Raw genomic sequence first — 288,358 nt, 5'->3', positions numbered from 1 at the left:
GGGCAGCCAGCAGTGGTGGCTGGAGCCACTGGTATGCACACACTTGGCTGTGAGGGCCAATTGTAAGTGCCTGTGTGGTGGAAGGGGCCAGTTTCAAACACACACAGGGTAGTGGGACCAGGGTAAGCAGAAAGGGCTGGGGCCAGCTGTGGATGCACTGGCAGCTGTGGGGGCCCTGGATGTTGGTAAGCACTCCTGTGGCTGCTGGTTTTTGCCATGGGTGCACAGCAGTGGAGGCCAGTGTTGGGAGTTGGGCCGGGGGTGTATAGGTGAACAGATGATGGGGCTAACTGTAGGTGACTCCAGTGTTACAGACCAGTAACTTCTGACAGGTCTGGAGGTAGGCTCACACCAGCTGCCTGGACCCTCGCTGTTTGCATGCACTCCTGTGGCTGCAAGGTCTCCCCATGAGTGTGCATACAGAAGTGGAGACTAGTGATGAGGGTCAGGTTGGTGACATGTAGGTGAACACTTTGGGGGACTAGTTGCAGGTAAGCCCAGTGGTGCATGCCAGTGACAGGAGATAGGCCTAATACAGGCCCACAAGCATCTGTGGTAACCTTAGTTATCAGTGTATGCTTCCTTGGCTGAAATATCTTGCCATGGGTGTACACATGGCAGTAGAGGTCAGTGATGGGCATCAGGCCGAGGGTGTGCAAGTGCATAGCTGGAGGGGCTAGCCTTGAGAGCACGCATGGTGGTGGGGTCAGCTGTGGGGATCTAGGCTGGTGTCTTGCACTTACTGAGCTGTATAGAAGTGGGCTGGCTGGAGGTGTGGGTCCTGGGCTTCATTGGGGGTCGTGGGGGAGGGAGTGGGGAAGGACTCAGGTGGCTGGTGTCAACAAACTCAAATACCTGTGGGACAAAAACAGATGAAATCTGTAGGGCATCTGCAGCAGCTGTGCTGGCCTTTGGTTTCCTCAGTGATGAAATCTGCTGGAATTGTCTGCAGAGCAAGTGACTGGGAACTGTGGTGGCTCTGAGTAATGGCTGATACTGATAGTGCCTGCTTTTCTTCCTTATTTTTAGCCATCTTTTATATGTCTCAGCTTTGCTAGTCTCTGGGTGGGGTGAAATCAAGGTGGGTCGTTTGTGTGGTGCCCCCAAAAACTAGGGAAGTGGCCACTTACCCTGCTCTCCCTTTTCCAGTGAAGGGATCACTTTCTGGCTTGGAAGTTCCCTCTTGGTGCTGAGCAATGCTGGGTTGGGGGATACAAAATGAAGCTACTCTTCCTTCGCTTTTTGCAGAGTTATTCTCAAATTTTTTGTTCCACTGTATTGCTGAAGTTTCTTAAGTGGACTCCAGAACTCCCTGAGCTGTTTTTCTTCTTGGATAGCTGTCTAATTGTTGATCTTTTGTGTGTGGAGGAACAGAGGCTGGGATCTCCTACTCTGTTATCTTTGTGACATCACTTTTTAAATGAAATTTTATCTGGCTCTTTCTTTCTGAACTTTTGGAATTATGATTATTCAGATTTTATGGTGAATATTTCTCAAACTTGTATATTTTTGTCTTGTTCTTAGAACTTTGTTGAATAAAAGGAGACGACTGCTGAAACAAAAAGCAGAATGAGTTCTTCAATTTGAAGCATGGGAAAAATTCTCCATAATGATGAAGAAAACACAGCTCATAACACTATGTAAATATGCTTCAGTTTTGAAACTTATTTCCCAAGAGAAATAATACCTTAGGAGTGGAAAAGTATCACAGTAAACAGGCTTTATGTAATAAATACACTGATTTTTAAAACATATAACTATCACCTACATTGATGCCATCTGAGGGTGATCATTTACTGATATAACTACTTTAAACCACAAGAGATTCAGGACCAGGTTTCCACTATATGTTTTTATGAGACATACTGACAGGAACTCAATGATAGCTATAATTATAAAATATAAATGTGTTGCGATTGGAATAGCTTATTTCATAAGTGTTATTCCCTCAAGGTTAGTCTCTATTCAAACTTAAAGATAATTAGATTCTACAGAAGATTTTAGAAATATAAGGTTACTAATGCTGACCTAAAGTAATGAAACACTATTCTTTCAGTTAATGAAATTGCAAAGGACTCCTTCTTTTAGTCACCTCATGTTTCTTTGTCCTTGCAACAGATAGAAAATGAATTCTACTTGGTTTTAATATACAGCATTTCCGTCAGTCTATAATTTTTAGAGTGTTTCAACATAAATGCGGTTTCAAACATTGATGCCAGTAGCTAGTTGTTATGGTCCAAAATTAGCTATTGACCTTATATGTCAAAGCCCCCTGCAGGTTTTATCTAATTTCTAATGAGTCTATGGTGGTTTTGATAGCATTATTTGTTGCATCTGTGGTATAAAATAACACAAAGGATTCTTTGGACTGAGATAAGGGAGAAAATATAAAGGTGCTTTCTATAAAGAAAGCAGTATTCTTACCAGGAAAAATATTTTTATTTAGGCTTAGGTTAATCTTTTAGTTGCTATAATTAAAATTGCAATCAGTATTTGTTATTTTTAATTCTACTAACAATTTTAGAAGGTAAATAATTAATAACATGAAGTCAAAGGTAAACTCCATAATAGTTACAATATCACACAATGTGTAGTCCATATTTTCACATACTTGATACTAGCTATTTTTTATGGAATACCAAATCTTTCAAACAAAAGCAAATGTAGTTTTCTGGGATAATTAAAAAATATGATGGTATATTGTTAACAGTAATTGAATTGTTTCCTCATTGTCCATTACTTGCACAGTTTTCTTGACCCTATGAGAAGGAAAATCAGAACTTAATTATTACAGCAGAGTGAGCTATTCATCTTGGAAAAGCTTTGTGAGATCCACTATGAAATGCAATTAATCACAAATTGATGTTTGTGTGCTTTGATGAACTAAATTTATTGAGCCTTGACATTTTTCCCTTCATAAATGGAAAACTAGAAGTATACACTCCTGGGGAATGAAGGCTGGACCCCAGAAATTTAATAGAATTTTGAATCAAGGTTGCCATGGAGCTTTATTAAGCACTCAGAGTCTGTGCTTCTGTGTCCTAATGGAAAGAAGTTGGCCTTCTCTCTTTAACAATCTGAACAGAACTTTGCTTGGCAGAGTCAAAGGCTTGTTTCAGTCATTCTGGCCTTTAAAAATTAAAACATGCTTTTCTCGAGCTGTGCTACTTCAGTGTGACTGTCCTTTACTTTTTTCCTTTTTGTGCCATATAAAAGGGATCATGCTGGGGAACATCCTGCTAAAGAAGCCAGCCACCAACCAGAACTGATCTAGGGCAATCGATAAATCCAGAATAACAATAAGATTAAGCACATCAACTGTCCCCTTTTTATTTTTCTTGAAACATGTTTATCTTCACCAATCAAAAACATTCTAAGGACCTTATGATCTGTTTGAGCAGGTATTTAATATTTTTATTCTTCACCTGTAAAATTCTAACATTGAGCATATGTTTTCAAACTACACATATACACACAGATTCTAATACCCCAATGAGAATATTTTGCCCTGTAGCATAGGGAAAACAAGGTCAAGAGCATATGTGATTATAATACAAATGGTATAAGGTAACTGCAAGAGTGTATAAACCAAGCTCTATAGTGGTTCAAAGGACAGATCCTACCTGGTTCAAAATAGGTAAGGCTTCATGAGTAGGGCTTTGCAGGATGGATGGGGTTTCAGCAACCAGAAGAGTAAACAGCATGAGTCAAGTTACTGAGGCAGAGATTTGCAAGGTGTTTTTGGCGTAAAGTGAGCAAGTCAATTTGACTTGAAAGAAGAGTGCCTATGGAGGGGGAGGGATGGAGTGAAATGTATAAAAGTACTTTGGCTCATGTGGGAGATGTAAATGTTCAGCTCAGGCGTTTATGGTAATTCAGAAGGTGGTGTAGAGCAGTTAAGGGTTTTGAGCAGGAGAGTTTGAGAGAAGCTGGAGGTCAATGATTCCCAATCCTGGCTGCACTTTAGAATCTCCTGGAGGAATTTTTAAGAAATTACTTATTCCAGGACCCTACCCTCCGAGATTTGATTTAACTGAGCTAGGATTAGACTTGGGTGTTTGTTATATTTTAAAGCTCCACAGGTGATTATAATATGCAGCCTATATTAATATTCACAGATATAAGGGTTAAAGAATTCTCAACCCGGCTATGCAGAATTTGAACCTAGTTCTTCTTAATTTCCTTGACTGTCTCTTCTTCGATGGCACTCGTCTGGCAAAATCTAAATTAATCAGATTAAAATCTAATTCTTAATTAATACTCAAAGAGGTTTTAAAAGTCAGCTGCATAACTACAACCTTAGAGATTCTGATTCATTTCTTCCGGGATGGGATCTAGTCATCTGGCTATGTAGCTCCACTGGTAACAATATGCCATCGTCGTTGAGATCCACTGGTCTAAGAGGAATAAAGTGTAGAGCCTGGATAATACTAAAGCTTATTTGAATTTTGAAATAAAGTTTAAATAAAGCAATATGTTTCATTCACAGAAATTTCAGTTTTAACAGTTTCCTCATCTGGTATTTAATTACTCTAGTACTTTGTGTTTCAACCTTTTAAAATAGAAATAGTAATAATATCTACCTCACAGTACTTTTTTGAATGCTAAGTGGGACTGGTTAAGCATGGAAAGAATTAAGAACAGTCCTGGTATATAGTAAGTTTCCAATTAACATTCATTACTATTATTACATTGGAGGTAATAATTTCTACTTTGGAGAGTTATTGTGAAGATTTTGTTAATGAATAAAAAGTGTCTAATAGTGCCTGGTATATATTACATGTTGAATAGATATTGGTTTTATCAAGGGACTATTACTATTTGTTTGTGTTATTAGTAACATAATTCATAGTCTTTTATCTTCAGTATTTTTAGTCTGAGGATACATTTTCATTTAGCTCTGAGACGCATGCCTACTATCTATCTAAGACCACTGAGTGGTGTCATTGCCATTTAACAACAGTGTAATCAATTGCATCTTATTCCTTAATGCTATATATAGTCACTTCCTTTTTGAATTCATGTGTAATGCCTTTTCTAGATTAAACACAATAATAGAACTAAAACAATGATTCTAAATGAAATGTTCATCTTCCCAGGTCACAGCAAATAAACTTTATAGTTTTAGTTTCAAAAACTAAAGAATAATACATTTAAAAATTAAGACTAAAATGGGAAGTTGGTATTTTTCTATTAGAGTGATTATTCTGTCAATACCATCAAAACAATCTTTCAAAACTTGGAGAAAAGACAAAAAAGTGGGCAACACAACCATTCAATATCATATAGAGTCAAAGGAAAACAAGATTTTCTAGGGGAATATACTTAGTTCACTAGCTGTTTACTATTGATTAAAATTTGAAGACTTAGTAAAGTTACATGTCAACATAGATTTTTGTTCCATGGAGATACAAATAATTTCTATTTGATGGAAAAGATGACATTTTATGGCTTGTTGGACATTAACCAATTTTTATTTAACCCAGAAATCTTATCCTAGTATTACTTATAAATTTCTAACTTCTCAAATATTTTTTGAGATGTTATTAACCTCATACTGGTTCTCTAATTAATCAATGGATTTAAGAAAAAATTTGATATATGTTCATTGTATATTTGTAGGAGAGTCATTTTTAAAAAATTTTTTTGAAATTTGTCCTTCAAAAATACTTATTTCTTATCCCTATTTTTCTGTTGAACAAATCTGTCAGGTCCCTCCAGTTTCAATTGAAATCATTTCTCCTTTTTCTCCCATTAGTGGAGTCTGAAAAGATCATCTTCTTTTTTATTAAAGGCTTATTCAAATACTCCACAGCCTTCTCTTCACATAGTTGAATGAATCTGGGGTCTTTCCTCTTTCCCCCTTGGTTTTATTTCTGGCTTTTCACATTCATATTGCTCTGTAGGGATATGACCTAGAACTGGTGGTATAGCTTTGCTAAGGGATCAAACTGTTAGGCATAATGGTAGATTACTACAGTTTTGTTACTGGCTGTTTTCTTGCTTTGTTTTTAAAATCAAATAACAGGTTATCACCATATTCTTAGTTTAGTCTCCTGCCTCTTTGTGTTTTTATTTGTCTGAAATTGTGAATAGTTTGCCTTTTTGCATCTTGCAATTAGACCATTTTTGCATAACTATTCATAATGAAGAAAAAAATCTATTGTAAATGTTATCTTAAAACCTTCCAAAGCACACATTGCACTATCTCAAATTGTAATGTTTTAGTCACCATGCAAGTATGTTTTTTTCATGAGGAAGATTAACTCCTGGTATTTTTATGGCAGTTTTGTGTATCAATCCAATTTTTAAACACCATTTAGATGGATTTTGGATTTTTCAACTCCTTTTCTGGTTACAAATAAGAATATGAGCTTTTAAAAAATATTTATGGATCCTTAGATTTTTTTCATGAAAAATATAACAATCTGATATTAATTGATGTTAATTACTATCTAATGAACCTTCATCTCCATTGTCCCATGACTTCTGGAAAATGTATTTGATTACATTAATATGCACACCTTTTTTTAAGGCATTTTTAAGTTTTTATTTTGTGTAGAGAGCTATTTGCTTCATTAGCTCAATTTTGTGATTATACCTCACATGTTACATTGCATTGTGATTTTTAAGTAATGTATTTCTTCTTTTTCTGCTTTGTTTTTCTCAATTCATTTAACAGACATTGTCTTTAAATTGAAAAGGAAGAGAAGAGGAAATATTTATATACCAAGAATTGTGCTAAGCTGATTTAAAAATATGACATCATTTAATGTTCAACATAACATTTTGAAGTCAGTACTGATATTCCCATTTTGAAGATCAGGGAAGTGAGGCTCAGAGAAGGTCACATAATATAGTAAATAGGGGAATAGTTTTGCTGACTCAAAAGATATGATTTTTGCCATCAAATAGGTTATGGGTTAGAGGTGGGGAAAGTAATATTTTAGAAAATTAACTTTGGCAGTGTTACCACAAAATTGAAGGAAGAAGCAACTAGAGACAAAGGAGTCGTTTAATAAACTGATAGCAATGAGGTAATGAGAATAGACAAGAGGATATAGATTTAAGAAACATTAAAGACTTCAACATGACTAGATGAACTAGGGAATGAGGGATCAAAGATTGCCCTTTCGGAGCTAACTGAAATGTTGCTAACTGAATCATGTGAAAACAATCAAAAGTCTTGCTATTCAAAGTGTCATATAGACCTACTGTATTAACATTGCCTGGGAGCTTGTTAAAAATGCATATTTCAAGACTCCATCCCTGAACCATGGTGGTGATTTGAAATGCATCCACAGATTTTTTGATACTCTCTGCTTCTCCTACCCTTAAATATGGGCTGATTTGGTGACTTGTTTCTAAGAAATAGACCAAAGGCAGAAGTGTTGGTGTGTGACTTTAGAAACTAGGTCATAAAAGGCTCCAGAATCTTCTTTTTGCTCTCCCTTGAGTTGCTTTCTTGAAGGGATGCTATCTGATATGTCATAAGGACGTTCAAACAACCAATGAAAACGCCCATTTGGCAAAATACTGAAAATTTCTGCCAACAATCATGTGAGTGAACAAACCATCTTGCAAGCATATTCTGCAGTCCAGTAACTCTTTAGATGACCGTAGACCCAGTCAATAAGTTGACTGCAACCTCATGAGGGACATAAACACCAAGACAAACTATTCTTTATTTCCTGACCTACAGAAATCATGTAAGATAGTAAATGCTTAATGTTTTAAGCTGCTAAATTTTGAGGCAATTTGTTATGCAGCAGTAGATAATTAATATCCACACTGAATTAGAATTTCCGGGGATGGTACCCTCCAGATGATTTAATGAGTTCTCCAAGTGATTCTGATACATGCCGAAGTTTGGAAATCACTTATTGACAAGAGACAGGATAGTAACCAGATTGAATATATTAACATTATCTAAAGAAAGACCGTGTCAAGCAACAGGGAAGGTTGGTCACAGAGGTAAAGGATAGCAGTGACCAAATACTCCCAGGGAGGAGAGAGCCTTTGTTTTAAGACATTGAGTATTTCTACTTCCAATGGTACAGTTATCCCTAATGTGATGCAGGAATCTATTTAGCAAATGGTGCTGGGGCATTTAGCATCCATATACAAAAATACACAAAAATAGAAAATCTCACACTATAAATGTAAATCCATTTCATATAGACTAACCCCCAAATGTGAATGCAATAGTATCTATATCCATCTATCTGTCTATCTATCATCTATCATAGGCTATCTCTATGTCATTATGATAGGGTAAGATTTAATAAACAAATCATAAAAAATATAAACCATAACCAAATAGATTCATGGATGCAACTGTTAAAAATTAAGAAATTCTGAAAATAAAATTACCATAAACAAAAGGAAAACCAAACCACACAGTAGGAGAAGCCATTTGCAAACCATATAACAACAAAAATAGTGAACAAGGAAAAGATTTTATAATGTCTTGCAAATTGGTTAGAAAAGACAAAACAATCCAGTAGAAAAAAATCGACAAAGTCAAGAAAGAAGAAATTAATGTTCCCAAAGATCAGTAAACATATAGCAGTTGTGGAAATTAAAAATTTTAAAGTATGTACTATTTAACAAATTTAAAGTCTGGTAATATCAAGTGTTGTCAAAGATGTGGGGAAATAGGAACTATTACTTATTGCTAATGGGATTATAAATCAGAGAATTTGACAATGCCTTGTACAAATTAAGATACTCATAAATTTTATCCAAAAGTGACATTTGAGGGTTATAAACCCTTGGAAATGTACACAAAAGTACATTTATAAAGTCATACATACTGTGCTGTTTGTATTAGTGGAAAAGTAGAAATTGCTCAACTCTCCATCAATAAGAGAATGGGTAAACAATAACTTATTCTTACAGTAGAATATCATTCAACCATCAAAATGAATAAATTATATCTATATGTATCAATGAAGATAACATAATTTTGAGTGAAAAACAAATAGCTGAGATTTGTTGATTGCCTACTATTTCCAGATACTTTTCTATGGACTTTACACGTATTATCTCATTTATTCCTTAAAACCCTTTAAGATAGACACTATTACTAAGCTTATAAATAAGACACTATTATTTACACATAAGATAATGGTCACATAAATTTAAGTAAATTACCCAAATTTATGTAAATAGTAAGTGTTGAATAAGATATCTAATATTTTCCTTGGATATATATAATGTGCAAAAGGATACATATAATACAAATAATTTACATAATCTTTAAACTCAGAAAAGTATCATCTGTTATTTATAGTATATACAACAAATATCCAAAAATATGCCTGAGAATGGCTCATACCAACTTTAAGATCATGGTTTTACTACAGAGGAAGGAAGTGGGAAAGGAGTATGGGTGTGAGAGGCTTTGAATGTGTCTCACTTTTTTTTAATGACAAAAGTAAACAAAAATGACAAAATCTGTTTACATATGGGATGTAAATCCTATATCTGTTAAAAATGGGATGTTTGTTATATTTTTTTTTCTCTATTTTTCTGTATGTTTTGAATTTGAGGGAGAAGAGTGGGGCATGTGTTAGTGATCCAGCTTTTTGGAACGCTTTCTCAGACAAAAGTGACTTGTTACATACAAGGAAGTTCCTGTAACACTATTAGCAGATTCCTCAGCAGAAACTTTACAGGTCAAAAGGGAGTGGGATGATACAGTGAAAGTACAGAAAGAAAGAAACTGCCAACCAAGAATACCATATCTGGCAAATGTTCCTTCAAATATAAAGTATTTAAAGAAATAAAGAATTTACCAGTCAGACAAAAGCTGAGAGAGTTCATCACCACTAGACCTGCTTTACAAGAAGTACTAAAGTTAATCCTGCAAATGGAAAGAAAAGATGCTGGACAGCAAAACAGAAGCACATGAAAACATAAAGCTTGCTGGTAAAGGCAAATATATATAAAAATACAGAACACTTTAGTAACGTAATGGTGGTACATAAAGCAATTTCAATTCTAGTATTGAATTTAAAAGACAAAAGTATAAAAATAACTATAACTATAAAACTATGTAAATGGACATATAAAATGTAAAGATGTAATTCGTGACATAAATAACATGAAGTGGGGGTGAGGAGATGTACAAGAGTAGAGTTTTTCTATATGATTAAAGTTTAGTTATCAGCTCAAAATATACTGTTATAACTATAAGATGTTTTATGTAAGCCCCATGATAGCCAAAAAGAAAACACATGGAGAAGATAGAAAAAGAAAATGAGAAGGGGATCAAAGCAGGTCAATACAAAAAAAATCAATGAAACACAAAGCAAGGTGACCAAAGAGGAAAACAGGAACAAAATAACTACAAAGTATACAGAAAAAGTAAAAAAAAACAGCAATAATAATCTTTTCCTATCAGTAATTACTTTAAAGGTAAATAAATTAAACTACCCAGTCAAGCAAATAGAATGTCTGAATGGATTAATCTGTATGCTAAATACAAGATGCAACAATATAACTGTCTACGAGAGATTTATACCTTAGGTGTAAAGACAGACATAGGCTGAAAGAGAAAGGATGGAAAAATATAGTTCATGGTAATGGTAACCAAGAGAGCGGGAGTGGACATACTTTTATCAAAGACTTTAAGACAAAAATTGTCACAAGAGATGAATGATATTATACAATGATAAAAGGGACAATTCACCAATAGGACATAAAAATATGAAGATATAATATGCACCCAACATCAGAGCACCCAAATATGAGAAGCAAATATTAACAAATTCAAAGGGAAAAATTGTTAAAAAATTATAATAGGAGAATTTAATACCACGCATCAATAATGGATAGAACAACCAGACAGAAAATCAATAGGAAACAGAGGATCTGAACATCACTATAAACCAGCTAGAACTAATAGATGTATACAGAATACTTCACCCAATAGTGGTTGAATATGCATTCTTCTAAAGCGTACATGGAACATTCTCTGGGATAGATCACATCTTAGGACACAAAATGAGTCTTAATCATTTTAAGAATATTGAAATCATACCAAATATCTTTTCTGACTACAATGGAATAAAACTAGAAATCAAGATCAGTAGGAAAACTGGAAAATTAGCAATATGTGGAAATTAACACATTCTTGAACAACCAATGACCCAAAGAAGAAATCAAAAGGAAAATTAGAAAATATCTTGAGCCAAATGAAGATGAAAACATGACATACTGAAACTTAGGAGATGCAGCAAAAGTACTACTAAGAGGGAAGCTTGAAGTTGCAAATGCTTACAGTAAAAAAGAAGGATCTCAAATTAACAAATTAATTGCACCCTAAGGAACTAGAACAAGAACAACTAAACCCAAAAATAGCAGAGGAGAGCAATAATAAAGATTAAAGCAGAAATAATAGAAATAGATAATAGAAAAAGAATAGGAAAAATAAATGAATGTAAAAATTGTGTTTTTTTTTTGAGAAAATGAACATTGGCAAACTCTTAGCTAGACCAGTTCTGACAAAAAGAGACAAGACTCAAATAAGTAAATGAAAATGAAAGAGGAGAAATTACAACTGTTGCCACAAAAGTGAAAAGGAGTATAACAGATTACTATCAACAATTGTACACCAACAAATTGAATAACCTAGAGGATATGGATAAATTCCTAGAAACATACTACCTACCAAGACTGAATAATGAATAAATAAAAAATCTGAACAGATTTATAACTAGTAAGGAGATTGAATAAGTAATTAAAGAACTCCCAACAAAGAAAAACCTGGGATCAGATGGCTTCATTGTAGAATCTTACCAAACAATTAAAGAAGAATTAATGCCAATCTTTCTCAAATTCTTTTAAAATATTGAAGAGGAGGGAATTCTTGCAAACCAAGGCCAGTATTACCCTATCAAAGCCAGACAAAGATACCACAAGAAAAAAAATCACAGAGCAATAATCCTGATGAATACTGATGAAAAAATCCTCAACAAAATACTAGCAAGCTGAATTCATCAGCATACTAAAGAATTATACCCCACTACAAAGGAGGATTTTTCCTTGGGATTCAAGGATGGTTCAACATATGAAAAGTAAACACTATGATAACAGAACAAAGGATTTAAAAAATCACCATTATCTCACTTAATGCACAAAAATAATTGACAAAATTCAGCACATTTTCATGAAAACATAAATAAAAGTCATATTTGAAAAGTCCACAGCTAAAATCATACTCAACAATAAAAACCTGAAAATGTTTCCTTCAAGATCAGTAACAAGGCAAGAATGCCCGCTCTCACAGTTTCTATTTACCATAGTACTGGAAGTCTTAGCCAGAGCATTAGGCAAGAAAAAAAGAGCATCCAAATGGAAAGGAAGGGCAAAATTATCCCTGTTTTCAGATTATTTGATCCTATGTATAGAAAAGCCTAAAGATTTCACCAACAGTTAGAACTAATAAATGAATTCAGGGAAGTCGCAGTATACAAAATCAACACTCAAAAATAAGCTGCATTTCCATGCACCAGCAATAAACAATCTAAAATAAAATTAAGAAAACAACCTCCTTTACAATAGCATCAGAAAGAATAAAATACTCAGAAATAAACTTAAAGAAGGAAGTGAAAGACTTATACACTGAAAATGACAAAACATTCCTGAAAGAAATCAAAGAAGACACATATAAATGGAAAGACATTCCGCTTTCACAGATAGGAAAACTTAATATTATTATAATGTCCATACTACACAATAAAATCTACAGATTCAATGCCATTCCTATCAAAATCTCAGTGGCATGTTTTGCAGAAGTAGAGAAAACCATCCTAAAATTTATGCAGAATCTTAAAGGACCCAGACTAGCCAAAATAATCTTGAGAGAGAAGGACAAAACTGAAGACCTCATGCTTCCTCATTTCAAAACATATTACAAAGCTACAGTAAACCAAACAATATGGTACTGGCATAAAAATAGTCATGTAGATGAATGGAACAGAATAGAGAGCCCAGAAATAAACCCTTGCATATATGATCAAATGGTTTTCAAACAGGTTGCAAGATCACTCAGTGGGATTTTTAACAAATGGTGTTCTCTCTACAACAACAGTAGTGTCAGAAAAACTAGATATCCACATGCAAAAGAATGAAATTCGACCTTCGTCTTACACCATATACAAAAAATTAACTCAAAATGAGCTCAAGACCTAAACATAAGTCCTGAAACTATAAAAGTTTAGAAGAAAATATAAGGGGAAAGCTTCATGACATTGAAATGGGAAGTGATTTTTTGGCTGTGAAACCAAAAGCACAGGCAACAAAAGCAAAAAATAGGGAACTACACCAAACTTAGAAACTTTTGTGCATCAAAGTACACAGTCAGCAGAGTGAAAATGCAACCCATGGAATGGGAGAAAACATTTGCAAACCATATACAGGAAATGGGTTCATATCCAGAATATATAAAGAACTCCTACAATTCAATAACAACAACAAAAACATAACCTAATTGAAAAATGAGCAAAGGACAAAGGACTTGAATAAATGTTCCTTCAAAGAACATATACAAATGGCCAACAAGCATACAAAAAGATGCTCAACACCACTAATCTTAAGGAAAACGCAAATCAAAAGCACAATGAGGGGGCCGGTCCAGTGGCACAGTTTTCACATTCTGCTTCTCAGCAGCCCGGGGTTTGCCGGTTTGGATCCAGGGTGCGGACATGGCACCTCTTGGCAAAGCCATGCTATGGTAGGCGTCCTGCATATAAAGTAGAGGAAGAAGATGGGCATGGATTTTAGCTCAGGACCAGTCTTCCTCGGAAAAAAGAGGAGGATTGGCAGTAGTTAGCTCAGGGCTAATCTTCCTTAAAAAAAAAAAAAAAAAAAACCACCACAATGAGATATCATTCCACACCTATTAAAATGTCACTATAAAAAAAAAAAAAAAAACAGGGCCAGTCTCGGTGGCCTAGTGGTTAACTTTGGCATGCTCCACTTTGGCGGCCTGGGTTTAGTTCCTGGGCACAGACCTACATCACTCATATGTCAGTGGCCATGCTGTGGTGGTGACTCACATACAAAATAGAGGAAGATTGGCAACAGATGTTAGAGCAGGGTGAATCCTCCTCAGCAAAAACAGACAAATGAAAAACCCAGAAAATAACAAGTGCTGGCAAGGAGGTGGAGAAATTGGAAACCTTGTAGACTGATGGTGTGATTATAAAATGATACTGCCCTTATGGAAAACAGTATGGAAGTTCCTCAAAAAATTGAAAATAGAACTACTATACGATCCAGCAATCCCACTTCTGGGTATATATTCAAAACAATTGAAAACAGGATCTCAAAGAGTTATTTGCACACTCAAATTCATTACAGCATGACAAGTTAAAATGTCCACCAGTGGATGAATAGATAAGGAAATGTGGTATATGCATATAACAGAATATCATTCAGACTTAAGAAAGAAGGAAATACTGTCATATGCTACAACATGGATAAACCTTGAAGACGTTATGCTAAGCGAAATGAGCCAATCACAAAAAGACAAATACTGCATGATTCCAATTATATAAGGTGTCTAAAGTAATGAAACTCATAGAAACAGAAATTAGAATAGTGGCTACCAAGGACTAGGTGGAGGAGACAACAGGGAACTGCTTTCAATAGGTATAGAGTTTCTGTCATACAAGTTGAAAGAGTTCTAGAGATCTTCTTGTACAACAATGTGCATATAGTTAACAATACTGCACTATATACTGAAAATTTGTTAAGAGAGTAAATTTATATCGTGTTTTTTTATCACAATAAAAAAGACACATATATAAAAGATTTAAAAAAAAAGAAAGAAGCTATCAAGCCAGAAAAAGATATAGAGAAATATTAAACTCATTGGTAAGTGAAAGAAACCAGTCTGAAAAGGCTATATACTGTATGATTCCAACTAAATGACATTCTGGAAGGGATAAAACTGTAGAGATAGTATAGAGATTATTGGTTGCCAAGGAGTCCAGGGTGGATGTAATGGTTAATTTTATGTATCATCTCGGCTAGGCCGTGATACTCAGGTATTTAATCAAACATTATTTTTAGATATTTCTGTGAAAGTGTGTTTTAGATTCGATTAACATTTAAAGCAGCAGATTTTGAGTAAAGCAGACTACTATCCATAAAGTGAGTGGGCCTCATACAATCATTTGAAGTCTTAAACCCATACCTCAGAATATGACTGCATTTGGAGATAGGGCCTTTAAACAGATAACTAATTGAAATGAGATAATTAGGGTGGGAACTAATCCAATACTAATGGTGTCTTTATAATAATAGGAGATTAGGGCATAGACTCATAAACCTTGTGAGGACACAGTCAAAAAGGAGCCATTTGCAAGCCAAGGAGAGATGCCTCTGAAGAAACCAAGCCTGCTGACACCTTGATCTTGGAATTCTAGCCTCCAGAGCCATGAGAAAATAAATTTCTGTTGTTTAAACCACCGAGTCTATGGTATTTTGTTATAGCAGCCCTAGCAAAGCAACACAGGGGATTAAGGAGAGAGGGATAAATAAATGGAGCACAGGGGCTTTTCAGAGCAGTGAAACTATTTTGTACAATACTGTAATGGTAGATAGCTGACATTATGCATTTGTCAAAACCCATAGAACTATATAACACAAAGAGTGAACCCTAATGTAAACTATAGACTTTACTTAACAATAAAGTACCAAATTTGGCTTATCATTGAAACAACAAATAACACTACCTATAAGAATATTGGTATAAGAATATACCTATTAGAATTCACCTATAAGAATAGCCAAAATCCAAAACGCGGACAACAGCAAATGCTAGAGAGCATGTGGAGCAACAGGAACTCTCATTCATTGTTGGTGGGAATGCAAAATAGCACAGCCACTTAGGAAGACAGGTTAGCATTTTCTTACAAAACTAAACAAACTCATCATATGATCCAGCAATTACGCTGCTTGGCATTTACCTAAATAAATTGAAAACCTATGTTCATACAAAACCTGCATACATATGTTTATAGTAGCTTTATTCATAAATGCCCAAACTTGGAAGCAACCACGATTTCCTCAGTAGGTGGATGGATAAATAAATTGTGGTACATCCAGACAATGGATTATTTTTCAGCGCTAAAAAAAGGAATGAGTTATCCAGCTATGAAAAGATGTGGAGGAAAGTTAAATGAATATTATTAAGAGAAAGAAGCCACCTGAAAGGGGTACATACTGTATGATTCCAACTGCATAATGTCCTGGAAAAAGCAAAACTATAGAGAGAGTTAAAAGATCAGTGGCTTCCAGGAGTTGCAGGGAGGAAGGGATGAATAGGCAGAACACAGAGGATTTTTAGGGCAGTGTAACCATTCTGTATGCTACTATAATGGTGGATACATGTCATTTTACATTTGTCAAAACTCATTGAATGTAGAACACCAAGAGTGAAATGTAATGTATGTAATTTGAGTGATATTGACATGTCAATGTAGATAACAAATGCACTACTCTGCTGTGGGATGTTGATAGCGGGAAAGGCTGTGTATGTGTTGGGGCAGGGGGTATATGGGAACTCCCTTTCTGTTCACTTTTGATGTGAACCAAAAACTCCTCTAAAAAGTAAAATCTATTAAAATTTTTTCTCATCAATTTTAACAAATGTACCACAGTAATGCAAGATATTAATAATAGGGTAAAATCTGTAGGGAGCAGGGTATATGGGAACTCTGTAATTTCTTCTCAAAATTTCTATAAACCTAAAGCTGTTCTAAAAATTAAAGTCTATTAAATATTTATGTGTGTGTAAATATATGTAAGTGTTATATGGTGATGGAAAATTAACCATCCATTTGGGGCCTTTACAGCATAAACCTAAATCAATAGACTCAGGCCCTGTGAGGCATTGTGGCCCATATATATAAACAGCCTCTATCATTATGGGGGCTGGAAAATAGAATTTTTCTTCATACATATTAAATGACTCATTTGGAAATTATTTCCTAGTGTGGACACAACATGATAAGCTAAACTTATTTTTCTCAGGGTGCATGTGAAGCATATCAATGTCAAATATGAAAAGGTATGTGTGTGTGATGGAGTGAAAATAATAGTGGCAAAAAAAAAAAAACTGTTTTGCACTTCTCCAATGCCAGTGTTATAAATTAAAGCAACTAAAGGATTTCCTGTCTTTTTCAGTATAGTTTCTCCATGTTTTCATCTTGTATTGGTTGCTGGTTGTACATCAGTGTTTCTCACTCCTGTGAGCTTCTGGAAAAATTCCTAATTGAGCCATAAAGAACACCATATTTCTTTGATTCTAAGATGTGTGCTTTTTCATATTTCAATGTTTTTGGAATAAGGATGCATGATATATGTGTGCATTTAATATAGTGTTCTATTTCTGACATTAAAGTTAAGTCAACAATAAACCTTAAAACTGAAAGTTTCTTAAAGTAGAGCAAATATAGTCATCATTAACAAAGCATTCTCTGCTTTTCTTAGATACTGTTGTTATTCTTCTGCTTCAAACTGTTTTTTTACAAGATTCATCAAACAGTTTGTTTATTAGGTGAGTGTCACTTCCTCTTTTAGCATCTATTCCCTAACATTTGTTTTCCATTATGAAAAATAAAAATAAAAGTTTTAATGCATTTTTCTTTAATATCAGAGTATACTTTATGTTAGGGAAAAACAAAACACAAATGAAGCATAGGATTGAGTCTAAGGAATTGAAAACCTGTGTCGCTTTCTCATTTTTGTTAAGAACCAAATGTTATTAAACTTTTAATAAAAGTAGAAAACATGACACTTTTGAGTTTTTGTATTAGCACATCCTCTAGAAGTGCTGCATAGTACGTTATTAAAATTAGTAATTTTGCCAGCTGCTTAGTCATGTTAGTTCTGTACATTTTGGATGATTGCAGATGATTGCCTAATACCTTCAGAATGAAAACAAAGTAAGCCACTGGCAAAGTCTGATAGGTATCTGAACTCACATTTTGATCAGTAGTAAAACACATGTCTGTTAGTTGTTTATTCAAGATGACCCAATTTTAAAGATAAGTAGTATCACTAGAAATCCAAGTACATATTACATAAACCACAGCAGGAATTATGTAAGTCACTGATAACAATTAGATTGAACTATATGAAATGCCATTTTTGTAGGTCAAAAGCAGTCGGACATTGGCAAATTCATATGTTTAACCTAGTAAAATAATTTTAGTTAACTAGTCATATTTTATTGTTGTCAAAGCATTTTGCTTTGAAGCAAGAGTAAATCTCTCTTGTTTTATCTGCGAATGGACAGGGTTGATAAATAATGTATGATTAACCAAGTAATGGTAATTTGTTCCACTAGTGAAATCTTTCTTATCATAGAATTTTCGATATGTGAAGTGAGGAAACAGACAATGTTAATTTCAAGATTTTCATGAGTTACATGAAAGATAATCCCATTGTTTGAGTTTTCCATTTTTAGTTTTTGCTATGGTACCACCTTTTGCCTTATTTCAAATAGAATAGTTAATTAGAAATATGACATGGTTATTAAAATATCTTAAATTGGCTATGATAATGACACAATTACACCTTTCAACACACAACAAAAATGTTGATGTTAAATCAATAGCAGCATGGGTCGTCTTCTATTTGAATGTTATGGGAATCAATTATAACCTTACATGATGTTCCTAATTATTTTTCGATATCCTCTATTTAATGCTTACTGTTTTCTTCTACCGGCATAAGCTAAGAACTTCAGTCATCCTCAAATCCTCTTTCTCTTCTCACCTCTCTACATCTGATTGTTCATCAAGTCCCATGAATTCTACTTCAAAAGTAACCCTCAAATCAAGGTTTATCTCTTCATTCCAACTTTTATTATTTTTTTATTTCACAATCCTACTAGATCCAGAACCCTAGAATCTGAAAGATATCACTCCCTTACTTGAAAACTTGTATGGTTCTCCTTATTTATAGAATCAAATCTGAATTAGTATATCATAAAGAAATGTTAAAATAGGCTTCAGCATTCTTTTCCAGTCTCATGTCCTGACACTTCACAGCCCATCACTACCACATATAGCACTTAGGACCCGAGTCACATCAAACAGCCTTTACCTGAACACATCCACACTTTCATTATTGTGCACTTGCATGTGCTGTTTCTGGTTGAATGAATCAAAGCATATAAGTGACAGAAAAAACAAATGTTAATTTGCACTCTAAAAATTATATCCTTTATGCCAAAACAAACTTTGAAATTCTTCATAGATACTTTGAAATGTATTCAAATGTTTAACGGACTTAAGATCTTCATTGCGTTGATTCATCGTACTCTATGTGTCACGCACTAGCCAGTAGACTTGTCATTTCCTGTGGTCTAGGCAATTGTGTGCTTAAATATTTTGAATTGGGATTTTTATCTGCCAAGTGACCTCCCACATCCCATAGTAAAATGTGGGATATTATGTTTTTCTTTTTCTACCTCTTAGAGTTATTGGAAGAATCAAGTGAGAACATAGGTGAACAAGCAGTACAATATGTATTCTGCTATATAAGTATAAGGTGCTGTACAATAAATTATTGGCAATATCAGTTGTTAGAAGAAAGTGTTCAGGGGAATATATTATACTTCAAAAAATAAATCACTGAACCTAACTTAGTGCATATTATCAGCCAGCCACTATTTTGGGATCATTGGACTTAAAAGAGATTTTAAAACAAAACAAAACAAAACAAGAAGACCTCAAAAAATTCACAGTGGAGTCAGCAAAAGCAAAAATAATTTTAACTCAGCTTGATAAATGTTTTATAGAGGTATAAGTAAAACACTACATGAAGAGAAGTAGAAGCCAATTATTCTGCTGAGGAAGAAAAACAGGGAAATTGGCGTTCAAGGACTCCATACTCTCTCTTAGTATCACCATAGCTGCAAAATGACTTGGGAGAAGGTTAGTTTGACATAGCAACTTCCATGATCTCTTCCAGATATTATATATTCTGATGCTTTTGCAGTGAAGAAATCTTTGCTACAGCTAAACAAAGAACATTGGGTAACAGTGCCCATATGTTAGCCCAGGCAAGGTGACTAAAAAGTTAAGTGAGTTCAGACGCTATTGTAAGCTGAGAGTATATTTGGTGAACATTCCTAAACTAGTTGTTGCAGGATTGTATGCTGTTTTCAGCTATACATAAATACTTACATATATGTGTTTACTAATATGTGTGTGTATCCAAAAAGTCACTTTGTTCAAAAGTAAAAATAAACCTCCTTAAATGGAGACAGAGTTACTACTAAACCTATGCTGACATTGCCAAATGCTCAAGTGTGAGAAGGCTCAGCAAAAGATACTGTTATGATCAGGTACCAGAGCCAGAATGCTTAGAGAAGCACAGCTGAAGGAAAAAGACCACAGATCTTTGATCTAAACTGTTGTGATTTGAATCGAAGCCTTTCCACATAGTAGTTGTTTGATCTTGGGTATATTCCTTATACCTCAGTTTTCTCATCTGTAGAATGAGAGCAATAATAACACCTACCTCATTAAGTTTTGAAGGTTAAATGAATTAACAATATGTAAAACCTAAAAGCAGCACCTGCAACAGAATAACACTTGAGTGTTTGCTACTGTAATTGTTGTTGCCATTACAGCCTACAAGATTTCCAAGGACCTGTGAAAATGCTTGAAACCTAACATATGTTGGAGACCCCCATCAGATTTATTAAATTAAAAGTAAGAAATATTTAAATAATGTTTAAAATATAAAACTATGTGAAATTCATTAAATTTTAGTTAATAACTCTAAAAATTATATTAGTACAACACCAAGAGTGAACCCTAATACAAACTATGACCTTTGAATGATAGTGAGGTGTCAATTTGGTTCATGTAACAAAATTATCACTCTGATGAAGGATGTTGATGGTGGGGAAAGATGTGCCTATGTATGGGGAGAAGGTATATGAGGACTCTGTACTTTCTGCTAAATTTTGCTGTGAACCTAAAACTGCTCTAAAAAAAAGTTCTATATGTAAAAAAAGTACTATACTTGAAAATAATTTCTAGGTTATATTTTCTCATTTCACAAGACTTTACAAATATGTACCAATTATAGCCGATTGTAAATTAAATTAGTTTTCTATATCAAAATTCCAAAGCTAATAATAAAATTGTCCCAAATTTTTTACCGATAAAAATAATATTTAATGCAACATGTGAATGTTTGATATTCTGAGAGATGGAATCTCTAACACAAAGTGAGTCTAGAGACTATTAAAGTCTTCAAATGGCTGCATTGAGGCTTCTTAATATAATTATCCTGTAAGGAAACTACAGTGAGATAGCTAAGCTCTGTTTCGTGGAATGAAACAGAGCTAAATTGTTGCTATGCCGTCAGCTTCCTTTCCCAGTGCAGCATTAATGTCCGCGCTGCCAAATGTGAAACTCTATCAACTTAGCTGTTTTCAATACGATGCTGAAGAGCTATTTTGATTGCATCTCTTCTTTGGCACCTACATTAAAATACTGATTCCCCACCTCTGATGGAATGAGTTCCCTCCAAGGCCAAAAAATCTGTATAATTATCTTTCAAGGTGAAGGTTACATGAGTACCTGGTAGGACCTAAGCAAAAGTATGTGTTAGTGTGAGTTGATAAAACATTTTACTTACACGACATAGAACTTGCTTTTGGTCACTTAAATGGAAATGCCAGTTAAAGTAGGGCATCACAAAACTAAATCTGCCTTAAACATTTTATTCCAACTTCAAACATAAATGTAACTTCATTTCTCAATATTATAATATGGGATCAAAGCCTCTTTCTTTGGTATGATCCACTGAATAGAGTGCTATGTCACCTTTGCTCTACAAACTATATATATAATATATCAGGTCTAATTTCCAGTTTCAGTTTTTTTAAGAGAGAACAAGAACAATGAAACTTCCAAAGAAGTTTTAGTGCAAAATCTTTTACAATAGCCACATCTGTACCTAATTTGATATTTTAAGCTACTTAACTTTGCTATTTGAAAGGTTTCAGGTTAATTTCATAAGACAACATTTTTGAAATAATATTTAATTAAAATTATATAATTACAATAATGAATAGATTTGGCATAAAAGGATTTGAGAACAAATATAATTGGCTCTTAGTAAGCATATAACTCAGAAGTAGAAGCAGAAATATGCAGGAATAATAGTGGCAAGTATTTTATCAGTACATTTTATAGAGGGTAAAGAGAGCATTGGTTAATTTGGCAAGTTAGATAAATAGATTTCAGTTTGGAGAGCTTCCATCTCAATTCATTGTAAAATAAATTGGCCTCTGATCTTACAAATGGCAATGCTATTTTTAAAGTTACTATTGAATATTTTATTTTGGACATTGATACTGCAATGGAACATTAGAGAATTATTTGTAGCCCTTTCCAAGGGCCAATCTTAGACTTTTTATTTTATTACATCCTTCATGAGATGACTAATTTTTTGTGTCAACTAGGCCAGGGCACTCAGTTTTGGTCAAACATGTTTAGATGTTGCAGGGAAGCTTTTTTAGATGACATTAACATGTAAATCAGTAGACGTTGAATAGAGCAGATTACCCTCCAGAAGGCTGGTGATCCTTGTCAAATCAATCAGTTGAAGGCCTTAAGAGAAAAGACTGAAGTCTCACGAGGGAAAAGGAATTCTACCTCCATACTGCTTTTGAATTGGAGCTGCAGCATTAACTTTTGCCTGGGTCTCCAGCCTGCAGGCCTATCCTGCAGATTTTGGTGTAAGCCAAATTTATTTATATGTATACACGCACATCATATTGGTTCTCTTTCTCAAGAGAACCTTAATATACTTCCCATAACCAAATCCCTATGTGAGCAACTTTTAGAAACATTAAATAAATATAAATAGTTTCCAAGCATTGAGAGGTCAATTAATATCAAGAGTTCAGTTAATATAAAGATGACATTTGGAAAACCTAAACAATATAAATAATATTGTTTTATTATTTTATTCAACTATTTTTGGGTGTATTGAATAAGTTGTATGTTTGTGTCTATTACCATCTATAAACGCAATGATGTAATGGTTATGTATTCAAAAACATATTTAAAATGCCTTTTTTTTCAAGCTATATAGTCTGGCATAAAATGGGTTGATAGGGGCCAGCCTGGTGCCACAGGGGTTAACTTCGCATGTTCTGCTTTGGCGGCCTGGGGTTTGCCAGTTTGGATCCTGGGTGCGGACATGGCACCGCTTGGCAAGCCATGCTTGACGGACATCCTACATATAACGTAGAGGAAGATGGGCACGGATGTTAGCTCAGGGCCAGTCTTCCTCAGCAAAAAGAGGAGGATTGGCAGCAGATGTTAGCTCAGGGCTAATCTTCCTCAAAAAAAAAATGGGTTGAAAATTTAACTTTAAAATGCATACCCCCAGTGTGCCCTACCAAATAGTACATTTTTGATGAAGTAAAACAAATTAAATAGCCTTTCACTGAAATAATCAACTGATTAAGTGAACCAGATTTAATATTCCTGGACTTGATTCTAATAAAAACATTTAACATTTGATAAAATGGCCATTTTGAACTGATGAGAGGGAATAAGCAGTTAAGGAAATGATGTAAAAAATATCTATTTTCAAAATAAATAATTTTAATTCCAACTTCTTATTTTGAAGAGCAAAGTAAGTTCTAGGTGTGCTAAGGAGCAAAATGTATAAAATTAAGCTGTAAAAAAAATAGAAGTAACTGCAGGTAAGTATTTAACAAGTAATCTATGGTAAAGAACTTCCTAAGTTAAAAAGCATTGCAAAATAATCACAAAGAAAATATCCATATGTTGGATGAGTGAGAAATGTTAAAATTTAAGGCTTTGCTATATTATTCTGAAATATGAACTTGTTAAAATTGTTTTTAAAATAAATAACTTGATACTGGTAAAATGTAAATTGGCTAAAGGCATTCCTTGTTGAAAAACAATATGGCAAGATGTGTGAAGAGACTTCAAAATTACCTAGACTTGGACCAAGTAATTTTACTTCCAGAAACTTATCCTAAGAAAATATTACAGGCAGATACAAAGAGTTATGGTCATATCATTTCCAATGAGTAACATTTAAAACAACTTATAGAGCCAGCCCTGGTGGCCTAGTGGTTAAAGTTCAACGTGCTGTACTTCAGTGGCCTGGGTTCATTTCCTGGTCTTGGAACCACATCACTCATCTATCAGTGGCCGTGCTGTGGCAGCAGCTCACATAGAAGAACTAGAAGGACTTACAACTAAAATATACAACTACGTACTGGGCCTTTGGGGGAAAAAAAGAGAGGAAGATGGGCAACAGATGCTAGCTCAGAAGAAATATTTCCTCACAAAAAGAAAAAAAGATTGCCTATCTTTAAAAAAAAAGAACCCAAACAAAAACAACTTATATATCCAACATTAGGAAAGTTATTAAATAATCATGGTACAGCTATATTACAAAATAGCAGGCAATCATTTAAAAAATTATGTTTTGAAGACTATTTCATGTCATATAAATATTAAATATTATGCCAAATCAGAAGAGGAAAAGAGGAAACAACTGGATAAACGCAATTTTGTAAATTATACAAATAAGTGTAGTAAAAAAACCCAAATGTCTAGCCCTGTAAAATTTTAAGGAAAGTTGTCTGTGGGTGATTAGATAACAGGTAATTTCCCCATCTTTGTACTTTTGTTCATATTTTAAGTTTCCTGCAATGAGTACATATGGCTTATAAAATCAGAAATACAAAGCTGTAAAAATCTCCAAAGATGTATATAATTGCAGCAAAAGATTAGCTCTGATTTTGCTTTGGTTTTGGGGCTACTGACAGAATGAGATTTGAGTTGGAGGGATGATGAACAAAAGTTAATCTTTGATAATTTATCAAATGTCTTCTACCTTTCTTTGCATCTTTTAAGGTCCTTCATAATGCCACCTCAATTCCATCTGGCTAGAAAACTAAATAGTTTTCTAACTAGAAATATTAATCCATTTAAGAAGACACATTGTTACTCTGATAAAAATGTAGTGCTAGTACCGTGGGCAAGAAGATTTATAGAAAATGGACTCTTTGAAGAAATGTGCGTACAAAAATAATATGTAAAAACTGCTTACAAACACATTTAAAATATCAATTTGTCAATACACCATGCAAATATGTATATGTGCACATACATGTACATATGTGTACATGGGTACAGTATTTTTAAACCAGGCTTCATATCACAATCATCAATAGGCTTTTTGAAAACCACTTATGCCAAAGTCTCCAGCATTCCTGATAGTTGCTTATAAAGCTAATAAAAGCATGGACTCATATAAGTAAAACTCCTTTTATGATTTTTCCAAGATATATTTAATAACCCATTTTACTCCAGTCTTTAAAATCAGGAAGAAAAAAAAGTCATCGGGGCTTGGCACACATAATTTTAGAAAATATTGATCTCTATTTGATCTGCCTGGGGGAAACAATCAGCTATATAAGCTCATTGTGAGGACTATTTGGGGAAAAAAAGTTACCATAAACAGAAAGAAAATTTAATGGCCCTACGCTATGTCTAGGCATTGTGCCAAAATTTCTACATATACAATCTTGTTTAAGCTTCATTTCAAATCTGTAAGATACTCATTGTTGTGCACAATTTACACATAAAACAATTGAGGATCAGAAAATTTAATTAATTTGTTGAAATTCAGGTGGTAATTGGCAGAACTTGAGAGAATGAGGTCAACACTGTGTTGCTTCCTGAGTGTATTCTTGAAGGCCGGGGCAGCGCTCAGGAATGGCTTCAGGAGGCCTTGGCCTGCAATCACCTCAACCAGTTTTCCAGACAAACAAGCAAGTCAAAGCAGTGTATTTATTATGCAAATATGGCTCCAGAGTTGGGGCTGGCCCCGTGGCCGAGTGGTTAAGTTCGCGCGCTCCGCTGCAGGCAGCCCAGTGTTTCGTTGGTTCGAATCCTGAGCGCGGACATGGCACTACTCATCAGACCACGCTGAGGCGGCATCCCACATGCCGCAACTAGAAGGACCCACAACGAAGAATATACAACTATGTACCAGGGGGCTTTGTGGAAAAAAAAGGGGGAAAAAAAATATGGCTCCAGAGCAAATGCTTTCGCCTTCACTTTCTAAACAAATTATCACCCTTCCTAGAAAGAAGTTCTGGAACCACCATTTCCTGCATGAGAAGTGATTTTAATACCACGTCATTTTTGTATACTTTACCCTTAAAAGCAGCTCTATATAATTTATTTGATAATTTAATCAGTATTTGCTCAACATCTATATCACACTTTCAAATATTGTTTTCCTGGAATAAAATCTGTTGTTTGTTTATTGTAGTCAGTGGAGAACAAAACTGGCAATTCTTATGACCTGCTTTCTAGTGCTTGTTTCCTGGCTACCTGGCCCATAGAAATCAGGCATGGTCAAGACTGTGCTATGGCAGAAAAGACTGAGCAAGCCCTCTCTCCACAGGGCATGAAGAATTCTCCTACCTGGATCTATTAAGACCAGATCTGAACTCAAAATTACTGTAAGAAACCGAAGGCTAGTGGCTTAGGCTTTGTCACTGTAGGGACCAGCAATCCCCCTCCCCTACTTACTGGGCTAGTTAAACATGGGTGCTGAGGCACATTGCTTCTACACTTCAAGTTGAAAGATGAGGCTGACTTATTTGTTAGTTTCCTATAAATGTGATCTACTTCTGAATATAAACTGGTTTCCCCCAAGTGATATAAAAATATAAATCAGAAAATGCTACCCAACAAGAGACATTCAGATAGTATTTTTTATATATTTTTCATTGAAAATGCATGAGAAGTGTTTATTCTCTATATTGAATCTCAATTAGCCTAATAACGTTCTACACTGCTTATTGAATTAGCACTATATTAACTTACCTAATAAAATTCTATGCACACAGTGGGTATTTGATACATATTTAACTGATAAACATTTGAAAAATACCAAATAAAATCCTTGAGACACTGAGTGAAATATTAATATGCTTAATCACCTTCATCTGCAACTTACTACAATTATAATATGCAAATATGACCTTGTACTGTTCTTGAATATTAATATGCTATTACACAGAGTGAAAATACTACTTCCCTCTCTGGAGTCTTTTTCCTCTCTATGGACCTCTCTTTTCATTTAAGATTTTAAAAAGTTTAATTTTCTAAAAGCAAATATTTCCTCAGAAGCCTTTATCTCCCTGATCACATATAGCATTATGTGCCTCTTAAACATTCTCTGGCCGGTGGACAAGTCTCTCAGTGCATATGCAAGAATCAAAGAGATGTCAATACTAAGACATGGATTTCTCTTTAAATACAATGGACCTTTCATATATTCCTTCACGGAGATGTTACACCACTACAAATAGACTAGTGATACATATCTCACTGGCACAGATATTGACATGTATAATTAGCTTTCTGTTTATTTTAGTCTTCAATAAGGCTGCAATACACAAGTGGAAAACAGATCTAAAGATATAGGCGATGTTTATTGGAAGGACACAAATTGGATATTTAAAACATCTTTGTTTCTTTTTTGTACACATGTTCTTTGAAAAGACCTGTGTTCAATGTTTTTCTTAAATATAATAAATCACAATAATAGTTTCCATTTATCTTTTATTTATTCTGGGCCAATGACTTAAATAGTCTTATCATCTCATGTTCACATTAAACCTACAAAGCAGCTATTATTGTTATTCTGAGAAACCAAGACCCAGAGGCCAAGTTTTTGCCCAGTGTTACACAGCTTGTGGGTAGCATAGACAAGATTCAAACCCATGAATATCTAACTGTAAAGTCCATACTTTTGCATTATTTCATACTGCCTCACTTGTGTGTATAGTGTGGGTTAATAACTTAAGTGTAATGAATAATTGTGATATAAAGAATTAAATCTTCTGGAAAGGCAATGAAGATGGCTCTTCTAGTTATTTAATATAGGATCTTGATAATATTTAGAGCAGTTGTTCAAAAGTATTTATATTGTCAGAATAAGAATTATTTTAAAGTGTTCTTATAAGAATCACTATTACAAAACAAGATTTACTAGCACACCATCAGTAATTTTGTATATTTATATTTCTCCTAATTTCTCTTTCTTCTGGAACAGTTGCAATTATAATTGATGTGTCTGAGCAATAAAATGTAGTTGAAACTATATGACTATACCTTTTTACATGCTTAAAATGTATGCTAAATGATAAATATAACAGCATAAAATCTGAAAATAAAAGATCATTCTTGACAAAACTGAACTGTCTGTATACTGTTGTAAGTAAGGTTATTTGATAGTATATAATTGGTTAGATGTAAGATATGAATGGATGAGAAACCAGATGTAGGACACATGAAATTCTAAGATAAGATACTGAGATTTTCAGTTCTCTGTCTCGGTCACTTGACAGGATATGTATATAGATATTGTTATTTTTAAATGTGTTTTTATTAGTAATGTCTCAATGATGAATCATAAACATCCTATTGTGAAATAAGACATATAAGCTTTTTTAAGCAATTCTAATCCATTAAAACTCACATTTATGACATCTCTAAGGGAGATTTTCTTCAAATGGAATGTTTTATCCCAGTATTTTATTAAACATTTCATTCTATCTGTGCATCTAAAAATGATTCTACTGACAAAATTTCATGTTTTACATGCTGCCTTTCAGTCTCATGTGTACTACAGAGAATCAGGTACACCTCTACATGTGATGCAAGTATAGACTAATAATACGAGGTAAAAAATCCAAGACAAAAATCCATTTTTTATTTTAGTTCTACAAAAGACTCTCAATCAGCTAAAATAAATACCATCATAGTTGGGCTATTTTCTTGTCCAGTGGTTGCCAAATGGCAATGTTTCAAGCCAAGTTGACTACATGTGATTCACCTCTTTGATCATGTTTTAAAAGCATCTATTCCTTGATTTTAGCCCTTGGAATTGTTTTTTAGTGGGTCAGGAGTAGGATCTTCCTGCATTTTATAGGGCAGGTAACTGAGGTGCTACGTAGTAAGGCGACATGGCCAAGATCACAGTATAATCACTGACGATTTTCAGATTTAATCCCAAGTGCTCTGGCTTCTTTTTCAATTTTTATTACAAAGGTCCCAAATCAGTCAGTTACAAAATGTATTACTTCAATAAATATTTATTGTGTGTTTAATATCAATTAGGAATGTTCTTGGTTAAAACAAAACCAAACAATAGAAAACTCCACTGCAGTGGTTTAAAAAGAAAGGGAGAGGTGAGCAATACACTGGTACAATTGGTGACATCATCAGGAATCTAGGCTTTATATCTCTTTCTGTTTTGCCCATTCTTGGTATGTGGCCTTTCTCTTCATGATCCCATGATGGCTGGTGTACCTTTGCATTCCAAGAATGAAGAAGTAATGTGGAAAGTAGGAAGTATGCTGAAAGGGACTCTGAGGAAAGAAACATTTTAACTGGGAAGATTTCCGCACTCACTGAATTAAAATGGAATTCTGTTTTTTAGTAAAGAAAGAACTGTACCTACTATACATCTACTATCTGTTGAGTAATCTCATTTCTTGTGGAATTAGGCTGATCTGTGACTTACAAGAATTTGTTGAAATGAAATGTTCCCAAGCTATAGGAAATATTTTTTAACTTTTTATGATGAAAAAGGTCAAACACATAAAAATGTAGAAAGATGAGTACAATCAAGTCCCACATACCCATCATCCAGCCCCAACGCATAGAATTTTGCTTCATTGACTCCTATTCTTTATCATATTGAAACAAATTCCATACTTCATAACATTTCATCCCTACAGATTTTAATACACATCTCTAAAAGACAATCTCCTTTCTTTTTACATCACAAGGATCCAAACAAAAGTCTATATATTGCAATTAGTTGAATGTCCCTTATGTTTCTTTTAATCTGTAGGTGTCTTCATCTTTTAAAATTTTCCTTGCAATTAAATTGTTAAAGAAAACAAGTTGTTTGATCTATAGAGTCTCATTGTCTGGAATTTTATTTGTGCATTCCCATGTGTTTTTTTATTGTGCTAAAATGTACATACATAATATTTATCATTTTAACCATTTATAAGACTTCAATTCAGTGACATTGAACACATTTGCAATGTTTTGTAACCACCAGTAATATCTATACTCAAAATTTTTTCATCATCTTCCATGTAGACTCTGTAACCATTTAACTGTTGGTCCCCCCCTTGACCATCTCTGGAGACTTCTACTTTCCATCTCTATGAATTTCCCTATACTAGGTACTTCATATAAGTGGAATAATATAATATTTGTCCTTCTATATCTGGCTTATTTCACTCAGCATAATATTTTCAACGTCCATACAAGTGGCATATATTCAAATTTCATTTCTCTTTATGGCTGAATAATATTCCACTGTATGTATATACCACATTTTGTTTATCCATTCATTTGTTGGTGAACACTTGGATTGTTTCTACCTTTGGGTTATTGTGGATAATACTGCTATGAACATTGGTGTACAAATATCTGTTTGAGAAACTGTTTTCAATTCTTTTGTATATGTACCTAAGAGTGGAATTGTTGGGTTGTATGGATATATTTATATTTAACTTTTTGAGAAACTGTCAAACTGTTTTCCCCAATGATTGCAGCATTTTACATTCCTATCAGCAATGAAAAAAGTTCTAAATTCTCCACATCCTTGCCAACACTTGCTTTTTTCTATTTTTAAGGTTTTTAAATTATTACAGCCATTCTAGTAGGTGTGAAGTGGTATCTCATTGTGGTTTTGATTTGCATTTTCCTAATAACTAATGATGTCAAGCATCCTTTCATGTATATATTCTTTGGAGAAATGTCTATTCAATTTCTTTGTCCTGTTTTGAATTGGGTTGTTTGTTTTCTTGTTGTTGAGTTATACGAGTTCTTTATATTTTCGGGATATTAATCTCTTATCAGAAATATGATTTACAAACATTTTCTCCCATTCTGTAGGTTGTCCTTTTGATTTCTAGATAGTATATTTTGAGTACAAATTAAGCACTCAAAAATTTTATTGTTGTCCATGCTTTTGGTGTTATATTCACGAAATTATTTCCAAATACAATATTATGAAGATTTTCATGAATGTTTTCTTTTGAATTTTATAGTTTTTGCTCTTAGGTTTAGGTCTTCCATCCATTTTTAGTTAATTTTTGTATATAGTATAAGGTGAGGTTGTAACTTCTTTTTTTTACATATAGAAATACAGTTTCCCAGCATTATTTGTTGAAAAGACTATTCTTTCCCCATTGAATGGTCTTGGCACTCTTGTTGAAATTCAATTGACCATATATGTCAAAGCTTATTTCTGCATTGTCTATTCTATTCCACTGGTCTATAATCTGTCCTCACGACCGTACCATACTGTCTTAGCTACTGTAGCTTTGTTTCAGAGATTTAAAGTCAGTACGTATGAATTCTTCCACTTTATTCTTCCTTCACAAGATTGTTGGCTTTTTAGGCCCCTTGAAATACCATATGAGTTTGAAGATTGGCTTTTTCATTTTTGCAAAAAGGCTGTTGAAATTTTTATAGAATTGTGTTGAATCTTTGCTTTGGGTAATATTGACATCTTAACCATATTATGTCTTCCTATCCATGAACTTGGCTTGTCTTTCCATTTATTGAAGTCTTCAATTTCTGTTAGCAATGTTTTGTAGTTTTCAGTGTACAAGTTTTTTGTCTCCTTGATTAAGATACTTTTTAGTATTTAATTATTTTAGATGCTGTTATAGAATTAGTTTTTTAAAATTTCCTTTTCTCATTGCTTATTCCTGGTGTTTAGGATCACAATTGAATGTCGTGTGCTGATCTTGTACCTTGCAACTTTGCTGAATTTGGCTATTAGCTTTCATATGCATTCTTTCGGATTTTCTATATATAGGATAATTCATCTGTGAAAAAGATGCTTTTACCTCTTCCTTTCTGTTTTGAATGGTTTTTATTTCTTTTTTTAAATTGAGTATAGTTGACATATAATGTTATGTTAGTTTCAGGCGTACAACATAGTGATTCAACATTTATATACATTACGAAATGATCACCATGGTAAGCCTAGTAAGCATCTGTAACCATACAAAGTTAATAAAATATTATTAACTATTTTCCATATGCTGCATATTACATCCCTGTGCCTTATTTATTTTATAACTGGAAGTTTGTACCTCTTAATCTCCTTCAGCTATTTTGCCCAACCTCCACCCCCATCCTCTCAGGTAACCACCAGTTTGTTCTCTGTGTCTATGAGTCTGTTCCTGCTTTGTTTTATTTGTTCATTTGTTTTGTTTTTTAGATTCCACATATGAGTGAATTCATATGGTGTTTATCTTTATCTGTCTGACTTATTTCACTTCGCATAATTCCCTCTAGGTGCATCCACGTTGGCACAAATGGCAAGATTTCATTCTTTTTTATGGGTGAGTAATATTCAATTGCATATATAAAGATACACCACATCTTCTTTATTTATTCATCTATTGGCAGACACTGAGTTGCTTCCATATATTGGCTATTGTAAATAATTCCATAATGAACATAGGGATGCACATATCTTTCCAAATTAGTGTTTTTGTTTTCTTCAGGTAAATACCCAGAATAGAATAGCTGGATTGTATGGTAGTTCTATTTTTAATTTTTTGGGAAACCTCTATACTATGTCCATAGTGGCTGCACCAATTTACATTCCCACCAACAGTGCCGAGGGTTCTCTTTTCTTCATATCCTCAACAACGCTTGTTATTGCTTGTCTTTTTGATGGTAGCCATTCTTAAATTCATAAGGGGATGTCTCTTTGTGCTTTTGATTTACACTTCCCTGATGATTAGTGATGTCAAGCATCTTTTCATGTGTCAGTTGATCATTTGTATGTTTTCTTTAGAAAAATATCTATTCAGATCCTCTGCTCATTTTTTAACTGGATTGTTTCTTTTTTGATATTGAGTTGTATGAGTTATTTATATATTTTGGATATTAACCCATTTTTGGATGTACCATTTGCAAATATATCTTCTCATTCAGAAGGTTGCCTTTTCATTTTGTTGATGCTTTTCTTTGCTGTACAAATGCTTTTGAGTTTTATGTAGTCCCTTTTGTTTATTTTTGCTTTTGTTGCCCTTTCCTGAGGAGAAAGAGCCAAAAAAAAAACTGCTAAGGTTAATGTCAAAGAGTTTACTGTGTATGTTTTCTTCTAGAAGTTTTATGGTGTCAGGTCTTACATTTTAAGTCTTTAATACAATTTCAGTTTATGTTTGTATATGGTTTAAGATCCAGCTTCATTCTTTTGCATGTAGCTATCCAGTTTTCCAAACATCATTTATTGAAGAGACTGTCTTTTCCCTAACGTTTATTCTTGGCCCTTTTGTCATAAATTAATTGACCATACATGTGTGGGTTTATTTCCAGGCTCTCTACTCTGTTCCACTGATCTTTGTATCTGTTTTTATGCCAGAACCATACTGTTTTGATTATTATAGCTTTGTAGTATAGTTTAGAATCAGGGAGCATGATATCTCCAACTTTTTCTTTTTTTCTAGAGATTGCTTTGGCTATCCTGGGTCACTCGTGGTTCCGTACAAATTTTAGGATTATTTGTTCTAGCTCTGTGAATTTTGGTATGAATTGCTTTGAATCTGATTTGCTTTGGGTAGTATGGACCTTTTTGTAATATTAATTCTTCCAATCCATTAGGACAGTATATCTTTCCATTTATTTGTGTTGTCTTCAATTCCTTTCATCAGTGTTTTATAGTTTTCAGAGTACAGGTCTTTCACCTCCTTGGTTAAATTTATTCCTATGTATTTTATTCTTTTTGACACCACTGTAAGTGAGATTGTTTTCTTAATTTCTCTTTCTGATAGATCATTATCATTGTATAGAAAAGTAATGGATTTCTGTATATTAATTTGCATGTTGCAACTTTACTGAATTCATTTGTTAGTTCTAATTGTTTTTTGGTGGAGTCCTTAGGGTTTTCTATATATAGTATCATGTCATCTGCAAACAACGACAGCTTTACTTCTTTCTTTCCAATTTGGGTGCCTTTTAGTTCTTCATCTTGTCTAACTGCTGTGGCTAGGACTTCCAATATGTTGAATAAAAGTGGCAAGAATGGACATCTTTGTCTTGTTCCCGATCTTAGAGGTAATGCTTTCAGCTTTTCACTGTTGAGTATGATGTTAGCTGTGGATTTGTCATATATGGCCTTTATTATGTTGAGGTATGTTCCCTCTATACTCACTTTGTTGAGAGTTTTATCATAAATGGATGTTGAATTTCTTTAAATTCTTTTTCTGCATCTATTGAGATGATCATATGATTTTATCTTTTATTTTGTTAATGTGGTGTATCATGTTGATTGATTTGTGGATGTTGAATCATCCTTGTATCTTTGGAATATGTTCCACTTGATCATGATGTATGATTTTTTTAGTGTATTGTTGAATTTGGTTTGCAAAGCAAGGAAATTAAGATTTACCAGACTCATTCTTAAATGATTCCTGCCCCAGACCTGGAATAAGTCATTTCACTGCAGAGCCCAGGTTCTCCTTAATGGGAAATGCTATTTAGAGATCACAATATGGTGCTAGAGATGCACATGGCTACTGGCTTTGTCATTGTTTTTAGACATTTTTAGTGAACAGAATTGGAAAATGCAGTATTATCCTAAAAGAATAAATATATTTTGTAGTCATAGTAATTATCCTTATTCAAGTCTTAATATGTTATCATGGCATTTTAGCACATGGACACAATTATGTTTGAAGATACAATAAAGACATTTTCAGATGTACAAAGCCTTGAAACATTACTTCCAATGCATATTTTCTCAAGAAGCTACTGGAGGAATTACTCCACTAAAATGACTTCATAAACTAATACAAATGAAAACATTAGAACAAGAGCTCCAATGTAAAAAAGAGACAAAGGAAACTTTCAGGATGACAGTTATGCAGAAGGCAAGCAATACAAATTGAAGTGCATTAGAAAGCTATAGTAGAGACATCTTCATGTAGATAAAATTAATTCCTGATATCTCTGATTGCAAGGAGATTAGGATTGATTACAGATTAGCGTATAGAAAATTAAAGTAATCAGCAAAAGAAAAACAACAGTAAGAAAATTAATAACTACTGGGAAAATAAAAATTGCTCAGGATAGGAAAGGTAGTCACAGATTTTATGAATCAACTGTGAACAGCCTTTATAAAGTCATAGTAATATGAACACTGAACAATGAGCTAATCAAAATTGCAATATAATTCTTCTGGAAGAGTGGGGTTATGGGAAGAGTGTGCTTGTGTGGTGGAAGCAAGGGAAGACAAAAGAGCAAAACCCTCATTTTCCATAGTGAGAGGTCTATAGAAAATGCCTAAAATGGAAAAAAAATCTCTAAGCAGAATTACAAACATGTCATTGAGATATATCTTATTACGTAAAATAAGCATTTAAGACAGGTGAAAGATGTTGACTTTGAAGAGGTGGACATAGAATTGGGATGGTCAGGGGACTGCTCCTTTCTGTAACAGCTTTGACTGTTAACACCAATGTGTTACCACACAAGCTAAAAACATCATGAAATTTGATTCTGACAATTCCTCTGGACACAGCATATTGTAGATAGAGAGGCATAAAAAAGAAATTGTTCTTATTTCCTCAAGCTTTACATTAAATCTTTCCCACAGATGTATTTTACACACAAGCAAATCTATCTAATTATATATATGTGTGTGTGTGTGTGTCAATAAAAATACGAAAGATATTTTATGCTTTTCTTCACCATAAAAGAACAAAAGCAAAACAAAACAAATACAACAAAACAGCAGTTCTGAAATTTGTTATTCCAAATTCTTTTATGATCAATTTGTGTCAATTGTGAAGTGAGTCAAAACTTTAAATGATTAATGATTGATCAAAACATGAATTACTGTAATCTCTGACTATGGTTAAAATGGCAGATCTTTCAAGTTTGCAGGAACCCCTGAATCTAGTATTACTTTAGCAGAGAGCTCACAGGTAGATTGACCTTATTTACCATTATGATATGGCCTCAGGCAAGTCACAGTTTGAATAGGTTGAAAGCGGAGATTTAAAGTTTAAAGAAATCAGGAAAGCAGAGAGAAACACTTGATGATAGAATTAATTTATTTAATCCTCACAATAGCCTTGGTACATAGGCAATGCAATTATTGTCATTGTGACTTCTCAAATTAACAACCAGATTCTGAGAATTGAAATTACTTTCATAGATTACATAGTTAGGAAACAGCAGACTTAAGATGAAAATACAAACTTCTGAATCTTCGTACTTAAATTCTGTTTCTTTTTCCTTTTCCATAAAAATAATACATTCTTGGGGGCTGGCCGGGTGGTGTGGTGGTTAAGTTTGCACATTCTGCTTCAGCTGCCTGGGGTTCGCCAGTTGGGATCCTGGGTGTGGACCTATGCACTGCTTGTCAAACCATGCTGTGGTAGGGGGTCCCACATATAAAGTAGAGGAAGATGGGAATGGATGTTAGCTCAGGGCCAGTCTTCCTCAGCAAAAAAGAGGAGGATTGGCAGCGGATGTTAGCTCAGAGCTAATCTTCCTAAAAAAAAAATGCATTCTTATTGTGGAAGATTTAGACATTTGATAAAAGAATAGATAAGAAAATAGAGGTCAACTTTAATTCTATCATGCAGATATAGCCACTGTTAACATTAACTTAATTTGTTTATTGTACTCCACTCTTTTTTCTATGAACATATATGTGTATTTTCTGGGCTCTTTATTATATTTCATTGGTCTATATATCTGTCTTTATGCCAGTACCACACTGTTTTGATAACTGTAGTTTCATAATAAGTTTAAAAATCAGGCAATGTGAGAATACTGTCATTTTTTTAAATTGCGCTGGCTTCCAATTTTTATACTATAAACATTTATAATAAGAAATATTTACCCATATCCATCATTAAATGTCTATCCTGCCAAGATACTCTTTGAGACGTAATCATGTTTTATAAACTAAAGACACATAGGTCAGGCAGAGGTAATGATTCTAGTTATTAAATAAATTAGTCTGTTTGCTCATTAATTGGGCTAAAAACAAATTCATACTTGGTTTCAATCCCAAACATCTGGATTGATTGAGTTTGAGCAGTTCTGTTCACTGTCCCAACTCCCCTACTCGTTGAAAAGTACAAGGTCCTTGATGATGATGATGATGCTTAAATTAATTTAATTAACTTTGCTCTTCTTTTCCAAGATTGTGTAGCTTATTCGGGGTCCCTTGAGAGTCCATATGAATTTTAGGATGAATTTTTCTATTTCTACAAAAGAACTTCATTCTGATTTTGATAGAGATTACATTGAATCTATAGATCACTTTGGCTAGTATTGACTGACCTCTTAACAATTTTGTCATCCAACCCATGCACATGGGTTATCCTTCCATTTATTTATGTCTTCTTTCAGCACCATTTTTTAGTTTTCAGTACGCAAGTTTTTCAACTTCCTTGTTACATTTATTTCTGAGTATTTTATTCTTTTTGATATTTTATTATAAATAGGATTTTCTTAATTTCCTTTTTCAATTGTTCATTGTTGCTGTCTAGAAATAATATTGATTTTTGGGTGTTGATTTTGGTATCCTGCAACTTTGCTGAGTTTATTAGTTCTAAGAGGTTTTTTTGTGAATTCTGTACAGTTTTCTATACATAAGATCATTTCATCATTGAAGAGATAGAATTTTCTTTCTTCATATCCAATTTGGATGCTTTTTATTACTTTGTCTAGCCTAATTACTCTAGCTAGGGCTTCTAGTACTATGTTGAATGGAAGTTGTGAAAATGGATAATCTTTTATTGTTCCTGATCTTAAAGGAAAAATTTTCATTCTTTCACCATTGAGTATACTGTTCTCTGTGGGTTTTTCATGTACGGCCTTTATTATGTTGATATAATTTCTTTCCACTCCTAGTTTGTTGAGTCTTTTTATTATGAAAGGCTGTTGAATTTTGTCAAATATCTTTTCTGCAAAAGTGGAGATGACGATGTGCTTTTTTTCCTTCATAATTAGACTTGGGTTATGAGTATTTGGGAGGAAAATCAGAGACATACAATGCCATTTCTCATCACATTATATCAAGAGTATATGCTGTCAACATGACTTATCACTGTCAGTGTTTACCTGGATTACCCGGCAGAGGTAGTGGTTATCAAGTACCTCCACTGTAAGGTTACTCTTTATTCCCATTTCCATACTGTGCTCTTAGGAAGGAATTAGCTACGCACAGCTGAAGCTTAGGGAGTGGGGAGTTATGCTTCCCTCCTTGAGGGTGGTGTATCTGCATAAATTATTTATAATTATTCTGTACAAGATATTTATCTCTTCTACCCCATTTATTTGTTTATTCTATCATTTATTTATATCAGTATGAACTCATGAAATTTATTTTATATTTTGGATTATAATACAATACGTTTAAGATTGATTTTGCTACTCAACTTTTTCCAGCTTTGGATATTGAGAGCACCTTCAGTTTGCTTCTCTGTCCCTTTGACATGATTGTTTTTTTTCTCTATTTTGTTTTGTTTTTAGTCTTTCTTCACTTTTTGGCTGTACTAGATGCTCAAGGCTCATTTCGCATATTTCTTGCCCCAGTCCTATTGTCCATCATTTCTCTAAGGAGCCTGGTGTTAAAACAAAGATCTGGGTTCTGAGCATGCTTGCTGCTGCTGGAATGTCATTGCATCTAGGCTATAACTGTAGACAGAGCTAGTATATACATGTATGTATACTAATGTGTAGGTATATTATATAGATATACATTTATATCCATATTAAGCTTAACATGAATTCATGTTAAGTATGAGTTCATACTTATGCTTCTAATTTTCATCTATCCAACACTGCTTGGTTCACTCTAGCCTTCTCCCTTTGTTTATCCTTACTGCCCACTCCAAAAGTGAGAAATCTGGCGCTCACAATCTGCCATTCATTTACTTGTTTATTCAATCCTAGTATACAGGCATAGTTGTCTCAGAATTGTTAACCTGCACCCCTGTGGAAAGCAACTTTACCGACTACAATGCACTGCTTAAGGACAGTTTCTTTTGTCTTTTGTCTTACTGTTTCCATACATTTCCATATATTGTGATGCTGCCACACTTAGTTCAGCATTTCCTCCCCTTCAGTGAGATTATGAGTATTTTTGTTTTTAAATTGATAATTTTGCGTTACAATGTGGGCACATTTTCATGTCAATAAATAGTCTTCAAAAACCACTTTTTTTAATGTGTTTCGTTTGGATTCTGCTTTGAGTTTTTTGTTTTCATGAATTGATGTTACAGCAGGATCTTTTTTTGGGGGGGGGGGGAGAAGATTGGCCCTGAGCAAACAACTATTGCCAATATTCTTCTTTTTTTTTTTCTCCCCAAAGCCCCAGTACATAGTTGTATATCATAGTTGTAGGTCATTGTATTTCTTCTAAGTGGAATGCTGCCACAGCATGGCTTGATGAGCAGTGTGTGTGTCCGTGCCCAGGATCTGAACTGGCGAACTCTGGGCTGCTGAAGCAGAGCATGGGAACTTAACCGCTCTGCCATGGGGCTGGCCCCAAAAAGTCAGTTTTTAAGAGTTGCATGATATTTCTTCTTGTGGGTAAACTATAATTAAAGGACCTGTTGCTTATCACTGAATATTTAGATTGTTTAAAATGTTTTCTTACAATAAATAACATTGCGATGCATACTGTTAGTCACACATGTTTGAACATAGCTCTTACTATTTTCTTAGGAAAAATATCTAGAAATAGAATTACTGGAATAGTCAGAAAGACTTTATAAAGTCCCTCATCTATTTTGCCAAATTATTTTTCAGAAAACTTGTACCAATTTACACTCCTACTAACAAAATAAAATACCTGTTTCAGCACACCCTTCTAAAGTTAAGAATCATATATTTGAATGTCATTTTCATAGTTGAAATGCTATTCTGTTAGTGTAACTTATATTTCTTTAATTATCAGTCATTTTTAAATGTTAATTTTTTCTTCTCTGTGTTTTTATTTGCCTGTTTTTTTCTGCTTTTTAAATATTTTATCTGTAGTTTTTTAAATGTACCATTTAAAATTTTAAACATATAACTACTGATATGTCATATTTGAGGTAAATATTGTTGCCATGCTGTTTTTTATAGTTGAGTAGTATTCCATTGTATATATTACACATCTTATTTATTATTCATCCATTGATGGGCACTTAGGTTGTCTCAAAGTCTTGGCTATTGTGAATAACGCTGCAGTGAACCGAGGAGTGCATCTATCTTTACACATTCGTGTTCTTTGGATAAATACCCAGAAGTGGAATTGCTGGATCATATGGTAGTTCTATTCTTAATTTTTCAAGTAATCTCCATACTATTTTCCTTAGTGGTTGCACCAGTTTACATTCCCACCAGCAGTGTATGAGATTTCTCTTTTTTCCACATCTTAACACTTTTATTTCTTGTCTTATTAATTATAGTCATTCTAACATGCGTGAAATGATATCTCATTGTAGTTTTGATATGTATTTCCCTAAGAATTAGTGATGTTGAATATTTTTTCATGTGCCGGCTGTCCATCTGTATATCTTCTTTGGAAACATGTCTGTTCAGATATTTTGCCCATTTTTTAATTGGGTTGTTTGTTACTTTGCTGTTGAGATGTATGAGTTCTTTATATATTTTGGATATTAGCCCCTTATCAGATATATTGATTTGCAAATATCTTCTTCCAATCGTTAGGTTGTCTTTTTGTTTTGTTGATGGTTTCCTTTGCTGTGCAGAATATTTTTAGTTTGATATAGTATCATTTGTTTATTTTTTCTTTTGTTTCCCTTGCTTGGTGAGACATAGTATTTGAAAAGATGCTGCTAAGACAGATGTCGAAGAGTGTACTGCCCATGTTTTCTTCTAGAAGTTTTATTGTTTCAGATCTTACATTCAAATCTTTAATCCAGTTTGAGTTAAGTTTTACGTATGGTGTAAGATAATGGTCTACTTTCATTCTTTTGCATGTGACTGCCCAGTTTTTGGTGCTTATTATATAGAGCATTAAGAAAATTTCACCAAAACTTGGAAAAAAGACAAAAGAGAGTATAGCATGTCTTTCAATATCATACTGCAGCATTATTTAACAGGATTACCCAAAGATTTTTGAATTCTATGGGAACATACCTTTGTGTCTGATTTTGCCACTTTCTATTTTATTAGATTTAAGAGAATGTGAAATTGTAGATTTCCGTACTGTAAACCTAAATGTTACAGCTTTATTGTCCTTTTGGACATTACTCAGTTTTGTATCTTACCTAAATTCTTATTCTTAGAATCATTTTTTTAATGCTCATAAATACCCTGCTCCTCAAATGTTCATGGAATCAACTTAACATCTTACTAGTTTCTTCATTAATGAATTTACATATCTTTGGCATGTATCTATTCCATATCTGTATGAGTCGTGGTTTTACCTTTTTTGAGCATTATATTTTGACAATAGGAATTTACATTTTATATTCTCAAAGATTGTTTTTTCTTTGTCATTTCTTCAACTGCTCTTGGTGGTTTGATGTCTTTTTTCAAATTGAAGTAATCTATAGATACTTCAGTTTAGTTGTTATAGTTGCTTTTGTGAGGTTTCTTTCCTTCCTTTCTTCCTTCCTTCTTTTATTCCTTCCTCCCTCACTTCTTCCCTTCCCATCTCCCTTCTTCCTTCTCTCTCTCTCTTCCTTGTTTTCTTTCTACACCTAGCTCTTTAAATTTAACCTGAATTTATTTTGATATGTAGTGATTGATGTGGATCACGGCTGCCCCAGGTAGAGAAGCCCAAGATGACTTGACCTACATGCCAATCTATATGACCCAATGGATTTTTATGGTGTGGATTAGGGCTGCCCCAGAGAGAGAAGCCCAGGGCATCCTCGCCTACATGCCGATCTATATGACCAGATTCATATTTAAAGTTATACGACCACACAATAACCAGACTCCATCTGCACTGAAACCATTTAATGACTTTTTACATCTTCTTTTCTTTTTCCAGTAAAAATAAGTCACAGTCACGTACCCATGCCTTATAAATTTAGCCCTAACCCTCAACACATTGCAGCAGCAGCAGCTCTGACTGCCCATGGGTCCTGTCCCCATGCTATTCCACACTATTCTCTAAATAAAAGAGCACTACTGCCAGACCTTGAGAGTCCAAGAAATCTTTCTTTCAACTCTTCGGCTCACCAACCCCACATCATTGATCATCTGAGACTTTCTCCAGAGTGTTAGGCAAAGCATTATAGTCGGATTTCATACTTCTAAACGTTTCATTCAAACTGTTACATTGATACTATTTCTGTGAATTTAGACATTGAAGCTTTAAAAGCAATTAATAAATCTTCTCTGCATGTAATTCCTTACGTGGAATATGTTTTCAGAGAGAAAAATAACTTAATTCTGTACGCCTATGTGTGTTCACTTGTTTACTCTGTCAGCGAAGCCAGAATTATGAGTTTAATTCTTGTATGGTCCAGTTAGTTTGGCTCAGTACCATGGCCACAGACCATACTAGTTTCAAATTCTTCACAAACACGCACTGTTAGTCACAAGGGATACTGTGTGAAGATTGTGACTAAAATAGCACAGATCCATCAGAATTACTGGAAAAAGAACTGCTACTGACTGCTCTACTGAGGGTAGGTTAGAAATAGCTTTCATATGCAAAAAAAATAACAGATTGTTTCAATCTTAAGAATACATAAATTGTCTCAACCAAAATGCCAATTGTACATTAAAACATGGTTAGATAAAATGAGAGCCTCTTAAGCTTGTGAGTGTTAACTTTTGGGTTTCAGAGTCAACCTGAGATTGACACAATTGGGAGGAAGTGAGTCAGAGTTGCATTGATGCTAGCATTGTTGGCTAACTCTCCAGGCTCTTTAACTATGGTTTCCTACTCAAATCTGTGGCCTTACTATGTATCAGAGATAAAGGTGGGAAGCTGGTAAAGTCTGAGAAGCCAACATGTTTCTGTAAGGAGAAAAAAATATAAGGAGCTCCTTTTTAACAGACTCCAACAAGAAATTGACAATTCTCCTGTTTCTGCACATTATGCTACCGTTAATTTTTTCCCTTGCCTTGCTGTTTATTTATTTGTTCAAACTTTAGATGTTTATCATATCTTAAATTGCAAATATTTCAATATAACATATAGAAATATGTTTACAGTCAAAGTTTTCCCTAAATAAGAAAAAATATATTAGTTGTGCTCAGTGGAGTGTGTGTATATATTTTTAATAAAGATATGAAGTTAGGAACTAAGTAAGGCTTGACTGTGTAAAAGAAATTTTAACAGCATGAGTTTGACCTGAAAGATGTTGTAGCACACTAAGTTGTATCAGATTTTGCATGATTTTAATACCTAAAATTAGGAATATAATTAACACTGTATTTACTACAGCTGAACAGAAGAATGCCAAGATGGGGTGTAAATGGGCCAAGCTAAAATTAAATCTAAAATGAATCAAAGATTCCATACTTCAACAGTTAAAAAATGTGAAACACTCTATTTACCACTCTCCACTGCCACCAACATGTTGGAAAACAAACTAGGAAGAATGGGTTTATATCAATAAGAATTGTCTCTCTGGTAGAAATATATGTGGCATTCAAAGAAAACCATCTAGAACTGTTATAGATGGGTATTTAAAATTATCCCCACTTTTAAATCAAATTGAATTCAGTATTAAATTAATATTTCTAAACAGATAATACTTAATTAGCATAATAATATGAAAACCAAAATTTATCTAAAAAGTTGGTATTAATGAAAATCGTAATTTTGAGCATTTATCACTTTCCTGAGGTTTGTAGCCAACCCTAAACAACTATAAGTTGCACTGACAAGAATAAAACATACCTCACATGTAAGAAAGAATTTAATATGAGAAACTTACTAAACGTTTGCTTCTATTTTTTTCAAATTTGAGTTTCCATCCTACTTGTGGAGATTTTTATAAATCTTAAAATTGGTTGTCAGTAGATCAAATTCTCACCCTCACCTCTTTTTAAAGACAAGTTTGTGGAGACCAAAAACATTTTGGGAGAATTTCACCTAGTTGAGTAGTTTCTCAGTAAATTGAGACCATTAGGTCCTCAATTTTAAAGTTTCTGTACAAACAGATTTTCTGAAAAGGATGTCTTCAGTTTCAATTATCTCGATTGGCTAGATGTGTGTCAAATGCATTTTATCCAGGGGCTGAAGACCTGAGGCTGTCAGTCACTGATCTCTCTACTCTCCCAGTTGACTACTTAGAGCACAGTTAATTTATTTATCTTTTGGAAACTATGACCCTTATCATAGTCTGCTGAGTAAATGAAATTGCTGTTAATAGATGTTTTTAAATGCATTTTATTTTCATTAGGGGTAAATTAACAAGTATTTATTGAGTACAGTACTCCTTATATATTGGGCAGTGGAATGAAATACAAAGGTGTGTGAGATATGGACTTAGCATTCTCCCTATCCTTTTTTCCCTCTCAAAGCAAAATTAATAAGAAAATAAGCAAAACTGTTGTCTCTACCCCTTCAAATATCATTTACTCCTGAATCCACTGAGGTCTGAATTCTGCTCCTGTTGTTCCACTGAATCTATTCTCCTCAAGTGAAGTTGTAATCTCATGTTGCTTTATATTCATATATCTTACTTGGACTATATGTGCAACAACCTGGATTAATTTCTAGGGAACTTTGCTAAGTGAAAAAAGAAAATCCCAAAGGTTTAAATTCTAAGCGAGTCAATTTGCATAATATTTTCTTTTTTTTGAGGAAGATTAGCCCTGAGCTAACTACTGCCAATCCTCCTCTTTTTACTGAGGAAGACTGGCCCTGAGCTAACATCCATGCCCATCTTCCTCTACTTTATACGTGGGACGCCTACCACAGCATGGCTTTTGCCAAGATGTGCCATGTCCGCACCTGGACTCCGAACCGGCGAACCCCAGGCCGCCGAGAAGTGGAACATACGAATTTAACCACTGTGCCACTGGGCCGGCCCCCCTGCATAATATTTTTAACTGACAGAGTTGTACAATAGAAAATATGTTACTATTTGTCAGGGCCAAGGACCAGGGGAGGGAGATGAATATGGCTGTAAAAGAACAATAGAAGACTGTTACTATTTGCAGATGATGTGATATTATATACAGAAAACCCTAAATACTCCACCAAAAAACTGTTAGAACTAATAAATCCATTCAGTAAAGTTGCAGAATAAAAAATCAATACACAGAAATCTGTTGCATTTTTATACACTAATAACTAACTATCAGAAAGAGAAATTAAGAAATCAATTGGATTTACAATTGCACCCAAAAGAAGAAAATACACAGGAATAAATTTAACCAAGGAGGTGAAAGATCTATACACTGAAAACCATAACACGTTGATGAAAGAAATTGAAGAAGACACAAATAAATGGAAAGATAGTTGGTCCTCATGGACTGGGAGAATTAATGTTTTTAAAATAGTCATACTACCAAAAACAATCCACAAATTCAAAGCAATTCCTATCAAAATTCCAATGGCATTTTCACAGAAATAGAACAAACAATCCTAAAATTTGTATGGAACTACAAAATACCCTGAATAACCAAAGCAATCTTGAGAAAGAAGAGCAAAGCTGGAGGCATCATGCTCCTTGATTTCAAACTATATTACAAAGCTATGGTAATCAAAACAGAATAGTACTGGCATAAAGACAGACACATAGATCAATGGAACAAACAGACAGCCCAGAAATAAGCCCACACTTATATGGTCAGTTAATTTATGATAAAGGAGCCAAGAATATACAATGAGGAAAGGACAGTCTCTTCGTTTCTTCAATAAATGATACTGGGAAAACTGCAAGAGACAGTCACGTGCAAGAGAATAAAACTGGATCACTATCTTATACCATACACAAAAATTAACTCAAAATTAATTAAAGACTTGAATGCTAAGACCTGAAACCATAAAACTACTAGAAGAAAACGTAGGGTGTAAGCTCCTTGAAATTGATCTTAGTGATAATTTTTTAGATTTGACACCAAAACAAAGGCAACAAAACCACAAATAAACAAGTAGGACTACATCAAACTAAAAAGCTTCTGCACAGTAAGGAAAACCACCTAAAAAATGACAAGGCAATCTACTGAATGGAAGAAAATATTTGCAAATCATACGCCTGATTAAGGGGGTAATATTCAAAATATATAAAGAACTCATAGAACTCCATTGCAAAAAACAATCCAATTAAAAAATGGAGAGAGGATCTGAGTAGACATTTTTCCAAAAAAGACATACAGATGGCCAACAAGTACAAGAAAAGATACTCCGCAGAAATGCAAATCAAAACCACAATGAAATATCACCTCACACCTGTTTGAATGTCTATTATCAGAAAGATAAGAAATAAGTTTTGCCAAGGATGTGGAAAAAAAGGAAACCTTTGCTCTTTTAATGGGAATGTAAATTGGTGCAGTCACTATGGGAATCAGTATGGAGGTTCCTCAAAAAATCAAAAATAGGTTATGATCCAGCAATTCCACTTCTGGGTATTTATCCAAAGAAAATGACTACACTATCTCGAAAAGATATAGGCACTCCCATGTTCATTGCAACGTTATTTACAATAGCCAAGATATGGAAATAACCTGAGTGGAATACTATTCAGCCATAGAAAAGAATAACATCTTGCCATTTGTGATAACATGGATGGACCTTGAGGGCATTATGCTAAGGGAAATAAGTCAGACAGAGAAGGGCAAATACCACGTGGTCTCACTTATATGTGAAGTCAACAGAAATAAAACAAACTCATAGTTACAGAGAGCAGATTGGTGGTTGCCAGAGGTGGGGGATGAGGGGTGGGCAAAATGGGTGAAGGGAGTTAAAAGGTACAAACTTCCAGTTATAAAATAAATGTCACGTTGATGTAATGTACAGCATAGTGACTATAGTTCATAATACTGTATTGCATATTTGAAAGATGCTAAGGGAGTGCATCTTAAATGTTTCATCACAAGAAAAAATAATTAACTATGTATAGTAATGGATGTTCACAATGTACACAAATATTGAATGATTATATTGTACACTTGAAACTAATATACGTTATATGTCAATTACACCTCAATTAAAAATAAAAATTTTTTAAAAGGGCAATGGAGGGATCTTTGTGATAGAACACCTTGTATCTTGCTTGTACCAGTGTCAGTATCCAGTTGTGATATTGTCCTATAATTTGGCAAAATGTTAATTTGGTGGAAACTGGGAAAAAGTTATGTGGGATATCTTTTCATGTGAATCTGCAATTATCTCAAATAAAAGAAGTTTAATAACAAAGTACATGCAAGGAGAGCACTATAATCTTTCATTTGAATGACTATCATATTACTATTCCACACATTTCACCTGAGGACATATGTGATAAACCAACTGAAGAAATGCTAAAATTTCACAAGCTCTTTGACATGTATTAGCCTATTTATAAACAGAAGAAATCATCACATTTTGAAAGAGGCTGATGAAAACCATTACTATGTGGATCTACTCTATAACACAGAAAGTCAAAATTTATGTTTTAATTGGCTAAAGTTTACTCTAAAGCAGGACTACTAATTATACTGCATGCATATTTTCACCTTTGGAAATGAATACATCTTATTAACCCAATATCTTCTCTTGTTCTGATCCTATGTTCACAAACTGCCCTTTCTTTATTTTTTTTAGATTTTTAAAAAACTTTTCCTTTTTCTCCCCAAAGCCCCCCAGCACATAGTTGTATATTTTTAGTTGTGGGTCTCTCCAGTTGTGGCATGTCGGATGCCGCCTCCGCATGGCCTGACGAGCAGCGCCATGTCCGTGCCCAGGATCCGAACCTGCGAAACCCTGGGCTGCCAAAGCCAAGTGTGAGAACCTAACCACCGGCCACGGGGCCTGACCCCCTCCTCTTTCTTTATAATTTGACTTCCTGCATATGTCTTTCCTCCATGAGAAAAATGTGCTCTTCATGAATTCATAAGAATGCATGGCAATTATGCTTTTCATTTAATCTTAATGTATTGGCATCCTGATTTAATTTATCAATATGACTGAACTTGGTTGATTCCCCTCTTAGAGTTTGGTTGAGCTTGATTAATTGCATTCTTATAGATGAAATCCCTTATCAATGGAATGGCAAAATCAGAATTCTGAGTTAAATGTTTGACTTTTCAACTGTGGTGAAACAACTTAGTGGGCAATATCCAGTCACCAGCCTATATCACTGAACACTGTTTGTTCAAATTTCTACTCAGATTATAGAAGAATTTATATAAATTATTCTAAACTATAAACTCTTTGAGAAGAGATGAAATGTCATATCTTTCCATCACTGTATACCCACCTGTAGTGTAATTTCTGATACATAATAGGCACTCAATACATGTTGTTGAATAAAGGAATGAATGAATTAATATAATTATTCATCCATTTTCCACATTTGTTTTAGATGTAAAATTATACAAGTCATTTAAGAGCTTGTCATAAAATTTGAATTCCCAATAATTTATTATAGAGGTACATAGCTCCATTTTTAAAAAATCTCTGAACTGAGTTATACCCCCAAACAAAACTCACTGTCATCATTTCAGCATATGCATTTACTATATACATTTACTACATTACTACATATATCTTGAAATTTTAAAGCAGTTATCTACTTTCCTGTTTAATAATTCATCATGTCCAGTGTTGAATATTACTATTTCAGCTGTCACTGATTTGTTTGGTTCAATGAAAGAATGGTGAGAAATTCTATCATTAGATAACATTACACCATACACTGGAAAATCTCATGATACTGTTTTGTTTCCACTGTCAACAATTCTCTGTACTCCCATTGTTCTTTCGTTACCATCTTTGTTATTTCAGGGAACAGGCAATCAAAGGCTAATTCCCAATGTATGTCCTATGGCAGTAAATCTTCATCTAAAACATCATTCATAAGTTTGAAATTTAGTTTTTCCCTTGGCTCTTTAAATATGCTGTCCAATTTTGAATGTTTCCAATGACCTTACACCTTGGAATTGTACTCAGGATGACATCAGAAACTGCTGATTATTTCATTTTTTTAAATTGCCTTATTTCCTTTACTAACCCCAGGTTAAAAGGAAATCACAAATGTAGCGCCAGAAAGTATCTAGGTTTTATGTGAACTCTATAAGACTAAAAGTCTAGTTTTGACTCTTACAGAATTTGTCAGCCAAAAATTAGTTTGAAAAAGCAGTTATGTGAAAATTCCTTGGCCAACCATGCAGAAAATACAATTATATTTGGAACCTTACTCTAATGCTACCCTTCAGATTCATGGTTGGTGGTTGTGTTGTGATAGGGTTTTTCTAATATTTTATATAAAATTTCATGCTGTTAGATTTTAATAATCATATATTTGTACACATTATATTAAAGTCAATAATATTCAGCATAATTCAAATTTTCAAGGAAAATAAAAAGTCTAATAAAGTTAAAACAAGATTCTCCCTGAATTTCTCCCTATGTATGCTAATCTTTGTAGGAATCAATGTAAATAAGATTCTCAGTGCTAAAAATGTTTGGTTTTGAATACATAACACCTCTCCCTTCCCCTCTTTCTCCATTCTGTATTAAAACATTGTGTATGACATTTTGGGGAGCAATAAATTTGAAACATTTTATATTTCAGCTCTAAACACCACCTTCAGAACCTGGGGCAAGAAGGAAAGTGGACACTGGAGGTATGAGAATTAAGGTTGTGTATACGTCCCAGTTTCTCACATCTTCTGGCATACACTGTTGTCTTCTGCTATGACTTACTGTTTCTGGTTTTCACATAAATTAGAAGTACATGAAGAAAAGAGGTAACCACAGGAACATAGTACGTTACTAGACTTTATAAAACCCTATGTGTGTTCATAACTGTTAGAGTCAATATTAGATGTTTGGCAAGCGGACTGGCATCGTGTTTCAATGTCAACAGGCGTTACAGTTGGATAACTTTTTCTCATGTTTACCCTAAACTTCTCACAAGTAAGCATTTTTCTTCCTAGTCTGTCATCAGAGGAAAGAGATAATAATTCATCTGTTCTGCTACTTTTAAAATAATTAAAGGCTAAATTATATTACCTTTCAGCCCTTTTTTGGGTCAATTGACTTATCTTTTTATAATCTTTCTTCTTGAAAATTTTTTCCTAATTTTGGACTTGCTGTTGCTGTTTTCTTGATATATTTCAAGTCTTAGAGTTTTAATAGCATGGATATATCTGAACATTTTAGTGTTGGTCTTATTAAGAAAAAAATGCATTTCTCTTTTAAAAACTCATTTAAGCATGAAATCTATTTAAAGTTTTCTAAAGATTTAGAAATAGAAATATAAATGTTATTTTTAAGAAGAGACATTGAATTGTCATTTCTATACTTTCCTATATATCTCTTAATATTTATAACCATTGTAAATTTTACTATCTATTTTTTCTTTCAATGAAAATTATCTGATTGGCTGAATTCACTCGCTTCATTGAAATAACACTTTAAATTCAGAGACTGTTTCAAGTACTTAGCCAGGTGGAATCACTGTAAAGTTTTCAGTTTTAGAAAAATATTAATTTTCGCTCAATGTTTTCAATTTTATGCATATTACAGTTAAAGCTTATCAAATTTTAATCTGAATATACTGTGACTATATATTTCTGAGATGGAAAGTAAAACTAACTTTATATCATATATGAACTAGGTCAAACTATTTCATCAGAAATCCATGCTCTTACATACTAGCATTTGGAATTTAGAAAGAATGTTTTATTTCCAATGTGCTTGTGTAAACACTTGTTTGGTCATGCAAGTAAATAGCAAAAAACCAATACCAGCTAGTTGCTACAAGTTTGGTCATCTCTAATTACATTTTTTAATGATAAAACACTGGTAAGAAAGTGATTACACACTATGTCATATTGTATACTACTTTGGTAAATTAGTGGCACATCTATACTTAACGTTTGCAAAGTATATTTTGAGGATATACTTCTGATCTAAGTTACTGTGGTCACTTTTCTCAGTGTCAGGCAGAAATGTACATGAGTGACATTTCACTTTTAAGAGATGACATTATAGGGAAAATGCTTCTTTTTCACTTTATTTATTGTATTGAGGTCATACAGGCTTATAATATTGTGTAAATTTCAGGCGTACCTTATTATATATCAATTTTGTATAGACTGCATCGTGTTCATCACCAATAGTCTAGTTTTTATCTGCCACCATACATATGTACCTCTTTACCCCTTTTGCCCTCCCAGCATCCTCTTCCCCTCTGGTAACCACTAATCTGTTCTCCTTATCTATGTGTTTGTTTATTTTCCACATAAGAGTGAAATCGTATGGTATTTGTCTTTCCCTGTCTGACATTTCATTTAGCATAATACTCTCAAGGCCCACGAATGTTCTCGCAAGTGGCATAATTTCTTCTTTTCTATGACTGAGTAGTATTCCATTGTTGATATATACCACATCTTTTGTATCCATTCATCTGCTGATAGGCACTTGGGTTGCTTCCATGTCTTGGCTATTGTGAATAATGCTGCAAAGAACACAGGGGTGTGTAAATCTTTTTGAATTACTAATTTCATGTTCTTTGGATAAATACCCAGTAATGGAATAGCTGGTATTTCTATTTATATTTTTTTGAGAAATCTCCATACTGCTTTCCATAGTGGATGCACCAGTTTGCATTTCCACCAGCAGTGTGTGATGGCTCCCTTTTCTCCACATCCTCTCCAACACTTGTCATTTCTTATATTGTTAATTATAGCCATTCTGATTGGCATGAGGTGGTAGCTCAGTGTAGTATTGATTTGCATTTCCTAATAATTAGCGATATTGAGCATCTTTTCATTTGCCTGTTTGCCACCTGCACATCTTCTTTCGAAAAATGTCTGTTCATATCTTCTGCCTATTTTTTGATAGGGCTGCTCATTTTGTGTTGTTGAGTTGTATGAGTTCTTTATATATTTTTGAAATTAACTCCTTGTCGGATATATGATTTGCAAATATTTTCTCCCAGTTAGTGGGTTGTCTTTTCATTTTGGAAAAAATTTAACCAAGGAAGTAAAAGACCTATGCACTGAAAATTATAAGACATTATTGAAAGAAATCAAGGAATTCATAAAGAAATGGAAAGACATTCCATGCTCATGGACTGGAAGAATAAACATAGTTAAAGTATCTGTATTACCTAAAGCAATCTACAGATTCAATGCAATCCCAATCAAAATCCCAATGACATTCTTCATGGAAATAGAACAAAGAATCCCAAAATTCATATGGAACAACAAAAGACCCCAAATAGCCAGAGGAATCCTGAGAAAAAGGACAAAGTTGGAGGTATCACACTCTCTGCCTTCAAAATATACCACAAAGCTATAGTAATCAAAACAGCATGGTATTGGCACAAAAACAGACACACAGATGAATGGGACAGAATCAAGAGCCTAGAAATAAAACCGCATATCTATGAACAGCTAATCTTAGACAAAGGAGCCAAGAACATACAATGGAGAAAGGAAAGTCTCTTCAATAAATGCTTCTGGAAAAACGGGACAGCCACATGCAAAAGAATGAAAGTAGTCCATTATGTCATACCATACACAAAAATTACTCAAAATGGATTAAGGACTTGAATGTAGGACCTGAAACCATAAAACTCCTAGAAGAAATATGCAGGATGCTCTTTGACATTGGTCTTAGCAGTATCTTTTCAAATATCTTGTCTACTCAGGCAAGGGAAATAAAAAATAAGCAAATGAGACTATATCAGACTAAAAATCTTCTGCATGGCAAAGGAAACCATCAACAAAACAGAAAACACTTTTTATGAGCTCACCTTTCAGAGGGGTAGATGAAAAATCTAGGTGCATCTTAAAGCCTTAAGATTATCCATAATCACATTCATCATATCCTGGTTTTCACAGCATTATTTCTGTGGTGATTTTAGGCCATAGGGAAAAGAGCGACTCTAGAATAGTGACTGAAATCACAGGAGGAGTGTTACAAGAGACAGTAGTCCTTGGATTTCTTATGCTCTTGCTGGGTTGCCAAGAATGACAAGTACTTTTTACCCAGGCCATTTCTCAGGATTACAATGAACAACCTTGAAGGATAAGGCAATATATCCTCCCCAAACTCCAGATGAAAGTATATTCATAGACAGCTTGACACGAAAGCAAGCTCAACGTGCTTCTCAACTGTGATGCAAAATTCCGGTGTGTATCCTTTTAGACTACACTGCATTGCCCCTAGGAAACTTGGGGGCAAGAGAAATCCATGCAAAAATGCCAATGCTCATGCTGCTTGCTGTGCCATGAGTAGTAAATTCTGCTCTCTGTTCCAGGAGTTGTATGTGTTCTGTTAGCATCCATGAAACAGTTATAGGCTAACTGAGCAGCTTATAAATAAGGTAAAATCAAATTCCAGGCCTGACAGAGAGTATATCAGACTCATTTGTTAGGTCTTTACAAAACTACATGTTACTTTCTTATACCCTACTGCTACCACCGCCACCGTATTCACTATTTCTGTTGGGTGTGGGTTACATCTCTTAGATGTGCTGAGCTTCAAAAAACGTTGAGCTCTACTGAGCTGTCAAGCAGGCATTTGTCCTCTTAGTATTTCTTTCATTGGTAAACTACTCTCCTCCTTTCCCTTACTTTAATCATAAGGCCCAGATTTTTCATATGTGCATGTATTAGACCTGAATGGCCTTTGGCATTTCAAAAAAGGAAACGAAAATTCCTTAGCTTAAAAGCCACGATCAAAACTAACAATTACACTAACGAAAGAAGTTCAAAAGAAGGAGGAGAAAAGTCTTCTGATGGTGATTAGAAAAGGGATTCATAGAAGAGGTGAAGACTTTATTCAGATCTTGAAAGATGTATAAAATTTTAATGAATACAAAGAAGAATAAGTAAATATTTTGGGTGAAGAAAGTGGCTTGACCAAAGTTATGGTAATGAAAACAAGTGGGACATGTTCGGGATGGCAAGTAGATTCATTTCATTAGAGCATTCTTTCATGGGAAAACTGAGGGAAAATGTAGGAAATATTGATTGGGGCAAGATGTAGAAGGGCAAATGATATCTTCCATGCTTACTCCTATCAATAGATAGGGACGCTGGCTGGAGAGGCTATATTTAGTCCTGAGTCGTAAAGAGTGCTGCAATCAATTAGAAGTTTGTGGTGAGTTCTGGATTGTGAGAGAGGGGGCACTAATAACATATATTTGCAAACACTGGAATAGATTATGGAACAATAACTACTTTTGTTGTCCCTTCTTTGAGTACTAACTGTCTTATTACTTTTCATAATAATTGTCCAATGTAGGCATTAGGATACCCATTTCTTTCTTTCTCTCTCTTTTTTTCTTTCTTTCTCTTTCTTTCTTTCTTTCTTTCTTTCTTTCTTATTGAGGTAACATTGATTTATAATGTTATATCTCACTCACAAGTAGAAGATAAAAACAACGACAAACTCATAGAGACAGAGATTGGATTGGTCATTACCAGAGGGAAAAGGGGGAGGCAGGAGGGCAAAAGAGATGATTAGGCACACGTGTGTGGTGATGGATTGTAATTAGTCCTTGGTATGGTGAACATGATTTAATGTATGCGGAAATCAAAATATATAATGATGTACACCTGAAATTTATATAATGTTCAAAAAATTGTGCTTGGCAGAAAAACATAATGTTATATAAATTTCAGGTGTACATCATTATATTTGGATTTTTGTGTAGAATACATCATGTTCACCACCTAAAGACTAATTACCATCCTTTGCCCTACACATATGCCCTATCACCCCCTTTCATCCTCCCCCCGCCCCCCTTCCCTTCTGGTAACCACCAATCCAATCTCTGTGTCTACGTGTTTGTTTGTTTGTTGTTGCTGTTTTTATCTTCTACTTATAAGTGACATCATATAGCATTTGACTTTCTCCATATGACTTACTTCACTTAGCATCATACCCTCGTTTCATCCATGTTGCCACAAATGGCAAGATTTCATCTTTTTTTATAGCTGATTAGTATTCCATTGTATATATATATACCACATCTTCTTTATCCATTCATCCATCAATGGGCACTTAGACTGTTTCCAGGTCTTGGCTATTGTGAATAATGCTGTAATGAACACAGGAGTGCAAATATGTTTACACATTCGTGTTTTCATGTTCTTTGGATAAATACCCAGAAGTGGAATAGCTGGATCATAGGTAGTTCTATTCTTAATTTTTTGAGGAATCTCCATGCTGTTTTCTATAGTGGCTGCAACAGTTTACATTCTCACCAGCAATGTATGAGAGTTCTCTTTTCTCCACATCCTCTCCAAAATTTGCTATTTCTTGTCTTGTTAATTATAGCCATTCTGATGGGCATGAAAGGATATCTCATTGTAGTTTTATTTGCATTTCCCTAATAATTAGTGATGTTGAATATCTTTTCATGTGCCTGTGGGCCATCTGTATATCTTCTTTGGAAAAATGTCTGTTCAGATCCTTTACCCATTTTTTAATGGGTTGCTTGTTTCTTTGTTGTTGAGTTGTATAAGTTCTTATATTTTGGATATTAGCAACTTTTCAGATTTATGATTTGAAAATATCTTCTCCCAATTGCTAGATTGTCTTTTGTTGATGATTTCCTTTGTTGTACAGAAGTCTCTTAGTTTGATGTAATCTCATTTGTTTATTTTGTTTGTTTATTTCCCTTGCCTGGTTAGACATGGTATTCAAAAAGATGCTGCTAAGTTGTCAAAGAGCATACTGCCTGTGTTTTCTTCTATAAGTTCTCTGGTTTCAGGTCTTAGATTCAAGTCTTTAATCCTTTTTGAGTAATTTTTGTGTATGGTGTAAGATAATAATCTACTTCCATTCTTTTGCATGTGGCTATGCAGTTTTCCCAACACCATTTATGGAAGAGACTTTCCTTTCTCCTTTGGATGTTCTTGGCTCCCTTTTCAAAATAAGCTGTCCATAGATGTGTGGGTTTATTTCTGAGCTCTCAGTTCTGTTCCATTGATCTGTGTGTCTGTTTTTGTGCCAGTGCCATGTTGTTTGATGGCTATAGCTCTGTAGCATATTTTGAAATCAGGGAGTGTGATACCTCCAGCTTTGTTCTTTTTTCCCAAGATTGCTTTTGGCTATTCAGGGTCTTTTGTTGTTCCACATAAATTTAGGATTCTTTGTTCTATTTCCATGAAGAATGTCTTTGGGATTCTGATTGGGATTGCTTTGAAACTGTAGATTGCTTTAGGTAATATAGACATTTTAACTATATTAATTCTTCCAATCCAAGAGCATGGAATATCTTTCCATTTCTTTGTATTTTCTTTAATTTCTTTCAACAAAGTTTTATAGTTTTCAGTGTACAGGCCTTTTACCACTTTGGTTAAATTTATTCCTTGGTATTTCATTCTTTTTGTTGCTATTGTAAATGAGATTGTATTCTTAATTTCTCTCTCTGCTGTTTTGTTGTCAGTGTATAGAAACACAAGTGATTTTCGTATGTTGATTTTGTATCATGCAATTTACTGTGATCATTTGTTATTTCTAATAGTGTTTTGCTGGATTCTTTAGGGTTTTCTATATTTAAAATCATGTCATCTGCAAATAGTGACAGTTTTACTTCTTCCTTTTCAATTTGGATCCCTTTTATTTCTTTTTCTTGCCTGATTGCTCTGGCTAGTACTTCCAATACTATGTTGAATATTAGTGGCAAAAGGGGGCATCCTTGTCTGGTTCCTGTTCTTAAAGGGGTAACCTTCAGTTTTTCATCATTGAGTATGACATTAGCTGTGATTTTGTCATATATGGCCTTTATCGTGTTGAGGTACTTTCCCTCTATACCCATTTTATTCAGAGTTTTTATCATAAATGGATTCCATACTTTATTGAATGCTCTTTCTGCATCTATTGAGATGATAATGTGACCTTTATTGTTCATTTTGTTGATGTGGTATATCATGTTGATTTACTTGTGGATATTGAACCATAGGATACCCATTTTGTAGCAGAGAAAATTGAGGCTTACTGAGACTGAATTACTTCTGCCAAATCACAGCTTTTAAGTAGAGGATCTTAGATTTGAATATAGATTTGGTCTGATTCTTTCATGCCTGAACATTATTCTGAGGGTTATGAAGAGCCACTGAAGACTTTTGAGCAAGGCACTAATGCATATAATATGGTATTTAAGTATTATTAAGCTGGTGACAGTATGTTTGGCCAAGTGGAGAGGCCCAGAGGCTGAGTCTAGGGTTATAATTAGGAGATTACTGCAGTATATTAAATGTGACACAATAACAATGTTTTACCTAGTGTGGTAGCAGAAAGTGAAATTGAATGTGCACTGTGATTAAACTGTGTAAAATGTGTGTACACAGGAATAAGGACTGTAATAGAACACAGAAAACACCTAAAATGTGGATATGAGAGGACTTTGTAGGAGATTTTCTTACCCTTCTCTTTAAAAAGTTATTTAAATTTGATATAATGTTTTATAGTATATTGTTAACAGCCTAGGCCTTGAGGGTTTAGTTGAGTGAGTCAAGAGTGGTATGTGGATGCCAAATAAGCTAGTACCATCTTAGTCTCTGTTGACAGATATAAATTATTGACATTAAAGAATGATTGATGAAGCCAGAAACTTTAATCTTAGAGAGATATGGACTTTGAAGGGGTAATGGGAGTCATGAGAATTGAATTCAAATATTTGATAGTTTTATGTAGATAACCAAATATGTTAAATTTTCTTTCATTTCAGAAGAAAACACTGAGACCAAAGAGAATAGCTACCATAAGCAGATGTAAGTTCATTATAAGGAAGCATTTTATAAAGTATAATTGTTGTATACCAAATACAAAAAGTGCCTAAAAATGGGTCATAGACATACATGTAAGTGCTAAAATTATAAAACTCAGAAGAAAACATAGGACTAAATCTTCATGACTTTGGAACAGACAATATTTTTTTAGATATGACACCAAAAATAGAAGCAACAAAAGGAAAAAATAGATAAATTGGACTTTATCAAAATTGAAAACTTCTGTGCTGTAAACAATACTATCCAGAGTGTTAAAAGACAATATACAGAATAGGAGAAAAATATTTGAAAATATATCTTATAAGAGACTTGTATCAGAATATATGAAGAACTCTTACAACTGAACAATAAAAAGATTAATAACTTCATTTAAAATGAGAAAAAGATTTGTATAGACATTTCTCCAAGAATATATATAAATGGCCAATAAGCACATGAAAACAAGCTCAACGTCATTATCCATCAGAGAAATGCAAGTCAAAACCACAGTGAGATACTACTTCACATTTACTAGGATGTCTAAAATAAAAGACAGACAATGGAAGTGGTTACAGGGATGTTGAGAAATTGTAACCTTCATACAGTACTGTTTGGAATTATAAGTGGTGTACCTACTTTGGAAAACAGTCTGGATGTTCTTCAAACAGTTAAACAGAGAGCTATCAGATGACCCAGCAATTCCATTACTGGGTATATGCCGAAGGGATTTGAAAACATATGCCCTCACAAAACTTGTACATGAATGTTCATAAGAGTATTATTCATAATAGTCAAAAAGTGGAAACAACCCAAATATCCATCAACTAATAGATAAATAAAATGTGGTACAATCATATAATAGAATATTAGTGGGCAGTAAAAAGAAATGAAGTATTGTTACATGGTACAACATGTATGAACCTTGAAAACATGCTAAATAAAAGAAGACAGACATGGAAAGCTCAAATATTGCATGATTCCATTAATGTGAAATGTCCTTAACAGGGAAATTCATAGAGACAGAAAGTAGATTAGTGATTGCCTCATATTGGGGAGAAGACGGAAGAGAGGAGTGACTGCTAATGGGTTTCTCTTTTGAGGTGATGAAAATGGTCCAAGATTAGATAATAGTGATGGTTGCACAGCTCTGAAAATATACTAAACATCACTGAATTGTATAATTTTAAAAGAGATAATTCTATGGAGTATGAATTATCTCAATGAAGCTGTTACTAAAAAAAAAATTGTATGACAGGTCACGGGCAGCCTTCCCCAATCAATGCTGAAGGTTTGCAAGTGGATGCTGCATGACTAGGTATACTGTGGAAGGGATTATTTCTACACTTGGATGGAAGTTGTACTATATGTCCTTTAATTAATAATAAACTATTAATAGTTTTAAGAAAAAGGATCTTACAATTCTAAGAAGAAAAAAACAACGGCCCAAAAACAATGGCTGTGGTGAGTGTTAATTTTCAGTAAATGACTATGAAAATATTATATTTAAAATCAATCCAATTTTGGATAACTTTTCTACAGCAATACACCAGTCTAAAACAGCAGTCCATAGATGGCATAAAAATTAACAGGAGGAGGGGCTGGCCCCGTGGCCGAGTGGTTAAGTCTGTGCGCTCCGCTGCAGGCGGCCCAGTGTTTCGTTGGTTCGAATCCTGGGCACGGACATGGCACTGCTCATCAAACCACGCTGAGGCAGCGTCCCACATGCTACAACTAGAAGGACCCACAACAAAGAATATACAACTATGTACTGGGGGGCTTTGGGGAGAACAAGGAAAAAATAAAAAATCTTTAAAAAAAAAAAAAAAAAATTAACAGGAGGAGGGCTTACTAAAATAGATACTTGGAACTCCCAGTTTGAGCCTCTGATTTCAGCAGGCGTGGGTTAAAGTCCAGTAATATGTATTTTCAAAAGTTCCCTAAGTAATTCTGATGCATAACTGGGTCTGAGGAACATTATTTTAAAAGACTGAGTGTTTTTTGAAGTTTTCTTATAATTGTACACCTTCAGAATCGGTGAATTATGCATTACCATTTAGTATTCCTTGGTAATGAGCCTGTAATAAATCCTAAATAACTTTTATGCTTTAAATCCTTAACTCTGGGCAAACATGATGCAATACTTTCAACTAATGACAAAGGTCCCAAATCACTGCTAAGTCACAATATTCAAGTAGCCTGAGTGATTCCATTTTGAAAGAAAATTATGTGCTTCAGTTTTCTGAATCCTTTAAAGCATTTTAGTAAGAAAGAACAGACTTGTGGGATTGGGAAAATTCCGGAATTGAGGACCGAACTTTCAGATTATATTTCCTCTATGCATGCGTAGATTTTTACTTGTTTTAAATAAATTTGTATTCTTCATCTCAAAATTCGTATTATCCTTAATTTTAAAATAGTAAGTACTCTTAGATAAAGCAAGCTAATGCCACTCTTCAGAAACTTATAATAGTAACAACTTTGGCAGGCATACAAAATATATCAGACAATCATAAGTTCTGACTGAAAATCTTGATCTTGATTTACATTACATACAAAGTAAGAGTTCAAGTGTATCTTATAGAGGAAGCAAGTGAAGGGGCTGCTGAAGAGTCTACAAAAAATATGCTTTGAGGATCTATAAAATTTTGAACATAATATTTATGAACAAGTACATATAGTATTATGCTATGGTTAATTATTTGTCTTTCTTCCCCATACGGTCACAGATTTTTTGAGGGCAAGGACTATCTTCTACATGATTTTGGTAGTTATTACCATAAAGTTAAGCTTTATAGCATAGGGAGTTTTCAATTTTCTTATAATAGGAGATGCTTGAATTTTAATGGTCATAAATAATATCTCTTGCATAACATTGAGAGTCAACCTAGCTCTCCAGAAAAAATATTTCTTTTCTCATCATCAAAAGCATAGACAAAATGGAATCCAGAATTTTAAAGTATTGTGATTTTCTTCCAACACAATGATGACTTTTTATGACATGATTTCCTAAGTTCCTCATCTTCAGTGACTGTCAGCTCTACTTCACTTTGCCCACCCACCACCAGGCCATACTTTCTACTCTCATTACTTAGACACACTCTTCTCCAAGATCCCAGGTTCTGAAATTTCTTCATTGCACCCCAAACACATATCTACATTACCCCACTCCCACTGAGATTTATTTGGCTCACATTTTGTTGAAATATTTAGCCCCCTCATGATTTTCCCAATTGAATTTCTATCATCTGACTTCACATGACCATGGCCAATTATTTCTGTAATTCTCTTGTTAGCATCCTCCTGATCTTTTCTTGTCCATGAAATGCCATTTCTCAACCTAGGTGAACTCCCACTCTGCTTTCTCGGCTCCCACTTCTGAACAATGAAGCATTGCTACAGAAATACGTGAAGATATGCTAATTGGATGCACTACAATTTCAAGTTATCTAACCTCAGCTGAACCATCCCCGTTGCTTGGCAATCCTTTTATTTAGCAGTGTTGACCCTCTATTACATTTCACAAAGCAGATGTTCAAACATTTTCCAGTCTCTAAGCACCCAAAATCACTGTCACTTTTTACTTTCAGCAGATGGTTCTCTTTACTGATAAGGTCAAGCCACTCTGCAATCTTCATTTTTCCCTATCTTAAGATTTCCATTTTTTACCCATATTTTCAGGTAATAAAGCAAAATGTATAATGCTTCCCTGATAAAACTCCTACTTGCACCCTTTATCCTATTCTTTATCTTCTATTTCCTCTGAGACTTTTCTCCAACAGCATTTCTTTCCTTTATATCTTAAACCTAACTCTACTCATTTCTTGCTCTCAATCTGTGGACATGCTCCATCTCACCTATCCCAAGAATATCTTGCCTGGATATATTCAAATTTCTTAATTGGTGATTCGATGGTGCCTATTTTCACTGCCAATTCACACCTTAATTCCTTAAAGTTTGTTTTATCCCTGTTCTACAAATAAAGTCACCAGTAATCACCTAATCATTAAATTCTGTGGCATTTTCTCCATCCATTTTTCCTTCGAGGAAGCCTATGCTGCATATGATTCCATCGAAAGTTTTCTCCTCATTTGGTATAAGCTATCATAGAATCTATGTTTTATCCTTGTATCCTCTTAAAGTAAACATTTTCCAAGATTCCTTCTTAGTCCTCCTAAAAACGTGTATGTTGAAGGACAGCTGTGAGAGTCAGAAATAATATATGATATACTGAGGTGCCTAACAGTATTCTCCTCATAATAGACACTAAATCAACTGTAGTTATTTTTAATAATTTTTACACATTTTGAAGAAAAGGGACATGGTCTAATTATATACAAATATGAGCATTGTTCTTTTGGCAAGAGAAACCTGTGTTAGTTTCAGGATGAACTGGCTATTTGAATATAGTTAGATGTGGAGAGCATAACCACTTAAAAAGAGTAACAACCACTCTCTACTTTCTAATTCAGATGTTCTTTGCTTTTGATTCAGTGAATAACATAGCACTATTCTTTACCACAAAGATAATTTATTAATTTAAGATTAATAGACAGCAATTACAAGCCTGACTTCCTTTCTAATCTAAAGATACAGGAAAATTGTTTCCTTTTTAAGAAGTAGCAGTGAAGCTGACTGTTTTTTACCACAACAATTTGTATTTTCTAGAGTTTACTTTTTTCCAGACCTATCAAATTTCTTTTATTGCTCAATTAAACATAGCCACATTTTACGGTGTATTTTCTACACTTTATACTAATTACCCATAAATACTTGATAAACTTTTGTCTGGGTAGAAACCAGCTCTAAAGATTAGAATAGAGGGGCTTTCTTATAAACACTGTGCATGAATGTTTGATAACTTTTTGTGCTGCATGGCTGTCACATAAATAGTTTTATGATTTGTTTATAGCATTTGTTACTCACCGCATGCTAGGTGAATAATTAATTTAGCATAAATGGGAGAGTGAACCTGTCCCTTGAGAATGTACTGTTGGACTGTTGGAGATGAGAAAAATCCACAATGAATCTGTTTTTAATACTTGAAAGATGTGCTTCGGCTGCTAATTTTAAAGTATGGTGTGCAATATAATAGCTTCATTCATTTTCTTTAAATAATGTTACTGCTCTCAATTTCAACTAAAGTACTCTTTTTATTTCACTGGTAGCTGGTTAAATGTATCTTTTAGTTTTCCTAATATAGTTTTTCCCTTTATAGTTTTCCTAATATAGAGTTAAATTGAGTGTGCCCAACAAAGTAAAAAAACAAACAAACCTTGATTTTATTTGATAGTTATATTCTCATTGCAAATGCTAAAAATGTCAGCAACTAAGCAAACGTGATAAAACCTCTTTTCCCATGAAATACACAAGTCGTAATATTAATTCAAACTATATTTACCATTCTGTGCTTTAAAGATATATAAATAAGATTTTATTATGTATCTGATTGAAATTGCATTAAGCTGTTTTTAAAACTAGTTTTTTAATTCAAAGATACCCCAGAATATAGCCACTTCAATAATATTGATTTATTTTGTTTTTAAGCTGCCTCAAGAGTTTTGGAAATTAAAATTACATATGTGATAATAATGAAAGATCAAGGAAATAGACATTTTTTTCTTCTTACCTTAAAAATGGTCAGCCTACAACAAGATATTTGACAATTGTGTTCTATTGTATAGACAGATGGTTTGTAGTGAGATATGAAGTTTTACTTTGATTTTTGTTAGCAGTAAACATATTTTTTTCTTATTTTCTGGTGACAGAATATTTCCTAGAACTCCCTAATTCACTTCCTTTTTTCTGCACCCTAACTGCTGCTGACAAATGTTTGCATTCTAACTTTCAAAAAAAAAAAAAAAAAAGAAGCACCCTGCTCTCAGCACGGAAACTCCTGAAAAATGTTTTCCGTTTTACTGCCACAGAACCAACATTAAACAATTCTGACGCCAGTCATCATTTCCTGAGCTCTGTGCTTTCTACTTTTTTTCAAACAAGTTGCAGTATCATCAAAGATCTTCTATTGTCTTTACTTTTCAAAAGACATGTTAGCTCCTAGAGCTTTAAAGTATTTTTTAATCAGGAAAACTTATAAAACTTTATATAATTATTTGAGAAATGTAAAATTATTTTAATATTTTCTTGTTTACTTTTGGCAGCTTATAGGACTGTGATCTGAGAAATTTTATTTTTCTTACTAAAAGTGACGTGGTCATTTTCGTCTATAAAATTAACAAAACTGTAGGGCATCTTCCAATTCTAAACCCTAAAAGTTTTCCTTTGTTTTGTGAAAAATAAAACTTATAAATATATTAAAAACTTTTTACCCTTTTCTTTATGCTTATCAATTTTACATAAGTGCACAATATGTATAATGTTATTATTTTATTTGATCTTATAGATAATAAACAATTTTTATTTCCATAATCTTCAGAAAGTAATTTCTAACAGTTACATAGTATATCATCATATTGATATAGAATAGAAGATACTACAATTTTTATGTATGGTGTGTGTTTTTATTTATTTTTATTTTCTCAAAATTAAATTCTATGAACTGCATGTGTGCTTCCTGGAATTTGGATAATGTGAATAATTTAAGAGCCATTTTGTATTTCCTCTTTGGTTTCTGAAAATATAACTGAATGAATTCATTTACTTGATAAGTAGGAGAACGATGTTGAGAGAAAATGGAATGTGAAAAACATGGCACCCCCTAATAACATTTTATATACAGTGCAGCATACTTTTCATTTGAAAATTTCAAAAATGCTTCCCCAACAATGAGCTGAACTTCCTTTCACTAAATAAAGTGCTTTGTTCTTCCATAACCTGTGAGGGCCCTTTACGTGGCACAAGGCTACCTGAAATAGAGATCTGCCAATGCTCGAGGTTTGTTGGTTAAACTTTGTAAACATGAAGACTGTGATTATATGGCAAATTGCGATGTCATTAATTTAGAGTCCAATGCTTAATTTTTAATCTTCAAGAAGCTGTATCATAATTTGAAGGGAGGAAAATGAACTTTTCCTTGTGTATATCTTTTAAATTTTAAAACAGTTCTCTAGTTTCCTGTTTAATAATTCATCATGTCCAGTGTTGAATATTTAGAAAGAGGGATACAAATACCGTGGTGGTAATAGAGTTCCTATTTGTCCATCTTAACCATCAATTGTATTACTTTCCTTGGTTAATACTGCTTCCAGTGTTTCCCTTTCCATGGTACCCATGTGTTTATTAAGCATTGCTGTCATAGAAATACCAAATATCTTGGGGTAAGTCTAGCATAAAAATTACATTTTGGGTAGCGAATTCCATTCTCACTAAAGCTATTAGAAAGACTGACCTAGAATTACACTCTTAGCCCTAGAGTTTAGCTTATCTGTGTTTAGTAGTCAAGTATTCATTTTGATATATTTATCTCATATGCAGCAATATAATGCATGAATGTTAGTTTTAAGTAAAGATTATATTCAGGTTGTTTCATTGATTATAAATTTAAAATATCTAAGGTACTTAATATTTTTAAGGATATGGATCATATACAAATTAAGTATTTCCTTACTCTTAGAAAAAATGAATATCTAAAAAACATTCCCAATAAAAATTTGGAATATTTCTTACATATGTATAATGATAAAATATGATTATTGAACTCTGTTTCAAATTTGGATGTATGACAATTTAAAAACACATTATTATTAACTAGTTATTCTGTCTAGTATCTTCTGATAAACCTTATTAACCACCCCCCGACACACACACACACGACCATGTAATCTGGGATAGAAAATCAGGAGTAAAAGTTCTAGATAAAGCTATACACTTAATGAAAAATTAAGAGGTAATTAGATCAATTAAGTATTAAAGTTGGTGATTAATTTAAAAATCTATCTATATCTGATTGTTTTATTCTGTCACTTTCCCCGTAATTTTAATCTTACAACCTGCTCAAAACCCTACAAAATTGACTTTCATCTTGTTGAATAACAGTTATTCTTCCTTGAAAATCTATTTATTCCTGTTTCTTTGGCCTTTGCAGTTTTGTTAGGCAGGCTGTCACCTCTTAATCTGACCTAGGAATGTTGATATCCAAAATCATTCAGCCAAAACATATGCAGGAATAACTAGGACGTGATAGTTTTCAATGCAAATATTCAGATCCTAGAAACTTTCTCCCTGTAGTTATTAGTAGACAATATCTCTTTGTTATTATCTAAGTACTAAAGGCTTACAGAGCATGGATTTCCTCTGTTAATGTTCTCAACCATGAGTAGTTACTTACTAACTGTGTAATATTGGCCAAGTTACTTAAGTTCTCTGTTTGTTAGTTTTCCTCATGTATAAAGTGGGAAAATATATCATAAAGGAATTTGCGGTGAAAATAAAATGAGTCAATAGATGTAAAACATTTAGAACATTCCCTGACATATACTAACTGTTCAGCAAATGCTAGATGTTATTATTCTCCTTAGTAGTAGTATTATATTGTTGTTGTTGCCATCATAATTTTTAAAGAGATGTTTACTTAGTGATACAAATAAATAATCAATAGAAATGTCTTGGAGCAAAGACTTTCTGCCAATCATCTTGGAAGTAGATGCATAGTCTTAATAGTGAGGTTTTGGCTGTGAAACCACCATGTACTCAGCTGAGAGACGTTCCAATTATTTTTAGCTGTGGAACTAGACATGTAAACAAGAAAACATAAAAACAGAGATACTTCAGTTGAGGCAGATTGGAAGCATACTCAGCTGGCGTCATTCCCACACCTGAGGCTCTGTGGGGACTGCTTGGAACCCTCAAGACCCCTCTATCTAGAGGAACATATTGATGTAGTGATCCAAATCATAGGGCAACTAAAAATGGGGAAAATAGTGAGGTGATCAAGCAATGAGCATTATTCTCCAATTAAAGCTTCAAAGCACTACTTCCTAATAATTGACTCCACAAAAACTGATGCAAATCCAATTAGGAGATGATTCATTTATTCATTCATTTAATTGACATAACATTGGTTTATAGCATTATATAAATTTCAGGTGTACATTATCATATTTCAACTTCTGTGTAGACTACATCATGTTCACCACCAAAAGTCTACTTGCCATCTGTCACTATACAAATGTGCCCCTTTACCCCTTTCACCCTCCCCCCAGTCCACTTCTCTGGTAACCACCAAACTGTTTTCTGTATCTATGTGCTCGTTTGTTTATCTTCCACATGAGTCATTCTCCATCCTCAAGGTTCATCAATGTTGTCACAAATGGCAAGATTTCATCCTTTTTATGGCTAAGTAGTACTCTATTGTATATATATATATATATATATATATATATATATATATATATACACCATATCTTCTTTATCCATTCATCCATCACTGGGTACTTTTATGGTCTCCAAGTCTTGGCTATATTGTATTGTGAATAATGTGAATAATGCTGCAATGAACATAGGGGTGCAAACATCTTTTAGAATTAATGTTTTTGTCTTCTTTGGATAAACACCCAGCAGTGAAGCAGCTGGATAATATGCTAGTTCTACTTTTAATTTTTAGAGGAATCTCCATGCTGTTTTCTATGGTGGTTGTACCAATTCACATTCCTACCAGCAGTGTGAAGGTTTCCCTTTTCTCCATATTCTCTCCAACACTTGTTATTTCTTGTCTTTTAAATCATAGCCATTCTGACGGGAATGAAGTAATCTCTCATTGTGGTTTTGATTTGCATTTCCCTATTAGTGATTTTGAACATCTTTTCATGTGGCTGCTGGCCATCTGTATATCTTCTTTGAAAAATGTCCCTTCAGAACTTCTGCCCATTTTTTAATTGGGTTGTTTATATTTTTGTTGTTGTGAGTTCTTCATATATTTTGGATATTAACCCTTTATCAGATAACGTGATTTGTAAACATCTTTTCCCAATTAGCAGATTTTCTTTTTGTTTTGTTGATGGTTTCCTTTGCTGTGCAGAAGGTTTTTAATTTGATGTAGCCCCTTTTTGAAATTTTTTCTTTTGTTTCCCTTGCCTGAAGAGACATATTCAAAAGTATACTGCTAAGACCAAAGTCAAAGAGTATACTGCTTAGGTTTACTTGTAGGAGTTTTGGGGTTTCAGGTCTTAAATTTAAGTCTTTAGTCTATTTTGAGTTAATTTTTGTGTATAGTGTAAGATAATGATCTACTTTCATTCTTTTGCATGTGGCTGTCTAGTTTTCCCAACACCATTTATGGAAGAGACTTTCCCTTCTCCCTTGTATATTCTTAGCTCCTTTGTTGAAAGTTAGCTGTCCATAAATGTGTGGGTGTATTTCTGGGCCCTCAATTCTGTTCCATTGATCTGTGTGTCTGTTTCTGTCCCAGTACCATGCTGTTTTGATTACTATAGCTTTGTTCCATATTTTGAAGTCAAGGATGATGCTTCCAGCTTTGTTCTTTTTTCTCTGGATTGCTTCGGCTGTTTGGTGTCTCTTGTTGCTCCATTTAAATGTTGTGATTCTTTGTTCTACTTTCGTGAAAAATGTCATTGAGGTTCTCATTGTGATTGCATTGAATCTGTAGATTGCTTTGAGTAATATGGACATTTTAATTATGTTAATTATTTTGATCTATGAGCATGAATATCTTTCCAAGTAGCTGTGTCTTCTTTGATTTCCTTCCACAATGTCTATAGTTTTCAGTGTATAGGTATTTCACCTCCCTGGTTAAATTCATTCCTAGGTATTTTATTCTTTTTGCTGTGATTGTAAATGGGATTATATTCTTGATTTCTTTTTCTGCTAGTTCATTGTTAGTGTATAGTAATGCAACTGATTTTTGTATGTTGATCTTTTATGCTGCAACTTTACTGTATTCATTAATTATTTCTAATAGTTTTTTGGAGGATTCTTTTGGTTTTTTCTATATTTAAAATAATGTCATCTGTAAATAGTGACAGTTTTACTTCTTCCTTTCCAATTTAGATCCCTTTTATTTCTGTTTCTTGCCTAATTACTCTGGCTAGAACTTCTAATACTATGTTGAATAAGTTTGGTGAGAGTGGGCATCCTTGTCTTGTTTCTGTTCTCAAAGGAATAGCTTTCAGTTCTTCACTGTTGAGTATGATGCTGGCTGTGGGTTTGTCATATATGAGGTACTTTCCTTCTATACCAATTTTATTGAGAGTTTTTATCACAAATGCATGTTGGATCTTGTCAAATGTTTTCTCTGCATGTATTGAGATGATCATGTGATTTTTATTCTTCATTTTGTTAACGTGATGTAACAAATTGATTGATTTGTGGATGTTGAACCATCTCTGCATCCCTGGAATAAATCCCACTGGATCATGGTGTATGATTATTTTAATATATTGTATTTAATTTGCTAACTTTTGTTGAGGATTTTTGCATCTATGTTCATCAGCGATATTGGATTGTAATTTTCCTTTTTTGTGTTGTTCTTGTCTTGTTTTTGTATCATGGTAATGTTAGCCTCGTAAAATGAGTTGGGAAGCATCTCATCCTCTTCAATTTTTGGAAGTGTTTGAAAAGGATAGATATTAAATCTTCTTTGAATCTGTGGTGGAATTCACCAGAGAAGCCATATGGTCCTGAATTTTTGTTCTTCGGGAGGCTTTTGGTGGCTGTTCCCTCTCTTTCCTAGTTATTGGTCAATTCTGATTCTCTTTTTCTTCTTGATTTACTTTTGGGCTGTTGTACAGTACTAAGAATTTATCCACTTCTTCTAAGTTATCCAATTAGTTGGCATATAGCTTTTCGTAGTATTATCCTATAACCCTTTACATTTCTGTGGTATATGCTATAATTTATTTTCTTTTCTTTCTGATTTTACTTATTTGAGCCTTTTGTCTTTTTTCTTAGTGAGACTAACTAAAAGTTTGTCAATTTTGTTTATCTTTTCAAAGAACCAGATTTTAGTTTCAATAATCTTTTCTATTTTGTTTTTAATCTCTTATTTCCAATTTAATTTTTATTATTTCCTTCCTTCTACTCACCTTGGCCTTCATTTGTCCTTCTTTTCTAGTTCCTTTACATGTAATGTTAGATTATTTGAGATTTTTCTTGTTTCTTCTGGTAGGCCTGTATTGCTATAAACTTCCCTCTTAGTACTACCTTTTCTGCATCCTGTAGATTTTGGTATGTAGTATTTTCATTTTCATTTGTCTCCAGGTATCTTCTTTTATTTCTCCTTTGATTTCTTCATTGATCCAATAGTTGTTAAGTAGCATGTTGTTTAGTCTCCACATATTTGTAACTTTGCAGCTTTCTTTTATAGTTGATTTCTAGTTTTATACTATTGTGGTCAGAAAATATGCTTAATATGAATTCAATCTTTTTAAATTTTTTGAAATTTGTTTTGTTTCCCAACATATAGTCTGTCATTGAGAATATTCCATGTGCACTCGAGAAGAATGTGTATTTTGCTCCTTTTGGATGGAGTGTTCCATATAGATCTATTAAGTCCATCTGGTTTAGTATTTAGTTTAAGGCAAATGCTTCTTTGTTGATTCTCTGGGTCATCTATCCATTGATCTTAGTCAAGTATTAAAGTCCTCTACTATTAATGTATTGCTGTCAATTTCTCCCTTTAAGTCTGTTGATAGTTGCCTTTTAATACTTTGGTGCTCCTATGTTAGATGCACATATATTAATAAATGCTATGTCTTCTTGGTGGATGGTCTCCTTTATCTTTATATAATGTCCACCTTTGTGTCTTGTTATCTTTTTTGGCTTGAAGTCTGTTTTTCCTGATATAAGTAAGGCTGTACTTGCTTTCTTTTGGTTGCCATTTGCTTGTAGGATCATCTTCTAGCCCTTCATTCTGATCTTATATTTGACTTTAGAGCTGAGATATGTCTCCTGGAGCCAGCATATTCTTGGGTCTTATTTTTTAATCCATCCAGCTAGTCTATGTCTTTTGATTGGTGAATTCAACCCATTTACATTTAAAGTTATTATTAATATATGAGTACTTAATCCTGCCATTCTATCTTTTGTTTTCTGGTTGTTCTATATTTCCATTGTTTCTTTTTCCCTGTGTTTCTGTCTGCCATTTCAGTTTGGTGGTTTTCTGTGATGTGTTTCTCAGTTTCTTCTTTTTTTACATTTTGTCACTCTGAGTTTTCGTCTTGTGGTTACCATGAGGTTTGTATAAAAGATCTCATAGATGAGATAGTCCTTCTTCTGCTGATAGCATCTTATCTTCATTTACCTATGTAGGTTTCATCCTTTTCCTCTTCCCGTTCTATGTTTTTGTTGTCACAAATTATACCTTTTTACATTGTGAGTTTGGTAACAAATTTGGTAACAAATTGAAGTGGTTATAGTTATTTTTAATGCTGTCTTTCCCTTTAACCTTATCTTATAATTAAGTGATTACTAACCTATTTTGATATAGAGATGCAATTTTCTGATTCTGTCTTTTTATCACCTTGCTCAAAGCTTTGCATACTTTTGCCTTTTTGTTTCAGGTAGGAGAGCTCTTTTCAACATTTCTTGCAAGGTTGGTATAGTGGTAATACCCTCCCTCAGCTTTTGTTTGTCTAGGAAAACCTTTATTTCTCTGTCATATCTGAAGGTTAACTTTGCTAGATAAAGTATTCTTCGCTGAATGTTTTTATCTTTCAATATTTTAAATGTATCAATCCACTTTCTCCTGGCCTGTCGAGTTTCTGCTAAGAAATCCACTGAAAGCCAGATGGAGATTCCTTTGTAAGTTATTATTGTCTTCTCTCTAGCTGCCCTTAATATTCTTTCTTTGTCATTGACTTCTGACATTCTTAATATAATGTATCTTGGAGAAGGTCTTTTTGCATTGAGATAATTAGGTGTCCTATTAATTTCATGTACTTGTATATCCAGTTCTTTCCCAAGGTTTGGGAAGATCTTGGCTATTATTTCTTTAAATAAACTCTCTGCTCTTTTCTCCCTCTCTTCTCCTTCTGGGATACTCATTTTCCTTATGTTGCTTTTCCTAATTGAGTTGAATATTTCTCTTATAATTTCTTCATTTTTAAAAAATCTTAGTTCTCTCTCCTCTTTCACCTGAGTCATTACTAGATTTATATATTCGAGTTCACTAGTTCTCTCTTCCATACGGTCTGCTCTACTTCCAATGCTTTCTGCTTTATTCTTCATCTTATTTATTATGTTCTTTAGCTCTAGAATTTCTGTTTTATTCTTTTTTACAATTTCAATCTCTGGCAAAATACTCCTTCTGTTTATTAATGTTATTCCTGCGCCCATTGAACTGTCTTTCTAAGTGTTCTTGTAGCTCATTGAGTTTCTTCATGACAGTTATTTTAGATTCTCTACCCATTAGATCACAATCTTCCATGTCTTCAAGTTTGGTTTCTGGAAAATTGTCATGTTCTGTTTGTGACACCGTTTTACCATAGGTTTTCATAGTGCTTGATGAGTTGTTCCATTGCTGGTGCATTTGTATTAGCAAACACCTTTCTCATTTAGGTTAGGCTTTGTTAACTTTGATTCTGAGGTCCTTCTGGTTGTATTTGAGAGCCCACACTCCACTGCCTCTGCCAGAGGTGTCATCAGTGCCCTGATAATGCTGCTTGTGCCTCCAAGGGTGCTGGCGCCTTGCTGCTTATGGTGTCACTGCAGTCATGGGTGTCATCACCCAGGACACTGGGCTTTTGAGCACCTCTGCTGCTTTGGAGGTCACTTGGGTTATGGGTTCCCCTACTGTGGTTGGGGGAGAGGAGAGTAGGTGGGGTCATGGGCACCTCCACCACGTCTTGGTTTGTTGGGTCTGCAGGTGCCCCTTCCATGGGTCAGGGGACTGGAGTTATGGGCACCACTGCAGCTGAGTTGACTGGGGTCATGGGCTTTGCTGTTGCTGTTAGTGGGCACTTTATGGCCTCAGGTACTGCTGTCATGTGTGCCATCTGTGCTGCTGCTCCTGGGTTTTCTGTGGGTACTGACACCACTACTGCCAGAAGCCCTGGGTTTGAAGGAGTCACCACCTCTGCCAGGTGGGCCAGAGTCACAGGCACCACTGTCATTGCCACAGAGGGAAGTATACCTGGGTCACTGGAGCCACCATAGTTCCTGGAACCTCAGGTAATGGCCCCCCCACCACTGCTTGGAGCTCCAGGGTCTTAGATACAACCCCACTGCTGGGAAGGCTGGTGCTGGAGGCATTATTGCCAGGGAAGGAGGAGGGGGCTGGGTCATCAGCACTTCCATGGTTCCTGGAGCCTCTGGTCTTGGGCACCACAGCAATTCTTGACCCTCAGGCTGCAAATGTCACTGTCACTGCTTTGGAATTGAAAGAGGCTGAGTCATGAGTGCTGCCATGATTTCTGGAGCCTCAGGTCATGAGCACCACTACCACTGTTGGAGGCCCTGGGGTCTTGGATGCAGCCCTAACTGCTGGGAGGACCAGGGTTGGAGGCACCACTGCCAGAGGAATGGGAGGGGGCTGAGTCACAGGCACTGCTCTGTTTCCTGGAGCCTTCAGGTGTGGGAGCTATGGCAGTTCCTAGAACCTCTAGGAGTGTGGGCTGCTTTGGTTCCTGGGTCCTCCATTTGTAGGCATTACCACAATTCCTGGAGCCCCTGGTTTCAGACATGGCTGCAGTTCCTGGAACCTCCATTTTCATGAGTTGCTGTGCTGCTCTCCTGGTTCTACCACCTCCACGAGGTCCAGTCCACCTTTCTTTAGATGTATAGAAGTATGGATCTCTCAGGTGTTCTGGTGTGTGGTGCAGAGAATCCTTTGTTGCTCTATGGATGTTCTACTGCTTGTAACTTAGAGGGGAGAGACAAAGGGAACAACTCACTCTGCCGTGATGCTGACGTCTAGGAGATCATTTTTATTGGTGGTGAGGTCCAAGTACACTTTCATGGAGATAAGGGACAGATGACCTTAGATTATGTGAAATACAACCTTGGTAGTAAACTATGTACCCAATATGTTAAACTTCCCTAAATCGAGAAAGGTGGATGAATCTATGTATTCAATGAAAAAATAGCAAGACCTATAGAAACTGAAAATGTAACACATCTCCTAAGATACAGAAATTGCACTTCTAGGTATCTAACCTAGAGAAACACACAAGTACAAGGAAATATGTATACATACATATGTTACCAAAGTCATCAGGTGTAGGTATGCAAGCTGTGCTTTCTCCAACTCCACAAGGTTTCATTCACCTATACTATGTGAATATTGCTCCTTGGAGTTCAACTGTCATGGCCTTAATTATTGCAGCATTTGGGTAAATAAATCATGGCAAATGCACATCAGTCTACTGTATGTCTTTTGGAAAGAATGAATTTGGTGTTTATCCATCAATATAAATAAGTTTTAAAAGTAACATATTGAATAAAGGACATTGTGGTAATATAGGTACAGCATGATATCAATTATATAAATTAGAAAACATAAGAGAGTGTGTTTTATATCATGCATACACATATGTGAACATAAACCTATTTTTAAAACAGATTTGAAGAAGACCAAACTACTTTAGTCAGAATTCTTACTCAAAGAATAAAAAAATACTCTAACTAACCTAAAGCTAAAAGGTTATTATTGAAGGGTTATTGCAATGTTCAAAAACTACTTAGGCAAATAGAAAATTAGGCTTGAAAAACAGACAGTAACCATCAAGGGAAGACAGGCAGTAAAAATTGGAGCAAGGACGTGTTACAAGAATAGGTTGAATATTATGATAGCACTGACAGTACAATCACAAAGTGCTTTATTACTTACATAATTTAGCAACTGGTTCTGGTTTTTAAATCATTCCTTAAATTTCACAATCCTGGGAAGGATCATCTTACTGATTGAGCCTAGTTCAAGATTCTGTACTCTGACCACTCAGGCTAATAGAAAGTACGGAAAGGGACTATCTGGCACTTCAAATCTGTGGTCAGAAATAGCTGCCAGCCTTCCACAAAGGTTTAAGAAATGAAGGATATTTCATAAACAAAATGAGTAATCAAGTACGTGGTGACAAAACAAAAACAAACCAAACACCCATTAAATGTTCAAAACACTTATCAAACATCTTATAGTGCCTGCCTCTAAGATAGCAGCTCAGGAATGAGCATAAATATCAAGGGAGACTTAAGCTTTATCTGAAGTGTCATAACTTTAGGAAGAAAATGTATTCTTTTGTTATAGGTGAGAATTTTTTAATGTAAAAACAAAGAAAAGACTGGAAGCATAAACGTCAAATGTTAGAAGCAGTTAATTCTGGGTAGGGGGAATAAGTTGATTGTTATATTCCTTTCAACAAATAACTTGAGATATAACTCACATACCATAAAATTCATCCATCTAAAGTGTATAATTCGTTGGTTTTTAATATACTTACAGAGTTGGGCAACCATCACTACTACCAAATACCAGAACATTTTCATCACAAAAAGAAACACCACACCAGTTAACAGTCACTGGTCACTGCCCCTCCCTCCAGCCTCTAGCAACCACTAATTTATGGATTTACCTATTTATGAACATTTCATATAAATGAAACTATTTAAGTATGGCCTTTGTATCTGGCTCCTTCCATTTAGCATACTGTTTTCAAGTTTCATCCATGTTATAGCATGAATAAGTACTCCGTTACTTTTTTATGGCTGAATAGTATTCCTCTGTTTGTATTTAACACATTTTGTTTATTGATTCATCCACTGATGGACATTTTAGTTGTTTTCACCTTATAGCTAATATGAATAACACTGCCGTGATCATTAGTGTGCAAATTATTTTATGAGCATATGTTTTCATTTCTCTTGGGTACATACGTAAAAGTGTAATTGCTAGATCACATGGTAACTATGTGAAACAGTTTTTCAAAGAAGCTGCACCCTTTTGCAATCTCACCAGCAATGCAGGAGAGCTCCAATTTCTCCACATCCCTCACCAATACTCTTTATTGTTTGTCTTCTTCTATTACAGCCCTCCTAACATGTATGAAGAGGTATCTCATTGTGGATTTGATTTGCATTTCTCTGATGGATAATGTTGAACATTTTTTTCATGTGCTTATTGGCTTTTATATATATTCTTTGCATAAATGTCTAATCAAATCCTTTGTCCATTTTTTTTTTGGTGAGGAAGATTGGCCCTGAGCTAACATGTGTGCCAGTCCTCCTCTATTTTGTATGTGGGATGCCACCACAGCATGGTTTGATGAGTGGTGTGTAGGTCTGCATCTGGGATCTGAACCTGCAAACCCTAGGCCCCTGAAGCACAGCACGCAAACTTAACCACTATGCCACCAGCCTGGCCCGTTCCTTGTCCATTTTTTAATTCAATTATTTGTCTGTTTACTGTTGCATTGTGAGATATTTTTTAATTTATGCAGTAGGCCCTTATCAGATATATAATTTAGAAATATTTCCTTGGATTCTTAGGGTTGTAGGGCTGTCTTTTCACTCTTTGATAGTATGCTTTGAATGCACGAATGTTTTCAGTTTTCATGAAGTACCAATTATCTATTTTTTTGTTGCTTGTATTTCTGATGTCATATCTAAGAAACAATTGACAACTCTAACATATGATGGTTTACTCCTATGTTTTCTTCTAAGAGTTATAGTTTTGGGTCTTACATTTAGGTCTTTGATGTATTTTGAGATAATTTTTATATGGTGTGAGTTAAGGGTCCAATATGATTCTTTTGCATGTATATATCCAATTATCTCAGCACCATTTGTTGAAAAGATTGTTCTTTCTCCATTAAATTGTCTTGACACCCTTGTCAAAAGTTAATTGACCATTAATGTATTTGTTTCTGACCTCTAAATTCTATTCCATGGATTTATAAGTCTATTCTATGCCATTATTACAATATCTTGATTACTGTAGCTTTGTAGTAAGCTTTGAAATTGGGAGATATGAGCCCTCCAACTTTCTTCTCTTTCAACATTGTTTTTGCTACTTTGGGCCTCTTGTATTTACATATGAACTTTACGATTCACTTGCAAATTACTGCAAAAACCATTCCAGCTCCTGGAAGTCCTAAGTATACACTGATCTCTGGTATCTCTATCTTCTTCCTTTGTCATTCCAGTCATAGGAGTGGTGGCTTCCTGCAATTGTTATCCACTTGTTCACCTCATCTTCTCTTAATTTCAATTCTCCAACATCTTTTTAATAATTTGCTGATACTATATCCCATTTTATGAACTACTGGATTTTAGTTCTGTCTTCCTGAGTATACTCTGACTGATACACCAGTGATCCAAAATCTAACCTTTACTGGTGCAGTGGCTAAAATACTAGTTTTTATTTTCCTCATTAGCAGTCTGAGAGGATGAGATTGAATCTAAACAAAGTGAAAATAAGTGAATAGTACTTTAGGTTCATTTTTATAGCTTATCTAACCAAATTATAATAAGGTAGAATAATAATATATTATTTGTAAACCTTTAGATTCATCCAAAGCACTACAAGTATAGAAATTTTTAAATGTATTTTTTGCTACATTATTCTCATTAATAGTGTTATTAACACTTTACTTTTGCAGATAAAAAGTATAAGATAAAATATACAGTAGCATTTTTCTTCAATTTTTGTTAGGATGAGCCTGTCTTTTATTTTGAATGTACATCTTTTGAACTTTGCTCAGTTTTTGAGTAGGGTGTTGCAGTTCAAAAATTTTAAATCTCTAATAAAATCATGCCATATCTTAGTAGCAAGCACAGATACAACAAGGACCACTTGGATAAAATTACATATATTTTTCAGTGATGCCAGTGACATTGTATCTCATTACAAATGAGTCATTTTTATTCTAAATATTAGTCTTTGATATATTCATTATTTTTTATATAACAGAAAATGAACAGAGGCTTACTGTATATTCTGCTTAGTGAAGGGGCTTTTATAGACTTACACATAAGAGATTCAAATGAAAGATACAGAATCCTTACCAAAAAATATCACTGTTTTCAATATTAGGAAAATAAAATAAGGAAGGTAAGTATAGTTAGAAATGCTAGAATGAGTTCATCAATTGTTTGTCATACGAAATAGCATCACCTTCATCACATCGCCACTTTAGCATGTCTGCCTTGAGTACCTAAAGGCAGGTATGTTAGGTGTTCCCATCTTTTCAAATGTTTGTTAATTTTTGTCTGACTGTTAATAGTAGATATAAATTGTATCTGTATTTAATTTTGTGAAAAGTTTCATTATCCACACTTGACATTTTATTTTCTCTAACAACGTTGTGTGGATCATTTGGTATTGCTGCTGAGAGTAGCAATTCTTAGCCAGTTGAGTAGTATCCCTTGGTTCACACATATGAAATTTGTTTGTTAATTGCCAAAGTCTACTTAGGGAATTTTATTGGTTGAGAATTTGTTTTCCTGATAGTTTTTCTTTATTCATAGATATGCTAAGGTAAGTAAACAGTTCTAATCTCATCCTTATATTCCATTCTTGTTTTGTTCAGTGTATATGGTAGCCTACCCCTACTACTATTTCATCTCACATGCTATGTATCTGTTTAAAATGGGAAAAAATGACATTTAAATATTTAGAATAAAGGATAAAACATCTATGTTGAATGGATACTTAACATTTGTAAGACATTAGGGAAGATATACTAATGAATATACCATAGCCCTTACCCTCGAAAAATTTAGAATCTAATAGGGGAGAGGGATGCACGTTAACTATATGATGTAAGGCCAACTATTTATTACAAAAGCCATAAGTCAGGTATAGACAAATAAATCGGTTATTATTTCTAATTGGTAGAATCCGGGAAAGCTTCAAAAAGTTGAGTAAAATTTTTAAAAGTGGAAAGAAAGGTAAAAACCATTCCAGGCTGCAGTAGTAAAACAGACAAAGTCAGGAAGATTAAAGATATTAATGACTGGTTTAGTAATAAGTCATCCACTATGTCTGCAAGGTAGTGGGGTATGGCCGTGGTGAATGACAAGTAAAGCTAGAATAATGTCAAAAGAAGATTATAAAACTGCGCTTCTCTTATGAAAGTCCGTTGTTTGGGCCAAGAACTAATAAAAATGCAAATTATGCATTCAATTCTTATGGGTAAATGCCTTTCAGTTTTATATGTGACTAAAGGTTCTTACCAGTAATTGACCAAGTGAATTATTAACAGTTATTAAAATTCAGTAAATTACTAAGGTTAACTGAGGACTCTAATTGAATTTTGTACAAAATTTGTCTCTTACTCAGTGTGTGGCAACAATATATGACTTCTTCCATGCATGCAACCATGGACAGTTGGAATTGTTAATTTTTAGGAAATATGTTTTATTATCAGCACACCGTCCATACTATTTTCATTGTTTTCAGGTGCTGATCTTTTGTAGTACAGTTTGTAAAAAATTATAAAATTCTTCAGTTTATAAAAAAATCTTAGTAAAGTTCTTACATTTATAGAAATATTGTTAGGTTTTATTTTTTATGATCATTTTGTTATTGCATAATAGTTTCATTGTTATTATTGTGATAGATGTTTTATCATCTACAGTTCTGTTACCACTGAGTTCTTTTTCCACTGAAAAGTAGGAGCGGGTGAGGTATGTAGTCTTCAGAATTTTGTTATTCTACTGAAGTAGACCCATATTTAAAAAAAATTGATCAACTAATATTTGACAAGGGAGCCAAGAAGACACAATGGGGAAAGGATAGTCTCTTCAACAAATAGTGTTGGAAAAATTGGATAACCACCTGCACAAAAGTGAAATTGAACCCCTATATTACACTACTCACAGAAATTTACTCAAAATGGATTAAAGACAAAGATACAACCTGATACCATAAAACTCTGAGAAGAAAATATAGGGAAGAAATTCCTTGACATTCGACTGAATAATGATTTTTTGGTATGACAACAAAAGCACAGCAAAAAAAGCAAAAATCAACAAGTGGGACTACACCAAACTGAAAAGCTTCTTCACAGCAGTCACAAAGAAACAATAAAAAAAATTAAAGAAATAACAGCAATTAAACAATAAACAAAATGAAAAGGAAAACTATGAAATGGGAGAAAATATTTGCAAACCATGTGTCTGATAAGAGGTTAATATCCAAAATATATAAAAGACTAGTAAAACAATAACTAAAATAAAAAAAAACGATAATTAAAAATTGGACAGAAGAAATAAACAATTATTCCAAAGAAGATGTCAAAATGGCCAACAGGTACATGAAAAGATGGTCACCATCACTAATCATCAAGGAGATGAAAATCAAAACTACAATGAGATGTGACCTCACACCTGTTAGAGAGGCTTTCATCAAGAATATAGGAGATAAGTGTTAGCAAGGATGTGGAGATAAGGGAAACCTTGTATACTGTTGGTGGGAGTGTAAATTTGGTGCAGCCACTATGGAAACAGTATGGAGGTTCCTCCAAAAATTAAAAATGTAACTACCATATGATCCAGCAAATCCAACTCCTGGGTATTTATCTAAAGGAAATAAAAACAGTATCTTGAAGAGATATCTGCACTTCCATGTTCACTGCAACATTATTCACAATAGCCAAGATATAGAAGTAAACTAAGTGTCAATCAACGGATGTATCGATAAAGAAGTTGTGAGATATATATTATTCAGCCATGAGAAAGAAGGAAATCCTGCTGTTTGCAGCAACACGCATGAAACTTGAGGGCATTATGCTGAGTGAGATAAGTCAGACAGAGAAGACAAATACTGTATGATATCGCTTATATGTGGAATCTGAAAAAGCTGATCTCATAAAAACAGAGAGTAGAATGGTGGTTACCAGAGACGGGGAGTAAGGGCATTGGTGGAATTGGGAATATGTTGTTTAAGGGAATAAACTTGGGACTAGTAGATAAATAACTCCTGGAGATCTAATGCACAGCAGAGTGATTATAGTTAACAATACTGTATTATAAACTTTAAAGTTGCTAAGAGACTAGATTCTAATTGTTTCCACCACAAAAAAGAAATGATAATTATGTGACATGATAGAGATGTTAGTTAAAGGTACAGTAGTAATCATCTTGCAATATACAAGTGTATCAAATCAACATGTTGTATACCTTAAACTTACACAATGTTATATATCAATTATTTTTCAAAAGAATTTTTTTTGCGATTCACTGTGCTACAGAATTTGAGTGCCATATCAAATGTTTAGACTATATACCAGAAGCTGTGGGAAATCGTGAAATTCTTTTAAGATAGAAAATGGCTACTATGACAATTTTAAAAGTTTGAAGCCCTTTGAAAGGGGAAAGGATAGATTGAAAGCAGGTAGATCTATTTAGAGATGTGGGAAAGATGATGACTACCTGTACCACAATTGTTACAATAGGGACATTAAATGAGGGTAGATCCCAGAATTAGTGAAAAGAAGTTTGACTTGGCCCAAGTTGAGTTTGAGATACCTGTGGAATAGCTGTGATTCATCTTGTAGATAACTGTCCTGTAGACACCTTAGACACGAAATTCAGGGATATAGAGGCAGATTTGTGAGTCATCAGCATAGAGTCAGCAATTGATGAGATTTCCCAGGGTGAGTTACAAAGTGGGAAGGAACTATGATCAAAGATGAAAATTTAACTATTTATATTTGTGGGAGAGACAGAGTAAGTTTATAAATGACACAAAAAAAGGGCCGACCTGGTGGTGCAGTGGTTAAGTGTGTATGTTCCGCTTTGGCGGCCCAGGGTTCACTGCTTTGGATCCCGGGTGCGGACATGGCACTGCTTGGCACTCCATGCTGTGGTAGGTGTCCCAGATATAAAGTAGAGGAAGATGGGCACGGATGTTAACTCAGGGCCAGTCTTTCTCAGCAACAAAAAAAAAAAAGAGGAGGATTGGCAGCAGATGTTAGCTTAGGGCTAATCTTCCTCAAAAAGTAAATAAATAAATGACACAAAAAAGATTTAGAGAAATAGGATGAGAATCAGAATAGTATGTTGTCACATTAACCAAGTGAAGTGAAAAAGATTACCTAAAGAAACATTAATGAGAACAATACATAGTTGTAAGTGTTGATACTGCATAGTGTTTCTCTCTAGTTTTTGAGCCATAACTTCTATTCAACTTGACCCATAATCCAAGATTTTCTCATCCTCTGTCTAACTCAAGATCGTATCTTTAATTGCACCCTAGTGATAGTAGAACAATGTGGCACACTGCATTATTCACGAATAGTCTACACCCATCATATTTGAACTTAAGTGTGACCATGTGAATTGCTTTGGGCAATAAAGTTTGAGTTGACATAATGTTTTTTTATTTCTAAGAGTTTTCAGAGCAATGCAGTAGTTTGCTAGGCTCTCTTTTATCTCTGCTATAATGACCAAAAATGTTCTGTAGAGCCTGCTCCATAAGTCTGCGTCTTGGAATGAAGATGACATGAAGCAGAGCAGCAGCTGACCTGCGGTGGACATGACATGAAAGAAAAAGAAATCTTTTCTTTTGTAAGCCATTGATGTTAGAGGGTTGTTTGTTACTAAAGCAAAACCTATCTGATCATGAATGATTTAAGTAACTTGTTTTTCAGTCTGTCTCATGAGTGTTGAGAGTTTCAGCTCTACACTCATTTTTTCTTTGGGTCAAATAGGAATTGGATAAGAAGAAAAACTATTTTCTTTCACGTTCACAGTATCCTGAAGATTTGATCAAGTCATTGCAAAACTGGAAATGATTTCTACTTTTGTAGATGCTTCCATTATAAGGTATAATGAGCAAGGAAAGAGCTCAGTGGATTTCATGGTTATGGACTTTGAAACTCGAAGATATCGATGAAGGTTCTCCTTCACCTCCTGACTACCACTTACCAGGTTACTCTAAAAACCTGATCCCATCAGTTCTGTAGCCCTGCTAATACTATTGCCCATCTTTTCTCTTCTCTGACCAAGGACATTTCAGTGCTGAACTTAGAAACCTCTGATGCCTAGTGTTCTCGTTTCAATAGGAATGAAGAAACAGCCCTATGCTTGGAAAAAAGGATTGAATGTGTAGTCAGATAATCCTATATTTAATTCTACTTCTATCACTTAGTAGTTTTGTTATTTTAAATAAGATAATTAAATTATTTGAGATAAAGTGTCGCTAATATGTACTTTTCAGAGTTGTTATGGGGATTTTAATGCTTATGAATATACTTAGCATCTATGGATGCTCAATAACTATTAGTCATCTTTGTTTATTTAACAAACACATATCATTCTTACTATGTGCCAAGAATTGTTTTAAGCACTGTACAAACTCCATTAAATGTCATAATAACCTTATGAAATAAGGAAGATTGTTATTCTCATTTTACATGTGGCAAAAGTAAGATATAGAGAGAAAGATTAAGTATCTTGACCAAGGTCACAGAGCTGGTAAGTGACAGAGCCAGGATTAAAGCACGGACAGAGTCTGCCTCAGTTCTAGCTCATAATCACAATCCAATGTTTTTTTCCCTAAAATTTGTGAAGGGAACATAACTATACTATTTAACAACTGTTCACAAAATGTTTATAGCTGAGGGATCACAAAATTTGAAAATGGATTACCACCTCTGGTCCACAGTGAGGAAGAGTCATGGTTTTTAAATTTTTTAGCTCATTTTTGTTTGTATTAAGGTTTTGGGGGGTGGAGGATGAAGAGGAAGAGATGACAGCATACCTTAGGTCCGAATACCATGTATTATGTCACTGATTTGTTTCATAATTTTGAATGAAAGCTATCATGCTGGGAGTCAAACATATGTTTGGCAAAGATGTGAATCAGAAAAAACTTCTTATATCTCCTATAATTACTTTCATGGTCCTGGTCTACCTTGAGAGGTCATATAATGTAGATGAAAAACGGATTTCTATCAAGACCTGGGTTTAAATCTCAACCTTACCCTTTACTATCTGAATAAACTTAGGGAAGTTGTTGTGACTCAGTTTCCTCATCTATAACGTAGAGATAGTAATAGTACCTACCTCAAAGTGTCCTTGTGAAAATTAAAATAGATAATACATATAAATGAGTTTAGAATGTGCCTAGCAATCATTTTCTTTTCATTAATATTGGGTGTCTAATAACTTAAATTTCCCTCATCCTCCAATCTGTGACTCTCTTTCTCTCTTCATATGCTCTATCTGCCACTTCACAGAAAAAGATTAAAACCCTCCTTCTATCTGCTGTTGCTGTTCCTAGAATCTGCAACTACATTCTTCTTTTCTATATGGTTATGTTATGGGAGGCATCACTCCTCCCCTGAAAGGCCCTTGTGCTTTGAATCTTATTCCGTATCACTTTTTCAGGATGAATTATTCATTAGTTTACCTATATACCCAACCAGTCCCTTTCAAGTGGATCTCTCTTACTGACATTCAAAATATGCTCAAGTCTCATTTAAAAATAAATTTCTCCTTTGATCCACATCTGTGTCCAGTTCTCACCCTAATTCTCTCCTTCTTTTCCCTTCATAGCCAAACTTCTTGGAAGTGTTATCTGTACTGTCTAATTCCATTTCTTCACCTCCGATTCCTAACTCACTACGGTTTGGATTCTGTCCTGATTAATCCACCTAAATGGCTCTCATTAACTATTCTTACCCTGCCAGCATACATTTGAGAACAAGGAGCCATGTTTTAGGGAAAAAAAGCAAACAATCTAAATGACCACAAATAGGGGAAAGGATATATATATCCTAATATATTTCCTAATATATATTAACGTAGATAGATCTCAGAAAGATCATATTGAATGAAAATAAACTTCAGGATAATACATAAAGTAGTATACCATTTATATAAATTGACAAGTTAAAACAATATTAAATATTGTTTATGGAAACATATACATGCAAATGTAAAAACTGGGATGGAAAGATACACAATGAACTCATGATAGCGTTTGGCTCTAGAGAGGTAGAGATGAGAATGGACTTGTGGGTTATAAAGGTGCTTTAATTTTTTTCTTAATTTTATTGAGAAGACGATGTGTACACACATCATGGATACATATCGGGAGGCAGTACAGATTAACAGTTGCGAGCCTAGACTCTGGAAACAAACTTCCTAATTTCCATCTCAAGCACCTACTTCTTCCTTCACATGTGACCTTGAACAAGTTATTAAATTCTCTGTGCTTCACTTTCCTCAGTTGTTAAGTGGTCATAATTAGGGTGTCAACCTCAGGGATTTGTTGTAAAGATTACATTAGTTTCTGTATGGAAAGCACTCAGAATTGTGCCTACACAAAAATAAGTAGTTTACAAATATTTGCTATCATTATTATCTAATGTTATATCACTTGTGAACTTTTTGATAAAGTATACTTATAGGGAAAAAGATTGGAAGGAAATAAAACAAATGTTAACAGTTTCAAGTTCTGGGTAGTGGCATATGAGTGCTTGTTATATCGTGCTTTGTGGTTTACATGTATTTCTTAAATCTCCTACGGCCCCTTGCAAAAAAAAAAAAAAAGGTGGAGGAAGCAAGGAACCACTGAACTAGACTTTAAGCTCCTTAAAGGCTGTGACATTATCTCATTTCATTCTTGAATCTTCACATCTAATACAATGCTGACAGCACATTGCAAACAATATTTGTTGAGTTAATGAATTTAAACTAAATGACATATGTGGCTATTTCCAATCCCAAGAGTCTATCGATAGTATTCAGTGGATATGTATCCATCTCTTCATTAGACATTGTGAGAAACAAGCACCCTTAGTTTTCCTCCTTTTCTGGAGGAGATGCAGCTTATATGGACAGACCCTCTTTAGCCTATAATCTTTAGAGAATATCATAGATTTTGAATATCATCAGAAAGCATTAATAATAATTTTTATAAAAATCCAAGCTCATAGGAATTTACTAGGCAACTGTATGTCTACATGCCTAATGGACTCACTTTTTTTTAGAGAAGGATTTAATTTTTTAATTAAACACTTTTATATTTATTTTTATTTTATTGAGGTCATAATAGTTTATAACATTGCGAAATTTCAGTTGTACATTATTAGTTGTCAGTCACTATATATGTGCCCCTTTACCCTTTATGCCCACCCTCCAACCCCCTTCCCCTCTGTAACCACTAATCTGTTGTCTTTGTCCATGTGTTTCTTTACCTTTCACATATGAGTGAAATCAAATGGTGTTTGTCTTTCTCTGTCTGGCTTATTGCAGTTAACATAATACCCTCAAGGTCCATCCATGTTGTCACAAGTGGGACAATTTTGTCTTTTTTCATGGCTGAGTAGTATTCCATATATATATATACATACACACATACTACATCAGTAAGCACTTGGGTTGCTTCCACATCTTGGCTATTGTGAATAATGCTGCAATGAACATAGGGATGCATAAGTCTCTTTGAATCGTTGATTTCAAGTTCTTTGGATAAATACCAAGTAGTGGATAGCTGGGTCCTATGGTATTTCTACTTTTTATTTTTTGAGAAATCTCCATACTGTTTTCTATAGTGGCTGCCCCAGTTTGCATTCCAACCAGCAGTGTATTAAGATTCCCTTTTCTCCACATCCTCTCCAACATTGGTTTTTTTTTTTTTTTTGTCTTGGCAATTATAGCCATTCTAATAGGTGTAAGGTGATATCTCATTGTAGTTTTCATTTGCATTTCCCTAATAATTAGTGATGTTGAACATCTTTTCATGTGCCTGTAGGACATCTGTATATCTTTTTTGAAAAAAATGTCTGTTCATATCATCTGCCCATTTTTTGATCGGGTAGTTTTTCTGTTGTTGAGTTGTATGAATTCTTTATATATTTTGGAGACTAACTCCTTTTTAGATATATGATTTGCATAAATTTTCTCCCAGTTGATGTGTTGTCTTTTTGTTTTGTTCCTGATTTCCTTTGCCTTGCAAAAGCTTTAAGTCCTATTTGTTTATTTTTTCTTTTGTTTCCCTTGCCCGAGTAGACATGGTATTCTAAAAGATCCTTCTAAGACTGATGTCAAAGGGTGTACTGCCTATATTTTCTTCTAGGAGTTTTATGGTTTCACCGTTGATGGACCCAACTTTTAGAAATTTATTTTATTTTACCAAAGTTGTGCATATATAATGTTCATAGATCATGGAGCCAAAAGAGTTTTACAGAGCTTTTTTTATGTATCTACATAAATATATATTCTGTCGTGAAACTGCCCGTCTCCCCACTTTCTAAGCTCCACAGAAGCAAATGTTATCAACTATTTTAACTGATCATTTAAAAAATCCCACAACTCTAAACAACATGACTATATAGCTAGTTGATTTTCTTGATTTTTCCAATAGTAGACATCACCTGTTGATGTCCTCACATCAAAAATTCCACAAATCCCATCACCTGCACTCAAGCACTTCCTGTCTTCCTCTGCTGCAATTGACTCATAAATTTTGGTTAATTTGCTATTCGATGTTTACAGTCTTATGATTAATTCTGTTTATAAATGAGCCGTTTAATAAACAATGATTACTTTTACTTTCTTGCACTTTTCCACCTGAAGTTCTTGAAAGGATAATTATCTGGTGGGCTATTCTTGTTTGTCACTTAACTTTGTTTTCTATCATAATTTTATCCTCAAACTGAAAACTACTTACATTTCCTCTCAACATGTGTGACCACATTCAGATTTAATCTATTTCTTCTTGAAGAGGCATCATCTGTAGCCATCTGAACTGCTCCAGTCTGGATAGTTTGATAGCTATTTCTACTGCACAACTCTTTCTTGGAATCTTCTTTCACCACCATCCTGAGACCTCCTTTTGCCTTTCTTTTCTGTTAGATCTCTTGTTTTCTGTATCCATGTTTGTTTTATTTTTTCTTTCTGGATATATTGCCCTGTTTTGGTATAGCATATCCTCAAAGAGAAAATGGGTACATGAGAGGAAACATTATTTAGGAACTTGGATGTTTCAAAATGTCTCTATTCCACTCTTTTGCTTAGTTGATAATTTAGCTATACACAGAATTCTAGGTGGGAAATAATTTTTCCTGATAATTTTGAAGGCTTTACTCCATTATCATCTATTTTAAAGTGTTACTGTTGAGAATCAAATATTCTGTCTCTTAACATTTTGTAAGCAATTGAGTTTTTCTTTCTTTGTTTTCTAAAAGTGCTGAAGATCTCCTTGCTCCCAGTGTTCTGAAATTTTATGGTTATGGTACTTTGTGTGAAACCATCATCATTACTTGTGTTGGTTACTCAGTAAGATTTTCAAACTTGAAATTTAATTTTTCTTTAAGTTTTGGGAAGTTTTCCTTCAATTGTTTCTTTGATAATTTTCAATCCTTCATTTTCCTCATTCTCCCTTCCTGGAATTCCTTTTTCTCAGATGTTGACCCTTATAGAGTAACTTCTAGCTTTCCCATGTTTCCTTGTGTATGTGGTACCTCATTGGCGTTTTGCTCAAGTTTCTAGGAAATTTATTCAACTTTATCTCAACTGTATTTCATCAAGTGTGAGCTTCCTTATAAGGCCATTTGCCTGGGGAATTACCTGCCATCAGTATCTTTAAGTCTTTTCTTCTGGGCTGATTAGATTCCTAAGAAAACTTCTTCCAGTCTTCTGCTTAAAGAACATAGACACAGCTGTCAGTATTCTGAAGGTGAGTATATAAGCTTTCACTTTTCTGTTTTCAGTACACTACACCTGCCTGCAGCTCTGCCTTGTGTATCATCCTAGTCCAAAGACACTTTGTTTTACCCTCTCCAAAATATAAACCTCCAGTTCCCTGCTGGAGTGAATGAGGGCATTTTCTTGTACAGAGAAAGAGAAGGGATCTGATCTGATTCTTAAGTAAATCAAACAAATTCTTCCTAATTTTGCCCCCCTTTATCCTTACTTTCAGAAGAATTTGGTAGTGACAATTGTGAATACTTTTAAGGACCACAATAGTAAAGCAAACTTCATGAAAGCAGGGAGTTTTCTCTATGTTTTTTAACAGCTGTATCTCCAGAACCTAGAACATAGATGCCTTAAGCATAATAACCACTCAATATATATTTCCTGAGTTAAAAGAATATTGCTCCAAGACTGGGTGAATTGTTGTGGCTATGATCAAAGCTGAAAATATTAATTAATTATCATATATGTTGTCTAAACTAAAGGTATGAGAAGAGTTATAATTTGGTCTTATGATTTTACCCCCGTAATTTGGTTATCATATAAAACATTTTACTGTTGAAAATACAACTCTGTAACAGGTTAACTGCTGAATTTTATTCATTCATATATATATATAACCTCTATTGAAAGAATCACTAAGAAGCTATTCTTTAAAAATTAAACAACTAATAAAATAATGTGACCCGTGGCCCAAAATGTGGAAAGCTTAATTTAAAACTTCTATTTTTATGTGAAAAGATTTTTTCAACTAAGGAAAAGAAGCTATTAAAATTTGAATGAGGATATTGAGAAGAACAAAGGTTTAAATATGTCACTTATTATAAAACGCTCCCATTTGTTTAATTTGGGATTGCTTATAAGAAGAAAAAAGGCATAAATTGTATAAAATGAAAGGTAAAAATAAGAAGAAGTGGTCAACATTGGACATAACATATGTTATAACTAAACAGAAGAGTTAAGAGATTCAAAATTTTATATCCAAGTACCAGTAATCTTACTGATGAGCAGCTGGTAATCCCAAGGGTTAATTCCATTTATATTTTGAAAAATTAGGCATCAAAAGCCATATACTATATTAAGTACATTAAGATTTTTAATAAAACTGTAATTTTTGTCATTAATATAATACTGTCAGTTGAATGAGAGGACATAGATTCCTTCTTTTTCTTTCAATGTTGCTGCAGTGTTAATTTTTAACTCAAGATTTCCCTCTGCTGGAACACTGGATTATTGAAATGTAAGCTAATTCTTTGCACAAGCATTTTCAAATTTCTAAAATGAATTATCTAAAATGCTTCTACTGGTTTCTAATAAACTATCCATGCCATGTTACTGTTGAATTGTGCTAAGGAAAAACAACAAAAATATACATATCTAATATACAGAATTTCTTCTAAGATGTATAAGCTACAGCAATCCTTTTCTTAAGTGAAAACCCAAGCTGCATCCCTGCTCCCCTCACACGTAACAGATAACTTCTCTTTTATATATAACATGATTGACGTGAGCTCCCTCACCTACTAATTTTCTTTACACAAATTCCTGCTTCTTTGTTCATTTTTGCCTACCCTGTTCTATTCTTATTCATATATCTTTCATCTCAAAGCAATTTCACTTATCAAATTATTTTTTCTCCTCTCCTTCTGGACCTTTCCACATTAAATGATGCTTTGTTTCTATTGAATGAATTTTTTATGGTGCTAAAGTACACATAACATAAACTTTACCAATTTAACCATTTTTAAGTGTAAAATTCAGTGGTATTAGGGATACTTACATTGTTGTGCAACTACCACTAATATCCTTCTCTAGATCTTTTTCATCTTTCAAAATTGAAACTCTGTACTCACTAAACAATGGCTTCCCATTTGCCCTCCCTCCGGCTCCTTGTAACCATTATTCTAGTTTCTGTCTCTACAGTTTTGACTGCTTTAGGTACCTCATATAAGTGGAATCATGCAATATTTGTCCTTTTGTGTCTGGCTTATTTCACTTAGGATGAAGACTTCAAGATTCATTCATGTTGTTGCATGGATTAGAACTTCATTCCATTTTAAGATTGAATAATATTTCATCATATGCATATGTCACATTTTGATTATCAGTTCATGCATTGATGGGCATTTGTGTTCTTCCCACTTTTTGGCTGTTGTGAATAGCCCTGTTATGAATATTGGTGTACAGATATCTGTTCAAGTTCCTGCTTTCAATTACTTTGAGTATATACCTGAAGTGGAATCTGTAGATAATATGGTACTTCTATGTTTAATTTTTTGAGAAGCCACCATACTGTTTTCCATAGTGGCTGCACCATTTTATATTCCTACCAGCAATGTCCCAGGTTTTCAATTTCTACACATCCATGCCAACACTTGTGTTTGTTTCTTTTTTTTTCAATAATAGCCATACTAAAGGTATGAAGTGATACCTTGTCATAGTGATTTCATTTCCTAATTATTACTCACATTGAACAAATTTTCATGTGCTTATTGAGCATTTGCATATCTTTGGAGAAATGTCTAGCCAAGTCCTTTGCTCATTTTTCAATTGAGTTGTATGGGGATTTTCTTGTTGCCGTTGAGTTGTAGATCTTTATATATTCTGTAAATGAATCCTTTATCAGATATATGATTTGAAAATATTTTCTCCGAGTCTGTGAGTTGCTTTTTCACTGTTGTGATAATGTACTTTGGTGCAAAATAGTTTTAAATTTTGGTGAAATCCAATTTGTCTATTTTGACTTTGACGCCTGTGCTTTTAGCCTCATATCTAAGAAATCCTTGCCAAATCCAGTGCCATGAAGACTTTCTTCTTCTTTTCTTATATGTTTTGTAGTTTTATACATTTTATAGTTTTAGCTCATATGCTTAGGTCTTTAATTCATTTTGAGTTAATTTTTGTACAAGGAGTTAGGTAAGGATACAACTTCATTGTTTTGGGTGTGAATATCCAGTTTTCCCAGCAACATTTTCTGAAAAGACAGCTCTTTCCCCATTAAATGATCTTGGAACTCTTGTCAAAAATCATTTGAGGGGTAGGGGCCGGCCCCGTGGCCGAGTGGTTAAGTTCGCACGCTCCGCTGCAGGCGGCCCAGGGTTTCGTCAGTTCGAATCCTGGGCATGGACATGGCACCACTCATCCAGCCGCACTGAGACGGCATCCCACATGCCACAACTAGAAGGACCCACAACTAAGAATATACAACTATATACTGGGGGGCTTTGGGGAGAAAAAGGAAAAAAATAAAATCTTAAAAAAAAAAATCATTTGAGGGGCAAGCTCCATGGCTTAGTGTTTAAGTCAGGCATGGTCTGCTTTGGCAGCCCGGGTTCAGTTCCTGGGTGTGGACCTACACCACTTGTTGGCAGCCATGCTGTGGCAATGACCCACATACGAAATAAAGGAAGATTGTCACAGATGTTAGCTCAGGGTGAATCTTCCTCAGGAAAAAAAATCATTTGATTTTGCGTGTATGCAAGGGTTTATTTTGGGCTGTCTATTCTATTCCATTGGTCTATATATCTGTCTTTATGACAGTACCACTATATTTTGATTACTGTAGCTATGTAGTAAGCTTTAATGTAAGAAGCGTGATCCTCCAATTTTGCTCTTTTTCAAGATTGTCTTGACTACTTGGTGTCTTGAGATTACAAGCGAATTTTAGGATAAGTTCTTCTATATCTACAAAATCAATGAGATTTGATAGGGATTGTGTTGAATCTCTAGATCACTTTGGGTAGTATTGTCATCTTATCAATATTAGATCTTCCAATCCATGAACATGGATGTCTTTCTGTATACTTATTTCTTGTTTAATTTCTTTCAGCAATGTTTGTGGTTTTCAGTGTACAAGTCTTTCACCTACTTGGTTCTGTTTATTTCTAAGTATTTTATTCTTTTTGATGCTATTGTAAATGGGATTGTTTTCTTAATTTCCTTTTCAGATTGTTCATTGTTAGTGTATAGAAACATAGTTGATTTTTGTATGTTGATTTTGTGTCCTGCCACTTTGCTGAATTTATTAGTTCTAACAGTGACATTGTGGAGTCTTTAGAGTTTTCTACATTTAAAATTATGTCATCTGACTAGATATAATTTTCCATCTTCCTTTCAAATTAGGGTGTCGTTTATTTCTTTTTCTTGCCTAATTTCTCTGGCTAGGATTCCAGTACTATGTTGAGTAGAAGTGGAGTGAATGGGCATCTCATATTGTGCCTGATCTTAAAGGAAAAGCTTTCAGTTTTTGACCTTTGACTATGATATTAGCTGTGGGCTTTTCATATATGGCTTTTATTATGTTGAGATAATTTCCTTTTATTCCTATTTTGTTGAGTGTCTTTATCATGAAAGGGTGTTGAATTTTGTAAAATGCTTTTCCTGCATCAATTGAGATGATCTCGTGGCTTTTGCCCTTTGTTCTGTTAACATGGTGTATTACGTTCATTGATTTTTATATATTGTACAATCCACACATTTCAGGAATAAATCCCATGTGATCATGGTGTGTAACCCCTTTAATTTGGTTTGCTAGTATTCTATTGAGGATTTTTGCATCAATATTCATCAAGGATGTTGGTCTGTAGTTTTCTTCTACTATTTTTATCTGGATTTGGTATCAAGGTAATGCCGACCTCATTAAATGATTTTGGAATTGTTCTTTCCACTTCAGATTTTTGAGAGAATTTGAGAAGGCTTGGTATAAATTCTTCTTTAAATGTTTGTTGGAATTCTCCAGTGAAGCCATTTGGTCCTGAGCTTTTCTTTGTTGTCAGGTTTTTGACCACTGATTCAATCTCCTCACAAATTATAGGTCTGTTCAGACATTTTATTTCTTCAAGATTTAATCTTAGCAGATGTCCGAATTGGTTCAGCCTGCTATAACAGAATACCATAGACTGGATGGCTTATAAACAACAGAAGTTTATTTCTCACACTTTTGAAGGCTGAAAGTCCAAGATCAGGGTGCTAGTATGGTCAAGTTCTGCTAAAGACCCTTTTCTGGGTTTCAGACTGTCTTCTCATTATGCCCTCACATAGCAGAAAGAGAGTTCTCTGAGCTCTCTTTCATAAAGGCACTAATTCCATTCATGAGGGTGGAGCCTCAAGGTATTATTCATCCTGAGGTAAATTCCTCTCCAGCTGTGTACCTGTGAAAACAAATAAGTTATGTGCCTCCAAAATGCAGTGATGGGACAGGCATGGGACAAAAACTTCCATTCCAAAAGGGAAATACAGAAAAGAAGAAAGGAGTGACAGATACCAAGTAAATCTAAAACTTAACAGGGCAAATTTCAGTAGAACTTTGGACACAAGAATAATCTTCTTTGGCTTGATGCTCTACCTTCCTGACCCTCTGGGGTGCCAAAGTTACCCTCACCTCTCAGTGAGACAGCCCTACAATGGCTCTCTGCCTGGGCCTTGCCCCTACCACAGTTTTCTGCTGGGGCCCTGCAGCTTTCCTGGGTTGGGATCATGGGCCTGCAGCTCTGCCAGGTGGCCTCACCCTCACAGGTTCCCTGAGCATAGCCCTCACCGCACCTCACTAGGGGGCATCCTGGCCTGTCTGAACAAGAGAGACAGCCCATACCATTTGAAACTCCTCTGTTCCCAGGGCCCTTGTACCCTGGGCCTGTGGTGGGAGTGACAGCCCTGATGATCTTTGAATTACCTTATGGGGTCAGTCCTCCACTCTCCTGAAGAATAGTGCCTGGCTTCTGTTGAGATGGCTGATCCATACTAATCTCCCTATCAAATTGTTGCTTGGCTACAACATTTTTGTGATATGGATAGGCTGAGAATAGTGCAAATCTTTTTTGAGTTCTACTTCCTTTTTGCTTAACATTTCCTTCTTTAAGTCATTTCTCTCTTCTAACATTTTATTATAAGCAATCAAGAGGAACCAAGCTGCCCTTCAATATGTTGCTGAGCAATCTCTTCAGTTAAATATTCAATTTCATCACTCTCAAGTTCTACCTTTCATGAAACACTACAACACAAACACAACTCAGCCAAGTTCTTTGTCACTTTATAACAAGGATAGCCTTTTCTCCACTGACCAAGGGAGAAGGCACAAGTTGAGCATTTTCTCTTGGTTTCTCATGAGATGTACTCATTTGGTGGAAGGGCTATCCTGAGTAAAATGCAACAGCTTTCTTACCCATTTCCATGTGACTGTTCTTGGCTTTGCACTTGCCTGGAGTACTGTGACTTCTTAAGTGGTTTCTGCATTGTATATTGCTGTTAAGTTGGTGTCTCTGTCAGGGAACAAGTTCTGTGGTTTCTTATTCTGCCATCTTGCTGACCATAAATTTTAAGGTATATTTATCAAAACATGGTGTGGGAAGATAAAATTACAAAAATAAAATGTGGTTTCTCTTTCTAGAAAATTTCTGTTGCTACATGGACCATCAACCACTGATTCAGTGGCATTTATTGCCTCAAAATAATGGAGAATGTAGCTAAAACTAAGTTTGTTGATCTTATAGGGGAGGAAGACATTTCCTCTACCCTCTTTGGGTTCGTCTGGCTGGAGAACGAATTAAACTCACGCGAGACAGAATAGCAGGAGAAAATTAAACAAAGCTTTATAACATGTATACATGGGAGAGGTCAGGCAAGTTGAGCAACTGGCCAAAATGGCTGAAGCCCCCACCTTAAATATCATATCCAGCTGAAGACAAAGGAGGATGTTGGGGGTGGGGGGATTCAGTTACAGGAGGTTACCAGACAAGTACAATGAACAAATGCAGATTTAAGTCCTTGCCTTCCCCATTGATTAAGAGTTTCTAGAGATAAGGTCATCTCCCCTTCTTCCTGGTAAAGAGGGAGATATCTTTACAGATGGAGATTTCCTTTACAATGTAAATGTCTCTTACAAAGGGTAAGTAAATTCTACTTTTCAGTTGCTTTCCTGTCTGCAAAGTAATCAGCACCAAATAATCATGCCAAAGAGACAAATGTTGGGGTGGCCAATTCCAGGCCCCCACAATCTTCTGAATGAATTCTTTTAAAACCTGAAGCAAAACCACTTATTTTAATAGCAGAAGCCTAAATTTTAAATGGTAATTGGTATTTTTTTAGCCATAATGTTGACTATGAACATCAACAGCCAAAGAGTCTGGAGGAAGAGAGCCATAGTCCTACAAAGGAAAAAGATATGTAATTAGGTAAGAGCAGTTTCCTGCCCCAGACAGATAAAAATGACCCAGGTTGAGAGAGTAGGGATAATTGTAAGAGAGAAGTTTGAGGGTGCCTAAGAGGGTATAGGGCTTTGTATTCCACCACGTCCCAGCTCAAATCCTTGAGGACTGTGTGATAGAAATGACAGAGAACTTAGGGGACCCATGACCAAAAGAGACTTGGAGATTTGTTCCTTGCTTCCACAGTGTAGTAAATGGAGATGGTAAACATTTTAGACACACTCAGTGTCTATTGCTAGAGCAATAGAGTAGCAATGGCTGAGTAACCTAGGCAGTTGGCCCAGAGCTGTTGGTCCAGATATCTCAGCATAATATAGTGAAAACATAGAAGTCATTTTGCTACCAAGAGTGTTGTAAAAGTGGATAAAGGTGAGCTGATAAAATTTTAAAATCAAGACTCAAGGGAGTTTCAGAGTGACATTCATGAATCTGATAACAGCAGGCCATGGACTGATCAAGTCATTTTGGCAGATAAAGCAAAGATCAAGTCAAACAAGTAACATGTCAGTGAAAAATAAAAGGTTATGAAGGATCAGATCACTCCACCTTAGAAATAGACATTTCCCCCTGGTCCAGTCTTAAGTTATACTACCCTTGGGGAGACGAAGGAGCAGCAGAATGGTATAGAATTGAGAATTTAACTAAAGAGATCAACAAAAAAACTGAGAAACAATTGCATAACCTTTAGTGGGGAGATTAAGTTTACACTGCTAAGAAGTAACAACGACTTGAAGATGGTGATTATTTTAATCATATACACATTTTTATACATTTTTGGACATCTGTGTTTATGACAATCAAATTTAATTATACAGTAATTAGCATCAAAAGATTGTTTCCAAATAAGTATATAATAGTAAATGAATGGCTAAATTAATTACTGCACATCTGGAAAATGGGATAATATATAGCCATTAAAATCATATTTTAAAAACAGATATTTTCAACAAATGATGCTGGAACAATTGGAAAAACACGAACAAAAGTATCTCAAAATGGGCCATTTGCCTAAATGTACTGAGGAGAAGTGAGCCTCACAGAAAAGGGGCTCAGAAGTATGTGTGAGAGTTCCCCACAATTCTTTGGCAGAGAACTGGACTGCACATTGACAGGGTAGATTTCATAAGTCCTTAGCAGATGATGGCTGCTATAAGTTGAAAGTGAAATAAATAAACTAGAGGTCACATAGTTCTGAGAGACATTAGAGTTTCAGGCCAGACTGTGTTTAGCAGCCTCATTAAGACATTTGTACTTAGCTGACATATCGAGAAGGCTAAGCATTAAACAAAAAGATCCACCTCTAGATCAGGAGTCATCTAACTTTTTCTGTAAAAGGGCAAGTTATTAATTTGTTAGGGGTGCTATACAAAAAACCCCACAGACTAGGTGGTTTAAACCACAGAAATTTATTTTCTCACAGTTCTGGAGGCTGGAAATCCAAGATCAAGGTTTCAGCAGGTTTAGTTTTTCCTGAGACCTCTCTCCTTGGTTTTCAGATAACCACCCTCTCATTGTGTCCTCAAATGGTCTTTCCTTCATTGGCATGCATCACTGATGTCTCTCTGTGTGTCCATATTTCCTCTCCTTATAAGGATACCAGTCAAATTGGCCTAGGGCACACTCTAATAGCCTTATTTTAACTTAATCACCTCTTTAAAGGACTTGTCTCCAAATACTGTCACATACCGAGGCATTGGGGGTTAGGACTTCAACATATGAAATTTGGAGGGACACAATTCAGCCCATAACAGCCAGAAATTAAATATTTTAGGTTTGTAGGCCATAAAGTCTCTGTTGCAACTCATAAACTCTGTCATTGAAGCATGAAAGCAGCTTTAGACAATACATAAGTGAATGGATATGACTGTGTTCCAATCCCTAGAGAAAGTGGTAAAAAAAATAAATTATGAAAAAAGAAATATCTCAAAAGTCATCAGAGGAGATAAATTGCAGTTCTAAAAATATTCAGTTAATCTAAAAGAAGACAGGAAAAGGTCAACCCAGATACAAGAGATGAATTGGAAAATAAGAAAATATAGCAACATTATAGAATTAAACCCAACCATATCAATAATTTTATTAAATATAACCAGATAAAACACTCCAAATAAAATGCATGGGTTATCAAACTGGATAAAAATGCAAGACCCATTTTATGCTAACCTCAAAAGACACACTTCAAATATAAAGATAGAGACAGATCATGAAAAAAAAGTAAAGCAACTACACAAATGTTAAGCATAAGAAAACTGGTGTGACTATATTAATATCAGACAAAGTGAGTACCACAAAGCTAAAGAAGGATATTTTACAATGATAAAAGGGTAAATTCAATGAGAAGACATAACAATATTAAATGCACATGAATCTAATATCAGACTTTCAAAAGACATGGAACAAAAACTGAAAACTCAAGGGAAAATACAAAAATCAATAATTATATTTGGGGATATTAATGCTTCACCTGGGGAGTAGCAAATAGATAAAAAGTCACTAATGATCCAGAAGATCTAAACAACACAGTCAACCAATTTGACCCAAATGACATTTTCAAAATTCTATACCCCAAAATGGCAGAATACATATTCTTTTCAAGTACACATGAAACATTCATCAAAATAAGCCGTGAGCTTGGCTGGCCTGATTGCATAGTGGTTAAGTTCGTGTGCTCTGCTTTGGAAGCCCAAGGTTCACAGGTTCAGATCCAAGGCACAAACCTAGCACCGCTTGTCAAGCCACAGTGTGGCAGCATCCCACATAAAGTAGAGGAAGATTGGCAAAGATGTTATCTCAGTGACAATCTTCCTTCAGCAAAAAAAAAAAGGGAGATTGGGAACAAATGGTAGCTCAGGGCCAATCTTCCTCACACAAAAAAATAGAAATAAAAAATTAAGCTGTGTGCTGATCATAAAAAATATCTCAATACATTTTAAAAGGCTGAAATCTTGCAGATTATGTTTTTGCTTGTTTTTTGCTGAGGAATACTCATCCTGAGCTAACATCTGTGCCAATCTTCCTCTATTTTTTAGTATGTGGGCCACCAGCACAGCATGGCCACTAACAGAGTGGTGTAGATCGGCGCTTGGGAACCAAATCCAGGCCGCTAAAGTGGAGAACGTTGAACTTAACCACTAGGCCACTGGGGCTGGCTCCAGATTATGATTTTTCACCACGAGAAAATTAAATTAGACATCAGTAAAATAAAATATCTAAAATTTGCCCCAAAATTTAGAATAATCCATGGGTCAAAGGAAACATCACAAGGGAAATTAGAAAATACTTGATGTTTGTAATAATGAAAATGTGATGCATCAAAATGTATAGAATAGGGACCGGCCCAGTGGTGCAGTTAAGTTCACACATTTCGCTTCTCGGCAGACCAGGGTTCGCGGGTTTGGATCCCGGGTGCAGACATGGCACCGCTTGGCACGCCATGCTGTGGTAGGCGTCCCACATATAAAGTACAGCAAGATGGGCATGGATGTTAGCTCAGGGTCAGGCTTCCTCAGCAAAAAAGAGGACGATTGGCAGTAGTTAGCTCAGGGCTAATCTTCCTCAAAAAAAAAAAAAAGTATAGAATACAGCTAAAAGCATTGCTAGCAGGAAATTTCTTTTTTTGTTGTTTTTTTTTGTTTATTTTGTGGGTTTTTTAGGAAGATTATCCTGAGCTAATATCTGCTGCCAATCTTCTTCTCTTTTGTTTTTGCTGAGGAAGACTGGCCCTCCGCTAACATCTGTGCCCATCTTCCTCTACTTTTTTACATGTGGGATGCCTGCCACAGCATGGCTTGACAAGCGGTGTGTAGGTCTGCACCTGGACATGTGAACTTAACTGCTTTGCCACCAGGCAGCCCCAGGAAATTTCTTATATTAGATGTTCGTATTATAAAAGAAGATTTAAAATCAACAACCTTGATTTCCACCAAAAGAAGCTAGAAAAAGAAGAATAAATTAAACCCAAAGTAAATATAAAAGAAAAAAATAAGGATAGGGATAAAAAAATAAACATAAATAAAAAAGGAAAATTAAAAAACACACACGCTGGTTTCTTGGAAAAATGGACAAAATTAATAAACCCCTAGCAATAATTAAGGACAAAAGAGGGAGAAAACACAAATTACTATTGTTGAGAATGAAAGAGAGGATACAATTACAGATCTAAAGATACTAAAAAGAAAATAATGAAACATAAAAATCTTAATGCCAATAAGATCAAAAACTTAGAACATAGACAAATTCCTTGAAAAAAAGCAACAAAGATGGAATAAGAAGAAATAGAAAATCTGAATCCATTATCAGAAACTTTCCCACAAAGACAACGCTAGTTATATAGAAAGTGAATAAAACAAAAGTCATAAGCTAGTGATAGTAATAAAATTTAAGACAGTGAAGTTTTTACGTCCTTGGCAGTGGGAAAATAGAGATTTTAAAGGAAGAAAACATATTGTTTTTGTTTGAATCTGAGATCGACGTGGTCAAAGTAAAAACTGAAAAATTTCTTAGGATTAAATTTAATTTAAATATCTTAGACTAGACCATTAGTCTTTATTTTTATTTTTTATTTAAATTTCCTTAGCACTTACTGTATTTCCAACTGTATACGCATCACACATTTTTTTATGCAGGATTTTCAGTAAAATAAGTCTGAACTAGGCAGCTTACTTTCTACTTTATCTTCCAAATTTGAGTGCTTGGGTTAAAAGCAGTACCAAAAGACCATTTACAATAGTGACAAGAGACCTCAGATGATGTCTAACAGCTGTTTGCAGCATTTCTCAATTTCAATGTCTTGACTTACATGTATATCTTAATCTAGTGTGAAGTATGTCATAAAATCTTTGACACTGTTAGTAAAATAACTGAATAACCACTTGCATTAAAATATAAAATGATGAAAGAAAGTTTGCAAATAATTTGCTTTTCAAATAAATAAGGCAGATTAAAGATTACCTCTGTAATAATGTTACTGTAACTAACTTGAATTTTGATACTCTTCCTTTAATGAGAAAGAAAGAAATGTCTAGCATGCTGGGAATTGTCCATCACCCTCAGTGCGCCCATTGCAGGCTGTTTTTTATATATATATATGAATAACATATGTCATGTCTCTCATGCTAGAGTAGAGTTTGAGAATCAATAAAATACAGAGCTGACTCTGGTCCTTACTATCTAGACCCTTGATCTCTGCTATTTGAATAGGGTAAATAGTATTAGGCCTAACTTGTCAGAGGAATCAAAGAAAGCAAAAGCAGCTCTCCTTATGAAGATGTTTAGGCAGACATGCACAGGGACTCATATAATGAAGGGAACAAATCCTTTTTTCTTCTTCCAAAGAGGAAGGAACACCTTTACTTAAGACATAGAATATTTATCAAATTCGCAGAATTTTTTTTAATCTAGTAAACTCATTGTTTTTGTCTAAAAACCCTTACAAATACCTTAGTCAATCTAAAGAATTCCTTCTTGTACACATACAGCAATGTACACATGCCTCTTTCAGTTTTGAAATCCTGAACCAATGGATTAATTACAAATATGATTCACCTTACTTACAAGATTGAATTCAGAAAAAGTATTATTACTATTCTGAGATTTTATGTTATTATAGATCTGTTGATATTTCTATACTCTTCCATTTTAGTGAATAAGAATATAAATTAGACCACAAAAGTTGGAGAAAATACTTTTAAAATCTCTAGAGAATAAAAATCTCTACATGGGAAAGGAGCTATTTTGAGTTCCATGGAAAAGTTCTACTTTACAAAAAAAACAGAGGAAATGCTATGAATAATTAGTAATATAATTATGGATGGAAAGGAAATATATTATAAAAATAGAGAAGTAGAAATTATTTATAGAAATGTGTGTGTGTGTGTATTTGCAGTAACTCAAATCTTTGGGGTTATTTTTAGATTATAAAATACAGAAATGAACTATTTACAAATAAATAAAATATGCTATCTTTTGAGAAGAATATTCTTCTGGCACACCAGCTGTAGGATACACGTTTTGAACTCCTTCTCTTGTATGGGGATTAATTTCAATGAACCATTCACATACTCTCAAGTCACTATTTAAACAGGACTATTTAAAAGCAGAAGGATGGAAGAGGAGGATGTGGACGTGAAATGACAGATGACAGGTAAAACATTGAAAAGCCCGTCCTCCCTCTCTCCTCTCCTCCTTTAACAGCAACTTTGGAATGACAGTCTCATTATTAGCTCATGTAGTTATATTAGTCCCGGTCAACTAAGATAAGCAATTAGAAAAATGTATCAGAAGTGGTTTTTGTGTTTTTTTCAGGAATGAATATAATATTTCACTTGAATGAAGGTAATATAAATATGAAACAAACAGAAAAACATGAATAAAAATTTCAAATCACCTACAATGCCACCGTACAGAAACAACCATTATTAAGATCATGTTGCATGTATTCTGGACTTTCTTCTTTACATATATACATAATAACTACATCGTCAAATGGATTACATTATATATCCTGCTTTTATCACTGGAAAATATATTTTGGGCATTTATTGATATGAAAACCTGTTGGTTGGTATCATTTTTGATGATATCACTTTAATGGATATAGAGAATTTCATTACATGATTGTTTTATCATTTATTTAATCAACTCTCTTTTGATGGTCATTTTGGTTGTTTCCAAATTTTCAATACTTGTAGTAGTTTTTACAAAAATTTTAGATATACAACCCTTTCTTAAAATGAAAACTTGCACAGAATCCTAATAGTCAACACATAATTGTTTCCTGTTGAAACAGGGAATGGGATTCTGAACTCCACTTTTTCAGCCTATTCTTGCATTCCTCTCCACTGGAAGTAACCCCGAAGGGGCTCCATTGAACTATGTGTGCAATGTTTGTGTAGCTCTGGGCATCCAGAATCTTGCAAAACAATGTTATAAAACACGCTGCACTCAATTTCCTTGTGCATACATTTGTATGCACTTGCTTAATTACTTCTGTGAGATAAAATAGCTAGAAGTAGAACTGCTGAATCAATGAATATGCAGTTTTAATTTTGATACAACTTACCAATTGCTCTATAGAAAAGTGTATCAATTTATACATCTCCAAATAGCTTTCTTACTTTTTTGCATATATTTGCTCACTGGCGAGGTTGAACATCTTTTTTATGTATATTGACCATTTGTACCTAGTATATGGTACATGCCCAATAAATACTCTCAGGATGAATAAATTCATAAGTTTTCTTTCGTTAATTGCTCTATTCATTTTAATATTGTAATTTTCTTTCTCTTTTCATTGATACATGTAAGAAGTTTTTTGTAGCAAGGATATTAACCTCCTCTCTAGCTTTTGTTTTCTCTACTTTCCTGATTGACCTTTAATATTATGGTGGATTTTTTGTTTATACATATTTTGAAATTTTGTGTAGTCATATTTACCAATCTATTATGATTTTCCATTTGGTATCTTGTGTTAAACACCCTTACCCTCACGCAATAAATAAAATTTTCACCTACACTTTTTTATATTTGTGAATATTTGAAAGGTGATCTATATTCATGAGACAAATTCTGAGGCCTTTTATAAACTTAGTACAAAGGCCCCCACAACGGATTAAAAAAAACAGAAAACCATTTTGTTGGTAAATAAACTTAGTGACAGTTGTCTTAAATATACATTTCATTTTGACATGACAGCATTTTGCCTTTGCTAGTCTGCTAGCAAAGTGCTTATCTGTCTTTATTCATTTTCCGTTTCAAGCACTGGTCTCCTGCTGTTTGGAGTCTGAGTGTGTGTGATATAATAATCTAATCAGATGGTTTCAGTAGCTGAATTTGCCAGAAAGGCAAGATTAGGTTGGGAGGGGTTATCGATTAATTTCAGAGCAAAAACAGAATGACCACTTCACTAAAACTTCTTTGGGGCATATATCAAATCACAACTGTGATCCTAAATTGCAGTAATTATAAGTTTAGGAAGTACCAGCATTTAGGGGAGTGTTGAAGTTCTTCAAAGCTTCCTTTTAGACAAGATAGAGGTATAACGTAGGTAAGCCTGTGAGCAGGCAAGATAATACAAAGTTTTCTAGTTTTAAATTCCCATTAAATAATGTGTGCACAAGGGTATTTTGAACTGAAAGGAGAACAGATGTACAGATGTGATATAATCACTCAAGCATGTAAAGGGCACCTAAAGAATGTTAAAAAAATTTTCTCAGCAGCAGTTGAGAAATAAACTATTTAAATTTTAGGCTCCAGAGAGAAAAAAATATAAGTTCAGCTCAATCCCTGATGAATATGATTTCTCTACTTCCTTCCCCTCAAACATATGTCTATGTTATTGTTCAAAAACTTTATGCTACATTACCTCTTTTATGAGGCACAAATTCTATCAGTGTGATATTTAAAGTTCGCCAGCCATCCTAATGCTACTAGAGTTCAGCATCTCAAAGGAAAAGCTGAGATTACATCTGGATATTAAAAGATGAACAGAATGTCAGAGAAGGTATAGCTAAGTAAGCCATTGATGAAATTGACTTCACTTCGAGGCAGGTTTTACATGAGAATTGTAAGGGAGGAAGTTTTCTCTAACCAGCTTTTTAGGCTAACTGAGGATGGTGGCAGAGCTGACAGCAATAGAAAAGTGTGCCAGTTGAGGAGAAAGGAGAAAGCCAAATTCATTTATTAGACATGTTGAATTGAAGTAACAAAACATCCAAGTGGAGATGTCTTTTAGAAGAGGGAACTATTTCACTGGAGATTGATGAGAGAGTTAGCAGTCATCTATGTAAAAGATGAGCATTGAAACTGTAAGAATGGATACATTTTCTAATGTTGAGGAGACAGCAAGAGGAACTGATGAGTTTAATGAGAATGAAAAATTATCCCCTTTGAATTCATTATGATTTTATTTTTCTATTACATGTATGCAATTAGATATCACCAATGGCCTGCTACTTGCCATGCCATTACAGTGCTTCAGGAATATGTGTGAAGGTAGAGTGCTTTCTTATTTTTCTATATTGTGCTTCATATCAGTTTTGGAAAGCCAGAATAAAAGAAAACAAAGTAGATAAGTGTTTGAAAATTGGAAATAGGCCTACTTGTTTAATATGACATTACTCCAGGTTGCTAGTAGATGCTTGAATTGAATATCTAATCTTTGACACTAACTAGTATGAGAAAGGTGGATTAATAAAAAGACTTTTTGAATCTATCATCATGGTTTGCCTGAAACTTTCAAATATTCCTGAATCAGCATTTATTTCAGCTTTGCTGACCTTACAGAGCAATAAAGTTTATGTGGATGAGAAGTACCTGGGGGCATACTTCTTTGTTCAGAAGTCGGTAGGAAACTCTATATATCAAAGGCTTATTTGGTACTAGATAACAATCTTGAAGCATGCTAGGGATATAAGATGGTGTACAGTGGAGCTTTTCTTTTTATTTCTCTCACTTTTCAGCATATTTGTAAGACCTAAGATTGTCTAAGCAGTTTTCTAAACGATAGTCACTTTCCTACTTTATAATTTTATGTTTCCTGTGTTCAAAAGTGACACCCTGGGCACCATACATTATTACCTTGCCTTCCGTTTAAAGGACCCTATGAACACGGTACCAGGAAATATATTAATGAGGTTATAGTTCTAAATCACAGTAGTTTACTAGTGATGTTTAGATTTAGCCAGTAATTTATAGTAAACAAAAACCTGAGTTTAAAATAATCTTTGATCAGTAGAAAGTTTATCCTGAGGTGAAGATGAACATTTTAAACTTCAGAAAGCATTTATGTCTCTGCTGAAAGAAACAGAAAGCAGATGTCATTTTTACTAGGACAAATGGATTAAGGAGAGAAATCATAGTGGAAAGATTATTGCCATATACCTATGACTCTAGGTATCTTAAATTGTGCGAAGCCTAAAATCACATTTTTTTTAAAATAGATTACATAGCCTTTAACTGTGAAACTACATGATATTGGGGAAAACAAGTCTTGAAAGGGAGACTTGAGACTGCAAAAGCCTTGGTTCAAGTAGCCGCTTAATAGATATGGAACATCAGAAAAATAATATGCCCATTTTTAAAGAAGTTCTGAAGAAATATTGAAGCATAAACAAAAACCTTTAACACACAGTTATTGTCCAGGGATAATACTACATGAAAAGAGACATCTATGTGGTGCCTATTCCCCTGAAATAAGTACATAGTTTTTCATTGTAAATTCTTTCTTTCGTTATTCCAGGTACAGAACAAATAAGACTTGCTAGGTCAGGGCTGGCCCTGTTGCCAAGTGGTTAAGTTCACTCATTCCACTTCAGTGGCCTAGGGTTTCGTCAGCTCGAATCCTGGGTGCAGACATGGCACTGCTCATGAAGCCATGCTGCGGTGGCGTCCCACATAGCATGACCACAGGCACTCACAACTAGAATATACAACTATGAACTGGGGGGCTTTGGGGAGAAAAAGAAGAAAAACAAAGAAGAAGACTAGCAACAGATGTTAGCTCAGGTGTCAATCTTTAGGAAAAAAAGACTTGCTAGAGCAATTGACTATTTTTAGGATATTAGAGTAAGTTTTAAGATATGCACAAAAAAACTTACAAATAACACAAACAACTGCCACTGGAAAATAATTAGAAAGAGATAGTTGGCAAAAAAGTAAATGGGATGTAATGAAAATCTCATTTTCTAGTATAGGAATCATATCTCTCTATGAAGACATGGATTTGGGGGATGGGGATGTGACTACTTGGTAGAGTGAATTAGGTGCCCAAGAAGGATTTTCGAGGAGCTGTGGATGGTGTAGATAAGCTTTTTTACTAACAGGAGGTAAATTCTGCTAATTAGGAACTTTTGTTTTTGAGTGGTTTATGCAATCTAAGGGCCATGGTTGAATTGCCAAAGAAAGCACAGTGGATTTAGAGGCATGTGGAGGAATAAAAAGTGAAATGAAGAAGCTGACCCATTGTAAGGCACTTTAGGGAAAAAAATAGAGTCATCTAATGAGGATTTTAAGACAGTTATTTTGCATGATAACCCTTGTCTTGGTCTAATGTGATATCTATAGTAAAAAACACTTTCTAATAAGTTACAGAATTGAATTGTTTTCTTTAAAGAGACAGTAAAATATCGAATCTTGCTTGAGGATGAGAATGGAGTGAGAATAGAGGTTCTACCCACAGGGATCTCGTTGTAACTGAGTTATACCCACAGGCCTTTGCTTTTAGTGGCTGGAGAGATATGATGTTGTTGATAGTGCTGCACAGAGAGTGTCCTATCATTTATGTTTCTGCTTAACGGAGGATCTATTTATTTTGTTTTATGTTCAGTTTTTTAATATAACTTTGTTGAGGTATAATTAATATGCATGTATTTGGCATATATAGGCACAGAGTCTGTTGACATATGTGAACACATACGCTGTTGTTTCTCTTGGGTAAATGCCTAGGAGTAGGATGGCTGGGCCATATGGTAGATGGATGCTTAAATTTATAAGAAATTGCCAAAGCACTTTCCTAAATGATTTTACCATTTTATGTTCTCATCACCAGTGTATGAGGATTCCAATTGCTCTACAAAAGGATCCATTTTAAACTCAGGCTTCTACTGGGAAATGACTTTTGCAACCAAAGAGAGCAGAATAAAACAATCACACACGCACACAGTAGTTAAAAATATACCAAGAATTAAGAAGGCTGACCAAGAAGAGAAAATAAACACAAAACACACGTAGAACATATCATTTAGAAAGGGAGAACCATTCCAAAGTTAGTCAAATAGGCAGTCTAAAGTAACAGGGGCTATACTTTGAAACAGATGTAGAGTGAGGACTGTTATATATGTGAGAAGCAGTTAATAGTACATGCTAGGGAGCTTGACTGCCTGAGTATATTTTGGTTCTGCCACTTTCTGTGTGAAATTGCTTAACATCTGTATGTGTCCATTTCTTATCTATAAAATGGAGATAAGAGTATCTATCTCGGGCCGGCCTGGTGGCGCAGCAGTTAAGTTTGCACGTTCCACTTCTCAGCGGCCCGGGGTTCCCTGGTTCAGATCCCAGGTGCGGACATGGCACCATCTGGCACGCCATGCTGTGCCACATGTCCCACATATAAAGTAGAGGAAGATGGGCACGGATGTTAGTTCAGGGCCAGGCTTCCTCAGCAAAAAGAGGAGGACTGGCAGTAGTTAGCACAGGGCTATTCTTCCTCAAAAAAAAAGTAGAGGAAGATGGGCACGGATGTTAGTTCAGGGCCAGGCTTCCTCAGCAAAAAGAGGAGGACTGGCAGTAGTTAGCACAGGGCTATTCTTCCTCAAAAAAAAAGTAGAGGAAGATGGGCACGGATGTTAGTTCAGGGCCAGGCTTCCTCAGCAAAAAGAGGAGGACTGGCAGTAGTTAGAGCAGGGCTATTCTTCCTCAAAAAAAAAAAAAAAAAAAGAGTATCTATCTCAGAGTATAATAACAATAATAGGAATAAAAGTAAAAACAATAAGGAGATAGGGTGTGAGGTTTAAGTAAGTTAATTCATGTAAAGCATTTAGAAGAGTGCTTGGCATATGAATGGGCTCAAAAATTTTAGCTCCTAGGTTTCACTAAAGTGGGTAAGTTAAGAGAGGAAAAGTATTTTTATTCAGCTTTTGATAGTCAAAATTAGATTTCAGAGGAAAACAATGGACTCAAAAGCCAAGCTTTGTTGAAAGAACACTTCATTATCAAAATGTATTTAATGTTTCAAGAGCCAAGTATAGAGAACTCAGACAATATAATTTCTTCATTAACTATAGAGAAGATATACCTCACTCCCTTTAACAGCTAGGCAAGGAGACTTTCTACCTTAGTGTAGGAGGATACTAGTTAGAGACTTGGAAGTCTGCTGGGTGACCACATTAATACAAACCCAGAGCAGCAGAATGATGAAGAAAGAAAGTATTGGATATTTTTCATTGCTGAGCAGAATTCATTCTATCCTCTTTTATGTTCTTATCTATGTCATAGTAGCTGGAATCCTTGGAATTACATTTTGAAGACTATTTTGCCTCTAGCGATCTGGATATGATTTACATTCTGCCGTTGCAATTCATGGACATGAGCGTTGGAAAGGAGAAAGGTAGCAGAAGAAATTCTTCCCATGGCAGCAGTCAGATTCTGAAGTGTGAGAATTTTACAGGATCCAGAAAATACATTTTACTGCTGGGCTCCAGTTTGGGGGCTGGGAGGTAGCTCAAACCTTAGCAGTGATTTCCTCCACTTTCGTGATCACTAGATAGGAATAGCAACTCCCTGACTTTCCAGAATATCTGAGACGGCATAACCTAAATGTTATGGAAACCCACTGATATTTGTTTCTCTAACTCTTTGGACAATTTTATAAGCACACATTTCCCTGTAATAGATTCCCTTTTGCTTGAAATACCTATAGTGGTTTCTGGTTTCCCGAACTAAATCCTAACTCATACTGGGAGCTGCAGGAGTTTAGTTTCTCTAAACTTTACTTGGTTCCCCAGTGGAGCAGACAGAGACAGAATTCCAGTGTAACTTCTGAAAGGGATGAAGATAGTGGATGACTAGAAAGCTAGAGGATGGGCCATGGGGATCAATACGGTGAGAGGTGCAGTAATCACACAGCAGACATTTGGGGTAAATCTCTAAGTCTAGCCAAGGATGTGTCAGAGATTCAGAAGAGTTTACAGTACAGATAAAAGTCAAGATGTGGTCAAAAATTATCAATGGACCATGACCAACCTAGGAGATCAGATCACAAACTTCACACGTAAATGCCAGCAAGGGGAGTAGACATCAAGCCTAGAGTGTCAGTGACGTAACACAAGAGCAATGAGAGGACATCATGAAGATCTGAGGATTCCTTCACTTAAGTGCCATAAAGACACAATCTCCTTCTCATACCCCAGTTTGGGAAGAAGCGGGGAAAATTATGGAAATCTAGACATTTATGCAAAGAGAAAAAAATCATCCAAGAGTTTTAAGCCAGACCTGACAAGAAGTTGAACGTTGAATAGACTGAATGTTTAAACTGAAAGGAGAGTCCTTAAACCAGAAGAAATGAAAATATTATTAATTAGTAAGTCTAGGTGGTCCCTTCTACCCAGAGGTGTAGGACTTGTAAAAAAAGAAAATATGTTGTCTTCGCACATCTAAGTATAATGTGAGCAAATTTGTGACCTTGTTACACAGCCTATTGCTGAACATATTATAGTGAACAAAATTTCTCAAGCAATCACTGGCTAAAAGAGAACTTAATGTAAAATTTGAACATGTGCACTTGCAAAAACTAATGCATTTTTGTAACTAGTGTTAAAGGCCAAATAAAGGACTGCCTCTTCCACCCAAGATGGAGTAATGGGACTCAGATTTATCCTTTCACTTAAAATAACTAACAAAAGCACACAAAAATATAAGAAACAATGGTTTTCAAGACACAAGTATCAGACAACAAGGCCAGTGATCCCTAAAAGATAGGAAACACATGAGGCCAGTCCTATGATTGCTCCAGTTTATTGTTTGTAGAGAGTTCCCAGGCCACAGCACAGGGAAGTGAACCCAGGAGGAGCCCAGCAGACTCTCTGGGTTGAGGAGATAAAGTTGAGAGCCTGGGGAGGCCTAGAATCTAGAGTTCGCAGAACAGAGTTCTAAAGAGGAGAGAGTTATACAGAAAGAAAATACCACAGATCTGCAGAGGGTTCCCCTCGAGTTTTTAGCAGAGGACTGATTAGTGCATGTGTGTCAAGAAAACTATCTGAGGTCAGGGAAAAAAGTTTTTCAAAGGATTAGAGAGAATGTCCAGCATTACCAAAATGTCAGGAACAGTTTTCCCACCGATCAGATGGGGAAACTTCATGATTCACAGTGTAGAGTCCTGAGGAACGTCTGCTAGAGTAGTGAGAAATAACTAGCCTTAGACTACCTAGTAAGTCTTCAAAGCAAGACATAAAAGTATCACACTTTTCCAGACAACCTAGCTGCATCACAGAACAAACCTCAAGAAGACTTATAGGAATAAAAAAATAACTAGCGCCCAATGAAGTATAGGAGACATTGGACATGTTAAGTGGACACCTGGAAAATAGAAAAAGATTCAAATCCAACCTTTAGAGGTGAAAATTCAAATGTTTAAGACAAAAATTGCATTAGTTTGGACATTGCTGAAGAGAGATCAGTGAATTTGAATACACAACAATAGAAAACATTCAAAATAAAACTCAGACTCCATCTCCTCAAAATGAAGAGTGCATCAGTGAGTGGTGGGAAAACTTCAAGTGGCCTAATAAGCATTAGATTAATCAATCAAACACTAATGTAGGTACTTTTGTGAAAGGACTTTTCAGATGAAAATAAGTTTACTAATTTGCTGACAATATAAAAGGATTATCGAGGTGATCTCATTGATCACCTGATCAAATGAGCCCTTAACAGCAGTAATGAAAACAGAAGAGTCAGTCAGAGAGAGATGACATAAAGGGACGTTGGAGAGATTCAAAGCATGAGAGGGACTTGACCCACCATTGCTGGAGTGAGGTTGCATGGAAAGCATAAGAAAGAAGGTGGGCAGCCTTTAGATATAAAGACCAGTCCCTGGCTGATAGTCAGCAAGAAAATCGGAGCGTTAGTTCTAGAAACACAAGAAACTGAATTCAGTCAACAACCTAAATGAGCTTGATGTGGATTCTTCCCAGATGCTCCCCAAAAGAGCACAGTCTGGGTGGCACCTTAATTTGCACATCATGAAACCTGGAGCAGAGAAACCATCCAAACCAAACTGGACCACTGACCTACTGAAATATGACATAAAAAAAAATTTGTGTTACTTTAAGCCTCTAAATTTGTAGTGATTTGTTACAGTAGCAAAAGAAAACTAATACAAAATACAGAGGAAAAAAAAGATAAATCCACATTTATAGTTAAAGATTTCAATACCTCTTTCTTGATAACTGATAGAACCATAAATATAAAATCAGTAATGATATAGAAGACTTGAATAAGACCGTCAACCAACAGGATCTGATTAACATTTATAGAACAGTCCATCAACCAACAATAGAATTCACATTCTAAATAAGCGATGGTTTTAATCTGTTCCCTTTGGCTATGAAGTCATTTACCAGTGGAGGCCTCAGTTTTAAAGGAACCCTTTTGTGGAGCAACTGGAACCTCATACACTGCTGGTGGGAATATAAAATGGTACCAGCACTCAGGAAAACAGTTTAGCAGTTTCTTATAAGTCTAAGCATTCGTCTACATTATGACCTAGCCATTCTATTCCTAGGCATTCACCCAAAGAAATGAAATGATATGACCATATAAAGGCTTGAACATGAACATTCAGGACAATTTTATTTGAAATACTAAAAAACTGGAACTAATCCACATATTTATCAACAGGCAAATGGATAAACATATTGTGGTATAGCCACACAGTGGAATACTCTTCAGCAATAAAAAGAAATGAATTAGATATACCCAACAACATAAATGAATCTGAAAATAATTACACTGAATGACAAAACAGAGTATATTTTGTATGATTCTATTTTTATAAAACTCTGCAAAATGCAATCTAATTTACGGTGACAGAAAGAATATCATTGGTTGCCTGGGGAAGGTTGGGCAGGGAGGGACATGAATGAGGGTTTACAAAAGCTCACTAGGGACTTTTTGAGGGTGATAAGATGTTCATTCTCTTGATTCTGGTGATGGTTTCATGGGTGAATACATATGTCAAAATTTATCAAATTGTACTCTTTAAATATGCGCAGTTTATTGTATGTCAATTTCACTTCAATAAACCTGGTTTTAAAAATCCATGTATAAGGTAATGATCATTCCAGAATGGAAGGGAATGAGGTAAGAATTATGTAAGACATTTAAAAAGCCATCATCCTATGGAGGAAAAGAAGTCCAGACAGAATCAGAAGTCTGCTCTTTTGGCCGTATTGCTTAAGAGTTATCACTAATTTCTTAGAGTAGAAACTAGAAATTAAAATTATAATTCCACAATAGAGTTTTCAGAGTTTTTGGTATCATGTCAATAAGTAAATACATTATAGAATGTGTGTAGTTCTTATTCCTGAGTAATTGCTCTTAGTAACTCCAGTAACTCCTTTCTACATTTTCTAAATTAAAAAAAACCTCTCTCTGTCTCTTTGTTTCTCTTTGTGTGCGTGTGTGTAGTGGCCCCTACTTGACTCTTTAATACTGTAACTAGCATATTATAAGCAATTACAGGCTATTTTTTGTGAGGTAAATTTTTTTCTAAGTGAGCTATAAATTATGCTTACATGAGAAAAATCTGGTTTGTGAGACAAATCATCTGTCCATTTCATAGTTCTCAGTAAGCATCTACACAGTAACAAAAAGTGCATCCAGTAACACTTAGTACTTTGATTTTAACACAGAACAAAAGTCAAAAAAGCTTATACTCTAGGTGACATTACTCCTTTGTCCCATGGAATCTGTGCTGAGAAAAATACGGTTGTCCAACTGTCATGTAAACTGAATTATATGTTGTATGCTTATATAAGTTTCTCGGATTCCAATTCTTTCCCCATAATAGCAATGTTAATTAAATATCATAAAAATATTTAGCTAAAACATTTTTCTTACATTAATTTTATACAGTGAAACATACCAATTAAAAAGGATGTCAAATGGAAAAATTTTTCAAGGGATAGCCTTAAGCAAAACAGCAGACAGCATTTCTTTATGTAAAGCATCTTCTCATTTTTGTAAATTCATATAAGCCAAAATGATGCACAGAGATTTGTATGTCTTATCTACTTATGTAGCCCGCACATTAAAAAGCTTTGGTAAAGGGCTGGCCCCGAGGCCGAGTTGTTAAGTTCGTGTGCTGCGGTTTGGTGACCCAGGGTTTCGCAGGTTTGGATCCTGGGCATGGACATGGTACTGCTTATCAGGCCATGCTGAGGCAGCGTCCCACATAGCACAGCCAGAGTGCTCACAATAGAATATACAACTATGTACTGGGGGATTTTGGGGAGAAGAAATAAAAAGAGATTGGCAACAGATGTTAGCTCAGGTGCCAATCTTTAAAAAAAAAAAAAAAAAGCTCTGGTAAAAGATAGGATAAACTGTAACCAGGTTCTTATAAATGGGTTTAACAGGTACTTCATGACAGTCACAGTTTATTCTATTATCAAATCTTTTAAATTTCCATAAGTATATAAGTGCAGGACCTGGCATATACATATGATGTGATTTAAGAGGCTCTAGGAAGCTGACTGCCATAGTACAAGCACTAAATAATAACAACAACAGCAGCAACAGCAACAAAACATTGCCAGCTCCACATCATCCACACTCTACCCCTCACTCTACAAATCGTCCATTTAACTTGGTCCTACTGCCTGTACTTCTAACAAGTGATTTATAAAGAGGAAAATTCATCTCATTAAAAGGAAAATAATTTCCAGGAGAGTTATATACCATTAAAGTCATTGTGTGGTATATTTTAATCTATACGATTATATTTATTGAAACATTTATTGAATACCTACTATATTTCTGACACTATACTAGGGCCAGGGGTACAAGAATAAATAAGATGCATTTCGGGCTGGCCCCGTGGCCGAGTGATTAAGTTCGCGCGCTCTGCTGCAGGTGGCCCGGTGTTTCGTCAGTTCGAATCCTGGGCGCGGACACGGCACTGCTCATCAAGCCACGCTGAGGCAGCGTCCCACATGCCACAACTAGAAGGATCCACAACTAAGAATATACAACTATGTACCGGGGGGGCTTTGGGGAGAAAAAGGAAAAAAAAAATCTAAAAAAAAAAAAATAAGATGCATTCCTTGCTGTCAAAGACATTACAGTCTAGTGTAGGAAAAAGGCAAAAATAGACAAATCATAATAGATGGCATTATGTAGGTGCTATGGTAATACACACAAGGGCCCTCTACTCAGATGTGTGTGTGTGTCAGACTTGGGCAGTTCAGAGATGAGGACAGAGTCAAGGAAGGCCTCTTAAGTGAGATTGCTCTTGAAATTAGATTTGAAGGACAATTAGGAGTTGAAAAGCCAAAGGCAGGGGTGCTTCTGTGTATAGCCTAGGTAGCTGCCCATTCGGAAGCTCAAGAGAATCTGGCACATTCAGGAACCTGCAAATAGTTGGCTATGGCTAGAATATAGAGTGTGAAGAGGAAAGCAACTGTGGGGAGAGATGAAGGTGAAAAGATACATAGGATTAAGGTCATAAAGGGCCTTATATTATGTATTAAGGAATTAGGTCTTCATCCTGATCAGATTTTTCCCCTCTAATAATTCTTAGCTAAGAATAGTCATTACAAAAATGAAGACTTTTATTGGGAGAATGAGAGCAGCACTAATGTTTATTGATTATCTGCTATTCCTGATGGTAATAAAAGGTCTGACTCCATGTTTGATGTTTGACTGTGGACAGCATTTAGGCTCCAACACTTCCCTTCCCTACCACCACATATCTAATACTATAGACAAGGAAACTTGCATCTCTTGAGATCTTGGCTCCTGTGGGAATTTGAACCCCACAGCCCTAGCTTGCGAGTGGGATCCCTTCTGCAGCCCCACTCTCTAGCCATCACAAAAGCCAAAACAACTTTCTGCTCTGCTCTTGCCGTTCCAGAACAGCTTGTATCTGCCTTGCTCTATGCAGAAGTTCCTTGTGTGAATAATAAATTTCCTTGCAAATTATCAAGATGTGTGAAGTGTCATCAGTCTCAATTTTTGATCTGTTAAATTAGGTAGAATTCATCCCACCCTCGTGCAAGTGATCATAAAACACTGAGACTGTTTAAATATTTACCATATGTAACCTTATTTAATTATCGGTACAACCATTTGAGTTTGCTCTTATTATTTCTTTCTGCAGAGGAGAAAACTTATCTTCAGAGAGGTTGCTTAATCTGTCCAAGGACACACAGCTAATAAGTGGCAGTATCAGGACTCAAAATCATGTCTGTCAAAATTCAAAATTCCTGCAGAAAAAATGAAGACCTGGGTAGAGTGCTGAGGATCGTGTCTTTGCACTACTAGAGGTAGTATTTTCCTTACCTGCAAACTGAAGAAGTCTGGAAAGGAAAACAAATCATTAGTAAAACCTACTCAGTCTATATGGACTGTAATTCATAGTAAAACTGTAGTGGTCTGGATCTAGCCTAGCCAGATTTTTTTCTAAAATTGGCATGATAGTTAATGGAAAGTGTCAGTGACTAAAGCCATTCTTGGAAGCTTCTACTATAGAAGTAGCAAACAGTCCTTCCCTTTGGTCATTCTTTACTCTGTTATTTCTTTTTTGGCTTTGCCTAAAGAGAGTTTTGGCCTTTAACCTCAGCTCCTAGGAGCAGTACAAAGATAAAAATGTCTTTGTTATTCATTGTGGGACCTGTGGACCACGTCTAATAGTTTATACTAATGAGATGACTCATGGTAGGCCCCTTGGGCCATGTGATATCAGCCAGACCTCCACGGAGTAGGGAGGCTGGAGTCTGAGTTCAACCAGATGGACAATCAATCAATTAATCATTCCTACTGACTGACGTCCCAATAAAAACTCTGGACACCAGAATTCAGGTAAATTCCCCAGGTTGGCAATACTCTGAGTACGTGGTCATGTACTAATGACAGGAGAATATTACAGACTGACTGTGTCTCCCCCCCCACAAATTCATATGTTGAAATCTAAGCCCCACTGTGATGGTATTAGGAGGTGGGGTCTTTGGGAGGCAATTAGGTCATGAAAGTGGAGCCCTCAAAAACAGAATTATTGCCCTTATAAAAGAGACCCCAGAGAGCTCTCTTGCACTTTTTCCCTTGTAAGGGTATAGTGAGAAGATGTCAATCTGAATCAGGAAGCAGATACTCACAAGACACTGAATCCACTGACACCTTGATCTTGGACTTCTCAGTCTCCGGAAGTGTGAGAAATACATTTATGTTATTTATAAGCCATCCAGTCTATGATATTTTTGTTATATTAGCCTGAGGGGACTAAAACAGAAGGTAATATGTCCTGAGAACAATGGTAGCTATGCATTTGGAACCCCTCCAGACTCTGCCCTATGTGTCTCTTCCTTTTGTTAATTTTCTGTACCCATTCCTTGTAATAAACCATAATAGGTCACAGGGAGATATGTGATTCTTTCAAATTGAGGGTGGTTTTCAGAAACTTCCAAACTTGTAGTTAGTGTTAGAAGTGACAGTGGTCTTGTGTGGATTCTTCCTTCTAACTTTGTAATTGGACCCTAACTACTTGTAGGTGCGCTCAGAAACCTTGGGTGGATTTAGCCATCTGGAGGACAGTGCCTTCAACCTCACAATTTGGCTAACTCCAGGAATTTATATAGCTAGACTGCAACGTAGTCACTTCTAACTTCGGGAAAAGAATAGCAAGTATTAGAGAATTCCGTCCATATCACAAATGTTAGCACTTGTTGGTGATTTCCATATCAGAAATATAAAAACAAATGGTTAAATGGAGTGAGATTATTTTTAAATGTAAAAAAGATACCAGATGCTTCAGTAGATTATTAAATACTAGATGAATCTCACAGAAATTAACAGAAAATAACAACAAATTATAATATACAAATACTTGTAGCACATCTTAATTTATTGGAGAACATTTCTATCTTATTACTATGCAATAAATTATTTGTCTGCACAATGTGTTAGTCTAATTTATTATAAGCAACAGGATTTTATTTTATTTTACGCTAAATTACAAAGTATGCCACTAGAGTGTGCTAAAACATTTTCTTGGATTAGAAAATAATTTCCAAAATTGATAATGTTGTAAATTGCTCTGAGCAAATAGTTTCATTTATTTTTCAATTAATATTATAAAACGTATTTGAGAATGTTAATGCAATAACACAAGTTTTCAAACTTTCTATTATGTATCTTAGATTTTTTTACCCTATTTTGCAAAATCTAAATACTTCCGGATTATGAAAGTATTAAAAACACTAATTGTAATAGCTATCATTTAGTGCAGCAAGAAATAAAGCCCTGGTTTTCACATTATCTATTGTGTTGAAGGAAGCCAATGTGAGTAATGGGTAGCAGGGCCCAAACATCAAGGAAAATTAGTACATCAGTAGAAAATGCATTAATATTATGTCAATGTGCGGTTAAAATATCACAATAAAATCTTTTGAAATCAGGTAAATTTAGGATAAAGATGGCAAATATTTCAAATTTTAATTATTTTGGCTTCATTTAGAAGATTGGTGACTTGTAGAAGTCTACTTACATTGACCATATAAATGAACATAGAGTGCAAAGAATTTTTAGAGTGAAGGCACAAAATAAGAGAAAAATACGACTTTTGGTAGCCACACTCTTCTTTATGGAAATGTTTTGCATAACCTAAGGGAAATTTTGTCAGAAAGCAGCTAAATGCAAAGAGGACAGAATAAGAACCTGAGAAATAAGCATGTCTTTCACTTTCCTTTCACACTCCTCACCAACTGGAATGTCCCACAAGATCCAGGGAAAAAGGCAAAGCTCTAATTCCTAGCTATGTCTCTTTCTTCACCTTCGCAAATATTTAACTACAGACCAGGGAACTTGTGGATGTGTGCATTTGTTGATGTGAAGGGGGAGAGAGGTGTACCTTGCCAGTAGACTGTGGTATCCCTAAGGCTAATATGTTCACTGGAATTTTAAGCTGGCTAAATCTCAACCTGCCACCAAGACTGCAATGCGGTTTGAGAATTCACCTCCTGATGGGGATTCTTGACCTGTAATATTAGAAATGGGAGAGAGGCTGTAACCACATAGATATAGAGAAGATTTTTTAAAATTCTAGGAAAAAATTTAACTTAATAGATTTACATTTTTAGTATGTGAATTTTGATAATAAAATCTTGATAATTTTTATAACAAAATTGCCTTAAAAATAGGTAGAAGTAACAACAGAAGAAATTGTAAAAACTTCAAAAAACGCTCCTCCAAAATGTACCAGTTCAGATGATTTATAGTTAAGTTCCCTCAAAAATACAAGGGCAGATGATTCACATGTCATTTAGTTTATTCCAGAGGATAAAGAAGGAAAAATTTCATTTCATTTTATGAAGAAAATATAACTACCTTGATATCAAAACATGACAAACAAAAGCACAATAATGAAATCTAAAACCGAAGTGATTTATGGAGGTAGACATAATAACATTAAATGTTAAGTAATGAAATTCATGAGTATATTAAAAGCTTCATACACCATAATCAAGTATAATTTATCCCATAAATGTGAGGATGGTTCAAAATTAGGAAATCTATTATTATAATGGTTTTCCTTAATAGAACTAATGAAATACACACATGCAGGTGCACAATTTTCCTCTAAATGTTCTGTATTTGAAAAAATGAATCATCAATTTCTGGCAAGACTCATAGTAAAATAAGAATGAAAACATTTTTCCAAATGATACAGTACATCTGTCTCAAATAGCCATGATCATGATTCATTGTGCTCCTGTTAAAGGAAAGAACAAGGCATGGATGTATATCATTACTATTACTCCTTAAAACATTTTGGAAATTCTAGCATTGGTATAAAACATGTAAAAGAAATAAGATGTACACGCATGAGAAGTGAGGAAGAATTTTGTGACAGACGCTATGATTACTACAAAGAAAATTTAAGAGAATCAACTAAAAAATAAATACAATAATTAGAATAAATTTACATAATCATCCTCATAAGAATCCTGTGGGATAGGTCCTGATATATCTGCTATTTTACATATGATAAAACAAAAGCATAGAAAAATTGAGTAATTTGTTCCAGGTCACACATCTAAAAAACGGCAGAGCCAGGATTTGATTCCTCATTGTCTGATTCGAATAGTAAGAAAGAAAATACAATTAAAAAATAATATCTTACTAACAAATTCAATGAAAAACACAGCACAGTGACATAAACGTAACATGAAATGTACTGGTCTTCTGTGAAGAAACAATCAAGCTTTACTGAAATACATTTAATACTTGAAAAATACAAGGGTGCAAAATAAGTAATAAATGTTATTCAATTCTGATGAACATCATAATGGCACTGCTTTAAACAAACTTGATCATGTTAGAGATCATCAGGAAGAATAAGTGAGCAAAAATAATTTGAAAAAGACCAATAAGGAGAGAATAGCACACTATTTATTAAAATGTGTTTTAGAAGTATTAAAAATAAAACTATATAGTGTGGCATCAGAACTGACAAACAAATACAGTAAGTGCCAGCATTCATTGATTATTCATTCTATACCAAGCAGCACTGTTTTTAATAGTTTACACATATTTCTTCATTTAAACCACTTTACACAAACTATCTCATTTAGTCCTTCTATAAACCTTAGAGGCAGATATTATTATCCCAAGTTTATAAATGAGGATTTCGAGACACAAAAAGTTAATTAACTCTCTAAAAGGACACGGCTAGTAAGTGATAGTCTGTATCACTCCAAAGGCTGCACTCTGAACCACTATATTGTATATAGCAACACGCGAAGCTCACAAACAGACTAAAGAATAAATAAGCACTTAGCATACGATGCCAATGGCGTTTCAAGTCATAAGAAAATGTTGCTGCGATTGATAGTGATGAAGGTTGAGACGTGGACTAGTTGTTTGCATTGCATGACATACCAAAACAAATTTTTAATAGATTAAATAATTTTCTAAGAGAAAAGAAAGTGTTTTAGAAGAAAACATAGATGAATATTTACATGATTTGGGGGTTTGAAAGGCTTTTTCTAAGCACAAAAGACGAAAACCATAAAAGAAAAGATTGACTGACTTCATAAAAATTTAAATATTCTGAATGTAAATAAAAAAGAAGCAAGCTTGTGAACAAAATTACAAGAGAATGACAAAAGGAAAAATGTGACTTATTGAGGGAAGAGGAAAATTCAACAGAATTAGTATAGTGTTCTAACAAGATAATATGGAAGAGAGAAAACATTCTAATAGAAAAATACGCAGAGAACATGAAAAATGTCAGAGAAAAACCAAATGGCCACAGGCATGTGAAAAAATGTTTAAAGTCAGTAGCGAACAACGAAAAATAAAATACTGATGAGATGCAATTTTCCACCAAATTAGTGAGTTTTTTTAAATGTAATGCACAATTTTGCCAAGTCATTTTAAAACACTATTCACGAAATTATTAATTAATCTTGCCTTTCTACAAGGCTGTTTTACCTGCACTAAGAATCTTATAAACGCCCATATAAAGTCCCAATTTTAAAAAGCCAGCAATTTATTGATAGGATAGAATACTATGGCAGACACACAGAAAATTTTTTTTTTCAAAAATATACTAAATTGCAGTGGCCTTACTACTTGTTTGATTTCCCCACTAATATAGTCCAGAGATTCTGTTTATTTTCCTCACATTTTTGTTAAGTTCCTGAAGAACTAGCACAGAGCCTGTCATGTAATAAATGCTGATAAATATTTTCCAAATAAATGAATCAAAATTTAAAGGTGAATGCTCATGGGAAGATAAAAGGATAGAAAACATAAACTACAGTCCAATCCTAATTTTGTGTTAAAAATTAGAACAGGCACATACATATGTCCATAGATATAAGACTGGAATAAAATATATTTGTAGTACTTAAGCTTGGTTTGTGAAATTATGGAAGACTTTAATTTCTTCTTTGGAAATGTCCTGCTTTCTCGATTTCTTAACAGGAACATAATTTAAAAAACGAAAACATAATAAAATAGTCTTCATATCATAAGACTTCATAAAGTTAAAATGTATTCAATAAGTCAGAAAAAAATATTGTAACATGATCATCAAATAATTCGTGTTTTATATACAAAAAGATCATATAGAGATGAAAACCAGTAAGGATTCAAGAAATAATGGAAAAAGGTTAAATTGTACTTTTCTCTAAAGTGAAAATTCAGATGTAAATAAAATTTTGAAAAAAAAAGTTTAACCTCACTAATAATCAAATAACTGCATTTTGTAAATAATTTGAGACCATTTAAAGAATTTATCAACTGACAAGGGCTATTAAATGAGAAAACCTAATGACAGAGATGGTGAATGAGAAGAGATACTCTCATACATTGCCAATGTAAATAAAAATCAGTGGAATTTTATTGGAAATCAATTTACCAAGAACCTTAATTATTTTTCTTCTCTGTGTGTGTGTAAAGATTAGCTGTATACTACCAAAATATATTAATGGTACATGGAGAGAGATTTAAGATAATAAAATATCTATTTTTATGTCAATAAAGTAATTATCTTCAAACACAGAAAGTTACAAATTACAAAAACATAAACCAAACAAGCTTGACCATGGTTGATTTTTAATTTTTTCTTTATGCTTTTCTGTATTTTTCTATTTCCATATTTTTAGTAAGTACAGATTTTTAAGAATAAGGTTTTAAAAAGAATATTCATATTCTTTGGCCCACTAATTACACTCCTGGCAATATATCCTATGGAAATAAACTTAACTGTAAAAAAGAGATTTGCAGGAAAAAAACCTCCACTGCAATGTTATTTCTAAGAAAAAGTGAGATTTGAAGTTTTAAATCATAAGGTTAAGTGAAGTACTCAACTGGAGTTGAATCAACTGGTTGAATATCTCGCAGTCATTAAAAATCACGGAAATTTTTAATAATACAGTCATGTGCTGCATAACGATGTTTCAGTCAACGACAGATTACACAATGACAAAATCGCCTAAAGAAGCATTTCTCAGAACATATATCCATCGTTAACCGACGTGTGTCTGTACTCCAAAAATTCTTATGATGACTGACAGAAATCAGAAGAAGGTGATGCACTTAAGTATTCAGAATAATCACATAAAAATCTATTTTTAAATACTTCCCCAATTGTGTTTTCTTTCACTGTACAAAATTTGCCCTTTTGTTCCAGGAAAAGGAGCAATTATAAAAGTTACCTCTAAAAAGAGAAGAATATGATGAAGTGGAAGTCTGCCAAAAGATAAGAAGAAAAGGAACCTCTAGCGCAAGGAACTTTAGAAATATGGATATAGTCAGAAGTGATAAACAGATATTGACATATGAGATCCATCCATTTCTGGGTCTTAGCACCAGGTCTGACTTTTCTCTACTTGGAAATCTGCAAAGAGGATGCTGATGTGGTGGTGGTGGTGGGTTGTTAGTGGTGATAGTGGCAGCAGTAGTGATAACACAGTAGAGGCACGGATAAATAAATGAACCTGAGATAGAGATTCTGATTCAGCAAGGCCTCTGCATGACATACAGAAGTTCCCCATCTTTAGTGAGAAATACAAATGTGTGGAAAGGCTGAATAGAGAAACAAGTAGAGGCCTATGTCAGAGTTGAAATGCCTTGGACTAGGGGTGGGAGTGGGGCTGGGCAAATGATCCAGGAATTATGCAAATCAGCTGCTCAATAGCTGAGACTTCATTAGGAATGCAAAATCCCCACTCATGTACATACCTCCACTGCCATGAAGTCATGTAAGCAACCCCTCCTCCATTTACCCAGATACCTTCTTATCAAGAAAGTCTTAGAAGGCCTGGTGGGGGGCTGGAGGGGTGGTTTGAAAGTAAGAATTTATAGAAAAAAAGGTATTAGTCAAAAGAAACTGCCTCACTGAAGAATATTGAAATTTGGTAAACTGAAACATTAGAAGTTTTATTTATTTTTTTAATATTGCCACGCAACAGGTTGGAGGTCAGGAAGATAAGATCAGTTACAAGAGATAACTTTGCTGTTGCATTCGTACTTTTTCTGTCAGATAGAAGGCCTATATTCTTATTTGCTTCACTCCAAGACCCAATAGTATACTATTCAATTAATGCCTACAAAAAGAAGTAATGTGTCTACTACTCGAGATGCAGTTTAGTGCACTTGTTAAGGTTATTGGGCTACGGATTTGATTCCATTTATGAATCAGGACGTTAATTGAAATCCCTGTCCCTCTGCTGCTTCAACTATGAAAAGGAGGTAAACTAGTATACACGACAACATTTAGAACAATTCTTGACACGTGATAAACGCTGAATTAATCCTAGTTAGTATTTTCTACTATTTTTGCTGCTAAGTGCTAGGAAGACACTACAAAGAGTCTCAATGGAGTACACATCACAGACCCAGCTATGATAGATTGATAGATAAGTGAATAAATGAGGATGGTGATTGGAGGAAGCATAGGAAAGGGAGAGGAGGAGGAGGAGGAGTGGATTCAGAGTGGAGGTGGAAGATAAGACTTTATTGCTGATAATAAATAGATGCAGTTTGAGGGAAAATTAGTTTGGGGAATTTTAAAGTTCAAAGTTTGAAAACAAGTGTACAACTGAAAAAAGGGGGCTAACAACAGGTTGCAAGTCATAAAAGGTAAACTTGTCTTATGAGGTTAATAATGCATTTATTAATAAGTTATTACTGAATTTTGTGATATTCACACAATTATGTTTGTGACTAGCTCTAGCCAAGAAATCTTTTTCAATAAGACTGTTAAGAAAATATTTATGTCTGTGGTTTATCATGGTTTTACTTCTCTGCCTTTCCTCCAGCCATTGTATCGTAGCACTGATTTGCCTCGCTATTTTGTTTCCTAGGAAACTCTCACCTTGGGCTGCAGACTGGGGAATATTTGATTGGTGGTGCTGAAAACATTACTGCCCCACCTCAAGAAAGAATCAATCAGGCTAAGGACAATTTTATTATCTTTATTAACGATAGGATGATACAATGTAATTTACTAAGGAAACATAAGCACAACTGTGGTAAATGACTGAGAATCTATATATACCTGGTGCTGAAACAACCAGTTAAAACAAAACCCATTGTTTTACTTAGAAAAAACTTAATTACATGACTTTGAAAAAAACAATCGAATCATCCTTTAAGAGAATACATTATATACTCTAATTTACTGGAGTCAAGTAATTTTAGAATTTCAAGGGAAAAAAAGCTATATTTTAAGTATTTTTTAGTTTGTAAGTAGGTGTGTATTGTCCAAATTATTAACATTTCTAAGTCAATAATATCCTGGGAGCTACTTAAAAATAATGTCATTTATTAATTACATTTATAATCTTTTTATTGTTTATGGATGCTATTTATTCTGTTAAATCCTGGTATAAACTCATGATTACATTTTCAACTTTTGAAGAAAGAAAATAATCTGCTGTCTGATCACTAGTGCATGCTGTTTCAGTTAGGGAAAAAATGTGACTAAAAGGCAGCCCATTGAATAAAAATTCAGAAGGTACTTAGACTATTTGGATCCCAACAAAAAATAATGTTTCTTGATATTTTAAGAAATAAGATTACAAATATGATAAATTTGTAACTTTTTGTATTTATGTAAACCTGTTTAACCCTTATTACTTAGTTTTCATCCACTGGCATCTGTTCTTTGTTTTGTAATAAATTATATTCCCTTTAAAATCATTAAATATTTGATGCTCCTGAATGATTTTACAAAGCCTTTTTGACTGCTTTATCTCCCATTTCATTTTCTTTAATACCTACACAAACTGGGAGCCGCACAAAAATGACATTGTTGCCTTGACTTATTACCATATTATAGACATCAATAATTCCCAAAGCCAATCCTCACTGTGGTGATTGAAATTTCCCGGATAGTATCAATGGCACTTAAAAGATCTGAAAAAGTGATAGATTGTAAAGGTTGTACTTTAGCAATCTAATTCAGTGCCATAAGGACATGAAATAACTCACCTGTATATCCTAATAAGTAATCTAACAACCTAACTGACTTTTTAAAAATCCAAACTCCTGTTGGATGACTCTCTGAGGACAAGAATGCTATTTGTGGTATTCAAAGGGAGAAATAAGCTAAAATGAAAAATAACCCAGTGAACTGTATATAAATAAACAACACACGATAGAAATATCTATAAATTCCATTGCACTAAACAGAGCATCAAATTAGCCATATTTGCTGAAGCTTATAAAGTGAGATTTAAAACTATTAGAGTCATTATTAAGTACATTTTTCTTACTGATAATCTAAATTATTATTTAATAAGTAAGATGTATTCAGATAATTTTCAGTCTTTCCATCTGACCTTAGTAATGAAACCACAGATATCAACAAAAACAGAAAAATTGTAAATCTCCATATTTTATACCATTTATGGATGCGACTGTGTTAAAAATAATATGCCTGTAAATTTTAAAAGAGATTTTGCTCATATGTCTTCTACTTTCATAAGATAACATTTTGCAAATTTAACTCCTTTCATTATTTTTTGAAGCAGGAACCCCAATTGCTCATCTTTCACTGCTGAACTATCAAAATAACTTCATATAATATAATATAATAATATAGCTATCAAATTCTAGCACAGAATTAAGTGTTGACACAATCAAACAACTATTACCAGAATTCCAGATAGTAGAAAAAGGAATTTCTTATCTATTTCCTAAAAGAATCTTGATGCTTCTATCTCCATACACTTAAGACACGCATTGTTTAATTATTAAATTGAGAATGATGACCCTAAGATAAGTCATTATTCAGTCATAGTCCTAAATATTTCAATTCTTTAGTAAATGTCATTCTTTCCTTATCATTGGTAATGTGGAGGCAGTGAATTTCAGTTGGTCTGAAAGCATTTATAGATAATTTAAATTATTCACTTTACTGAACATCTAACTAGAAAAGTGTCTCCATTTCAAGTAAAGTTTGGTATTATTTTAGAAATTGATATGTTGTGATTTTTTTCTCCTCAAAAATCTTTACAGCGTTCTACCATCACATTTTCTATAAAATTATAAGAGAAACCGTTTTTATGTGATAAGTGCTAAGATGGAATGATTTATTATTTTAAATTTTGCATTTTTCTTCTTAAATGTAATAGCCATCTTGTGTAAGCATATCCAAGAAAGAAGCATATAAAGATACTGTATCATATATAAGAAAAAGCCCAAGATACAGCATAGCCGTTTTGCTTCATATTTTCCAGATACAGCGGTTTTCTTTAACGAAACACATTTTTAAACTTCTTAAGTCATTTTCTAAAATCAATGAGAAAAACTTATATTGGTATATTCAAATATTTACTATTTACAAAGAAAACTGTACAACTAAAAATTTTAAACTATAATATTTTTAGAAATTACAGGTACTATAGTCCTTTTTAAGCAGCCTATTACACTTTTTTCACTGTCTATAAATACAGCACATAAAAACTCCTTATTACAGAATGCTTTATTAACGTCAGAAGACAGTCTTATGACATGATCTATGGTTGATTGATTTGCTTGAAAGCCACTTTAATACTGAGGAAGCAGATTATTCTTCTTTAAAAAAATGACAGGATGTAATAAATCATTTCTTCCATCATCTTACATAGCAATGAAGTTGAGGCTATCAGTTGATAAGAATCTAAATCAGGAGATGATCCTTTGTAAAAAAAAATGAAATGCATAGATGGCTTTCTCATTTTGTGAACCTTCCAATACTACAAATATATAATCACTAAAAATATGATGAATTATGTGAAAATAATTTGAACTTGGCTGAAACTGTTTTGAGATCTTTGACTTTTCATTGGAGGCTGCTTCAGATTAAGCATTAGATAATGTCTTCTAAAGTTTCTGTTTGAAAGTTATGCTTACATAAATATAATGACTTACTAATGTACATTCAGCATCAATTCATTTTTTAAATAATTTAAGTATAATGAAATATTCATCAGATACTATCAATTTATTATATCCATTTAATAAATTGCATATTTTCAAGTTTGTGATACATCTTAAAAAATTCCCTTTTAAATTCCAGTCATGCATTCTATATCAAGTTAATGTGTTAAATTATACCCTTACGTTCTGAAAAAAAGTAATTCGGTCCTTTAAAATCTTTTTCTTTCTCCATAGTATTTGAGAGATTAAGGCACATAGGAATCCTTTGATTAAAAATAAATAAATAAACTAACAAAAACCATCAAGAAAACTCATTCTATTTTCAGAAAGCCTTTTTTCCATCAATAAAATATGGGGTTTCTTTTGATGGGAAAGATCTACTTTGAGCTAACAACTGTTGCCAATCTTCCTCTTGTTTTTTCCTCCCCAAAGCCCCAGTGCATAGTTGTGTATCATAGTTGTAAGTCCTTCTAGGTCTTCTATGTGAGCCACCACCACAACATGGCAACTGACAGATGAATACTGTGGTTCTGTGACCAGGAACCAAACTCGGGCTGCTGAAGTGGTGAGAGCACCAAACTTTAACCTCTAGGCCATGAGGGCTGGCTCTAAAATATGTTTTTTAAATGAAGTGACAACTTTCATCTTATAAAATCCTCTGTCAAATATCCAAACGTATCCCCTCAAAATGAAACAAACACAACAAATTGTACCTTCACAGGTATTTTCCACTGGGGGATAAACTAGATAAATCAGATGATATACTAAAATGAGTTTGCCTTTCCACACAAGTTCAGGCTAGGAGGTTATAAAAAAGAAAGGTCCATCACTTTTTGTAATATAATCCTTATTTCCATATTCTGTCTGCTAGATATTTGAGAGTCCTAAACACTTTGTATTGCGGAAACTTCAATCTAACCAGGTTTTATTCTCAATGAGATGTATACCAATTTGTCCATAATTTCAACACTCCCAATGGCAACTGCCATGGCTTACCTCCGTAATATCTCTCACTTCAACTAATAGCCTGCACTGCTGTCAATAGCTTCCTCTGTCAGTCCCAGAATGTTCAGGGATTTCGTGTACTCAGAAACTATGGTAACTTTCAAGAGCCATCTACAGCTTGGTTATAGTATTGCAAAATTTTGGTAAAGTTTACTGCACTGAGCCTTCAAGAGTTTTCAGAATGCAAGCCAGTGTGATATTTCCCACTATACTACAACACACAGCATCTCATTTCTTGCTATAGTTTGCAGCATATATATCCCTGAAGCTGCTTCTCTAGTGGCACAAGATAAGTTTTCACCTTTCCCACACCTTATGGGAACCTCCTAGTATGGGCAGGGCTATGTAACGTATAGCCCCCTCAGTTCCTCCCAGTAGTTCCTGAATATGGCAATCCTGGAGATTTCAGTGAGCTTCCAGTCTTTGTCATAAATATTCTTTCTCTTTCCTGGTTGAATACAGAGTCATTTGTATAGGAAAAACCCTGCATATCTATCCATCCTAAAATCTTCAAATAATAACTCTAGCACCTTAGTTATAATAACAGCCCTGAAAAACTTAGGGAAATCTTCTGCAGAGGTATAAACAATATGATCCACATGACTAATCTTCCTTTGGGAAGGAAGGCGTACAACATGAGATAATCTGCTGAAAAGGGGAAAATTTTATTTTTCTTGAGTTATAAAGTATTATTTGATTCTGTATCCCTGAGATCCATAACACAGTCCTTGATGACTAGCTGGCTCTTGAAGTTGAAAAGGCTGCTTGGAGCAGCCTCGAGAGTGAAGGTGAGGAACATTTTAAGAATGCTCTCCAAGGTCCACTGGTTTGAATAAAAAAGGGAGAATAGTTCTGGGATGTACCTGTGAGTGGGATCCATTGGATTATTACTACTCTAGTTTTTGAGGAATATTGTTGATTTGCACAGAGAATAAAAACTGGATAATCATAAAGGGAAGACATGGTATTTCAGGAATAAAGGCAGCCTAGATAGAGCCCAGGTGGAACTCAGAAGTAAGTCCCGGAAAAGAGAAATGTGATCAAGGTAAGATTAAAGGAATCCATGTGAAAGACCAAGTGGCTCTAAAGAATTTTTTATTTCACCCCAGAGCTCAGCAAAGAGGGCTAAAAAATACCTAGAATTAAGACCATAAAGAGTGAGGCAGCTCATAGGAGCTCTAGGTTGGTTGCCTTAAGACAATCAAACTAGTTCCAGTAATTAGTTTGGGTGCTTCCAATGTAATACGTGTTCCCTATACAAAAAGGATGTATGATGAAAGACAAAAGCTTTGGAATCATACAGATCGGGCAGTAGATTCCCACTCTGTTCCTACTTAAGCTCTCTTGGGACTGATTTTAGGCTATTTTTGGAGGAAACTATATATTGACATGCTTAAACCAATGAAACTGACTAACAAGATAAAGATGTTTCCTTTTTTTATTAAGGCCAAACGATAGCTGTTTTTCATTTAAGTGATGATAATAGGAGAAAGTAATTTTGGCCACATGTCTTCTCTAAGTACTAGTACTGAGAGATCTTAACAAGAAAAGTGCATCTTATCCCCTAAGTACGCCTGACATTGAATGACTTATTATGATTACATTCCTCTGTGTGTGTGTGTTTGTAAAAACCTAACAGAATGCTGAGACATGAAAATTTTCTGTTCAGTTGAACTTTCTGCATAGCTAGGGTTGAGTTGAACAAGTCTGGTGGAACTATTTGATAGCAGCTGACAATTATTGAGTATTCACTTTCTGCCAGATTCTGTCCTAAGCTTTTGTGTGTGTGTGTGTGTGCATTAGTGTATTTAATCTCATAGAAATGCTATAAGGTAGAGTCTATTCTTTTTTTGCATGTAAGGGAATTGAAGATAACTAACTTGCCCTGATTCCAGAGCCCACACTCTTTAACATTTTACCTGTCCTGAAATTTTTGAATTCACTTTCCTACTATGGTAATCAGAGTATACTATAATGCGAATATTGACTTTATGTCCTTCATGATTTTTAGTGTTAAAATGTCATTTTAGAAAAGCACGATAATAATAAATGGTAGTTTCATTTTTTAATGTCATTGCTTGACAAAAAAGTAAGCAGTTCTGTATTTCCTAAATATTTTTTCCAAAATTTTCTTCTCGGTGATATCCAAAAGTTTGGGAGTCAGCATCAGTGTGGTGAAATCTTCCCCAGTAATCAAGAACCTTATGAAATTTAGAACCATTACTGTGAATATAAATTGTCAGTACACAGTTTTGGGGATACAAGGAAATCAACAATTTAGATTTTTTTTTCTTTTTAAATGTATGCTTTAGTGGGTTCTTGACATCTCCTTCAGAGCAGAGATCAATTCTGTTTAACTGAGCCACACTTCTGAACTATGCTGATAGTTCTTGCTAGGGCAATGGTAAGGGTCAGGTTAGATAATTTTATTCTGTTGTGTAATAAAATGTCAGTATTATTTTTGGTTTAATTAAAGTTCGTTAATCAAAACAATTCATAATTACCCCTTCAAGCAATTTCTCATATGCTTTGATGCTAGTCCAGGAATTTCTAAGCGTAAATCACAACTTTTTGAGAGTCTGGACTAGCTAAACCTAGAGCTTTCATAAGTTTGATCACAGGTACCATAATTAGGGGCACATTAGGTTATCGAAAGTTTCAGAGTTCAGCATAGGTAAGTTCAAAATAGAGCTTATTGCAAATGTCTGCCTCCTTCTACTCCAGGTAATGAATGAAAATACTGGTGAGAATATTTTGTGTTTTTAGAACTTTTTTTTCAATTTCCATAGGCTGTCCAGCCTTGGTTTCTCAAATAATTTGTATCAAGACAGTGCTTTCAATGTTTCCACTCAAATTCAATGAGATCAGCATTTTGTATCTGAAGGCTGAAATAGCCTTCTAATTGGTCTTGATTTAATTTTGTCCCCTCATTTTGGCCAATGCTGCATAACAGCTGCTTCCATGATTTATTTAACAAATATTTATGAAGAATCTATTATGTACCTGGTACTTTTCTATTTGTTGAAGACATAACACGAAACAAGACAGGTAACAATCTCTGCTCTTATGGAGCATTACGTTAATTCCCTTTGTACAAACCTACAATGGTTCTATATTACCATTAAAGAAATCCATCTTAGGATAGGATTCAAGACACTCCTACCTTTAGGGTCTAATTTCTTCTTAATTTTCTGTAGTGAATATCTGAAAGAACTACATTAGTCTAGTAACTATCACTCAAATAATTCTTGTAAATTTATCTTTGCTCACACCATTCTGCCATAACGTCCTTTTACCTCTACCTTCAACTCTTTCCATTTTGAAATCCTACCTAACCTTTAAGGTTAAGCTCAAGTCATGCCTCTTCCTTTAAATCTTCTCTGAACACTTCAGGCCATAATGATTTTTTCCACCTAAAGCACATATTACTAGCATCATTCTGATATTATAAAATATTATGGCTTAAAGATCATCTAGGTCAACTGTCTCATTTTACTGGTGAGGAAACAGGCATAGAAACTGGTGCTTATTTGTATATTTCTCCCTTTTATTGCTTTTTCACATTTCATACATTCACCTTCTTTCCCCAATCATCATCTAACCCCCAATTTGTTTTTGTTTTTGTTTTCTTTTTGAGGAAGATTAGCCCTGAGGTAACTGCTGCCAATCCTCCTCTTTTCGCTAAGGAAGACTAGCCCTGAGCTAACATCCGTGTCCATCTTCCTCTACTTTATATGTGGGACGCCTACCACAGCATGGCATGCCAAGCGGTGCCGTGTCCGCACCCAGGATCCAAACCGGCAAACCCCAGGCCACCGAAGCGCAACATGCGCACTTAACCGCTGCGCCACCGGGCTGGCCCCAAACCCCCAATTTGAAATTCAGGAATCTCAAACTTGAAAACCTTCAAGGGTATGCCAGGTAATGTAAGCGGCTACTGTGGCCAAACGAGAAAATGCATGCACTTGCCTAAAATCTATTTTAAAAAAGTAAAATATATACTGTACTAGCCAAACAAACTATCGTCTGTGGGCAGGATTCATCCTATGGATCTGCCTTGTATAATCCCTACAATGTAAGTAATGAGAAAACAAAGGCATATGTTATAATTTTTATGACTCTTAGCAATGAGCAAAGAATTATGCACAGAGTGAGTGTCCAGTTAATTTTTGATGACTGAGTGAATATATAAACGAGTGAATAAATGAATGCAGACTTCATCAAGGGTATCAAACACTGTCGAAAATTTCTACCAGAGACAAAATTTATTTCTCTAGGTGGTAGGCTTTAAATGTCTAGGTGATTTCCTCTCAACGTAGTAAATGTGTAGTTTAGAATGATTAGGTTGATAAATTTTAGATGGCGAAATGTATAAAGAGGCATTGACTTATAGGGATTGGGAATAGAATTGTGCTCCTTTCAGAGTTTAGACCAGTGCTTCTCACCCTCAGCCCTAGTGACATTTTGAATCGCATAATTCTTTGTTGTAAGGAACTGTCCTGTACATTGTAGAATGTTTAGCAGCATCCTCGATCTCTATCTATCATTTGCCAGTAGCACATACTAACCCAGTTGTGACAACCAAATATATCTCTAGATATTTCCAAATGTCCCCTAGGTTGGGAGAGAAGGGAAAAAGATCATACCTCATTGAAACCCACTGTGTTAGAAAATTATGCTCGAGGCAATTAAAGAGTGCTTTAATTAAACATACCACACATTTTTATTAAAAAAAGCCATAGGCATATATGCCTAGGACAGTGTCCCCATAGAGAGCTTGATGAGGCTTTGGAAGGGACAAAGACTCCAGAGACAATGATAATAGTCCCCTGCTTCTGTATTATGACATATCTGACTTCTGAAGAGGTATACCATCTGTTGAACTATCTTTTTCTGTCAACAGTCCCACGAGGCAGGTGAGGCCAGGGTTGTTTCTAGCTCCCCAATCCACAGCTTTGACATATGAGTAAACTGAAAGTCAAATAAATGTCAAATTATTTGTTTAAGGACCCATAGTTTAACTAGACTTTGGATCGCCTAACTCTCAGATATATTTTTTCATTAGATAATGGTACCAAAGCCTTTCTACTCTTAGCTCTTCCATTTTCTGTGGTGTGGCAGATCAGAGGTCAATGTTAGAGAACAATGACCTTTCATCTTTTTACTTTATTCTTTTTTTTTGACTCCTATAGCTATCTGGGATCTAAATATTAGAAGAGCTGGGATGGGAGAAAGTACTCAGCAATATTTAGCCTATCTCCCAAAGTCATGAGAAGCACTACACACATTCCAAATCTATAAGCCCGATGGCATACATTTTAATCATTGATTATGTCACTGTCATTATAAAAGAGTATTAATTATCCAGCTGATGAAATAAATTAACATGGGTTTCACTGTGTAATAAACACTCATAGAGTGTAGTAGTTAGCTCTTCATCACCATGTAGAATGGAAATCAAACTAACAGTTATGGAAAAAGTACAATGAGACAGACACTGTGCTAAGGACGCTGCATACACTATCAAATTGCCTTCTTGTTCCCCAAATGTGAGCACAATCAGGCTGCAGAGTTTGACAGCAGAGTTGATGAGGCTACCTATCTTTATTGTCTCCTGGAGGATAGAAAAAAGGCAGCATGTGAATTTTAGGTGGGTGTTTCTTAATTATGAGAACAGAATACTCCCTGAGGTGTGTGTATCTGTGTACGTGGGGCAACTGTTAAGCACACTCTTTCTAAGAGGCAAGCAGAAAAATATATTGCTTCATTTTGTTGAGGAATCATGGAATTTCATGTTTCTATGCCAGAGGCCAGAAATTTGTGGCTAATGGTACAAATAAATCCCATAGTTGTGTTTATTTCTAGCCCACCCCGTTTTTTTCTTTAATTTCGTTGGTGACCAGTATTTAAATATCAGGAGATTTCACCTACAAATCTAGATTTTTGGCTTCTTATGAAAAAAAAATTCAGAAGATTAGGCAACTCTTGCCATATTCCTTCATGGTAAAAATCAAGTAGAGGTAAGAAGTCTGAGCCCCCACTGGAAGAGGCGCCTGCTCTCTGATTCTCCTCAGAGCACACAGCTTCCTATTACATCTCAACTCTTACAGATCTACTTATTAACTTTTCCTGTCTGACCTGTAGGCATTTGCGTTTGCAGCCTGTGAGTTCTAGAGTAACCTAAGCTGTTGATTTTAGCTGGCGGTATGATTTTCATCTCTTTGCCTCACCTCTCTTTTTATACTTGTCTCTTAGATATCCATTAATATTGTCCTTCTCAGAATTCAAAATGGCAGCTATTCAGGTGCATTTCACACTCATATATTTAGAAAAACATGGGGCAAATTACTTAATTTAATAACATGCATGATAAACTGTGCAGCATTTCTGATTGAAATATAAGATAACTAGTTTTGAACTAAGGTGTTGGCAAATTATTGAGGTACAAAAGCAGCACTGTAAGAAAATCTTACAGTTAGTGTCACATTTTCTTCTTTAATAAGATGTCTATTTGCTAAAATTTAAAGAAAAAGTCCCAGTTTTTGTGAAAATTATCTTTTGAGGGGCTTTCTGAAAGAACAACAGAAGTCTCATTTTTTCCATTACAATCTGAAAGGAAGAAGATAGGTAGTATGTCACCAAATTTCAAAATGAACAGAGAAAATGGTTCTGTTCATACCCTGTAAGGGTCATGTTTTTGATCTAGGACAAATTAAACACGATTCAAAGATTTAACAAAAATATTTTGCATGGTTTGGGCCCAGTAAAACCAGGCACCGTTTTAGAGATGGTTTAATAATCCAGTATAGACTAGACCAATAGATTGACCCCTTCTCTCTCTTAGAACATCAAACTAGATGTAAATTATATATATATAATATAATTGCTCAAACAACTGAGATAATGGAACTTCAATTGCATAATATATTTAGAGATGAATCACTTCTTCAAGTTTTACTAGTTATAATTCCAACTTCAATTGGTGTGTATCATTTGATAATAGGCACTTATAACTTATAGTAACAACATATACATAATACTTCTAGTCACAGCTAACTACTCTCATGGAAGAAAGCCTAATTTTAATTGCATATTACCTTTTTATGATAGGAACTGTTCTTGATTTCTATCATAAACCTTCATTAAACCAACAGCAACCTGGGGGCTTTTTTTAATTTTGTTCATTAAAACACAAATTTTGGTTTAGAGTTTATATCTTCCAGATGATGTTCTAAAGAGTTCTGTCAAATTAAGAAACACAAGCAACAAATGTAAGTTGTATTATTGATGTCATTAGACATAAAGTTATTGAGGTATAGTGTTTAATCATTTTGGCCTGTAGTCAGACATTTCTTTCTGGGTTATAGCCATGACTCTGATATTTAGTAGATGTGTGACCTTAGTCAAATTATTTAACCTCTTCTGGCTTAAATTTTCTCATTTGTAAAGAGGATAATAATGCCTTCTTCACAAGATTGTTTTGAATAGAAAAGTAACAGTGTCTATGAAGTATTTAGCACAAATTATGCCACATAGTCAGAGCCCAATAAATTGTACCTATTCTTTTATTACATGATCTAGATTCGGCATTCTTGGTCTTTCTGATTTTTAATAGTGGGATTGTTCTTTAGAGGAAGTTACATAAGGGATTTCTACGGAAATTGTAAAAGATGTTCCTTGTTCCTAGTTCTTCTACTGCCCTGAAGACTTAAAAATGATAAATTAAGTTTAAAAGATTCCAGAGCACTACTTCTGGGATGATTTCCATTTCAGTACAAGCAAAATAATATATGTGTATATACATTTATGAATGTTTGTATGAACAAGAAGAAATATATGGAACAGCATATACCAAGTTGTTAAACTCAAAAGAATACAATTGGGGAGTGGATGGACATTTGACTTTAACTTTATGCACCTTTGTATTGTATCGTTTCTCTGGTAATTTGAAAAACACCAAATAAAGAAAATAAATTTAAAGTAAAGAGGAATAATCACCTCTTTTGTCCCAATTAGGGACATATAAAGATATAATAAGTCTCTTAACCTGTATCTACTTAACTAACTTACTGTATTTACCAACATTTTCCTTTCTCTCTTTAAAATCTAGCAATAATTACTGCACATTGACTTCTTCAGCAAGTGGATTACTCTGTATAATATGCTTATTCATTTCTTTCCCCATCAGATGAGCTATACGCTTACTGAGAATCCATTCTATCTTCCCTCAAACCCTGTTACAGCAATTGTACTTATTAGTGTAATTATTGATTTGCCTTTTATGTAAAATGATAACATGTAAGTGTGAACGGGAATATATTATTTTTATAAAAGCTGATTCGAATGCTTTGGAAAGGTTCAATGAAAGTGTGTCACTTAGAATTTTGCCATCAAATCAGTTGTGAGGCAATAAGGAGAAAGATTGTGAATCCATGAAATTCTAGAAGCATTTTGTATTTAGATTGATTTGAAAATGTCCTTGAACTTCCTGTTTCTCTTTAAAGAAATTGAAAATTGTAGAATAACCTTTTATGGGTGTGATATATGCAAAAAAATTATATCAGATGACTCACTCAAAAAATATTTTCCGTATATCCAAGACTTGTGAGTGAATGGATATTCAGGCATTTTAGTAAATAAAACAACAAAGTATAAGGAGCATATTATATACTTTTCAGAGATTCTTTGCTTTTAGTAAGTTTTGGAGTTACCAGACCAATGACTTGTCCTGAATGTTTCATAAAATGGGGCTTCTACCACATGGATTTTGAGCTTACCACCACATCTCTGTACCAAGGAGGATGGTTTGGGAAAGGTTTCTCTGACACACTCATAAATAACAGCCACCTGTATGGCCCTGTTTCAGGCAGAAATTTATAGATTCTTTATAAAATTCTCAATTCAAACTATTTACCCAAGGGAGATCAAAAGAGGAAAGTATCTCACAGGATCTTCCCACAGTGAAATCTGGCATGCAAAAGTATGCTTTTGGGGCCTTATTATTACCTATGGCTTCCGCCTGTCCCCCTGACCTCCTGTGCTTCAGAGTGCAAATGATTATATATGCTTTCCACAAAAGGAGCTGCTCTATTTCTCTACTTTATGTCAGCTTTCTACCTGCCCATATGACAAAGTTAAGTAAAATACAAAATTTACTGGGATTAATTTCAACTAGACTCTGTGGATTTCATTGCTGAAAATCAGGATAAGGTAATGCATATGTAACTATATTAACTAGGAAGAAATCATCATTTACATTTCAAAACTAATATTTTATTTTGAAAAATGGAAGATAAGAGGGCACATAAATAGGCAAAGTTGGAAAATGGTGCAGAAAGTCACTTCCATTTGAAGAATATATTTCATAACATGGTTGGAGTTCCAAGAGAGAAGTCCAAATTTCAAAGTGGAGCATCTGACAAGTTTTAATACTTTGCATCATTTCTGACTTATTATACCTTGAAATGTCCCGCCCTTGTAAGAGTTTTGAAAGGTCAGTGTATAAAATAGTCATTTTTCCCTCAAGAGGAATAAAAGCAAATACAATGTTAAAAGGGCTTGTAGGTAGCAAATGAACTTGACATTTTGCTGTTGAGCATGTAGGTATACTGTCAAGTTATGATAAAAATGTGTGCCGACTGGAAAGAGAAACTATTGTGTTAATGCATTTGACTCTTGACTTTTTATGAGTATGAGTAAGAAAGGAATATGGCTTAATTTCAAACTTAAAAAATCACAGCTCTGGAAGGATGCCTCCAGTTGCATGATACTACTCACCAAAACAAACAAACAAACAAACCCACTTAATTATGTCTTTTTCAGGGATAAAGGGACTGAAATAGATTCATAATCTTCCCTTTCAGAACAAAGATATATGGCAGTATCCATATCCTGTATGCTTGTTCATGTGAGTCTGGGCATGGGCCTGAATATGGATATTATCAGGCAGCTCAGTGGGGATGACTGGCTAGTTAGGAATGCATAGAGTATGAAGCGGAGGATCAGAGTAACTATTTACCCAGTTTGCGATTCTGGCCTTTGGGTGTTTGAACTAATAGACTGCCTAAAATTCTTTGGAAAGTCCACTGGGAACAGTTAGGTGACTGGAAAATAAGGGATATTCTTCCCTAAATATAAGGTTTGAATAGAAAACCTGCAGGTCTCAATTACAGTGTCAGGACAGTGCCAATAACCTTCAACTGTAGAGAGTATCCAGAGACAAAGGAGTTTGAAGATACACCACTCAGAGTCTCATAGGTTTAATTTGCTACAAGGTCTTGTCTTGTCCTATGAAGAATCTCTATTTGAGCTTACTAACTTGTTTTACACTCACATACTTTTAATTTAGTGAATCTTTATAGAGTGCAGTCACTATTCTTGGTTTTGGACATATATCAGTGAATGACACAGGCAATGATCCTTACCCTCATGGATCTTATATTTTAGCAGGGGAAACAAATCTTAAACAATAAAAATAAATAATGAGGGTGTTACCAAGGAAATATCCAGAGGAAGACCATTTCAGGCAGAGCAAAGAGCTAGTATAAATGTCTTAAGGTAAGAGTATGATTGGCCTATTATTAGTAGTGTGGCTGGAACAGAGTGAGTAAGGAAGAAATAGTAACAGATGAGGTCAAAGAGGAATGGAGTGGGTAGTGCTGAGCAGATTATGAAAGACATTGCAGGCTATTGCAAGGGCTTAGAATTTTCCTCTGAGTAAAATGGATTTTGAGCAGAGGAATGACATGATCTGACTTATAAACAGGATCACTCTAACTGTTGTGGGAGTATACTGTAGGGGAATAAGGATAGAAGCAGAAAGGCAAATTAGAAGGCTATCACAAGTATTCAGGTGAAGGATGATCGTGATTTAGACCAAGTTAAAAAATATGGAGGTGGTGAGAAACGATTTGACTCAAGGTGTATTTTGAATGTATAGCTAACAAGATTTTCTATTGGAATGTATGTGAATGTGAAGAAAAACAAACAGCCAAAGGCAACTCAAGGCTCCTTGGCCTGAGCAATGAGAAAGATAGAGTCATCATGAAATGAGATGTGTAAGATTGTGGGATAAGTAGGTTATGAGGTAAAAAAAATACCAAGAGTTCAGTTTTCATTTGAGTGTTTAATTTGAGATGTCTATTAGACATAAAATCAATATTGTTACTCTGATATGAGGTATCACTTCATTATGTGTTTAATCCAACTTGTTTTTCTATAGGAATTCACAATTGAAATTAACTCAAATGTTATGAATATAATATGATATTTAAAATATTGCTTTAGACACAACTTCTTTTCAGGACACATCTAGGGCAATAAACAAGGTCAGATATATGTAATTTTAAATGTTGGACCATTACATTACAATTTTTTCCAATTTGATGAAGATAAATGTATAGATAATTTTGTTGTGATGTATAGTATTCAGAAACATTTTATATTTAAAATGCAAATCTATACTCCTTGATCCACTGAATAAATTTTCTAAAAATATTCTTATTACTGTGAAAGTTGTGTATTAAATAAGATGTCCTGTTGAGTTTTTCATTGTCATTGCCGTAAGTTTGGAATAAGTCATCTTAGATTTTGTAACAACTGAAAAATATAATTTGACGTTTTTAATATGAAGACCATAATGGTATTTAAAGATGAACTTGAGCTCTGCTAATTTTATTAAACTACAGCCTGCCAATGAGCTATAAAGTCTAATTAATCATTTTGTCAGATTTGCTTTCTAAAGCTAGTCAATATAAATTTGAATAAATAGGAAGCGGTTGACCCAGGAACCTTTGAATATTCTGAATAGAGATGAAGCAGCTGTAAAATATTGTACCTGTAATCTATTGGTATAGCAACACATCCCTGCCCCTGTCAGCCACCCATCCTGATTCATGGAACATATGCTCTGCCATTTTAAATATGCCAGTAATTGAGGACTAGATAAATTTATTTTTAAATAATATTGTTAAAGTTTTGATGTTATGCAAAAATAGGTTTAAGATAAACAGTTTTAACTCAAAATTTTTGTAGATGACATTGTTCAGTGACCTGTCACATCAAACTGCATCAAAATGCTGTGCTGCATCAAAGTAATGCAAAGTGACAGATGATATTCCAGCAATAGTAATGCCCCATAATGAGATGTGTCAGCATTTTTATTGGTCACTTTCAAGGAGTGCTTATTTGGTAAGGATGCTTAAAGGAAAAATAAAAAAGACTTGTGCAGCTTAAAGTTAATTTGCTTAAGAAAAGCCAATACCTGCTTTATTTAAGCATTGCCACCCTTTGAATTAGCTATCTCACTCCACTTACATGCATTATTTAGCAATACTCTACAGGTCTGGGCTTTTCCTGCTGTCCTTGCCCATATTTCATAGCACACATTCAGAGCCAGGAATGAAAAACAATTGCACTGGGTGTCAGCCAATATTTAAAGAAAACAGCAAGCTTTAGCACCAGTCACTTCAAACGTGCAAGAATTTGTTCCTAGAGTATAACAATTATTCTAACAAGTCCCCTGAGACCAACATTCGGGCTTACTTTGGGAATCAGTTATTGAACTATACAGTGCTGAGAATTGAAACCTGAGGATTTTTTCTGTAGGGCTACAACCAAATTAAACAACTTAGAGCCAGTTTAACCTTCATCACTTTGGCTCAACCATTTATACCAGCTACATGTGAGGACCTGAAAATACTGGGCTTTCTGTTCAGCTAATATAGACTTTGTCCTGAGTATTGGCTTAAGCAAATTTTAAGATCCTGTGAGACGACTCCAGCATAAACCTTAAACACAATTTAACTGGGATTTAACAAATCTCAATGAGATTGTGAGGTAAAAGAAATTCATTTTGGTTTTGGTGTGTTGTTCTGTGCCCTGATGATGCAAGTGATTTGTTTTCAACATAATCATTTATCTTTTCAGTCTTTTATGATGAAGAGAAAAGAGAAGTGAAATAGTTCTTTATGCAAAAAAAAGAGCTTTACAAAAAGCATAAGGTATTAAGAAAATTAAGATTGGGCCAAACATCTTGATGAAGGATGAAAAAAATCCATCATCGGGATGTTTCCCAAATTCCAGCTGTCTGACAACATGTCCAGCTAATTGAATGTTTCCGCTGGTCTTCTGAATGCCTGCTATTATACAGCCTCAGGATTCAGGCCTTTATGGCTCCTGAACATCTTGCCAGAAGACTTGTATCTGCATAGTACTAAATGCACTCTTGGGTTAGAGGGACAAAACTGTAATCTCTGTTTCTTATTAACTTTCTCAAGAATACTGTACAATTTTATTGCTACCAAATGTTTTCTGATCTATTTTAACATCTGCTAAAAGCACTTTAGAAAAAGCAAGTACACATAAATGTAAAAACTTTAACTTATTACCTTTAAATCATATTCTGCATGCATAGTTCATATATCCTAGGTTAAATTTCTGATGTAATTGTTGGATCTCCTTGCCTGACATTAAACACAAAATGATGCTGAAAGATCTCAGCTGGGCAACAGTTTTCTATATAGGAATCAATATTTCTAGAAAATGTTATATGACTATAACAAGTTCTGAAGGTGCTTTATTCCATACTGTGTCCCTCCTAACATAGCCCTCCAAGCCCCAGGACAGGATTTTTATCCCATGGACCATATCAAAATGAGCAGGCATTTGTTCAAGGTGTAGATTAAACAAACGTTTTCATTTTTTCTGTAAATCAAACCTTGGACCAGAAACTTCCTAAGCTGCTAGGGTTACTTCTCGGAACCCTCTTTCCTAAATGCTGCACATCTGAGTTCATCTTGTGATCTACTTTCAGAGGCTTATAGAGAGACTGTAGTTCATTGGGTATCAATGTGTTTGCACTTAGTGATAAGAAAGAGGACACTGGTTTTATTTAGTAATTTCCTTGGCAGACAAACCATCCTTTTGGATTTAAAATAAAACAAAAATGTTTGCCCTACTTTCTGTTACCTGTTCAATGTCGCCTGTCTTTTCAATGTGTAATGAAAACATTGCAAAATTACAATTCCTACAAAAATGGTGCTGAGATTATTTTGAAACATTCATAAATTCTGCAGATATTATGTGTGCTTGGTGTGTGTGTGTTTGGTGTAGAAAATGGTTTAGAATTGGAGTTATTGAGATCTCCCAATCACGCAAGCATATCTTCTCATTGATTCTGTTGTTTTCACCTTCTTTGCTGACACTCTTGATTTTCTTTTTAATATGTATTTCCTAATTCAATCATAGCATGTTTTTGATGTTAAAAGGCATATACTACATTAACAGGAGAATAAAACAAGTATATTGTATGCCATTTCTTAACAACTCACTAAGCTTTTGAGCAATAGTGGAATAGTATCACCTGAAAAATGTCACGGATAAAGCATCATTGCCACTGACACGCTCCTTCCCTAGATGAAAGGCAGTAAACTGTTCATCTTCAACAGATTAACAGGGACATTGTTTTGTGTTTGTCTGACTGGTCAAGGACAATTTACAGTTGAGTTACTCTGAAGAAAAGACTTGTTGATTTGAGCACACTCTTATTATATCTTTAGGTAGAGGGTGATAGATTTTGCCGTCATTGTGATAAACTGCAACTTACATGCTTGAAATACAAAAGCAAATTAAACACTAGTAGATTTGTTTGGCTCAGCCACTTAACTAGCAATGAAAGCTTCCTTTGAGAAAATTCTAAAGATTTCAACCCCAGCGACCCACAAACTGTCTTCACGTATCTTTAATTAGTCATTTTGGTTCAGGTTTAAAGTTACCTATTTTGATTTTTGTATACTTACAGATATACAATGTCTGTTATTCTCCATATACCTTCATTCTTTGTCATTCTGCTTAAATTATGGATAAATATTTATTATAGTTCTTTTCAGAAGCTCTAACTCTGTTAGAATAGCCTTGTGAAAATAGATAAAACATACCATTCTTTTTGCAGTTTTCTTTCATATTACAGCAAGCAGAGATAATTCTATTTCTATCCAAATTTCCTCCCATTATTAAAACCAGCCAGTTAGGGCCAGCGTGGTGGCATAGTGGTTAAGTTTTCACAGTCTGCTATGGTGGCCTGGGGTTCGCAGGATCAGATCCCGGGCACAGACCTACACAACACTCATCAAACCATGCTGTGATGTCATCCCACATACGAAAAATAGAGGAAGATTGGCACAGGTTTTAGCTCAGTGACAATCTTCCTCAAGCAAAAAAAGGAAGATTGGCAGCAAATGTTAGTTCAGGGCCAATTTTCCTCACTAGAAACCAAAACCAAAACAAAAAGCATACTCAGCCATTTAATAAAAAGGAGCTTTTAAAAATGTGAATAAACTAAACTAAGACCTACAGATTAAAGACAAATTGATCAATGCATTTTGATTTAAGAGAGAAAAAAGTTTACATATTTATAGAACTTACTAGATACATTCCAAGAGTAATTGTGTAAAATATTACTTTTGGCTATATTTTGTCCCACTCCCTCCACCATACTTTTTTTTTTTTTTACCTTATTACTTATGTTGTGGCAGATGGTATTGTTGGACACTATAGTTTACTCCTCCTTGTATCTACACTATTTGCCATGCAATTTTGCATTTTATCCAACAAAAGGCATGTGCTACCTAGTCCCTTTAGTTTGGGGTGTGGCATGTGACTTGCTATAGACAATGGCATGTTGGTAAAAGTGTGATAGCATGGTAGATCTGAGTCTACTTTAGATCTTAAGAAGTCTCGCATGCTTCCATTTGCCCTCTTGCAACTCTATTCTTACTATGAGAAGAATTTCCATCAGGTGGCTGGGTCACTGTTGCTCTCTCAGTCTGGCTCTCAGAATTAAATAAATGGAACAGACCGGAGTTCAACACATAGTGAGAGTGCCAAGCCCAACCAGATACACAACTTGAAGCAGAGCTACCCAGCCAAGCCAGTCCTAGATCAGCTGCCTCTCAGCTAATTAGTAGACATTTGAGGAATAAATGCTTATTGTTGTATGCCACTGAGGTTTTAAAGTCCTTTGTTATGCAGCAATAGGTGACTGATGCATAGATAACTGCATGTGACTAGTTTTACATCATTTTCTATGCACAGTCTTTCCTTGTCCTTTTTGCCCCAGAATCATTGTGCTGTTGATATCTTCAGTGAAAGATCTTTGAACCAGTTACTGAGAGCCAAGTACTGCTGAGCTTTTTACATATAGTAATCACTTTAACCTTCCCAACATTCCTAAGAAATACATACTGTTATTATCTCTATTTTTTCAGAAGAAATTGAGGCTTAAAAAGATTCAGTGCTTTTTCTGTGGTCACCCAAGTAGTATGTGATGAAGGTAAGAAGCAAATCTAAATTTGATAAGAATTTTAGCTGGACAAAACATATATATATGTTTTTGTTGATCTGTGGGGAATAGACTGGTGCAGGGCAAAAGCAGAAGCAGGAAGACTTGTTAAGAGGTTTTTGCAATATTCTAAGCTGGTGGTGGTTCATACCAAGAGTGGTAGCCATGGAAGTGGTCAAAGTAGTTGAAATCTGGATATATTTTGAAGATAGACCTGGCAGAATTTGCTGATGGAAAGGATGTGGAAAAAAACGAATTAAAGAAAGGAATCAAAGATTATTTCTAGATTTCTGGCCTGAGAAATTGAGTGAAGGAAGAGAAAACATGCTTCGGATGAAGTGGAAAATACGAGTTTACTTTTGGTCATGTTAATTTTGATATTTTTATTATACTTCCAAATGGAGTAAGTAGTTGTATATAGAATATTGGAACTCAAAGGGAAGTGCAGAGTTGGAGAGAGTTAGCTTCAGAGGCAAGACCAGTACAGTAGCAGAACCCAGCACTCAGAGGGCCCCACCTTTGTGGTTTGGTACTCTGTAGTAGGTGTCATGAAATCTCAATAATTTTAATGTTGTATTTGTTTTCTAAGTGAAGTTTGTAGGTAAAATAGCACATGTACCAGGGTCTTGGAGGCTGGGCTCATGTGGAATCTCGTCTCCTGCTGCCTCTTTGCCCCACCTCAGGATGCACTCTCAGCAGCCTGCTCCCTAGTCTCCGGGTGCCCTGGACTCTGCCTAGTTTCCCTTTTCTTGCCCATGCCCAACAACCACTGCCACTCTCCCTCTGCAACATCTTAGTCAGAAGGATGGCAGTGGCTGTACCTGACTCTAACTGACAGCTCCATGCACATTTAGCAGGCAACTCAGAAGGGGTATCCCTCTGGCAAACCCCCAATCCAGGAACATAGTGCATCCCAGAAGATTGCAATATCTTTGGGGTTCACCTCTCTATTGTGGGTTGGGGCAGTGGACCATGGGAAGGGGAGATGCCTGGCTCAACATCCGAGTACCTGGTCGGGCCCATCAGTCTTGTGCCTTATAGGAAGGACAACACAGCAGTTGGTGGGCTGCGCAGGTGCATATGCAAGTGCGCAAATCCATTAGACAGAGCTTCTGGATACCTATGAGGATCTGTTTTACCCTTTGGGTAGCCCCATGCCTAAGGGAGCACAATGTTAAATAGTAAATTCTAAAACAATGACAGGCTGAAAGAGAGAGAGATCACAAAAGACAGGAAAAGGCATTATATTATAGTTCCTTTAATGAGATATTTTTTCTCACTTTTTGTACAAGATCTTGCATTTTCATTTTGCACTGAACCCCGCAAATTATGTAACTGATAGTAGTTGGTGATATGTTGATTGAAATGATCCAGGAACGAAGAGAATGTTGGTGCATGAAAGAAGGCATAATAGCAGGGAGAAAGTTCTTGGTCATACATAAGTGCATGGACCGTTTATTTATGGTAGCAGGAGGAAAAGCAGAGAATATATAAGTGAAAACTGTTAAAGTTGGTGTCGAATAATGAGGAAGTCCTACAATATAAATTAGGTTTTTTATTATTTTGCTTTATTTATGCTTTATCAGCATTTTGCTAACTTTATAAAAAGATTCCCTACTTTTTTCTTTTCTCTGGGACAGATTTAATATCACTGAAATTATTTGTGCTTTAATGTTAAAAAAAAAAAGTTACCCATAAGCCATCTGGACCTTACAATTTTGGGGGCTGTGGGAAACAATAGGCATATGGAAACATTTTTAATTTTAATTTTATTCTTTGTCATAAATTTCTGTATCTTGTATGGTCGATTTTGATAATCCATATTTCCCTATAAAATTATCTATTAGTTTTTCTTGTTTTTCAAATTGTGAAGTTATTCTCTTAAATTGCCTTGAATTTCTTCTATAATGTGGTCATTTTCCATTCATGTTTCTAATTTTGTATAACTTTCTTTCTTCTTCTTCTTTTTTTGCTGAGGAAAATTCGTCCTGAGCTGACATCCACTGCCAATCTTCCTCTTTTTGTATGTGAACCACCACCGCAGCGTGGCCACTAACAGATGAGTGGTGTAGGTCTGTACCTGGGAACCAAACCTAGGCTGCCCAAGTGGAGCATGCCAAACTTAACCACTAGGCCACTGAGGCTGGCCCTAACTTTGTTTCTTCTTCTTTTTTTTTTATTTAGGAAGATTGGCACTAAGCTAACATCTGTTGCCAAGCGTCCTCTTTTTCTTTTCTCCACAAAGCCGCAGTACACAGTTGTATATCATAGCTGCAAGTCCTTCCAGTTCTTCTATGTGGGATGCTGCCACAGCATGGATTGAAGAGCAGTGTGTAGATCGGGCCCAGGATCCAAACTGGCGAAGCTTGGGCTGCCAAAGCGGAGTGTGTGAACTTAACCACTACGCTACTGGGCTAGCCCCTTGTTTCTTTTAATTTTTATCCACACTATGTAGTTTTTCTTTTAATACAGTATTTTATTCATGTTTTTGAATAGCCAGCTTTTGACTTTACTTTAAAATTCTGCTGCTTTTCTGTTTTCTGATTTGTTAACTTCTCTCTTTATCTTTGATTTTCTTCATTTCAAAGGTTTGATTGTTGTTGTTATTGCCTCATTCTTAATTTCTTGACATGGGTACTTCACCTATTTAATTTTATTATTTTTTTGTTCATTTTTGTAAGGGCAAAAAGCTATGAATTTTCCTCTGAGTATACTTACACTCCATCCAAATGGGAAGTTTCCAGCTTTGGCCATGATGAAGAAAGAGGGACTGAATATACCCTTCCACCTTAAACAACTGGAAAAATAAGTGAAATATATGAATCAACTGTTTTTAGACATTAGACAATAGGCAATACAGGATTGTGAGCCCCAGAGGGATAAAAACAAATGAAGTGAGCCTTATTATTGCTCTGGATTTCTTCCTAGTGGTATTTTCTGGACTGCAAAGCCCAGGAGGATATACAAGTAGGGTATAGCAGTATTGCTAAGTTTGAGAGAGAGAGAGAGAGATCAGAGTTCAGGATGTCTGAGGTTACACAAACTTATGGAGCAGAGATACAGAGAAGAGGAAGCTATGCAGAAAAAGATCTCCACAAATCTATATAAGGTTTTTCTTGAACATTTACTGAACACTAAGATGAGAACGTGTAGGGTAAAATCCTACAATATTAGGCACAAAACAAATTAGAAGCTATAGTTTTATCATTGCTGGGGCTCACACAGGTTTGGAGATTTTTCATGTACCCACTATAGAGCAAACAGTACTCAGTGATTACTCAGGACATTCAGTTAGAGACCCTACCAGGATGATGCCTTAGTAGTGGAGCTAAACTATCCCCAGAGTAAAGGCTATTCTATATATACCTTAAAAATCTTAAAAACAAGCTTTGAGTGGATTAAAATACATTGCAATTACTTAACTATCTACCAGAACAAAGCCTAACATTCTTGAAGGGAAGACAACAAAATCCAGACATTGAAAAACATAACATTTGCAACATCCAACATCCAATCAATATTTACTAACCATACTAAAGAGAAGACAAATATTCCTTATAAACATAATAAAAAGCAATCAATAGAAACAAACCAAAAGATGTAACCTCTAAGAGATTGAAGGTTTCTGCTCACATTATTAGTTTATAGAATTATTTCATGCAGACCAGGAATATTCCTTAAGTTATTTCCACTCTTTGAAATATGTAAAAGTTATTTTTGACTTATATCATCAGTTCTCATAAATGGGCCATGGGTGCTTACATGAACTTTAGACCTGACATATAAATGAACATTATAAGTAAAGTGATTTCTCCAATCTTTATCAGGTAAAAAGTGATAAATGAATGCCACTTTAAAGACTGGCACCTGAGCTAACAACTGTTGCCAATCTTCTTCTCTTTTTTCTTCCCAAAGCCCCACAGTGCATAGCTATATATTTTAGTTTTGGGTACTTCTAGTTGTGGCATGTGGGACACCTACCTAGCATGGCCTGATGAGTGGTGCCATGGCCACGCCCAGGACCCGAACTGGTGAAACCCTGGGCTGCCAAAGCGGAGCATGTGAACATAACCACTCAGCCATGGGGCTGGCCCCTGAATGCCACTTTAGAAAAAAAAACTGTTAGTGAAATACTTTTAGTATACAAACATCAATCACCTAAACTCTTTTCATTAATAGAATTATGAGATGTTAAGACTCGACGTCAGAGAATTTACAACCCAGATGCGGTGGCAAGCATACTAACATTCACATTATAGGGGTCTCAGATGGAGAAGAGAGAGAGAAAGGGACAAGAAACCTATTGAAGAAATAATGGCTGAAAACTTCCCCAACCTGGTGAAGGAAACAGATATCTAAGCTCAGGAAGCAAAGAGAATCCCAAAAAAGATAAACCCAAAGATATTCACACGAAGACACATTATAATTAAAATGTCAAAAGTTAAAAATAAAGAGAGAATCTTAAAAGCAGCAAGAGAAAAATAACTAGTTACGTACAAGGGAGTCCCCACAAAATTATCAGTTGACTTTTCAGGAGAAACTTTACAGGCCAAAATGAGTGGCATGACATATTCAAAGTGCTGAAAGGAAAAAAACTTACAGCCAAGAATACTGTATCAGGCAAGTTTATCACTCAGAATTGAAGGAGAAATAAAGAGCCAAGCAAAAGCTAAAGGAGTTCATCAACACTAAAGACACCTTATAAGAAATGTTAAAGGAACCTCTTTAAATGGAAAAGAAAAGACCATAACTAGAAATACAAATATTATGAAAGAAAAAGTCTCACTGGTAAAGGAAAACATAAAGTAAAGGTAGTGCATCAATCACCTGTATAGCTAGTATGAAGGTTAAAAGACAAAAGTAGTAAAATCATCTATATCTACAATAACTAGTTAAGGGATACACAAAATAAAAAAATGCAAAATATGACCTCAAAAACATAACACGGAGGAGGAGGGATAAAAATGTAGTGCTTTTAGAATGCACCTGAACTTAGGAAACCATCAACTTAAAATATACATAAATTGTTATATAAGAACCTCAAGGTAACCATGAAACAAAGACCTATAATAGATACACAAAAAATAAAGAGAAAGGAATACAAACATGACAATAAAGAAAGTCATTAAATTACAAGGGAAGAAAATGAGAAAAGAAGAAAGAAACATCAAAGAACTACAAAAACAACCAGAAAACAAGTAACAAAGTGGGAATAAGTACATACCTATCAATAATTACTTTAAATGTCAGTGGGCTAAATGCTCCAATGAAAAGATGTAGGGTAGCTGAATAGATGACAAAACAAGACCCATATATGTGTGGCTTACCAGAGATTGACTTCAGATCTAAAGACACTCACAGACTGAAAGTGAGGGGATGGGAAAAGATTCCATGCAAATGGAATTGAAAAGAAAGCTGGGGTAGCAATACTTGTGTTAGACAAAATAGATTTTAAAACGAAGACTGTAATAAGAGACAAAGAAGGGCATTACATAATGATAAAGGGACCATTCCAACAAGAAGATATAACATTTGTAAATATATATGCACCCAAGATAGGAGCACCTAAATACATAAAGTAAATATTAACAGACATAAAGGGAGAAATTTACAACAACACTAGGGACAAAATAGTAGCGGACTTTAACACCCAACTTACATCAATGGATAGATCATCCAGATAGAAAATCAAAGGGAAACATTGGCCCTAAATGATATATCAGACCAGACGAACTTAATAGATATATACAGAACATTCATCCCAAAATAGCAGAATACACATTCTTTTAATGTGCACATGGAACATCCCTCTGGGCTTTTTTGTATTAGAAAAATAAAGACATGTTTTTATCTTTCAACTATAAAAATAAATTTGCAATTCTAAACAAAAATATCTAGGAAAAATTCATTGTGATTTCCTTACTGTCACACTCACTATATTCTAACATCAGATGTGTGGGTTTTTCCCACACTGAGGAATTCTGACACCAGCTGGATGTTCTACAATTCAATTCAAATGTGACACAAGCCACAGTTAGTACAGACCCCACAGGTTAAAGGCTCAGTCCTACAAATCTTTCCCTCACGTCAGATGCCAATTGCAAGTAGTGAGTCTCCAGGTTACCACAACTTCTGTCTGACTTGGCTAGATATCAGAGGTTCCCAAGACCTTTCTCCTTGGGTTTGGTAATTTGCTACAGCAGGTCACAGAACCCAAGGAGAGAATTTATTTACTATTGCTTATTTCTTACAAAGGATATTTAAATGATGCAAATGAACAGCCATATGAAGGGATACATAAGACAAGATCTGGAAGGGTCCCAAGCACAGGAGCTTCTGTCCCCATGGAGTTGGATGCACCATTATTCCATCATGTGGATGTAATCACCAACTCAGAAGTTCTCTGAACCCTGTGCTTTAGGGATTTTTATTCAGGCTTTATCATGTGAGCATGATCAATTATTAACTCAATTACTAGCCTCTTTCCCCTCACTAGAGGACGGGAACATTGGACTGACTGTTCTAAGGTTCTAATCATGGCTTGGTCTTTCTGGTGACCAGACCCCATTCTGAAGCTATCCAGGAACCCACCAACAGTTGATTCATTAGAAGAAACGATGTTCCTATCACCTGGAAAATTCCAAGGGATTTAGGAGCCCTGTGTCAGGAACCGCAATCAAAGACCAAATATTAGAACAAAAGATGCTCCTAGAACCTATGTAACTTAGGGAATTACAAAGGTTTTAGGGGGTTGGCCAGGAGCTGAGGATGAAGACCAAAATATATACTTATTATTATTTCACAATATCACAAACAGTCAAGAGGGTTAGGTCAAGGATGCTCACATTTTTGAGAGAAAAACAAAGTTCTCTAGGTTGTCCTTTAGGATAACTCCAAAGTTCCACTGTTTGTCATTTACTATTTGGGACATGAAATGACTATAAAATAATCCACAATGTTAAGCTGTTTGTCATTAGTTGTTACTTATCACTTTATAGGAACACAGAGTTGATCCACAAAAAGTAACATCTCATCCTTCTAGAATTCAAGCTTCTTTGCAAAGGGGTGAGTAGAATTTAATTTGGTAAATTGGACAAATTTGGATAACTGGATCATAAAAATCCATGTGTTTCTTCTCTTTCTACAGTCTCGAGACATAGGAGTCAGCTTGAGGGTTAAGAAAAAACTAATCATCTCTTCTTATATCATTCTTTAATTCTCAGTGGCTTATATAGTTTTTGGGACTGTCTAAGAAAAACAGTACAAAATACAAACATAGGATTAGGAGGGACCCAAGCAATAAAGTGCTGAGGCTTCTTTGTAATCTGACATCAGGCAAGAGTGCAGCATCCCAGTCCCAGAAAAATGCAAAGGGATGAGTACATACTGTATTTAAAGAAGCAAAAATGCAGCTCAAAAGTAGCATTATTATCCTCTTCTATCCCTAATTCTCTTTTGCATTGCTTCTAAGAGGCATCACAATGATTCAGGAGGTAGTTGTGATGGAAAAAAGAGAAGATGAAGGGCTGGGCTCTTCAAAAAGTGAGCCCTAGGAGGACACCATAAAGAGTGTGAAATAGGAACAGACGGCAACCAGTTGACAGAGCATCTATTACTGCAAACAAAACATCTAAAGTTTAGTGGATTAAAACCATGACAATTTATTTAGCTTCTGAATCCGTAATATGAGTAGAGCTTGATGGGGATGGTTTGCAGTATGCTTGAATGGAGGGTCTGCTGCTAGGATGGTTCACTCATGTGGCTGCCGAGGGGCTTCCAGCTGGGAGTTCAGCCAGGGCTGAGGGCTGGAGGCCTTGGTTCATCTCCATGAGGCCTGGGTTTCCTCACGGTATGGCAGCTGGCTTCCAAGGGTGGGATTTCTGAGACAGACACGGAAGCTGTGTAGACTTTTATGGCTCAGCCCCAGAAGTCCTAGAGTGTCACTTCTGCTGTACATTATTCAGGCAGTCACAAAGGCCCACCCAGGTTCAGAGGGAGGGAACATAGATTCCACCTCTTAATGGAGGAATGGCAAGGTTCTGGAAGAATGTGTGAGATGAGAAAACACTGGTATGGCCATTCACAAAAAATCTACCCCAGTCAGTGTTCACTATGTGAAAATTAGTAAACATAAACTTTTTAAAAATGGAGTCAAGAGGCCAGAAAGGAGAGCTCTCATGCCTTATAATGATTGCAGAGCCCAACAGGGAGAAGAAAGATTTCCTCTTCTTGTCCAGCAACAACTCAGCCAATGAGAGACTGGCACAACTCAGCCAATAAAAAGTCACTACATGTCAAACTTCTAGTCTCCTCCAATGGACTGTTTGTTTACAATAGCCCTCCCAAAGTCCTCTTCCGCTCTATAAAAAGTTTTTCCTCCCCTTGGTGCTTGCGACTTGCATATGGCTCACCATGATTGCAAACCCCAAATTGCAAATCTTTGATGATCCCAAATAAACCCATTATTGCTGGAGAAATAACTGTCTATTTGTGTAAGATCAGCATTTTGGTGGCTCCTATAGGGTTCCAGAGAAGACACCTAATGACTTTGGGGCAAGTGAGCAAATAGGTTTGGTACCCACAACAGAGCCCATTGAGCTTGCTGCTTTTCTCACCAACCCTGAGGTTTGACCATAAATCTTTCTTCTGGATCTGAACTTCCAATCTCTTTGCATTTTGAAGCTCTCCACGTTCTATTTGGGATCTATTTTAAGGCTTTGTCTTTTTCTGGTTAAGGGCTTGTTTTGTGTGTGAGTACTCAGTAGGCACTTCAGCCTGACACTTCTGAATCAGGCTGTTTTGTTGGAATCGGCTGATCAGCCTTTGGTCTGATTCCCCTGGAATCAGATTGTTTCACTGGAACTGTGCCATTCAGCCTGCAGCCTGATTCCTTTGGACCTGGGCTGTTCTATTGGAACTGTGCTATTTAGGCTTTGGCTTAACTCCTATGGGATTGGGCTATTCTAGTGGAACTGTGCTTTCAGCCTTAGGCCTAACTCCTTCAAGATTAGGCTGTTTTAGTAGAATTGTGGTTTTGGCCTAACTTCTTCAGGGCTAAGCTATCCCATTGGAACAGGATTGTTTAGGCTTTGGCCTGACTCCTTCAGGATTAAGCTGTTCTATTAGAATTTTGCTTGTATTAACTCTGCAGACTGTTTGAACTGTTCAAGCTGTTGATGTTGCAAGCTTTTTAAGCTTTTAAAGCTGTTTGAGCTGTTTAGGCTGTTTGGAAATTATTATTTTACTCTGGAGAAAGACCTCGGAGGAGTGGCACCCCAATTATCTAATTATTTTGAGGCTGCTCCCATACAGGGACCCCAGATTATTTTATATTTAAAAACTGTGGTCCTTCCTCATGCACATTTTTTAGCTAAGTGAACCAACTTAACCAAAAGTAATTTAAAATACCAATGGCCATTATGGGGAACTTTTTAATTCCCCAAACGTACTTTTATTAAAACCAAATTGTACAACCATAGCTCTGTAATTTCCAAAATTGAAGGGAATGTAAATTTATTTAATATTTTGAGGCTTACAAATGTTATCAGGAGTCTAAAATTGCCTCCTTGCAAAACGAAATTTTAAGATTAACTGAGACAAACAATTAAAGAAAGATAAAATGACTTCTGAAGTCTCATGTTCCTCTTCCCCAGTTTCTTTGTCTCAGGCTCTGCCTCTAGTGTCATCAACTTCCTCTCCCCCGGCTCCCTGTGCTCAGTTCCTGCCTCCAGCCCCACATTCTGCCTTCCCTCCTATCTCATCTATACCTCTTCTATACTCTCAGATCCTCCCTATTAACTCTCCCATAAAACTTCCCCTTTTTCCTGAACCTCTCTCTGTTCCCTCTCCCTCTGAACCTGTCCCTTTACATAAATAAAGCCTTCTGAAGATCCAAAGGCCAAATCCTTAATTTCTTATATTCTCTCTGCTAGCACTGAACTGAGAGCCATAGTCAAAGATTTTCCCAAAGTAACTGAAGATCCTCACAGGTTTTTTGAGGAATTTAATATATTTACTCAAATTTATCAGCCCAGTTTCTCTGACTTATATCAACTGGTTCATATGCTTGTCAGTGAAAGCCAGACCCAGCATTGGATGAAAGGTAACTGGGAAAATCCTGAAAGGTCTCTAGAATTTCAACTGGGAGTCCAAGCCACTGACCTGTTATATGACCAGGCTCAGGCAATCACTAGATGACTTCATCAGGCAATTCCTAGGACTCTCCCAAAGCCTTGATTGTTGATTGGAACAAAATTCAGGTTTGTGCACAAAAACCTGAGGAACCTGTTCATGACTATTACAATCAACTTCAAATTGTTTTTAAAGAAAATTCTGGTCTTCCTTCAGATGTTCATTCCACCTGGGTAGCTTTTAACTTTATGTTTAGTAATAGGCTAAACCAGCACCTTTCCCTTCTAGTAAAAAGGAGCAAGATAGAATGGAAAACTATGTCCCCTCCTGATTTAGCTAATCTGGCAAACTGGCTCTCTTGCATCCTAGATGAGACACATAAAAGACTGGTAAAATTCTTAATCTTCAACTCCAGCAAATCAAGTCCCTTAAACAAAATAAAAAATCTCTTAGTTTCTGTTATTATTGCAAGGAGCCAGGACATTGGAAAAGAGACTGTTACAAATTATGCGCTTCAGATCCCATCAGCCCTCTAACCAGCCTTTCCAGTGTTCTCCAAATTCTCAATGATAGAGTTTTAAGGAATTAAGGGGTTCTTCCCCATCCTTCCTCTTAATTGGCCCAGAGAAACAATTCTCCAGATAGGAGAAGAATCTCTTTCTGTCCTATTTGATACTAGAGCCACACTCTTGATTCTCAATCTCATGACCATAAAGTAGCCCATGCCTAAAATTACTAAAATGGTTCAAATACTGAGGATATCTAATAAACCTTAACAGACTCTTGTCTCTGAACCTGTTTCCCTTTGTTTAGGTTCTTTGAGAGACACATGCCCTTTTATGCCCAGCTCCTCTACCTGTATTCTTTTATTAGGCTGAGACTTCTTGGAAAAGCACCATGTCAGAATTTCTTTCTCTCAAAAGGGAGAAATAATTCTAGAATTTGACAATAGTCATCAAAACAGCCAAGCAAGTGAACTAAATGACCCTTTGACATCATTAACTTGCTCTGTCTGTCTCTGATGGTACAAGAGCTGATTCTGAAAACATTGATCATTTGTTCCTATTGAATCAGCTACCATCCTCCTTATGGGAAAAATTTCCAACTGATATTGGTAAAATTTACAGTACACCTTCCATAAAGATTCAAATTGATACCTCAAAACCTCTCCCCAGAACTAATCAATACCCTATAAGTAAAGAAGCTCTTCAAGTTATAAAGTCCATAATAAAAGATTCAAGGCTCAAGTCCTCATTATCCTTTTCACTAGTCCCTATAATACTCTTATTTTACCTGTGAGAAAACCCAAGGGCCAAGGGTGGAGACTTGTCCAGGACCTCCCAATAATAAACAACATTGTTATTCCTGGACACTCTATTGTACTTAACCCTCGTATGCTACTAACATCCATTCACACTAGAAGCAAATTCTTTATGGTAATTGACTTATGTAGTGCATTCTTTAGCATTCCAGTTGATGATGCTAGCCAATACCTTTTTGCCTTCACTTGGGAAGGAAAACAATTCACCTGGACAGTAATCCCTCAGGATTTTACTGAGAATTCTTCTTATTTCTTGAAAATCCTGAAGGCTTATCTGGATGATATAAAGATCTAGGGATTCTACTTTGTTGAAATATGTGGACTATTTGCTTCTTTGCTCTCCCTCCCAAGTCTCCTCACAGGAAGATAGCATCTACTTGTTAAAGCTTTTAGCAATAAGGGACATAAAGTTGCCAAGGAGAAATTTCAGTTTGCCCAAACCCAGGTTTGATATCTAAGGCAGGTTATATCAGAACAAGGGCCACATCTAGATCCAGATAGGCTTCATGGTGTTCTAAGCTTCCCCCAAACTGAAAACTAAGCATCAACTGTGATGTTTTCTTTGGCTAGTTGGTTATTGCCAAAATAGGATTCAAATTTCTCTTTAATGGCCAAACTTCTGTATGTTTCACTAAAGAACAAAATCCTCGACCCAATTTTATGAGAAGAATAGGACAACAAGTCCTTAGAGAAGTTGGTGAACCCACCTGCCCTTGGACATCCCAATTATCAGATTCCCTCCTTTTTTACATATGAAAAAGGGGAATTCCCTTGAAGGTACTAACCTCAAAACACAGGGGTCACCATCAACCCATAGGGTATTATAGCCACCAACTGGACCCTGTGGCATAGGGATAACCCTCTTGCCATAAAGCCACTACTGCCACTGCCCTTTTGATTTAGGCCACTGAGAAAATCATTGTGGGATCCCCTTTAACCATGTTTGTACCTCATGCTATAGAAGCCCTCTTGAATTCTCATCACACTCAAAGTTTTTCAGCTACTTCACCTCCTACAAAGTCCTTTTGTTAACTATTCCTCACGTAACTCCTTTAAGCTCTAATAACCTTAACCCTGCTACTCTTCTCTTCTCTGTTACCAATGAAGTCCCTCACAACTGCTTAACACTGGCAGATCACCTCCTGACTCCTCCTCGTGATGATCTGCAGGAAACTCCTTTGGGTAACATCAACTTCTCTTGGTACATTGATGGTTCTTATTTAAAAGGAGACAATGGCAAATATTGTGCTGGGTTTGCTACTGCAACTTCTTTTGATATCGTTGAGGCAGCACATTTATCTATGGCTACTTTGGTCCAACAGGCTGAATTATACACTCTTGCTCAGTCTTGTACTTTACCCAAGGGCAAAACTGCCAACATTTATACTGATATCAGATATGCTTTCAGAATAGCTGATGATTTTGGAATGTTGTGAAGTAACACGGCTTCCTTACTTCTAGTGGAAATAAAATTAAAAATGGATCCTATGTTCAGGAATTATTAGATGCTATACTTTTACCTGATGCTTTAGTTATTATTAAGATCCTGGGGCATTCTAAACTTGACTCTCTGGAAACTAAGGAAAATCACCTAGCTGACAATTCCAAAGGAATCCAGCTCTTAAAGGAACCAACAGCAGCCAATCCTCTGTTATGATCCAAAGGGATATTTCCCAAAATAATAACGTAGAAAAACTGACTACAGAAACCCAACAATTGGCCTCAGAAAATAAAAACAACAAGAGTGAAAATTCAATAATTCTTGGTTTGATAAGAAGAGAAAGCTTTGGTTCAGAAAAAATAACAGCCCAGTCCTACAAAAGACTCTAAAATTCCAACTCCTAACCACTGTACATGCATTAAACTATTGGTCTACTGACAAAATTATAGCATTCATGCATCAGTGTGGATGGGGAAATATTTAAGAGGCTCCAAAAAGTGACCCCTCCACTTGTCCCACTTGTCCAAAATACAATCCAGGGAAACCTGTTCATAGTGCTCCTGGACATTTTAAACTACCCAATGGACCATCCAAGTTTTGGCAAATGAATTTCATACAAGTTCTCCCATCTCATAGATAGAAATATGTTTTAGTCATGGTCTGTATGTTTTCTCACTGGACTGAAGCCTTCCCTTGCAGTCAGGCTACTACCTCTTCTGTGGATAAAGTACTTGTAGCAAAAACTATCCCTACCTGGGGAACCTCTTTCAAATTTCATAATGATTGAGGAACTCATTTTACTGGTCAGGTACAAGCACAGTGAAAGTACTGTAAAAATTGGCCAGTTTTACATACTTTTACTGTGCTTACCACTTTCAATTCTCTGGTTTAGTTGAATGTACTAATGGCATTATTAAGTCAATTGGTAAGATTTGTAGAGATCCTGTAAGTACCCTGGCCAAAATGATTGCCATTGGTCCTCCTACCTATTAGATCCACTCCTTTTGGAACTCATAAACTTTCACCCTTGGAGATATTCACAGGACACTCAATGCTTTTGGCTCCTGCCTCTTTTAACCTACAGCTGATAAAAAGAACTATATTTCAATATTGCAAAGAACTAATTGCTTCTATCAAAAATAAATATATTTCAGGGGCCGGCTCCATGGCCGAGTGGTTAAGTTTGCGCACTCCACTGTGGCAGCCCAGGGTTCGGATCCTGGGTGCAGACATGGCACTGCTCGTCAGGCCACGTTGAGGCGGCGTCCCACATCCCACAACTAGAGGGACCTGCAACTGGGATATACAACTATGTACCGGGGGGGTTTGGGAAATAAAGCAGAAAAAAAAAAAAAGGAAGATTGGCAACAGTTGTTAGCCTAGGTGCCAATATTTAAAAAAAAAATTTAAAAAAAATATATTTCAGTAGAGCAATCCTTTCATAGCATGATCTCATTATACAGAGACCTTAAGAATCACACCTTGCAACCTGGAGATTTCATCTATTACAAAAAACACCTCCAAAAGGACTCTCTTCAACCTCACTGGAAACATTCCTATCAGGTACTGCTAGCTAACCTTTGTGCTGCCGAACTCCAGGGAATAGACTCTTGAATTCACATGACACACCTAAAGAAATCACCAAAGCTAGACTGGACCTGCAGATCTTCTGGTGGTCTAAAAGTAAAGATTTCCCAGAATTGCCTATGATCTCGATAACGTATGCACTTTAGGTTAAAAAATGACTGAAAGCTCTCCTTTCTACTCCTCCTTGTTACTCAAATGTGGCCATAATATGTTTCCAATCTGTGCACTTTCCCTTTGACATGAGACACGACACCCAGGAAAGTTCCTTCCTGGCATTGAGGGACAAAAGACTGCTGAAACCAGAAAAACCTGACTTTTGATTAATAATACTTTCAGAGAAGTATCTCAATGGAAAGGAGGAAACATGAAAATTAATAAACAGTGACCTCATTTAAAATGAATTCACGAGGCCAGAAGAGTGAGCTCTCACTCTCTACAAGGGTTGCAGAGACTAACAACAAGAAAGCCTTCCTCTTCTTGTCTAGCGACAGCTCAGCCGATGAGAGACTGTCACAACTCAGCCAATGAAAAGTCACTATACTTCAAACTCCCAGTCTCTTCCAATGGGCTGTTTGTTTACAATAGTCCGCCCTACTTCCTCTTCCCCTCTATAAGAATTTCTCCCCTCTTTGTTGCTCAGGACTTGCACAGGCCTAGCCATGATTGCAGACCTCAAATTGAAATTCTTTGCTGATTCCAAAAAATCCATTTTTCCTGGGGAAATAACTGGCTGTCTATTTGTTTAAGGTCAGCAACTACTTGGATTGTCTATCACACCTGCTACATAATCTTACTTGTTTTCTAATTACCTTCTGTCTTCTGTAAAAGATTAATCATTGGAATAAATAAATTAATTAATTAATTAATTAACTCCACTTATGGGCATGATTTTATGAGAGACAGAGAGACGGACGGTGCAAAATCAGAAAAACCCATTGTTTAGCATTCATGATAACTAAGGCATAAAATTATTTCCTAAATATTTGCAAAGAGAAAGAATTAATACTTATCCTCTCGTTTCGTGTTTTGAAGTACTCAAGTAGTCCTAGTTAATGAAGAAAAGGTTTTTCCCCCAGAATTTCAACTAATGAATATGCAAGGAATTACAGAATTAGAAATAAACTTTTTGTACTTCCTAATAAAATAATTAATTCAGGCAAAAATGCTCAATGAATTAAATAATTAGGTGGAAGTTAATTGAAGGACTTTACAAAGGTGGGGTCAAGATGTCACATAGAAATCCATTGGATAATCTTAACATTACTAAGATTAGGACATGTAGACATGTGCCTTCTGATGCAATGCAATATGAAATAAACACAAGCATCTACAAAGTACTCTAACCTAACCAAGTATTCTTAATCTAATTAAGAATTTAGAGAGCACTTCTGCTTTACAAGGGTTATAGGGGCTGGAGGAATAAGTTAGATGACAGCAGAAGACAGTAAACAGACAAATCCAGAATGCAGGGCATTATATAGATTAATTCACCTAACTTCTCCAACTAAAAAAGGTGAAAATTTAAGAAGAAACTCTGTGTTTTCTGCTCAATTTTTATGTATACCTAAAACTACTCTAAAAAAATAACATCTGTTAATAAAGAATTGAATGAAGAAGTAATTATTCTATAATAAAAGACATCTGACACATAACGAACAAGTATCAGACATTGCTTGGAACATAATTTGAATAACCAATGGCAAAGAGCAATTTTTGAGAAAAATGCTGAAAATTTAATATAGAGTACTATGTGATCAATGTTATTGTAAATTGTAAAGTGTGATGATGGCATGTAGTTAGGCTGTAAATTTCTATTTTTTCAGAGATTCAAATGAAGTATGAAGTATGTAGGCATGAAATGAGATAATACCTGGGAGTTAAAAAATACTCAAATAAAAAAAGAAGAAAAAATAGATATATGAAGCAGGAGTGGCAAAATCTTTATAATTCTAGTACATGGAGGATGTTCATGCACGTTTATTATATTATCCTCTATATTGTTCTGTGTATTTGAAAATTTTCATAAAACAATTTTTAAAAAGGAAAAAACAAAAATTTCAGAATAAAGAATATTCCTCCAAATTAAAAGTGTTGTGTTTTATGAAAAATTGTTTAATCTTGTAAATTTTCTCTCTTTTTGGAATGTTGCTACCACTTCTTCTGAAAGAGGGAAGATGGTGGAGTAGGAAGCACCAGGAATCCACCTCTCCACCTTGACATCAGTTGTGCTGGTAGAAGCTGTCAAAGTGTTTATTTTGGAAATAGAGAGTTTATTTCAATGCTTTCAGCTTCTAGGGGGAAGTTTGCATGGTAAATTGCAATTAATTTCAGTCAATTTCAGTCATCAGTGCAGTGGAAGCTACACCATGCCCAACCAATCAGTCCAGTTGTAGGGAGCTGTGGGGAGAGCTGCCCAAATTTCTGGTACAGCATGCTGGACCCATGGTGGGCAAAAAAAATATGTCATCCACCAAATATCAGGGCACTGTGTTGCAATTTAAAAAAAAGTCACTTTTTTACTTTTTTGAAATTTCAAAAACCCCCACATATACAGGGCTCTTAGAGAGTCAATGTACATGCACAGGTAGAGATGAATGCTCAGATAAGACTTCAGAATACCTGAAGTAGTCACCTCAGGTGGATCCCTGGCATAGAGAAACTCTACAACAAAAACAATAATACTAACAACATTACTAAAACAATAAACTCTGGGGAATGGGAGAAGCTGATTTTCCACAGTTATCAGATAATAAGATTCAAATATTGTCTTCAACAAAACTTCACATGGCATATTACAAAACAGGAAAGTATGGTACATCCAAAGGAGCAAAATTAATTGACAGAAAATGTATCTCAGAAAACCCAGAAATTGGACTTACTAGACAAAGATTTTTAAACAGCTTTTGTAAAGTAGCTCAAAGAGCTAAAGGAAGACATGGACATGACAGGAAAATGATGTATGAACAGAGAGAGTATCAATAAAGAGATAGCAATTATAAAAGGAACCAAAAAGATATTCTGGAGCTGAAAAGTACAATAACTGAAATAAAAAATACAGTAAAGGAGTTCAAAAGTAGATTTGAGCAAGAAGAAAAATCAACGAACTTGAAAATAGAAATATAAAATGACTGAATCTCAATAACAGAAAGAAAGAAGAATAAAGAAAAGCCGATAGAGTGATCAAGTGGACCAACATATGCACTGTGGAGATTCCAGGAAAGGAGAGAAAATAAGGGACAAAAATAATATTTGAAGAAATATTGACTGAAAAATCTCCAAATTTGGTGAATACATGAATGTACAAATCCCAAAATCTCAATAAACACCAAGTAGGATAAACTGAAATAGACCCACACCAACGTAGATTATAATCAAACTTTCAAAAGCCAAACACAAAGAAAGAACATTGAAAGCAGCAAGAGAAAAGCAACTTCTCACATAAAAGGGGCTTTCAATAAGATTATCAGCAAATTTCTTATCAGGAAGCTTGGAGATAAGAACAGATGACATATTTAAAGTATTGAAAGAAAAAGACCCCTGTCAACTGATAATTCTACATCTATCAAAATTGTACTTCAAAATGAGGGAGTATTAAAACATTCTCAGATAAAAGCAGAGAGAGTTTGTTACCACTAGATCTGTCCTGCAGGAAATGCTAAAAAGAGTCCATGTTGGAATAAAAGGAAGCTAGACAGTAACTCAAACTTTACGAAGAAATAAAGATTTCTGGTAAAAATGAATAAATACATGGGCACTTATAAAAGTTAGTATTATTGTAATTTTGGTTTGTAACCTCACTTTTTATTTTTTACATGATTTAAAAATGAATACATAAAAAAGGAAATTGTTAGTCTATGTTATTGGGCACACAATGTATAAAGATGTAATCTGTGAAATCAATAACAGAAAGGAGGGGGAAGGAGATGTACCGAAGTAGAATTTTTACATGCTTTGAAAGTTGTTAGTACAAATTCAAATTAGATTTTCAGAACTTTAGAATCTTAAAAGTAATCCCCATGGTACAACAGGTAAAATATCTGTAGAATACACACATAAGGAAATTATAATGGAATAAAAATGATTACAAAAACATTGAACACAAAAAAAGGCAGCTATGGTGGAAATAAGGGACAAAAAAAGCTATACGGCATTTAGAAAACTAATAATGATAAAGTAAAATGTCAGAGCTTCCTCATAAGAGTAATTATTTAAATAAAAATGAATTAAACTTTCCAATAAAAATATAGAGATTGGAAGAATAGATTAAAAAAACATATATCCAACTGTGCTATCTACAAGAGACTTAGTGTAGCTCAAAGACACAAATAGGTTGAATGTGAAAGGACGAAAAAAGATATTCTATGTATATGGTAACCAAAAGAGAGCCAAATAATTTTATAAATAGAATTCAAATCAAAAAAGATTATAAAACACTAAGAAGGAAATTATATGTTAATAAAAATTTCAGTACAGAGACAAGATATAACAATTATAAACATTTATACACCTAATAACCTAATAACCTTATAATATGTAAAGCAAATTGACAGAATTGAAGGGATAGATAGTTCTACAATGATATTTGGAGACTTCAATTCTCCACTTTCATTATTGAGTAGATCAACCAGATAGAAGATAAGTGTTATGGGCTGAGTTGTATCCCTCTCAAATTTATATGGCTGATCCTAAACCTCAGTACCTTAGAATGCGACTGTGTTTGAATCAAAGGTCTTCAAAGAGGTAATTAAGGTAAACCAAAGTCATTATGGTAAGCGCTAATTCAATATTACCAATGTCCAAATAAAAAGAGGAAATTTGGACATAGGCATATACAGAGGAAAGACCATATGAAGACACTAGGAGAAGATGACCATCTGCACACCAAGGAGAGAGGCCTCAAAAGAAACCAACCCTGACAACACTGTTGCCTTAAACTTCTTATCTCAAGAACTGTGAGAAAACACATTTCTGTTGTTTAAGCCACCCAGTCTAGGATAATTTGCTATAGTAGTCTTAGCAAACTGATGCAGATTTTGGTACCAGAAAGTGGGGTACTGTTCTAAAAAATACCTAAAAATGTGGAAATTGCTTTGGCACTGGGTAATAGGTAGAAGATGGAAGAGTTTTGAAATGCTTGTTAGAAAAAGCCTAGGTTGCCTAAACAGATTGTTTGCAGAAATATAGACATTAAAGGCAATTCTGATGAGGCCTCAGAAAAAGAAGATTGATGAGTAGATCAACTAGACAGAAGATAAGCAAGGAAATAGAGGTTTTGAACAATACAATAAACCAGTGGACCTAACAGACATATACAGAATATTCCATCCAATAACAGCAGCATACATATTCTTCTCAAGTGCACATGGGACATTCTCTAAGGTAGATCATACGTTAGGTCACAAAACAAGTCTCAATAGATTTAAAAAGATAGATATGATACAAAGTAACTTCTCTAAACATAATGGAATAAAGTTAAAAATCAATAACAGAAATAAAACTGGAAAATTTACAAAGCTGCGGAAATTAATCAACATACTCTTTTTAAAAATTTTCTTTATTATTATTTTTTAATTGCAGTAATATTGGATTATAACAATATATGGCTTTCAGATGTGCATCGTAATATATTTCAAATTCTGTGTAGATTACATCATGTTCACAACCCTAAACAACATACTCTTAAACAAGCAATGTGTTAAAGAAGAAATCACAAGAGAAATTAGAAAATATTTAGAGGTAATGAAAGCAAAAACATAATATATTAAACCTCATGGAATGCAATGAAAGCAGTGCTCAGATGGAAATTTATAGCTGTAAATGACTACATTAGAAAAGAAGAAAGATCTCAAATCAACAGCATAACTTTACACCTTAAGGAACTAGAAAAAGAAGAGAAATTTAATTTCAAAGCTAGTAAAAAAAGGTATTAGTAAATATTAGTGTGAAGAAAAACAAAATAGAGAATAAAAAATCAATAGAAAAAATAAATGATTCCAAAAGTAGCTCTTTGAAAAGATCAAAAAAATTGACAAAACTTTAGTGAGACTAACAAAGGTAAAAGAGAAGATACCAATTACTGAAATCAAAAATAAAAGGCAGGGCACTACTGCTGACCATATTGACATAAAAAGATTTTTAAGAGAATACTGTGAACAATTTTAGGCCAACAAATTAGATAACCCCAAAGAAACAGACAAATTCCTCAAAACACGCAAATTATATAAACTCACTCAAGAATAAAGAAAAATTTCAGCAGACATATAACAAGTAAAGATATCAAGTCAGTAATCAAAATATTCCCAATGAAGAAAAGTTCTGGATCAGATGGCTTCACTGGTGAATTCTATGAAACATTTGAAGAAAAGTTAACACCAATATTTTTAATCTCTTCCAAAAAATTGAGAAGGAGAGAGAGCCCTTCCTGACTAATTTTATGAGGCCAGCATTAATCTGATAGCAACGCCATGTAAAAACATTACAAGAAAACAAAATTACAGACCAATATTCCTAATGAATATAGATGCAAAAATGTTTAACAAAATAGTAACACATCAAAACCAACAGCATGCAAAAAAGGACTATTCATTTTGACCCAGTGGAATTTGTCCCAGGTATGCAAGGATGGCTTGCCTTAAAAAAAATCAATCAATGGAATTCATTGCTTTAATACAACAAAGGAAAAATAAAACATGATCATCACAATTGATGCAGAAAATGCACGACAAAATCCAACACCGTTTCATGATAAAAAAAGAAACCACCCCTGTCAGTAAACTAAGCATAGAAAGAAAATTAATCAATTTGATAAAGGACATTTATATTTAAAAAACACAGATAACATCATACTCAATGGTGAAACACTGAAAACTTACCCATAAAGTGAGAAACAAGACAAGGATATCTGCTTTCACTACGACCATTCAACTTTGTATTGGAAGTTCTGGCCAGAGCCAATAGACAAAAAAGAAATTAAATACATCCAAATTGGCAAGGAAGTGGTATAACTTTATTCTCAGATAAGATGATCCTATATACAGAAATTCCCAAAGAATCCACAAGAAAGAGAACAGCACTAATCAATGAATTGAGGGAAGTTGAGAGTACCTGATCAACACTGAAAAATTAGTTGTGTTTGTATAAATTAGCAATGAACAACCCAAAAAATAAAGAAATCAATTCCATTTACAACAGCGTCTAAAAGAATTAAGTATTTGGAAATAAATCTAATTAGTGAGGTGAAAGATGTGCTCTGAAATGTATAAAACATTGATGAAAGAGATATAAAAAGACCTACATAAATGGAAAGACTTCTTGTATTCATGAGTAGGAAGACTTAACATTAAGAGGCCAATTCTATCCAAAGCAATCTACAGATTTAATGCTATCCTTATCAAAACTTCAGCAGCGTCTTCACATAAAATGAAAAACCAATCCTCAAATTCATATTTGAATTGCAAATGGCCTTCAGTAGCCTAAACAATCTTGAAAAAGAATAAAGTTGGAAGACTCACACGCCAAACTTTAAAACTTCTTACGATGCTATAGTAATTAAAACAATATGGTACTGCTATAACAACAGCCATATAGACCAATAGGATAGGCAGAAGCAAACTCTCATATAAATGGTCAATTTATTTTTGAGAAGGGTGCTCAGGCTATGCAATGAGGAAAGGACAATCTTTTCAACAGACTGTGCTGGGGAACTACATATCTAAGTGTAAAAAAATGAAGTTTGACCCTTATCTTATTCAATTTACAAAAATTATCTCAAAATGGATCAAAGACAAACTTAAGAGCTAAACCTATAAAACTCAGAAGAAATCAATAGAAAAACTCTTGGTGACATAGGATTTGGCTGACTTTATGAATGTGAGACCAAAAGCACAGGCAAAAAAGAAAAATTAGATAAATTGGACTTGATCACAATTAACAACTTTTGTGTATCAAAGGATTCTATCAAGAAAGAGAAAGACAACCTACTGAATGGGAGAAAATACTTGCAAATCATGTGTCTAAGAAATAACATTCAGAATATATAAATAATACCTACAATTTAACAACAATAAAACAACCAACCTGATTCAAAAATGAGTTTAGGACTTGCATAGATACCAAAGATATACCAAAGGGCAAAAGGACATGAAAAGATGCTCAACATTATTCGTTTTAAGGGAAATGCAAATTAAAGCCACAGTGAGATACTACTTGAAATGTACTAGGATGGCTATAATAAAAACAGAAAATTACAAGTGTTGATGAGGATGTGGAGAAATTGGAACCCTTGTTCATTGCTGGTGGGAATGTAAAATGGTGAGACCACTGGGAAAAACAGTGCAGCTGTTTCAAAGAACAGCTACCGTGGAACTACCATACGATCCAGCAATTCCTGCCTTGGGGATACATTGAAAAGATTTGAAAGCAGGGACTTGAACTGATATTTGTACACTCGTGTTCATAGCATCATTATTCACAACAGCCAAAGGGTGGAAAGAACCTGTGTCCACTGACAGGTAAAAGGATAAACAAAATGTGATATATTCACACAACACAATATTATTCAACAATAAAAAGGAAAGAAATTTTCATATATGCTAGACTATGTATGAATCTTTAAAACAGTGTGCTAAGTAAAATAAGCCAGACACATAACGACAAATATTGTATGATTCCACTTATATGAGATACCTAGAAAAGGAAAATTCATGGAGACAAAAAGTTAAATAGAGTTTACCAGAGGCTGGGGAGAGGGGATAATGGAATTTGGTTTTCTCTTTGTTGGTTGGTTTTTGGGTTTTGTTTGCTGAGGAAGATTAGCCCTGAGTTAACATCTGTGCCCATCTTCCTCTAGTTTGAATGTGGATTGCCGCCACAACATGGCTTGACAAGTGGTGTAGGTTTGTGCCCGGGATCTGAACCCACAGACCTGGGCTGCCGAAGCAGAGCATGTGGCATTTTAGCCACTAGGCCACAGGGCCGGCCTCTGGAATTTGTTTTTTAACAAGCACAGAGATTTTGTTGAGGATGATAAAAAATCGGGGGTGTAAACAGTGGTGATGGCTGCAAAACATTAAAAATGTGTTTAATGACACTGAACTGTACATTTGTGAATGGGTAAAATGATAAATATTACGTTTTGTATACTTTACCACAATTAAAATATAATTTTTTTTAAAAATCACATTAAAACGAAGCTTCATCTGAGAACTTCCCAGATCAGAAAGTAGCATTTTTTTTTTTAAAGATTGGTACCTCAACCAACATCTGTTACCAATCTTCTTTTTTTTTTCTTCTTCTCCCCAAAGCCCTGCCCCAGTATATAGTTGTATATTCTAGTTGTGAGTGCCCCTGGTTGTGCTATGTGGGACGCCGCCTCAGCATGGTCTGATGAGTGGTACGATGTCCGCCTCCAGGATCTAAACCGGCGAAAACCCTGGCTGCCGAAGTGGAGAGCCCAAACTTAACCACCTGGCCACGGGGCCAGCCCAAGGAACTAGCATTTTTGAACTTCTGAAATGGATGATGTCCCTGGTCCCTTTGAATTTTGTAGTCTACATTTCTAGGATGATGATGAAGTATCTGGGCTACATTGTAAGATAATTATTAGTTGCCTAGATTAATTTTGGCTGCCTGTTACTCAAGCTAGTTATTTTCAAAATCAAGAACTTATTCCCAGAGTAATTAGCTATCAGTTGCATGTATATATAGAGCCTTAGTCTTTCTTTGTCTATTTTGTAGACAAAGTATCAAGTTTGTTCTTATGAAAAACAAACGAAAGAGCTATATTTTCCCTATTCAAGTGTTCAGTAAATTGGAAAGGGAGAAAATGGGGAAATGTGGCAACACTAAAGAATAAAGGAGAATAGCACTTAAAAAAATAAGGATAAATCAAGCAAGATCTTAAAAAATGGAGAGATATACTGTATTTATGGATTCAAATACTCAGTATACTAAAGATGTCAATTAATCCCTATTTAGAAGTAGGTTTAATGCAATTTGTATGAAAACCTAAGCAAGATTTTTGTAAACAAAATTATCCTAAAACGTGTTTAGAAAGACAATGAAGTTAGAATATCTGAAACAATTTTCAATAAAGAAGAATAAAGTAGAAGGAATCACTCTAATGGATTTTAAGACCTATTATAGAGTTATGGTAATCAAAACTGTTATTTGTGAAAGTATTAGTGAAGGGATAAACCTAAAATCAATGGAACAGACTACAGAACTCAAAAATGCATCACCACAAAATAAGCCAATCTCAAAATGTCACATTGTATATGACCTCATCTATATAATAGTCTCAAAATGACAAAATTATAGAAATGGTGAACATAATAAAGGTTGTAAGGGTTTGGGGGTAGGGGGAAGAAGGTGGGTGCAATTACAGAGTAGCATAACAGATATCTTTGTGGTGATGAAAAAATTCTGTATCTTGATTGCTGTGCTGGTTGCACAAATCTACACATGTAATAAATTAACATAGAACTGTACATGTATATTGCACCAATGTCCACTTCCTGGTTTTGATATTGCACTATAATTATGTAAGATGTAATCAATGGAGGAAATTGGGTGAAGGGTACTTGGGGACTCTATCTTCGCAACTTCCTGTGAATTTATAATTATTTCAAAATAAAAAAGTAAAAAAAAAAACTCCCAATGAAAGAAACCTTTTTAAGAAAAAAATAACATTAATAAACAAATGCAGATAAAAGCAGTGAAGATTTAATAAGATTAAATCCACATGCATCGCAGGAGAATTTCATTTTGCTCTGCACACAGATCCGAAATGAAAAAGCAATGTCTCAATTCTGTCCTTATGAAATGGATTACAAAAGGTGGCACTGGTCCTTTCCTTGCAAATACTGAGAATATGCTTAATGTTGTTAGAAAACACGACATGCTTAGAAAGGACTGTTTGTTGCTATCATTATCATGTCCATCAGCTAAATATTAACCTGCTCCTTTCATACAGTCTTGCTCTTTAGCGATTAGAAACTGATTAAATCTTAACAAGTTAAGAAAGGGAAAGTAATATAAAAGGACAATATAAAATTAAAATCAATGAATCATATCAAATTAAGTATAAATTACATTGTCAATATATAAAAAATAAATGAATGCTAAAAAATAACTTGAAAAGGAAGAGTTATTTGCTAAATCAAATAATTATTCCAAAATTGGTTTACACCCCCTGATTGAATGAACAGAACTCAGCAAATGGGGAGGACAGGGTAGAAATAAAAACTCTCTAAATCACTCATAATAATGGGTATAGTAAGTAGCATCTTCAATGCTCTCCTCCCAAATGAGCTGTAATCCAGCTAATTTTTATGCAAAACCACCACATTAAATTTTAAAATAAAACACATTTTAAAAGATTGAGATAAAAATTTGGTGGTTCTTGATCTGATACATTCAGTGTGCTTTATTGGAATCAATAAGATTAATCGACAAAGGGCAAGTCTTTGTGTACACTCTTAATAGAATTATAGACTTGAAAGCAAACTTGGAGGTCACTTAGTTCTACCTTCTACCAGATGTCTAACTTTACCCTTTGCTATTACTTTACCTTAATAAAATGGAAATTTTGTCCATATTAGAATAGCTGAACTAGGTTCATAAATTGTTTGACAGTTGTAGCAATGAAATCACACTGGAAATACTACTAACTGCCTGGGGCTAGTCCTTAATTTGATAGCTATATAAATACAGGACAGGTATTAAATACTGTTCATGTGGTGAAGTTGCCACAATTTAGCTTGAGGCCAAATTGTGTTCTTCCTTAGATTCAAACATGTAAGGCCTGTCTGGAGGCCTCAAGAAACCTGTCACTACTTCCATGCCAACCACTATTACCCCCATTACCTAGAGCAGGATTTCTGAAATATATTTGACCAAAGGATTTGTTAGAAAGATAATCTTAGACTAAGACTTTATTTGACTGTTACTGCCTCAAGGTCTCCTGTGGCACGTGTTGCCTCTGTCATGTCCCTCTGCTGCCTCTTACTGTATAAAACCTTCCACAAATGAGTCACATTCTTTTATTTGATTAATATGATAGGAGTCAGCATGGCTCATTTTTTCCTCAAAACCCTATTCAAACAGTACAGGGTTTTTGATGCTCTTCCCTTGAGGGATTCTTTGAGTCATGGATATGCAAGGGCATGGATATCCTTTTTACTTTTTAGGGTTTACTTTCCTACGTATTATCAGTGAGGAAATGGCAAGTACGTTAGTCATTACTCAAAATTACCTACTGCCCCCCCACACACTTGATCTAGTCAACAAGACACTATTCAAATTATAAGGTGTTGAATCCCAATAAAATATAATTCATGAAATATGATGTCCATGAAATATAATGTATTCTTGGGTTGAAATAGAAATATAGTAGGAGCTGCTGGAAATAATCTAAATATAGTTTATATGATTTTAGAAAACTTTTTTCAGAAACAAAAAACAAAAGGATAGGTGAAACAAATTAAAATGGTAGCATTAAAACCCAAATAAATAAATAATATAAAGATAAAACTCCTTTCTCTTAAAATACGTATAATAAAATATGACATACTTTCCTTTAAATTATGAAATGTATGTTGGCTTTAAAAAGGAGTTTTCTGCTTAATAACAGAGTCATGTCCTCATCTCAGGTGAAACATCAAGTCTATTCTTTACTGTTTCCATTGTACTTTTTTTCGTACAGATACTCATCAGGGTAAAGAGGAATGCAGGATGCACATCTTCCAATGTTTGTGTTATCCTGAATTAGTCTACTTTAAAAAAATATTTCAGCTAGAGTTTTATGAGAGTTTTGTCTCAGTTTTAAGTTTGATGTCTTACAAAGAAAACTCTCACTACCAATGACCAGTGATGTAGAAGCCAAGATTTATGATCAGAGGGAAATATTGTAACAGTGCAAATCCCATGATGCTGTACAGTATTTTAAAAATCTCTATTAACTCTGGAATTAACTTCAATCAAAAAGTCACTGAATGTAGGAAGTTGCATGTTGTTCTTAGATGTGGCCCCCAATTAAAGTTTCCTTAATAAAAATGAAATTTAATCAACTGACAGAAAGTTATGCCTCACTCTTGTGTTCATCGACAGACTCACCATGTGTAATTTCATACCAAAAAAATCTTCAGAGGATATATGTCTGAGCTGCTGTGAGAAATGTGTCAAATCGTTAGACTACAGTGGGGTAGAAACTGTAAAAATTATAAAAGTGCTCGAAAAAGTATTTCATTGTGTGAAAGTCACTTTATCTCTCTATAAACTGCTGTTTCTTAGAATCAACTTTTACATGGTCCAGTTTGATATAATCAAATGTAACTGACATGGTCAAAGATAGCATAAATCATAATTAGAATAATTTTCAATGAGGTGGCCATTTACATGCTGCTCATTCCACTCTATTTTGCATGCAATAGCTACATACATTTTCAGGTATCACACTTCCGATCTGTGATACAGCCCTTGTGATATTTTCCTCAAACATTGCAGTTTCACTGTTGCCACATACATTTAAATGCGTTAAACATTAAAATGTTTGTGTGGTTAATTGTTATTTTGTTTGAATATTTCTTCATTAGTAATATTACTTAGCAAAATGCCTCATAAAAACTGTCCTCTTCATTAACTTTTTTCAAATTCATGCTGAGTGAGCAAAAAAAACACAGTAATCCCTGAGATTTAGCTCATCATTGAATGATCACAAGAATTCATTCAGCAAATCAGATCTTTTTTTGTTGTGAGTAACAAACTACTTAATTTGATGTGCAGCAGCAGTATCAAGAACTTTACTACAATTGATATTTTAAATTATTCACATTACTCCATACTCCAATCAAAGCTTGATGAGCAGTTCTCTAATTTTCCTGGTTTCTCCAGGGAGCGCTGTATGATAACATTGCTTTGTAAAATAACACTTGCACTTTCCTTTTATGACTTGGGCATTTTATATATTAAGAAGTAACTTTTTTCAGAATGTAACAGTTTCTTAAAAAGTTAAACACACATCTACCATATAATCCAGCTACTCCACTCATAGGCATTTACTCAAGAGAAAAGAAAACTTATGCCCGTACAATTACTCGTACATGATTGCTGATAACAGCTTTATGTCTAATAGCCAAAAACCTGGAAACAAACCAAATTTCCATCAACAAATGAAGGGATAAATAAACAGGGTTATATTCATATAATGGAATCTACTCAGGAATAAAAAGAATGACTATTAATACAGACCAACACTATGGATAAATTTCGAAAGAGTTATTCTTGAAAAAGGAAGCCAGACTCAAGAAAGTACACACTGCATGATTCTGTTTATATAAAATTTTAGAAAATGCAAACAAATCTATAGTGAGAGAATAGATGACTAGTCCCATGGATATGAGGGAAAGGTGTAGGGAAGATCAAGAGAGTGAAATTACAAAGGAGCAAAGAAAACTTTTGTGTATGACAGATATGTTCCCAATCTTGATTGTGGTAATGCCTTCAAGATGTATACATATGGCAAAATTAATTAATTTTTACACTTCCAATATGTGCAAATATTGTACTATGCTACAATAAAGCTGTAAAAAATCTTAATAAGAGAAATAACCATTTTCAAACAAAGCAGGATGTTGCCTGAAAAAGCTACCTTCATCTTCATATGCACTATAGGTTGTTTCCAAATGCCTTTCAAGCTAAGTAAAAAGATAGAGATCTGTTATATAACGTTTTGCTACCCAGCATACACTCTCCTTCAAGAGAAACACTATAATGGATACATAACTTTCATATATTTTTACAAAATGCGATTCCTTGCAATTTGACATGAATTGTTTGACCTTCCATAGCTTACCAATTGAGTTTTTAGAAATAAAAAAATACATTTGTATTTTATCTTGGTTTGTCTAACTTTTGTTTGCTTGATTCAGATAAGACTATGCTTTTAATTTAATACTTTCTATTTTCAAACCAAGAGTCACAGAGGAGTTTATTTAGTATAAATACCTTATACATAATCAATGTCAAATTAAATCACAAATATATGATTCAATTATATAAAACACATACCTAAGAGGATTGAATAAATAACACATCCATACTACAGTAAGTTAGTGAGTGCTGCATAAATATAGATCAGGGGCTGGCCCAGTGGCGCAGTGGTTAAGTGCACATGTTCCACTTTGGTGGCTCCGAGTTCGCTGGTTCCAACCCTGGGTGCAGACACGGCACCGCTTGGCAAGCCATGCCGTGATAGGCGTCCCACATATAAAGTAGAGGAAGATGGCCAAGGACGTTAGCTCAGGGCCAGTCTTCCTCAGTAAAAAGAGGAGGATTGGCAGCAGATGTTAGCTCAGGGCTGATCTTCCTCCAAAAAAAAAATAGAGAGATCAAATACCATGGTTATATGAATTGTGTGATCTCTCATGAAGCTTCATGATTTTGAGAGGTATAGTCTACTAATTCCTAAAAGCAGATTATCACATTTTATGCCCATCTCGTGGATTACTAGTATATCTCAATGCTGGCCTAGAAAAATGGCCCTGATGAGAACTTCCATTATAACTCCACCTGTTTATAGTGCTGGGTACTTTTCCATACGTTCTGAATCAGCCAGTCTTCTGGAGGAACAAAACTCCCATTTCCCCACACTCAGCTCTGGCCTATTCCAGTTTACAGGAATTCATGCATTTTCCTATAACACTTCTAGGGGCCTCAGCACATACTGCTTGATAAAGTCATTGAGATCAGCGATTTCCATAACTGGGTGATCATCATCTACATATAATTTTGATTACATTAGGTCCCAAGTTAAGCTCAACTGCCAGTTTAAGACTTTTCCCATATGATCCCAAGACAAGTCATTCTAATGTGATAATAAAGCAAAGAAGTTTCCATTGGTAAAGGAAAATGTGAGAGGACATTTCCTCTACATAATATATTCTCATTAGATTTTTTCATGTGTTTGTCTCCTGCTCCTTCTTTCCTACTCTGTAAGATAAAGGAGACTGGTAGCGCCATGACTATTTAGTAGTTTAGTTATTTCCACTGAGGTAGACTGAAGAATCCATGTAGGCTGGGGGAGACAAACCATCAGCCACCTTCTACTCAGAAAATTTCTGAGTTAATTAACAATACCTGTTCTGGCAGTTAATAGACTTGAATTCTATAACTAATTATGGCTCTGTGAAGTCATTAGCTGATTTTACACTTAATTCCCCCACAAGAAAAAGAACATTTAAAGAGTCCTTCTAAATCATTGAGTTACATATAAATGAACATCCAAAGGCAACTTTTAAAATATCTGGTGAGTAGGCAAACCGAATGCTTTAAATCACAGATATAGAAACCAATTATTTCACAACTTAAATGTTTCAAGTACTGACAGGGTCTCAAAAGACAAGAGATTGGCAGGCATATTGAAATTGATCTAATTCCACTCAGTTTCTAACAATTTAGAACTGTATATTATTCAATTCTCATTTCAATTAATCCCCCTGCCAAAGAAGCTGAAAACCAGTAGTTTCCTTCTTTTAACATTTCATTTGGTGTTTTGGGAAAGTACAGGAGATATTGAGAGCAATTTAGAACTGGAACAAAGGAAGCAAACTCTACCAGCTGCCTTCTTTTTTCATTATCCATAGATGAACGTAGATATTGCTTCCTCTACATTGTCAAAAAAGTAATTCATCTGTTTCTTGTAGAGTGAAAAAAGGCAGTAGAGCCCATTCTAAAGATATTTGCATGGGGGACCAGAATAAAGTCCTATTCTGCTTAAATCTGATAAGTGACTATTCCAGATGACAGCAACATTTTGGAAATAATATGATTGATCCTTATTGGTGTTAATTTCTTAGTGTGGAAAACCGTTTTTACTTTCAAAATTATTAATTGAATTTTAATTCAAGTGAAGAATTCATGCAAATAACTGACATATGGGATTTTTTTCCATTGATCATAACGGTCAGGTGCCCATATCTATCAATGCACATTTCAACTTCATATAGACAAATACAAGGGGGAAAAGAAAAAAGTATTTGGGTTAGACAATACAGTATTTATGACCAGGATTTATCTTGTGTAAATATAGACATTTATTCTTATGGGAAAATATCAGGGGAACTTTTTGACATTACTGTACCGGGGAGAAAAACTTTTATAAAGCATCAAGGACATGCTTCTCATTGTCATGGCCTATATAGTCATTTATGTATGTAATATTGGTACATATTTTCACGTTCTTTGTTATGCACTCAAATGACATTTGAATCATGCTTGTTGTCATTTTAAACTTCCTATCTTTAAGTGCCAATTGAAGTATCTGAAACTAAAGAGTTGTGGCTTTTTAGGACCTGGAAAAAACCTAAAATATTGCAGAAAGAAGCAATATAGGTAAATTTTCTCAAATATGACTTCATTAAGACGTCTTTCTAAATATTGTGAAAATTGATTTTAGTGTAGTTTTTGACATTTTCATCTGCACTAAGAAAGTACTCAAAGTAGATAGGTTAATGATTGAGTTTGATTATATTAAAAATAAATTCAACAATAGGTGAATGAGTAAATGTGTTTTACTAATAAGAAGTGATCTACGTGTTATTTATACATAGACTAAGGGCTCCTGATATTACTTAGTGGGTTCTGGTGAAGACTTGCTCACTGAAACACAGCATCAGGGAAGCAGCACAAAAAGACAGAAGAGCAACTTTTCTTAATTTTGAGGACAAGGACTGTGTTTTCCTCATCAATTCAAGTTTCATAGTGCTAAATCACCTTACACATATTAGATTGCTCTTGATATTTACTAACTGACTAACTGAATTAGAGAATGAATATGAATATGAATTCTCTCATGAATATAAGACAAGAATGAGTATCAGGACCAGTCTTAGGTGTCCTTTAATGCCCAAAATGAATATGTAAACTAAATTCTAATGCTCTATTAGTGATATATCCTGAATATATCTAATAAAGTTGCAAATTATGTCAAGTTATAAAAACATCAACGTGTTTATTTTACAGGTAGAGAAATTTGAAGTGAGAGTTTTAGGTTTAGAGACAATGTGGATTTTGTGGGGTTTTCTTAGCTCAAAAGGAAAATTTTTTGGAGATGATAGTTTTAGTGCTTTTACCTGTGTTTTCAATATATAGAGAAATGTGGTTATTGACCTAGTGGTTTAGCCCCACAGAGCACTTTGGTTTAGAGTATCCCAGTTAAAACAAATATTGGACTCAGAAAAAAGTCAAAAGAGCACTGTGCTAGGAATGAGTAAGGTGGCATTGTAGTATGAACACTGTCACTAACTTGCTGTTTCATCTTGGTACAATTGCCTAAAAGAATCTCTGGGCAGGTAAATTGGAGGATGTGAATAGATGACTCTTGGATGATTTTCATTTCAAAAGTTATGTGATTTTCTGGTGATTGCTAGAAGACAAGGACCAAGCTTGTGTAATTAATTTTCTACAGTACAACATCATGCACAATTAAGATTTGGAAGGAGAGGAAAACTTGTTTTTCTTCAATCGAAGCTTATTTTATAATCTTTAATTGTTATACAGCTGAAAAGTATCAAACTTTGGAAACAATTTTTGGACAGCAATGTATTAAGTCCATCTCTGTCTCTGGAACAATTCTTAAATACTATGCTGTACATATTGTCTCAATTGTAATTTATAATAAGAAATATATATTTGGTCTTTGTTCCCACTTCTGGCGCAGAGCTCTTAAAATATTGGAATTTCCTAAGAGATGAGAGCAATAAATGTCTTTTTTTATGTTAATGAGACAACTTTTGGAGAGCACCTAAAGATGGGGCTAGTTGCCAGTGGAGCCACCCATGTGATTAGAAGTTTGGAACTTTCCATCCTACTCTCCAACCTTCAAGGAGGGGAAAGGGGCTGGAGGTTAGATCAATCAGCAATGGCCAATAAGTTAATCAGTCATGCCTGTGTAACAAAGCCTCTATCAAAACCCAAAAGGATGAGGTTCAGAGACCTTCTGGCTTCTGAACTGAAGTCCAAGGTGGGGGGAGTCATTGGATCTTCCAATCTGTAGCTGGTCGATCAGAAGGACAGGTGACAACCTGGGGTTGCTACTGGTGTCTGAAGCAGGAGGGGGCAGTCTTGTAGGAGTGAACCCTTAATCTGTTGTTAGGGAACAAAAATTCAACTGAATAAATTTAAAGATTTAATTGGCTTTACTCAGTGATTCATGAATCTGGGAGCATCTCATCCAGCAAATAGATAGGAGCTTCAAGGAGTTGTGCAAAATAGAAGGTTTTTACAGGCATAAAGAGAGTGGGAAAAAGAAGTTAAAAGGATGGATTATTAGGGCTGGCCCAGTGGTACAGTGGTTAAGCTCACATGCTTTGCTTTGACAGCCCAGGTTTTGCAGGTTCGGATCCTGGGCACAGACCTGCCCACTGCTCATCAAGCCATGCTGTGGCAGCATCCCACATACAAAATACAGGAAGATTACCACCAATGTTAGCTCAGCAACTCAAGCAACAAATAAAAAAGAGGAAGACTGGCAATGGATGTTAGCTCAGGGCCAGTCTTCCTCATCAAAAAAAAAAAAGGGTAGATTATTTCAGGCAAGGTCACCTTTACTTAAGGGAAGACCCAGGGTCTTATCAGGCAGATTACCTAATTAGTATTGATTAGGAAATTCAAGACTGATTGGTTTAAAACTCCACTCATGGCAGAGGTTGAAACTGCATTTAGGTTAATTATTAAGTCTTGATGGGGGTTAGCATAAGTGAATCCATCTGGAGTTTGTTGTTTCTTTTTAACAATTCGCTCCTTTTTGATCAAACTCTCAGCCTAACTGAGAGATATGATCAAAATTTAATGCATTAGTGCCACTCTCAGCTACCACTCTGTAGTTCTAAAAGCTTTCATTGATCCCTTTTATTTGCTGAATGTCTGTGGTATTCACAGGTCACAACTTCAGGTTCACAATTTTTTAGTCAGTCATTCTCTTGATTCCTTTTTTGATGTCCCAGTCTTAGGGAGTTCATTTGTTTGGTGATTAGCAGTTGCAAACATGCATTTAAAGCTTTTGAAAGAATATGATGCACCAGGAAGATTATTATGATAACTATAAGCAGGATAATTCTCAATATTTGGAGTGCTCTTTGGAGCCATGGTCCCAAAGACCCAAACCAATAAAAGTCAAATAAATGAAATAAAGACCCTGTTGAAGGAGTCACCTTTTTAAGGTAAGTGGCTTGCTCAGTGACCTTATGTAACTGAGTTTCAGCTTCCGCAGGAGTATTAATCCAGGCGCAGCAAGTGGTGTTGGCCACAACACAGACACTTTCTTGCTCAGCTAAAAGATAATTGAGGGCATCAAGAACAACTTTGACCAGAGAGTCTAAGGATCTTCGCTAGTCGGGTATTGCTTTAACAGTGGATTCTGCAATATTTTCAAGAGTTGAGAAGAGGCTCTTGATCATAGCCTCATTTGTACTCTCTCCTAACCAGGGAAGTAGGAACCTTCCAAAGAAGGTGAACCCTGAATTATGAAAACCTACTAGTAAGTCCTTTCTAACTTGATGATGCAAATTCAAGGGAGTTAACAAATGAGATGTCTCAGTTCATTTGTGAACACTTAGGGGCACATTTAGATAACCTAAGAGGCATTATCTGGTTATGAACCAGCCATATAGGCATTTATAGGACCAAGGAGAATGATAACTACCACAGACAAAAATAAATCCTGTCAGGGAATGGATTGATAGGAGTTTTTGATGACAAATCCAGTAGTCTGCAAAGCAAAGTCTACCCCCCTTAGCAGTGGCCTGGGAGATATGAATGATGGTGTTATCTTTCCAGGTCAGTGCCAGAGTAAAGGAAAGAAAGAGAATAAGAAAGGGTCTCATGTTTAGTTATAGTATAAATTCTTCATCTGGCATCTTGGGAAGAAGCAGTCTCCATCAATATCAGCTGCTTCTCTCCCTAGTCAATGTAGTTTTCACATCTCCAGCTGGTCTTCAAGATCAGAGGGCAAGCGGAGACTTCTTCAGCTGTAAGATGTGTATGCAAGATTCAATGTCCACTAGTTTTGCAGCAGTGTCAGTGGTCAGGAGGGTCGTGAGGAGGACCTGGTATAGTCTTTTCCAAAGACATTCAAAGGTAGTCTTTGTTCCAGTTCAGTTTTATGATCTTAAAGTTATCAGAAATCTGTTTGCCAGAGTCCTTTCCATGAATCTCCTTGAAGATGAAACACTTTTGTAGAAAAAAATTTGTAAAAGTATCTGAGTAAAACAATAACTATCTATCTGCAAATGACAAAAGACTTTAAAAATGGCCATAGTTAAAGATCTGATGAGAATTCACAACAAAGCAGTTAATGAAGAATTTTGGTTATTTCTGTGACATAGAACACTTCAAGATAATAACTAGAATTATAAGAAATAGCACGCTGGTACATATCAGATTTCTAGAAATTTCATACAAATTCTGGAACGTTTATATTAATAACATATAGCCACACAAATATAATCTAAGAAGGTTTAGCATCACTTATTTGACAATACTTCTTATGTCATTTAACATATCAAATAACCCTAATTAGTGTAGCATCTCTCTTTTTGGAAGAAGAAAGAATACATCTTCCAGGGGCCCTCTGGAAAATCCCAAATTTAGTTCAAGGTCAAAAAGAATTCATTTAGAATTTGATTTTGGGAAGTTTGTCAAAAATATCAAAAAGTTTAAAAACCTTTGGTCAAATAGGATCATAGGTCACAGTGAAACAATACTTAGTTTTCTAATCAAAGTGACAATTAAAAACTTTATAGGTAAGTATAGATCACATAGCCGTAAAACAAAACTTTAGCTTTTAAAAGAGAAGACTGTTTTCTTAAGTAATTAAAGACATGATGATATAGATAACATGAAGAATAGTACATTATTTTGGTAAGGCACAAAATCTTTGCTTTCTAGGCAGACCACCCAAAAGGTGAAGGAAATCTTTACAATCTGTTATCAAAAACAGACCAAAAGTCCAAGAAAACTTTGTCCTTTTAACAGAGAGAAAACCAATTCTAATTTTGCAAGAGTGTACTTTTGATATTAAAACTCATTTACTTAATTAAATTCATTCCACTCTTAGCCAGTCCTGATAAAACATAAAATTTCTTTCTAAAGATTCCTTTTCCATAAATCTACAACCTTCTTTTTTACGTTCAGATTTTGTCCTATGCCTTCCTTCTTTCCCAGGTCACATGAACCTGAAATTTATTTGTTAGTTTTTATTATATTTCTGAGTATTTTAGGAATATTTAATTTATAAGCACTTAATTTTAAGCCAATTAAATGAAATTCTTTTACAAATTACTTTTAGTAGGTAGAAAATACCACACATCTACAACAAATCTATATAGATACACATGAGCATAGAGACAGAAGCAGAGATCTTATAATTTTGTTTTAAAATTTTAACCATGAGATGGGTGCAAAATACAAAATTCCCTAGTTATGAAGGAACAGTTGGAATAATTTAAGAAGTTTATCTGTTCAGATGGTTAAAGCTTTTTCCATTAATATTTGTAGAAAAGACACATGATTCTTCATTTATCTAAATATCAAATGAACTTTCCCCCCTTTCATTCTCCTTCTAATAAGAATTACCTCCCTGAAGTTTGTACATTAAAGAGATGGCCTAGATTAGAGTTAACATTTGCATCTCAAAGGCACAGGGAAAGAATGCAAGTTCCTCCAAGAAGGACCTTTGTTCCTTTAAGGCCAGAAGTTTTACAGTATTTACAAGCTTTTTGAGATAAATAGAGGAGGTTTGGAGATTGGTAAAAAGGATTGATGGATTTTGAATTGTTTCTGGAGCCACATCTCTGGTCCTATAAAGACTAGAATTGTAAAATAAGGACAGCCATTTTTAATTTCTCAAAGAATTGAGTTGCCACATAAATGATATTAAAGGACTGACACACCCACCTGCCAATGTTGGAATGTTTTTCTTTCCCTCTGGGTACACTTAACTTAGGGAAGAAGGCTTAAAAAGAAATTTCTATGAAGCTTTGAACAATTTCAGTTTCCCCTAGCTGATTAAAGGAATAACTAACAGTTCGCTGGAGAACCTCTTGGAGTCCCATCAACTCAGAGAGGTGCCCATATGGGAGCCCTCCCTTGAATTTGCATAGGACTTTTGAGGACAATCTTTTTTCCAGTGTGCCATTGATTACAATTGCAACATAAATCTCTGGGACAATGTTTTGATAATGGATCCCTGAGAGGGTGTAATGCAGGAGGTCCAGGCGGTAGTTTAGGTCTCTGGCTTTGGAGCTATTGTAGCTATAAGTCCAATAGCTTGTGGACTTTTTTTTTTTTTTTTGAGGAAGATTAGACCTGAGCTAACTACTGCCAATCCTCCTCTTTTTGCTGAGGAAGACTGGCCCTGAGCTAATATCCGTGCCCATCTTCCTCTACTTTATATGTGGGACGCCTACCACATCATGGCTTGCCAAGCAGTGCCATGTCTGCACCAGGATCCGAATTGGTGAACCCTGGGGCTGCCAAAATGGAACGTGCCCATTTAACTGCCCCACCACTGGGCCGGCCCAGCTTGGTGGACTTTTTTACGATCTTGCTCCAAAGTCCTTTCACGATGCTCAGTTATGGTCACAAGTTCAGTCAAATCAATGGCCTCTCATCCTATTTTATGTTTTTTTATCAATCCACTAATCTCAGGAGATAATGCATTTATAAGTATGGCAGCTAGAGCAGTTTGGGTGACTTATTCATTGTATCGAACCTAGAATGCCATAGGAAGAGAGCTTTCAAATGAACTTTAAAATCTGCCAGAGATTTATCTTTCTTTTGTTCACATGTTTGAATCCTGGACCAATTAATGATGGCAGAGAAGACTCTAAAAATGACTTTTAAAAGCTCAGTTGCTATATTGTGAGCTTTTTATGGTCCGTGAAGAAACCATGTTATTCTTGGGGTTTTGCCATTTTGCTTCCTGCATCCATTTTTGGGCTTCACCAGGTCCTACTAACGTGCACAAGTTGATAAAGATCTGGCAGCCTGGGATCATAAGCCCCTATAATTACTCTATATTCTCCAAAAAACTTTTGGGGTTCCTCCCTAGGTTTAGAAAATTCTTTAACCATGGCCCTTAGTTAAGCCTTTGACCAAAGAGTAAAAGATACCTGAGGAGGATCCCCTGCAACCTTAGGTGGTTTTATCTTAAAAGGTAGTTGCTTAAACTCTTAAGAGTGGAAAGACTGTTCAGATAGAGAAGTAATAGAACATGAGTACTTAGGTAAAAGAGGACAGAGGGGAACAGTAAGAGTCACATCAGTCATTGTCTTTCATTTTAGGCAACTCTTGTGTCTTTAATTCTTCATTAGTCTCTTGTAATGGGTATTTTAATAAAGATATTTTGGAATCTTGAAGTCTTTTGGAAGTTTCTGCATACCAATTAAGATAGGTATCCTATTCTGTTTGTTCAATTTTGGATCCTTTGCTCTCAGGTACACTTCTTAAATGAGTGATCTTGTCTAATTGGTGTGTTCCCCATAATGGCCAATGTAATTCTAAGTTGTCATTAGTAAGATTTTGCCATTCTTGTAGATATCTATAGCTTCTGGAACTATGTTTCTTAAACATAAAATAAGCAGGTGTGCTGGAAGGTGGCACGCTCAACTCTTCAGATATAAAGCATCTCATTTATTTTAGCTAGGTCTTTGGGTTTCTTGGAGTCAAACTAATACCTAAGAGAGACTATCCTGGGAGTCTATCTGTGGGGTTCTATTGTGGGAGTCTTGGGTTTGGTGGAGACAGCTCTAACAGCTCTTAAGTACTTGACCCTTGCCTGCCAATTAGCCTTTATCTACACAAAACAAGACAAACAAACCTGTGCATCTTAACACATCAGCAATAACTAAATAAATGTTACTACAGGCTGATCAACAGAAGGCTGTGCATGCTACTAGCAATTCTCAGCATGGACTAGGCCAGTAGACTCCAGTAAATGGGGACTGCAGACTGGAACTTAGAAAAGGGATTTCAAATGACTGAGGAATTGTGCACTGAATCAAAGGCTAGGGACTCATGTTTTGGATGAAACCATCTTCCAGCTCAAGCTGACCCACTAAGCCCTGAACTGGAAATCCAATTAGATCAGCAGCTCAATGCAAAGAAAGCAGAGTTCAGAAAGAACAGGAACTCACCCACTGCCCTCAGAAATGACAAAAAAGACAATAAACTCAAAGGGTTCATGGATACCACTTCTATGTTTCTAATTGCCCCAAAATGCCATCAGAAGTGTGCTTCAGATCCCACCACTGTCATCAAATCTGTTAAAGAACAAAAATTCAACCAAGTAAATTTAAAGATCTAATTGGTTTTATTCAGTGATTCATGAATTGGGCAACATCCCTTCCAGCAAATATATAAGATCTCCAAGGAGTTGTACAAATGGAAGATTTTTATAAGCAGAAGGAAGGGGAGATAAAGAAGTTATTTCAGGCAAGGTCTCCTTCCCTTATCAGGCAGGTTACCTCATTAGCACTGATCAGGAAATTCTAGACTGATTGGTTTAAAATTCCACTCCTGGGAGAGGCTGAAACTGCAACTAGGTTAGGTATTAAGTCATTGTGGGGCTTAACATAATTGATACCACTTTGGGCCTGTTGTTTCTTTTTTACAGTGTGGAATCTGATATTAATCTCTTGGTGGAAAGTGTCAGATTTGAGTTGAATTCTTAGGTACCAGCAGGGTGCAATTGCATGGTACTATGAGGGAAATCCTCTGCCGCATTGGATTTGGTACCAGAATGATTTATTTGGTGTCAGTGAAGTGGGATTTGCTAGATCAGCCCTGGTTCACAGAAAGATGTGGCTTGGGAAGAGAAAAAATGAAAGAGTGGGGGATGAAGAACATTTGGTTCCTGGGTGGCCATGTGGTTACCCATGATATGGATCAGCAGCTGGGCTGCAGTCGGTTACTAAAAATAAAAGTTACCAATGGAATTTAGAGATGGATTGAACTCCCAGGGAGTTGGTTTACTGGATACATAAAAAAATGCAAACTAATAAGAAAAAGACGAAATATTAAATTCCTTGGTTATTATTATCTGTAATAGGTAAACTAAAAGTAAAAGAGAATGGTTGGGTCACATCTTGATGATAGATCAAACTCAGATTTCACATAGAGACGCAAAAGCAAATGTTTGGTAAACAAATGTTTGCCATATTTTGCAAAGATAATAAGACATAGAGAGCACTTGATCAAATGAGACTTGCTAGGTTCCTCCCTGTCTACCATCCCTAGTTCATGTTATACTATAGTTATCTATGGTATTATCTCCTTCCTGAAACAGGCCTTCTATTGTAAATTCTTTTGGGTAATTAGGGGGGAGGTCAAAGTTTCTTCTTGAGTCTTTTGTTCTTAAAAATAATCAAGCCAAAGAGACATATTTTGGGGTGTCACACTCTGATCCCCTACACAGTCGCTATAGGGAGAAGGCAAAAGCAAGAAACTTGAAACCAGGGAGTATAGTGTAAAGGAGTTGTTTCATTTTGTGGATCAGTATCATCAGCTTCCTGAGGAACCTTTACTGCAAAGGATTGTGAAAGTGACTAATTTGGAGGCTGTGTCTGGTTTTGAGTGCTGCAGAGTGGAAGAACATCTTTGGGTTAATGCAGGATTCACAGCTCACTATGGAACAATCACAGATGGCTAGATGTGATCCAGGCACACAGGAAATTATTCCTGAGTAAACAGCCAGCCTGGTGGACTGGATAAAAGCCACAGTAACGTCTGTTTATCCTGAGAAGAGAGACTGTCTTTCACCCCCTATGAATGCCAAGTCAAACACACCAGATGAAGCAGCTTATCTGCTTCATATGCAACCCTTGTGGGACTGGCTTTATGAAGATGGGATGGGATATTCACCCTCTGAATATGTCCATACCCAGTTCATGGGAAATGCTGTGGTTAAGGAGGCACCTTTCTCAGGGGCACCCTACATAACCTTATTGTTGCAAAACCAAAAACCAGTTTGGGAAGTTGAATTTGCTGTCTCAGCTTCTCCTCCTGGACCTTACAGACATTAATAAAAACATGAAGTTAATTAACAAGAGAATGGGAAGGGGCTGAAGGGACAGTCAAGGGACTCTTCCCAATGAGGTGGACATTTTTAAACTTTTCTTAAGAAATACAGTGAATAAAGTAAACATTGATGGGGCAAAACAGAGGAAACAGAAAGTGGAGAATCACAGGATTCATCCAAACAGGGTAGATATCTTTAGATGGTTATTAAGAAATGGAATGAATAAATAGACATTGATGGAGTTAAAATAAAGATGTTAATACAGCACTACCAAAGGTTGAGAGGTCCAAAGGTATTCTCCAATGATCCCCAACATAAAAGGGCCCTAAACAAGTCCATTGTATTTACCCATTTGGAGAAATTTAAAAAGTGGAAGGCAAAAATTACAATGGAAAACTTGATTTTGGCAATCACATGGGGCAGTAGTTAGGCTAATTAATCAAGATAAAGATTGACAAAAGAGCCAGAGCTCGTTGGTTCAACCTCTAACTGGGGAACCAAACCCTTTTGCACAAAAGTGGGTAAAATGGTCTGGGAGTGGAGAAGACAAATTTCCAGAACTCCTTGAATAAGAGCCCTACAAAATAGGGTACAAAAACTATTGGTGAAGGCCTGACTTGGTCCACAATTAGACTGAAAGAAAGTAAAAATGTTATGGTTGAGAGGATTTTGCAAGTTGGAATCTTTAAGCAGGTATTATGTAAAGAAGTTACATCGACTTTTCCTGAATGTTTTATGGGAATGCATATTATGTCTTGTCTGGGAACACTTCCCCTACCCAGTATTTTAAGACCAAAATCTGTTGATGAAGTCCTAATGGAGGCCACAGTTAGCAATGTAAGGGTTGATGGAGCTAAGGTAAATGTTTGTAGGAGAATTGGTATGTTTGAACAGGCTTTGTGTGAAGTGGCCGCATCCCTTTTACCTGACTGTATTATGGGGATAAACATTGTATCTGACTGAGGAATATTTCTCCTATCTATATATCTATCCGATATATTCCCTAGAAAATAGGGAATATATCCCCTATTCTGTATTGTAAAACAGAAGGCATGTAAATCCACCGTTCAATCAATATTAATTGGACACGCTAAATGGGAATTGATCTTGGCTCAACACAAGGTTGACATAAAGGAAACCATATTGTAGAAAAGAAACCATATTGTAACTTTTAATAACCTCTGAGTAACTAGCCTGGCTGGATATGCACCCTCCAGGAGATACACCTACTCTGTAGATTTTATGGCCCCTGCTTGTTGCATTAACTCCCAGCTGTGATAAGATGATAACTTCGTTCTTTTGAGTTCCTTAGGAATGTTATGACCCACGAACAGAGAGTCTATGCTGTTAGCCATCATCAATGAAAACTGAAAGATTTGGTATGACAACTCCCAGTCTGTAACATCAGAGAGTCAACATTCCTAACTTCCTCACCTATAAGCAATGGCCTATATAACTGCTTCAAGATTCTGTGCCCCCTTAACATAGTTCTTTTGGACATTAGTTGGCCATGTTCCCCCTTGATAGCAAGCTTTAATAAAATTCCCTTTCTCTGTCACCATCTTGCCTCTTGATGATGGGCTTTTGTCTTGTACTGAGTAGATCGTGCCCCTTGTGTGGTAACAGATCAGTAAGATTGCCAGAGCCCACTCAGTGTATTATAGAAGCTGGAGTGTTGGTAGGGACAAATTATTTGTGTGATAGCCCTATTTGGCATGTATACTGGAGCTTATGGCAAAAGCCTGTGAACGCCCACCAGCAATGACTCCTGGGACTTTGGACTAGAGAATTTCCATTTGAGGGGCACTTATTGCCTTGCTATTAGACATTATTAATTGAAGCTACCTCTATGACTGAAGCGCATAAAATGATCTTGAAACCTGAAATAACCACAATGTCTTGTTTGATATCACAGAAACACTCTAATGGGGATGATAGTGCCCAGAAGAGTTCCATAATAAAATGTAAATGGTTTATACAGGATTATGCTGCTTGGGAATGCAAGGAGGAGATACTCATGAGCAAGGAACCCCTTCTACCCTAGGAGTGACTCTGGAACTGTATGAGGAGCTGCTGGATTTGGAGAAGGTGAAAACAGATCAGCCTGGTGGGCTGAATTGCTCTCTGGTTTCCTAGCAGTGATGGAAGAATTGCACGGTGGCAAGAAGCCCCTATGTTTGTATTTTTACTGACACATGGGCAGTGGCCAAAGGACCTGGCTGTGTGGTCAGGTAGGAGGACAATGAAAACTGGCCTATTAAGGGGATGCCCATATGGGGCACAGTCTTATGGAAATTTGAGGAGTACATTAAAGTAGTACATGCCAATATCCATCAGAACACCTCTCCCAGTTTGGAAGGTGACTGGAATCGACAAGCAGATATCCCTGTGTGCTCCCTTGAGATGACCACCTGGGTCCATAAAATAAGTGGATACAGAGGTACTGCAGCAATACAGAGATGGGCTGAATCTGGACATAATTTCTCTCGCACCTTCTAAAGCACAAAAAGCCAATAAAAAGTGTTCTGTCAACAAGAAAGACAGAGACTGCAGCTGGCTATGTGGCAGATTTACTGGTGGGAAGACCCTGAACATAGCTGGCAAGTGAGACCAATGCTGGTAGCCCTAGGGGACTACAAATGGGTCTTGACAGGAATAGACACTAACTCTGGACTGGGCTTTGCTTACCTGATGGTAGATGCAAATGCTCAGAGTATTATGAAAGAATCAGAACAAAAGATATTGCACTAATTTGGACAGCTGACTGTCATTTATTAAGACCAAGGAATATCCTTTATAGCCCATAACTCCAGGGATATCCTCCTCAGAGTAATAGTTTTAATAGAGAATTGAAATTGGCAATTGAAACATTTGCTATCAAAAATGGGAGATAATGGCATGAAGGGCTGGCTTACATGCCTTCATGAGTGGATGCTCACAATCTACATGAACATGAGTGGGGCTAAAAGAGTGCCCCTATTGGATAGATTTCTCTTTTTCTGGTATATCTGAGGAATAGGGAGTAAGGAAGGTGCTGGCATGTTTTTCTTCCCCACATCACCTCAACTTTATTTTTTCCTACTTGATGCAGCGGTCATGAGACCAGGGATGCAATTACAGGGTCTGGAAGCAGGGGTGATTCCTAAGAAGTGAGCTCAGCTATATTACCTAGTGTTAAAAGTAGCCCACTTGTTCTACATCTATGTAACCCTAATTTATCTGAATAGAAGTAGACTGAGGGGGAGGCACTTGCTAGACTAGTATTGCTATCTGAAATCTAGACCAGCACAGTGGCTGGACCTAATGTCCTTTCTGAAGGTGGAAAAGTTTGGGTATAAATGGGAAGGAAAAATAGTAGCTATGGGGAAGGGAATGAATAAATGGATTATGTAACAAGGAAAATAGAATATTACATTAACACCTCAAAAGAAGTTCAGAGCAAGGGATGATATTGTCTCTTAATCTGATTATATCAGATGGCTGAAAGGGTGAAGCCATATATTGCTGAGACCACTCCTGCTTTTGGAATCCTGACAAGATTGAATGGAAGCCTGCAAACCTGAGTGGCCTCACCCTGAAAGACATTTTCATATGATATGATGCTGGACTGGATGGCTATTAATAACTGAATGAGATTCTAGTAATACACTAGTATCTTTTGACTTTTATGATTGTTTTGCTGTTAGGGATCCTTGTATGAAGACCAGGGGATGGACTGTGATATTGTGATTTATAATAAGAAATATACATTTGGTCTTTGTCCCTGTTTCTGGCACAGAGCTCCTAAAACCATTGGAAGTTCCTAGATAATGAAAGCAATAAAAGTGTCTTCTGTTATGTTAATGAGACTACTTTTTTTAAAACTATTTTTTCTAGTAATTTTACTGAGATCATAATGGTTTGTAACATTGTGTAATTTTGGGTGTACATTATTGTTTATCAATTTCTGAATAGACTTCATTGTGCTCACCACCAGTGGTCTAATTTTTGTCTGTCACTGTATATATGCTCATTTACCCATTTTGCACACCCCCAACCCCCTTCCCCTTTGTAACCACTAATCTGTTTTCTTTATCCACGTATTTTTTATTTTCCATATTTGAGTGAAAGCATGCAGTATTTGTCTTTCTCTGTCTGGCTTATTTTGCTTAACCTCATACCCTGTAGGTCCATCAATGTTGTTTCACATGGGATGACTTTGTCTTTTTTATGGCTGAGTAGTATTCCATTGTAAGTATATACCACATCTTCTTTATCTATTCATGGTAGAAGGGCACTTCGATTGCTTCAACATCTCGGCTATTGTGACTAATGCTGCAATGAACATAGGGGTGCATAAATCTCTTTGGATCATTGATTTCAAGTTCTTTGCATAAATACCCAGTAGTTGGATAGCTAGGTCGTATGGTATTTCTATTTTTAATTTTTTAAGAGAAATCACCATACTATTCTGTAGTGGTTGCACCAATTTGCATTCCCAGCAGCAGTATATGAGTGTTCCCTTTTCTCCACATCCTCTCCAACATTTGTTGTTTTTTGTCTTGGTAATTATAGCCATTGTGACGGGCATGAAGAGATATCTCATTGTATTTCCCTAATAATTAATGATGTTGAACACCATTTCACATGCCTGTTGGCCATCTGTATATCTTCTTTGGAAAAATGTCTGTTAAAATCCTCTGCCAATTTTTTGATCGGGTTGTTTGTTTTTTGGTTGTTGAGTTGTATGAGTTCTTTATATATTTTGGAGCTCAATCCCTTGTTGGATACATGATTTGAAAAAATTTTCTCCAAGTTGGAGGGTTGTCTTTTCACTTTGTTCATGGTTTCCTTTGCTTTGAAGATTTTTAGTCTGATGTAGTCCCATTTGTTAACTTTTTCTTTTGTTTCCTTTGAGTAGACATGGTATTTGAAAAGATTCTTCTAAGACCAATGTCAAGTAATGTACTGTCTATATTTTCTTCTAGGAGTTTTATGGTTTCAGGTCTTATATTCAAGTCTTTAATCAATTTTGAGTTAATTTTTGTGTATTGTACAAGATAACGGTCTACTTTCAATCTTTTGCATGTGGCTGTCCAGTTTTCCCAACACCATTTATTGGAAAGACTTTCCTTTTCCTATAATATTCTTGGCTCTTTTATTGAGGATTAACTGTCCATACATGTGTGGTTTTATTTCTGGGTTTTACATTCTGTTCCATTGATGCGTGTATCTGTTTTTTGTGCCAGTACCATGCTGTTTTAATTATTATAGCTTTGTAGTGTATTTTGAAGATAGGGATTGTGATTCCTCCCGGTTTGTTCTTTTTTCTCAGGATTGCTTTGTCTATTCAGGGTCTTTTGTTGTTCCATGTAAATTTTAAGATTCTTTGTTCCATTTCTGTGAAGAATGTCATTGGGATTCTGATAGGGATTGCAATGAATCTGTAGATTGCTTTAGGTAGTATGGATGTTTATCAGTGTTTATTCTTCAAGTCCATGAGCATGGAATATCTTCCCATCTCTTTATGTCTTCTTCAATTTAATTCAATAATGCCTTATCATTTTCAGTGTACAGGTCTTTCACTTCTTTTGTTAAGTTTATTCCTAGATATTTTTTCTTTTTGTTGCAATTGTGAATGTGATTGTGTTCTTGAATTCTCTTTCTGCTAGTTTCTTGTTAGTGTATAGAAATGCAACTGATTTTTGTAAGTTGATTTTGTACCCTGCAACTTTGTTGTAGTTGTTGATTATTTCTAATAGTTTTCCAATGGATTATTTAGGGTTTTCTATATATAGAATCATGTCATCTGTGAACAGTGAGAGTTTCACTTCTTCCTTTCCATCTTGTATTCCATTTATTTATTTTTCTTGCCTAACTGTTCTGGCCCAAAAGTACAGTAATATGTTGAATAGGAGTGGTGAAGGGACACGCTTGTCTTGTTCTGTTCTCAGAGGGATGGCTTTTCAGTTTTCCACCAGTAGGTAAGATGTTGGCTGTGGGTTTGTCATATATGGCCTTTATTATGTTGAGATACTTTCCTCCTATACCCATTTTATTAGAGAGTTTTTATCACAAATGGATGTGGATCTTGTCAAATGCTTTCTCAGCATTTACTGAGGTGATCATATCATTCTTGTTCCTCATTTTGTTAATGTAGTGTGTCACAGTGATTGCTTTGCAGATGTTGAACCATCCCTGCATCCCTGATAGAAATCCCACTTGATCTGTATTGCTGTATTTGGTTTGCAAATATTTTGTTGAGGATTTTGCATCTATGATCATCAGTGATATTGGCCTGTAATTTTCTCTCTTTGTGTTATCCTTGTCTGGTTTTGGTATCAGGGTAATGTTGGCCTTATAGAATGAGTTAGGAAGTGTTTCATCTTCTTCAATTTTTTGGAATAGTTTGAGAAGGATAGGTATTAACTCTTCTTTGAATGTTTGGTAGAATTTTCCAGAGAAGCCATCTGGTCCTGAACTTTTATTTTTGGCCAAGTTTTTGATTACTGTTTCAATCTCTTTACTTATGGTTGGTCTATTCAGATTCTCTATTTCTTCTTTATTCAGTTTTGGGAGGTTGTGTGAGTCTAAGAATTTATCCATTTCTTCAAGGTTATTCGATTTGTGGGCATATAGTTTTTCATAGTATTCTCTTATCATCCTTCGTAGTTCTGCAGTATCTGTTGTAATTTCTCCTCTTTCATTTCTAATTTTATTTATTTGAGCATTCTCTCTTTTTTCTTAGTGAGTCTGGCTAAGGGATTGTCAGTTTTGTTTATCTTCTCAAAGATCCAGTTCTTAGTTTCATTAATGCTTTCTACTGTTTTTTTTTAGTCTCTATTTCATTTATTTCTGCTCTAATTTTTATTATTTTCATCCTTCTGCTGACTTTGGGCTTTGTTTCTTCTTCCTTTTCTAGTTCTATTAGGTGCAGTTTAAGATTACTTATTTGAGATTTTTCTTCTTTGTTGAGGTGGGCCTATATTGCTATGAATTTCCCTCTTATGACTGCTTTTGCTGTGTCCCACAAGAGTTGTTATGTTGTATTTTCATTTTTGTTTGTGTCCAGGTATTTTTAAATTTCTCCTTTGATTTCTTCAATGATCCAATGGTTGTTCAGTAGCATGATGTTTCATCTTCACATATTTCTGGCTTTCCAAGCTTTTTTTTGTGGTTGATTTCTAGGTTTATAGCATTGTGGTCAGAAAAGATGATTGAGATTATTTTAGTCTTCCTAAATTTATTGAGGTTTGCCTTCTTTTCCAACATATGGTCTATCTTTAAGAATGCTCCATGTGCACTTGAGACGAATGTGTGTTCTGCTGTTTTTGGATGGAATGCTCTCTATATATCTATTAAGTCCATCTGATCAAGGCTTCATTTAAATCTACTATTTCCTTGTTGACTTTTTGTCTGGATGATCTGTCCATCGATGTAAGTGTGGTGTTGAGGTCCCCTAGTATTATTGTGTTGCTGTTAATTTCTCCATTTAGTTCTGTTAGTAATTGCTTTATGTACTTTCATGCTCCTGTGTTAGGTGCTTATGTATTAATAAGTGTTATGTCCCCTTGGTTGAATGTCCATTTTACCATTATATACTGCCCCTCTTTGTCTCTCCGTGTCTTTTTAAACTTAAAGTCTGCTTTGTCTGATATAAGTATGGCAACACCTGCTTTCTTTTGATTGTCATTGACTTGGAGTATTGTCTTCCATCCCTTCACTCTGAGCCTATCTTTGTCTTTAGGACTGAGATGTGTTTCCTGGAGGCAGGATGTTGTTGTGTCTTGTTTTTTAATCCATCAACATACTCTGTGTCTTTTGATTGGAGAGTTCAATTCATTTACATTTAGAATGATTATTGATATATGGTGGCTTAATACAGCCATTTTATCTCCTGTTTCCTGGTTGTTCTATATTTCCATTGTTTCTCTTCCTTTGTATTTTGGACTGCCATTCATTTTGGTGGTTTTCTGAGGAGATTTTCTCAGTTTTCTCTCTTTCTTTTGATTGTGGCTCTGCTCTGATTTTTTGGTTAGTGGTTACCATGAGGTTTGTATAAAAGATCTTGTGGATGAAATAGTCCATTTTCTCCTAGCCTCTTATCTCCACTAACCTAAGCAGGTTCCATCCCTTTCCTCTTCTCTTCTGAGTTATTGCTGTTACAAATTGTTCTGTTTTTAAAGTTGTGAGTTTGTGACTAGGTTGAAGTGTTTATTGTTATTTTTGATGCTGTCTTTCCCTTTATCTTTTAAGTTATAATTGAGTATTTGCCTCCTTGTTCAAATAAAGAGCTGCAATTTTCTGATTATCTCTGTCTATCTACTAGCTCAAAGCTTTGTAGACCTTTGCCTTTTTGTTTCCAGTGTAAGGGTATCTTTAATTATTTCTTGTTGGGGAAGTTTAGTGGCAATGAACTCCCTCAGCTTTTGTTCATTTGGGAAAGCTTTTATTTCTCCATCATATCTGAAGGAAAGTTTTGCTGGTTAGAGTATTCTTGGATGAAAGTTTTTTCTTTCAATATTTTGACTATATCATTCCAGTCTCTCTTAGCCTGAAGAATTTCTGCCAAGAAATCTGCTCAAAGCTTGATAGAGTTTACTTTGTAGGTTTTCTTCTGCCTTACTGTCTTTAATATTTTTCTTTGTTGCTGACTTTGCCATTTTTACTATTACTCCTTTCTCCTTCTTTTCTCTCTCTGGAATACCTATAATCTTTATATTTCTCAAAGAATTCCTTCATTTAAAAAAAATCTTATTTCTGTCTCTTCCTCCACCTGAAGTATTTTAATATTTTTATCCTCTAAATCACTAATTCTTTCCTCCATATCATCAGCTTTATGGGCACTCACTTAGGCCTGTGGTGTGCTTACCTCAGGATGGAAATCTGCTGCCATCTCTGCTTGTGGGTTCCTGGCTGCTGTGCTTGGTGAGTGGTGTTTTGTTGCCTGGACTTAGCTAGGGCCACTCCTTGGGGCTGAGGGGGCATGGTGGGCTCCCTTCTCCCACTGGGAAAGTGATCACAAGCAGGGTAGGGGCTGCTGCTGCCTCTTCTTCCAGTCACCCTAGGGCACTTTCCCACTTATGGGGTGCTTGCACCAGTCTTGGTAGCATTCATGAGCGTGCACAGGGTTACCTGGGGAGGGGAAGGGGTGCTCATCTGTCTCCACTACTTCCCAGAGGGCCAGTCAATCCACCCTCAGATGTATAGCTGTGTGTCTCTCAGGTGTCCTTTTGAGCTTCCTCCATTGGTCAATGAATATCCATTTAGTTGTAGTTCAAAAGGGGAGAGACAAAGGGCACAGCTCACTCTGTCATGTTGCTGACTTCACCTTAGACAACTTTTGGAATGCACCTAAGGATGGGGGCTGGTTGCCTGTGGGGCCAGCTATGTGATTAGAGGGTTGGAAGTTTCAGTCCCATCCCCCAACCTCCAAGGAGAGGAGATGGGTTAGAGGTGAAATCATACACCAATGACCAATGAGTTAATTAACCATGCCTATGTAATGAAGCTACCATAAAAACTTAAAAGGATGATGTTTGGAGAGCTTTCGGGTTGGTGAACATGTGGAGATCTGAGGGAGAATGGCACACCTTGAGAGGGCATAAACACTCTGAGCTTTTTCCTCATACTGTACTCTATGCATCTCCTCTATCTGGCTGTCCCTGAATTATATCATTTTCTAATAAACTAGTGATCTAATAAGTAAAATGTTTCTTTGAGTTCTGTGAGCTGCTCTAGGAAGTTAATCAAGTCCAAAGAGAGGGTTGTGGGAACCTCTGATTTACAGCAAGTCAATCAGAAGTACAGGTGACAACCTGGGCTTGTGACTGGTGTCTGAAGTGGTAGGGAGTGGTCTTGTAGGATTAACTCTTAAACTGTGGAATCTGATACTATCTCTGAGTAAAAAGTGTCAGAATTCAGTTGAATTCTCAGATGCCAGCAGGGTGCAGTTTCTTGATGCTGTGAGGGAAGCTCCCCATTGCAACTGGATCCAGGAATCCAAAAGAAGGCATATTCTACCAAGTGGGGATTCTTATTCTACTGGTGCTTAAAATGGTTAAGGAACCTATCTCTCTCATGACTACTTTGTCTCAAATGATAATCAAATTCATAAAGAGGGTCAATGTGGAATAGGCATAGCTGGTGAATTTGAAGTAGTTCACTGATTATACATGAAATGTGGCTGAATGTTTTATCTAGTGACTCAGGTGACAACTAGTAAGGTATTTACCCCAGTGGGTTGTCAGAATTCTCTTTCCTAAATCTAAAGTAAGCATCCTTTTTGGTTGTACCAGTGAGCAATGCTTTGGTATAATTCTGTAAACTTTCAGCAGCACCGCAAGTTTTGTCCAAATATTTATGTAAAAAAGTGATATAAGGATAAAAGCATTATATTTTTCATCAGTAGAGATGTCCTAGGACACACTGTGATTATCACATTGCTTTAGATGTTCTATTACATCTGTTTCAATGTTTTTCTGAATCAAATATATGTGTGTGATTATACAGATAGATTGAATATCATATGTCCCTATATATTTAGTGAGTTTTACTATATCTTTTCAGTGACATTTTATCTCATTCCACTAGGGAGCGGTAGACTTAATTTTTGAAATAAATTTTGAAATAAATATTCTTCAGCTAAACAGTTAGAATGGGGTCAAATATATTGAATATAATTTGAAAACACTTTAAGTTAACCTTAATTACTAAATTATAATTATTAAATATGTATGTGTGTGTATATGAAAAAATATATATATTTTTAAAAGAAATGTTTGAAAACGCACTCTCTGACATGATGACCTATAAAGTGCAGTTTCAACAATGGAATGGGATTGGTAGACTCATTGAATGATCAGAGGATTATTTGGGAACTAGATCATAGTACTCCCATAATTTAGATTATTCATCACTCTATTGCTATTTGTAGAAGTATATAAACAATAAATATGTTATCAAATAAACAAAAATCTGTGAAAAAGAGTTTGTATCTGTTTTGCTGTTTGATCTGAGCAGGTAAATGTTCAGATATATAATCAGAGGGATTATTGGTTTCTATGATAAAACAGGGAAGATCATCAACATCACTTGGAATTTTGACTAAAGGAAGCCAAAATGATATTGTTTTTGGAAGTCTTTTACTTAGTAATGGTTCTTATTTTCACTGGTAACACACTGTGTGCCTTTATAAAGATGAAAAATGTGTTAGTATCTGGCATCATAGATGCTCAAAACTGAGGGAAACAGAACCAACAAAGTTTAGGGGAAAATTAATTTACTCTCTTCATTATTAAAGAATAGAAATGTATTACATGTGTATTTTCCATTACAAGCATTTTAATTGGAGTATATCAGGAAGATGGCAGAATAGAAAATATTAGCCCGAGCTCCCTGACAGAAACACTGATGTAACAATGATATAAGGGCATAAATACCTTTATGAGATGACAGGATTCTGTTAAGAAGTTTTGGTACCCCAGGTGAGTACAAAGCCAAGAACAGCAGCATTGAATTGAGCAAGAAGAGCAATTTCACTTTATCTGCATCAGTACCTCCCCCAAGCCAGCACAGCTCAGTGTCAGGGGAGAAAGACCTGCCCTGTGACTTCTTTCTTGAGGGAAAAGTGAAGAGTGGAGTATGCCTCCAATATTTTGGCTTTTCAGAGAGGTGCCTGAGGAATTGGTTTGTATATTGCCTCACTCAGAAAGATGATAGAACCAGAATAGCTTGGATGTGTGGGGGCCACTGAGAACAAAGGAAAGCAGCAGGTAGCTTTCTATGGTCAGCATGGCTTAGTGTGATTGGGAGAAAGTGCACAATCTGAGACTTCTTCCTTGGGAGGGAGGAAGGGGAGTGGAGTGTGTGTCCGCTGTTCTGGCTCCTCAAAGCCTGCACAAGGTACAAGTTTCTGTCTCACTTTATTTGGAGAACTGACTGAATCAGAATAGTTTTGCTGCCAGGAGGCTGCAAAAACAAAATGAGAGAAGTGGGAGCTTGCTGCAACCAACATAGCATGCTGTGATTGGGAAAAGTCATAAAATCAGAGGCTTCTCCTTTGGGAGGGAAGGAGAGGAGTGGAGCATGAGTCTGCCATTTTGGATTTTTGGAAGGCTGCCTGAGAGACTGGTATCTGTCTTGCCTGACTTGGAGCACTGACAGGGAACTGGCATACTCTGGATGCCTGATGGCCACCAAGAATAAGAGAGAGCAGGGAAACTTGCTGCTATAAAACCAAAGAACTTAGAGTATTGGAGGCACCCACCAGAAGTAGAAAGAGATTACAAGCTCCTGAAAAGGAAGCCAAAAAGTCTTTCTCATTGACAAATTGAAGACACAGGCCCAGAGAATTCACTTCCCTCCCAAAACGTTTCCAGAAGTCCCCAGAATCTCTAGCTAAGATGATTGGTGAGGGTCTTCTCTTATTCAAAGTCAGTCTATAAAGACTGAGGAAGGTGGTTGTTTTTTCAAATGTACAGATGTCAGCACAAAGTTATGAGACACATGAAGAAACAGAGAAAGACAATCAAATAAAAGGAAGAAAATAAATATCCAGAAATTAACCCTAAAGAAAGAGGGGTATATGAATTGCTAGACAAAGAATTCAAAATAATCATCATAAAGAAGCTCAATAGCTCAAGAAAACAATGCATGGACAAAATGATAGTACCAACAAAGATAGAAAATATTAGCAAGAACTAAACAGAAATTTTGGATGAAGAATAAAATAACTGAATTTAAAAATTCGCTAGAGGTGTTCAAAACTGGCTTCATCAAGCAGTAGAAATAATCATTGAACTCAACACAAATCATTTCAAATTATTCAGAGGAACAAAAAGAATAAAGAATTAAAAAGGGTGAAGAAGGCCTAAGGAGTTTCGGGGATATCATAAAGACGAGCAATATATGCATCAAGGGAATCCCAGAAGGAGAAGAGAGAAAGATGGGACCAGAAAGTTTATTCGAAGAAATAGTGGTTAAAACTTCCTAAATCTGGGGAAGGAAATGGACATATAGACAAGAAAGCCAAAAGACATCAAATAAGATGAATCCCAAAAACGCACAAGGCAAATTATAATGAAAGAAAGATATGGAGAACTTTGAAGGTAGCAAGAGAGTAGTGTCTCATCATATACAAAGGAACTGCCATAAATCTATTGCTAGTTTTCTCTGTAGAAATCTTACAGGCAAGAAAGGAGAGGGATCATATATTCAAAATAAGGAAAGAAGAAGAAGAAGAAAAACACCAGCCAACCAAGAACACTATAGCCAGCAAAATTATTCTTTAAAAATGAAGGAGAGGGGCTGGCCCAGTGGTAGTGTTCAAGATCATGTGTTCCACTTCAGTAGCCTGGGGTTCATGAGTTCGAATCCCAGGCATGGACTTACACTCTGCTCATCAAGTTGGGCTGTAGCAGCATCTCACTTACAGAAAATAGAGGAAGATTGGCACAGATGTTAGCTCAGGGCCAATCTTTCTCATCAAAGAAAAAAAAAGGAGAAATAAAAACTTTCCCAGATAAACAAATAGAAGAATTTCATCACCAAGAGTCTTACTTTAGGAAATGTTAAAAGGAGTCTTTTAAGTTGAAACAAAAGAATACTAAAATGCAACTTGAAAGCATACAAAAATATAATGCTCACTAGTGTAGTATATAGACAAATACAGAATCGTGTAACACTGTAACACTGGTGGGATAAATCACTTTTAATTCTAGTATAGAAGTCAAAAGACAAAAAGTGAAAATAACTAACTATCAAAATATATAAATAGATACAAAATATAAAAGATGTAACTTGTGACAGCAATACTATAAAATATGGGAGGAGGAGAACTATATGTGTTGAGTTTCTGTATTTAGTTTAAGTTGCTATCAGCTTAAAATAGATTGTTATAATTATAAAATGTTTTATGTAAGCCCCATGGTAGCCACAAAGAAAATAGCTCTAGAAGATACACAAAAGAAAATAAGAAAGGTTTCAAAACATGTCACTACAAAAAAAAATCAGCAAAACACAAAAGAAAACAGCAAGAGAGGAAAAGAGTAAAAAAGCTACAAAAAAGCAAACAATGAACAAAATTGCAATAGTAAGTCTTTGCCCATTAATACTTATTTAAATGAAAATGGATTAAAATCTCCAATTAAAAGAAATAGAGTGGCTGAATGAAAAATAAAAAACAGGACCCAGCTGTACGTTGTCTATGAGAGCTCACTAGATCTAAGAAATACATAAGCTGAAAGTAAAGGGGAAATAAAAGATATTCCTTGTAAACAGTAATCAAGAGAGCAAGCATGGCCAGACTTATGAGACAAAATAGACTTTAACTCAAAAACTGTTAAAAGAGAGATAAACATTATATAGTGATAAAAGGGTCAAATCACCAACAACATATAACAATTACATATATATGCATTCAAATCAAAGCAAATATCTGAAGCAAACATAGAATTGAAGTGAGAAATACTGAGAAACATAAAAAATAGTATGGAATTTCGATACCCCATTTTCAATAATGGCTAAAACATCCAGGCAGAAGATCAATAAGGACACAGAAGACTTGTACAACACTATAGACCACATGGACCTAACAGATGTATACAGAACATTCCACTCAACAGCAGCAGTATACACATCTTCTAACTGCTAATGGACTATTATTCAGGATAGATCATATGTTAGGTCACAAAACAAGTTTCAACATATTTAAGAAGATTGAAAGTATACCAAATATATTTTCCAACCACAATGGAATAAAACTAGACATTAATAACAGGAGTAAAACTGGAAAATTCACAAATATGTGGAATTTAGACAACACACTCTTGAACAACCAATGGTCAAGAAGAAATCAAAGGGAAGTTAGAAAATATCTCAAGACAAACAAAAATGAAAACACAACATACCAAAACTTATGGGATGAAGTACCAGCAGTATCAAGAGTGAAATTTATAGCAATGAAAATCTACATTAATATAGAAGAAAGATCTCAAATAAACAACCTAACTTTACACCAAAAGGAACTACAATAATATGAACAAACTAAGCCCAAAGTTAGCAGAAAGAATTAAATTATCATTAAAACAGAAATAAGTGAAATAAAGAATAGAAAAAAAATCAAAGAAATTGAGCTATTTTTGAAAAAAATGAAAAATGGCAAACTTTTAACTGGATTAACTAAGAAATAAAATGAATCAATTCAAATCAGAAATGAAAGAGGAGATGTTGCAACTGATGCCACAGCAATAAAAAGGATTATGGAAAAAACTACTATAAACAATTATACGTCAAAAAATAAAATAACCTAGAAGAAATGGATAAATTCCTAGATACATACAACCACAAAGAGTGAATCATGAGGAAATAGAAAATTGGAACAGATCTATAACTAGTAAGGGGATTAAATTAGTAAGCAAAAAACTCCCCCCAAAGTATAGCCCATAGCCAGATGGCTTTACCAGTGAGTTTTACCAAATATTTAAAGAATTAATGCCAATCCTTCTCGAACTCCCCCAAAAAATTGAAGATGAGGGAATATTTCCAAACTCATTTCATTAGGCAAGATTTCCCAAGACCAAATTCAGAAAATGACACTACAAGAAAGCTACAGGCTACACACATGATGAATATAGATTAAAAAAAATCATCAATATAGTACTAACAAACTGAATCCAATGGTACATTAAAAGGATCATACCCTGGGATGTAAAGATGGTTCAATATATGAAAATTAATAAATATGATATATAACATTAACAGAACAAAGGATAAAAGTTACATTATTATCTCAATAGATGCAGAAAAAGCATTTGACCAAATTCAGCAGTTTTTTATGATAAAAGCATTCAACAAACTAGGAATTGAAATAAATTCTCTCAACATAATAAAGGCCATATGAAAAGCAAATAGCTGACATCATAGTCAATGGTGAAAAACTGAAAGCTTTTCCTCTAAGACCAGGAACCAAAAAAGGAAGCCCACTCTTACTACTTCTATTTAACTTAATACTGGAAATGTTAGAAAAATTGGCCAACAGCAAGAAATACAGGGTATCTAAGCTGGGAAGAAAGATGTAATATTATCTCTGTCGATAACTATATCTTATATGTAGAAAACACTAAATATTCCCCAAAAACCTGTTAGAACTAATAAATGAATGTAGCAAAGTTTTAGGATACAAAACCAACAAAAAAATCAGTTGCATATCTATATATGAACAATGAACAATCTGAAAAGGAAATTAAGACAACTACATTTATAATAACATCAAAAATAAAATACATATGAATAAACAACTATGGAGATAAAAGACTTGTACAATGAAAACTACAAAACATTGATGCCAGAAATTCAAGAAGACAAATAAATGGGAAGATATTCTGTATTTTTGGATTGAAAGGTTTAATATTGTCAAAATATCTATACTATCCAAAGTGGTCGACTGATTTGATGCAATTCCTATCAAAATCCCAATGGCACGTTTTTACAGATATAAAAAATAATCCTAAAATTCATATGGAGCCACAAAGGACCCAGAATAGACAAAATAATCTTGAAAAAAAGCAAAGCTGAAAGTCTCACACTTATTGATTTCAAAACATATTACAAAGCTATAGTAATCAAAACAGTACTGTACTGACATAAAGACAGACAAAAGGAACAGAAAAGAATGCACAGAAATAAATCCAGGCATATATAGTCAAATGATCTTCAACAACAGTGTCAAGGCTACACAATTGGGAAAGGTTAGCTTCTTCAACAAATGGTGTTGGAAAAAAGAGGAAATACACATGAAAAAGAATGAATTTGGACCCTCATACCAAATACAAAAACCAATGCAAAATGGATTAACCATTTAAATGCAAGACCTTAAGCTATAAAATTCCTTGAAGAAATCATATAGGGTAAAGCGTCAATACAGTGGTCTTGCCAATGATTTTTTCGATATGACACCAAAAAGAACAGGCAACAAGAGCAAAAATAGGCAAGTGGTAGTACATAAACTAAAAATCTTCTGCACATCAAAAGAGATAACAGAGCAAAAAGGCAGCCTATGGAATGGGAGAAAATATTTGCAAACCTCATATATGATAAAAGGTTAGTATCCAAAATGTATAAGGAGCATCTATGATTCAGTAGAAATAAAGGAACCCAATAAAAAAATGGGCAAAAGACTTGAGGGGCTGGCCCCGTGGCCGAGTAGTTTAGTTCGCGCGCTCCGCTGCAGGCGGCCCAGTGTTTCATTGGTTCGAATCCTGGGCGCGGACGTGGCACTGCTCATCAGACCACGCTGAGGCAGCGTCCCACATGCCACAACTAGAAGGACCCACAACGAAGAATATACAACTATGTACTGGGGGGCTTTGGGGAGATAAAGGAAAAAAAATAAAATAAAATCTTTAAAAAAAAAATGGGCAAAAGACTTGAATAAATGTTTCTCTAAATTAGGCATACAAATATGTCCAATAGTCATATGAAAAGATGCTCCACATCATTAATTATCAAGGAAATGCGAATCAAAAGCACAATGAGATATCATTGCATACTGGTTAGAATGGTTATAATAAAGTAAACAAGAAATAAGAAGTGTTGGCAAGGATTTGGAGAAAAGGGAACTTTCTGTAGGTGGGAAAGCAAATTGATGCAGCCACTATGAAAAACAGTATGGAGGCCCTTAAAAAATTAAAAATAGAACTATTATATGATTCTGCAATCTTACTTTTGGGTATATAACCAAGGGAAATAAAAAAAAAGGTATGGAAGAGACATCTGCACTCCCATGTTCATTGCTCCATTATTTACAATAGCCAAGATATGGAAATAACCTAAGCGTCTGTTAACAGATGAGTGGATAAAAATGTGATATATATTTTATATACAAATACAATGGAATATTATTCGGCCATAAGAAAGAAAGACATCCTGTTGTTTGTGGCAACATGGATGGGATCCTTGAGTGAAGTAACTCAGAAAAAGAGAAATACTGTATGGTAACACTTATATGTGGAATATAAAGAAAATGTTAAACTCATGGAAACAGAGAAGAAAAATGGTTGTCAGGAGCTAGAGTTGGGGAAATAGGGAGAGGTTAGTACAAGGTTACAAACTTTTAGCTATAAAATGAGTAAGTTCTGAGGATCTAGTATATAACATGGTGATTATAGTTGGTAACTCTTTATTGTATAATTGAAATTTGCTAAGAGAGTAAAACTTAAATATTTTCACCAAAAAAAGAGATAAACACGTGAGGTTATGGATGTGTTAATTAACTAGATGAGGGGAATTCTTTCACAATGTATACATGTATCATATCATCACGATGTACACTTTAAATATCTTACAGTTTTATTTGTCAATTAAACCTTAATAAAGCAGAAAAATCTAAAAGAGGATGAGAGGCAGTGGCAAATATAAAGTTGTTGGGGAGTATTTAGTAGAATCTGGTAACTGAATGAGTAAGGAGTGCAATGAAATTAGAGGCACACCAAAGGCATTAAGAAAGAGGTGCTTTGCTTTAAAAATCTAAAATTCCCAAATGCTATCATGTGCTAAAAGAAATTTTGGCAGAAATACTTTTTGTACAACTCATCCTGGTGTAAGAATAATTGTTTATAAGAATCTTGTATTCAGTGCCATTTTATTTATTTATTTATTTATTTATTTATTTATTTAGAGGAAGATTAGCCCTGAACTAACATCTGCTGCCAATCCTCTTCTTTTTGCTGAGGAAGAGTGGCCCTGAACTAACATCTGTGCCCATCTTCCTCTACTTCATATGTGGGACGCCTGTCACAGCATGGCTTGCCAAGCAGTGCCATTCCTGCACCCAGGATCCGAATTGGTGAACCCCGGGCCGCTGAAGCGGAATGTACGTGGTTAACTGCTGTGCCACCAGGCCAACTCACTGCCATTTTAAATATGAAGCAGTTTTTAAACTATTATTCTAAAAAGGAACTTCTAAAACAGTGGGGAGAACACTGGATTGGTAGTCAGGATACCTGATTTTGAGTTTAGAATCTGCTACTAGCTGATTGCTGGTCCATAGTCAAAAAAAATTTAGTGACTACTCTTTTCCTCAATTTTATCTGTTGCCAAAAAAAAGAGTTCGGAAAAGTTGCTCTCTCAATTTTTTATATCTAGCTGTCCGTAACTGGCTTTTAGAGAAAACCAGAGAAAGGTAATATGTCAGAGAATCATAATGCTCTTTCTTCATGATTATGAACCTATGAATATAGGCTTCAAAGTCATAGTTGTTTCTCCTCTTGCTGGAGAATACAGCCTGTGGGGCACATAGGTGAACAGCTTTGAAATCTGGTGACAATTTTCAGTTTCAAAATTTTTTGTTGGAAAAAGAAGTCACTTAAAATTCTCTTCATTTCTTAAATATTTTAACTGCTTAGAAGGTTTCTTTGAAAAATATTATTGTTGTTCTTCAACTTCTTGAAATACAGAAACTTTCCTAAAAAACGTTGGACACCTGCTTATACTACCGGCTGCGTACTTTGAAAGGATTTATTGAGATTCAGCATTCTTAAATCATTATCAACTGCTTAGATGATGCTTAGAACTGTTCTTGTGGTTTTCCAAAATCCTTGTGCGTCAGAAAATTTCCGTTTTGTCTGTTTTTTTGGGTGGAGGAGGTAGTTTTCTGTTAAAGAGAAGTATAAGTAATATATTTGGTATAGTCTAACTTACTCTTCCTCATTTGCTTTCCTCTGAACTTGTTCAGATTGAGAGGTGTAAAGTATTAAGTTTAAAAGATACCCATTGAGTTATTTGCAATACTTTTGTGAGGTTGCTTTGCAAATGATGTGTTATTCAGAGAGGTGGTAGAATAAAAAGGGGATTGGCTTGTTATAAATATGAGAGAGCTTTGAATCACAGGGGATATGTTTCAATTTATGAAGAAGCTTTTCTTTCTTACTATTTTAATGTACCATTGTGATCTAAATAGTGCTTGAAAAGGGCATTTTTCCATCTGATTCTGTAGACTCTTCATCACAATGTATTTTTCCATGTTATTATTTCCTTGAAATTCATCGCAATGCTACTTTGTAAAATAAATCTTTTTTAATGAAAATTCTAGGTATACAGAATTATTGCAAACATGGTTTCCATATGCCATAATAGTTTCCCCTATTTTAACATATTACAATGGTAATGTGTATTTATCACAATTAGTGAACCAACATTGATAAATTATTAAGTCCATACTTTATATTTTCTCAATTTTTTTTACCAACATCCCTTTCCTGTCCCAAGATACCACATTACACTTATTAGTCATATCTCCCTGGATTCCTCTTAGCTGTAACAATTTCTCAGACTTCCCTTATCTTTGGTGATCTTGACAGTTTTGAAGATTACTGATGAGATATTTTGCAGAATGTTCTTTAATTGGGATTTGTCTGATATTTTTCTTATGGTTAGACTGAGTTAATGTGTTTTGGGGACGAAGATCATGGAGGTAAAGTGCCATTCTCATCACATCATATCAAAAGTACATATTATCAACATGATGTTTCACTATTGAGGCTGACCTTGATAATGCAGCTTGAGATAGTATTTGTCAGGTTTTTCCACTGTACAGTTACTCTTTTCCCGCCATTTCCATACTGTGCTCTGGAAGTAAGTCACAATGTGCATGCCACACTTAAGGAGTGGGGAATTATGCTGCATCTATTTGAGGGCAGATGTCCAAATAATTTGGAATTCTGCATGGAGCACATATCTATTCTCACCCATTGATTTATTTATTCAATACTTTATATCAGTATGAACTCATGGATATTTATTTCATACTTTGGGTTAAAATATAATACTACTTTACTTATTTTGTTGATCAAATTGTTCCAGCTTTAGCCACTGGACACTCTTTGAGTTAGCTCTTGTATCCCTTTGATATACACTCATTATTTATTTATTTTTGAGGAAGATTGGCCCTGAGCTAACATCCACGCCCATCTTCCTCTGCTTTATATGTGGAATGCCTGCCACAGCATGGCTTGATAAGTGGTGCATAGGTCTGCACTCGGGATCCAAACCTGCGAACTCCAGGCCACCAAAGTGGGAGCTCGTGAACTTAACAGCTATGGCATCGTGTGGCGCCCCACACCCATAATTTTTTTTTAGCACTTTCTTACCTTCTGGCACAAGATGTTCCAGGATCATTTTCTATATTTCCTTCCTTAGTCCTGGAATCAGCCATTTTCTAAGGATCCCTGTGTACTTTTATTACAGAAAGGTATTAGAAATCAAAATTATGGTGCTGGGTGTGCTTATTGCTATTGGGATATTGTTGCTTCCAGGCTCTTTTAGTTGACAGAACTGGGCCATATAACCTATGTATATATACACATATCTATAAATATTTCTCTGTGTAACCATCTGTATCTACATCAAACCAAACATGAATTCATCCTGATGTCTCCAACTCTAATTCATTACCACATGGATCATTCTATCCTCTTCCCATTGTTTATCTATGTCTTATCCCAACAGTGAGAAATCTGGTATCTGTTTTAGAAAGATATTATCAAATGCTCCTAGAAGCAGAATTTTTCTCTGCTTTCATTAAAGGACCTCAGTGACATGCAACATTCTGGTATGATCCTGCTGTGAATGATCTCTATGGTTTTGTACACATAATGAACATCTGGTGACAAGGCATTTGGAGCCCTAAATAATAAGAGAAGGAAAAGAAAAAGGCAATAAAACTTTATCATGCCTGTTACTTTTATGGCTTTAAATATTTTTCCCTTAATCAGTGAATCCAGAAAAACTTTTAAAATAGTAACAGTTTTAAACAAGGAAAAAATCTGAACTCATAAATATTGCATGTATTAATTGTGAAGCTTAATGGAACATTTTATGTTTCTGAGTAACTTGTTTACATAATTAAAATCTTCTTTGATCTGTAAGTAAACGATTTAATCATAATGCTCATTAGAGTAAATAGGTCTTTAATTAAATTATATCAAGATGGTATGGAAAATTCTCAGATCTCTAGAAAAACATTTTCTTGATTGTTAAATAACCTTGGAAATCTATTTGTAAACAACTATCTGTTCTTTTGTCTTTATGATGGTTATTAATCCTAAAGCCATTTAAAATATTTTATTTATTTTATCTAATTTAACTTGTCGCAATAAGAGTTCACCAGAATAAGTACCACCTTAATCAATTTATGTTCATTAACTACTTCACCACCAAAATAAGACATCCATAAATCAATACTACCTTCATTATATGGGGAATATGTATGCTTTATTTCTTTAAAAATTATATACATAGACCAGCTTTTACTCCAATTAAAATAATACAAGATCTTAAAAAATACTCATAAGTAATGCATCTTAAATATTTTCTTGAAGCCCAAAGTTACATTCTATTGTATCAAAAGCTAATTATGGTGAATAAAAACTAGTTATTTTTTTGCTAGCTCTGAAATAATGTTTACAAATTTTAAAAATTTTGAAAAAAGCCAATTTCTTCTCAACTTTCATTGTCATGATCTCTGTGATTTTCTTCTCATATTTATAAACTGTATGGTTCTTTTAACCATTAATTTAACCTCAGTAAAGATGTTACTTTTGTTCTAGAACAGGCAGCAACCAATCTAGGGCTCTTGAAATTCATGGTTACCAAGCAAGTGCTCCTTCTAAGGTCTTTTTTCCCCAGGTTTATTAAGGAATGATCAACAAATAAAAAATTTGTATATTTAAGGTGTACAATATAATGTTTTGATATACATACACATTTTGAAACAATTACCACAATCGAGCTAGTTAACATATCCATCACCTCATGAAGTTGTTATTATTTTTTGTGGTGAGAACACATAAGATCCACTCTCCTAACAAATTTCAAGTATACAATATATTATCATTAACTATAGTTGCCATGTTGTACATCAGACCTCCAGAACTTGTTTATCTCATACTGAAAGTTTGCTCCCTTTGACCAACATCCTCCCTTTTCCTCCACCCCCCAGCCCCTAGTAGTCACTCTTCTAAGGCTTTTTCAGTTAATGGGATTTTGATCAAATGGCAGCATCCTTCTGAAAACGAGTTAAGGTTCTGATCAACATCCAAACGAAAGGTTTTTTCAGGGCCTCTTTTCTGTTTTCACCTGTTGACGGTGCGTCTCAGCAAAGCTTGTTTAGGGCTGAGCTTGAGCATAAAAACCAAGAACAGAATTCCAATACCTGTCCAAGCAGCTTAGAGACCCCCAGGAAATGTAAAATTGGCCTCCAAACAAGTGAAACTGCCCTAAGGACTTCTATTCAGATAAAAGCGAATCAGTCTTTGTCTATTTGCTCCTTGAAGATAGATGAAATTACAACCTGCTTATTGGAGCACATATTTTTTGTCATGGTTTACTCATAATATACCTGGAAAATGCTACAGATATGGTAGAATATGGCACACTCAGGGAATGATAGCTTCTTTAATTTTGTCTGGAAACCTGGACTCAGGATGGCAACCCAAATTGATTTAAAGTAATTTTTTTCAGCAGAAGAGTACACATTTTAAAGTAATTTGTCCCTCCCTTTGTTCCAGTAAATCAGCAAATACTATTTTCATATTGATATCCTGGATATGCAGCATGAACTACAGGAAAAAATCTGGAAGGTGAAGTATTCATCCTCGTTTGTACATTGTTTTAAATATATATATATATGGTTTTATGATACCTTTAGAGTTTGAGAACTAGAGGTGTTCTAGATCATTGTTACAGTTTCTTTGGAGCTTGAGAGCTTTTATTTTAATAGTTTCAGCATTTGATATCAATAATTTCGCTATACACATATTCCTGTTCATCAATCCAAAATATTTGTGATGTAATTACTATTAATATGCAGTTGACTACACTGTATGTGATACAAAAGATATAATGAAGAACTTTGAACCAAGAAAGTGATAACAGGGAAAGCAGTTAGAAAGCTATTGAACAAGTTCAGGCAAGACATGATAAATATGGCTGGCCCCCTGGTTGAGTGGTTAAGTTCCCATGCTCTGCTTTGGTGGCCTGGGGTTCATCAGTTCACATCCTGGGCACAGACCTACATATCACTCACCAGGCCATGCTGTGGCAGCATCCCACTTCGAAGAACTAGAATGACCTACAATTAGGATGTACAACTATGTACTGGGGCTTCAGGCAGAAAGAAGAGGATTATTGGCAACAGATGTTAGCTCAAGGCCAAGTTTCCTCACCAAATAAAAGAGCATCCTTTAAAAAAAAAAAGAGACATGATGAATAAACGAACTTTGGTGGCATTGACCGGCAACAAAGAGAAGTGAATACATTTAGAGTATATTCAGGGGAAAATGATATACTTGAGTAGTGTTAAAACTCCATCTTTGTTCTTACATTTCAAAGTTGTTTTGGCTATCCTAGTCCCTTTGCGTTTTTATATGAAATTTAGAATAAACTTGTCCATGTCTACTGTCGGTGTCGCAATCCAATGTACACATCAGGATAGACGCGGAGAGGGCTGATGGCCACTCTGAGTTTATTATAACCAGCGTTTCAATATATACATAGCTTACAGCTGTTAAACATACACAGGTGTTCTGGATGAAGTAATTAGCGAATGCCAAGAATTCTTAGTGATTTCTCAAGGAGCCCTCCCTTGGCCTCTGTTTTGATATTATCATGTTATTGCTGTGCTCCTATATTTTTATCTTGGAGCAGGCAAGGTCTCTTAGGCAACAGTCCCTCCTGCTCCCGATATCGATATCGTTTGTCCATCTGTGCCCCTGGGCGGCCACCGCCTGGCTTAGGTTGCCCCCTCCCCGCCCCCCACCCCGGGGTCTTACCCGTCATTGGCTAACCGGCCTTCTCACCTCCGGGTCACAGTTTGTCGGCAAGCTTTTTCCAGTGATTATTAACCCTTCCTGTGTCAGGGGCGGCTACATCTGCAAATACCTTACTGGAATTTTAATGGGCATTTCCTTGAACTTATAGGTAAATTTTGGGAGAATTGACATTTTTGCTACGTTGAAACTTTCAACTCATGAACAAAGTATAACTCTCCATTTGTTTAATCTTTAAGTTTTCTCAGCAATCTTTTGTAGTTTTTAGGACAGATCTTACACATCTTTTGTCTCTATGTATTTTATATTATAAATTCTATTGTAAATGGTACTTTGAATTATAATTTCTGATTGTTCACTGCAATATGATTATTTGCATATTCATCTTGTTTCCTGCTAACTTGCTAAACTCATATATTTGTTTTAGTAACTTTTTCATGGATTCCATATGATTTTCTACATAGATGATCAAGTAGCTCTTGAATAAAGATAATTTTATTCAGTCTTTCTAATATAGATTCATTTATTTTTTTTTTAAATTTTCTGTTGTTGACTACACTGGCTAAAACCTGCATTACAGGTTGAGTAGTAGTGATAGCAGACATCCTTGTCTTGTTCCCGATATTAGGGGAAATTATTAATATTTTCACTATGAAGTAAGTTGTTAACTGCAGGGGTATTTTTTGTTAATCCCTTTTATTGAGTTGAGGACATTTCCTTCTTTTTTTATAGTTTTCTTTGAGTTTTTATCAAGAATGGATGTTGGGTCTTGTCAAATATTTCTTCCTTTATTGAGATGATCATATTGTTTCATTTTAAGTTTGTTAATATGGTGAATTATGTTGTTGATTTTCGAATATTAAACCAACTTTATATTTTTGAGATAAACCCTACTTTGTCATGATATATTATCATTTTAACATATTTTTGTGTTCAGTTTGCTAAAATTTTGTTTAAGATTTTACATCTATGTTCATGAGAGATATTGATCTGTAGTTTTCTTTCTTTGTAATGTCTGTCAGGTTTTGGTGTCATGATCTTGCTGCTTTCAAGAATGAGTGGAAAGTATTTCCTCCTCTTTAGTTTTTTGGAAGAGTTTATGTAGAATTCCTATTAGTTTTCCCTAGATATTTGGTAGAATTCACAACTGAAGCTATCTGTACCTGGAATTTTCTTTTTGGGAAGATAACTACACATTCCATTCCTTTAGTATATATAAGTCTATTCAATTTATCTATTTCTTCTCAAGAGAGTATTAGCACTTAGCGTTTTTCAATAAATTCTTCCATTTCATCTAAATTGTTGACATTTTTGGCATAATATTTTCCCTAATATTTCCTTATCCTTTTAATATGTGGAGAACATACGGGAAAATCACCTCTCTCATTTCGGTTTGTGGTGATTAGTATCTTTTATCTTTTATTCCTGCTTAGCCTAGATAGATAATTATCAACTTATTGATCTCAAAGATCACTTTTGTATTTCATCGATTTTTCACTGTTTTCCTCTTTTCTATTTCATTTATTTCTGCTGTTTATTTTTCCTTTCTTCAGCTTACTTTGGTCTTTTACTCTTTTCTTCTCGTTTCTTAATGTATAAGCTGTGGTCATTTATTTGTGATCTTTTATTTAATATCGACCTTTCATTCTTTAAACATCTTTCAATAACTGTTTTAGCAGCATCCCACAAATTTTGACATATTGTGTTTTTATCTTCATTTAATTTATATGTTCCAATTTCTCTTTTAATTTCTTTTTTGCCCAATACATTATTTATGAGTGTGATATTTACTTTCCGAATATTTGGTGATTTTCAGATATCTTTCTGTTATTGGTTTCTAATTTTATTCCATTGTGATCAAAGAACATACTTTATATGAATTGAATTCTTTTAAATATATCCAGACTTGTTACATGATTTAGAATTTGGCCTTATTTGGTAAATGTTCCTTGTGCACTTAAAATCAATGTGTATGCTACTGTTTTAGAGCAGAATTTTTTATAAATCTCAATTAGGTTAAACTTGTTGTTAGTGTTGTTCAAATTTTCTATGTCTTTGCTGATTTTTTGGCTCCTTGTTCTATCAATTATTGTGTGAGGAGTGCTAAATCTATGAGAATAATTTGAAATTTGTATATTTCTCCTTTCACTTTTGTCAGTCTTTATTTCATGTGTTTTAGGCACTGTCATTAGGTGTACAAGCATTCAGGGTTATTTCCTCTTAGTGAATTGTCTCATCATTCTGAAATAGCATTGTTTATGTTTGATAGTATTCTTTGTTGTTAAATCTACTTTAATATTGTTGTGTACAAGTCTCAGCTTATCAATAACCAATGTCGTGGCTGGACCAGCCCTTGTGTATCTATCTTATTATGATTGTTAGATGCCCTTCAGCAATAACCATCAAAACACTCTAAAAAAATTAAAGGTTTATTACTTACAGGACCTGGAAATTACACTGCACACTTGGGGCTACACAGTGAGGTCACAGATAGAGAGAGTGAGAGAGAGAGACCGAGTGCATGGGCCTTGGGCTCTGCTTTTATTGGGGTCGAGGGTGGGCCCTAGGGTTTTGTGGGCTCACTATTTATTGGTGAATTTACAACATGGAAGTGGGAATTTAAAGCATGGGAAGAGAAAAAAAGGGACCCAAATTTTTGAAGTCAGCTGTGATCTCCAAAACAAAGGGGTCTCAGTTGGGGAAGGTGGTCTGGCTTTTTATCTAGTCACGTAGCTGACAATGTGTTTATTTGAGATAGCCATTGTTGAAGTGGATGTCTCTTTGAAGTGAATGCCTTGGCAGTCAAAGCTTAAGTTGGGCACTTGCATTACTAAAAAGGAAAAAAAACCAGCTGTCAGGGCTTACACTATAGATAGTGCAGAAGTAACACTAGACAGAAGTAACAACTTCAGTTATTTTTAGTGTTAGCGTGGTATATCTTTTCCATCTTTTTATTTTTAGCATATTTGTGTCTTTACACTTAAAAGGTGCTTCTTGTAAGCAGATATAGTTTTAACATTTTTATCCATTCTTATAATCACCGCCTTTGATTTGGGGTGTTCAGATCCTTTACATTTTATATGGTTATTTATATGGTCATGCTAAAGAGTGTAATATTATTACTGGATTTGTATTTATCCCATCAGCTCTTTGTTCCCCTTTCCCTATTTTTCAGCCATCTTTTAGATTAATTGAATATATTTTTGATTGGGTTTCATTTTGTTTGTTGCCTTTTTATCCGTAATTTTTTGTTTTGTGATTTTGATGTAGTATCCATCTTTAACTTATAAAATTCTATTTTCATGTGATATCATGTGTGTAATTAACACAATGCAAGAGCTCAACATTCAGCATATTTTCTGATAAATCTTTATGTCAATCATACGTTTCAGGATGTAGATATCTTTGATTTTTCATTTTTTTCTAGCTCTCTTTAAAGATAGACAAAGGACACTTGTTTTAGAGATTAGAGCAGATGATAGTACTAAAGAAATGGGTGTTGCTAAAGCTTTTATAAATCTTACCTTCTCCATTTTAAAAATCCTATAATTTTCCAAGCTAATTCTTGAATTTTGACAATAGTATCTATAAACTTTATAGACAAGAGCTTATTCTCAGCTATTTCTTCAGTGAATTTGATTTACTCTACTTTTAACTACCATAATTTTTAGCATCTCAGCCTTTGAGTGCTCTTATTTTTGACAAATTGGCATATTAAGTACCATATTGGGAACTATATAAATGCTTCCACTGCTGAATAGAATAAAGAGTTAAGATTAAAAAGCAACTGAGGAACATAGTTTTGCCTGAAGAATAACTCTAAAAGCAGTTTTGTTTTGAATATTAATTTTATATCTCTCATTTCGTTTACTGTCCTCCATTAGGTAGTTTGGATAAGCATTTTTTCAATTCATTTAACCTAGTGATAATACACATATCTTGATATGATATATATCATCTTGAAATTATCATATATATAATGTATATGATATATATAAAATATTATATATGATATATATACATATATGATAAAGACAACATGCTATATATTTTTAAAGAAAATAATTACATAAATGATACAAAATATTTCCTGTAAGTCTTGTTGTAATTGTACTAAAGTTGTATTTCATTTTGAAAGCCTAACAAAGAAAAAAATGCAAATTCTCCTTAAAATGCCAAATCACCATTTAGATTGTTTATGTGCATCTGAATACCAGTGAAGCTCTTAATATTAGCATCTCATATTACACACCTTCAATTGTTTTCCTCTCAAGAGGTCACTTGGAAAATCACTAAACTTGTATTAATTTTAGAATTAAAAAATATTTTGGGGTAAAACTTTACAGTTAAAGAAAGAAAATTAAACTATTACATATGTATGTTCTTGAAGTTAATTGTGCATTAGTGAGTGACTCATGAAAGAATATATAATTTTGACTACAGAATTAAATCATGCTTGAGTTCCACTTAAATTCACTTATGTAATTATTCAAAATACAAGAAAAAAACTTAAGATAACAATAGTTAACAAACATTTTACAGTGTTCTGTAGTCTTGTCACAAACTTTTCAACATACAGTAGGCAATATGGCTTAGTAGAAAGATCATAGACTCAGAAAATTATGGCTGAAATTCCAGCTATGTCACTTAGCAAATGAATGGCATTGTCCTAATCATTTAATCTCTTTCCCAATCTGCACTAAGGAAATAATAATGTTCATTTATATTTTCGTTCAACACGTATGTACTGATTGCCAGTTATTCACCTGGTACTGAGTTAGGCACTGGATAGCACCTACATTTGTGGACTATTTTGAAAATTAAGTAATTTATTGTACAGACATTTTGCAACAATGCCTGAGTGCTAATAGTCATTCAAAAATTAGGTTCTTTTTTTTGCATTTTCAATTATTGTATTTGTTTTTATTTAGCCTAATTTTAAAAGCTCTCTTTAAATAGGGAAAGTCAGTTGTCATGTAAAATATCATGTATTGTATGCATTGCTTGGAAAATCTAGTGGTGGCCTTATCTGTGTAAATTAAATCTTTTGATTATCATTATCTGTAACTTAGACATTCAAAAAATCTTTGAAGGAATTAATTAATTTCGTATTCTGCCTCAATATTCAATTACTCCTTGTAGCAAATAAATTTGATAACACATTTAACTCACATTTTTTATGAGGGCATATGCAACTTTTACCCAACATTTTCACCTCTGATTGACATATAGAAAAAGGTAGAAACTTCAAAAGATTTAATATGAACAGTACAACTTGTTCAAATTAAGGCGAAAACAGTTTGGTTTGCTAGAAGAGTGCATATCAATGTTTAAACTCCTTTAGCTGTCCTAAATAATCCTTCATAAGTACCACTAACAGGAAAATTATGCCTTCATGTCTAGTGTCCTCATTCCCCTAGACCTTAATATCACCATTGTGTGCTATGAGCAATTTTTGGAATATGTTTATTTCATTTTACCTCCTCTTAGCTGCTACATTTTAGTATTACAATATCTATTAAAATGTAAGTGGGTGAATTATGTAATATCTACAATAAAATGCAAGGCACTTGAAAACTAATAGTTCATTTCAAGACAAGATGAATTTAACAATAGTCCTACAAGAAATATAGAAAACATTAACTTTGTAAAAAATGTACCTTATAAAAGACTAAAGTTCAAAACTCTAGCAAAATTGAGTACAAGAAATTGTACTCAACTGTACAAGAAGCACAAGAAATCGATGAAAATGTTTTTTTTGTAGCAGCTCATCTCCTTTGACACATTATAAAGTCCAACTAGACAGAGTAAAGCGATACAACTAGATTGCTTAAATGGCTACCATAAGTGAAACAGATGTCTCCTATGCCCTCATGGAGCCTATAGCGTAGTGGGAGAGATGTTTATTAAACAAATAAAGAAAAAGAAATAAAATTTAAAAATTGGGATAATTGTTATAAAGAAAAATAATAGATGCACTGGTAAATTCATCCTCCAAATATTTTCCTTCATATAAGTACAGAATAAATTTTGACTTAAAAATAAATATTATTGACAGAAAAGCGATTAAAGTGTCTTAAGCACTAATGTTTATCTTGATTTTGCATACATTTGGTAATAATGGCTAAAACTCATTTTGGAGTCTAATTGGCTACTTAATTATACACTATGACAGGCTTGTGGCTCTATCTCCCTTTCTCTTTCTTGTTTCTGTTCCTCTTCCCAGTAATTACTATTAACTAATCAAAGAATAAATTTGCCATGGACTACGCAAACCAAGGCAACAGCATCCTTTCTTTCTCCAGTCTCAGAAGAACAGTTTAACTCAATAAAGTGTAATATGGGAATGCCGAGCAATGAGTAACACATAGTGGTTGAACTCATGAAACACTTGGGAAAAATAGAATCTCATTTTAATATGGTGAATGCTAAAACAGTTGTGCCCAGATTATGTAGAAGAATCCAGAGCAGGGTTGCACAGCTAAACTCCAAGACTTAAGCAAGATTCTAGAGGAAATGGTGTCTGACTGTGTTTTTTGTCCTTTCCCACCCGCACTCACTGGCTCAGAAATCCATTCATTTAATCATTTAAAAAATTCTGATTAAGCACATACCACATATCAGGCACTGTTCTATATTTTAGAGATATTTCAGCAAATAAGAAGGAAAATCTCTTGTTCTCATAGTCCTCACACTTCAAGCAGATGAAACAAAAGTAAAGGAACTTGATAACTTTGGATAATGATAAGTTCTATGAAGATAATAAAATAGAATAAAGTGATTAAGAGGGGCTGACATGATGGAGAAGAGGGAATCTGTTTTAAAAGGAATGGTCAGGGATGGTGTGTATCAGGATATTTGAACTGAGAGTTACAATGCCTACGAATAGCCAGCAATGTGAAAATCTGAAGGTAGGTTGTTTCAGATACAGGAAACTAGAAGTCCAAAAGCCCTAAATGAGAATGAATTTAGCATATATAAGGGATCAAAAGGCAACAAATGTATCTAGAACATGATGAGCAAGGGAGGGAGTATAACAAAATTAGTTTGATAGATTATGTAGGGCCTCGTGGCCATGATATGAAGTTTAGATCTTTTTCTAAATCCAAAGTGAGTATGTTGGATTTTTTTTTTTTGAGGAAGATTAGCCCTGAGCTAACTACTGCCAATCCTCCTCTTTTTCCTGAGGAAAACTGGCCTTGAGCTAACATCCATGCCCATCTTCCTCTACTCTATATGTGGGACGCCTACCACACCATGGCTTGCCAAGCTGTGCCATGTCCACACCCAGGATCCGAACCAGCAAACCTCGTGCCGCCCAGAAGCGGAACATGTGAACTCAACCGCTGCACCACTGGGCCAGACCCTGTTGGATATTTTCAAGCGGGGAAGTTAGGAAGCCAGGTTTATATTTTATAAGGTTAATCTGTTTGTGAAGAGAATGATTGTAGAAGAGGAAGAGAGAAAAAGGGATATGGGAGGCTGCATTAGTCTAGGTAAGAAATACTAGTGGTTGAATTATGAAATTGTAGGAGAGGTAGAGAAAAGTTATCTGATTCAGGATATATATTGAAGGCAAAATAACTTAATGAAGGACAGTATTTAGGATGTCAGGGATAGAGCAATCAAGAATTTTGCCTAGATTTTTGGTTTCGGCAACTGGAATGATGGTATTATTTATTAACATGAGTAAGATTAGAATAGTGATACGTTTCTGTTGGGAATTTGTAGGAGGGAGTGAAAATGTATTGGGAGGGTGCTTATTAAGGTTGAGTTGCCTATTAGACACTCAAGTGGTCATATCAAGTAGGCAGTTAGATATAAGGAACAACAGATAAGGGAGGAGGTCAGAGATGTAGACATACATAAAAGTCATTGAAATGTAGAGTTTAATGGGACAGAATGACACCCCCATGTAAAGTGTAGATAAACTAGGCAAGAAGATGAAGACAATTCTCCAGTATATTACAATATTTAGAGATTGAACAGAGGAAGAGGACACATGAAAGGACATTGATAAGGAAAACTGGTAATATAGGAAGAAAAATACAAGATTTCAGTACATTGAAGAATAATTAAGAAACAGCTGGACAAAGATGATTGAAGGGATATCTTAAGCATGGGCAAACCAAACAAAGATATAGAATTATGACATATCATGGTACACTAGAAATTATCAGCAACTTACTGTGTCTAAAATTCATGTTTTGTAGTAAAATGTAGAAATGTTAGCAGATGAAGGTGGAGAAGTGCATGACAGATCATGGAGGGCCTTATAAACGCAATGTTAAAAAGCTATGAATATGTGTGTGTACCATTGTTTTAATACAATGATACTGCTATTTTACTCTATCACCACATATTTAGCCTTAGCCAATTTGCAGTTAAAATATTTTGTTGATAATTTGACAGTCACTAAAGCTGTGAAGCACAAGATTGACATAGGTAATAGACACTCTCATACTCTCAGCACTCCATCCACAAATCCTCTGGTCTCATCAACTCAGTGCTTTCTTGCTGGATTCTAACAACTCGTTTCTGCATCTTTTCACCTGAAGGCTTTATTTTTAGCATGAGAAGTCATCTCTGTTTTTACAGACAGTGGAAGTGCCTAGTAATTAACGTGTCCCCAGTAATACTCAAACCATGAAAGATAGAAATTGGTGTACAAACACCTCAGCTCCCCTCTTCCTTTGGGAAGAATAACTCTGAGGTATGTATTCCACACAGTTTTCTGGAGATACCCAATAGGATTAAGCTCTAGTCACTCACAGTGCTAATCAGGCTTGATAAAGCACTTTATATAGTCTTCCTTCTCTTCCCTGTCTCAATTCACTCTCCTCCCAAATGAACTGCTTGTATGCAAATCTTTCTGTCAGGATCTGCTTCTGAGGAAATCCTAACTAGAATAACATATGCAGAATTGTATTTAGGTTGACCATACTGGATTCACGTAGTTATAATACTGGCAGCAGGATAGCTAGTTTAAAAACTACTGGAATAATATAAGTAGGATATTCCAAAGGCTTGGACACCAATAACAGGGATGGAGTAAAGGGATACATTTGAGAAATGTATGAGAGGTTACACTGAAAGGATTTAGTAATTGGTTCAACATCTGAGGTTAGGTAGAAGAAAGAATAAAGATTTCTGCCACCTTTCTGCTTTTGTTAATAAGGTGGTTGTCAGTCTTTCATACTCTGACATCAAAAATACAAAAGTAGGTAAGTGTGAGTTATAAAGGAAAGATTAAAGTTCAGTTTGGGACATGCTGAGTTTGAACTATCTGTGGAAATTTCAAGTGAATATGCCCAGAAGATGTTTAAATAAAAGGTCTGCAATTGGATGAGTCACTAAGGAGAATACGGTTTGCAGAATCAATAGATAATATGAGAGTGGATGAAGTCATTCTGGGAAAGCGTGTTTAGGATGAGGAAATTAAGTCCCTAGAACTGAATTCTGAGAAGCCTGAAAGTTTGAGTCAGTTAGAGAAGGAGCAGCTCATAAACGAATGATCAGAGTGGTAAAAAGAGAAGAGGGGAGTGCATTAGTAGGAAACCTAGAAGGTAGAAGATTTCAAATAATGAGTGACTAACAATTTAATCATGTATTTTTTCCTGTTTTCTTAATAATTTTTGAGAGGTGTGTGTAGAGGTGGGTAAAAAAATATAATGGTCATTGACTCTATTTTAGTGATGATCAGCAATAGAAAGAGAAGTAATAAGGTTGAAGTGCCATTGCAAAGGGCACTGATTAAATAATTTTTTGCTGGCCCAGTTACTTTTCAAAATTAAACATAGATATGTGACATGTTTTATATATATATATATGTATATATATGTATATATATATTTATGTATGACATATTATATGTGATAAATATATATGACTTTGTCTGGGTTATTGGACATGATCAACTGTTTTTAGGTATTTCTCTAAGGCTTTCCCTCCTCTTCTTTGCTGACATTTAGAAAACTTTGGAGAGCACATGAAACTTTGGAAGTCTTTAAAATAATGTCAGGATAAAGAGCGTAATGCCTGAAACATTATCATACTTACAGGAACTGAATATTACTGTTCTATATGAAACACGTAAAAGAGACTAGTCACTCATTAATATGCACTCATGTACTTGAATATGCCTGAAGCTTTGGATTAAATAATTATGTTAGATAAGTATAATTCATTTAAAATGATAAAATCCTTTTCAATTCACTGAAAACAGTATTACCTCCTAATGCTTCAAATATCTACATTATCTAGCACTGATATTTTACTTAATGCAAATAATTACGTACCTTATCTAAATCTTGTTGGTTTCAGCAATTTTAAAAGTTAATTTAAAATGCATGTCTGCATAATTCATATATAACGTAAAATGGTGTTGAAGATTATTTTATTTTACAAAAAGACCAATTGTACCCAAAGTTTGAGAGGAAATAACTGTTAAAAACATGTGACTATTTAATAAGATTTAAATTTTAGCTTATATGCAGTGTAATCAATGAATGTTGTCCAACCTTCAGTGATAGCATGCCCACTAATGTAAATTCACAGTTGCTGAAAATTATAAATTAAAAACCAAGATTCTATTTATTTTGAAAATTATGAGAAAATTTCGTTATAACTGTTGAGTTTTCACTTATTTTGAGAATTCTCTTTGCCCCAGGAGAAACCGTGATTTATAGCTACTTTTTTTTTTATTAGTCTTGACTTAAATGTACAGAAAGTGCTGTCAAGACAACCAGCAAGGTATACGTCACAGTAAAACACCCTCCTCTTTCTGCTCTTCTATAGTGTTCATTATCTGAAACAATTATTTCCTCTTATATCTAGTGTAATGATTAAAAGCACAGGCTCTAGAATCAAACTCTCAGTATTTGACTCGTAACTCCCTACTTATCACTGGTGTGACCCTGGTCTAATCATTTTCTGCTTTAATGTCTTCATCTCTAAAATGGCAAAAGGAATAGTGTCTATATCACAGAGTTCTTGAAGGATCAAATGAGATAACTCATACAAAGTGCTTAGAAATGATGCTTTACATATAGAAAGTAGTCAACACTAAATTACTAAAATATAATATTCAATATTTCCTTATATGGTTAATTTCATGAGCGAGGTCAATGTCAATATTTTGTATTCGGCCCCAGATGCCTGCCAAAATATTCATTACATTCTTGTTTGTTTAATTAATGTAGATAATTTCTGTTACTTTCTCACTTGTAAATTTAAGGATTATGTGTTGAATTCCAAAAAGAAATTTAAAATACAATACCAACCATAAGTAAGAACCAAGTTGAGTAAAATGCTTATTTTTCAATACCTTATACCAGAACAAAAAGCATGGGTACCTATTGTGTCACTTTGGTGGAAGTAGTAAAAGTTGATCCACTTTAAGAACTAGTAGATTAAAAGGCTTGACTTTGCAAGCCTCTTAAGAATGTAAGACCTGCTTTGTTGATAGACTACCAAGGTCACATAGTTCAAAATTTCCACAAACCACCAATGTGACAATGGTTCTTCTGATCTTTGTCAGGCTCAAGGACAATATCCCTGGTATAAAAGAGCAATGATGATACAAACTAAAATATCAGTATTTTAGAATACCAAGCATTGTCTATATATTGATCTTCTTGCTTGCTGGTTATCTTTTCATACTTACTCTCATTTCCTGCATGTTCTGGGGATCTACTCGTATAATATTCTGTTTAGGTATATTGAGATATCATTCTTCATCTGAAATATTCAAGTCTTTTTCTAAGGATATTAAGATAGCACACACATAGAAGGAAGGACGAGAGAGAGAGCCTTTGCCAGCTTTTTACTTATCTCTTATTTAAATTTTATTTATTTCTCTCATCCTAACCTCGATGGTTATGTAAGATCAACTTAAGAGGATGAAATTACTCTTGTCTTTGTCCACATAATCAATGCACTGCCAACATATCTTTGTTAGTTTATACAGCATTTTGGGTTACTGTGAATGTAAAGAATGCTATTTAAATACTTCATCTGCTATATTATACTTGCAGATAACTTGTACACGGAATTAGGAAAATGCCACCTGTTTGATTTGTCATTCCTATTACTTGACCCAAAGAATTCTTGCTCTGCTTTGTGCTATGCAACTGTCAGCACTGGTAGACAAATGAATCATCTTGACACTTCCACATTCATGTAACACCTAAATCAAATGCATCTGTAATGTGTGCTATAAACTATACATCGCCTGCTCAGATAGGATGGAGAGTGAGTGCTGCAAATGACAATGACATCTCCTCTATAAGAAAAAATAAAATAACTGGACAATGTTTAACTATAGCGCTTGATATAGACTCAGGTTGATTTTATCTCAGCTTTTAGAATTCTTGATCAACTGTGTTTTACTGACAGCAAAAGAGCTAAATCATAAATATAGCATTTCTCCTTTTTTGCATCTTCTCGCCTACTCATCAAGAATTATTGCTTGCATTTTACAAGTGAATTGAACTATTCATTTATATTTCAAGCTAAACAATTCCTTTCAGAAGAATCGAATAATAAATAACAATACAAACAACTCTTGTTTTCATAACCTGTTGGAACCATTTTCCATGGATTATCACAAGCCTTAGATAGCAACAAATAAATTAGATATAGATCCATAGAAGTTAGGAAAGGAAACCATATTTAATCTATGCAAAGTTTTATAAGTAATTTTTAAAATTCCTTAGTAATATAAAATGCACTAAAATGACAAAATGACACAAGGGCAGAAACTGAGGAGTTTGGCTCCTGGTTAAAAATCTATCTGCGATTTTTTAGGCCTGATCATAGGCAATTACAAAGGTTTCATGTGGAGGAAGGCCTCATGGAGGAAGCAGCCCATCCCACACCAGACTTTATATACAGCTAGTGCATTGCAGTCTCTAAATGGAGTTGCAGTCAAGGACTCAGGCCCCCCTCACTGGTCATACTCTTTCGCATATTTACATTTCTATCCCACGTGCCTTCATTCCCAGGTCTTTTTATCTGAGGCTTGGGCTGAGGTCCTCTTCAGGTACCTCTGCATAGATCTTACAGGGTGATAAGGGAAAACCCTGAAGACACATTACCCACTCTGTATTCAGTAGTTTTCCACTCCCAGGCCTTTCCCGTCACCTTCCCTCTCTCTCTGACACCAGGGAGTGGCTGTGGCTTGGACCCAATGGGAGGGCCCTGCCAACCAAGCACAACAGCTGGTGTGACCTAGGAGCAGATGGAGGCATATCTGTGGTTCAGGCAAATGAGCTCTAGGCTTCCTCAAATGCCCATAGTACCACTATGGCCCTGAAGGGGGTGTGAGACTCAGTGGGACTATGGGAGCAGGTGGCAGCAAACTGGAGCCCCACTGTGATTGCTTTTCTCTTTAGTGGGAGACCCCACAGGGCTGATGCAATCCAAAGGTGGCCCAGCCTCAGACACACACAGCTAATGGGGATCCTGCTGGGCTCAGATTACACAGGTCCTGCCCCCTCCCCCCAGTGGAGGCAGGTGGAAGCTGTGACCAAATAGTATCTTTATGCAGAGGCATAAGTTCACCCCATCAAGCCATAGGAAAAAATATATTATCTCCACACCAGAAGGAAAATGACAAGTACCCAGAAATTAATCCTAAAAGCAGAGAAATTTATAATCTAAATGAGAATTCAAAAAAGCTATGATAAAAAACTCAATGAGTTAAAAGAACATACAGATAAATGATTCAATGAAATCAGTAACGAATTTAATGAACAGAGTGAATTCTTCACAAAAGGGATTAAAACTATACAGCAGAACCAATCAGAAATGTTGGAGATGAAAAACACAATGGACGACATAAAGAAAAATCTGTACTCTCTGAACAATAGAGCTGATAATATGGAGGAACGGGTCAGCAATTTTGAGGGCAGAAATATAGGAATACCTCAGCTGGAGAAAGAGAGAGAACTAACTAAAAAGAAATGAAGAAATTCTCTGAAAAATATCCAACTCAATTAGGAAAAACAGCATAAAGATTATAGGTATTCCAGAGGGAAGAGGGAAGGAGAATGGAGCAGGAAGCTTGTTGAAAGAAATAATAGCTGAAAACTTGGGGAAGGAGTTGGAAATACATCTGACAGAAGCCAATAGATCGCCAAACTATGTCAATGTAAAAAAAAACATTCTCTGTGGCGTATAGTAGTAAACCTGGCAAAATTCAATGACAAAGAAAAAAATATTAAGGGTAGCAAGGTAGAAGAAAATAACTTACAAAGGAACCCCTATTAGCCTTTCAGTGGATTTCTCAGGAGAAATCTTACAGGCTAAGAGAGAGTGGAATGATATATTCAAAATTCTGAAAGGCAAAAACTTTCAGCCAAGAAAACTCTATCCAGTGAAAATATCCTTCAGATATGATGGAGAAATAAAAACACTTCCAGATAAACAACAGCTAAGAGAGTTCATTGCTACAAGACACCTTCTGCCACAAGAAATCCTCAAGAAGGCCCTCATACCTGAAAAAAATGAAAGAGGTTAAAAAACCCTGAGCAAGGAGATAAATAGATAGACAAAACAAGAAAATTGGCGCTCTCTATCAGAACATATTAGCAAACATTTAATTATAAAATTAAAGATAAAGGGAAGGAAAATACCAAAAATAAATATAATCTTGTCATTTTAACCACAAACTCACAACACAAGATGGAATAAGATGTGACCTATTGGAAGTGGCTCAGTCTAAGGAAATAAGAGGCTAACAGAAAATGGACTATCTCATCTATGAGATTGTTTATGCAAACCTTATAGTGACCACTAAACAAATAACTAGAACACAGACACAAATGATAAATAAGAAGGAAACTAAGAAAATATGCATAGAAAACTACTTAACCAAATTAGTAGTCTGAAATACACAGAAAGAGAAACAAAGGAAATGCAGAACTGGAAAATGAGCAAGAAAATGTCAGCATTAAGCCCTCGTTTATCAATAATCACTCTAAATGTAAATGTATTGAATTCTCCAGTCAAAACACAGAGTGGCAAGATGGATTAAAAGCAAGACCCAACGATATGCTGCCTCCAGTAAACACATTTCAGCTCCAAGGACAAACAGACTCAGAGTGAATGGATGGAAGATGAAACTCCAAGCTAATGGTGAACAAAAGAAAGAAGGTGTTACCATACTTATATCAGGCAAGGTAGACTTCAAGATAAAAAAAGTAAAGAGAGGCACAGAGGGGCAGTATATAATGATAAAAGGGACACTCCACCAAGAATACATAACACTTATAAATATTTATGCACCCAACACAGGATCACCAAAACACATAAAGCAATTACTTACAAACCTAAAAGGACATATTGACAGCAACATAATAATAGTAGGGGACCTCAACATCCTACTTATACCAATCGACAGATCATCTAGACAGAAAGTCAACAAGGAAATTGTAGAATCAAGTGAAAAACTAGACCAGGTGGACTTAATAGATATATATATATGGAACACTCCATCCAGAAACAGTGGATTACACATTCTTCTCAAGTGTGCATGGAACATTCTCAAGGATACAGCATATGTTGGGAAACAAGGCAAGCTTCAATAAATTTAAGAAGGTTGAAATAATATCAAGCATCTTTTTGGACAATAACGCTATGAAACTACAAATTAATGACAAGAAAAAAGCTGTGAAATGGACACAGATGTGGAGAGTAAACAACATGCTACTGAACAACCAATGGATCATTGAAGAAGTTAAAGGAGAAATCAAAAAATATCTAGAGACAAATGAAAAGGAAAACACACTATACCAACCCATATGGGATGCAGCAAAAGCAGTCCCAAGATGGAAATTTATTGCAATACAGGCTCATCTTAACAAACAAAAAAAATTGCAAATAAGCAATCTCAAACTAACATAATTTAAAAAACAATAACAAACAAAGCTCAAAGTGAATAGAATGAAGGAAATAATAAAAATTAGAGCAGAAATAAAAGAAATTGAAACAAAAAAAGACAGTAGAAATGATCAATGAAACAAAGAGCTGATTCTTTGAGAAGATAAACAAAATTCACAAGCCTTTAGCCAGGCTCACAAGAAAAAAAGAAGGCTCAAATAAATAAAATTAGAAGTGAAAGAGGAGAAATTACAAGGGATACCACAGAAATACAGAAGATTAGCAGAGAATGCTGTGAAAAACTATATGCCAACAAATTGGACAATTTAGAAGACATCAATAAATTCTTAGACTCTTACAACTTCCCAAAACTCAATCAAGAAGAAATAGAGAATCTGAATAGACCAATCACAAGTAAAGAGATTGAAACAGCAATCAAAAACTTCTCAAAAAATAAAAGCCCAGGACCAGATGGCTTCTCTGTAGAATTCTGCCAAACATTGAAAGAAGTATTAGTACTCATCCTTCTCAAACTATTCCAAAGAATTAAAGAAGATGGAACACTTCCCAACACATTCTATGAGGCCAAAATCACCCTGATCCCAATGCCAGACAAGGGCAACACAAAGAAGGAAAATTACAGGCCAATATGGCTGATGAACGTAGATGCAAAAATACTTGACAAAATATTGGCATCCCAATATAGCAACACATTAAAAGGATCATACACCATGACCAAGTGGGATTTATACCAAGGACAGAGGGATGGTTCAACATCCACAAATAAATCAATGTGATACATCACATTAACAAAATGAGGAACGAAAACCACTTGATCATCTCAATAGATGCAGAGAAAACATTTGACAAGATCCAACATCCATTTGTGACAAAACCTCTCAATACAATTAGTATAGAAGGAAAGTACTGCAACATAATAAAGGCCATATATGACAAACCCACAGCCAACACCGTACTCAATGGGGAAAAACTGAAAGCCATCCCTGATGCCCACTATCACCACTCTTATTCAACACAGTACTGGAGGTTTGGGCCAGAGTAATTAGACAAGAAAAAGAAATAAAAGGAATCCAAATGGGCAATGAAGAAGTGAAACACTCACTGTTTGCAGATGACATGATTTTATATATAGAAACCTTAAATAATCCATCAGAAAATAATTAGAAATAATCAACAATTACAGCAAAGTTACAGGGTACAAAATCAACTTAAAAAATCAGCTGCATTTCTATACTCTAGTAATGAACTAACAGAAAGAGAACTCAAGAACACAATCTCATTTACAATCACAACAAAAAGAATAAAATATTTGGAATAAATTTAACCAAGGCATTGAAAGACCTATACATTGAAGACTATAAGACATTATTGAAAGAAATGGATAATGACATAAAGAAATGGAAAGATAGTCTATGCACATGGAATGGAAGAATAAACGTAGTTAAAATGTCCATACTACCTGAAGCAATCTGCAGATTCAGTGCAATTCCAATGACATTCTTCACAGAAAAAGAACAAAGAATCCTAAAATTCATGTGGGACAGCAAAAGACCCCAAATAAAGCAATCCTAAAGTAATCCTGAGAAAAAAGAACAAAGCTGGAGGCATCACAATCCCCAACTTCAAAATATACTGCAAGGCTATAGTAATCAAAACAGCATAGTATTGGTACAAAAAACAGGTACACAGATCAATGGAACAGAATTGAAATCCCAGAAATAAAACCACACATCTAAGGACAGCTAATCTTCAACAAACGTGCTAAGAACACACAATGGACAAAGGAGATTCTCTTCAATAAATTGTGTTGGGAAAACTGGATAGCTGCATGCAAATGAATAAAAGTAGACCATTATCTTTTGCCATACACAAAAATAAACTCAAAATAGATCAAAGACTTGAAAGTAAGACCTGAAACCATAAAATCTAGAAGAAAAAATAGGCAGTACACTCTTTGACATCAATCTTAAAAGGATCCTTTCAAATACCATTTCTATTCAGACAATGGAAACAAAAGAAAAAATAAACAAGTGGGACTTCATTAGACTAAAGTGCTTCTGCAAGGCAAGGGAAGCTGGATCAAAATGAAGAGACAACCCATCACCTGGGAGAAAATATTTGCAAATCATGTATCTGTCAAGGGATTAATCTCTGTAACATATAAAGAACTCACACAACTCATCAACAAAAAAACAAACAACCCGATCAACAGTGGGTAGAGAATATAAACAGACATTTCTCCAAAGAAGATATACAGATGGCCAATAGGCTCATGAAAAGATGTTCAACATCACTAATCATCAGGGAAATGCAAATCAAACTCCACTAAGATATCATCTTACACCCGTTAGAATGGCTATAATTGCCAAGACAAAAAATAAGGAATGCTGGAGAGACTGTGGAGAACAGGGAACCATCATGCATTGCTGGCGGGAATGCAAACTGGTAAGGCAACCATGGAAAAAATTATGCAGATTTCTCAAAAAATTAAAAATAGAAACACCATGTGACCCAGCTATCCCACTACTGTGTATTTATCCAAAGAGCCTGAAATGAATAAGTCAAAGAAACTTACACACCCCATGTTCATTTCAGCATTATTCACAATAGCTAAAGACATGGAAGCTACCCAAGTGCCCATCAACTGATGACTGGGTAAAGTAGATGTGGTATATATATATACAACGGAATACTACTCAGCCGTAAAAGAGACAAAAATTCTCCCATTTGCAACAACATGGGTGGACCTTGAAGGTATTTTGTTAAGCAAAATAAGCCAGACAGAGAAAGACAAACACCATATGATTTCATTCATATGTGGAAGAAAAACAAACACAAGGAAAAGAAAACTATTTAGTGGTTACCATGGGCAAGAGGGTTGGAATGAAGTGTGAAGGGTCGCACTCATATGGTGACTGACAATAATGTACAACTGAAATTTCACAATGTTGTAAACTATCATAACCTCAAAAAAAAAAGTGTGTGCTCTGGTATAGAACTTCCTGTATTTAAATTCCAGCTTCACTGTTTACTGACTTCCTAACTTTGAGTAAATTATCCTTTCTGTGCCTCATTTTAGTCATTTGTAAAATGAAGTAGTAATGATCCTTACCTTGTAGCAGAGATTTGAAGATTAAATGAGATAATTAACATAAGTGGCAAACGTGATAACCAGTACAGTACAGAAACACATGCCCAGAGTAATTGCTTAATATGTGTAAACTATTATTAGTAATATTTTGATGGTGTGATATGCTCCCTGACTTCAGTTTCTTGAAATGGATGCCCTTTGTCAGAATTGCCTGGGATTTTTGTTAAAGTGCAGATTCCCAGGTCTTACCACAAGCCAACTGAACCAGAACCCTGGGCGTGAGAACTGGGAACATAAATTTTTTAACAATATAACCAGGCGGTTCTAATGCACATTCAAGTTTGAGAAACATTGCTTCAACCTTTTTCCTTCAGAGTGTGCTTTTGCCGGTGAGTTCAATACATTCTTGCTAGTTTTACTCTATTCTTATGTGTTGGATTTATACCCCCCTTTATAGGTAATCATCATGGGGGCACTTACTACTTTTCCCCTTATACTGCAGATATTTATTTTCATGCCTTATATCTCCAACCCTATTTTTAGTTCCTTGAGATCATGATTCATATCTGATCTCTTTGAATCTTTCTCACACTGCTTTACCCTTAGTATATACTTGGTAAATATTAGCTTACTATATCAGTAGTATCAGTGATTACATATTATTAATCAATCCATGTACTAACCTACGTACTTATTTTCTTATTACTCCTATGGAAATTTCCAGAAATGCTTATAGTTATTACCAATCAACAACAAAATGATCACAAGACTGTTATGTCAACATAGCAAAATGAACCTAAATACTCAAGAACTAATCAATTTGATATTCTCCATTATTGTTGAGAAGAAAGAAATAACATTATAAAACATGAGCTAAGCCAGAGAATATGCCCTTAATGGATTATTAGCTGAAAATCCCTAATGTAAACTGCTTTTGACAATGATATTCTTCTTTTTATCCACAAAAAATAGGCAAGTGTAAAAAATTAGAGAATTTGTAGAAAATTGTTTTGCCTTTTTTGATTCCAAGATGATGCCATTCTAAGAAATTATTAAAAGTACAAAAAAATATGTTTTGGGTTTCTTTACCTGTATTACATAGTTCTTTTCATAGACATAAAATGTGGCTAGAATGTGACATAAGATAAACACCTATCTTTAGTCTAAAATTAAATAAGGTATTTCCTTAAACAATTCACCATCAGCTATACAGCCAGTAAATACCATAACATTCCATCACTCTTTCCTCTGTTCCAAAAATAATTGAGAGATCCAGAAGACATAAGGAGGCTGTACAGCAGGAAATGAGGCTTTTTGGTCTGTGAATCTTTAAGCTTTTAATGTACTTTTGAAGTTACCTCCATAATTACACTCTGACAAATTCAATGCTGTATGGAATCAATATATTTTTATTTCTATGGTTACTGTCTGTTTTTAATCTTCATTCTTTTTACTGATTTAATAGATTTTAAAGAAAAACAAAGAGATGTCAATTGTGACATTGTTGACTGGTTAATTAGATAAGAATAAATAAACAGGAAACAAATTTCTTCTATTTGCATTGTATAAATACATATATATATATCAAAAATACTTTTTGGTGCAAAATTGCTGTGAAGTTTGGTATGTGATTTACTCTATATCAACAGAAACTGAAGCTGCAATGATCTTTTGAAGATTTGGTACGGGAAGTAAATATTTTGGTTCAGAATTATAAATCAAACTTTAGATTAAACAATGAATAGGTTATACTCACTGTATTTTAAAGCTTGCTGGTGGAACCATTAAGAGAAGCAGAGTCTCATAGGATAGTATGATAGTGAATAAAAGTTCTAATCATGCCTAAAAGAACTGTAATTGATTTAGCCTGTCTTTTTCTCACTAGTTTTCAAGACAGAGCCACATTAAAACAGTAGTTAATTTCATGGCATTTTGCTAGCCATAGACCCACACCCTCTTTGGCAAAGTATGATATGGCAGAAAGGAGAATACCCAATTCCAGGTACCTTCCTTGAAACAGAAGGAAAAGACTGGAACTTGCTTGCAATGTTCTGGTTGTCTAGGGGCTTCTTGAGGGAATCTCCTGTCAGACTCAGATCACTGATGAGAACAGAGGCATTGTTTGGATATCAGATTAAAGACCACTGAACTCAGTGGCAGGCAGCATGGTGAATTATAGCTGTAAAAGGTCTGCAGTTCTATGGGTACCTGGGGGCAGATAATACGGGCAGAGGAATACAATAGAAATCTAAGTCTTCTGAGAAAAAGCAAAGGTGAGACTTTTAGGGGAAATTGACACATTTAAAAGCAGTTTTGTTTACATGGGAATGGGGATGAAAGCATAGACACAGAGACCTAGGGAAGATGCATCCCCAGAAAAGGTTTGAGAGAAGCTTCTTTACACCTTTACACCGGGCTGGTTAAAGAAGGTCTACGCCTGCATGAAGCCAGTCTAAAAAGACTGAGAGAGGTGGTTGTTTTTTCAAATTCCCAAATTTCAATAGAAGATCTCAAGGCATACAAATAGGGAAAGTGGCCCATTAAAATGAGGAAAATAAATCTCCAGAAACCATCCTTTAAGAAACACAGGTATCAGAGTTAAATAATCTCAATGAGCTAACAGAGAACACAGACGTACAAATAAAAAAAATAAGGAAAACATTTTATAAGCAAAATGAGAATATCAACAAAAATATATAAATTATACAAAAAGACAAAACAAATTCTGAAGCTGAAAAATGCAATAACTGAACTGAAAAATTCACTACAGGGGTTCTACAGAAGACCTGATCATGACAAAAAAATAAAAAAAATAAAGGAATAAGAAAACTTGAAGACAGGTCACCTGTAGTCATTGGGTCTAAGGGAAAAAAAGAAGAAAAATTAAGAAAAAATGAGCAGAGTCTAAAGGACTTATCAGATTCCATAAGAAGATCAAAATGCATTATGAGAGTTCCAGAAAGATAAGAGAGAGATAGAGGCAGAGAGATTACTGAAGAAATAGCAGCTGAAAACTTCTCAAATTAGAAGAAAGAAATGGGTATGCAAATATGAGAAGCTAAATTAACTTCAAGTAAGATAAACACAAAGAGAACCACACTGATGCATATTATACTCAAGCTGCCAAAAGTCAGAGACAAATAGAAAATCTTGAAAGCAGCAAGAGAAAAATCAAACTTCATATAAAAGGAGCATCTATAAGACTACCAGGGGATTTATCAGCAGAAATCTGTAGGCCAAAGGCAGTGGGATGATATATTTAAAGTGCTAAAATAAAAAACTGTCGACTGAGAATACTCCATCTGGCAAAACTGACCTTTAAGAATGAAGGACAAATTAAGACACTCTCAGATAAAAGCTGAGGGAGATCTTTACCACTACACCTGTCACACAAGAAATGCTAAACGACACTAGACAGTAACTCAAATACAGTAAAGATAAATATTTAGAAAAATATAAAAACCAGTGTTATTGTTCTTTTAGTCTTAGTTTGTAACTCCATTTATTTTTTGATGAGGAAGACTGACCATGAAGTAACATCTGTTGCCAATCCTCCTCTTTTTGCTCAAGGAAGATCGTCCCTGAGCTAACATCTGTGTTAGTCTTCCTCTATTTTGTATGTGGGACACCACCACAGCATGGCTTGGTGAGCAGTGTGTAGGTCCATGCCTGGATCTGAACCCTCAAGCCCCAGGCCACTGAAGTGGAGTGCACAAAGTTAACCACCACAACACTGGGCCAGCCTCTGTAACTCTACTTTTACTTTTTAAGGATTTAAAAGAAAAAAGCAAAAAAACTCCCATAAATCTGTATTTTAATGGATATGCAATATATAAAGAGGTAATGTGTGATGTCAATAACATAAAGTCAGGGTAAGAGCTCTAAACAGGTAGAGTTTTTTTCTGAAATTGAAATTAAATGGTTATCAGTTTAAAATAGATTGTTATAACTTAAGAAGTTTTATGTAATCCTCATGATGACCACAAAGAAAATATCTATAAATTATACTAAAAATGAAATGATTAGATAATCAAAGTGTATTACTAAAAAAATCAACTAAATACAAGGAAAAGCAGTAAGAGAAAAAATGAAGGGAAAACTATAAAACTATTATGGACAGAATGTTTGCATTCCCCAAAAATTCATATGATGAAAACCTAACACCCACTGTAGTTGTATTTGGAGATGGGTCCTCTAAGGAAGTAATTAAGGTTAAATGAGATCATAAAAAAGGGCAGGGTCCTGATTCAATAGGATTAGTGTCTGTTGCAGGGGGAGGAAGAACATTTCCTCTACCTGCTCTAGGTCCTTCTGGCTGGGCTAAGAATTAAATTGACATGAGACAGAATAATAGAAGAAAATCAAACAAAGCTTTGTAATATGTATACATGGGAAAAACCCAGGAAAGCTGAGTAACTCACTAAAATGGCTGAGGCTGCCAGCTTAAATACTATCTTCAGCTACAGATAAAGGAAGGCATTCAGGGTAGTGGTTTGGGACTTCAAAGGGGAAGAAGACAGTTCACATGGAAATGGAAAAGCAAATGTTTGGTAAACAAAACTTTGATAAGAGTGGGCTTAGCAAGTATCCTCCCAAGTCTACCAATACCCAGAGTTATCTATGGCTATGGCTTGTCCTGGGGACAGGATTTTTATCTTAATTTTTTTTTGGCAATTAGGGGGGAAGTCAAAGTTTCTTTCAGAGTCTTTTCTTCTTGAAAATAATCAAAGCAAAGAGATATATTTTGAGGTGGCCAATTCTGATTCCCCATACCATATAGAAGGAGACATCAGAGAACTTGCTCCCTCTATATGCATGCACAAAGAGGTAATGTGAGCACACAACAATAATACACCTGTTTGCAACCCAATGGGAGAGCTCTCATCAGACACTAAACTTGCTGGCACTTTGATCTTGGACTACCAGTCTCCGGAATTCTGAGAAAATAAATTCCTGTTGTTTAAGCCACCCAGAAAAATACCCATGATATTTTTCTATGGCAGCCCAAGCAGTCTAATGCAAAACATACAAAGAAAAATTAATGAAATGGCAATAGTAAGTCCTTTCGAATCAGTAATTACTTTCATGTGGAGAGTGACATCACTAAGATGGTGGAGTAGCAGACCCCAGCTGCTGTCTCTTCACAAAGATCAATAATTAGACAGATATATACAAACAAAAACAGTTCTGGGAGGGCTTAGGAGTCCACTTAAGACACTTTAGCAACACAATAGGACAAAACCCCTGAGAATAACCAGACAAAATGGGAAGGAAGAACTTCATTTTGCCTGCATCATTTCATCTCTGAGTCCAGCACTGCTCAGTGCTAAGAGGGAACTCCTCAGATAGAGTTTGTCTAGCTGGGAAACGGAGAGCATGGTGAGTGACCAGCTTCCCCAGTCTTTCAGAACACTGCATGAAGGACCCAGCTTCAGTTTCACCCCGCTTCCAGAGACTGGCAGACTGGAGACATATAGAGACAGCAAGGAAAAAAGAAGCAGGGCAGGGGATACCATTATCAACCATACAGCAGGACCTACTGCAATTCCCAGTGACCTGCTCTTCAGAGGACCCTAGCAGCTTTCACCATTGAAGAAACCAATGGTCAGCACAGCTGCCATTGACCCCCTGCAGATTCTGTCACTTTTTGCCTGACACGTTTTTGCATTTGCAGATGCCAGTGCTTGAGTCCCTCGACACTCCCCACCTCCCCCCATCCTGAGATCCATACTGGCAACCAGCCCTAGCCTCTGCAGCTTCATGAGTGCAAAATGCCAGCCTGAATCCCCTCCCAGCTGACCCAACTGCTGTGTACATGCTCAAAGCTAGCCCTTCCAGCTGTGTACCTATACAGGTCCAGCCTGACTCCTATCACTGGCATCTCTGTCACGCACACACCTGTGGTGAGAACTTGAGGCCATGGGAGTGAATGCCAACAGCCAGGGCCTCTACAGTTGCTTGTGAGCCTGGCTCCAGCCCTGTCTCCTGTCAACGGTCCTTCACTGCTGGGCTCACTTGCAGCTAGCCCCTCCAACTGTTCATATGTACACCTGTACACCACTGGCCTGAGTCCTGTCACTGGCCTCCATTGCTATGCACCTGTGGCAAAAGACTGCAGCTACAGGAGTGCACACTGACATCCAGGACTCCCACAAATGCTTGTTGGCCTGGATCCAACCCTGTCTTCTGTCACTGGCCTCACAGTTGGGCTCATCCGCAAATAAGCCCTCAAGCACTTGTAGCCCACTGGCCCAACACATATCACTGGCCTCTACTGCTGTCTGCAAGCTCATGGCAAGAACCTACAGTCACAGGAATTCATGTGGACAAGGGCCACAGCAGCTCCTAGTGCACAGACAGTTGGCTCTGCCCTATGCTGCTAACCCTGGCCCCCACCACTAAGTGCGTGTCTGCAAACACCCCTGCCACTAAACAGGTACCTGCAGCTGGCCCACACAACAGAATGTGTGCATACCACTGCCTGCCCTGGTCTCTAACCACTGGACCTAGGTGTGTCATTGATGGTCACAAAAGTCCTTGTATTCACACTAGCCTTCCCACAGTGCTCAGCAAGGACCACATTGTTGATAATGTTATGGACTTCAGTGACCTAGGTGATGAGAACTCACAATGCTATGGACTTGAAGTCATCACACTCCCATGCACATGATGCCCTGCCAAACTACACCTGTGGTCACAGCACACTTGAGCATGTCTCCACCTGCAAGTGAAGGTCTTTCCTTACTGAAGACAGTCTACAAAGTTTGGAACAGGTGACTGCTTCTTCAAACGTGCAGACATATACACAACACCGTAAGGATAACAAAGACTCAGGGACACATGATACCTCCAAAGGAACATAGTAAACTTCAAATAACTGCCCCAAAGTTGGAGATACATGAATTGTCTGACAAGGAATTCAAAATAATGTTTCTAAAGATGCTTAGAGAGCTACAAGATAACAGAAAAATAAAAATAATGAAAACAATACAAGAACAAAATGACAAGTTCTACAAAGAGCTAGAAAAGGTGAAAAAGAACCATACAGAAATTTTGGAGCTGAAGAATAAAATGATTGAAGTGAAGAATTCAATACCGGACTGGACCAAGCAGAAAAAAGAATCAGTGAGCTCAAAGACAGGTCATTTGAAATAAACTAGTCAGATGATTGAAAAGAAGAAAGGATAAAAAGGAATGAAGAAAGCCCATGAGACTTATGGGACACCAATAAAAGAAACAATCTATGCCTCATTGGAGTCTCAGAAGGAAAAGGGAGGGAGAAAGGGGCAAAAAGCTTATATCAGGAAATAATGGCTGGGAACTTCCCAAACCTGGGGACAGATTTGGAAACGTAAGTCAATGAAACTAACAGGTCACCCCAAACTGTGAGTCCAAAATGAACTTCTCCAAGAATATCATAATAAAACTGTTTAAATCAGAGACAAGATAAGAATATTAAAAGAAGCATGAGACTAAAAATTCTCTCATACAGGGAAACCACCATGAGGCTTTCAGCATATTTCTCAGCAGAAATCTTGCAAGCCAGGAGAGAATGGGTTGTACATTAAAAGTGCCGAAAGCAAAAACCATGAACCAAAAATACTTAATCCAGCAATGTTGCCCTTCAAAAGTGGAGGTGAGATACAGACTCTTTCCAAAAAACGAAAGCTGAAGGAGTTCATGACCAGTGAATCTTTCTTATGAGAAAGGCCCAAAGGGGCTCTTCATGCTGAAAGGAAGGATTCAAATTAGTTATGTGAAAACATATAAAATAATGCAACCCACTTGTTAAGTAAGTATATAGTCAGATTAAGAATACCCTAATACTGGGGCTGGCCCGGTGGTGCAGCAGATAAGTTCACACATTCCACTTTGGTGGCCAGGGTTCACCAGTTCAGATCCTGGGTGTGTACATGGCACCACTTGCCAAGCCATGCTGTGACAGGCATCCCACATATAAATTGGAGTAAGATGGGCATGGATGTTAGCTCAGGGCCAGTCTTCCTCAGCAAAAAGAGGAGGATTGGCAACAGATGTTTAGCTCAGGGCTAATCAGTCTCAAAAAAAACAGGAATGCTCTAATACTGTAATTTTGTGATGTATTAACCACTTAACTGTAGCATAAAGATTAAAGGACAAAAGTATTAAAAAAATCTATAGCTACAATAACTTGTTAATGGATATAAAATATATAAAAAGATGTAAATTGTGACATCAAAAAAATAAAACTGAACCCAGGCCACTGAAGCAGAGTATGCCAAACTTAACCACTAGGAAATGGGGCCAGCCTCCCTTTTTTATATTTTGAAGTCACAAATTATCTCTTTTTATCTTGTAATTTTGCTACCAAGTTGTAGTAGCTATAGTTATTTTCAGTGCTCTTTTATTTTAACCTTTATGTTAAAATCTTGTTTAACATACTAGTTATATTAATATAACCTTTATATTAATAGACTAGTTAAATTAATATAAATATTCTAAAAAAGAGTTAGTTTTCTGACTGTCTATTTATCCTCTTAATTAAAGTTTTGTGTACTTTTGTTATTTTGTCAGCTTGAAGTGCTCCTTTCAACATTTCTTGTAACACAGTTCTAGTGGTAATGAAATCCATCAGCTTCTGTTTCTCTGGGAAAGCCTTTATTTTTCCTTGATATCTGAAGGATAACTTTGCCAGATAGAGTTCTGTTGGCCAGCAATTTTTATCCTTCAATACTATGAATATGTCATTCCACTGCCTCCTGGCCTATGGAGTTTCTGCTGACAAAAATTCTGATGGCCTAATTGGGGTTCCTTTGTAGGTTACTGGGTTTTTTTCCCCTGGACACCTTCAAAATTTTTTCTTTATCATTGATGTTTGACAGTTTTAATTTAATGTGTTTGGGGGCAAGTCTTTTTGCATTGAGATAGTAAGGTTTTCTATTAGCTTTGTGGACTCTTCTATCCAGTTCGTTCCTCAGGTTTGGGACATTCTCAGCTTTTATTTCTTTAAATATGTTTTCTGCTCCCTTCTCCCTTTCTTCTCCTTCTGGTATACCCATTAATCTAATGTTGGCTTTTCTAAGGAAATATGATAGGTCTTGTAGAGTTTCCTTACTTTTTAAAAATCTTAGTTCTCTCTCCTCTTCCACCTGAATTATTTCTACATTCCTATCCTCAAGCTCACTTATTCTCTCTTCCACCTCATCTACTCTATTTCCAATGCTTTCTAATGCACTCTTCATCTCATTTATTGTCTTCAGTTCCAGAATTTCTGATTGGTTTTTTTTAGAATTTTAATCTCTTTGGTAAAGTACTCCTTCTCTTCATTAATTTTATTCCTGAGATCATTGTATTGACTTTACGAGTTTTTTGTATCTCATTGAATTTCTTCGTAACAGCTATTTTGAATTCTTTATCAGTCAGATTGCAATATTCCTTGTCTTTGTGTTGAGTTGCTGAAAAATTGTCATTTTCTTTTCGTGATATCATATTACTGTGATTTTTTTCATAGTGTTCAATGAAAAGTGCCCCTTCTGCTGCATTTGAAGTAGCAAACACCTTCCTTATTTAGGTAAGTCTTTGTTTACTTTGACTTTAACAGTTCAACATATTGGTAATTAGGAGCCTTCCTTTTGTTTTCCAGAAGGTATTGCTATAGTACAACTTTTTAGTTTATCTTACCAGAGCTCATTGTTAAGCTTAGGGGCATGTGCATAGAAAAAGCACCTTCACCTTCTACCTCTTCTACCAGAAGGGAGATGCTGGCCTCCCATCTCCTTTGCCTCCACTCCTCAGGCTCTGTAGCCTCTTCTAAGGTCCAATTTCCCCATTTTCAGGTGCACTGATGGATGGATCTCTCAGGTGTCCTGGTGTGCTGTGCAGGGTAATTTGTTTTTGTTTATGGATGTCAGATTAGTTGTAAATTGAAAGGAAGAAAAAAAAGGGGTGACTCATGCCACCATGATGCTGATGCCATCTGACATCAATATATTTTTACCAAAGTTTTATATCTATCTATCTATCTATCTATATCTATCTATCTATCTATGTATCTATCAGAAGCTTAAGATGAGTCTGAATCTAATCAGTGCTTTTATTTACATTTCAGAATATCCTTTCATGTGTAAAATATATATTATATATGATTATAATGATAGTTTTATCTTAAAAATATTACTGTTTATTTATATAATTTTAAAATTTCTTCTACGAGAGTTCACTGAAATATACAATTGAGCCTTGCATAAATTTTAGATCGGAATTCAGAATATGTATGCTTTTTTATAATTTCACTGAAAAATTGATCTAGGTAAGGCAAAACACCTTTATAACAAACTCCACAAGACATCTACATGGCTAGTGATGAACTTCTAGGTAGTAATTAACTTTTGGTTAAATGAATACACTGAGAGGTATAATATTTTGACTGTGCAAACCCTGATGTTGAAACAGCTGATGCCACTTCCATAAGGAGAGATTGGGCCGGTGAAAGAATGCATTGCAAATTAGAATGGAAGCATTATTCTTCTCTTCTTACTTCCTGGGTCTGGTTTTTGTCTTGTTTCATTTTGTTTTTTGTTTTAATGAATAAGCTTTGTGGCATTTGTGGAAGTGGGATGATTTAGGTGATAAAAGACTAAAGGGCTTGAAAGATAACTGTTATTTGGCATTTGAATAATAAATGCAAACAGCTCAACTTTTCTTTGAGTCTAACTCTCTCACACCTCTCATACAAACAACATGAAGTAAGTTATTTTATTTTAAAGACTAACGAATAAGAATAAAAATAAAGAATAAAAGGTACTTGTAAATAAAATTCTGTGTTGTATGGAATGAAGAATAAAAAAAGAATGGATGATAAGTATATTACAAGGCACCATCCATAGATCATGCAGTCCATTAGAGCATAATAATTGGTTTATTATCGCAAATCTTCAATGGAATGCAGACTATGGATGTGAGGCAGTTTCACTTTGTGCAAGCCTCACTCATCCATATCAATAGCAAATGTTTGCTCTTGGCATGAGAGTCTAACCAACTTAGCTAACTGGGGCAAATGGAAAAGAAAAACAACCTACGCAAAATTTCTTGACTAAAAAGATTTGTGCTTCATTGTGAGATGACACGTACACTTAAGAAAACAATTTCACCATGAAGACAGAGGGAGATATGAGGGAGTACAGGCTTCAGCTTAGTTTGAAAAGCCCTAATTCCATGTATCTGTCCATCATGCATTATTTGTCATGATGTCAGAAATGGCACTGGATCAATATACCTACTCTTTGTTAACTACAGTTATGGGTCAACAATTGGCTTTTATTGGGTGACTTCTCATAGAGCCTCTTACTGTAGCCTAAGGTTGGTTTTTAAGTACCTAAGAGAAAGTGGTTGATGAGATTTTGAGAAAAGTAGAAAACTGAAAACAATTTTATATTATTTTTAACCTTTCATAGTACATACTTTCATTCTTCATTAGAATTGGTTTAATATATTAAAACAAAGCACATCAATTACATCCTTTATTTTATTGTTTAAAGATATATTTTAGCTGACTAATAAAATATAAAGTACAAAGAGGAACGAATTGATGGTGACTCTCCAATCTACCAAATTATGAAAAAAAGCTCTATTATATCCAAAATACAATTATTTCTTAACATGCACAGTGGATTTAGCATTTACAATATCCTGTAACCAATATTTTATATGTAGATGTTTCATTGTCCTCAAATGTTAGTCTCCAGAGAAATCCTGCTTCATGAATGCAGTGAACTGTTAGAAAGTATGAGTATTATCAATCAGCTCTTTCCCCTGTCCCGTCTCGCCTTTTAAATGCTTTAACATTCACTTACTGATTCAGCTTTTCAGCAGTCAAAGTTAAGAAATCTTTTCATTTGGATGTCCATGCCTAGATTCCCACTGCTCAAAACCCATAGTTTTTCTCCAACTCAAGTCTACAATATATGAAGAGGAAAACTGGCACATCACAAATATAACTCAAGAAAATTCCCATTAAAACAGTCCAGTTCTTTACTAGTTGTTAAGCCCTTAGGATGGTAGCTTAGTAGCAAGAAGGTAACTTTGGAGTTGATATATCTTGGGCTTTAGAATTAGAACCCAGTTTGAATCTCTGCCATATGAATGTGCAAGTCATTTAACCACCATGAGACTCAGTTTTCACATCAATATTAGTTCCTGGGATTTTTGTGAGAGTTTAATATAATAAATAAATGACATAATGTAAATAAAATTCTTAAGTCAGACAGAGAAAGACAAATACTATATGATCCCTCTTATATGTAGAATCTAAATAAAAAACACAAAGCAAGCTCATAGATACAGAGAATAGATTAGTGGTTGCCAGAGGTGGGGCTATGGAGTGAGGGATGGGAGAAATAGGTTAAGGGGGTCAAAAGGTAAAAATAAATAAAGCAGCCTAATTATGGCACTTGAGAAACAAGGCCAGTGGGATAAGAAATGCAGACTCAGGCTAGTGGTCTGTGTTCCTGGGCTGGTGGCAGGAGCAGCAGAGCTAGTTAGCCTCCGACTCCCAAATCCCAGCCTTAAGGTTTACTTGGAGCTCGGCCCTGAGGGTCACTGACCAAGGATCCCTCCTGTGTGGCTCTCCCTGCCTTTCCTGTGTGGCAGTGAAGTATGTCTGATGCCCTGGACCAAGTGAGTGTCTCTGTGGCAGGCTGGTCTCAGGGACAGTCTAGCCACAGCCTCAGCTGCAAGGGTGCAGGGCACAGAGGGAAGCCAGGCTCAAAGGGAACCCAGAGTTACAACTAATCTTTCTCTCATTTAAGTTCAGTGTGTTTTCTGTTCTCTGTGCTAGCCATGACACCCTTTGCTCAGAGATACTCACTGCAGCATTTAGAAGGGTAGGGAGCATGCACCCTGTCAAGTCCTAGATGGAAACACTGTGTAGTGCCACAGTCAGGGATGCTCATGGCCACAACACAGCCACAGGTTCTCTCAAGACCCTGAGGAAAGGCCTCAGTTGGGGTACTGAGACTATCCAAAAGCGTAGAGTCTGGAATAATTGAAGAGACTCTGTAATCCTTCCCTCATTAAAAAAAAATGGTAATAAATAAAAAAATGAATTTCCCTGTTCAATGCTTGGTATTTAGTAATTTCTCAATCAATTTTCCTTGTTACATTCTCAATTGAAAGACTTTACCTTTTCTAATGGGACCAATTCAACCTTTTTAAGATCAGGTAATTTAAATACTGACCCAAATCTTCAATAGCAAAATCTGGGTTTTGCTTCACAGATTGATATTAATTTCTTAAATTATTCTTCCATGGATTCTAATTCACTTAGGATGTTTCAAAATTGTCAAATCAAGATCAAAGGATTTTGCTGTTGCATTAACTTTATGGATATTTGACCTTTGTATATGTTTTCATCTAGGCGTTCTTTTGCTCCCTGTGGACTCTGCTACACTAGAATTCAGGAACAGAAAGCTTTAGATTTGGGCTTCATCTCTATTTACAAAGTAAGATCATTTAATGCAAAAAAAAAAAAAAATCCTACAGGTTCATCATAAGCAAAAACTTGAGTGAAGATTCATTTTTAAAACCAGAATGGACCAAGTGGGGCAATTTAGCTGACCTTAGAAAACAGTGCTTTATGTTCACCTTGTACAATCTGTCCACTAACAGATGTATCCCATTAAGATGTAAAGAGAGGTAGAAAAAGAGGAGGAGAAAAATCTGCAGAACAATGAGGCCATTTAACAGAAGAGGCAGAAGCTTCTAGTGGCCAGGCTTAAGGAAAAATAGACATAGTGGCATTTAAATTATTCAAAGCTGCATTGCAGCAAAAGGTTTTGCACCCAAATTAGCATAATGGATCTTAACAAAATGCAGTAGCTATTTTATAAGTGAAATAAAAACCAACCATATGCACCTCTGCTGCTGATGACTCAAAAGCAGATATATGAATGAAACATGGGAAAGCTTTAACATTTAAAAAAATGTTCACAAATGAGAGCATCTAGTACGAGAGTTCACATATATATACTAATGTTGATTTCACAGAGCTAAGTTGGTCCTTCACACAACCAAATATTAGAAACTCTTGTCTTTAGTGTTTTATCCTAAAGAAATACGAGGACAATTTATTTCAGAGTTTAGACAAATGATTTTAGCCAATGATTTCTTTTCATGTTTGGATCTTGGTATGAACTATATAGCTTACTGAGTTATTGTTCTAAAAAAGTATACCAAAAAATGCAAAAGACTTTAAAATATTTTGAAGTTGTGTCTGGATACAAATCAACAATTGCTCTGTTCTACCCTGAAGCACTCTTGGCACCAGGATTTTTTTCCCCTCTTCAGTAAAATATGTCCAACTTGTGCTTAAGTAATCCAAAATCTCTAATCCCTGAGCATGAATGTTAATGATTCATTATTTCTTACATGTACCACTTGTATTTTTAACAGAAACCTCTGGAGATAGGTGCCTAGTCAAAATAGTGATTCCAATATTTGGGATGTTGGAATGTCCCGTTGGGATGTTGAAATGACCTTTTTAAAGTCCTCTTCTCTAGGAATTACCATAACAGTTATCCAACATATGCCATACAACTGTCCCCATAAGGACGAATAGTCAGGCAGATTCATGCTATGCAGAGAGTTGGTGTAGTCCAATATCTATGCATTATTGTTAGAATAATTCTTTTAAAATTTGCTTAAAAAATACTGAGGCTCAACAGAACAACAATGACGCTACCTTTTGATCCATCCTTAATCTTAAAAGTGTAAAATAATCTTCGCAAGGTGATATTAAAATGTCTTGATGTTTTTATCAATTATAACAAATACACCACTCTGGTGGAGGATGTTGATAGTAGGGGACATTTTGCGTGTGTGGGGGCAGAGGGTAAATGAGACATCTCTGTATCTTCCTCTTAATTTTGCTGTGAACCTAAAACTGCTCTAAAACTATAAAGTCTTTATAAAAAAGTATTAATATCCCAAGTTCAGAGTATTGAAGCCTTGTTTCCTGCAATTAATGAAGCTAGTGCAGATAAATGAATGCAAACTTTTAAATCTGTATTAGTTTTCCATTGCCGTGCAACAAATTATTAAAAATATAATGGCTAAAAACAACACAGATTTATTGTCTCATAGTTTTTTTGGGTCAAAAGTCCAGGGACAGCTTAACTGGTTCCTGTGCTCAGGGTCTCACAAGATTGCATTAAAGCTGTCAACTGGGCTGTGTTCTTATCTAGAGCTCAGGAGCCTCTTCCAAGCTCATTTAGGTTTCTCATTGGCAGAATTCAATTTCTTACATTTGTAGGATGGAGACCCTTAGCTTCTAAAGGTCACCCTCTCCATAGAAAATTCATAGCATGGTTGTTTACTTTTTCAAGGCCAAGAAGATATCTTCATAAAAATATTTTTTTCTCATGTTCACTGTGTATTTTTTGAGTTTCAATATTGTTTCAGCTCAACTAAAGAAAGAATCAAGGATAATATTGAAAAATGGGAGTTATCTGATTTCTTTTGTCAACAACTCCCTTTTGTGACTACAAAAACTGACCTGTGGTATTTCAATATCTCTTTTCTTAATGCCTCCATAGGACACAAGGATAGGACACAAAAGGCCCTATCTTAAGAGGCAAGTCAATAATATTAAGAAAAAGATTGCCATTATGGGACATTGGAAATTGAAATAATTATGAATAATGACTATAACCGAGATCAACATTGGTCTAAAACGAGGATTTTTAAAAGTTGTTGTAAGCAGATTTAAATATTGTCTTTTGAAATGCTTTATATCATTCAGGCATAACACTCACAGTGCTGGGTGATATTAGTAAAGGGTTACTCATTTTGACTCTAGATTATAAACTGAATAGCAAAAAGCAGGAAAATTTTTATAAACACTGCTTATATCAATGAAAATCCTTTATACATATGCACAGTTATTAAACACAGATACACACTTTTAGCATTTCTTATTTAAAGCAGCATTGACAGTGCAGCAGAATTTCCATGGTAAAAGTTTACCAAAAATGCTTCTGACATATACACACATACATGCAAGCATGCATATGTATATATGTATACAAACACACATAGACATACACAAAGACACTGATCCACACAAACAGACATATATATATATATATATAAAGAGAGAGAGTGAGAGATCCATCCAGATACCAATAGATAGGTAAACAAGCCTATAGACAAACTAACCTAGCTATAAAAATACAGATCAACCCTTTCCAAAATGGAAGAAATATCTAGGATGATCAAAAGACACTAATATTGAATGACATGAGCATCATGGTGGAGTGAGTTGTTCCCTTTGTCTCACCGCTCTAAGTTACAACCAGTCAGACATCCATTGATCAACAAAGGACTCCCTGCCTAGCACAACAGGACCCCTGAGAGATCCATGCATCTACAAATTTGAAGGTAGGTGGACTGGATCTCCGGGAGGCGGTAGAACTAGGGGAGCAGCCTCCTCCTCCTCCCTTGGTGGTGGTAATCTAAAACACAGATCCTCACACCAGTGGGCACACCAGTGACCACAGGTTTCAGGGAACATGCCACTCACAGCTTGGCCCCTGCCCCTCTGAGGAGTGGTGGTTGGCACACATGTCTGGAGGATTCAGGACAGAGAGTGGAGCTGTCAACTCAACCTCCTCCCAATCCCTTGTCAGTCCTGCCAGTCTTTCCAGTAGTGGAGACAGTATCCAAAATGTGAATATCCCCAGAAGACGTGGGTGCCCTGACCCAAGGTTTCAAGCACACCATTGCACGACAGTGACCAGAGGCTGCAGAAAAAGCAAAAACTTTTGAGGCTTAGCCTCTGTCCCTCCTCCAGCAGTGACAGATGACACCTGAAACCTGAGGCTTCATAAACCACAGCAGAACCCATGACATAGCCCCCAGTGGCAGCACCACTGACACGAGCTCTACCAGTAACAGAGGCTGCATACAAGAACCCAGGCCCCAAGCAACAACAGAGACATCCATGAACGCAGTGCCAGTGGCAGTGGCTCTTCCAGCACCCCCAGATTGCCCAGGAGCAGCAGTGCAGGTGGTGCATGGGGCAGCAGCACCCAAGCCTGTAGAGAGCCTGTGGAGAGCCAGTAGGGGAACATGAGGTGACCCCAGAAGCAGCAGGTGCTTTCAGCCTGGTGACCTCAGTGGTAACACCCAAGACTGCAATGACATCATAAGCAGCAAGGAGCCAGCAACCTCAGAGGCACAAGTAGCACAGGGAGGGCAGTGATAACACCTCTAGCAGAGGCAGTGGAGTGTATAAAGTGCAGGCTCTCAAATACAATCAGAAGCAGCTCAGAAGCAAAGAAATCAAAGCCATACTCAAATAAGAAAGGTGGTTACTACCACAAATGTGCCAGCAGAGGATCAATTCATCAACTTCCACGAAGAACTACAGTAACACTGCAGGACAGGAAAACAATGACAATCCTCCCGAAACCGAACTTGAAGTCAGAGAAGATTACAATCTAACTAACAGAAAATTCAAAATAGCTACCAGGAAGAAACTCAATGAGTTACAAGAAAATTCAGAAATACAGTTCAATGAGCTCAGGAATAAAATTAATGAACAGAAGGAATAATTCACCAAAGAGATTGAAACTCTAAAAGAATTGAAACTCTAAAAGAAACCAGAAATAATAGAGATGGAGAACACAATGAATGATATAAAAAATAAAGTAAAAAGCATTAAGAATACAGCAAACCATATGGAAGAAAGAATTAGTGAGCTCAAAGATAGAAATCTAGAAATTGTTCAGGTAGAGGAGGAAATAGCACTAAGATTTTTTAAAAATGAAGAAATTCTAAGAGAAATATCCAACTCAACTAGGAAAGCAATTTAAAGATAATAGGTATCCCAGAAGGAGAAGAGAGGGAGCAAGGAACAGAGAGCTTATTCAAATAAATAATAGCCGAGAACTTCCCAAACCTGGGGATGGAACTGAATATACAAGTACATGAAGCCAATAGAACTCCTAACTATCTCAATGCAAAAAGATCTTCTCCAGGGGGCTGGCCTGGTGGCACAGTGGTTAAGTTTGCACATTCCGCTTCAGCCCAGGGTTCGCCGGTTCAGATCCTGAGTATGGACCTACATACCACTTTTCAAGCCATGCTGTGGCAGGCATCCCACATACAAAGCAGAGGAAGATGAGCACAGATGTTAGCTCAGGGCCAGTCTTCCTGAGCAAAAAGAGGAGGATTGGTGGCAGATGTTAGCTCAGGGTGAATTTTCCTCAAGAATAAAAAGGAAAAGATAAGAAAAATAAATAAAAAAAGACATTCTCCAGGGCATATAATAGTAAAACTATCAAAAGTCAATGAAAAAGAAAGAATATTAAAAGTGGTCAGAGAAAACAAAATAAACTAGAAAGGAACTGCTATCAGGCTTTCAGCAGATTTCTCTGCAGAAACCCTACTGGCTAGGAAAGAGTGGAATGATGTATTCAAAATACTGAAAGACAAAAACTATCAGCTAAGTATACTATATCCAACAAAATTATCCTTCAGATATGGTAGAAAAATAAAAGCTTTCCCAGACACACAAAAGCTGTGGAAGTTCATTGGCATTAGACTTCCCTTAAAAGAAATGCTGATGGGCTGGCCCCATGGCCAAGTGGTTAAGTTTGCATGCTCCACTTCAGTGACCCAGGGTTTCAGTGGTTTGGATCCTGGGCAAAGGCATGGCATTGCTCATCAGGCCATGCTGAAGCAGCATCCCACATAGCACAATCAGGGGCACTCATAACTAGAGTATACAACTGTGTACTGGGGAGCTTTGGGGAGAAGAAGAAGAAGAAGAAGAAAAAAGAAGATTAGCAACAGAGGTTAGCCCAGGTGTCAGTCTTAAAAAAAAAGAAATGTTGAAAGAAGCTCTCCCAACTGAAATAAAAAAGCGAAGGTTTACAAAGCTTTGAGAAAGGTGATAAACTCATGGAATCAGAAAATTGCAGCTCTATATCAGAAAAAGTTAGTAAACACTTAATCATAACAAAGAATAAAGGGAAAGAAGTCTCCAAAAATAACTACAATCACTTCAATTTGGTTGCAAACTCACAAGACAAAAAAGAATAATTTGTGATAGCAAAAACAGAGAGAGGAAGTGGAAAAGGACAAAACCTGAATAAGGTCATGGAGATAAGAGGCTATAAGAAAAAGGATTATCTCATCTATGAGATCTTTTATACACACCTCATGGTTACCACAATAAGAAAAATCACAGCAGAGTCACAAATCATAAATGAAGAGAAAACTGACAGAAACATCACACAAACCACCAAACTACCAAACCAAAATGGTAGTCTGAAATACAAAGAAAACGAAGCAATACAAATATAGAACAACCACAAAACAAAAGATAAAATGGCAATATTAAGCCCTCACATATCAATACTCACTCTAAATGTAAATTGATTGAATTCACCAATCAAAAGGCACAGAGTGGCAGGATGGATTAAAAGACAAGATGCAACAATCTGCTGCCTCCAGGAAACGCTTCTAAGCTATAAAGACAAACGTAGGCTCAGAGTGAAAGGATGGAAGAAGATAATCCAAGCAAAAGACAGGGAAAAGAAAGTGGTGTAGCAATATTTATATCAGACAAAACAAACTTCAAGACAAAAAAGATGACAAGAAACAAAGGTGGGCATTACATAATGATAAAAGGGACATTCTACCAAGACATAACACTTTTTAGTAACTATGCACCTAACATAGGATCACCAAAGTATATAAAGCAACTATTAACAGACCTAAAGGGCTAAATTAACAGCAACACAATAATAGAAGGGGACTTTAACACCCCACTTACATCAAGGGATAGATCATTCAGACAGAAAGTTAACAAAAAAACAGCTACCTTAAAAGAGACACCAGACTAGATGGACTTAATAGATATACATAGAACATTCCATCCAAAAACAGTAGAATACACATTCTTCTCAAGTGCACATGGAACATTCTTAAAGACAGACCATATGTCGGTGAACAAAGCAAGCCTCAATAAATTTAAGAAGATTGAAATCTTATCAAGCATCTTTTCCCACCATAATAGTATGAAACTAGAAACCCACTACAAGAAGAAAGCTGGAAAAGTTTCAAATATGTGGAGACTAAACAACATACTACTTAACAATTATTGGATCACTGAAGAACTCAACAGAGAAATTAAAAAATACCTGGAGATAAATGAAAATAAAAACACAACATACCAAAATTTATGGCATGCAGCAAAAGCAGTACTAAGAGGGAAATTTATAACAATAAAGACCTACCTCAAGAAACAAGAAAAACCTCAATAAACAGTCTTACACTATACCTAAAAGAACTTGAAAAAAGAAGATCAAACCAAGCCCAAAATCAGTAGAAGAAAGGAAATAATAAAAATGAGGGCAGAAATAAATAGAGATTTAAAAACATATAAATGATCAATGAAACTAAGAGCTAGTTCTTTGAGTAGACAAACAAAATTGACAAACCCTTAACCAGACTCACTAAGACAAAAAGAGAGAAAGCTCAAATAAATAAAATCAGAAATGAAAAAGGAGAAATTACAGCAGACACCACAGAAATACAAAGGATTATAAGAGAATACTATGAAAAGCTACACAGTAACAAATTGGGTAATCTAGAAGAATTGGATAAATTCTTAGACTTATACAACCTCCCTAAAATGAAGCAAGAACAGAGAACTTGAATAGACCAATCACAAGTAAAGAGGTTGAAACAGCAATCAAAACCCTCCTCAAAAATAAAAGTCCCAGAGCAGATGGCTTTTCTGGTAAATTCTATCAAACATTAAAAGGAGATGTAATACATGTCCTTCTCAATCTCTTCTGAGAAAATGAAGAGGATAGAATGCTTCATTTTGTGAGGCCAACATTACCCTGATACCAAAACCAGACAAGGACAACACAAAAAGGAAAATTACAGTTCAATATCACTGATGAACATAGATGCAAAAATCCTCAACAAATTATTAGTAAGTCAAATACAATAACACACTAAAAAGATCATATACTATGATCAAGTGGGATTTATTCCAGGGATGCAGGGATGGTTCAAGATCTTCAAATCAATGGGATACATTACATTAACAACATGAACAATAAAAATCACACTATCATCTCAATAGATGCAAAGAAAGCATTTGACAAGATCCAACATCCATTTATGATAAAAACTCTGAGTAAAATGGGTATAGAAGGAAAGTACCTCAACATAATAAAGACCATATATGAAAAACCAACAATCAACATCGTACTCAATGATAAAAAACTGAAAAACATTCCACTAAGAACAGGAACAAGAAAAGGATGCCCACTCTTGCCACTTTCATTCAACACACTACTGGAAATTTTAGCAGAGAAAGTGGGCAAGAAAAAGAAATAAAAGAGATCCAAACTGGAAAGGAAGAAGTAAAACTGTCACTATTTGCAGATGACATGATTCTATATATAGAATACCCCGAATAAACCACAAAACAACTATTAGAAATAATTAGTGAATAAAGTAAAGTTGTAGGGTACAAAATCAGCGTACAACAATCAGTTGAATTTCTATACACTAGTAACAAACTAGGAGAAAAGTAAATTAAGAACACAATACCATCTACAATATCGAAAAAAGAATAAAAAACCTAGGAATAAATTTAATCACGGAGGTGAAATATCTATACACTGAAAACTATGACATTATTGAGAGAAATTGAAGAAGACATAAAAACAGAAAGACATTCCATGCCACATAGTTAAAATGTCTGTATGACGTAAAGCAATATAGAAATTCAATGCAATCCCAATCAGAATTCCAAGGACGCAGTCTTCACAAAAATGGAACAAAGAATCCTAAAATTTATATGAAGCAAAAAAGACCCTGAACAGCCAGGGGAATCCTGAGAAAACAGAACAAAACTGGAGGTACCACATTCCCTGATTTCAAAATATACTACAAAGCTATAGTAATCAAAACAACACGATACTGGCACAAAAATAGTTACACAGATCAATGGAGCAGAACTGAGAGCCTAGAAATAAACCACCCATCTATAGACAGCTAATTGTTGAAAAGGAGCCAAGAACATACAATGGAGAAAGGAAAGTCTCATCAATAAATGATGCTGGGAAAACTCAACAGCCACATTCACAAGAGTGAAAGTAGACCATTGTCTTATGCCATACACAAAAATGAGCACAAAATGAATTCCAGACTTGAATTTAAGACCGGAAACAATAAAACTCCTAGAAGAAAACATAAGCATTATGCTCTTTGACATTGATCTTAGCAGTATCTTTTCAAATACCAAGTCTCCTCAGGCAAGGGAAACAAAAGAAAAATTAAACAAGTGGGACTACATCAGACTACTTCTGTAAGGCAAAGGAAACCACGAACAAACAAAAGGACAACCCATCAAGTGGGAGAAAATATTTGAAAATCATATATCTGACAAGGGGTTAATTAAAAATGAACAACCTGATCAAAAACTGGGCAGAGGATATGAACAGACATTTTTCCAAAGAAGATATACAGATGGCCTACAGGCACACGAAAAGATGTTCAGCACCAGTAATTACTAGGGAAATGTAAATCAAGACTACAATGAGATATCACCTCACACCCATCAGAATGGCTATAATTTACAAGAAAAGAAATAACAAGTGTTAGAGAGGATGTGGAGAAAAGTGAACCCTCATACGCTGCTGGTGGAAATGCAAACTGGTGCAACCACTATGGAAAACAGTATGGAGATTTCTGAAAAAATTAAAAATAGAAATAGCATATGATCGCTACTGGGTATTTATCCAAAGAACATGAAATCAATAATTCAAAAAGATATATGCACCCTTGTATTCATTCCTACATTATTCACAATAGCCAAGACATGGAAGCAACCCAAGTGCCTATCAATGGGTGAATGGATAAGGAAGATATGGTATATTTATACAATGGAATACCACTCAGTCATTAAAAAAAGCCCAAATCATGCAATTTGTGACAACATGGATGGACCTTGAGGTTATTGATGCTAAGCAAAATAAGTCAGAGAAAGACAAATACTGGATGATTTCACTCATATGTGGAAGACAAGCAAACATACATATAGATAAGGAGAACAGATTTGTGGTTAACAGAGGGGAAGGGGGTTTGGGGAGGGCAAAAGGGGTACATATGTATGGCGATGGATAAAAACTAAACTATTGGTGGTGAACGTGATGCCAGTCTACACATAAACTGAACTATAATAATGTACTCCTGAAATTTACACAATGTTATAAGCCAATATGACCTCAATAAAATATTTCTTCCAAAAAGACCCTGATATTGACCTCAGCAAGGTAGAGGACTAGGCAGTCTCAATGCTCTTCTCCCCCACAAAAACAACAAAAATGATAAATAAACAACTAAAAACTGAAAATACCCAAGAGAAAAGTCTGTACTAATGAAGAGGCAGCAAAAACTCTGTAGAGCTCAAATATTAAGGATGACAGCATGTAAAAGTACAAAAAGCATTTTGTTTATGTCACCCCATTGCCCAGTCCAGAGCAGCTTGGCACCAGAGGAATTTCACCGAGGAGAAAAGGAGAGCAGGAGAACTCCAGCAGGCCTCACTGCTGTGGACATTTGCAGTCTTTGTTACTGAAGTCTCCTACAGTCTATACCAGTGCTAATCCCAGATGATGGAGTTGCCTGAAGTCCTCCATAGTGCACTTATTCCCTGGGGCTAGAGTTGCCACTGTGGTGAGATCTACTCCAGGGGCCCCAGTCTCTGCTGTACCTCACTCTTTGGGATCTGGATTCCACTGTGTCTCACCATATATGGGACTGGAGCTGCAGCTGCCCTGAGTCCTGCCCTCACCCTTAGGTTGCAATTTTGTCCCACCATTACAAGGACAACCTCCACCGAACTGAGCATGACCCACTGGGTCCCAAGTCATGACTTGAGAGCCATTGCTGGAGTTGTATTTTCACTCCCCTGAGCCCTTCCCATCAGTCCCAGGTCATGGCTCTGTAAAGTCATTGCCAGGCTATGCAGCTGCTGCCTGGAGCCCTAGTCCCTGGATCTCAGGTCATGGCTCTGACCCTTGCTTGACTGCACTGCTGCTCTGAACCTCACTCCTCAGGTCTCAACATGAAATTTTAATGGGCCACCATTGGGGACATGCTGTTGCTGTCTTGTGAATGCCCCTGGGGGCCAAGGTTGAGACTTTGACTCACCATTCCCAGGCTGCGCTGCCACTGCACCCTGACTCCTGGGCCCAAGTTACTGCTACACTTTGTTATCCCAGGGCCCATGCTGCTGCTGCATCTACCACTCTGGCTGAGTCACTGAAGTGAGCTCTAGAGACCTAGACCATGGTTCCACATGGTCGCACCTTAGAAACCAGTGCCATTGCCACAGTAAGTGCACCTGTGCCCCAGAATTCAAGTGCTATGGTAGTTCCATAAGCACCTGATGTGAGGACTCTGGCTCTGCTACTGCTCTGAGTGCCAACATGCTAGACCAGGTGCTAAGGATGATCCCCTAAGCTGGAACTTCTTACCACAGCCAAAACAGGAGAACAGGAAAGACTCCAGCAGATCCCAATAGCTCTAGCCACCACTGCCACCTTGAGGACCTCTGCAGTCTTGGCCACAGAAGCCTCCCCACAGTGTGCACTGATGTTGACCTCAGCTGATGGAGCTGGATGGAGATTACATCACTGTACCTTCCCAGGAACCAAATATGCTGCATCAGACCCAGTCAGTGCCCTTGCAGCCACATTCAGGTGAAAATATTTCCAGACTAAGCCAATCTGAAAAGGCTGGAAAAGGTGACTATGTCCTCAAATGTGTAGACATCAACACAAAGCCATCAGAAAACCCACAAAGCAAGGAAACACAACACTACCAATGGAAGATAATAATTGCCCAGTAATTGACCACAAAGAAATGGAGATCTGTGAGTTACCAGAAAAATAATTCAAAATAATTATTTTAAGGAAGCTCAACAAGATTCAAGAGGACATAGATAGACAACTGAATGGACCCAGGAAAATAATACATGAACAAAATGAGAAGTTAAACAAAGAAATGGTAATCAAAAAAATCAAACAAACAAATTCTGCAGCTGAATAAGACTCAAAGAAGTGAAAAATATAATAGAGAACTTCAACAGCAGGCTCAATCAGCCAAAAGAAAGAATCTGTGAATTTTAAGATACATATATTGATATTTTCCAGTTAGAGGAGAAAAAAATTAAAATGAAAAAGAGTGAAGAAAGCCTATGTGAGTTGTGGTGCATCATCATACAACATAATTGCCACATTATTGGAGTCCCAGAAGAAGAAGAGAGAGAAAAACATGGAAATCTTATTTAAATAATTGTTGAAAACTTCCAAAATCTGAAGAGAGATATAGCCATCCAGGCACTTGAAGCTCAAAGATCCCAAAACAGATACAACCCAAAGAGACTTTCACTGAGGCGTGTTATAATCAAGCTTTGAAACATCAGAGATGAAGGGAGAATTTTGAAAGTAACTAGAGGAAAAAGATTCATACAAGAGAATCCCTATAAGGCTATCAGTAGATTTCTCATCAGAAACTTTACAGGCCAGGAAAGAGTGGAATGATATATTCAAAGGGCTCAAAGAAAAAAGAGTCAATCAAGAATAATTTACCTAGAAAAGTTGTCTTTCAGAAATGAAGGAGAGATAAAGAATTTCCAAGACAAACGAAAGCTGAGGGAATTTATCACCACTAGACTTGCCATGAATGCTAAAAGGTTTTCTCCAAGCTGAAACAAAAAAATCTAAGTGACATGAAAACATATGAATGTATAAAATTCACTGGTGATGAGAACTCTTAAGATTTATTCTCAATTGTCAAAGAGGGCTCAGCAAAAAGAAAAAAAACTTTCCTTTTCTTTTTTTTATCTATGTAAGATAAAAGGCAAGTATCACCTATTAGGAAAAAAAAGGCCACTCCAGATTGGCCACAGAATCGAGATAGAATTATTTGCCACTGTTACTGAATACTGAATAATTTAATCCATGAATGTCTTCCGTACATGTTTTACCCTGCCTACATTGAGCTACTCACTCATCCATGAATGTTCCTAGCAACTTCAAACATCTGTGCCTTTGTTTATTCTGTTCCCCCTACCTGAAAATATATTTTATTTATTCTACCTGTATAAATCATATTTATTTTTTGTGACTCCATACAATTTCCACTCTTTGAGGCATGCCCCATTCACGACCTCTAACGATAATTAATTGTTTGGAGTTGTTCAGTTACTTCATGAGTTCCAGCTAGAGAGGCGTGGGAGATCTAAAAGAAAAATTCCACTAAATAATGATCATAACAACCATTATCATTATTACTATATATAATGTATATTTATATATAAAGTATATTTCAGACCAAACAAAAAAATAAAGAGGGAAACAATGAACAGATTTATGAACTGGAATTCCTTTCTTAATTTCTTCTATAAAATTGTAACTTCTACTATAAATTGAGTCAATATACAAAAATTTATTGTAAATTTGGGTCCCTATTATATTATGTAACAATGATAGAAATTCAAACATAGTTATCACTTTGTCCTGAGCTATAAAAATTTCTATTAAGGCAAAACATCTTACCTCACAAAAATCACTTTAAGTGTTAGCAAATACTCTAATTCAGTCATTTTCACCCTGGGCTGATATCATAGTCATAAAGGGAACTTCTGAAGAAAACAGATTCCTTGGCCTCGTCCTTGGCCTGTGAGTCAGCATCTATGGGTTGTGGGACCCAAGAATCAGTATTTTATAAAAAACTCCCCTAGGTAAGCTGAAGAATAGCCAGGTTGACTGTCTTAACTGATGATTTCTATAATTAGTTGTCTGAGCTGAGGATATTAGTAAATATTCCTTCCAAGTACACTTCAATGAACATACACATTTAGGCACACACTATTTAGATTTCATTTATATTGTCTGTTTCAGGAAAGATACATGCAATCAGTTTACTCATTTTGCTATTTTGGCATTGCGGTTAAGGGAGAAAAAAGACAACTAACAGCTTCAAGTCTAAAAAATTTCTGAGGTAGAATATGTTGACTTAAATGAAATAGCTCATTTTGTCTTCAGTCTAAACAAGAAATTATTTGGGGGAAAAACTTTGTTAAAATTCGGTTTGACTATATCAAACTGTGAATATAAGCTGTTTTTTACACTTAAAAAATAAAATTCACTAGTAAAGTGCCCTCTGTTGTTATTCCCTGACACTCTCGAGATTTGCCTACAAAGTGCAGCCTCAAAATTGGCTTTTATTTGCATGCCATGACACAAATGAAGTGGCCCAGCTCATTCATGGAGGACAGCTTATCAAACATGAAATGACTAAAAGGCATCAGCATAGAACCAGTGGGAAATGAAGAGCGGCCCTTTGAAGGGGCGGCATTGCCAGCTGTTGCTGCTGAGTCACAGATTCCACCACCATGACCACTGCTGCTAAGGAAAATAGGCTGAATGCTATTTTTGGCAACCAGACTCTTTTTATAGAATTAGCTGAGAATCCCTAACCAAAATCTCTGCTGCCTTACAAGTACAGAATATTGTACTTCTCTTCATAAAGGGTAGCTCAAAATATGCAATCAATTTAATAATTCCCCATGATGGTTTTACCTGCAGTAATATGTTTATTATCTTTTTACTTAATGAAAAACTGAAGAGAACAAAATTTGTAGCTATTAGCATTTAAGTACTCAGAATCCTTAACTTTGTCTTTAATGACCATGAGACAACTGACAGCTGGCCACATAACTACAATCTTATTGCCAGTGTTTGAAAAAGTATCTGTATTTCCATGCAGTGTGTATATTGAAATGATGTCATTTAATGACAATAAATGATTTAGATATTTGCCAAAAAAGAGAGAGGAGGTGTACCTTTCATGTACTTGTTAGCCATCTGTGTGTATTCTTGGGAAAAATGTCTATTCGGCTCTTCTGCTCACTTTTAAATCCGATTAATTTTTTGCTCTTTACTTGTATGAGTTTCTTATATATTTTGGATCTTAACTATTTGTAAGATATATAGTTTGTAAATGTTTTCTCCCATTTGTCCATTTTATTGATGGCTTAGTTTGCTGTGTAGACACTTTTCAGTTTGATGTAGTCCCACTTGTCGATTTTTGCTTTTGTTGGTTGTGCTTTTGATGTCATATACAAAAAATCATTTGCAAGGCCAATGTCAAAGAGCTTTTTTCCTATGTCTTCTAGAAGTTTTACAGTTTAAAGTCTTACGCTTAAGTCATTAATCCATTTTAAGTTAATTTTTAGTGGAAAAAGATAAAGGTCCAATTTCTTTCCTTTGTATGTAAATATTCAGCATCCCTAACACCATTTATTGAAGAGACTATCCTTTCCCCATTAAGTATCCTTGTCAAATATTAGTTGACCCTGTATGTGGGGGTTTATTTCTGGGCTCTTGATTCTGTTCCATTGTTCTATATATCTATTTTTATGCCAGTACCTTACTGTTTTGATTACTATAGCTTTGTAATATAGCTTGAAGTTAGGAAGTATGATACCTCCAGCTTTGTTCTATCTGAAAGTTGCTTTTGCTATTTGCATCTTTTGTAATTCCACACAAATTTTAGGATTTTTTTCCTATTTCTGTGAAAAATGCCATTGAAATTTTGATAGAGATTACATTGAATGCATAGATGGCTCTAGGCAGTATGAACATTTTAACAATATTAATTCTTCCAATCCATGAACATGTATTTTGTGCCAGTCTCAGCTTATCAATAATGGTGTTATCAACTAGATATTCCTGGGGAGTACTCATCTGGCCTCACGGTAAGCTTCCCACAGACATCTCCTTTTTCAGACCATTGTTGTGGCTGGACCAGCCCCTGAGGTTCTTATTCTAATTGCAAGATGCCCTTAGCAATAAGCATCAGGAATCTTTGCAAAACAAGGGTTATTACTCACAGATCCTGGAAGATACTTGTCATGCTTGTCATACGTGGGGCCACACAGTGAGGTCACTGGTGAAGAGAGAGAGAGAGAAAGGGAGAGTGGGCCTGGGGTTCTGCTTTTATTAGGGTCAAGGGTGGGGCCCTAGGGTTGCATGAGTTCACTCTTTATTGGTGAATTTAAAACATAAAAGTGGAAATTAAAGCATAAGAAGGGAAAAACAATGGCAAATGATGTTATCTAAGTCAATCAGAGATCTCTAAAACATAAAGGAAACTTGGGGTGGAAAGCCTGGCTCTTTATCTAGTCATGTAGCTGGTAATGTGTTTATTTGAGATAGCCATCTTTGAAGTGGATGCCTCAGCAATCAAAAGCTTAAGTCAGGCACTTGCATTACAATAAAAAAAAAAAAAAAAAAACCCAATTCTCAGGAATATACACTAAAATCAACATTGTGATGCCCAGACATCAGAGTTAATGCTGAGGACTTTAAGAGCCTGAGTAAAGATGTGTTAAAATTTAAGGATAGGCACATTGTAAGAAAGAAATTACATATCTAAACAGAGTTATAGTAGTAAATTCTACAATTATACAGGCAATAGTCTGAAACCCAGTCCACAGCCACTGTCTCAAATTTGAAGTGTCCAGCCATGAAAATAGGCTAATGATCTTGAGGGCCCTGGGAATCTGTTCAAAGATTTGAGTAATATTGTGGAATATTTTATCATCTTGTGCCATCAGGTATAACTAGATTTGAACCTGACCTGAGCTGGCAGATTGCTCCATATCTCGCTGAACAAGTCTGTGAGTCCCGAGAATAGGTCAATTCAGTTAAAGATCTGTGTCTTGTATCAGGAGGCAGTGATGCAGGTGGCCTCCCAAGTTAGGCCTAAATGGTGTAAGTACTTGCATTAAGTATTTAATAAGAGGCATTTCTAAGGAAACAAAAGAAAAACAAAGGTTAATGGTTGATTCCCAAGAGTAGCCAGTCAAAAAGATTTCTAGATGTTGGACTCAAAAAGCTTCAGAGGGGGTGGGAGCAGGCAGTGGCTATATGACAGATTTTTCTGGTTTGCAGTTTGAATGTCTCTAGTGTTCTTTCTGAGATGCCCAAATGGCAACAGGCACAAAGATTCTCCAAACGTGAACTGTCATGTTGACTTCTCTGAAGTTTATGTCAACTTGTCCAAGTTTAGCTTACATGGCCTCAGAAAAAGGGCAGTTTTAGTTCTCAATGATTCCAAATTGGAAGGGTGTGAGCAAAGTTGGAAAGATTAGTTTGGAGCATTGTAGCCAAACACTGGAGGAAATGAGAAGAATTCAGGATCCAGTCCAATTTACAGCTAGAAAACAGAACCTCAAAGACAATTAACAGGACTAGAATCAGATATCCAAAAACATATACTATAATTTTCCATTGAAATATAATATTTCTCTCTAAGGTCACCCCTAGTTCCATCAGAGATGATCAAAATAATACTAATTTGTTTGCAAAATCTAGTCTCATTAAACTTGGCCTGACCATTTACATAAGTGCAGAAAGAATAGTGATCGAACATATAGGCGTTTTAAAAGTTTGCTTTGTTGAAATTTTCACAAAGAATCTCAGATTAGACTTTTAAAAGCCTCTCAAGGCTAGGAAGCCAAGTCAAGGATTCCCTATCAGACTTTGCCTATAATACCTATGGATTTGGGTAAATTCCTCTCTTCTTGAGTTCCCTAAAGTATCTTGAATTTCCTGAGCCTGTCATGAAGTGACAAAGGCTGCCAGAAACATGTAAGAAAAGTACAGGCTGGCTTCCCAAGGGGCTTTATTGTCTCCATAAAGTCAACCTTAGTTCCTTAAAGCTATCTGATCACACCTGAGTCCATGCACGTCTCCCTCAAAAAGACATTCCAGTCAAAGCCTTGGTAGTATAACCAATGTTTCCAATTGTGCCCTGTTAAAAGGATAACAGATGCTTATTGAACTTATGTAAATAACTTATTACCATGAAAATGAGGATGCTCGTTAAGAGTTTCCAAATTATGGAGTGATCAGGTAGGGAGAAAAAGTAATTGTTTCATTTTTGTTCACAAAGTTATACTTTACCAAATTGCTGTAAGTTATAGATAGCTTAAGAGAAAAGGTTTCTTTAAATCTGGAAAAACAAAACGTTAGAAAACCAATGTTTCAAATGAAAAGTCATAAAAATTATAATCATCCTTGTCAGTTCATTCAGTCCCATATGACTGATTCTTGTTGATCTTGGTCTTTTGTTAGCAATGTTATGAGGCCATCAGTTTCTTCATTAAAGGTCTATAAATTCTTACCCTGTGTATTGTTAAAATCTGGAAGTTATTAGAAACCTGTACTTGTCAGCATTCTTTTCATGAGTTTGACTGAAGATGAAACAAAAGCATCAGAGTAAAATAATAACTTCTGTAAATGACAAAAGACTTAAAGGTGGCCATGGTTAAAGATCTGATGAGAGTACATTATAATATAATTGACAAGGAAATTTGGTTATTTCTGTGACACGCAACATTTTAAGATGATAACTAGAATTATGAACGATAACATTAGAACACATCACATTTTTAGTAATTTCATACAATTCCAGAACACATAGTAGTAACATATACCCACATAAATATAGACTAAATAAAGTGTAGCATCACTTCTTATTTGACCTTGCTTGCCATATAATTTAATGGGTCAAATAAGCCTAATTAGTTTATCATCTCTCTTTTTATAAAGAGAGAGAACAAATGTTTTGAGATGTTCTGGCGGACCTTTGGAAAATCCCAAAGTTAGTTTGAGGTCAAAAATGTTTCATTTGATATTTAATTTGGGGGAAGTTGGTCAAGAATATCAAAAAGTTTTAAAACCCTTGATTGAATAGGATCCTAGGTCACTGTGAAACAATAATTAGTTATCCATTTAATCAAACTGACAATTAAAGACTTCACAGGTAAATACAGAAAATTACAGAGCTCTTTTAATAGAGAAGACTTAGTTTTCTTAAGTAATAAAAGACCTGATAAAGACAACATGAAGCACAGGAAATTAACTTTGACAAAACACAAAATCTCTGTTTTCTAGGCAGATTGCTTAACAAAAAGAAAAGGAAAAACCTTTCATAATCTTATTAAGAGCAGACAAATATTCCATGAAAACTATGTCCTTTTATTAGATGAGTGAAAATTAAGTTTTAGTTTTCATAAATACATGACTGATACTAAAGCTTATTTTTAAAAAATCTTTATAATAAGTTTATTCAATTTTAGCTAGCTTGACTACACAAGTAAAATTCTCTCTCTCCTTCTCCCTATCTTTCTATATTCATTTACTTTGTCCTTTATTCTCCGCATTCCCATTCTGAAAGTTTATTATATTTTAGAACAAAATTATTTTTTCCCTAAAAAAAAGTCTCCATATTTCATATCTTTTCTTAGCGAAAAATATATCCTACTTTCCTTGCATACAGAGTTGTTCCCCTTAATATTTCTTGGAGTTTTAATTACATATGTTAATTAGAATTCTTAACTCTTGTAAACTTTAATTTCTAGTGAAAACTCACAAGTAAGCAATTATGAACTGTCTGTTACACCAGCATTCTTTAGATTGGCAAATTTATGAAAACATTTCATAATTTCCAGAAGCATATTCTTTTTTTGTCATCCAACTTTTCAACGTAGCACATGACGTATTTACTAACACATCCAAATATCTTTAATTTATCTGTACAGACAGTTCCTGAATTATGATAGATTGACTTACGATTTTTTGACTTTACAAAGGTGTGAAAGTGATACACATTCAGTGAAAACTGAATTTTGATCTTTTTCTAGGACAGCAATATGTGGTATGATACTCTCTTATGATACTGGGCAGTGGGAATGAGCCACAGCTCTCAGTCAGCCATGTGATCAAGAGGGTAAACAACTGATACATTTACGACCATTCTGTATCCATACAACTATTCCATTTTTCACTTTCAGTATTCAATTAATTACATGAGATATTCAACACTTTATTATAAAACAGACTTTGTATTAGACGATTTTGCCCAAAGGTAGGCTAATGTAAGTGCCCTGTGAACATTTAAGGTAGGATAGGCTAAGCTATGATGTTCAGTAGGATTGGCGTATTAAGTGTATTTTGACTCATGATATTTTCAACTCATGATGAGTTTTTCAGGATTTAACTCCATTGTAAGTTGAGAAAGTTCTGTGATAAGAAGCCAAAAGTGAATAAGCCTATCTTCAGTAATTAATGTTTCAGTATTTTATCTTATTTGGAAATGATCTAGACATTCAATTAATTTCCATCATTTAACTTACCTTATCAAAACTCTAAGGCTTTAAGTTACCAAAACGATTTGCATAACTATTTTTAAGTAGACATACCATAAAACCTAGTTATTGTTGAAAAGTTTACTTATAAACTTGTATCCCACTTACATCTATGTAATTCACTTGTTGTTAGCCATCATGTTTATATTACTCATGAAAATTTTATGAGACATTAAAACAGCTAACCATCATGACAAATTTTGTAACAGAGATCACATGATCTTATTTGACTAGTAAACTCAGGTAAAATAAAAGTTGTATGTCTGAGTTATATTTAGTGCTAACGTTGTAGACATGCCTATGTTAATTAAACCAACAAACTTAAACTAGATTTTATTTACTGAAGATTATCCTAGATCATGTGAACCTGAAAAGCAGTTGTGATTGTTTCTATTGTATTTCTGAGAGATTAGAAATATTTAATTTGATAAGCACTTATTTTTCTTTAAGAAAATTTAAGAGAACTTTTTTATAAATTAATTTTGACAATACCATCCAGAGGTAGAAAAATATCACATATACATAATATACATCCATAGACACATATAAACACACAGATAGACACAGAGACCCTATAACTTCTGTCCCAAACTTTTAGCCATTAACAATACAAAACTCACTAGTTTATAAGTATCAATTGAATCCAATTTGTGTCTTTGGCAGATGGAACAAGTTAAGGTTATCCGCTCAAATTGCTAAAGCTTTTTATTAATACTTGTGGAAAAAAATTTTAAGATTTGTATTTGTCCTTCACAAGTAATCTTATGGAAGCCGTGGATTAAATTTTGGGCAAGGAAACTTTTACAGCAGTTTGTATTTTAAAACCTTCTTCCCCTCACTCCCCCTTCCCTTTTGTTCCTTCTCAGGCAATGGTGGGCAGTGTTTTAGTTATCTCTTGGGGTGTTTACATTTCAAAAACATGGTAGGATTTACATTTTCAAGGGACACAGAAAGAATGTAAGTTTTCTCCTGGAAGTTTTAGGGTAAACCTATTATCAAAAGTCTAGGGTAATTACTATCTAAATTTTTCATTCATTTCTTTAAATGCAGAACAGTTCCATTTACTAAGTGCTGATCATTTACAATATCTACATTTTGGGATAAATAGGGGAGGTTGGAGACTGGAAGTTTAGATGGACTTTGAATTGTTTCTAGAGCCACATTTCTGGTTCTATAAAGACTCAATTTGTAAGATAATGACAGTCCCTTTTAATTTCCTAAAGAATTGGGTTGCAGCCTAAATGATATCAAGGGGCTAACCCAACCATTCAACTACATTTTCTTTATTTGCTTCTTTGCATTAGGGAGATTTCCATTTAAGATGGAAATCAAAAGTTTCCTATGTTCTAAAGCTTTAGGGTTTAATGTAGTATGCCTTTGCGCAGCCTGTATGAAGTGTTCCACAAAGGCCTTCAAATATTCTCCTTTTTTCCTAAGTGTACAATTCAACCTAGAACCAATTCACCTTAGGAGGAAAAGCCTCCGCTATTGCTTCTATTAGCCCCTGAATGTCAGCCTCCAGCTGATATACTTCCTGATCATTGTAGGAGGACCTGGGAGAAATTCTGCTCATCTGTCTGGGTTCAGGGTGGGGGGCTTATTGGAGAGAGAATGGCAAACATTTTCTTTTGAGGGAAATTATTTGGAGGGAGATACTTCCAGGGGAGCAGGAGTGGAGGGCCATGAGTCTGAAGTAGCTGAGCATCTGGCTGGGAAGCTCTTCCATGTCTACCAACCATGTCAAAGCGCAATAGTACCTTTTGGGTGGTTTTGGCAGTTAGTAGTGCTACCCTGTAATTAGGAGGAGTGCCCCATAAAAATAATTTTCTGGACTCAGGGTCAAATGGGACCTTGTTAGGGTTGGAAATGAACGGGAGGTCATTTGGGTTGCTTTGGTTACAGAAATGATAAACCCATTGGATCACGCCAATTTTGCACAACAGGAGATGGGCCCCATCTAATGTTTTCCATTCACTGTGAGCCTTAGCATTGACCGCTGTGACGGAAGTATGGGCATGGCTTCAGGCAATAAATGCTCAGGTGAGGAGAGGGCCCTGATATGAATGTTGGTGGCTTCGGGGCCTTTGCCTTTCCTTCTCCCCCTTCCTACCTGCAAGAGGCCTCAATAACCCTGTCAACTTTTCCCTTGGTGGCAAGGATGCCTTATGAGGTGCATTTCTTTCTTCTACCCCATTCAGGGAAAAGCCAGGAGAGCTCAGGATCTGTGGTATCTCAGAGAACATGAGCATATAGCCTGGATGGATCTTCAAAAATGTTATGGATTTTAGGATCTTTAGAGATGTCACTCAGTCAACACATTTTGGCAGCCATGAATAACAATTCAGAGCCAGTTCCCAAAACCCACAATAGCCAATCAGCTCCCTTTTCTCCTTCCTGCTTCAAAAAATCTTTAAGAAAGGTTTGATTTTCAGTTAAGGTATGATTTCCGATCTCAGTTAATATTTATTGATTTTTCTCGTTACCTTAATCTTAGGTGTTGTTACCGGAAAAATTTGTGGATGACGTCCCTGTGAACTCTCTTCATAAGTCGCCACTTACCTTTTCACGGTGTCCCAATTGACCTATCTAGCATTAGGCTTTGCCTCCACTAGTGATATGCACAGGGCCTTTGGGAAAATCCCCTAGGCCTTTGGTGTAATATCAGAGCCTTGGCATGTTGGTATGCTGCCGCATTAAGCAACACCCAGGAAGATTTCATAAGCGTTTTGCATGTATCAAGGAGCTGATGTATTTCCTTAGGTTCATAGGAGGCACTGGCATCAGGTATTCTATGCCATTTATATTTGTCCATTAATTTTTTAGGAGTATTACACCAGGGTCTGGAACCACAATATCTCATCCACTCAGGGGATGAAGAATGACAGCAGTGACTTTAGCAGTGATGTAGAGACTATATGCCTCTGCTGCATTTTCCCTCTCATGGTGCCATTGGTTTCCCGTTGTAAGATTTTTTCACTAATCTGGACTAAAACACATAGTCCAGGCATGATTCACCAAGCCAGTGTCACGAGTGGAGGTTTCCCTGTCCTCCTTACCGATGAGAATATTCTTTCCTCATGCCTTTATCCCAGAGCCTCTCCTTGGATGGTGACAGTAGCTTTGTAATCTGTCCACTCTCCTTACCTCTCCTTGGCCTCAAGGCATGGAGGGCCCTCATGTACATTAATAGTCAATCAAGGCCTTTATAATAAATAGTCTAATCATCTTGTTAGACCATATGGCCTTGATCATGCTGCTCTGGGGAGATGATCAAATTATTATGGCAGCAGTGATATTTTGGGATGGATATTGCAGGCAACACATGACAGAAGCAATATATGAAAGCACACACCACCATGACAGACATCCAGTAAGCCATATTCCCTTCTTAGATGGTGTTACCCACTCAGGTTAGTCAGTTAGTAAGCCAGTTGTAGCTAAAAGGCATTCCCCTTGGTTAATTGCAAGGGCAGTCATGCAATCCTGCTGACTATGTCAATTGTTTTGTGCCAGTTGCAGCCTATCAATAGTGATGCTATCACTATCAGCTGGAAATGCCTGAGGGGCACTCATCTGGGCCCACCATGGGTTTCCCACAGACATCTCCCCTTTCAAAACCAATGTTGTGGCTGGACCAGCCCTTGTAGTTCTTATGATTGCAAGATGCCCTGTGCAATAAGCATCAGAAAACTTTCAAAGACAGGTTTTATTACTCACAAGTCCTGGAGGGTACTTGGCATACTTGGGGCCAGACAAGGAGATTGTGGGTAAAGAGAGAGAGAGAGAGAGAGCACAAGCCTAGGGTTCTTCTTTTATTGGGGTCGAGATTGGAGGCCTAGGGTTTCACGGGTTCACTATTTATTGATGAATTTAAAGCAGAACAGGAATTAAAGTGTAAGGAGGGAAAAACAAGCATCCAAATGATCAGTTATCTAAGTTGACTAGGGATCTCCAAACCAAAAGGAAACTTCTGGGGGGGGGGGTAGTGCAGCCTGGCACTTTATCTAATTGTGTGGCTGGCAATGTGTTTATTCCCCTACAACATGGGATATCTTTCCATTTATTTGTATCTTCTTCAATTTCTTTCATTAATGTCTTATAGTTTCTCATGTAGACCATTCACCTCCATTAAACTTATTCCTAAGTACTTTATTTTTTGATGCTATTGTAAATTGGAGTTTTTAATTTTTCAGATGGTTCATTGTCAGTGTATAGAACTGCAACTCATTTTGTATGTTGATTTTTGTATCCTGAAGCTTTACTGAATTTCTTTATAAATTCTAAATTTTTGGTGGAGTTTTTAGGATTTTCTACATACAAGATTATTTTATCAGCAAACAGAGACAATTTTACTTTTTTTCTGATTTGGATGACTTATGTTTCTTTTTCTTGCCTAATTGCTCTAGCTAAAATTTCCAGGTCTGTGTTGAATAGTTGTGAGTGTGAGCACCCTTGTCTTATACTTATCTTATAGGCAAAACATTCAACCTTCACCATTTCTTTTTTTTTCACCAAAGCTTAATGCCACTTCATTATTTTCTGGCATTCAGTGGTACAAAAATAATGTCCACAAATTAAGCATTCTCAAATAGTTGGAATTGGCCAGGCACCAGGCATATCAATTATACTCCATCATCCTGAGTAAAGAAGACATATCAGATGTCATCTTGAAGATTTTTTGAATCACTGCTCATGCTTTACCTTCCCAATTTATAGTGTTTTGGAAACAAAAGTGATAGTAACCAAAAATTATGGAAATTTCGGTTGCTTACATGACTCTCTCCTTCTGTTGTGGAAAACTCAAGGGGCTGTTTTTTATCCTTCCATATGGTTCATGCTTTCTTTTACATTTCCTTTTTCTTTATTTAATTAAGGTATAATTGACATATAACATTATGTTAGTTTCAAGTGTACAACATAATAATTTTATATTTGCTTATATTGCAAAATGATCACTACAATATGCCTAGTTAACATCAGTCATGATACAGTTACAAAATTTTTTGTGTGATGAGAACTTTTAATATTTATTCTCTTAGCAACTTTCAAATATGCAATACAGTATTAACTATAGTCACCATGCTGTACCTTACATAACCATGACTTATCTATTCTAAAGTTCTCAACCTTTACCATTGGTTATGAGGTTAGCCATGAGTTTGTCATCTACCGTGATGCACCACATAACATTTCAGTCAGTGACAGACTGCATATATGATGGTGGTCCCATAAGACTATAATGGAGCTGAAAAATTCCTATTGCCTAGTGATGTCATAGCCATCATAACATCACAGCGCAATGCATCACTCACATGTTTGTGGTGATGCTGGTGTAAACAAACTACTGCACTGCCAATCATATAAAAGTACAGCAACTACAGTTATGTACAGTACATAACACTTCATAATAATAATAAATGCCTATCTTATTGGTTTATATATTAGTATAATAATTTTTATTATTTTAGAGTATTCTCTTTCTACTTACATAAAAAAGGTTACTGTGAAACAGTATGCCGTGTTACTCCAGAGCAGCCTTATACATCTCATGTTTACAGTGTCTCTTGATCAAGGATCTGCTTCAGTGAGGTCAATGAGACCAACAAAAATTTGAGCAAGGCCTATATCAGTCATGGAGAAACTTCTAATGACCTGGATTGAAGACCAGACACAGAAGTATGTCCCTTTCAGCATGATGACAATCATGGCCAAAGCAAAAGCTTGTTTACAATGTTGAAAGAAAATGCTGGACCTGACTATGGTGTTAACTTTACTGCTAGCTCTGGGTGGTTTGAACAATTCAAGAATTGTTATTTATTATATAAGGTGAAAGTGAGAGGTGAGTTTGTGAGTGCTGATGTGAAGGCAGCTGAAGAATTTTTGGAAACTCTAGAAAGGCTGATTGTGGGGGAAAATTACTTGCCAGAATAAATATTCAATATGGATAAAATCTCCCTATTCTGGAAATGGATGGCTGAAAGGGCTTTTATCCATAAGTAGGCCAAGTCAGTACCAAGTTTCAAGGCTTTTAGGTACAGGAGAAAAGTCTTTCTTGGGGGCAATGTTGCAGGCAACAAATTGAAACCCTTTATGATCTTGCACAGTGGGAACCCCAGGGCCTTCAACTATATCAATAAACACACTGCCAGTGTACTATCGAAGCAAGACGGAGTCATGGATCACGCAGCTCCTCTTCCAAGATGCCCTCCCGAATTGCTATGTCAGCAAAATGGAGAAGTACTGTTTGGAGAATAACATACTTTTCAAGATTTTGCTTACTGCTGATAATAATCCTTGACATACTCCTTTTATTGGTGATCTTTATCCCAATATCAAAGTGGTGTTTCTCCCTCTAAATACCACCTCTTTAACCCAACCAATGGATCAAGGATTTAGAGCAGCTTTTAAGGCCTACTACCTAAAGAGGACCTTTGGCCAGGCTATTACTAGAACTGAGGAAGACATTGATGCAATTCTGGAAGGATTACAACATTCATGACTGCATCAAGAATCTTGCTTGGGCTTCAGGTGATGTAACAAGGAGTGTATAAATGGCATTTGGAAGAAGACACTCAAGAGGTTCATTCATGACTTCAAATGATTTGCCAAGGATGAGGAGGTGGCAAAAATCAACACTGCTGTAATTGAGATGGCAAACAACTTTAACCTGGATGTGAATGAGGATGATGGTTAGGACCTCCTAGAGGTGGTTCCTGAGAAATTGACTAATGAGGAGTTGTTGAAACTGGAACAGGAACACATAGCTAAAGAAGAGGCAAGAGAAAAGGAAACTACAAAAGAAGAAAAAGAAGGATGCCCAAGAAAAATCATAGTGACATGTTTAGCAGAAGCTTTTGCAGACCTCATCAAGATCCTTAAAACGTTTGAAAACCTGGACCCCAATACCAAATGGTTTTCATTAATAGAGAACAATATTCATAGTACATTGCTTGCAAGCAAATCTATGATGAAGAAAAGAAACAAATCAAGCAAACCACCATGGATATATTTCTGAAAAGAATGACACCTCCTTAAGAAGAGCCTTAGGCAGGTCCTTCAGGTGATATTCCAGAAGAAGGCATTTTTATCATAGGAGATGGCAGCTCATATGTGTTATTGCCCCTAAAGGCCTTCCAGTGGGATAAGATGTGGAGTTAGAAGACAGTAATATTGAGGATCCTGATCCCATGTAGCCCTAAGCTAATGTGTGTGTTTGTGTCTTAGTTTTTAACAAAAAAGTTTAAAAAGTAAACAAAGAAATTAAAAATTTTAAAAATAGAAAAATGCTTACAGAACAAGGATAAACGAAGAAAATATTTTTGTATAGCTGGGCAATGTGTTTATGTCTTAAGCTAAGTACTATTATAAAAGAGTCAAAAAGTTAAAAAAAATAAGTTTATAAAGTAAAAAAGTTATCATAAGCTAAGGTTAATTTTATTGAAGAGAGAAAAATATGTTTTTAATAAATTTAGTGTAGCCTAAGTGTACAGTGTTTATAAAGTCTACAGTAGTGTACAGTAATGTCCTAGGCCTTCACATTCACTCACTACTGACTCGTTGACTCACCCAGAGCAACTTTCCCAGTCCTGCAAGCTCCGTTGATGGTAAATGCCCTATGCAGATGTACCATTTTTTATATTTGTACCATATTATTACTGTACATTTTGTATGTTTAGATATATTTAGATATTCAGATACTTATCATTGCATTACAATTGCTTATAGTATTCACTACAATAATATGATTTACAGGTTTGTAGCTATACCAAATAGCACAGATGTGTAGTAGGCTATACTATCTAGGTTTGTGTAAGTACACTCTATGATGTTTATACAACAATGAAATTATCTAATGATTCAGCTCTCAGAAAATATCCTTGTCATTAAGTGACACATGATTGTATGGCCTTTATTATGTTGAATTATGTTCCTTATATACCCAATTTGTTGAGTGTGTTTATAATGAAAGGATGTTGAATTTTTCACGTACTTTTTCTGCATCTATTGAGATGATCATATGATCTTTGTCTTTCATTCTATTAATGTGGTGTATCACAATGATTGATTTGTGTATGTTGAACCATTCTTACATCCCAGGTATACATCCTGCTCTATCATGGTGTATGATCCTTTTAATATGTTGTTGAATTTGATTTGCAATATTTTGTTGAGAATTTTTTCATCTATATTCATCAGAGATATTGACCTGTAGTTTTTTCTTAGAGTGACCTTATCTAGCTTTGGTATCAAGTTAATGTTGGCATTGTAAAATGAGTTTGGAAGTGTAACATCCTCTTCAATTATTTGGAAGAACTTGAGAAGTGTTGGCATTAATTTTTCTTTAAATGTTTGGTAGAATTCACTATCGAAGCTATCTGGTCTTGGACCTTTCTTTGTTGATAAGTTTTTGATTATTGATTCAATCTCCTCACCAGTTATAAGACTGTTCAGATTTTCTTTCTTTTTAATTCAATCTTGGTGGGTTGCATGTTTCTAGGAATTTATCCATTCCTTCTATATTTTCCAATTTGTTGGTGTATAATCGCTCACAGTAGTCTCTTATGATCCTTGCATTTTCTGTGGTATCAGCTGTAATGTCCCCTCTTTCATTTATAATTTTATTTATTTGAGTCCACTCTCTTTTTTTCTTGGTATGCCTACCTAAAATTTTGTCAATTTTGTTTATCTTTTCAAAAACCAAGTCTTTCTTTCATTGATTTTTTTATTCTCTATTTCATTTATTTGTGGTCTGATGTTTATCTCCTTCCCTGTGCTAACTTTGGGCTTAGTGTGTTATTCTTTTTCTATTTCTTTAAACTAAAATATTTTATTTGAGATCTTACTCAAACAAACAAAATTGAGGAAGATTTTGTTAGTAGAATGACCTTTCAAGAAATGTTAAAAGAAGTTCGGCAGAGAGAAGAAATATATGTCAGAAGTTCACATCTATACAAAGAATGGTGAAGAATTAGAGAATGAACAAATGAAGGTAAATGTTTTATATTTCTAATATTCAATTAATCTGACAGACAACAATGTTTCCAAAATAATAATGGCAATAACATACTCGATTATAGTTTATATACAAGTGAAATGAATGACAGAAATGACACAAGGAATGAGAGGGAGGAATTAAGAATATTTTGTTACTATAAGGTACTTGCATTATCCATGAAGTTGTATGGCGTTATTTTTAAGTGGACTTGAATTACTTGTAAATATATGCTGCAAACTCTTGGGCAGTGAATAAAAAAAGGAAAGAAAAAAGTGCAAATGATATGCTAAGGAGAAAAATGGAATGAAATAAAATGTTCAATTAAACTCACAAAAGGCAGAAAAAGTGTATAAGACAAAAATAGGAACAAGGAACAAGGACAATGAATAGAAAACAGTAATGATTATGGTAATATTAATCCAACTATATCAATAACCACTTTAAACATCAATGGTCTAAATACACTGACTAAAATACAGAGTTTGTCTGAGTGGGTCAAAAAACAAGACCAATTTATGCTGTCTACAAGAAATCCACTTTAAATATAAAGTTACATGTATATTAAAAGTAAAAGTATCAATAAAGATATACTATGCTAACACACATAAAAGGAAGCTGAAGTAGCTATATTAATTTCCAACAGAACAGATGTAAGAACAAGGAAAGTTATCAGGAGTAAGGAGGAGCATTGTATAATAATAAAGAGGTAAACTTTCCAAGAAGATGAAACAGTCCTTAATGTGTAGGTACCTAAAAACAAAGCATCAAAATATATGAGACAAAAACTGACAAGACCATGAGGTGAAAAAAATGATTATAGTTGGAGACTTCAACAACCCTCTACTGAAAAAGTACAAATCTGTCATGCAGAAATATCAATAAGAACATAGTTGAACTCAGCAGCATGATTAATTAACTGTATATATTTCACATAAATAGACTGCTTCATCCAAAACACCAGAAAATACATTCCTCTCAAGTTCACATGGATCATTCTCCAAGATAGATATAGGCCATAAAACACATCTTAACAAATTTAAAAGAATAGAAATTGTATAATGTCTGTTCTCAGACCCCAATGGAATCTAACTAGAAATAAATAACAGAAATATACCTGGAAAATCCTCAAATACTTGGAGGTTAAACAACATACTTCCAAATAACACCTTGTTCAAATGAAAAAATACTTTGAACTAAATTAAGATACAACATAATAAATTTGTGGAATACAGCAAAAACAGTGCTTTGAGGGAAATTTATAGCATTTGAATACCTAAATTAGAAAAGAAAAAAGATATAAAATCAACAATCTAAGCTTCCACCTTAGGAAACTAGAAAAAGAAAATCAAATTAAATCCAAATAAACAGAAGAATATAAACAAATAAAATTACAGTAGAAATCAATAAAATTGAAACAAGAAAACCAATCAAACCAAAAGCTGTTACTTTGAAAAGATTAATACAATTGATAGACCTCTAAGCCAGGTTAACTACGAAAAAAAGAGAGATGGAAAAAATTATTAATATAAGAAATGAAAGAGAGGACATCACTACAGGACATATGTGCATCAAAATAATAATAAAGTGATAATATAAACCACTCTATGGCCACAAATTTGATAAACTAGACAAAATGGACCAATTCCTTGAAAGACACAATCCTCCAAAACTCATACAAGAAGAAATAGACACTCTGAGCAGGCCTAGATTTATAGAAGAAATTGAATCAATAATTAATAATTTTCCAAAACAGAAAGCATTAAGCACAAGGTGGTTCACTAATAAATTTTACTAAGCATTTAAGGAAGAAATTATACCAATTTTGTGTGATCTCTTCCAGAAGAAAATAGCAGAGGAAATATTTTCTAACTCATTCTTGTGGTCAGCATTGCCCTACTACTGAAACTCGTTAAAGACATTAAAAGAAAAGGAAGCTACAGACCAATATGTCTCATGAACATAGATGCAAAAATCCTCAGCAAAATATTAACAAATCAAACCAATTTATAAAAATAATTTTACACCATTAAATGTGTGATTCATCCCAGGTGTATAAGTCTAGTTCAATATTTGAAGATCAATTAATGTAATCCATCATATCAATAAGCTGATGAAGAAAAATCACATGATCATATCAGTAAATCTCGAAAATACAATTGACAAAATCCAACATCCATTCATCACAAAAACTCTGAGCAATCTAGGAATAGAGAGGACTGTCCTCAACTTGAAAAAGAACATCTGCTAAAAACCTATAGCTAACATTACACTTAATGGCAAGAAACTAGGAGCTTTCCTGCTAACCTTAGTAACAAAGTAAGGGTGTCACCTTTCACCACTAATTTTCAATGTTGTATTGATGTCCTAACTAATGCAATAAGACAAGAAAAATAAATAAATGTATATAGATTGGGAAAGAAGAAATAAACTGTCTTTGTTCACATATGACATGATTATATATATAGAATATTTTTTTTAAAAATGCCATAACACTTTTGGAACTGAGCCGGCCTGGTGGCACAATAGTTAGGTTCGCATGTTCTGCTTTGGCGGACTAGAGTTTGCCAGTTTGGATCCCCAGTGCGTATGTATGCACTGCTTGTCAAGCCATACTGTGGCAGGCGTCCCACAAAAAATTAGAGGAAGATGGGCACAGATGTTAGCTTAGGGCCAGTCTTCCTCAGCAAAAAAGAGGAGGATTGGTGGCAGATGTTAGCTCAGGGATAGTCTTCCTCAAAGAAAACACAAAACTTTTGGAACTGATAAACAATGATATTAAGGTTGAAGGATGCAAGCTTACTATACAAAAAAGTCAATTGATTTTCTAGCTACCAGCAGCAATCAGGCGGAATTTGAAAATAAAAGTACATTATCATATACATTAGTGCTCAAAAAATAAAATATTTAGGTATAAATCTAATAAAATATGTACAAGATCTATATAATTAAAATTAGAAAACTCTGATGAAGGAAATCAAAGAATAACCAAATAACTGGGAGATATTTCAAGTTCATTAATAGGAAGACTGAATTTTTTCAAGATGTCAGTTCTTCCCAATTTGATCAGTAGTGTCAACATAATCCCAATCAAAATGCCAGCAGATAATTTTGTGGATATTGACAAGATAATTATAATATATATGGACAAGCAAAAACTCCAGAAAAGCCAACACAATATTAAATGAAAAGAATTAGATTGAGAACTGACACTACCCAAATTCAAGACTTACTCTAAAGTTACAGTAACCAAGACAGTGTGGTTTTGGCAAAATAATAGACCTATAGATCAACTGAATAAATAGCTCAGAAGTAAATCCACGTAAATATAGACAATTCAACTTTGACAAAGGAGCAAAGGCAATACAATGGAGCAAAGATAATCTTATCAACTAAGTGGCATTGGGGAAACCAGACATCCACATATAGAAGAAAGGATCTTGACACAGACTTTACAGTCTTCACAAAAATTAATTCAAAATATATGAGACCTAAATGTAAAACATGAAACTATAAAACTCCTAAAATATAAAACAGGAGAGAATCTACCTGATTTTGTGCATGGTGATGACTTTCTAGATACACTAAATGCATGATCTATGAAACAAATAATTGATAATCTGCATTTCATCAAATTATAAACTTCTGCTCTGCAAGAGACATTGTCAAGAGAATGCAAAGTCAAACCACAGACTAGGAGAAAATATTTGCAAAAGACACATATGTGGTAAAGGACTGTTATCCAAAATATACAAAGAACTTTTTAAACTCAACATTAAGAAAACAAGCAACCTGATTAAAAAATGGGCCAAAGACCTTAACTGAGAACTCATCAAAGAAGATATACAGATGGCAAGTAAGCATATGAAAAGATGCTCAACCTCATATTTCATCAGGGAACTACAATGAAAATAAGAGATACCATTACACATATACTAGAATGGCTAAAGTCCAAAACATTGATAATACCAAAAACTGACAAGGATGCAGAACAATAGGAACTCTCATTCATTGCTGGAGGGAATGCAAAATGGTGCAACCACTTTGGAAGATAGTTTGGCAGTTTCTTAAAAAGGTAAATATGCTCTTACCATAAAATTCAGCAATTACACTCCTTGGTATTTACCCAAATGAGAAATGAGTTGCAACTTATTTCCACACAAAAACCTGCACATAAATTTTTGTAGCAGCTTTATTCATATTTGTTGAAACTTGGAAGAAACCAAGAAGTAATTTGTGAATGGATAAATCAATTGGGGCACATTCATACAATGGAATATTACTTAACACTAAAAAGATATTAGCTATCAAGCCATGAAAAGATATGGAGGAACCTTAAATACATATTGCTAAGTAAAAGAAGCCAATCTGAAAAGGGTAAGTATTGTATGATTCCAAATGCATAACATTCCAGAAAAGGCAAAACTATGGAGATAGTAGACAGATCAGTGGTTGCTAGGAATTAGGGAGGAGAGAAGAATAAATAGGCAAAGCACAGAAGATTTATAGAACAGTGAAACGATTCTGTATCATACTATAATGCTGTTTACATTTGTTGAAACCATAGAATTAAAAGACCAACAGTGAACCCTAAGATAACCTATGGACTTTGAGTGATACTGATGTGTCAATGTAGGTTTATTGATTATAAAAAATGTACCACTCTAGGACACCATCCTGATAGCAGAGCAGTTTGTGCATGTGTTCGGGCAGGGGTTATATAGAAATCTCTGCATTTTCTGCTCATTCTGCAAAGGACCTAAAACTGCTCTAAAAAAATAGGGGGCTGGTCCCATGGTATAGTGGATGACTTCGCGTACTGTGCTTCAGTGGCCCGGGATTTGCAGGTTCGGATCCCAGGTGTGGACCTAACACCACTCCTCAAGCTACACTGTGGTGGCATCCCACATAAATTAGAGGAAGACTGGCACAGATGTTAGCTCAGCAACAATCTTCCCCAAGCAAAAAGGGGAAGATTGGCAACAGATGTTACCTCAGGGCCAATCTCCCTCACAAAAAATAAAAATAAAGACAATAAATAAAGTCTGTAAAAAATTCAGACCTTGTTACATTGGTAAAATTATTTGATATTTACTTTTACCCCAAACTTATTAATCATAGAATTAAGTTAAAGTCCCTTAGGAAACATATAGGGATCTTCAACATCTGCCCCCCTAACCACTTGAGATCTGATAAAATACCTAATTCAGATTTTTAAATCATGTTGCTACCTAGGACAATGTCTGATACGTGGTATACACTAAATAAATATTTTTTTCATTTATTCAATAAATAACTTTTGTATAATTACTATGGTCTGACACTGTGGAAGCCACTGCGGATAGAGGGTAAACAAAACAGACAGTATTCTTGCCATTATGAAGTTTATAATCAACTAAAGTCAGAAAAAATGGTGTCATGACATTAATAGTCCACACGTCACCACCACCACCACCATCCCTCCATAGGATAAATGATTAGGGAGAACCAGCCTCCATCACCTCCTTGATTACCCACAACTGCTAAATTGATAAAGATGCCCCAATCCAGGATCAGTATGAGGGAGGAAGAAAAAATAATTGAAGAGAGTCAAGAAAGTTTGTTGCTTGTAGATGGATTTTTGTAAAATTACTACATTCTGTGCCTCACTCTCAGAGATTTACACCAAAACAAAGAATAATGATAAAAATCCCCATAAAATGTGAGACTCTAAAAGCAGAGATTTACTCTCACTAAATGAATGGACTTAGGGAAGTAAACAACTTTTCTAAAATCATTCATACCACACTAATATGCCACCAATGGAAATGGCAGCAGAGTATGTTGGAGAGACTGGGATGATTTCAACAGCTCTCCCCCACCCCAAGACTCTGAAAATTTCTTGTAACTCCAGGAATTATGTGGAAGATTTGAGAGAGGAAGAGAACCTGATGGAGTATCAGTGGTTATAACAAGGGAACACTGAAAAAAAGTGATGTACACTAATTGGAGACCAAATCATAAGGGACTTATCTCAGTGAATGTCAACATGGATGCATAACTACATCTAAGCGCAAGATGAGAATGCACATCTCAGTTCCATCATAGGAGAGAAGATAGTATTAGATGAGACTCTTTTCCTTCCCCTCATGCAATGACATCAAACACTACCGCCAAATCTGTAATAACTCTGTTGTGATGGATGGAGAGGTACAAATTCCAATCTTAAACCAGAAATGATTGAAAAAAAAGATATGATTGAAAAATCTTTGGAAATTAATTCAAATCATTAATTGCCCATCAGGTGATGGCAAATAGAGATTAAGTGACAGAAAAAATAGCTACTTTTTTTGCATGCTTGAGTACAGGGCTTGAAAATAACATCGAGAAGACAAACGCACACAGAAGATGATTAGAGACTATTAAAAGTGCTGTGTAGGAAGGAATCAGGTTATTATGATAGAATATAATTAGAGGGGCCTACTTCAGCTAGTGTGATCAAGAAAGGCCTCTCTGAGGAGGTGACATTTATGTCAAGTCCTGAGTAACACAAAAGAATTCAGAGCATTCAGGTAGAGAAGAATGTATGTTATGACCATAATCTCAAGAAAGGTTGTAAAGTGTTCTGTTTGTATATATATATATACATATACATGCAAACACACTATTGTGATTATTAATTTTTAAGGAGAAATTATAAAATAGTGAGAGTTATTCCACCAGCTATAACACTAAATCAACCTCAGTTATTTATCATTACTTTTCCTGTGACATAAACAGAGGTAAAATGCAGACTATTTAATAGAATAGAGAAAAACAACTATAAGCAAATCAGTACAAACAAAATATAAAGACTGGTAATAAATTATTCCTGAAAATTAAGTAATTTAGAGAAATTAATATATGAACAAACCATGAGAGTTAACGTCAGGAAGCCAAGAGTGGACTGACTTTCACATGTTAACTACTAGTAGGCAATAGCTGCTCACTCAAGGATGAACAATTTGACTACTTGTTAAAAGCACAGGTTTTGTGTCAAATCGCATGAGCCTAACTATCCTGGCCTAACCATTAGTCAATTGTGTAACTGTGAACAAGTTTCTCATCTGAATCTATATAACAGGGTTGTTTTAAGGAATACATGAATTAATACCTTTAGAGCACTTAGGACAGTGTCACAATTGTGTTAAATACATAATGAGGGCTAATAGGCTCTTTTCTAAGCGTTGTATATAAAAGAACTCATTTAATCCTTACAACAACACTAAAAGGTACTTATTACTATTCTTCTTTTACAAATGAGGGAATTGAAGCACAGAAGGGTTAAATGACTATTCAGAGATCAGTTCCATATTAAGTGATGAGTCAGAATTTGCACTTAGTAGATCAAGCTCCAGAGTCCAGATTCATGACTACTCTAATAAACATTAAATTCTATCATTATCATCACCTTATAGAAGAAACCAAATTAGTACTTAAATTTTGAAACTAAAACAACTATACAATAGTAGTTAATGAACAATGTAAATATTATTTTTTTATTGAGTTAATGATAGGTTACAATCTTGTGAGATTTCAGTTGTACATTAATGTTTGTCAGTCGTGTTGTAGGTGCACCACTTCACCCTTTGTGCCCACCCCCCAGCCCACCTTTCCCCTGGTAGCCACTAATCTGTTCTCTTTGTCCACATTTATAAATTCCTCATATGAGTGGAGTCATGCAGAGATTATCCTTCTCTAACTGGCTTATTTCACTTAACATACTTCCCTCAAGGTCCATCCATGTTATTGCAAATGGAATGATTTTGTTCTGTTTTACAGCTGAGTAGTATTCCATTGTATATATATACCACATCTTCTTTATCCATTCATCTGTTGATGGGTACTTAGGTTGCTTCCATGTCTTAGCTATTGTAAATAATGCTGCAATGAACATTGGGGTGCATAGGACTTTTGGAATTGCTGACTTCAAGCTCTTTGGATAGATTCCCAGTAGTGGAATAGCTGGGTCGTATGGTAGTTCTATTTTTAATTTTTTGAGGAATCTCCATACTGTTTTCCATAGTGGCTGCACCAGTTTGCATTCCCACCAGCAGTATATGAGGGTTCCTTTTTCTCCACAACCTCTCCAACATTTGTTACTATTAGTTTTAGATATTTTTGTCATTCTAATGGGTGTAAGCTGATATTTTAGTGTAGTTTTGATTTGCATTTCCCTGATGATCAGCGATGATGAACATCTTTTCACGTGCCTATTGGCCATCTGTATATCTTCTTTGGAGAAATGTCTGTTCATGTCTCCAGCCCATTTTTTGATCGGGTTGTTTGATTTTTTGTTGTTGAGTTGTGAGGGTTCTTTATATATTATGGATATTAAGCCTTTGTCAGACTTGCAAATATTTTTTCCCAGTTAGTGGGTTGTTTTTTGTTTCAATCCTGTTTTCATTTGCCTTGAAGAAGCTCTTTAATCTGATGAAGTCCCATTTGTTTATTCTTTCTACTGTTTCCCTTCTCTGAGAAGACATGGTGTCTGAAAAGATCCTTTTAATACTGATGTCAAAGAGTGTACTGCCTACGTTTTCTTCTAGAAGCCTTATGGTTTCAGGTCTCACCTTTAGGTCTTTGATCCATTTTGAGTTTATTTTGGTGAATGGTGAAAAAGAATGGTAAATTTTCATTCTTTTACATATGGCTTTCCAGTTTTCCCAGCACCATTTGTTGAAAAGACTTTCTTTTCTCCATTGTATGCCCTCAGCTCCTTTGTCAAAGATAAGCTGTCCATAGATGTGTGGTTTTATTTCTGGGCTTTCAATTCTGTTCCATTGATCTGTGCACCTGTTTTTGTACCAGTACCATGCTGTTTTGATTACTGTAGCTTTGTAGTGTGTTTTGAAGTCAGGGATTGTGATGCCTCCCATTTTGTTCTTTTTTCTCAGGATTGCTTTAGCAATTTGGGGTCTTTTGTTGCCCCATATGAATTTTAGGATTCTTTGTTCTAATTCTGTAAAGAATGTCATTGGGATTCTGATCGGGATAGCATTAAATCTATAGATTGCTTTAGGTAGAACGGACATTTTAACTATGTTTATTCTTCCAATCCATATACATGGAATGTCTTTCCATCTCCTTATGTCATCATCCAATTCTCTCAGAAAGGCCTTGTAATTTTCATTATATAGGTCCTTCACTTCCTCAGTTAAATTCACCCTGAGGTATTTTCTTCTTTTCGTTGTGATTGTGAATGGTATTGTGTTCTTGAGTTCTTTTTCTGTTAGTTCATTATTAGAATATAGAAATGCTACTGATTTATGCAAATTGATTTTATACCCTGCAACTTTGCTGTAGTTGTTGATTACTTCTAAGAGTTTTCCAGTGGATTCTTTGGGGTTTTCTACATATAAGATCATGTCATGTGCAAACAGTGAGAGTTTCACTTCTTCCCTCCCTATTTGGATTCCTTTTATTCCTTTTTCTTGACTGATTGCTCTGGCCAGAACCTCCATTACTATGGTAAATAAGAGTGGTGATAGAGGGCATCCTTGTCTCATTCCTGTTTTCAGGGGGATGGCGCTCAGTTTTTGCCCATTGAGTATGATGTTGGCTATGGGTTTGTCATATATGGCCTTTATTACGTTGAGGTAGTTCCCTTCTATGCCCATTTTTGAACAATGTAAATATTATGTAACAGTAAAATTCTTCCTCTCCAGAGTTAGTCATTGTCATTCTCCCATCTGTGGTAAGTTAAACTCCATGGACATTTGCTGCTCTGAGGTAGTAGACTGCAGAGGAGACCTCCAGGGAAACTAGATCCCTGAAGCCCTGATACCTACTAAATGTATGATGTTGAATAAACCACTATCTTTTTTGTGACTCAGTTTTCTATCTGTGAAACATAAAGGTTGAAGTAAATGAATTCTACTGGTCCTCAGGTTAACAATTCTATAAATCCAAAATATAGAAAAGAAGCAGTTGGGTTTCCAGGCATTTTGGGCAATGATTATGAAATTTATTCTAATCTTCATTTTTGCTTCAGAGAAGAAAAATACAGTTCTCTTTGAGAGTAAGAGTGTTGAGAAAGAATGACCAATAAAGGATTTGAGCGGCAAGAAGTAGTATATATTAAATCAGGTATGCCCAACGTGTAACACATGTACCACTTGATCGCATGCAGATGATTTTAGATGATTTATAGATGAATGTTTCAAATTTTAATAACTAGGAAATTAATTTAATATGCACTATAGAGATATAATTAGAGCTACAGTGTTAATGAGAATATTGAGCAACAAGTATGGCAAGGATATCAACCAAACAGAATGAATGGTGGCCATGGAAACAAAGAAGTGTTCTCAAGTCCCCTCCGTGTTAACACTTGGTTTTGGATTTTACAGGGTGCAGTGTGTACTTATGGGGTTTGAAGATGCAGCTATTTATCAACCATTATGGAAAACTTTCAATTCTTTAAAACTGATGTGGCATACTAGTGCATATTGGTAAATTAAAAGATCTGACTTTAGCACTCAAAATTTGTGATTTCATGGACATTATTGCATTTGGTGAGGTTTAGGTAGATATTTGAACACTAAGACAATTTAAGGAAAATATTGACTGATGCAGAACAAGTGATATTCAGATACCGTAAAAATTGCAACAGAGAAAATGAAGGAAGTTTGGGAAATACTTTGTCCAATAAAATCATTTTATGTATTATCTCTTCATTTGAAGATCATCTAGAATATTTTTTAAATGTGCATTTTAGTTTGCATTAGTAAAACTTTTGAATGGTAGCTATTCATTTCATCAGCAGTAACCATGTAAACAAAACTACATTTCAGAGCAAATTAATTTTAAAAAGTATTCACTAAACAAATACTATATTAAAATGACATTAAGGGCTAAAATATTCAATGTGATGCCTGGAGAATTATCTACTTAATTTCCATTAGTAGTAATGGATGTTCAAATCTAATTCACCTCGGGTCAGGCCCTTGAAAGTTGGAGGCAAGCCCCTAGAAAAAGAAAAAATTCAAAATAAGGCCCTAATATTTAATAGGTAAGGTAATGGTGTTTCCCATCATTTTTTACCCCATGACTTTTCTTGGACACTCTAAGGGAATAGAAGGTTTTCCTTCTTTTACCTATGAACTTCTCATAAAAACATACTTTCCTTCAGCCTTCCATTTTACCACAGTTGCCATTCCCATTCCCCATTACATGTCTCTCTCTCTCTCTCTCTCTGTCTCTGTGACACACACACACACACACACACACACACACAAGCACACATTTCTCTACTCTATATGGTTGACTCAAAGTCGACCCAGTAGATTAAATGCCAACAAAAGATCCTAAGGGACTCAGTGAGAGTCAGAAATAGTGACACAATAATGGGGAGAAATATCCAAGATAATTTCCCCTGTCAATAGACATCATAGGATCCTAATGGTCAATTAATTACCTCTACTGATTGTTGAAAAACTCAGATTCATGTTTGTAACTTGAGAGTGGAATTGTATTTTCAAGCACTGAAGTGTTACCATGTTTAAAATTGGAATCTTGAAAGCAGTTTCATGTTCTCTTCTTAGGTTGTAGATTCTTCTCAATTTTTTTAGTGGAAGTGAGGAAATATTTTAACAATTACAACTACTCTTAAATCTAGTAATGCCAATATAGTAGCATACTTTATTCCTGGAGTCAGTTCCTGAATTTACGATTTTGAAAATATACTTAATGTGCCAAGAATATACATGCAAAGTGACAATGATTTGTATTTCTCCTTTTAATAAGATATTGTTATTTACTCTTATGTGATTAAAAAAAGCTGATGAAGCTCAAATAATTTCTTTCTCCATATTTGTGTATTTAATAACAATAACTAATTGAGAAACTCGACTATTTAATGCATTTGGAAGTAAGGTTGCTTTGGACCAATATTTAGAAAATCGGAATTATATGAGACTCTCTCACTTATTTTTGTGACTCTGGGAACATAAGAACTTTGCATTTCAGTTCATCATCTGTAAAAGAGGAATATTAGTCATTACTCTTCTTATGTTAGGATTAAGTGACATGTGAAAGAGTTTAGTCAACTGTATTCTAATACTGTAAGCAAATCATGTTTTGACAAAATTAAGAAGGCTTTGAGCAGATCCTTGAAGGATAAAGTAGTATATATTTGTCATTCCTTGTATCCATTCAGCACCATTTGAACACCCTTCTCTGGTTTAGAAAATTTCTAAGCTTGTTACATCTACCAGAAGCAAAAACCAGGAACATACAGCCTCCAAGCCTAATTCTCTGTCCCAGAGTTTCTGCGAGACCCTTGATATCTTCTTCAGATTGACATGGCTAAAGTGGCTCTACTGTTAGCAGTGAAAAAACCCGACTTATTCTAGAGGAGAAAACTTCATATAGTCGGAAGAGATGTGAGGGAAGGACATTCCATGTAGAGGGAATAACGTGAGCAAATTGTACAGCTGTCAAGAGGAAGTGCAAGCATTTTTATTAAAACTACCTCTCTGCAGGACCTCATGCTCTCATCATGAGAAGAGGGATGAGGGTCAACGAAAAGGTACCAGGAGAAATGGATTTTCAGTCCTAGTGGGGTAAGAGGGATTGTTAGAGTCTGAATAATGGAAGGAAAGATCTGGAAAGATAGAAGATGTAGCCACAGTGTAGGGCATATTGAATTGTGTTTCTGAGGTTTTGCAGTTATAAGTAACAGTGAGGTTCAAGGTTGTGACCATGGTTATGAGCGGCTGAGCTGGCTGGAGGAAAATCATGATCATTGGAGGAGAGGATTTCAAAGAATGGAAAGGTCAGCGTGTTAAAAGGATCATCCTGAATGTATTAAAATCAAAGAAAAAATGTAATATTGTAGAGAGTAATGATGATCCAGGAACTAAAGTCTTTAATGATTGTAGGGGTTAGACTGGGGCTTGGCAAATGACTTTTAAAAAGCAGGAAAAGTGACCAGTTTAGTCTTTTGAAGTGATAATCAATGCTGGGGGTTTTTAGGAAGAAAGAAAGGAGAATGATCTAAGAATAGAAATGGGAGCGAGAAAACTCCCTATTTCACCTCCAGATCCAGTTACCAGGGATGTGGAAAATGAAACAGCTACCAGTTGAGAATGAAAGAGAGAAGCAAGGGCAACTCAGATTTTTTGAGTAGAAATTATTCACTGAAGAGGTGAGAGTATAGAGGATTTTAGTGGTGGAGTTAAGGTCAAAAAAGCAATGTGTAGAGCTATATGGAGATTAGAGTACAAGTATGAAGGTTGACCTAGAAGTCATGGCGCATTGACATGAATGGGAAGAAAGGGCATGTTGGAAAGTCTTAAGGTAGACAGTTTTGGCATAGCTGGTAGTGTTTAGGAGGGAAGAATGAGAGGTTTTACCAGGAGTGCACAAAGTTCTGGGGCTCCTACTTTACTTCTGTTGATGAACAGAAGTTCATGACCTTTCGCCCCCACCTTTCCACTGAAGCTTCTCTAGTTAACATCATCAATGACCTCCACATTACTAAATCTAATGTTCAATTCTCATTTTTTTATCTTTATTGATGTATAATCAGCATTTGACACAGTGATCACTCTCTCCTCTTAGAAACACTTGTTGTACTTGTCTTTCAGAGCACCACAATTGTATGTTTTTTTCTTCTTACCTCTCACCTCTCCTTCTCAGTTCCTTTGATAATTCCTGCTCATTTCTCCAAATTCTAAATGTTGGAATGTATCAGGGCTCCATCTTTGGACCTCTTCTTTTTATAGCTGCATGCACTCCTTTGGTGTCCTCATCTAGCATCATAGTGTTATATCAACTGTATTTTGATAACTCCCAAATTTGTACCTTCAACTCATGTTCAGACCTTGAACTCCAGGCTTGTGTATATGACTCTCTACTCCTCATCTCCATTAGTTTGTCTAATGGGCATCCCAAGTCCAACATGTCCAAATGTTAGCTTGTGACATTTCTTCCACACCTGTCCCCTCCTGCTGCCTTTACCATCTCAGTATGTAAATTGCAATTCTTTTCATCTGGTTGCTCAGGCCAAAATACTTGATATCCTTGAGTTTTTATTTCATACTCTACCTCTAATCTGCCAATAAATACTGTTGTATCTGCCATCAAAATATATTCTGAATCCACACACATCTCTCAACCTGCACTGCTGTGACTGTAATGCAAGAGACCTTGATTATTACAATAGCCTCCTCACTGGTCTCTCTCTATCAGCCCTTGACTCCTCAGTCTATTCTCACCATTATCAGCACTCTAGCCAAATTACCCATGTGAAAATGTAAATTAGATCATGATACTATTGTCCAGAATCTTCCAGTGGCTTACATTCTCATATAGAGTAAAAGCCAAATCCTTTACAATGACCTATTAAACACTACCTAATCTTCCCACCCCCAATAAAATGTCTCTGTCATTATCTTTTATAGCGCTCCCTTTTTTCACTACGACTCAGGCACACTGGCCTCCTTGTTTATAACATACCAGGTAGACTTCTACCTCAGGGTCTTTGAACATTCTCTTTGCTCTGCATGGAATGATCTTCCTTCAGATACCTTCATGAGTCACTCATTCCCTTTCTTCAAGTCTTTATTCATCTGCTATCTTCTAAACAAGGTATTTCCTTGACACCTCATCATTCCAAATACTGCTATGACGCTTTCTATGCCTCTTTCCTCATATATTTTTTTCCTTTGCACTTAGTACTATTTAACATACCATACAATTTGCCTACGTACTTGTTTACTATCAGTTTCTTCCACTGGAATCTTAATTCCCAAGAGATAGAACTATTTTCTCTACTTTGTTCACTGCTATCTCCATAGTGTCTAGTACAGTTCCTGACATATTGTACACATTTAATAATTATTTGCTGCATTCATTGTTGAATACAGGTATAAGTGTGTGGCAGAAATTTGAGAATTTTGGAGAATATGGCAGATACAAGTGTATCTATGGCCATAGAGTATTGTCACGATGAAATGATTTAAAGTGTTAATTTATCATAAATGATTCAAGAATGGAAGCACGCAATGAGAATTTCAGGCAACGTGATTACAGTTGATAGGAAGCTTACATAGAAGAGACTTGGGTAATTGCATGACATGTAATGACCATATCTCACTGGCATGAGTCCAGGTTTCACTACATACATCAATTGCTTACAATATTTTCCTCGAAGAGTTTCTGTTTGTATAGAATTATATTTCCAGGTTTAAAAAATTTAAAGATGTTATAGAAATATGAGGTATTGTTTTGATATTATGAAAGTTGGTAGACATTTCTTTTTTCAGTTGCAGCTGACTGCTGAATACAGGACAGAAGGTTGCTGTTGCTGCTACTATAACTAATTTTTACCTTGCTTTGGCAGTTACTAATTGGAACAAGGCAGAAAATTAGAAACTGGAAGACAACTTCATTGTTTTAATGGTGTTTGTATAAAAGGAGTGAAAAAAGAGAACAATTTGAACTCAAGAGTAATGAAGAACAACTTATCTTTTTTTTGCATTTTTATGATAATATTATGATAGGTATCAAAGAACATGGCATTGTTTTTTATTTAGACATATTCGGCAACTACCAAAGTTTCTGCCAGCTAAATAATATAATCCTATAATCTTGCTAACACAAATAATTAAGTAATATTATTAAATCATTGTGTCTAAAGAGTAACCATTATGCCTTGAGGAAAAGAGAATAAGGTTTGAGATTAAATATCTTAGCTACTTGGGAGGTATGAAGATGCAATAAGAGATATGTAGGACATATTCAAATAAAAGTAATTTGAACAACTGCATGTTAAGGACAGATGACAGTCTCACAAAGGTTTATTTCTCTATCATTGAAAGTGCAAGGGTGAAAATGCATGATGAATTTCTAGCACATGACAATACTAACCACTCTATTGGGGAGCTCTCTGATCACATATACACATTGAGATCCAGAAGTGGTATAGAAAAATCTCCTAGATAATCATCATTATAG

Source organism: Equus caballus, chromosome X (genome assembly GCF_041296265.1).
Source record: "Equus caballus isolate H_3958 breed thoroughbred chromosome X, TB-T2T, whole genome shotgun sequence".
Taxonomy (NCBI): Eukaryota; Metazoa; Chordata; class Mammalia; order Perissodactyla; family Equidae; genus Equus; species Equus caballus.
The sequence above is the reverse complement of the archived record's forward strand: the minus strand, read 5'-3'. Positions refer to the sequence as shown.